The 215,035-nt window shown below is 34.2% G+C and overlaps 14 protein-coding genes across 17 annotated transcripts in view; 8 read left to right on the forward strand and 6 right to left on the reverse strand.

The window, feature by feature from the left end:
- LOC143915909 (uncharacterized) overlaps positions 1-87,884 on the forward strand; it is a 120,440-nt gene extending 32,556 nt beyond the window's left edge. Inside the window, exons 4-9 of the mRNA XM_077436730.1 lie at positions 4,064-4,263; positions 43,027-43,161; positions 53,480-53,571; positions 78,736-78,886; positions 87,332-87,471; positions 87,551-87,884. Coding sequence (XP_077292856.1) covers positions 4,064-4,263; positions 43,027-43,161; positions 53,480-53,571; positions 78,736-78,886; positions 87,332-87,471; positions 87,551-87,884 — 1,052 coding nt within the window. The remainder of the gene's footprint in view (positions 1-4,063; positions 4,264-43,026; positions 43,162-53,479; positions 53,572-78,735; positions 78,887-87,331; positions 87,472-87,550) is intronic.
- Positions 87,885-94,313: 6,429 nt separating this feature from the next.
- On the forward strand, positions 94,314-97,560 carry LOC143915065 (WD repeat domain-containing protein 83). Of its 2 annotated transcripts, XM_077435489.1 has the most exons (7): positions 94,342-94,455; positions 94,532-94,599; positions 94,801-95,044; positions 95,111-95,204; positions 95,277-95,409; positions 96,819-96,927; positions 97,011-97,560. In XM_077435489.1, the coding sequence occupies exons 2-7, from the start codon at positions 94,533-94,535 to the stop codon at positions 97,258-97,260; spliced, it is 897 nt and encodes a 298-aa protein (XP_077291615.1). In that variant the 5' UTR covers positions 94,342-94,455; position 94,532; the 3' UTR covers positions 97,261-97,560. The 2 variants fall into 2 exon arrangements, with proteins under 2 accessions (XP_077291614.1, XP_077291615.1); XM_077435488.1 differs by having other exon boundaries at positions 94,314-94,599.
- Positions 96,916-100,607, reverse strand: LOC143915066 (ankyrin repeat domain-containing protein 49-like). Its single transcript, XM_077435490.1, has 5 exons — positions 100,539-100,607; positions 100,092-100,274; positions 99,157-99,283; positions 98,906-99,084; positions 96,916-97,523 (listed from the first exon to the last, which is right to left on the reverse strand). Exons 2-5 carry the CDS (start codon positions 100,264-100,266, stop codon positions 97,282-97,284), a joined length of 723 nt encoding a protein of 240 aa, XP_077291616.1. The 5' UTR covers positions 100,267-100,274; positions 100,539-100,607; the 3' UTR covers positions 96,916-97,281.
- Positions 100,608-101,989: 1,382 nt separating this feature from the next.
- Positions 101,990-107,808, forward strand: LOC143915304 (uncharacterized). Its single transcript, XM_077435874.1, has 4 exons — positions 101,990-102,290; positions 102,359-102,604; positions 102,721-104,009; positions 107,669-107,808. Exons 1-4 carry the CDS (start codon positions 102,183-102,185, stop codon positions 107,682-107,684), a joined length of 1,659 nt encoding a protein of 552 aa, XP_077292000.1. The 5' UTR covers positions 101,990-102,182; the 3' UTR covers positions 107,685-107,808.
- On the forward strand, positions 106,707-109,808 carry LOC143915303 (uncharacterized). The gene is made up of 3 exons (XM_077435873.1): positions 106,707-107,016; positions 107,086-107,391; positions 107,465-109,808. The coding sequence occupies exons 1-3, from the start codon at positions 106,909-106,911 to the stop codon at positions 108,773-108,775; spliced, it is 1,725 nt and encodes a 574-aa protein (XP_077291999.1). The 5' UTR covers positions 106,707-106,908; the 3' UTR covers positions 108,776-109,808.
- On the forward strand, positions 109,587-111,792 carry LOC143915302 (uncharacterized). Its single transcript, XM_077435872.1, has one exon. The coding sequence runs from the start codon at positions 109,587-109,589 to the stop codon at positions 111,327-111,329; it is 1,743 nt and encodes a 580-aa protein (XP_077291998.1). The 3' UTR covers positions 111,330-111,792.
- Positions 111,793-112,216: 424 nt separating this feature from the next.
- LOC143915301 (uncharacterized) lies at positions 112,217-114,699 on the forward strand. The gene is made up of 3 exons (XM_077435871.1): positions 112,217-112,497; positions 112,567-112,875; positions 112,945-114,699. The coding sequence occupies exons 1-3, from the start codon at positions 112,390-112,392 to the stop codon at positions 114,424-114,426; spliced, it is 1,899 nt and encodes a 632-aa protein (XP_077291997.1). The 5' UTR covers positions 112,217-112,389; the 3' UTR covers positions 114,427-114,699.
- Positions 114,700-118,867: 4,168 nt separating this feature from the next.
- Positions 118,868-130,168, reverse strand: sau (Golgi phosphoprotein 3 homolog sauron). Its single transcript, XM_077437293.1, has 5 exons — positions 129,819-130,168; positions 123,124-123,271; positions 122,951-123,049; positions 119,572-119,747; positions 118,868-119,497 (listed from the first exon to the last, which is right to left on the reverse strand). Exons 1-5 carry the CDS (start codon positions 129,990-129,992, stop codon positions 119,249-119,251), a joined length of 846 nt encoding a protein of 281 aa, XP_077293419.1. The 5' UTR covers positions 129,993-130,168; the 3' UTR covers positions 118,868-119,248.
- Positions 130,169-135,427: 5,259 nt separating this feature from the next.
- LOC143915241 (very long-chain-fatty-acid--CoA ligase bubblegum-like) lies at positions 135,428-173,322 on the forward strand. Of its 2 annotated transcripts, XM_077435790.1 has the most exons (17): positions 135,428-135,534; positions 166,200-166,309; positions 166,395-166,470; positions 166,747-166,951; positions 167,035-167,169; positions 168,360-168,561; positions 168,643-168,744; positions 168,820-168,969; positions 169,044-169,153; positions 169,237-169,377; positions 169,472-169,690; positions 169,810-170,044; positions 170,116-170,256; positions 170,330-170,455; positions 171,419-171,539; positions 171,671-171,691; positions 173,042-173,322. In XM_077435790.1, exons 2-17 carry the CDS (start codon positions 166,241-166,243, stop codon positions 173,296-173,298), a joined length of 2,310 nt encoding a protein of 769 aa, XP_077291916.1. In that variant the 5' UTR covers positions 135,428-135,534; positions 166,200-166,240; the 3' UTR covers positions 173,299-173,322. The 2 variants fall into 2 exon arrangements, with proteins under 2 accessions (XP_077291916.1, XP_077291917.1); XM_077435791.1 differs by lacking the exon at positions 173,042-173,322 and having other exon boundaries at positions 171,671-171,890.
- Positions 173,246-181,360, reverse strand: LOC143915240 (patj homolog). 2 transcript variants are annotated; one of them, XM_077435789.1, is made up of 15 exons: positions 181,235-181,360; positions 180,842-180,944; positions 180,611-180,767; positions 180,228-180,409; positions 179,471-179,648; positions 179,279-179,391; positions 179,053-179,198; positions 177,625-177,794; positions 177,264-177,552; positions 176,457-176,630; positions 176,139-176,386; positions 174,825-175,013; positions 174,392-174,742; positions 173,790-173,956; positions 173,246-173,712 (listed from the first exon to the last, which is right to left on the reverse strand). In XM_077435789.1, the coding sequence occupies exons 2-15, from the start codon at positions 180,929-180,931 to the stop codon at positions 173,548-173,550; spliced, it is 2,619 nt and encodes an 872-aa protein (XP_077291915.1). In that variant the 5' UTR covers positions 180,932-180,944; positions 181,235-181,360; the 3' UTR covers positions 173,246-173,547. The 2 variants fall into 2 exon arrangements, with proteins under 2 accessions (XP_077291915.1, XP_077291914.1); XM_077435788.1 differs by having other exon boundaries at positions 180,842-180,954.
- A 1,644-nt stretch (positions 181,361-183,004) lies between these two features.
- Positions 183,005-185,322, forward strand: LOC143916262 (cartilage-associated protein-like). Its single transcript, XM_077437295.1, has one exon. The coding sequence runs from the start codon at positions 183,463-183,465 to the stop codon at positions 184,702-184,704; it is 1,242 nt and encodes a 413-aa protein (XP_077293421.1). The 5' UTR covers positions 183,005-183,462; the 3' UTR covers positions 184,705-185,322.
- LOC143916261 (zinc finger protein 532-like) lies at positions 184,833-189,318 on the reverse strand. The gene is made up of 3 exons (XM_077437294.1): positions 189,186-189,318; positions 187,896-188,001; positions 184,833-187,828 (listed from the first exon to the last, which is right to left on the reverse strand). The coding sequence occupies exons 2-3, from the start codon at positions 187,994-187,996 to the stop codon at positions 186,052-186,054; spliced, it is 1,878 nt and encodes a 625-aa protein (XP_077293420.1). The 5' UTR covers positions 187,997-188,001; positions 189,186-189,318; the 3' UTR covers positions 184,833-186,051.
- Positions 189,319-192,394: 3,076 nt separating this feature from the next.
- LOC143915910 (uncharacterized) lies at positions 192,395-198,271 on the reverse strand. Its single transcript, XM_077436731.1, has 4 exons — positions 198,226-198,271; positions 197,875-198,071; positions 196,191-196,444; positions 192,395-193,298 (listed from the first exon to the last, which is right to left on the reverse strand). Exons 1-4 carry the CDS (start codon positions 198,269-198,271, stop codon positions 193,283-193,285), a joined length of 513 nt encoding a protein of 170 aa, XP_077292857.1. The 3' UTR covers positions 192,395-193,282.
- Positions 198,272-198,930: 659 nt separating this feature from the next.
- Positions 198,931-209,256, reverse strand: LOC143915911 (band 4.1-like protein 4A). Its single transcript, XM_077436732.1, has 13 exons — positions 209,103-209,256; positions 208,680-208,800; positions 202,012-202,099; positions 201,784-201,936; positions 201,585-201,712; positions 201,423-201,511; positions 201,130-201,196; positions 200,670-200,879; positions 200,427-200,582; positions 200,153-200,332; positions 199,893-200,075; positions 199,575-199,730; positions 198,931-199,491 (listed from the first exon to the last, which is right to left on the reverse strand). Exons 1-13 carry the CDS (start codon positions 209,254-209,256, stop codon positions 199,254-199,256), a joined length of 1,923 nt encoding a protein of 640 aa, XP_077292858.1. The 3' UTR covers positions 198,931-199,253.
- Positions 209,257-215,035: the final 5,779 nt, after the last annotated feature.

Genomic DNA, 215,035 nt, shown 5'->3' on the forward strand with positions numbered 1-215,035 from the left:
CATGGCACGTAGAGCTAGAGACAAATGGAGAAATGCTTAGAAGAAACGTTGCTACCCTTCCTCTCTCTACTTCACACACATTAAGGGTGAAAACACATTGATTGGTATGGGACGTCACGTCACTGGTTTGTAAACAGTGGATGTTCCCCAAACCGAGTTCGGGTGTAGTTGCACGTGCAGAATCCATATTATAATAATGATAACTTTTATTCCAGACGATAGGGAGAATAGTTCAATCCCCAACTCCCATATAAATAATATATATGTAGATAATAAATACAATATTATTGAAAAAAAAATGAATATATAAATAATAATATATGTTTGGCAGATCGCAAGTGTATGCATATCCATATGCAACCGACTAGTTTCTCCTAAATTTCTTCAAATATGGGATTCACCGTTATCGATCACTGTCAAGCAACGAGAAATACAAGGATGAAATATCACCAAAAACACTTCAGGGACTGTACCGTGTATATGGTCTAGGTGCGCTGTGTTTATTTCGCATGTTTAAAAGTATCAAAAAAAACCCGTACCACGTACCACTCAGTGTATTTTCACCCTAAGGTTCGTTTATACCAGTACAGCTCAAGCCGACAACTGCACGTAAACAGCAGTACGAAAATACTCTTTAGTGCATTCTATTTTTTATTTTGATTTTTAAATGATTTTTATTATTACGAAATTATGTTGACAATACATCTTATATCGATTTTAATAGCTACTGATCATTAATAGCTACTGATTATTTTCTATTTTACAATTTAATTTAATTTGGTTAGTAATCATAGTATTATATTATTCTAAAGTAATCTACAGCATAATAGGAAAAAGAGCTCAAAAACCTAGAACATTCGTAGAACGTGTATGTTGCGCAACTGAAACAGCAGTAGGCGACACGATCTATTCATATTACACAGCGGTACATGTCATAGTACACATCAAGCAGAACACGTTTTTTTTTTCACTGTGGAAATATTCACGCATGACATGACGTCATATTGACAAGTGCACCCGTAATAACGTGTTGCCTGTGCATATTAATATTTTCGGACACGTTATATTGTGACAATTGTTATACAACGCATGCAATACTGCCCCATATCGTCACGCTCTGTGATGTATGTATATGTAAGCCGATTTTGCCTTTCACTCGCCCAAAACAACACAAATATGTGCCGAAAGCGGACGATGTTGTATAGTATGAATAGAAACTGTCGTTTACGTGAGCTGTTGTGCTGTGCGGTAGCCGTTAACTGCTGGATAGTATGAATAGGCCGGTATATGACGCGTATGAGATGGAGAGAGTAGGAACGTTTCCCTATTCATTTATTGCACTCTTGGTGTTTTATTTAAATATACGTAGTCTTTTCGTGCAGTGTTGTGCCGAGCAGTGCTGGATAATATAAACGGACGTGTATGCGTTAAAAACCCTAGTATACAGAGGAGTAGAGTACATTTAAATAATTACGTTTCGTAACTATTTAAATTTACTCTATCGTGCGCAAAGAAGTTTTCACTTCAATAAATAAAATTGAAACTTCTCTCTTTTAAAGTTGTATGCAAACTCATTTTTATATAATCATATATATATAAATACGGTAATCTGTGTGTGTGTGTGTGTGGGTGTGTGGGTGTGTGTGTGTGTGGGTGTGTGGGTGTGTGTGTGTGTGTGGGTGTGTGGGTGTGTGTGTGTGTGTGTGTGTGTGTGTGTGTGTGTGTGTGTGTGTGTGTGTGTCCTAACTCTCGCCGAACATAATGAACGAATCGATAAAAATCGATTAATTCATTTTTCGACGAGACGACTTTGTCGCGACTCGAACCGATCACCCCAACTAGCCTGAATATGGATCTAAATTGAGCTAATGGTCTCGGACATCACGCCAAATCCCATTTTTCATTTCGCCTTTTTTTTTAAACATTAATTGAAATATTCCTTCTCGCCATATAAAAATACGTAATTTTAATAATTTCATTTAGCGAGGTTTTGAACCATTTTTTATGTTCTTATTTTCAATTAAATTATAATTATAATTTAAATTTAAATTATTTATATTTTGACGATATTCGAGAAAAAAATTGATTTCATTCACCGCGGGCACCGGGAATCGAACCTCGGACCCTCCGGTCCAAACGCAATGGCCCTCACGAGCTCGCGTCGCACGCCATATCCTCGCCCAGAATACGTGTTGTAAATACACATCATATGTATATGCACGTAATTTGTTATGTATAATAATAATATTCAACGTTACGAGGTCAATGACCGTTTGTGTATAATCGGAAAATATTACATTTTGTTAACGTTAACTTTAAGAATTGAAAATTATTACAAATAAAGAATTGAAAACTATCTATGAGAGTCTACGAAAATAACGGTTCCGGTTCCGGATTTGTTTTAGTTTTATACGGGTATATAATAATTTTATACCCATGCGATGATATTTCATCGGGCTATTCACTAGTAATAATATTTTTGCCTCACAAATTGTCATGTATTTATATTTGAAACGAGTGTACATATGTACATATGTTATTATCGTTTGTTGAATATTTTAATCGCGATAACGACTCCTTAATAATCCATAATTTAAAGACAACAATGGCGTGCGTCTGAAAAGCGAGACGGAATTGTCCGGTAATATTAAAATATTGACGCGGAAAATTGACAATATTGTCGTAATTGCCAGATGGCGTGACGAAAGCCTTACGAATTTATTCGTTAATGGACGCCTTTGTTGCGCATCATTTCTTTTTCATTATTTTGTATAATAAAATTGTACGCATCCGCGTTCTGTCTAATTGCGCAGAAAACAGTGATAGTTAATTTACGAAGGGTAAGGAAAATAATTTTCGCCAAAGGGGAAAATGTGAATTTTCTTCAAAGGTATGTACATAAATGCAGTGTTGAAACGCGAGATGTTTCAATTCTCGAAGTCAAACTTTTAATGTCACGGTAGTATAAGTTCGCACCAGCGAGACGAAAAGTCAAACGCTTCTTCATATAAAATACCAAGGGTTCAATAAATGTAAAGGGAAACGTTCCTACTCTCTCCATCTCATACACGTCACTTGCAGTTTACTACGTATACAGATCTATTCATACTATCCAGCACGACTACAGCACAGCATAACAGCTCACGTAAATGATAGTTTCTATTCAAACTATACAGCACTGTCCATTTTCTTGTTTTGGACGAGTGCAAGTCAAAATCGACTAACATATACATACTTTACAGAGCGCGACGCTACGGGGAAGTATTGCAGTCCTATCAATATTGTCACAATATGACGTGTCCAAAAATATTTATATGCACATGGCAATACTTTCATTAGTACGGGTGCACACGCCACTATGACGTCACGTCATGCGTGCATACTTCCACAGTGGCCAAAGAAAACGCGTTCTGCTTGATACGTTTTACTACTGTATAATATGAATAGATCGTGTCGGCTACTGTTGTTTCGGTTACGTAACATACACATTACGGAAAAGATGAATGTGTCCATATATGTAGAATGTGGTAAAGAATATTTTGCTGTTTACATACGTGCAGTTACCGGCTTGAGCTGTATGTACTGGTATAAACGAACTTTAATTTGCACGAAATAGAGAGTGTAGCAACGTTTCTCTAAATTTTACCTTCGATAGCACACGTACTCTCGCCTATATGAAGTAGCGTCGTGTGTGGATATTATAAACAAATAATCTTGCTTGTTTTGCTTGATACGTTACGGTGACATGTACTGCTGTAGAGTATGAATATATTTTTACGGCTACTACTGTTACGTCTACGCTACGCTAGACATGAATGTGTCCATATAAAATGTACCAAAGAATACTTTTCATACTGCTGGCTATGTGAAGTTGACGGTACTTGCTATGCTACTATCATTTGACCTTACCGTTTATTTATGAAGCATAGTTTTGTATTCGTTAAAATTTTTTTTGAAATTTTCCTCATGAAATAGTTATGAAAATGCATTGTTTATGCATAAAATATTTTTTGCACTCGCATTTATTGTGTGCATATTATGATATGTACTTTGTGTTTTGCAGGTTTGGGAAGCGAAGGCAGAGTGTCTATTTATCTGAATAGACTGACGGGTTTCGACCATCGCTGTAGAGTTCGTTATGCTGTAGCTTTGGGTGAAGGGACACGAAGAGTAGACTCTGGACCTCTCGAGGATGTGTCTGATGCTGAAGGACGAGCGAGAGGATGGCATCCCAGAGCAAGATTGGCAGACATCGCCTTAAAGGTAATAAAATTAAAATTTTCTTCGTATATAAAAAAATCACAAATGTGAAAGGAAATGAGGTGACTGTAGTTTGTCATTCCGCGTTGAAATAGTACTAGGTGAAAACTGGCTCCCATCATCATACATGCATATAATATATAAGAGTTCTTTTAATAAGTTACATTGAAGCTATTAACTTTTGATAAAGCTTAGCAAAAGCTTTAAGGCGGCTCACAGACATATGTATGTAGTTATTCGTCTGTCGTAGAGATCGCACCTCATGCTCGCGCAATTCTTTATCGGATGGGTCCTATTCCAAGAGCTATTCGACTTCTCAATGAAATCGTGGCTGCTGAGCCTGAATGTGATATTTGCCACTTCAGTGAGCGTAGGTTATCGGAGATTATCTATTTGTCTGGTAGCCTGCGCTCATCATTATTTACATAATTGAATGTGATGTATGAGTGGAATTTTGATCTTCTCTCTTCCATTTAAGCCTCGCAGGGATGTTTTGTATTTGCGGCTGCTTCTTATATATTGGTACTGGCTATATATGTAAGTGCAATACATTCCCTACATTGTATTGAATTAAATTGAGACAAGGTTGCCAAATTGTTAAAACAGTTGACCTGGAGACACATATCCGAGATCTGGCCAGCAGCATCAGGCCAGGGGTTGAATCTGCGACTGTTCAGTAGAAAGAATTACACGCTAACCATTGATATATGCTGCTGAATATTGTCATGTAAAATTCAGTTTAAATATCAAATTGTACTATTCTTCCCTTGAAAAAAAGGCTAACAATTAACATAAATAAATTTAAAGCATTTGATTTATTGTTAAATAATTCATTAAAAGCCTTGCTACCTACTACTTACTATGTACAATAAATCATCACTGTTAGTGCTTCAATAGATTGCACAACTAATACAGCTACGAGCTTCTTCAATATTTCTCATCTTCATACATGCATCTTCAATCTGAATTTGAACAAATTTATAAAATTGATTGATACAATAAACATTGCATTGAAAATGAACTTATTTATTTGAAAATAAAATAAATTAAGTAAGATATACACATATACATATGTATAAGTCGAAAACACTATTCCTGTTTGGACGAGTTTCACAAATTGTTATCACTTATTTTAATTCGATATGTCCAGAATCTTGGAAAAGTAGAATAAACGTATTAGAGGCCAACAGTATTTTTAAATATTGCTAAATGCAAAACATTATATCTAATTTTTTGCGAGATATTTCTCGAAATACAGAAATGTGGACTTTATGTATTTCGAGAAATTATGCCACTTTCAATTATAACGGCTCATATTTACATACGTATGTTTATGTATGTATGTATGTTTAAGTAAAGCTAATTATAGTGTGCATAATTGAAGCAAGTTGGTGTTCATATTCCGAATCAATAAACTACGTGTGCATGTATTAACTCAAATTCGTTATTACACCGACTAGTATTTATTCTCATAATACGAGTTGAACTGATGCAATTTCAGTAGGTAATTAAGGCTCAATATTGTTTTACGTATAAAATAGTATTAGACGATTGTTATCCACCTTATGGGGGAATTTCAATTGGACAAAGGCTCCCCTCCCCTTTCACGTGTCAGATAGTGAATAGAGCTTTTGTTCGATTGATACCGAAGGTATTTATTTCGCTCTACTTACGCAAAATTCCGTATTACTCGTTATTATTATTTATCGTGATGCTTTTGCTGCCACAAAATGGCCATAAATATATTAATTTCATAAAATATAATAGTAAATATATGTAAGAATGCCTTGGAAGTGAGCTAGTGTCGAAATCAAAATCGCAATCCCAGTAAAATCTAAAATGCTCTAAATATAATAAAGGTTTTATATTTCATATCATCATCATCATTTTGAGCCACTCACACCGTTTTGTGCAACTCTCATATAAATATATCTCACCCCATACATTTTTCTAATTTCATCTACCGTTCTTGGGTACAATTCCAGCACTTCTTTTGCCCATATTTTTACATACCTCCTTTAAGTTTGACTTACGATTACAATTCAGGAAAAAGTTTGCCTCTTATCCGATCGTTTTCATACTTTGCCATATTGCTCATTTTGGTCATCAATATAAGTAAATGGATCCTCCGCCATTACGATAGTGCAAAAATATAGTGTAAGATGCGTTTGATATCTGCCCGGCGAGATAGTCGTTGACGTTTATCCATCGTTTGTTTATTAGTTTTAAACATAGATGGCGGTCGTAAAATAAAATTATTGTTTTTATTCAAAATAATAATTTTATATACAAATTATAGAAGAGGTATGTTTTTAAAAAACCTTTTTTTAGTCACGTAACCCACCCGTTGCCGTTTCAATCCCTCCATTATATCAACTTCAGTTAGATTTAAAAGAAAACGAATGTAGTTATTAATAGTGAAATTCGTTTTAAATTTGAATATAAGAAGACGTTGTATATTTTACAAGATCAAATTTTGTTGGAAATTAAATAAAAACAAGTCGTCTTTTTGAGCACTAAAAGTAAAGTAGAAAATGTTGAATTATTTTAAATTGTATAAAAATAATATTTTATTCTGTCAATATTGTATGAATAAACGTCAGGCACTTTTCAGAAATTAAAATTTCAAACGCGCCTTACACGATATTTTTGCACCATCGTAATGGCGGAGGATCCGTTTACTTATATTGATGACCAAAATGAGCAATATGACATAGTATGAAAACGATCGGATAAGAGTAAAATTTTTTCCTGAATTGTAATCGTAAGTGAAACGTAAATGAGGTTTGTAAAAATGATTAATATCTATTTTTGGAATGTAAAATCATTAAAACCAGTCAATAGGAATATTTAATGCAATCATAGTCTTAGTAATCTATCAGACACCCAGTTGGGAAAATTGTAGCAGCAATAATCTTAGTGTTATCGTAGTAAGTTTTAAGTAGCGTGTCTTTGAAGGAATCAAAACATTATTAAACAAGCAGTAAGTACTATACAGAAACCAACTAATATGTATTTTTGTGACTTTTATGGGTTTGAATTTAGTGATTCCATTCACGACGATTCCATTCACGACGATTCCATTTCAACTTGATTGTTATTTCTAAAACTAAGAAACCGTAATTATAATAACCTTCACTAGCTGTTAGAAGCATCGAAACCAATTTAATTTCACGTACGTGTTCGGGTCGAGGTGTGCAACAAAAGATCAAAATTCAATTTAACTTTTTCAACCTATTTATACGTACACAAAGCACACATCCGTGTCATAGGCTCATATCAAAAACGAAACTTTAATCGATTTTGAAAGCAACAAACAATCCGCACTTTATATGCAAAACGCTTAAAAATATATGGATGTAGGTAGAAGCGCAAAGTTTTCTCAACTTTTATTCGAATACTCTTTGGCATTTCGAGACGAAATTTTTGCAGACTCACTTGCCATTATCCCGAGAGTAAAAATGAAGTATGCAAATCAAATTTCGATAGATTTTTATAATATTTTTACCTTATATACCTTTTTTATTTCGTTATAATATTTTTTTTTATTTATTTATTTCATAGAACATGAAAACTCGCCTTTACAGATTGCTTCAAACTACGAGTGTACTAATACAGATACAATACGATCAAAACAAACATTCATACAATGTGAATTCATACAAACATCATCCATATGACATGTATGAACACATTTTTTATTATACAAATCGGCGAACCTCAAGACCCTTAATAACTTGAGATTTGCAAGAGAAATAGGAAAGGAAAAGTCAATTTTGCAGGAACCGTTTCAATGTAAATTGGAAAACGTTGATAAGAAACGATCGACCTGGAGTCACTAACCAAGGTTTGGCTAGCACCGGGACTCTAGTGGGACTTGAACCCGTGACCACTCTGCTCGAAAGCATAATAACCACTAGTCCACGCCGCTGGATATATATGTATGTACATGCGTATATACAAATACATGACATATCAACAGATAATGTATTCTTGAGAAATTTCAACTTCAACTTTTTGAATGGTGCGTACCTTCTCAGTGTCGATTCCCGATCACGTTTTTTAATGTAGAAAATGTATGCGTGTTTGTGTATTTAGCTCGAAAGAAAAAATGTTCTATACTCAGAAAATGAACCTATTTCAAAGTAATGCTATTCTGATGTATAAAATATATTGAAAATTTAGCACTTAACCTTTTGCTTTTCACTTTGCGTCAGTGTAGAGTTGGGGAGTCGTGGCTTTTTGGCTGGAGTGAGAGTCGATAAAAATTCAAGCGACTTTTTGCTCCGATTTTGCATTTAAATCGCATTTATATTTTAACTTAATAATGTATATTAATATTAAATTATTAACTGTGTCGATTGCCGGAAACCAGTGTTGCATATCACTATTTTACTATGTGCGATGTGAGAGAGCCTCACCTTTGTGCAATATGGAATAGAGTTTGTAAATATGCAATCCGTTACGCCAAATTCATGCATTTGTAAATAACCAGTAGCGTGGTCTAGTGGTGAATGTTGAATTATCTCGTACTTGATGTTACGAGTTCGATTCCCGCTGTCTCGCTATTGGCCAGACCTTGGTTTGTCAAGGTCGATCATTTCTTATCAGAATTTGCCAATTTTTCTGATTTTCATTGAAAGGATTCCTGTAAAATTGGCGTTTCCTTCCCAATTTTCTGTTGCGAACCTTAAGTTATTGTTATATCTTAGTTTTCGCCATATTGCTCACCATAGATGTCTCTGTGGTTGTTTATCGAATATAAAATTCGTATTGTTACATGAAAGTTATTCATCGTTATTTATCGTATTAATACGATGTTTGTAATATCTGAGGATAGATGTCAGATATTGTTTAGATTTACATGTATCTATGTAATAATTATGTGGACCAGGAAGGCGCATTTGGGGTTTACCTGTTAAGCCTTCCCGGTATATTTGTATATATATATGTAAAAATATGTATGTAAAATAAATAAAAATAACAGTCGTCTAGTTCCAAAACCCAGTATCTACATATTTGGTCAAAACGGAGATAAAAATGTATTCCGATTGTAGGAATATTTTCACATAATACTGTATACTTGAATTCTTTCTAAAACTAAGTTAAATGACTAAAAAAATATATTTAAAATCTTGTTTTGTTCCAAAGAACGGCAAAAATTCTCTCTGTTTATTGCAATTAACGGCAAAACTGCCGACAGACAATCAGAACACTGCTTATGGCAAGATGGCGGCCATTTCGGCCGGTTACCCGGGATGCAACTGTCATTCCGCATTTCCTTCGTAATTGCTGTTATCATGGACGATCTAGTATTGAAAAAACCAAAGATGGAGATACAAGAAAGAAAACAATCCGAAAGAAATCGTGGGCAAAGGAACGGGATCGCCGTGAAAGGACAACTCTGGAACAAACACCGGCAAAATTGTTTTAAGTCTTAATATTTCATTTAATCTCAAAAATTTTCCAAAAAACTGAATTGCAAAATAGCTTTAAATCGTATATCTTCCATTAAAATAAAAATTTGTAAATGAAATCCACTAAATAAAGTTGTGGAAGAAAAACTGCGTTTACCAACAAATGAGTGAAATGCTTTTACCGGGTTTTGGAACTAGACGGCTCATATATCAATTAAAAATACGAAATATTAAAATTAAAATCTAATGAAGAGCATTTCAGAGATACTCGAAAATGAACCACAATTGGGAAAAATGCGAAAAAATAAATTATATTTTTTTAATTATTTTAAGCTGGAATCGGAGTCGTGTTTTTTTAACAATTCCACAGCCCTGATTTATACCCTTATATTTACGTATGCATAAAGCCGTAGTAATGTGGCATGCGAATTGTTATTATATCATGATTGAAATAATACGTAATAATGATAATAATTTGGTATTTTTTCTTTATGTAAATTCGGTATAATATTTACATAAACGAAACGTTGAATGCGCAACATTGAAACGTTCCATCATCACTACAGAAAGGTAAATATTTTGAAAGATGATGATTAATGGTGGAATTAAACACAAAGGAACGGTTAACGTCATCGCAAAAGGAACGTATTAACGCCTCCGCACCAACTATCTATTACATTGAACAATTGCTTTTATTTTGCGTAGGTTTTAATCAAATTCAAAGAAATTTTACAAAACCTTATAGTATAATGCGTGGTATAATAGTGATGATATTATTTCTCTTGACAAAATTCTGTGTAAGAGAAAGCCGCAAGAATTGATATAGCTATAGTTAATACAGTCAGAATAATTAGAGATTGAACCTTCAGCCTCTAATTACCTTCATATATAATGAGCTTTTCATAATGGGACTTTTCCCAGCTTTCATCTAACCGAGTACAAATATTGGTACATATACATATATGTATGTATATGTACTAATTTATCCAGCAGCATAGCTTGGTGGTTGCGTTAATGCTAACCACCAAGAGATTGCCGGGTTTGATCTCTGTATTGCCCTTGATTGAAAATAATTTATTCCGAGTTTTTCTGTAGAATTGGATATTTGTGACTACAAGCTGATCTTTTCTTAAAAGAGATTAACAATTTGTCTGATTTAATTATTGAAACGGATTGATATTTCTCTTCAGATTGCAAAAACCATCTTAGGCACTATATCACCACTGTTTGACAATGATTTAAAAATGTATGATCTATAAATTTAATAAAATTATAGGTGTCTGGGTTTGGTGCATCCGCTCTAAAATCGCCAGATTAACAGAACGGCAGCTTTAAACGTAATTCTCGTTTTCTCGAATGATAGATTGCACATCAGATGACGAGTAACCTTTCGATGTGCACAGATGCAATTATCAATTATTATCCGTTAATCTGTCGTTCAATTTGTCTGGCGATTTTAGAGCGAATGCACCGCATCCTAGGTGTCTATAGTTTATGAACAAGTTAAATACCATACATAGGTGTCGCTCAGGGGCTCGAATATAACATTAGGTCCATCGAATATGCCGCTGCAAAGTATCAAAGAAAAAAAATTGACCAGAGTGATGCTTTAAGAAATCTGTTATTTCACCATGATAAAAATTATAATATGATAAATATTTATCTGAAAAGTGGGACCAAATGGGAAAAAAGTATTTTTAAAGTCAGAGTCCGAGTCGTGTTTACTAAAAGTCCTGCTTTAGATCAGGAGAACCCAAAATTTTTGTAAATTTATGGAATTTCAAAATGTATGGAGGGCCGGATAAAAAAAATATTTGAATCCGGTTTGAACAAATTTTCATACGTGTAATAATTTTGCATAAGGAATTTATACCGAATTTATAGTCGATCTGATGTAGCGTGAAACGATCTGATGTAGCGTGTAGCATTCGTACAATGTGTTGTAACATTGAAAAGACATAATTTCTTTATTATGTTTTAAACTATTTCTTAATTAATAACTATATAATATTATTGCAATATAATTCAATGCAAGGTCTTTAATAATATTACTATAAGCTATGCTGTCCATAACTTTTGTCATTTAATTTTGTCGTCTAAAAAATATAAATTTCTATTAATATAAAATATAAAAGTATTCCATAAATAAATAAATAATATCAACAACTCACGTAATTTAAATAATTTTTTTTTCAAAACAGGAAATTCGAATTCAAACCTAACAAAGAATAAAAGTCAACTTCTACCGACCGCTATACGCACAAGCAATTTTGTATTTCTTGACCAAAATGCAATGTGAAACTGAAACGAAATGTAATTTGCCATCGCGGGTCTAATGGGGGGTGAATGCGATAGCATGTTCATTTTAGGTAAGCCTCATGCTAGATCGATTCGACTATAAAATTAATAAAAAAATAATAATTATCTATGGGCCGATAAAATGGGGCGGAACCGACCGTTTGCGCGGCAACAATCAAGCTCACATATTAGTAATTAATATTTCCTCTTTATCTATGATATGTACATATGTATATACGAAATATCGACGGATGAAGTATCGTTTATTTTAGCGTATCGAAAAATTACTTTCCGTTCAAAACTTTATTTTTAGTTTGGATTCGCAAAAGCTCGCAGGTTTCCGGCCGGGTTCAAAATCGCTTCGCATGTTTATTTTTGACCCCGGAGGCAGTCCGCCAAAAATTTCCACGTTCACGTTAGACTTTAATGCAAAACCTTTTCATATTTATACGATAGGCGAGGGTCAGACCCTCCTCATCTCCCTGCGAATACCTCGCAAAATCCCCGTCGAAGAGCGAAAAGCATTCCGAGTCAGATATGACAGCCGAGTGATGTAAGGCTCGAGAAATCCAGTTTAGACTTTAATTTCGACGGACAAAAAAATGAAGGGGTGCGAAAAATCACGTCGACGAAGGGGAGGCTTCGTGTTGGGGATTTCGGCGCCAATCTGCGATTTTCAGACCTGTTAACATCATCCTTTCAGCGTGGGATTTTTGGCTTTGATTTGATCCGTCCGTTCGTCGCAAACGTGCGTGAAATGCGCTCCGTTTTCCATTTTCGCGTATACACTTCATATTCCACTCGAGATGTGAGAGCTTTTTATGTGTATAATCGTTGGAATCCCACTGGATGTGATTCGAGCGAATGAATTTATAATAATTTTTGAAGCTTACATACAGGGAAAGTCCATTAACTGGTGTGTTTTGTGGATGTGAAAGTTATAAGTGAAATTTTCCGTAAGGGAATAATATCCATTTCAATTGACAACTTCTACATATGTATATAGTATAAGCGTGAGTTAGCAGTAAGCTGTGTTTAAATCAGAGGACATGGAGATATAAGGCATGCACGGAGATATATAGACACACCGATTGTGCGTTGTGTCTCCATGTGTGGTTTTTGCTTTATTTTTGTGGTTACGGGTTCATTCCCTGGCCCGGTGCTGCTGGCCAGATTTTGGATATGTGACTTCAGGTCGATCGTTTCCTATAAGAGTTTGCCAAATTATCTGATTTCATTGCTAAAACGGCTCCACTGAATTGGCACTTATACACGTTTCTATTTTGAGAATCTATCATTTTAAATTTTTTGATAATAATCAAAAAAATTAAAATGATACATTCTCAATAGTAGATAGTAATAAATATACTACCCACCTACATCTAATATATATGTTATTTCGAAAGAGACTTTGTAATTATGTATGTAACTATTGTTGGTTCGTAAATCCGTGACGTCATCGAACAAATGAATATTTAAATAAATTTAATAAAATGTTTACTATTAGATTGGCCATGTTTCAGCGGTTTATATTACAAATACCAAGCGAAGCCGGGTAAAAACACTAGTCTAATATGTAATTTCGAAAGATAAATTGTATGTATGTATGTATCTATCGTTGATTCGTAGAATCCGTGAGTTAAATTTAATAAAATAATGTTAAAATGAATATTCAAATAAATTTAATAAAATGTTTACTATTAGATTAGCCATGTTTAAGCGGCTTATATTACAAATACCAAGAGAAGTCAGATAAAACCACTAGTAAAACTCTATAAAAATTTCTCGCAAAAATTTGTTGTGTATCGAATATGTCAATAGATCTTTGATAGTGTATAAATATAATTGTATTTGTAATGTAAAAGTAGGTTTACCTGTAATGAAAATTAAATAGATAAATTAAGTAACTGACCTTCCATTCACCGCATATGTTGAGAATTGTACCTGATGGCATTCACAACTCAATTTCACAAAAATTAATAGAAAAAAGTCGATGATGTTGATGAAGTCCTTCCCCGCTATACTCGATCGTTGGTTATTTACATATTTCATTGTAAATCAACCAGTGAGCTATCTGGTGTGGCATGCTTCATACAACTGCATACATTTGATCTGCTCGCGCAACGAAGTCTTCCACAGAGACCCGGTGTGGCCTGGCTCTTAGAGTACCGTGAATTAATAAACCAAATTTACTGACCCTAATTTTGAAATTGTGGATTTGCATTAAAAGATATATGTATACAAAAATTATTTTTTTCATAATCAAATGTACATATTGATGTATATGTATGTAAATATGTAGGCTTAGAAGTATGACAAGGGTAGTGGATATAGTGGATAAAGTGAAGAGATTGAAATGGATATGGGCGGGCCACGTGGCTAGAAAAATGGACGAAAGGTGGACAAAAGAAGTGCTAGAATGGTTCCTGAGAGAATGCAAAAGGGTAAAAGATGAAATTAGAAAAATGTGTGGGGTGAGATGGATGAGAGTTGCGCAAAACAGAGACAAGTGGAAACGTGTTGGAGAGGCCTTAAGTGGATGGTGAATTCTGAGGTTGATGATGATGATATGTAGGCTTATGTATAGTCTGTACCTATGCATATTTGGGTAGTACTTAATTTTCAGAAAAATGCTGTCTTTTGTGGTTTTCCAAAAAGTACAAATCTGCTATTTCAAACTACATGTAATTTGTAAAATATGTGTATAAAATAAAATAATATTATTTAATAACAATACATAATACGATAAAAAATATTATAGTAATTTATATAATTTATCCAAAATAATGATTCACACAATTAATGGATTTTCATTTTATATCAACAATATGAAATGGTTTAAATATAATATATGTAGATCTTAATATCTGATTTTTTGAAATATGTACATGTACAGGCTATGAGCGTATGTATATGTATAAAAAAATATATTCGCTGAAGTAACGTAAGCATATCATAAAAGTTTGACGGAAAAGTTAAGTACATATTTATATGTTTATGCACATTTTTTTCGTTTATTTTTATTCCCAAGTAAATTCTGCATGATATTAATCTCGCATTTAAAGTTTGAAAGCAAGCTTTCTCCGAAATTTCACTGCTGCGGATGTCGTTAGCGATAATAAGAAAATTGACAATGGATTTATAAATATGACCAGTGATGAGGAATTTTGATAAACACCTACAGATAAAACAGATCTAATTTTAAATATCAAGTATACATATGTATATAATATATCATACCAAGATACACATTTCGTATTATGAAATATGGTAGATATCGATTATGTCTGTTGTTGATATTTTACTTTTGATATGAATCTACATATGTACCAACAACATTTCTGGCTCGATTGTCAATTTGTAATTATTATCTACTTCATTAACGATATCTAGCTAATTGATTAAGTGACTCAATCGCGTGTCGTAAATTCAATGATTCAAAACGGGCCTGTCTCTTTGCCACACCTTGTATATTATTTTTCATAGTACAAATCGTTCCTTTGCTATCAAATAGTACGAATAGCTTTCAAATATTTATATTTTTCAATTTACTATTGATTATACGGATACGGATTATCGATGTGTGAATTTATTATTTTTTTTACCAAATTTAATCGTGTCGAAACAAATGACTTATGGTTGCAAAAATTTTTTTTTTTAATGTTTGTTCACAATACGCATTAAATATACTTTTATGGTTATTGGCCAAGTGATTATTATTCTTTTTTTACATACCTCCTTTACGTTTCATTATACGTACTGTTTTCTTGTTTTTAGTATTTAAAAGGTTTATCTTAATGCAATATTGGTGTACAAAGCTGAGGACAAGGAAATAAAAACTTGTTTATTTAATCAATGCAATAAAAGTACTGAACTGGTTTTCTTAAAACTTTTGTTAGCCAAAATGATGATACTTGTGCTATACACACATAATATGTATAATATTTACATATGTACATATATACATATATGGAGTAAATGAATGTTAGTTTAGAGTAAAGTTAGTTACTTTTTTTATTTTGTGAAGGAATGTTTTTCCAAATATAGAAAAATATTAATTAGATTCTTACAAACTAGAAACAATTGAAATATCAAATAGAAATTTACATGGGTTTTGAAAATTTGGATTATGAATGTGGTTATTTTAGTTGTAAGAACTTGGTTTTAATATATTTTATTTTTATTTTTACTACAGGTAAACTCCATTTTTTGTTCATAAGAACTTACTAACAATACATAAATTTTACAGAGTATGTAGGTGGGTAGTGTATTTATAATAATCAACAAATTCGAAATGCTTTAAACACAAATTTGCGAGAAACGGGAATAGGTAACCAATTTGGTGAAACCTTTTCAAAAATGAAGTTAGATAAATTTACTTTGACCTATAGACCTGGAATCACATACATACATACATATGTACATATATCCAAGGTCTGGCCTGCAACACTGGGATTAGGGGGGCTGGACCTCAGCGCCTTATCCATACAAACGTATTAGACTTCTGCTTTCCTCAATTATGGCACTAGAGAAATAATTTTTTAATATGCTATTTATATTCACTATATTCATGGTTCTATTTTTTTTATTTTTTTGATTAATCAAAACATCAAATTAATCAAAAATCAATTAATCAAAAAAATAAAACCATGCCTATGGTGGATATCCATAGCATATCCAAAGGAAGGGAGAAGTCTAATACGTTTGTATGGACAAAGCGCTGGGGTCCAGCCCTCTTAAGCCAACTACCCCTCTGTTGAAAGTATCACAAACAAACCAAGCCATGTTTCTGGTTAAATGTACATACATACAAAGAAATAAAATAAATTGCCACTAAGAGGAAATCAGCCAATATGGATTCGAATATATATATACATATAATAGGTCTTAGAAAAATTTGCATTTATATATTATACATATAGGTGCAAAAATCATAATTTTCCTTAGTGAACATACGTATCGATCGCATAAAATAAAAATTGACGGTTTATATTATCCGTGATTACTATCCCTAATATTAGCTTGAAAAATCGTACATACATATGTACATATATAATGTAATGCTCATACTCGCTACTAACACATTATATGTACATATGAAAATAGACCAAGGTAAATGTCGAACAACGATATTAACGCTCTCTTGAACCGCGTAAACGTGTTATGTTTGTTGTTTTTCGGACGGTTTTCCCTAGACGAATGGACCGGGTGAGATAAAAAAAATCTCATTTGTAAATGGGATTTTCCAGATGAAAAACTTCTCAGAAAGATGAGGCGAACGCATAAGCGATGAAAAGAAACCGCACGTAACGATCCGCTCTTCGAACTTTCCTTCAAACTGTCTGTTACACAAACTATGTACATAAATATATATGTATGTATGTATATAAATATAAAAAATAGTACTCCATGTTAACCCTTTTCTTAAACACTGGTTGCTTTTTTCGCCGTGGTTTTTTTCACTTTTTTCATTTTATGAAATTTAATATGAAAAATTAGCACAGTCGTGTTTTTCAATACGTTTACTTTGAAGTAAAGTTGCAAAGCAATTTATTTATGAGTTGAAAAGTCCAGGATTCTAATCTTTGATTTTATGGTATGCTGAATTTATTTTAAGGGGTTCAGTAAAATGTATATGAGTGGCCCTCATTTTGCTATCGGTTTTATAAACAACAACAATAATTCTAATTATAGCATTGTAAATAATAATGTCCTGATTTCACCTTTACATTCTATAAATATATCTATTCAAAAATTGATTAACAAAATAAATGCCTTAGATATATCTAAATCTGCGGGTCCTGACAACATACCCCCAATTTTTATCAAGAATTGTGCCAATGTATTAACTTATCCTCTTTTTAATCTCTTTAATCAATCTATTTCCACTGGTATATTTCCCAATTCTTGGAAGTCTGGCTATTTAATGCCTCTCCATAAAAATGGGGATAAACATAATGTAATGAACTATAGAGCCATCTGTCAACTATCAACTATTCCAAAACTTTTTGAAAGTTTAGTATTAGACGAATTTATTCCTTTCATTAATAACATTATTATTCCACAACAACATGGTTTTACTTCTGGTAGATCTACCTTATCCAATTTATTATTATATGAAAATTTTATTTCTAGTGCCTTATCTGTTAAATTGCAAGTTGACTCAATTTACACTGATTTCAGTAAAGCATTTGACAAAGTTGATATTGAGATTTTATTATATAAACTAAACAGTATCGGAATCAGCGGTGTATTACTAAACTGGTTTCGGAGCTATTTGTCCAATAGATCATTATTAGTTAAAATCGGCCATTCTAAATCTTACTCCTTCAATCCAACTAGTGGCGTTCCCCAAGGATCTCACATGGGACCAGTCCTATTCAATATTTTTATAAATGATATTATAAATATATTTAATGATGTTAAAGTGCTCTTATTTGCAGACGATTTAAAAATATTTAAATGTATAAAAGACACTAACGATTGTGCTACTTTACAAACTAATTTAAACTCATTAAACGATTGGTGTTCTTTTAATAAATTATATTTAAACATTAAGAAGTGTTCTGTTGTCAGGTTCAGTAGGTCAAATAACAAAATTATTTATAATTATCATATAAATAATGAATCATTACCATCATCATCGCTAATTAAAGATCTAGGAGTTATTTTTGACGACAAATTAACTTTTAATTCTCATATAAATTTTATCACAAAAAATGCCATCAAAACACTTGGTTTCTTAATAAGAAATAGTACTCACTTCAAAAATGTAAATACGATTAAAATTTTATACACCACTCTGGTTAGAAACCAATTAGAGTACAATTCTACCATTTGGTCTCCTTATTTAATGAAACAAATTAACATAATAGAGTCAGTGCAAATAAAGTTCACTAGATTCATCAAATTTAAATTTTTTAAAAGTCATAATCACTATGTCAGTAACGTTATTATTTATAGGAAACTTAATTTGCTAAAATTATATGACAGAAGGAAAATTAACGATATTTCAGTTCTGTGTGGTCTTCTTAATGGCACTATTAAATGCTCTGACTTGGTGAGTTTAGTGTGCTTCCATGTGCCGGGTAGATCAATTAGATGTAACCATCTTTTTGATATGCCCAGGTTTACCACTAATTACTCATTGAACTCAGCTATGTTGAGACTGCACAGAGTTGGAAACGAATTATCCATGGTCGATTTATTCATTGTTAGTAAATATAACATGAAATCTATTTTATTTAAATATTTTTTTAATATAATGTAATTTATTTTGTAGTATATGAATGTATGTGTATTTTTCTTTTATATTTCATTTTAATTTTTTTTTCTTTTTCTTTCTCTATTTCCAACATGTAAAATGGTCAATTTTTTCTTGACCGTAAAATAAAATAAAATAAAATAAATAAAATATTTTAATTTTTTTGATATTCCAATGTATGTAAATACATATGTTTATATACCAATTTCTTGGTAAGAAAATTCAAAGGCGCTCTAATGTATGTATGTAAATACATACATGCGTACATATGTTTATATATTATTTTGTTAAAATGTCTGTCAAACGATTTCGTATCCTTCAAGCTTTCTCATAAAAAAATTGATTGCTGATGGAAACTGTTAAGAATATATCAAAATGGTTAATACACCATAAAAAATGTGTGATAGGAAAATACTTCTTCCGAATATTTTATGGTGAAAAATGTGAGCGAACTAAATGAAAAAGAAAAGTAAAAAAATGTGTTGAAAATTTTATTTAATTTGCAAATGGTATTTTGAAGTAGAATAATACTTTTCTTATTTATTTAAAATAATTGGGAAGCTGACATAGCCAGCAGTTGAAAAGTGTTTTTCTAGATTATAAAAATAAATTATTAAAAGGAAAGGTCAATAAAATTATGACGAACGTAATAAAATTAATAAGACGAATTTATGAGAATAAAATGGAAAAAAAATCAATTTTTCTAGATATATAATTTTAAAATTGGTGGCTTCGGAAAAGATTTAATAAGTATAAGTATTTATCGTATAAATTTGAGTGCGTGCATTACGCGCTCGCCGATTCAACCCGTTTACCCGTTTGAAATGATGAATGAATGTGTGTGTGTGGCTTCATGGATGTGTGTATATGTGTAGTCTCCCGCGCATGCTTAGGAGCATCTGACACTGACGTCAGCCGAATACTTTACTCTGATTGGATGTGTGTCTACACTTCTGCCACATACCCATACACATAGTCACATATCCACGTCACGTCCGTTTTTATATATGTATATTATTATAAGTCCAATTTCATAATGCTAATTACATCCGAAAAAAATCCCAAGACCAGATATCAATCGAAATGAAATAACGACGGTTCTATTCTATTTTACATAGGTATACACGCAAGACCGCTCTTAATTCAAACAAATTAAGAAATTAATCTCATTATGACGTAATTGGTTGTAAATTCGTTCTGTGATGAAGCGTACCGTGCAAAATAGGGTCACGATGGTAAAGCTCACGCCAGGCCCCATCAAAACGGAGCTTATGCAATGGTGACAGGGGATGCTGGAGGGGGAGGGGGTCATGAAGGGGAGGCTATGGGGGACGATCAAGTGTCGCAAGACACAAAACCCATAACAAATTGATGATAAGGCACGCACAAATACGCAAGACAGGGACATGCGTTTGCGGCGTCTCGCCATACCACTTATTTACCGCTCACCCTTAATTCACCTACATGTGTATGTATGTTTATTCTTATTTATACTAACGACCGAAAGTTCAGCACCACTTTGTTATTTCATTTTTATTATATACCAAGTGCCATAACGGTTGCTCCAGATCGACACTTATGGCCAAACTTATAAATAGGCATGTAATATATGTATACAGGGTGTTATGAAGCTGTGAAGGACGAGATGAAACTCAAAATTACCAGCACGAAAGTGAGACAAAGGATTCTAGCATGCATTAGACATCGACATTTGAACATGAACAATGAATAGTTTTAGCAAAATTTTTGTTTTATTTGACATTAGAAGTTAAAATTAAAGTCGCTTGTGAATGGCGACCTTTGTTCGGCGCGCTCTTTCAAGTTGGTTTTTACACTCTAATTCTGATAATTGCTAAGACATCTGCACGAGTGATATCTTAAAAGAAAGGGCAATAAGCAGGCATGTTTTTAAAAAGGTTTTACTTCTTTAATAAAATTCAGTTATTTTTTTTTAATTCAAAAAAATATCAGATTTTTTCTACTTGACAAATTTTTGTAAACTTGTTGTCACTCAAATATTTTTTTCTGTTAACACAGATAGTTTTATTTAATTGAATAAACATTACAAAAACGAAAAAAAATAATAAATGACACATTCTACGTTTAGCTTGGGCAGTATTAGCAATTAGCTGTGAGATTTTGGTGTTTTTACTAACAATAAAAAAACCATAAGACCTTGTACTGAGGTATTTGTGGGTCAAAATGTTCTAAATGATATGAGCTATCAACCCGTTAAGGCTTTGCATCTAGCTTCATAACACCCTGTACCTAAATATAATATATGCACATAAATTAAATATCCAATCGGTTAATGGTGATAAATAGAGTGTGGGTAGTCAATTTGTGAGGAACCGTTTCAACAATTAAATTTGATAAAGTCTGATAGGAAACGATCGATTTGTACATATGTATATATCCAAGCATTGGAGTACTTCTGTTCTACCTAATAATACAATGTATGATTCTTTTAGTTGTAGTCTTTATTGCTGGCGTATAATCTTATATGTATACATATATCTACATATGTAACATATACATATATGTATGTTACAGTTGAAGTGTATTTTTGGTCGTAATATGTATATTCCAACTGGTGATTTAGGTCATTCATATTCGAATACAATACAAACTAGTAAATTCCATCTCAAGTAAAAGTACAAATACACTTTCAACAATGTGCGCCAGTTGTAATATAACAATTGAGTTTTGACAGCTCTGATGTTTTAACGAATGTTTTAGAATTCAACGATGCGTTAAATATTTACTAGCTATTACGAATAAATGTAATGAGTGCTGTATTACGATAACTCTAAGAATGTATTCAAAACAAAAAATTGACTTTCTAATTCAATTTACGTACTAGTAGAATGACATTTTCGCGAAAACCTAACCCTTCCATCTTTTTTTTTGATTTTTAAATGCTTTTCATTATTACTAAATTCTCTTATATATGTATATGTATTTTAATAGCTACTGATCTACCGATCATTTTATATTTTATAATATTAATTTAATTTTGTTACTAATCATAGTATTATATTATTCTAATGTTAATGTACAGCATAATAGGAAAAAGGGCTCAAAACCCTATTTACAATTCTTAAATCCCCTCCATCTAACCTAATACCAACTTATAGTTGAACTGTATTTTCAGTTGTAATATATTAAAAAATCATGATATCAAAATAATCTGATAAAATAATATGAACAAATTAATTTCAATTTAAACAATTAATTGAAAGTTTTTGATTCGAAGCTAAATCAAATAATATAATCTACGAGTGAAGTAAAAAATATATATCAGAGCGTAAAATGCAAATTTTATAAGATATACATAGTGTGAAAAAGATAAAGTTATAGGCGTTTAAACAATTAAAATCTGACAGAGAGGATGGCGAAAAGGGAAATAAATACGGCAACTTACCATTAGACTATTCCAAATATGGTCAAATTTGTAGCATATTTTAAACAAGTCTATTACGATTATTTTTCACCATCGAACTATCGGAAACGATTTAAATTTCCATCGTTAACCAAAGCGCACAAAAATGCCACAAAGTGTCAAAGCGATCGGAAGACTGTAGGAAAATATACTGAATCGATATCGAAGTGAAACATAATAGGCTCGTAAAAATAATGACAGTTTTTTCTACTAAAATAATATACCCTGACCAATTCAACGAAAAAGGAGCAGCAGACTTGCACCGCTCATGAACCAAGCATTTTTTTGACAATTTTGTAAATTGAGTTTTGAACAAATACGTATAACTTACGACCAGACCTGTACCATTACTCGTCCTAGCTTAGAGTCTGCGGTTGTCAAACCACGAAAACCGACAAGTGTGTACGTAGATACTACCCACCTATAGGTATCGAAATTTTGTACAAAATTACCCGAGTGTACGCCTCTGCAGCCTCACCCCGGTTAATTGACAGTAGAAACTACATTCGTACATGTTGGGGACGTGATGCGATTCAATTTATTATCCAAATTATCGTACGTATTCCGAACCAGTGCGAAATTCGAACCGTTCAGAGGTCTCCAACCTATTTTCAGAGCCGAAGCAAATTTCGCAATTGGAAAACTGTTATCTATCGCTGCACCAGACAGACTTTACAGAGACGTCTTGTATTATATATGGGGTGATTAATTTGGCGCAAACTCCTCCGGTACTTACCCAATTGATCTCTATCGCTGTTTTGGGAGCAGTCGATTAGTCTAGTAATTATTGAGTTGCGTAATATTACCCAATAAATTTAATTTTCGGTCTGCTATGCTGTAGTGCGTGATAAATGACTATCATTTTCGACTTCGTTTCGGGAACTTTTTCAGACGCGTTTGTTCTACACACGCACATACATATGTACATACGATGTATTGTTGACCTTTTAGGATTTGTTTCAAGTTCCATTAAAGCATGAATTTTATGAAAATTTATTTACATATTGGGTCATTTTGTATCTTCTTGCAAAACTACGTTAATATGTCTTTCCGTTCAAACCTTTCATATTGCAATTTTGACAACAAAATTCATTGTTATTTATGAAGTATCGATAGATTAAGTAATTGAAATACTGTTAAGTTTAAATTTTGACTGATTTGTTCTTAGAAAATGTGTGCATGTGTGTATATTTTATTTTATTTCAAAGAACATGAACACTTGCCTTTATAGATCGCTAAAAAGCGAAGAGTGCACGTATTATATACAAGCAATTTATACAATGCGAATTCATACAAACATCCACAGTGACGTCTATGGAGAAATTTTTGAAGCATTTTATAATCAAATTGGTGAATCTCAAGACGTTGAATAACTTGAGGTTAGCAAGAGAGAGATAGGAGAGGAGATACTAATTTTACAGGAATCATTCCAATGAAAATCAGAAAAATTGACAAACTCTGATATAAAACGATCGACCTGGAGCACAAACCAAGGTCTGGCCAGCATCGGGACTCTAGTGGGACTGGAACCCGTCGGGAACGTCGATGGTATTATATATGTACATATGTGACACAATTAAAACCCTTTGAAACATTTACGTTATAATTTTGTACTTTATCTATGTACATATGTTGTAACAATATATGAAGTTTTGTGTTCATGCGAAAATTAGAACTCGATTGACTGATTCGAACTCAGAATCGATTTTTTTTTTTTAGTAATAAATGGCACCTCTTTTGTTTGCGAGTCTTAAAAATTCAATCAGTTAATTAGAAATTATACTTTAAAGTGTAAAAGCTTGCTATATTAAGTTTATATGAGATGAGATTGACAAAAGTAACTGTTGCCACTGTTCAAGTGAATTAGTGAAAGCCGCGTTTGGATAGCTCTCATCGTTTCAATCTGACTTCGATGTCATTTTAAATGAATTTGTTAGCGATTAAACTGTTGTAATTTCATGTATAAGACATTAGCTTACTTCAATGCTAGTTAGCCACCGTATTTCGATAAAATATCAAAGCGATCTGAATAGTGGAAGTGGTTCAAAATCAGATCACAAATTTCTGACGGGCAGAAATTTCATGGAACTTTCCGATGGAAGTTAATAAAAAGCTCGTAAATATATACATTTCTTTGTATTATTATTTATTCAATTAAAAGTAGCATTGCTTTTGTGACTCGTTTTATATTACTCCATTACGGTTGTGTTAAAAAAAGATCAAACGCACCCTAAATAATCATTAGTTGAACAACAGATATGACACATCAGTGATTCGTTCAATATAATGAATAGCCTATGGGAATATATTGTATATTTCGCTCAAATAATTTTTATTTCGGAATGATAGAGATGAAAGAATAAGAATAAATCTTTCCCAGAACATTCTCTAGATTCCTATTGGGAGTTTACGGATGCCTTAAAAATAATTTTAGATATTTCCTTTCGATCCTCACGAGACATACATTCATATCTAAATGTAATATAATACTCGTGAATAAGTTTCTTTTGCAAAATACATGAAATTCCCAACCAAAGGTATGTATATATATGTACGAGTATGTATATACATATTTACATACTAACATACATACAAATTCCCTTCGAAGTTATGTGTATATATGATTATTGATATTGAGATACTTACTAGCACTCAAAGCACGTTACACTCTCATCAGGCATTTGTATGGTGGAAACCGTCATTTTTTTCTGGTTTATGCAATTATTTTGAAATTAAAGTTTGTTGAGAGGTTCCTATTGGTATCTTTATTCATTTCAAACTCAAAAAATGCCGAAAAAATAAGTGAATTTTATGAAATATAAGCAGACCAAAATCGGTTAGGTCAGATGTTGGTTCGGTTTTTTATCGTGGGACTTGTTGAAATATCAACGGGCACAATACTTGTACATAATAATTCATTTCTGTTTGAAATATCCATTATCTCACAATGTACGTTGTTAGATTTGATTTTCTTAGAAATTATTCTAGTATATATACATACACGTATACGTATGTAGATAAATCCATGCCTTGCGGATACACCCCCACGCATATAGTAGTAAGTAGTTTTGGCAAACGACAAAAAGGGATGACGCCTTTCCCGCCATCTATTTGCATGGTAATGAAATCCGTATCCCGGGGTCCGACCATGAGGACCACTTTCCCGTAGGAGATTGTCGAGAAACGTGGTCTGAAGTGTCCCGAGAAGATTACGCTATTTTTGTTTCAGTCGACACGATCCCACCCCCCTCGGAGAGCCCACCCCTTTCGCACATCGAAGTTTTCCATTATATTTGAAAGAGAGCGGTGCATACTGATCGCCAGCTGAATTATGTTGGCTGAAAACTCACTCCATTGGTATTCATCACAGTGTGTCTAACGTTTCAGACTTGAAACCATTTTTAAATTGCGCACTTTGAACGATGGCCATGTCCTGTGCGGATAATTAACGATGAAATAGTACTTTTCTTGTATATTCGTATAATTCTGTTGTGTATTGTTTAGTTTACGTTAAGACTGTTATAAATCTACTGTTACAAATTTAATCATTTGAGAAAGTAATTTTTTTACGTACGGTAGAGTGAATCGGATTTATACAGCTGAACGTGCTACGAAACGTTGCACGTTCACTCGTTGCTTCCATTAAACTATAAACTTTAAAATATGCTTTTAGCCCCCCCCCCCCCTTACCTGGTACCCTGATTTTGAAAATAGTCTTAAAAACCTAACTTGTTTGCTTGTTAATTTTGCGTAAGGAAGTTTAAATTCTGTAGTGTCAAAGTTTTTTTCGAGAAAGTCTCTCAGATCTAAATCTCTTATCAAGAAAGTGTCTTAAATCAAAATATCTTATCGAGAAAGTATCTAAGAACAAAATATTATATCGATACAGTGTTTTAGATTCAAATTTCATATCGAGAAAGTCTATTAGACAATTTGTTTTTATTGAGAATGTCTCTCGGAACAAAATCTCTTATTGAGAAAATGTCTCAGATCAAAATATCTTATCGATAACGTGTCTTAAACATAGATGTATAATAGCGTAGAATAATGTAGTTATTCTACATCTATGGTCTTAAATCAAAGTGTTTTATCGAGAGAGTCTCGCAGGTAAAATTTTCATTGTTTTATATCCAAATCTCATATCGAGAAAGTCTCTCGGATCAATTTTTTTTATCAAGGAAGTCTCTCGGATCAAAATTTCTCATCAATTAGGTACCTCAGATCAAAATATCTTATCGAGAAAGTGCCTCAAATCAAAATGTTTTATCGAAAGAGTCAAAGAGTTCAAAATCTCATTGTTTTAGATCCAAATCTCATATCGATAAAGTCTCTTAGATCAATTTTGTTTATCTAGGAAGTCTCTTTGATCAAAATCTCTTATCGATAAAGTGCCTCAGATCAAAATCTCTTATCGAGAAAGTGCCTCAGATCAAAATATCTTATTGAAAAAATCTCTTAGATTAAAATCTCATATTGAGACAGTGTCTCAGATCAAAATATCTTATCGAGAAAATCTCTCTATACTTATACCGTTGAATAGAATAAAGATGAGACTTTGTAAAAATAATGATAAGTTGGCCTGGTGTCATAAAGTTAATACACAATATTTCAAAAGTCAAAGCACAATAAATACTGCAATTTTGTTTATTACAAAAATCTAAATATATTTCAACATACTCGATTATCTCATTAAATAGTGAATAATAACCATGCGATCAGTGACTTTTTTTTAATTTCGGTGGCTTTGTTTTAGAATCTGTGGATGAGCTTAGCGAAGTGTAAGCAACACATTGTCAGATATACGACATAATAAGTCGTTATGTGTCCTACAAAGACACTCGACTTCACTTTGTAAAAAAATATACCAAGATAGCGTATCCAAGAATATTAACACTTTACTGTGCTATTATAATATGTACAATACTCGTTGCTAGCAATGAGGACAGAAAAAAAACAACGGAAAAACCCCTTCAAAGGATTCCTTCTGTAACGCATATATGGATACTACACAGAATACAAATAATTATGCACAGAATACAAATAATTATGCACAGAATACAAATAATTATGTATCCCATGTTCAAGAAATAATCCATTATTTAATATTAAGACGATAGCTTCCAGCAATCTTGATATTTTAAATAATGATAAACGTGGGGCGATATTGAAAATCAAAATATATCATTTACTTACGTCGTATATCCTATGGAAATTTAATATTAAATTGAACCGAGCGTGCTGCGGTGTTTTATTTATATATGTATGTTCGTATCCAGAGGGTACTTTCGCATTTACATATGTATATATAATATTATATGTATGTATGTGTGTAGTTGCCCGAGGCTAAATATGATGTTTTGTTTCAATTTTCCTGGGATCGCTTTTAAAATCCCGTCATTTTCCCGCGATGTTTTTGTACATGCTTAAATTTACATAAAACGCGAGCGGTTTGTGTGATTTTTTACCGTTGTTAATTATTGAAAGTACACATTTGTATGTAAATATGAAAAAACAATATTTGGACAATTGGGTAGTTAATTGTGGCGAATTATTTTAGAATCGTAATACGCTTGATTTATCAATAAACTTGAATAAAAAAATATGTAATTATTTTGATGATCTGTTTATTTCATTAAAAACGTAAAGGAGGTATGTAAAAATATGTTATATAAACTCCCGATGCCGGAAATTTATTTTTAAAATACTTTATATGTAAATATGTATCTATATGAAATTTTTTACAAATATATTTAAGTCCAATATACATATGTACATGCATGTGCTTTAAACAGATTCATGTTTTTTTTATCAATGCCAATCTACAGTTTTTAACTATATACAGTTAGCATATATGTATGTACATATGCTTTCGAACATAGTTGTTGCGGGTTCGAGTCTCACCGGTTGCTGCTGGCCAGACCTTGGTTTGTGATTCCAGGTTAATTGTTTCCTATCACAGTTTGCCAATTTGTCTGATTTTCATTGAAACGGTTCCAATGAATTGGCAACCTTTCAACCTTACTCGCAATTTTCAAGTTTTCGGCATCTTATATTTCACTGATAAAAATGCTGCAAATTCTTGCATAAATGTCTCGCAAGTTTTCGAGGTTTTCAGTATCTAGAAATTTGACGATTTATATAAAAATGCGCCGGAAATGTAAGTTAATCAAAAATTTGTCAAAATTTATCCATATATGTTTTGTTAAAATTATTTCAAAAATATCAATGTTTGTAATTGGCCAGGGAGGTGCATTGGAGTTTACATGTTAGGCCTTCCTAGTATACATATACATATAGGTATGTAAAAATAAAAATAAAAAATAACAGAATCACTAAATTTGCTATACTATCTCATGGTATTCTAGCTTGGGCCAGAGAATACAAATTGCTTTGAAATATATAGTTCAATTTTTACAAGATTTTTATTTGCTTCACTGTTCTTTCTATAATTTTCTATAAATTTCTGCCTGTCAAAAATTTGTGATCTGATTTTGAACCTTTTCCGCTCTTTAAATCGCTTTTATATTTTCAATAAACAAAGGCTAGCTAAAATTGAAATAAGCTCTAATAAGTCTCCGTCATGAATTCAGAGGAATTTAATCATTAACGAACATCTAATTAAACATTACAAATTACATCCGAATTTTGTGTCGGATCGAATCGATGACGGCTAACTATCCAAACGCGGCTTTCTACCGCTCCTTCACAACTCAATTAAAACAGTGGAAAAAGTTAGATTTTCACTATCATTTACTGTCATCTAATCTATAATTTGGAAAGAGACTTTGTATGTATCCTTGGTCGTCGTCGTCGTCTTCTTCGTCTTCTTCGTCGTCCGTAGATCGGTGACGTCATCGAACACGTGATTCGATTTTTTTTTTTTTCGATCCATGGGCGCCGATTTGTTTTATTCGTTTCGCGAGTAGCTTCATGGGGCCCCGCCAGGGGCGCCACAAGGGGCGCAGCCCCGTGGGGCCCCGAAGGGGGCCCGGAGGGCGCAGCCTCATGGGGCGCAGCCCCATGGGGCTCAAAAGGGGGCGCAGCTTTATGGGGCACAGCCTTATCGGCCGCAGCCTTATGGGGCGCAACCTTATGGGGCGCAGCCTTATGGGGCGCTGTCTTATGGGGCGCAGCCTTAGGGGCGCAGCCTTATGGGGCGCCGCCTTATGGGGCGCCGCCTTATGGAGCTTAGCCACATGGGGCCCCGAAGGGGGCGCAAGGGGGCGCAGCCTCATGGGGCGCAGCCCCATGGGGCCCCAAAGGGGGCGCAGCCTCATGGGGCGTAGCCCCATGGGGCCCCGAAGGGGGCGCAGGGGGGCGGAGCCTCATGGGGCCCCGAAGGGGGCGCAGGGGGGCGCAGCCTCATGGGGCGTAGCCTTATGGGGCGCTGTCTTATGGGGCGCAGTCTTATGGGGCGCCGCCTTATGGAGCTTAGCCGCATGCGGCCCCGAAGGGGGCGCAGCCTCATGGGGCGCAGCCCCATGGGGCCCCAAAGGGGGCGCAGCCTCATGGGGCCCCGAAGGGGGTGCAGCCTCATTGGGCCCCAAAGGGGGCGCAGCCTCATGGGGCGCAGCCCCATGGGGCCCCGAAGGGGGCGCAGGGGGGCGCAGGGGGGCGCAGGGGGGCGCCACCTTATGGGGCGCTGCCTTATGGGGCGCCGCCTTATGGGGCGCAGCCTTATGGGGCGCCGCCATATGGGGCGCCGCCTTATGGGGCGCTGCCTTATGGGGCGCCGCCTTATGGGGCGCCGCCTTATGGGGCGCCGCCTTATGGAGCTTAGCCGCATGGGGCCCCGAAGGGGGCGCAGCCTCATGGGGCGAAGCCCCATGGGGCGCAGCCTTATGAGGCGAAGCCCTAAACGGCAACTGATCATGGGGGCGAAGCCCTTGACGGCATTTAATCATGGGGGCGCGGAGGGGCGAAGCCCTAATAGGCATTAACTAAGGGGGGCGAAGCCCTAGGCGGCATTTAATCATGAGGGTGCGGAGGGGCGAAGCCCCAAAAGGCATTAATTATGGGGGGCGAAGCCCTAAACGGCATTTAATAATGGGGGCGCGGAGGGGCGAAGCCCTAAAAGGCATTAACTAAGGGGGGCGAAGCCCTAAACGGCATTTAATAATGGGGGCGCGGAGGGGCGAAGCCCTAAAAGGCAACTGATAATGGGGGCGAAGCCCTAAACGGCAATTAACCATGGGGACGTGGAGGGGCGAAGCCCTTATCGGCAACTGATCATGAGGGCGAAGCCCTAGACGGCATTTAATCATGAGGGTGCGGAGGGGCGAAGCCCCAAAAGGCATTAGTTAAGGGCGGCGAAGCCCTAAACGGCAGTTAATCATGGGGGCGTGGAGGGGCGAAGCCCTAAAAGGCATTAACTAAGGGGGGCGAAGCCCTAGACGGCAGTTAATCATGGGGGCGCGGAGGGGCGAAGCCCTAAAAGGCAACTGATCATGGGGGCGAAGCCCTAGACGGCATTTAACCATGGGGACGTGGAGGGGCGAAGCCCTTATCGGCAACTGATCATGGGGGCGAAGCCCTAGACGGCATTTAATCATGAGGGTGCGGAGGGGCGAAGCCCCAAAAGGCATTAGTTAAGGGGGGCGAAGCCCTAAACGGCAGTTAATCATGGGGGCGCGGAGGGGCGAAGCCCTAAAAGGCATTAGCTAAGGGGGGCGAAGCCCTAAACGGCAATTAATCTTGGGGGCGCGGGGGGCGAAGCCCTATAAGGCATTAACTAGGGGGGGCGAAGCCCTAGACGGCATTTAACCATGGGGACGTGGAGGGGCGAAGCCCTTATCGGCAATTGATCATGGGGGCGAAGCCCTAGACGGCAATTAACCATGGGGACGTGGAGGGGCGAAGCCCTAAAAGGCAACTGATTATGGGGGCGAAGCCCTAGACGGCATTTAACCATGGGGACGTGGAGGGGCGAAGCCCTTATCGGCAACTGATCATGGGGGCGAAGCCCTAGACGGCATTTAATCATGAGGGTGCGGAGGGGCGAAGCCCCAAAAGGCATTAGTTAAGGGGGGCGAAGCCCTAAACGGCAGTTAATCATGGGGGCGCGGAGGGGCGAAGCCCTAAAAGGCATTAGCTAAGGGGGGCGAAGCCCTAAACGGCAATTAATCTTGGGGGCGCGGGGGGCGAAGCCCTATAAGGCATTAACTAGGGGGGGCGAAGCCCTAGACGGCATTTAATCATGGGGGTGCGGAGGGGCGAAGCCCTAAAAGGCATTAACTAAGGGGGGCGAAGCCCTAAACGGCAATTAATCTTGGGGGCGCGGGGGGCGAAGCCCTAAAAGGCATTAACTAAGGGGGGCGAAGCCCTAGACGGCTTTGAATCATGGGGGCGCGGAGGGGCGAAGCCCTAAAAGGCAACTGATCATGGGGGCGAAGCCCTAAATGGCAATTGCTCATGGGGCGTGGAGGGGCGAAGCCCTAGAAGGCAAAGGCTCAGGGGGGTGCCGAGGGCGAAGCCCTAGAAGGCAAAAAAAAAATTTTTTTTTTTTGATTTTTTAAAAAAAAATTTTTGATTTTTTTTTTTGATTTTTTTTTTATTTTTTTTTTATTTTTTTTTTTATTTTTTTTTATTTTTTTTTTTTTATTTTTTTTTTAAATTTTTAAATTTTTTTTTTTTTTTTTTAATTAAATTACCTTAGTCATGTTTAAGCGGTTTATATTATAAACACTGAGCGAAGCCGGGTAATACAGCTAGTCACATATAAACTTAATATTACAAGCTTTTATACTTACTCATATACGTTTTGAGCTCACTAATTTACTATGTATTATTTACGAACATCCGTCCGAGCAACGCCAGGCAATTCAGCTAGTGCATTATGTGTATATCAATGGATTTCATAAATTCATACTATGCATAATATATTGTAAACACAAAAAAATTATCACTTTACAATGTTTTACCGGTCTGTACACGATATCACTTTGATCGTAATTAAATTAGCTTTATTGCCTTTTTTATTTCATTACTGAAATGAAATTCACTAAAAGGATACCTAAAAGCTTTTATAAAAAATAGCCTCATAAGTAACAAAAGGCTTTGCTTAGTCGTAAAATTTTTATTCAATTAATTAAAACACATAAACCTAGTCTTAATAGATAAATGTCTTTTTTTTAACTAAAGGTTGATTGTTTATGTATAATATAATGTTCTATAGGTATATAATAGTCAGTTTTTCTATGTATTTTACATTACACAAATACATGGAGCATGTTATATAACATCTATAGCAGTCATGTGTGATTTTTTTTAGTAACAGCTGGTTATTTTCGAATTACGAAATTTAATTTCCGTCGGCTAAATAAGCGAGTGTAATTTTTACCGCATTTAACTTTTTCGCAGTGTTTACTAAACCGGATTAAACGAGCTCGCACAGTCAAATTCAGTTAATTAAAAAAAATATATTCAACCGACTCGAATAACATGTTCAATATATTTAAGTTACATCATTATTTTTTCAGGTTTATTTGTAAATTAACCTTTTTTTTAATAATTAACGTTTTAATTTGCTAAACGATCGCTTTCGTTTTCTTATTTACATTACTGGAAATAGACTCGGGCTTTTCTTTTGCGCGATTTAATCTTCAATAAAATGTATTCGTGCGCATTTCGGAGTGAATAATTAACCCTCAGAGACGAAACTAATGATAAAATCCGAACCGGAAACGGAAGCAACCGAAACTGAAAAAAATGCACGATATGTTATTAGATAGATTTTGCTTGTGATTTAAATGTAATAACTGATAAATAAACATTTATTTTACTACCTATTTCCGATAAAAATACGATATTACAATTAAATTTGACTCCCCACTACTGAAACAAAATTATTAACAGATAAATAAGTAAACACAAGACAAATATAACTGCACACATTCATTCATACATACATATTTATATATATATATATATATATATATATATATATATATATATATATATATATATATATATATATATATATATATATATATATATAATATTTATGTTTACCAGGAAGGCCTAACAGTTTAGCCCCAATGCGCCTTCCTGGCCAATACAATACAAACACGGATATTCAATTTTTCGCATAATTTTAACAAAGCTTCATAGACACATCTATGGATACATATTTGACAAACTTACATTTTTGGAGCATTTATATTATATACATAGGTACATTAATCGTCAAATTTCGAGATGCTGAAAAAGTTTTTAAAAAATTACGATACATTCATGGACATATTTACAGCATTTTATACAAATCGGCAAAATTCGAGATGCCGAAAACTTGAAAATTGCGAGAAATGATTAAAGGTTGTAAATTTGATGAAACCGTTTCAATGAAAATCAGATAAGTTGGCAAACTCTGATAGGAAACGATTGACTTTGAGTCACAAACCAAGGTCTGGCCAGCAGCAACCAGTGGTACTCGAACCCGTGACCACTTGGTTCGAAAACATATATGCTAATCACTAGTCCACGCTGCTGGTTGTACATATGTCTACAAAGTTATTAACAAAAGTCACGTTGAAAAAATTATATCGGTTTATTTGGTTACTTAATCAATTAATCATGTTTTTCTGCCTTTGCATTTTTGATTTTTATTTTATGTATTTTATTTTTGTTTTTATTTATCAAATGTAGGCCATTGGGGCGCATTAGGTTCTTCCCGTAATGCCACAATGGTCCAAAACTAACTACAAATAAATAAATAAATAAAAATGATTATTCGAAAAATTCGACTAATTCACACTTTTATTTATTTATTGATAAAGAAAAGAATAAAAACTAAAACATGACTAAATAGAACATTGCATAACTAAACTTAAAGTGTTAAAATATTGGAAAAAGGTTTTATAATAGAAGAAGAAACAGATCAATCGGTTAAGATTCTCCTGATGGTAGTCTTGATTTGATGTAAGGAAATACCGAACAGATCAACCTCATTCAGCTCCCCGTTAAACATAAACGATAAATACGCTGTAGTTTAGATTATTTTAGGGAATTGGTTTTGAAAGGATTGAGTGAAAAGAGTGCAACGTGTCTAGAATACCTAACTGGGATCCTGAAACCAACCTTACTCAGTAAATCAGATCAAGGAAACCATTTAGGAGCTGAAAGAAGAATGTATGTAGCATCAGTGAGTCGTCGCCTGACAGAAAGATTGTTGAAAGATAGGATTTTTAAAATATCGGGAACAGTAGTATGAGTGTAGGTAGGAAGAAGGTAGCGTAAGGATTTAATAAATTTAAGTTGGACTTTTTCAATAAAATTAATATGGGATAAATAAAAAGGTGACCAAATAATTGAGGCAAATTCAAGGTGAGAGCTTACAAATAATTTTTTCAAAGATTTTACTAATGATAGATAGTTTTATAGTAAAAGTAGAGCTATGTATATAATATGGTAGTTCATTCCTCGTTCAAAATGAACTGCAAATGGATCAGTCATCGTTATTTCGTAAGTTTGGCGAATGTGCACATCTCCCAATGAATAACATAGTAATTCCTTTCACGTACCAGCTATGACTTTTACGGCGGCCACAAGTTGATAATAAACGGAACTTTATGCGAGGCTGGAGGATAGTAAATTTTAGTATACGCATATGTATACATAATATAAATATGTATATATACAAAGTAAAAATGCATTTTGCCATATTCGCGTGGGAAAATTTCGCCGCGTTTTCCGATATCTATGAACAATTTCGAAACGTTTCGTTTGCTTTAATCAGCATTTAATGGTGTTTCTTTCTCGTTCGAATTTTTCGTCTCTCTTTATCGAACTGTCACGCGAAAAAAGCTCATCTCGGCGAAAGCTCACCTTCATTTTATATTCATAAGTTGCCTTAAATTTTTCTTTCTCTACTTTTTTTCCGTTTCGTGCAGGCCAAACATTTATAAAAACGCCCGACTAATGTATTCATGGAATACGGAAATTTCTTATGTGCGTTCGTTTGAATCGAATCGAACATAGACAATTGAATTCGTATCGATAAAGGTCAACTTTGCCTAGGAAAATATTTACGCATGTCATGTTTTATATCATTATATAATCTTTTGTATACATTATTATGAGTCAACATTAGAAAGGCGGCAAAGGCTCGTGTACTGAAATTTGTCTCTTTCAATGTGTATTAAATATTTATATGTCAACATGTCATCCTCGCTACAATGCAAAGGTTATTTGATAATACTCATAATGCCTTTTAGGAATATTTATTGTAATGTTTCGTATAATAAACTATGTAAAATGTATGATGATATTTTACGACGAAAATTCTATAGACGAAAACAACAACATTTTTATTGATTCATATTTGAAATTTTATTTTAATACTTCATACCTTCTACATATGTATGTATGTATGTACATTATATGTACAATGAAATTCCATTAATTATATTATTTTATTTTTTTATTTTTATATACCAGGAAGGCTTGACAGGAAGACCCCAATGCGCCTTCCTGGACAATTACTTACAAACAATGCAGCATTTATTATTACATAAATCACTGTATTTCCAGAAGCTAAAGAACACGAAGTAACAATTAATTAATTAATTAATTACATAATTAATCCATTGAGACATCTATGGATTTAGATTTTGTACATCATTTTTACAAATTATACCCACAATAAATACAGAAGATTTGTGACAACAGGAAAGATGATTTTTTGCCAATTTAGAGGAACCGTTTCAACAATGATCAGATAAAATTGGCACACTCTGATAAGAAACGATCGATTTTGAGTCACAAATACCCCCAAACCTAACGAACTCACTGATCACTTGGTGCTAAAACATATACGCTACCATTAAGCCATACTGCTGGCTATTAATAATATAAACCACTATTGTTGTACCCGATGGAATATCATCGCATAGGTGTTGGCTTATTAAGTTATTGAATAAAATAAATAAATAAAATAAATTTGACGGTTCTGTATTAATTAAATAAATTATCAATAGATGGTGGTTAATGCCATCTATTTAGACTTAGCGCCGTCTATTTGCCTTGAGGAACCATCGGTAGCAAACAGTATATATGGAAGATTTTTTTCTTTTGTTATTATATTCATATATGCTTTTTTGGCAATGGTTTATTTGTGACGTAAATATGTATGTCGAATCGAAACGACTCTTATAGTACGGCGAGCGTTATCTTATACAGACACACACACACACAGAGAGACAGACATACAGAATAGCGATATTATATATATGATTATTTTTGTTATTAGATTCTCAAGCACAATAGTATAATGTTTATTTCGAGACAACTGTGCTATTTATTGATTAAATAGAGCACAGCCAGATAGAAGAGCGATATTATCTACATATATGATTGTTTTGGATATGTCTTTAAAATGACGAATAATCAACCAGCAACATTTTGCTTGGTATTTGCGTCAATGTTAACCACCGAGAGATTTCCGGGTTTGACCCCTTGGGTTGATCTCGATTGAAAAGAATTTATTCCGAGTATTATCTATGGTGCGGCTAGTGACTCTTAGTTTGCCAATTTATATGATTTCGGTTTATCCGAAACGGTTCTTCATCAAATTGGCAAACATCGTCCAATCCACGCGTCACCACTATTTGAATATGATTACAAAATTAAAAATCTATGAAATTTATGTGATAACAAGTTTAATACCATATATGTCGATCAGAGGCAACCTTAATCGGCAATCGACTACCTTTCTCAAAATTATAAATAAATAAATATAAATTTGTAATTGTTAGTATATGAAACATCAATCATTTTTTGTTAGTTTATGTACATATTTTTATTATTATTTTATTTTAAGTAAAATATCAATATAAAAATAGGCTTCATCAGCATGTACATAATCATAAAAAATTGCACTGTATAATTTTAATTAAATATAATACATCAATGTGTAGTCATTAAAATTTTGCAGTAACATTTAAAAAGCATTAAATTTTGTCAAAAAACAGCATAAAAGAATTTTAAGCGTAAACTTGAGATAAAACTCATTATAAGGTATTCACTTGAAATATTATATTATATTAAATAACTTGATTAATATATCTTCTCTTTTGATTTAGTGTCTTTGATATTTGATAATTTTACAACGCGTTGATGAAAAATTTTAATATAAATCGGTAGGATTTTTTTTCGTGAAAATAAAGTAGAATCGCAATGAACAATCTGATCAGCTTAAAACAAAAGTAAATCAATTTCGTCCCCTTCAATTGAAATCCCGAAAGTGGAAAATATGAAAATGCAAATTTTCCAAAGCGAACGGTGCGGGGGAAATTCTTCAATTTGAGAAAAGAAAAATCATTTCCCACAGTAATGAAAAACAAATTCCGTCCGAATTTAGCCGAAGCCGACAGAAAAAATAAAAACAGAATGCGCTCTCTTATACATATGTATGTTCGTAATATATGTAATTTTGAAACATTTGAATAATTTTCACTCGCTTTTCCTCTTTTTTTCTCGCCGCACGTGCGAAACTCGTTATTGCTTTTACTCCATCGATCGAATTCCGATACTTTTATACTACTCTTGGAAAAGTTCGGTCGAAGCTCGATTTATTCTCTACAACTTTTCACATCCATCATTCGGGCAACTTACCTATGCGGGATTGACACATTACATATACAGCTTATCTTAAACTGGGCCCTGACGGAGAGATTTATCTGAAGAGAAATATATTGTAGGATCTCTGGCTATGATTAGCGTCGTAGCTAGAGACACTTCAAAAGACCTTGTGACGGACAAACCTATCAAATTTGATTCTGTAAGCATTTTATCAAAAATCTTAGCAGCACAAATTAACATAATACATAGTTCAAACCATTATTTTTAATATTTTGAGTCTTTATTTGGGCCCTAATAGGATCATCCACTATACATATGTAATATTGTGTTACGAACAAAAACGGCTAAGAAAAGGCTACAATATACACATTGATTTTGATTTTTAAATGCTTTTTATTATTATTAAATTATGTTCACAATACATCTTATATCTTTTTTAATAACTACTGATCTACTGATCATTTTCTATATTACAATTTTAATTTAATTTTGTTAGCAATCGTAGTATTATACTATTGCAATGTTAATGTACAGCATAATAGTAAAAAGAGCTCAAAAACCTATTTACAATATTCTACATGCACATATACAAACTGTATGAGACCGATTTGTCTGCAGATGAACCTTTCCGTCATTGGGTAATTTTACTTGAATATTACAATACACACACACTCATAGCATTTGGAAATTGTCTAATTTCACGAACCTTCAAAACCCGAGAGCTGAAGCCGGAAGTCGAGAATGGTCGGGATGTTAAGCCTCTCATTGTCCCTAAATACCACTGCCCCATAATTACACATCCATTCCGACATTATTAACCGAAATGGTTTTATAATGAGGCTTTACCCTGTAAACTTTTCCGGTCGGTCTATTTATAAGAAAGAAGTTTAACAATGTCCGAGTTAGTGTCGAAGACTTTGTTGCGGTATATTGCACTTGTTGCTCTCCGGTGTAATAAAAATACTCAACGTGTTGCCGACATTGTCTCTGTTTGAGCTAGTTGAGCTGCAAAGTACTGGGTCCATCCTCTGCAGTAATTGGCAACAGTTTATCGGTAGTCAGATCTTCATTTAATTAAACATACAAAAAATTTCTTACAAAAAATTCATTGCTCCCAAAATTATGAACGGCAGCGTACCTTGATATAAAGGGTCATTCAAACGTCATGTGATTTGATTAAAATAGCACAATCCAAACAATATGCCCGTGTAGAGGACCGGGGGCTTTTATCAGCCCGTATTGTCCGCATACCACTTGTGGAGTACCCCTTCGTCCGGTCGAGTCAAGTGGTATAGCGATCGCAAACCATCGTTGTCTAGTCGTATCGATCGGCGTTTCCGAATATTCGTTTTTTGCACACACTGTATACATAATGGCGACATTTAAAGTTCAACATTTTTCGCCAATCGACCGAAACGGTCGATCACCCCTTTTTATCGTAATTTCCATGATATTGTACTCAATTTTGATATTTTATAATAACTATTTAAGGTATTTTTATACTGGAACGGCACATAACGGAAAATGCACGTAAACAGCAGTAGGAAAAATATTATTTAGTACATTCTATATTTTAGTACATTCTATATTTTAGTACATTCTATATACACGGCTTTTTAATATTATATTATATTTACCACCGATTAAACTGTTCGACACGAAAAATGGTTCAGAGACGAAATATGACTTTTCTTATAGATCTATGCCCAATAAACACGAATCTGGTAATAAAAAATGTTGATTGGCTCGAGATTCGGAGATATACATATGTGTATATCTCCGAATACACATATGTATATCTCCATATGATATACATATAAATCGCGCGATTTTTCTATATCTTGTTGTTGTTCGATCGATGTCTCAAAATCTGTTACTCACTACTTAGTTAATTTCCTGTTCAAAATGAATATTGGAATCTATAGTTGGGTATTTTATCTTCCATTTGTAGTACTTTTTAGCTTTCAAATCTCTCTAAGTAGTCGTCCAGTTCAAATCAAAAGCCAAAGTACGTATTTTCACTTGGGATTATTTTCCCCTGTTAATACTATTTTATATTAAGTTTTTTCTATTGAAACATATTTATTGGGATAATTTTCTGGCCACACTATTTTTTATTTTCGTTGAAAAGGGTTAATTGGAAGTGTGCTGAATTTTAAATCGGTAAAATTGCGAGCTAAAAGATCGTACTAGTATTTACTCGTATTTACACGAATCTGAATTGAATTAATAGGGATAATATATTAAATTGTCTTTATATGAGAATTAAATAAAATTCCACTTGGAAACATCATATTTCGACTATTCTTGTGGATTAATAACAAAAATTCTATTGATAACTGGCTTACCTCGATAAAATGAACAAATTTTTGTTCTATTTCTTCGAATTTTGTCTAAAATCCTTCCTACCTACTATGTCACCACTATTTCAGTATGATTAATGTGCAATAAAATTTATGTAAAATTCATAGATGTCTCTTTAAGTTTTTCAGTTTCTCGTAATTCAGCGACTTGTATAATAAAAATGCTGCATTGTTTGTAATTGGCCAAGAAGGCGCATTGGGGTTACCTGTAAGGCATTCTTGGTATATGTATATATAAAATAAAATAAAATATCAAGTATGTATAGGAATATAGCTCAAAGCTACCATTATATTCTCTCCGTTAACATCCTGGAAGTAACATCTGGCTCATAGTTAAAATATCTCATAAAAATATGTATTATAATGCAACTTTAACACCCCTGAACAATGAACACTCATATGTACATAAGGTACATACATTGATACGAATATGAACGAGTATAAAAGCTGTTTACACGTCCATACGATATGTTACAGTCCTTTCACGTCTAGTTTATCATCAGAAGCGCTTTCATATCTGGTGCAACCCCTCAAGTATCATCACGCAGTATTTACGAGCCGGATAACCGCGAATGCTGTAAAATGTGTATCCTCGCATCCGCCGAAAGCTCGCTATCTATCTCCAGCCACCGCGGCTGAAAAACTCCAATATTTCTTCTATATCACTACATCATAATGTAGACCAGCGATTCCCAACCTGGAATATTTCAATTGGGCTAATGCGACCGATCATATAAACAGTTATTTCGTGTCTTAATGTATGTAATATATACGTAGTTAATGTTGATGAGAGATCAGTGGCGTAGTGAAGATGGCAGCAGGTTTTTTGCACAATTCCACATTTATTGATATACAAAATTGTATTGGAATTGTTGCTTGCATATATGATATTTTAAAACCACCGAATCGCCAAGGAGTTTTTAAAAATTTTATTGAAACAGATCTACTTTCTGTTAGACAATCGCATTTAATACAAAAATGTGTCAAAACACGTTGGGTTGAAAGACATGATGCCATTTTAGTTCTTGTGGAAATGATAAAAATGGTAAAACAAGCAATTATAAATATTTCAACATGAGACGATCGAGATTCATCAAGTCCAATTATCAGTTCCAAAAACACTATTTCTGTTTGACTTATTTCATAAATTGTTATCACAATTATGTACTGCAATGAATGTGGCATCATAAAAATACTAAATATTGAATGTGAATTTACGCTCATTTTACTAAAATTCACGACTGATAACTAGAGGTAGGACCGGAAGCTTGTCGTTCTTTGTTTATTGTTCGCCGTGCATTGTTCATTTTTATGATGAACCTTTTTTTTGCACTCCAGCTTTGTAATTTGGTCTATTTCCTGGAAAATAGACCCAAAACGCCCTGTTTCCTGGAAACAGCACGCTTCCGGTCCTACCTCTACTATTAACGTATGTATGTATTTAAGAAATACGATGTGCGGATTAAGAAAATCGGATAAATGGTCTTGCTTTATTAACTATCAATATTTATAACATATTTATTTATAGCATTGGGATGTAAAATTTGAAGATATATTTTAGTGCAGAAAGCTATAAGATATTTAGATATGTATACAATAAAGACGCTAAGATCGGATCTGTGAATTTCATACTTTTTATGTATTCATTGTTTACTTTATTCGTATTTTGTATATAGCATATTTTTATTACGTATTCCCCTTATTTTTATATGCAGTAATTTTATATCAATTAATATATAAAATATGAAAATTATCTTGCTTTTTGCTTGACAACCCCCCCCCCCCCCTCACCTTCCATTGACAAGAACCTGGCTAGAAGAGGCTAATTTTTACTATTCATATAAATTACAAAACATCTTAAGTATATTTAATTTTAGTTAATAAATACTGATCCAGTGATCGTTATCTATTTTTCAAATAATTAACTTGTAAATAGAATCTTATTTATAAGTAATTGTCTACAGCATAATAAGAAAAAAGTTCAAAAACTTATTTACCATTCATAATACATTTTATGCATATTGTATATTTTTTTATATTAAAGCAGTGTTTCCCATACTTTTTTTGTCATGCCACACTTAATTACCTTAAAAAATTCTTGCCCCCCCCCCCCCACCCCCTCTATCATAAGAATATAGCTCACCAAATTCTACAAATAAATGAAGGTCTTAAGTTTCATATTATTACAATACTATAAGTTTCATATTATTACCACTATATCTTATAATTGATTCATCCATCTTTATTGAAATGTTTTTTGCGATCAAATTTTCAATAAGCTTTATTTCTACATTCTTAATTAGTTTAACTAGTATCTCATCCTTCAATCGATCTGAAATTTTGCATATTTGTAAAGGTTTTGGTTGAAACAAAAATTTTTCATATTAGTGTGTTTTTCATTTTCAGGGAGTCGTCAGAGTGCAACTAGATATGCAAATGGCCAATACAGTTTGTGAAGTCGCTGTTGCCAGTGGCGCTGGAGCAGTTGGTCCTCTTCCAGCTGCTCCACCAGCAGCCCAGTGCTATGATAGGGATAAGCAAGTAAGTTTGGCTCATTATTATTATTATAATACACACCTTTAGATATTCAACCGTCACTTAATTTACGTGATGGATTCCATCAACGGGGACAATACTAGTGTATAATACTCTTTTCCTTTTGGGCATGCTTGGGTATAATTCCCATGAGCTTCGGAGAAACTTCTCATTAATTCGTTTTGTTCTCCAACTACTTCGTAGTAATACGTCATGCCCGTTGTTGCTGGAACAGTTGGGACTTTATGTCCCTAATAATTATGTGCGTGGTAGACATCATCATTTGATGGTTGTACCTCCTGCTCGTACTGTTCTTTTTCGAATGGCTCCTATACCAAGAGCTATTCGACTTCTTAATGAAATCGTTGCTGCCGAGACTGAATGTGATATTTTCCACCTTAATGAGCGTAAATTGTCGGATATTATTCTAACTTATTTGTCTGGTAGTTTGCGCTCATCATTGCTTTCATGATTGATTGTGATTTATGAATGGAACTTTGATTTACTCTCTTCAATTTGGGCCTCACAGAGATGTTTTGTATTTGCAGTTGGTTCTTATTTTTTGGACCTGGCTATAGACATTCCTTATTTATTTTATTTTATATACGGCCACAAGGACCATTGAACAATTATAATATAGAACATACATAATAATAATACATAGAACAATAAATAATACATATGTATAACAATAAAACAAAAAAACACAATATTAATATAATAAAACAAAAGAAAAAATATGATTTTTAAAACTAATTGAATAAATAATGAATTAATTAAAAAAATAAAATATATGTTATATTTTATATTTGATATTTTTATGTTACCTGCTATTATTAATTGCTATTGTTTTTTATGATTATGTATATGTAAATGTATTTTTGTCTGTGTATGTAACATACATATGCTATATTTATTTTCCTTTCTCTTTTCTTTCGTTTTATTAGACATTCCCTTCTTTGTTGTTTTTTTTATTATTTGTAATTATTATTATTATCCGCTATTATATAGCTTATTATTTTTATGATTGTGTTAATTGTGTTGTTTTGTATATGTATGTGTTATTTTTGTCATTTCTTTAGTTATTATTTTGTTTCTTTTCTGTTATATTTTTGACCATTGTGGCGTGGCGCATTAGGAATTCCTGTAATGCTACAATGATCCAAACTTTAAAAAAATAAATAAATCATATTTATGGTGTGTTCTACCTGTACGGATTTTCGTCTATTGCGTAAAATCGATAATAGTTCAAAGGAATTTCTTGGAATCAATTATTGTAAGGTGGGTAGTGAATATTGAAGCTGACGTTTCCAGTAACATGATTAGACACACTCACTTCCAAGAAACTGTTTTCTTCATGCGCGTTACACTTAGAAACGGTTCTGTGATATTCAATCCTAAGGATAACAATCGTACAAATTGTCGAGCCCTCGACCCAATGTCTAGATCGATCGAATATGTGTCGTTTAATATTTCGTATATTATATGCAAAACATAATGCCCTTACAAGCTTGAAATAAATAAAAAAAACATCAAATTAGATTATTTAATAATACACTTTATTTTCAACTAGCTGAACCCGGCACGCGTTGCAATGCCAGAATAACGCGTGCAATTCCCGTTCCCGTTCTCGTTCCCGTTCCACAGACATAGATATATTTGTTGACGTGGACTATCCACTGTGTGTTTGGGGTACAGCCTTGAATGGTGTACATTCAAGTGCGAGGTAGGCGTGGCGCGATTATTGTCACACTCGCGACGTGATGCGTTGAAGGCGGGATAGCTTTACTTTCGCGTCAGTAAAATCGTAATTATGAATATTAATATTAAGAGGTTTTTTTTTCACAGTAATCTTTCCGGACACGCATACAAAAAATCCTGAAAGTTCCACCGTAATCGGTTCAGTGGTTTAGGAGCTTATTCAAGACACACACAGACATTCAATTTTATATATGTATATAGACTAGTAGTTTTCCCCGGCTTCGCTCGGTATTTGTAATATAAACCGCTTAAATATGACTAATCCAATAGTAAACATTTTAATAAATTTATTTGAATAGTTTTATTTTATGTAAATTTATTTGAATACTCATTTGTTTTTTTTTATTAAATTGATTGTCACGAACAAACAAACATATATACATATACTAAGTCTCTTTCGAAATTATATATATATATATATATGTATATACCAGAATCCAGCGCCCCCCCCCCCCCCCAGCGCCTTCACATTTCGAATTCTTTAAATAGAAAAAAAAATAATCGGCGCTTATGAATCGAAAAAAAAATCAACCGACCAATGTTATATACATATATGCATATATACAAAGTCTCTTTCGAAATTATATATTAGATTAACAAAATGTATTTAAAATGTATAAAATTTTCCACTGATAGTTCCACTGAAGGCAACTGTCCACTACATGATTCATATTGTATGTACATACATACATACATAATACATACATACGTAGTAAGACAGGTTAATCCCTCAATAACCCATCACTAGCTAGCTTGCAGTGTCAATTTCAATCAAGTCCACAATAACGACTGAATTTGTTTGGCAGCTGCTGTGTATCTAAAGCAGGGGTCCCAAACCTACGCCGGATAAAATTTCAGATTTTTTTCATACCTGAACAATTTGAAAAAACATCCCACGTAAGATTTTTTAAAATCAAATTACCCCGTTTAGGTATATGGTAAGGATTCTAATACTATGTATATTGCTGGACAACCGTCTCGTTCTCCGACGAAAGGGTTTCTCAGACTGTATTCGTTGGGGGGAGTGGTGACCTCATGTAGAGGGTTGACTTCATTGACCTCAAAAGTGGGCTTATATAAGAGTGAATAAAAAGTATTTATATTATTTATGTACTAACTTAGAGCTGATAAGGTTTTGGTTAGAATTCGTAAACCGGAAGTAGTATTTTTTTTAAACAATATTTCATTATTTTATTTTGACCTTTTAAATTATATTAATCTTCTTGATATTTATTGTATATAATAAAGATAGTGATTTTAAGTAAAAATACAAAAAAAAACTACTAAAGCGGTGTTTAAATTAGAAAAATCAAAAATCAGTAAAATCACGATTTTCACAAATTTTAATGGGCTGGTGGCAGTGAAAATAGTTTTCACAGAATTTTTATATTATACACATCATAGTCGAACCGATCTAGCATGAGACTTACGTAAAATGTACATCATATCGCATTCACCCCCCCACTCGACCCGCGATGGCCAATTACATTTCGTTTCAGTTTCGTATGGCATTTTGGTCAATAAATACAACATTGTTCGTGCGTATAGCGGTTGGTAGGATTTTACTTTTATTTTTGGTTAGTTTTGAGTTCGTGTTTTGTATTTTGAAATATTTACATTAATAAAATTATAATATAAAATACGTAAGTTGTTGATATTGTTGCGTAGGGGTGGGTGGAGGATCCAAGTAAAAGGCCAACAGTCGTTTCACAGCATTTATTGATGATTAAGGAGATACACGCACTGGCAGTGCTCAGTCCAGAATGACATGATATCTGGTAGATCTCTCAGGACGTCTAATCTGTTTACCTGTTGTATAGTCACGTATTCGGATATGTATTTCCACGACATTGGGTCTCCCCGTACCGATTCTGAGAAAGGCCTAATAACGGTCATTGTTTAGCCTAAATGCACTTAGAGTCCAGATATAATCCTTGGAAGTAAGTGCAAGCACTTAGTTAATCCGATAACAGATATCCGTTGGTCTAAGTGCAATTCGCTCAATCCGCGGCGTACGTAACAATATTATTGATTTATTTGTGAATATATATATATATATATATATATATATATATATATATATATATATATATATATATATATATATATATATTATATTAATGGAAATTTATATTTTTTAGATGATAAAAATAATTGTCAACGTCATGATATGGACAGCTAAACTTTCAGTAATATTATTAAAGACCTTGTATTGAATTATATTATAATAATATTATATACATAGTTAAATAAGGAATAATTTTAAAAAAATGAAGAAATTATTTTACGTCCTTTCAAATGTAACAACACATTGCACGAATGTAACAGCATGCTCGGCTCTCGTAAGTGTCATTCTACATCGGATCGTCTATAGGTATAAATTCCTTGTGCAAAATTATTACACTTGTGAAAATTTGTTCACACCGAATTCCAATAAAATTATTTCAATCTGGCCCTCTATACATTTTGGAAAATTCCGAAAGTCTAGCCTATTTCCTAAAAAGTCTGGTGACTCCTGATATAAAGCAGTACTTTTAAAAAACACGACTCAGACTGTGGTTTTAATTTTTTTCCCCATTTGTTTCATTCTTTATGTCTAATAAAGGGTGTCGCATATATAATACATACATATGTATAGTTCTTAGCGTTTTCACATTTAAGATATTGCTCCAGGCGTGTCAAAAGTTGAAGTTTTACTTCTAAACGTGAAAATCTCTACTTAACAGTTCTTCCACGTGTGTAAACGTACAAGCAAATCCTTTGAAAAGTGCTCTTGAACTTCACCGAAAGCTTTCAGTTAACCTCACACATCCGATCAGATTAATATTAAGAGGTTGAGTTACGTGTAATTTCAGCGAGAGCACATCAACCAAATGGAGTCTTAAATAACTTTCACGTAACGACAATATAATATAAAAACACTTTCAGTAACTCTTGCAGTCGATTCACAGTATGTCTGTGTGTCTATCTGTCTTGCGTTCAGTTATCATGTGTGCCCAGAAGTCATCTAATATTTTATTTTATTTTTATTTCAATCGAAGATGTACACTCGTCTTTACAGATCACTCCAAACGACGAGTGTATGAATACAGATACAATACGAGCAACACAATCAATACAAGCATTCATACAATGCGAATTCATACAAACATTATCCACAGTGACATTTTTGCAGCAATTTTTATTTAACATATCGGCGAACCTCACACATTAATATATTATGTTTTTTAAACGTATTTATATAACAGTAGAACGAAATTCAATGGATAAAATTGGATTTGGTTCTTTTCAGGCTCGTATAGGCAAACTCTCTCGATTTGAATATATTGCATTTTTATTATATGACATACATAGGTACGTATGTATAAAGGGAAAGGTCTAAATGGCTATTGAATGTCCATTTTCATCCCCTGGGGGGGACAAAGGGTGAATGATAAAAAAACAACAAATTTTCGTAGTATTTGCCTCTCATTCCATTCCAATACAAACATCGATATTTTCATCCAATGTTATCCAATTCCATATTATAATACGAATGAATTCAAACAAAAAATTGCATATGCAATTTTTTTTCCTACATAAACACATTGGAATTTAGTTTGCTAACCTAGAATAATGAATGAATGATTATATTGGCATGCATGAGTTGAAGAATGTTGTCATCTTGTACCATGTAACGCCGCGAAAGAATTAGTTCATTGCGGCGCTCCAAAGAATAACCAATAACGAGGCTCATTTTACTCTACCGCCTATATCTCCTGACAACCAGATCCTACATCTATATGTATATTTTACATATCCTCATATAGGAAGTTCATAATTTTTCGCGGGGGGCTTATAAGTAACCAGCAGCTTGGACTAGAGGTTAGCATGTAATGCTTTCGAACACAGTGTTTACGGGTTCGAGTCCCTGTGGTTGCTGCTGACCAGACCTTGGTTGGTGACTTCAGGTCGATCGTTTCTTATCATAGTTTGCCAATTTACCTGATTTTCATTAAAACGGTTTCCAACAAATTGGCAACCTTTACCCATTTTTCGTAATTTTCAAGTTTTCGGAATCTCAAATTTCGCTGATTCGTATAAAAATGCTGCAAATTTGTACATAAATGTCTCGCAAATTTTCGAGTTTTTTAACATATCAAAATTTGACAATTTAAATTTTTAAAAATGCACCGAAATGTAAGTTTATCAAAAATTTGTCAAAATTTATCCATATATGACTTTATGATGTTTTGTTAAAATTATTCCAAAAATATCGATGTTTGTAATTAGCTAGGAAGGCGCATTGGGGTTTATATGTTAGGCCTTCCTGGTATATGTAAAAATAAAAATAAAAATAATAGAACCACTAAATTTGCTAAACAATCTAATGGTATTCTAGCTTAGGCCGGAGAATACAAATTGCTTTGAAATACATAGTTCAATTTTTACATACCTCAATTTTTTATACTTCACTTACGATTACAATTCAGGAAAAAATTTGCCTCTTATCCGATCGTTTTCATACTTTGCCATATTGCTTATTTTGTTCATCAATATCAGTAAATGTATCCTCCACCATTACGATGGAGAAAAAAATATCATTTTAGACGCGTTTGGAATTTGAATTCTGAAAAGTGCCTGATATTAATCCAGTTTTTAGTTTTAAGCATATGTATATGGCGGTAGTAAAATAAAATTATTGGTATTTTTATTCAAAATAATAATGTTATATACAAATTATAGAAGAGGTATGTTTTTAAAAAACTTTTTTTATAATATAATTAATTTTTATTTGCTTCACTCTGTTAGTTCTATGAAATTTCTGCCTGACAAAAATTTGTACCTTCTATTTGTAAAAATCTGATTTTGAACCTTTTTCACTTTTTAAATCGCTTTTATCTTTTCGATAAACGGAGTTTAGCTAAAATTGAAATAAGCAATTGTCTCCGTCATGAATATTGTATGAAATATGGTATATAAATTAAGTTAAAGAAAAAAAACATTTGCATGCGCAAAGTAAAGAATAAATTTTCAAAAAGGGCTACTAATCAATAGGAAAAAATCTTTAATTTATCAGATGGTTAGCTTCGAGTTAATAAAAACGATTATCTGGTGGCAGCAGCTACATATGACATTCCTCGCATAACTTCTTGTATCTCTTTTTGGTGTTGCGGTCTGAACTTCACATTTCATAGGCACTTTTAGATTGTTCGCTTGCTCGTGTGTGCTCGCCGCATAAAGAAAATAGCACAGTAATTTTCCGGGCGGAATTTTCCTCGTATAAAATCGTCCTCTGACGTGCATGACGTTCAATTAAGTGTTCCATTTCCGGCAAGAATGCAATAATCGTCCAATTTTGTCTGACCTGCCGAGCTATGATTGATAATGGGACAGGTCACGGCAGATGACACACACTTTTCTTTACGACCGGTGAAATTTTCTCATCTTTTATTGCGTCTGTGGCCAAGTTTCCGTCGATAATTTTTCCTGGGTTTTAATGGCGTTCGTGATCGATGATCTCGCCTGACCGGTAATTACCAACGTGATAGCGTGTTTTCCAAGAAACATGTAAGTATTTTTTTCTTGCTGATATATTGAAAGACCATAAACTTAACGTCTCCATTTATTAATTAAGAGTGGATATGGTTGATAGCTATTAATTTAATGTATCGAATACTTAAGGCAAATTCTATTAATTTATTTTTTATTTCGCTATTACACGCTCTGTACTATACACATTCGATTAACACACGCTAGGCACGTTCAAAACTAAATCCTACATGCATATTACTAGAAAATAGTATTGGTAATAACGAAACCAGCAACATAGCTGAGTGGTTATACTGTTAGACAAATGATATTCTATTGATAACTGGCTTACCTCGATAAAATAAAAATGTTATTATTAATCCACAATAATAGTCGAAATATGATTTTTCTAAGTGGAGTTTTATTTAATTCCCATATAAAGATAATTTAATATATTATCCCTATTAATTCAATTCAGATTCGTGTAAATACGAGTAAATACTAGTACGAGCTTTGTGCTCGCAATTGTACGGTTTTAAAGTTCAGCACACTTCCAATGAAACCTTTTAAGCGAAAACAAAAAATAGTGTGGCCAGAACACTATCCCAATAAACATGTTTCTATATAAAATAGTATTCACAGTGGGAAAAAATCCCAAGTGAAAATACGTACTTTTGACTTTTCATTTGAACTGGACGACTACTTTGGGTGATTTGAAAGCTGAAAAGTACTACAAATGGAAGATAAAAAACCCGATATATTCATTTTGAACAAGAATCGACATATTTTGAGACATCGAACGAACAACACCAAGATATAGAAAAATTGCGTGATTTAAAAAACACACATATCTCCGAATCTCGAGCCAATCAACATTTTTATTACCAGATTTGTGTTTATTGGGCATAGATCTATAAGAAAAGTCATATCTCGTCTCTAAACCATTTGTAGTGTCGAACAGTTCTATTATCAGTATTATGTTTTCTGTAGCTGTTGGCCAGACCTTGGTTTGTGACTCCAGGTCGATCGTTTCCTATCAGAGTTTGCCAATTTTTCTGATTTTCATTGAAATGTTAACTGTAAATTGGCATTTCCTTTCCAATCTCTCTTCTAAATTTCAAGTTATTTATCGTCTTGAAGTAATAAAATGCTGCAAAAATCTCTCCATAGATGATGTTTGTGTGAATTCGCATTATACAAAATGCTTGTATTGTTTATATTATTGCATTATATCTGTATTAATACACTCTTCGCATTGGAGTGATCTGTAAAGGAGAGTGTATGTATGTACATGTTTGATTGAAATAAAATAAATAATGCTAACAGCTGAAGGGTCACAGGCATGATCCCTGGTTCAGTGCTGTTGACCAGACCTTGGGTATGTGACTACAGATCGATCGTTACCTATCAGATTTTCCCAATTTATCTGATTTCATTGTTGTAACTGTTCCTACCAAATTGGCCACCTACCCTCATTAGTCACTTTTCTTTGAATTTAATTATCAAAAATAAAATAACACATTTATGTTTCATACGTATGCACGAAATTGGCCATAGGTGAAGAGGCTAGGCTAATTAATGATCTAAAAAGACAATAACAGTTGTAAAAAATAGGAAGCAATATACCTACATATATATGTATGTATGTAGGTATGTTGAAAAGGATGTCAATCAAAACTCTTTCCAGATCGTCAAATACAGTCATTTGAATTTTATTTATCAGAAAGATAAGTTGAGGAAAGCTTGGATGACGTTCAACTAGTGGTTCAAAAAATCATGAAATATGTATGTTGGAAATGGTTCATTCATTTTTCTTCTCAGTACAGAATCTCAAAGCCAACCTCCTTAATTTTACTTTGTTGAGCAAACTGGGTTGATCTTCAATTGATGGTTCAAAAAATTATAAAACATATGGAAGAATATATTGGAAAGGATATCACTCATGTCTTCCAATGTAAAATCTAAGAAGCAACCTCCTCCTTTGAACTTTATTGAGCAGGAGAAGATAATAAAGATCCCTCCCTATACATGTAAATTTCTCTTTCAAGCCAGATATGTGTATTTCATGTAAATTAGCTAATCTCAAACATAAATCATATTTATTCAAACTCCAGCATCCCGAGCCAAAACTTCAACGTATAAACAAAATAAAGTACTTGGTGTGTATTTAAACTTATGCGATCTTTATTTGGATTTCCTCGGCTTAAACCAGATTTTATAGCCTTATTTTCCGCATTATCCGAAAGTTCAGCTATACAACTGCATCATTGATCCCGCTAAGGTCGGATAATCGAAAATCTACCGTATTTGTAGTCGAATTCATTCATATACGCTACCATTAGCCAGCAGTGTGGCTTAATGGTAGCGTGTATGTTTAGCACCAAGTGATCAGTGGGCTCGATCCGCTTTACTGCTGGTTAGATTTGGAGGTTTTTATGACTCCAAATCGATCGTTTATTATCAGAGTTTGCCAATTTTATCTGATCATTGTTGAAACGGTTCCTTAAAATTGGCAAAAAATCATCTTTCCTGTTGTCACAAATCTTCTGTATTTATTGGGTGTATAATTTGTGAAAATTATGTATAAAATCTAAATCCATAGATGTCTCAATGGATTAATTATGTAATTAATTAATTTATTAATTATTATTTCATGTTCTTCAGCTTCTGGAAATACAATGATTTATGGAATAATAAATGCTGCATTGTTTGTAATTAATTGTCCAGGAAGGCGCATTGGGATCTTCCTGTCAAGCCTTCCTGGTATATATCTATGTATGTATATAAAAAAAATAGTACACATTCATAATAGTTCGAAGTGTCTCGTACATTTTGAAACTTTTTAACACGCAAAGGTTTTACGATCTTTTGGTTCATGTACATATGTAAGTGGTGTGCTTCTTTCGTATTTTTTTCCATGTCTGTGTGTGCTTTTGCTATTTTCAATAAAAAGTTCACCTCGTCTCTGTCTCGAGAGTAAAAAAGGCTAACACTTTTTGCAATGCTTACATTCTAGCAAATGTGGTTTAATGTCTACGTCTTTTGTCCCCAGGCGTGGACCATCAAAAGTGATTGCCATTCTGAGACCGTCAGACTCCAAATGGTCTACAAGGATATTCACAACGTGCCAAGGAACCATCTGAGGTGAGTCCTAAAGTACCTGTTTTATACTAATGTTGCTTCGCTCGATAAAACCAGACGTTCAGACTTCAGTTATTTTTTTCTTTGACTTCAAAGGATTTTTGAAAAATATGAAGGGAAAAATAAATTCCCATTACGACGTGTTTGAATGCTTATGACGTGTTGTTGGAACGATGAGGTTTTTCAATGGCTAATTTTCGCCGGTTACCTCTCGTTGCGATATTTGGATGTTCGCAGAGAGGCTTATGTGCTAAATTTAAAATATGGTAATTCTCGCTCTCGTATCGGACCCGGCGCCGTGTTAATTTATCGCCGGTGAGTGTGGGTGGGAAGGGGTTATTCGCAGATTTAACCCGTCGCGCGTTTGTTTAACCCGCTCGGCTCTCGCAAATCTGGAATTAGCGATGATAATTTGACAATTAGCTGTGCTCGTGATTACATAGAGTGCGCTCGAAATAGTCTGACCGGATTTATTCGAGGCTTAATGTGTTAACTATGTTTCTTTCTGATTTTCAATTGCTAATTTTTATTGTTTTCTACATACTTTTACATATATAAGTTTATCTTTTCAAATAATTCATGGCTGCTCGGTTTTGTAGACACCTCTATTGAAACTATTTTTATTTATTAGTTTTAATAACCATTCTATGCTGAACTACAAAGAAAAAAAAATAATTTAGTTTAATTTAAGGTGTTGGGGTATTACTTGCATACGGGCATGCGCGTGGCGATTTCGAACCTAGCTTAAGTGCCCACTGGTAGGCGCACGGCGATGAAGTGGTTAATTATTTTACATACATATATAAGACTAGTGGTTTTACCCGGCTTCGCTCGGTATTTGTAATATAAACCGCTTAAACATGTCAAATCTAATAGTAAACATTTTATTAAATTTATTTGAATGGTTTTATTTTTTATAAATTTATTTGAATACTAATATGTTTTTTTTTATTAAATTGACTGTCACGAACACACAGACATATATACTATCTCTTTCGAAATTATATGTACACCAGAATCCGGCGCCTGCGCCCCCGAAGCCTTCGCTCCCGGGGCGAAGGCGGCTTCGCCCTCGGTACCTTCGCCCCCGGGGTCTTCGAATCCTTTGAATCGAAAAAAATCGAATCGGCGCGTATGAATCGAAAAAAAATCGAACGTGTCGTCAAAGAACGAACCAACCAACCAATGTTACATACAAATTCCCTTTCGAAATTATATATTATATATTAGATGTACATATATATTTAATGTATATATTAGATTTAAATTATATATTAAAATTATATATTAGATTTAAAATAATTAATAACTAATTTGATTAACCCTTTGAATGCTGACCAATGCCGAACGGCGTTTTGCCAACATGTCCATGGGCCCGAAAAACAACGATAGGCGTACATGTATGTACATACAAAGTAAACAAGAATACTACCCGCTAAGCCTTTCCATGTAGCATTGAAAAAAAATGCATTGAATATTGGTCATGTCATTCATTTGTCCACGTTTATAATGACTGATTTACACTGGAATTTCTGAATTTATAACCAACGCAAAATTTCGAGTATTTTAGATTCTGGCTTGGCATTTAGATTGTGGGCATCACATTTTAGCAGCAATGGAACTAGTTTTAGAAAAATACATTCATTAATAGACTTCTTTTGTTTATTTAATATTGTTGCAAGATATATATGTATATATTAGAATCTAAGCACACCTTTACAAAAATCGAAATCCACGGCGGTCGTTTGTTTGGATTATCTACATGTATATGTACAATTTTAATACCAGCTTTCTATTGGATTTCTTAATAATTCTAGTTGGAAATGTTGGCGAAATTTTCAGTGTGGCGGGCTTTCAACAGAAAAATCTTCAGCACTCAAAATACAGTGATTTATGTAATAAAAATGCTGCAATGTTTGTAATTAATTGTCTAGGAGGGCGCATTGGGGTTTATCTGTTAGGCCTTCCTGGTATATGTATATCTACATCAGTGGCGTGCCGTCCATGGTTGCTGTGGATGCTGCGCATCCTTTAAAATTTACGTCAAAAATATTTTCATACCGTTTTATACCTACCATATAATGAAAAAGAGATTATTGTAAAGAGCCCAAAACCCACACCAATATTAAATATTCATTCAAAAACGAAAACATATCAAAGACATGTTAATAAATATAAATATGACAATTAGGGTTTCTGACCCTAATTGTCATTGTCATGACCCGGGAGGTCGATCCGGGTCATGACAATGTTTGGAAGAATAAAATTTAAAAAATATATACTGATCGTGCTTTGGACAGCATCCTCTGGTTGAAAAGTCACCGCACGCCACTGTAGATTCTACATATGCAAAATAAAATATATAAATATGTATGTAGACTTTTAAAGTGTGTAGTGTGAATCGCGTGGTTGCTTTATTTGTAATATAAAAGCTTAGTAAAAATGAATAATGCTTTTAATATTCACCACCACTACGACATTTCCGGGAATTCACGGAATTTTTGTTATCCCGTGTCCCGGGAATTCTTTTCTCGAATAGCGGGAATTGGATTTAATAAAATCTTGAAAATATACAACATTTTCACGTCTGCCCGAAGAGAAATAATAAATTAAATACACAAATAATTGTAAAATATTCTCAAAGGTTTGTTGTTAAGCACAAAGTACAGCGCATTCCCCGAACGTGGAAGTTTTATGAGCATAATGGTTCTGTGCGTTTGGCCAAAATCGTTTCTAGTAATTCTATTTATGGAAAATCTCAATACCGAAGGACTTGACCTTACCGATGAATTATTCCGGATATTGAAAATTAAAATTGAAGAAAGAGGAAGCCTGAAAATGATTTAAGTGAACAGAAATTTTAAATGATTCTAATTTTATACCGAACAAAACATTCTTGAAGTGTTGTAATAAAATCGAATGTGTATCCTACGGTGAAACTATTATAAAGCGAGTATATCCTTCTTGTATTGACGATTCCACAATGATAGAAACTCTTTTAGATTCGGATGAAGATGAAACAGTTGTGTGTTTGACGATGAATGAAGAATTAAATAAGGAGTTATCAAAGAAAAATAAAACCTCGACTTATATACCTGCTGACAGGAGAAAAAAACGATAATAAAAAAAAATCGTTCCTTTTAACAATATAACCAACTTCGACCGAAACTCAGAGTTTTTTCTATTGCTGGAAATTTTTTTACCAAATCTAGAAATAGACTTTCGGATTCTCATTTAAATATTTTAGTATTCTTAAGAAGCTACTTTAAATAAGTTTACTTTTATAATTACATTTTTTCCAGTATTGTTACTTTACTTTTTTATATTTTGTAAATAAATAAATATTTTTTTTAATAATAAAAAATATAATAAATTTGAAAAAACTTTTACATGTGTCGCGGGTTCCTGGGAATCCCGGGAACGATCCCGGGCTCCATTCCGTATCCCGGGAATTGAAAAAGTCCGGGAAATCAGAAACCCTAATGACAATATTTGGAAGAATAAAATAAAATAAAGCCAGCAGCATAGCTCGGTCGTTAAGCTTCTGTTTGGCGTCGAGAGGCACCGGGTTCGATCCCAGGCCGGGCCTCGAATGAAAATGAATTTTTCAGAGTATGCTGTTGGTTAGACCTGGATTTGTGACTTCAGGTTGATCGTTTCCTATCAGAGTTTGCCAATTTTCTCTGATTTAATTGTTGAAACGGTTCCCGGAAAAAAATTGGCTAAAATCCCTCCAGTACGATATGTCACCTATAATTTGTTATTAATTATTGTGCAATAAATAAGTTTGTGTACAAATTGATAGATGTCTTGTAATTCAGTGATTTATACAAAAATGCTGCATTGTAATTGTAATTTGTAATTGGCCAGGAAGGCGCATTGGGGTTTACCTGTAAGGCCTTCCTGGTATATATGTAAAAAAAAATAAAAAAAAAAATAAATATATAAATAAAAAATTTAAAAAAATAAATTGATCGTGTTTTGGACAGCATCCGCTGGTTGAAAAGTAACCGCACGCCACTGGTCTACATATGTATGTATGTAAAATAAAATATATAAATATGTATTGTATGTATGTAGACTTCTAAAGTGTTTAGTGTGAACTGCGTGGTTGCTTTATTTGTAATATAAAAGCTTATTTAAAATGAATAATGCTTTTAATATTCACCACCACCACGACTTTCACTGAAAAAATAGGTCATTTTCCGGAACAACGCGTGTTATATTTTCAACATAAGGTCAAACGTTAATTTCTTCGCGTGGCACGTGACGTTAATTCATCAGGACTCGTCATAAGCGACGAACGTCGTCACTCCCGTGGGAAAGGTTTCCTTCCGTTGAGGGGATCCGAGGATGAGGATGGGGATTTTGGGCTCGGATTTAATTAAAGGTCTATCTCGGCTAATGGATAACGACTGGACGAGCCTTCACGGCCGTGTAGTTTCGGAGAGTAGCGAATTGTGTACGGCGACCCTCGTCACGCAGACTCTCCATTCCGTATTTGTTTTTGATTAATTTTGACGTATCAAAGGTATGTATGTTTTTGCGGAGATCGGCAGGTATCGAAGGCAGCCGTTCATATTCGGAGAGCGGCTAAAATTCCACCGTGTGGCCGCATCGATTTTAGATTTGGTGGCCGTTGATGAATCGTGCACTTTCCGATCGCGTGACACTTTCGTGAGATAAGAAACTGGGAGTCGTTCGGAATAGGAAAGGGAGTCGTTACTGTGATAGCGCACCGTGTAATAATAAAGTGGGTGTGAAATTTTTCGTTCAACCCTTTAGCTGCCGAAGACTGCTGTCCAAAATTGTCAATGAGATCATCAATGCGTTGTAACATCTTCATCAGCGTCGCGTATGTAACATCTTCCGAATATTCGAATTTTTCGAATACCGAATAGTAAATTGTAAAATATCTATTTTTTAATTTTTTAATTTTATGACAACACATACCAGGAAGGCATTACAGGCATCTCCAATGCGCCTTCCTGGCCAATCACAAATATTGCAGCATTTTTCATTATATAAGTAACTGAATTACGAGACACTGAAAAACTCGCAAATCAATGAGACAGCTATCAAATTGTACACAAACTTATTTATTGCACATTTATCAAACACAAATTATTGGTAACATATTATATATAGGAAGGATATTTGACCAATTTTTACCGGCAACCGTTTCAACAATGAAAAACAAAAAAAATCAGAGAAAATTGGCAAACTCTGATAGGAAACGACAACTTGGAGTCACAAATCCAGGTCTAACCAGCAGCATACTTTGAAAAATTCATTTTCACTCGAGGCCCGGCCCTGGGATCGAACCCAGCACCTCATGACGCTAAGCAGAAGCTTAACAACCGAGCTATACTGCTGGCTAGATTAAGTTCAGATAAAATAAAAATTTAGATATTAAGATTTGAAAACCAATCCTTGTAAACGTAGTGAAATATAGAACTGATTCAAGAAATGCATGATAGCCGACAAAAAAATATTTTTGACTTTAAAGTTCGCAAGATAAGTAAATAAATAATTTTAAAGCAATAAAAATCACAATCAATATAAAATCATCTGACTATTTATTTCAATACTCAATTTTGGTTAACGTCTTTTCTGTTGAAAGCCTACCACGCTGAAAATTACGCCAACATTTCCAACTAGAATTATTTAGAAATCCAATAGAATGCAGGTATAAAATTGTAGCTAATCTAATCAACCCTTATATCACTACCCTAGAAAACAACCGCCGAGGATTTCGAGTTTTGTAAAGGCGTGTTTAGACTCTCTAATATATTTTGCAACAATATAAAATAAACAAAAGAAGTCTATTAATGAATGTATTTTTCCAAAACTAGTTCAATCTTCTTCATTGTTGTTAAAATGTAATGCTCACAATCTAAATACCTAGCCACAATCTAAAATACTCAGCAGTTAGGGATTTCCATCGGGAAAGTCTGCTATTGTTATAAATTCATAAATTCTGGTTTAAACCAGTCTTTATAAAAATTACACGGATTACACGACCCTTGTTCAATGCATTTTTTTTCAATGCTACCTGGAAAGGATTAACGGTTAGTGTTCTTGTTTATTTTTTACATACTCAAAAGATCATGGGATTCTTGGAAAAACACCAATCGGCGTTGGTTAGCATTCAAAGGGTTAAAGACTGCAAAAGTTGAAAATCTGTAAAAATTGTGCATTTTCTTAAACACTCAATCTCATAAATGAGAAAAAATATCAAAAATCATTGTCACATTTGAATTCAGTGTGTCAAATTTAGTAAATATGTAATAGTCTCAATTAATGCATTTTTATATTCTAATTTTTATTTTTATTCTATCAATCATGCACATAACAGATTACTTCAATGCGAATTTTTACATTAACACGACGTCTATGGTCATTGTACGGGAGTATTGTACAATTCAAATAAAAACAACGATTAATATCCACATCGAAAAAGCATTTATACAAATCAGCAAAAATGGAGATGCTAAATAACTCCAATTTTCGCGAGAGAGGTGGATCAGAGATACCAATTTGTTGGAATGGTTTCAATGAATCAGATAAATTGGAAAACTCTGATAGAAAACGATCGACTTTAGAGTCCAAGATCTGACCAGCAGCACATACCAGGAATAGAATCGGTGTCTGCACAATTGAAAGCATAGCATGCTTGCCATTGATCTTTGCTTCTGGTGAAGAACTCTAAATTGAAGATACCTATCCAGTGACTAAAAAAATTCGAATGCTTGTTGCATTTGTGTTGACAACAACGATTGTATGTCGTAGATTGGCAGGCAAGGGGTTATTGTAAAATAAAAATGACAAATACAACATTCGCGAATGATTTGTTGGCTGTTTAGTCCGGGGTGGAAAATTTCGACAATCGTCGGTGGAGTGAAAAAAAATTTCGGGAAATTCCGCGACAAAGCTTCCGGCCAATGAAAGCTTTTCTCGCCTCGCATACACACAATATCAGTTTCATCGAATACCGCGGAAAATTCGCGGAAAAGCACCGACGGGGAGAGAGAGAGACCTGTTAAAATTTACACAGGCATGCTCGGAGCTTTTATCTCAATTAACCCACAGTTATAAATATTCACAACAAAGCATACACCCCCAAAAAGGCTAGTTGAAATTTCGGCTGATTTCAAAATGATGACGGACCTTATTGCGCAATTTGCACGTTCAACTGCCGGTCGTACATAATAAATTTATGTAATCTAACGGATGTGCATGTATACAATTTAAATCAACATTGCATATTTCAACGTTATATATTACAGAAAATGATCGGAATTTTTAATGCAGCAAATGTGGCCATCATATATTTTACTACTCCCCTATTTTATTGCAGGCCGTTTTATTGCGCCCTATATTTACTAATCAGAGGTATTGAATTTCACGAGTTTTACGAGTAATCATCAGTAAAGTCCGAATGTTAACCGAATACAGCATACAGAGTTTTTGACAAGACTTGAAAAATTGTAGAATATTTGCAAGAAGAGGTATAGATTATAGTTTGTTCATACTGCATACACTAACCAATCTGGACAGTTATAGTGTACACAAAAGAACGAATTGACAAACGAACTAGTTTGTTCACGCACAAACTATTAGGCAAGTATTCAATCAATCATTTGTCCCATTTTCTATGTACATATTAATATGTATGCTTACCCTGGGTTGCAATATTTTTAATATTAGTGGAAATGGTAATTATAGCAACGTTGTGATGTGGTTTCCATAGGATTTCCATTTTAAATACTTGGCGTTTTGATAGCACATAAGTTTTGATAGCTAACCTGGTTTCATGTAAGTCTGGTGAGTCTTGGTAGCCTGGTGAGTCTTTTTGAAGATAGCTTTTAACTTTTAACACTAGTATGGAAGAACTGGAGTAAAAACTTGGACTGTAATATATATATATATATATATATATATATATGTATGTAGTATCTGGTTGTCAGATGACATAGGGGTAAAGGAAAATGAGACTCATTGAATGGCTTAAAACATCATTTATAACTCGGAGATCTACAACGAACTAAACTGTACGACTACGGATTGCAATGCTGGTATACCGGTAAATCGACAAAGTTTCACCATCGGTAAATACCAGTAAATTTTCAATTTTACCGGTATTTACCGTTTACTTTCATATTTTATCGTGAAATAAGTACACATACTGGCATGTTACTGCATAATATTCCATTAAAATTGATTCAAATGGCGTATTGTGGATTAGGTTGTCTGAAATTTGTTTATTTTCAGTATTAAATGTGGCAATTTCAAATTGATAAATTCACTCGCTCATGCCAACCTAATCATGCATACATGCATTATTCTAAGTTGGATTTATGTATATACTGACATGCATACTTAGAAACGAAGCTGGATACATAATTGTAAGCAGTTTTGGAGACAAAGTTTGAGGCAGTGGTTAAATTGAGTCCGAAATCAGAGCTGGAAACTTATAATCGCTGAAAACATACATAGCAGTGGAAGTACGTAGTGGAAAACAGAGTTTACATGCAATTTGAGACAATTAAAGACGGGGTAGTACACATATTTGAGGGAAAACTTAATACCGAAGTATGGTAAGAATTGTAGAGGTATTTTGGATTAAAACGCTATTATTCAGACCAATTGTCTGATGGTCGGATTTCATTGTGTTACGATCCACGAAAGTCGGCCATCCCTCTGTTCCTCGGTGGTTGTTCTATGTATACTATAAAATCAATTATTTATTTTCATAATTTTTACGTTACTTCTGAATAGTTTGATATTTAAAGCATTATTTGATATATAAAGCATGATATCTTTTTGCCAATTAGGACTAAATCAAACGTGCTCATGAGCTCCCCCTCTCGAGAGCTGTTCGACTCCTTAAATTACTGGAACATTACTTGGACCTCTTCAATGCCATTTATGTTGAGTTGGTGTAAAACATCCTAAATAGCACGATATAATTTTTCATTATTTGTTTTTTGTATCTTATTTGTTTTTTTATTATATGTACATATTTCTTACTTGATTTTTAATTTATTTTTTTATGATTTTGATTTGTTTTAACTTATATTTTTATTATAACCACAGTGGTATTGATTTTTAAAAAAAAATATTTAAGTAAAAACCTAACGTCAATTACTAGTCAACAGTTTGAATTGTCAACCACAGCTAGATAAGCCAGTCAAAATTACAATCAGATTTTTTCACACATTCCAAAACCCTACCTCTCCTAAAAGTGGACGCTTTATTTAACAACAGATTTATAAAATAAATATAGCGACGCTTGTGAGAAGCAAGCTAGAGTATAATGCGATTGTGTGGAATCCGCATGAAGCAAATTACTCTTTAATAATTAAATTGGAAATTTATGTCCCTAATTATGTGTGAGGAACAACCATCATTTGATGGTTGTACTGCAGCTCGCACAGTTCTTTATCGAATGGCTCATATGCCAAAAGGTATCCGACTTCTCAATGAAATGTGATATTTTTCACCTCAGAGAGCGTAGGTTATTTTAGGAGATTATATGAATCTATTTGTCGGGTAGCCTGCGCTCATTATTATTTTAATAATTTAATGTGATGTATGAGTGGAATTTTAATCTTCTCTCTTCCATTTGGGTCTCGCAAGGATTTTTTGTATTTGCGGCTGGTTCTTATATATTGGTGCTGGCTATAGGTCCAAGACATTCCCTACTTTGTATTTTATTATTTGATATTTTTACTTCATCTGCTATTGTTTTTTTACGACAACGTATAAATTTATATTTTTTCCGTTTATACATACAGGTATTCCTCGACTTACGACGGAGATACGTTCCTGAACCTCGGTCGTAAGTCGAATCCGTCGTAAGTCGAGGAATATATTTATATTTTTTTTTCGGTGATTTTACTTACTATCATTAATACAGTAATTCAAATGAATTCATATTAAAAAAAAAAAAAACATCTACATCATCCGTACTTATTAATTATAAATTATACATCCTCATCACTTATCTTATAAGTACAATCCATTTCTTCATCTTCAGTTTGAGATACAGTCGTATGAGTTTTTGTGAAAAATGTGTCTAATTTTGTTTGAACAGTATCCTGTTTTTTTTCTCTATATATTTCTTGGTAGCATGCGAGATTTTCTTGAATCCTGCGGTTCACATTTAAAAATCTTTCACTGTCTGGGTCCATCATTTCAAACTTTTGTATTCCTTGATTAATTAAATTAAGAGCAGTGGCCATTTCTTTCAATACAAACTTTTTCAGCGGTTTCGCAGATGTGATTGATTCATTTTCATCAATATCCTCTTCTGCAATCATTTGAGTTTCAAGATCTAATAATTCTGCATTGGTTAGATCTTCTGAATCATTTTCAAGAAGTTGGTTGATGTCATCGTTATCTACGTCAAATTGTAGACGTTCACTAAATTGTACGATTAGGTTAGTAATATCCTCGACATTTTTTTCTTTTTCGTATATGGAAAGAGAAACAGGTTCAAATCAATTGGTGAGTTTTTTCCATATTCCGTACATACATGCTGAAGTATGTAACTAATTTCCATCCCTTATCTATATCTTTTATAGCATGAAGGATATTTTAATTTTTCCAAAATTCTTGAAAAGTTTTTTCTTCTTCTATTGCTTCAATGCCTTCCGCAAATGTAATTTTTAAATAATGAGCTTTAAGAGACGCAATGGAATTCGCTTTTCAATCTTGTCATCGATCCAAATCACTAGTAATTTTTCCATTTGTTGAATGGGTCCGAGTCTTTTTTAATTTATTATTTTAGATTTGATTGACAGGGACCCTTTAACGGCTTTACGAATTTTTTCTTTATCTTTTAAAATAGTGGAGACCGTTGAATGTGACAATTTCAATATTTGCCAAGTTCATCACTTTTTTACCACTATCATATTGTTTTATCACTTCAAGTTTCATTTCTAAGTCTATCACCTTTCTCTTTTTTTTAACAAGAGTTTCTTTATCAGTCATTATCCCGTTTCTTGGTCACACATTATAAATGTTCTTATTAATAAAAATTTGAGCACTAATTAACACGAAATTGAGAAAATAAACATCCTAAAATAATAACGAATAGTTATGTAACAAACGGTAACGACCGTATGAGTTTGCGACTGCTGACGAATCCCAAAGGAATGAGTAATTTTTAAACCTCATAACTTAATTTTTAAAACTACTGCAATGTTTCATTTCTTCCGAAAGAGAATTTCCCGTTTTCATAACTCACATCCGCTTGAGATTTATCAATCAATTTTTGAAAAATAATTAATTAATAAAAAATATATAATTTTTTTTTCGGTCGTAAATGCGAACCGTCGTAAGTCGAGGACTACCTGTATATGTATATATTTTTATTTTTCTCATCTCTCTGTATTTTTTCGAGCATTGTGGCGCATCATAGACATAGACATTAATACCACAATGGTCCAAGCGTAAACTTAAATGAATAAATAAATAAATAGAATTATCACGTCAGAAACTTCGACCCGTACAAATGGTTGTTTTGACGTTGATACGTCTGTGTGCAAATCCAACCGTGTTCCGCGCACCTGAAAGCCATCTAATTAGTCTAATAGCCGGTGATTATGTACAGACGGGCTGGATACGGTAGTTACATGTGAGCAAAAACAACAACAACCGACTCAACAAGTGAAACGACCCAAAGTGTTATTGCATGTTGTTTCTGCTGTTTTTTTGCTATTTTTCATCTCGTTACAGACGGCTTTGCAGAAGGATCTGGCACGTCCTCACGACCCAATTTCGATCCTGCTGGTTGTGAAGTTGGCATCCAAAAATAAACAATTTCTTGAAGGGGTCGAACCCCGCGTATTGCGTATTGTGCGAGTTTTCAGCGAGGCACGTTTTCATTTTCATTTTTTTTTAACAACCTCTCTCATCTCCGTTCTCCGGGGTGTGAACTGGTTTTAGAAGCAGTGCTCACCCTTACCCGTTCCACATGTGTCAGTGGTGAATAACCGGTCAGTGAGGGTTATTTTATACAAGCTGGCGTTGCCTGGCGTAGTCGGGCATTTCCCGTATAACAATTCTAGTGTAAGATATATAGTATGAAATGATTATTTGAGTTATTCAAGTTAAGGGACTTAATTTTTTTTATTTTTTATACATATATGTACATATGTATATTTTTATACCAAGAAGGCGTTTCAGGAAAACCCCAATGCGCCTTCCTGGCCAATTACAAAAATCCATATAGCCAGCATACATCATAACCAGCAGTTTAGCTTAGTGGAAGCGTATATATTTAGCACCACTAAGGTCAAAGGTTCGAGTCCTCGCCATCTGCTGGTTAGATTTGGGGGTTTTGTGACTCCAAATCAGAGTTTGCCAATTTTATCTGATCATTGCTGAAACGGTTCCTGAAAATTGGTATTAGATCTAATCCTGTTGTCACAAAATCTGCCTGTGTATAATTTGTAATAATTATACACAGTAATCTGAAATCTATAGATATCTCTATAGACATCTCTATAATTTCGTATTTATTATATGTATAAAAATTGTATACAAAAAAAAAATCTAAAAATAATCCATAGATGTCTCTATGATTATTATTTCTGATTAATTGTTATATGCTATATATTCTGATGATATGTATGTATTACTGTATTTCTGATTTTCTGATTGTTTATGTATTTTGTATTTCGTTAACGTACACCCGTCGCATTGGAGCAAATCTGTAATGGCGAGTGTATATTGATTTGTAACAATAAAAATAATAATAAAATAATTATAACAAAGCATCATAGAGACATCTATGGAAAAAATTTTGATAAACTTTCATTTTCGGAGAATTTTATATGAATCGTCAAATTTCGAGATGCTGAAAAACTTGAAAATTTGCTAGACATTTATACATTCGGTACATTTTTATTTTTATATTTTAGCCAGCAGTATGACTTAATGGTAGCGTGTATGTTTAGCACCAAGTGATCAGTGGGTTCGATCCGCTATACTGCTGGTTAGATTTGGATATTTGTCAGTCTAAGTCGATCGTTTCTTATCAGAGTTAGACAGATAATTGCTATATACTCATCTGTAGAAAAATTGCTAGGTAAATTCTCACCTTATATAATGTTAAAAGTTGGGGATGAGTATGAAGCTGTACAAGCATTTTACCAATTATGATCATAAAATAAAATACGCCATCACGAGATGGAAACACTATATGATTCAATCAATCAGTATTCGAGAAAATTTTGACGAGAATGTAATATTGTGGCTGAAAACGTACATAGTTCAAATTCCACAATGAAAAAGGTTGGCCGCTCTTTATATGGTAAATACAATATATCGAACGCTGCGAGAAAAATGAATGCTGATTTTTCATGTGTTTTATGTTTGTTTTTTTTTTTTATTTAACTTCACGTTTTCCAATAATTACATTTCTATTCAAATTTACAATCGAAAATTAAAATGGAAACCGGTTCTACCTACTACATACATATAACTCGTGGTGAATATTTGCCTCCAGTGTTTTAACCCTTAATTATTTCCGATACATTCTTGTAGGGATAATATAATACACACACCTACCCTTATGCATATGTATAACAAATGTACAAAGGTTCCATCCATAAATTACATGACCCTTTTCCATCGTTGAAGTTATTCAAAGCGTGTATTCAAGAAAAATATTTTAAATCATCCTATCGAGACTACATAAGTACGGTATATGAAACACAATATACCTGTCGGTCTAACAAAACACACATTAATATAAATAAGTATGGTATAATTAATGTAACATTAAATAGTTTATAAAATTTAGCGGCTCCAAATTGAAAATTGTAGATTAGAAATCAAACATCGAGCTTTTAAAGCTTTTTTGTATGGCTGCCCTATAATTTCGAACATGAAGATTCTACGATCCATGATAAGGTACTGTGGAATAGTATACCAAATTTGATTGTTCTATATTGAAAGCTATGGAATTGATAAGCGTTTTTGAATGGAAGTCTTTGAATTCCAGGCTCCGAGCCCTTCCAAAACCCATCTAGTGTCTGTTAAGATATATTAATACCAAATTTTGTGATCATGGGTCAAAAATTGTGGATCTATGTACATGCATATGTATATAGCATTCAAAAATACAAACAAACGGTGACCCGACAAAGCCGCGCACGACATTTCCGGTAATTGTATTATTACGCACATTGCGATCGCCCAAAAGACATTTTTGCCATGAAAATCACAAATATGGAATATTTGGCACTCGAGTTCTCGTTAGTATGATAGTTATCGTTAGTATGATGGACTTTTCGGCTGCTAGATGTCCCGTTATAGAGATTTTAGTGACTTTTGGGCGAGCGCTTTGTGAGAAATAATCACCGAACCGACAAGGCAGTGCTGACTAATCCGCTCCAACAATGCCGCATAAAATGAAACTACAAAATTTAATAAAAAATAAGTCTATTTGGGAGACAGTAGGATAGGAAAAAAAGGTACATTTGAAAAGCACGTATAAGCACTTTGAGCCAACAGCATGGCTCAGTGGTTGGTTGAAGCACCGATAGGTCGCGAGGTTCGATCCCGTGAGCTGACCGCGATTGAAAAGAATTTATTTTGAATATAATCTTTAATGCTGCCGGTCAGACTTGGATATTTGTGACTCAAGTCGATCGTTTTCTATTGGAGTTTGCCAATTTATCTGATTTCATTGTTGAAGCGGTTCCTCCATCAAATTGACAAAAAATATTTGAATATGATTTCAAAAATTTATTATCTATAACATAGATGTCCCGCTAATTTTCTTATATAATAATAATAATAATAATAATAATAGCTTTTATTCCAGACGATGAGGAGAATAGTGCAATCCCCAACGCCCATATAAATAATATATAGATAATAAAAAAAAAAAGTATTGAAAAATAGTAAACAAAAAATAAATAAATAAATACATAAGTAAATATATAAATATTACTGATAATAAATAATAATAATAATAAATAATAATAATAATAAATAATAATAATTATAATTATAATAAATAAATAATAATAAATAAGTCTAATAATAATAAATAATAATAATTTTATGTCTATTCAAGGCGGTCGGTGTAGCAGTTCCATCCATCGAACATACAATGAAGAATGCAAATGAGAAGATGCAGCAGCAAGAAGACAATTAGGCGACAAAAATATACGAAGACGTAGAGAGGCCGCTCTCATCCTGAGAATGGCTTCAAAATGAGGCACATGCCCTTCTACAAACATTTGCGACGCGCTACAGCTCCTAGGTAACCCGAAAAGAGCACGGTAACAGTTGTTGTATTGTACCTATATATAATATATATGTACATACGTATAGTATTTGTATTATGATTACATATATGTCTGGTCACAGAGACTCGTTAGAGTATTATGTAATGTCACTGTGGTTAATATGTAAATAAATAAATAAATAGTACAGAAGATTCGTTAACTTTAACTGTATGCAACCAAATGCAATCATTTTAAGTGGGCTGTACACCCGAAACCTTAATTTTGTTACCGTTCCTTTCTTCGATATATGTATATATTGAGTGAATTCGACAATATATATATATTGAGTGAATGCGACAGTTGCGCTTCGACCAGATAAAACGTATTTTAAATTGACAAAATCGAGGTTTCGTATTCTCCTATTTTCTCCTCCAAAACTGGACCAATTTTTAAAAAAAATTCATCATCGGTATGAGAAAGATACTTTCTGTGCATCTATCGGCGTATTTTTTTTTAAATCGACCGTTAAATAAGCACGCTGGACTCGTTTCGTGGGTGTAAAAAAGAGGCGATTTTATAGATGTTTGGCGGCTCCTAGCTCAATTTATATTTATACAAATCGTATCCCGTTCGGAACTGGATACTTCCGCCACTGACGCAAAGAGTAATTTTGAAAGCAAGCAATGAATACACAAAGCATATTTCGACAAGAGCGTTTTGAATATCCTTTAACATGAATTTCTCCTTTATTCGACTGAGAAAGTTCGTGACGTCAAGTTTCAGCAAAACTTTAGAACGCTGCACTCGACGAATATCTCTTCAATAGATACGTACTTGGATATATCTATACATCTCTCGAGATCTAACCATTCATATGTATGTGATTTTGTTTGAACATATGTACATACCTGCAAGCAGCGAACAAATAGTCCTTACGAAGCAGAGTTAGATAAACTTTTGGGATCTGCAATCTACAATCGCCGAGTTATAATAATTACCACCGACTTCGGTAGTTCTAGATTTGCTTTAACCCACATGCTTACTATAGGTATAAAACTTAAATAAATTTAGCCAGCAGCATAGCTCGGTCGTTAAACTTCTGCTTAACTTCGAGAGGCGCCGAGTTCGATCCCATGAGCTGACCTCGATTGAAAAGAATTTTTCTGAGTATATCTGTAGTGGTGCTGGTCAGACCTGGATATTTGTGATCCAGGTCGATCGCTTCCTATCAGAGTTTGCCAATTTTTTCTGATTTCATTGTTGAAACGGTTCCCGGTAAAGTTGGCTAAATACCCTTCCTACCTACTATGTCACCACTATTTGAGATTGATTAATTTACAATAAAATTTATGTACAATTTATATGTGCCTCGTAATTCAGCGACTTGTATAATAAAAAAAAATGCTGCAATTTTTGTAATTGGCCAGGAAGGCGCATTGGGGTTACCTGTAAGGCCTTCCTGGTATATACAAATGTAAAATATATATATATATATATATATATATATATATATATATATATATATATATATATATATATATATATATGTATATATTTAAATGGTCCAATTTGAACAATTCTGTATACATTTACATACATATATTCAGCCAGCAGCGTGGCTCGACGGTTGCATTGATTCTAAAGCACCAAGAGATCGCCGGGTTGTATCCCGTGAGCTGACATCGATTGAAAAGAATTCATTCTCAGTATAATCTAAATGCTGCTGGTCAGACTTGTATATTGGTGACTCCAATTCGATCGTTTCCTATCAAGTTTGCCAATTTATCTGATTTCGTTGTTGAAGCGGTTCCTCCATCAAATTAGCAAAAACCATCCTGCCCTCTATGTCAGAGTCACGCAAACTTTCGGTATTCACGGAACACGTTGTTTGCGTCTCATAGAGTTTGTCAGCTACGTACATACATACATATGTACTTTATCAGCAGTCGCTAGCTAGTCCCTACATACATAGGTAACAAAACGTTAACTAACATCGGTTTTCTCTCTCACACGCGATCTCGCTCGCACGCATTCGATCAAAATGATGCTTACGCTACTACAAGTCACTAAGTTGCCATGCTCTGCTCTGTCACCACTATTTTAATGATTGGATGATTTCAAAATTGCATTATCTATAACATAGATGTCTCGCTGATTATTATATACTAGTGAATAGCCCGATGAAATATCATCGCATGGGTATAAAATTATTATATACCCGTATAAAACTAAAAAAAAAATCCGGAACCGGAACCATTATTTTCGTAGACTCTCATAGATAGTTTTCAATTCTTTATTTGTAATAATTTTCAATTCTTAAAGTTAACGTTAACAAAATGTAATATTTTCCGATTATACACAAATGGTCATTGACCTCGTAACGTTGAATATTATTATTACACATAAAAAATTACGTGCATATACATATGATGTGTATTTACAACACGTATTCTGGGCGAGGATATGGCATGCGACGCGAGCTCGTGAGGGCCATTGCGTTTGGATCGGAGGGTCCGAGGTTCGATTCCCGGCGCCCGCGGTGAATGAAATCAATTTTTTTCTCGAATATCGTCAAAATATAAATAATTTAAATTTAAATTATAATTATAATTTAATTGAAAATAAATACATAAAAAATGGTTCAAAATCTCGCTAAATGAAATTATTAAATTACGTATTTTTATATGGCGAGAAGGAATATTTCAATTAATGTTTAAAAAAAAAAGGCGAAATGAAAAATTGGATTTGGCGTGATGTCCGAGACCATTAGCTCAATTTAGATCCATATTCAGGCTATTTGGGGTGATCGGTTCGAGTCGCGACAAAGTCGTCTCGTCGAAAAATGAATTGATCGATTTTTATCGATTCGTTCATTATGTTCGGCGAGAGTTAGGACACACACACACACACACACAACCACACACACACAGATTACCGTCTTTATATATATGATAGTATTTGTATTATGCTTATATGTCTGTTATTATATATTGTATTTGTATTATAATTATATGTTAGATCACAGAGACGCGTTAGAGTATTCTGTCATGTCATTGTGACAAAAAATATATAAAAAAATAATAAAAAAAATAGCAATATGATATATGGTGATATATGTATGATATATGGAGAAATGGGTGGATTCGTACCATTTATGGGTATGTATGGCTCGTTGATTCAGACCGTGTCGTCGTAAAGCGAATCGGTCGTATAACAGATCAACGACGACTCCTTCAACGGACTGTAAAACGGAAATGTTCGTTATCGCGTTACTTCAACCCGGTTCCTTTTTCAACGTTTTTCCAATCCGTTCAATGCGACGTAGAAATATATGTATATGTATATACGTAGTGTGGGGGATGAGGGTTAGAAGATTTCTTTGATAAAAGGACCACTGTTAAAACTTATGGAGTGTATCGGCAGAAGAAAGCTTTCGAACGATGTATTTGTGAATCTATGTATGTTGTTTTTGTATGATAATAATATTTTAAGATTCTTTTGAAAAACTAATGACCTGGTGGCAGCGACTTTACTCAGTATATTGAAAGATGTTGAATGTTTTGGGGGGTTGAATTGGGGAGCAGCGTGGTAAAGGGAGGAGGGAGAGTCAGAAAGCAATGGGAATCCACTACAAGAGAATAGTAGCAATAGCCTCGGGTGCGGTTCATTGATCAATTCCGTTTCAAAACCACCCATTGAAATATCAACGGGCACAAAATTACTTTTATACAAAATCAGTATTGTGCCCGTTGTTTCAACGGGTGGTTTCGGAAAGGAATTGATACACGAATTGAAATAAAGTTATATCTATATATACATACATATACATATATATAAAAATCAATGTTAGTCTGTTTGTCTGCCATGTATGCGTTCCTATACCATTCAACCGATTGCGATGAAACTTACAAGAGCTATTGTGTGCATGTCCGCGATGGTTTCTGTAAAAAAAATCTCCCAAAAACTGGAACGGGAATGAGTGGCATTGCATGGCAAATAATTTCAAATCAGTTCGCAAACTACGTTGTTAGGGTAAAATAAACAAAAAATTGAATAATTGAAAAAGTATTCGCCGCCTTCTATTGTTTTTTTTTAGTCAAGTCAAGTTCGCCGCCTGCGTTATTCCTACAAACTGGAACGGGAACGAGAACGGGAACGGGAATGGGAACGTGAACGGGAATTGCATGTGTTATTGTGGCATTGCAACGCATGCCGGGTTCAGCTAGTGTTATATATATATATATAAATATAATGTGAACAACCGTCTCGTTCTCCGACGAAAGGGTCTCTTAGAATGTATTCGTTGGGGGGGGGGGGGGGTGGCCTCATGTTGAGGGCTTTAATGGTCAAATTCCTTGACCTTTAAAGCGGGCTTTAAATATATAAATATTATGTAAGGTAATGTATAGGCGTGCGCGCGTATTGAGAGTAAAAAGTCGAGTGCGCTCACTATACGCTCGCCGTTCACTCGCGTCGAAATGTGAATGAATGTGTGTGAGACTTTTCAGATGTGTGTATGTGTGTACGCATCCCACGCATCTGACGCTGACGTCACCCATTCTAACTCAGGCGCTCAATATCAGGAGCACATTCCAGACACTTCAAACCACCCCTCCCCCACTCACTTCCCCGCTACCCCGCGTCTTATCGACACGATCGGTCGTCACGCCACATCCCTATGCATAACGTACGTATGTTACTGGTATTCTGAAATTTATTTTTTTGAAATCTCCATACTTGACCACGCACTCACCTATGTACGTACCCACAAACATATGCATTTTTATTAAGGCTGCTGACCAGACTTGCATATTTGTGACTCCAAGTCGATCGTTTCCTATCAGTTTGCCAATTTATCTGATTTAATTGTTGAAGCGGTTCCTTATCAAATTGTCAAAAACCATCCTATCCACTGTATCACCAGTATTTGAATATGATTTCAAAATGTATAACCTATAAGTTTATGTACATATGTACATACAAGTATAATATCATAGAAGTTGCTCGGGGGCAACCCAAAAATGCAATCATGGGAAAATATAAAATTGGGTCCATCAGCTATGCTTGAAAAATTAATTTAATTTATTTTATGCTGTTTTTATCTCACGAAGACGTATTTTACATCACAATTCGTACAAGTTTGGTTTATTTCCTTCTTTGAAAAATGTCTCCATAAACATTCTCAATGTGCTCAATACACTTCGAATGTACCCAAATTTGTTTCCTATATGTACATTTAAAAACTATCCTTTAGAATTTTTTAAATATGTCTTCATGAAGTTAAAACAATATGTGTAGATACATATGTATGTTAATCTATTATTAAAATTAAATAATAAGTTTTTTATATATTTTTTTCTAATTAGAGAAAAACACTTCAAGAACAAATATACGAACCCATTAATGAAATCGACTTTAATTCTAAATTACCGACTGAAAGCCGTTTCAGGAAATAGAATTGCGAAAGCAGGCGATTACCTTGCTTCGTCTAATCCAGCACTAATTCATCCCATAACCATCTTCATCTAGATTAAATGTCTTTAAAACTTCTACAAAATTCAAAGGCATAATTTTACCGCACCTCATAAGCGCATTTATAAGGAAATTGTATGCTTTTTACTCACAACACATACATATCGTATATAAATGTATAAATATGTTCAAATACATTTGTCGTCTCTGGGCAATATTGAAAGATAATGAGGATGTTTTTCCTTAGAACGAAATACAAACATTTCCGTTGGCTGGATAACGTTTCCTGAACACCAAAGAGTGAATCCACTTGAACTCTATGTATATTTTTAGGACTCTGAAAGAAAAGGGCTCTTAAAAAATAAAGGTGAAGTCTTGCACCCGAACGGAAGCACTCTTAATTTAAGACTCGTATTGGAAATGGAATAAATTATAAGCACCTACATATATTATTTGTAAATCGTACGAAAATCCGAAAAACATTATAATTTATAAATTTTACATTATATGGTTTGCCCATCGTGTGACGATTGATGGTATTGTAACGTGGAGATTACACTGAGCAACAAAAAATCACGTTTTTGAGTTAACAGATGGGAGACTAACCAATCTTTACTAACTTTGACCCACTGAATTCGAATATGATAATGATTTTTGTTGGTTGGTGATCGTTTACGAGATATGACCGTTAAAAAAATGCGATCGCCTAGATCGATGTTCGTCAACCGCTGATTGGCTGATCGCACGTTCACCAAGGTCTCAGCCAATCAGTAAGCCGTATGCAACAGCCAATAAGATCTCGCGACTCATTGGCCAACAATGGCTCAAATGCTGGCTATTCGACGGGTCAATAATAAACTGCCACTACCACTGCCAATCCGCTACTTATGTATTACGGATTAGATATATTTTAATATACATATTATACATTAAATACAAAGATTTTTATTTAAATACTCATTATTAAAGAGCGCACCAGAGTGCACCGTTCATTGTTCAATTGTTGTAAATGCATTGTTAAAGGTTCGCCGAACCTTTTTTTTTGCACTCTAATTTTGTAAATAGAGCCAAACCGCCCCGATTCCTAGAAAAAGCATGTTAACTAACCTCTACTATATTTTGTTTATAAAATTAAGACAATATATCAAAAAAACCTAATTAAGAAATCACCAATTCTCTCCGTAAACTTTGATCATGAGTATGGCAAAGTGCTCAATCTGCCAAAGTGAGAGGGGGGCGAAAAGGGAAAAAGCGATCAGAACACTGTGGACAAATGTGCCAGTGTGGACTATAGACGTCACCGTGAACGAAGACGCAGTATTTTCAAACATGTCTATTACGATTATTTTTCACCATGGTAATGGCGGACGTCATTTCCACTTATATTGATGACCAAACGGAGCAAAGTTTGAAAATGATCGGATAAGAACCCAAACTTCGTCAGATAACAAAATCGATTCTGAACTAAGAAGAGGTTAGTAAAAATAATTGTCAACGTCATGTTATAGACATCAAAACTTACAGTAATATTATTAAAGACCTTGCATTGAATTATATTGTAATAATATTATACATAAAGTAAAATAAGAAATAATTAAAAAAAAAAAAATATATATATATATATATATATATATATATATATATATATATATATATTTTACGTCCTTACAATGTTACAACACATTGCACGAATGCGACAGCATGCTCAGTTCTCGCTACATTGGATCGACTATAGGTCATATACATATGTACATACTGTTAGTATATAAAACAATATTTTCCGTTCGAACCAGTTAAAAATGACTTAACTCGTTTCGGTTAAGGTAATCCAATTACTTTCGAGCGCAAACTCAAGCAATGTGCTGAAAATTTTTACGGCGTGAAAAATATTGGAGCGTATGCATAATTTAAAAATGTAATTTAGATTTCTCTGGCGATTTCATTCATCATTTTCCGCCATTAAAAACCTGGAGTAGATTTAAAAACAAATTTAATTTTGAAATTTTGCGACGTATATTTTACTTCATTTATGTACATATACATATATGATATAGTATGTATACCTATATATTATTATAATCCATTAACTTTTGGCATATTTTTATAAAGATTGTATATTAACGATAGTATCGATTTTTAGAATGTTGACTAAATTTTAATCGTATTGCAAAATCAGCACACCATTGTTGAGACTTTCCATTGTGGGTATTTGAATTTAATTTTATATATTTTTTTCTGTCGAAAGGTAGATTCCATATTTAATTTTAATTATTTTTTTCATTATCCCTAAGGAGGGATTGCGAGGAAACTTTTCCCGAAGAAAATCGATTCCAAAATGTATTGTTGTTTGAAAATAGCTCCTGGTTGGCGGAGAAAGCGTCTGTTTTTGAATTCAAATCTTAAAATTACACAATAGTGTCTGTGCTTACAAAAGAAGATTAATCCTAAGTGAATGGAGATCTTTTTCAGACCTCAAATTAAACGGTGTAATAATGAAAACCATTCGTTATCAGGAAAACAATGAGCGATGTATCAAATACTACATATATTTGATATACATTTGTACGAATATGTATGTAGTTAGCTTCCGATTTAAAACTCAGCACATTTCCAATTAACCCTTTTAAACGGAAAAAAAATATATTATGGCCAGTACACTATCTCAATAAATATTTTTCAATAGAAAATACTCAATATAAAATAGTATTAACAGTGGAAAAAAATCCTAAATAAAAATACGTACTTTTGACTTTTGATTTGAACTGGACGACTACTTAGAGAAATTTTAAATCTGAAAAGTACTTCAACTGAAAGATAAAATATCCGACTATAGATTCCAATATTCATTTTGAACAGGAAATTGACAGATTTTGAGACATCGACCGAACAACACCAAGATATAGAAAAATCGCGCGATTTAAAAAACACATATACGTACATATCTCCGAATCTCGAGCCAATCAACATTTTTTATTACCAGATACGTGTTCACTGGGCATAGATCTATAAGAAAAGTCATATCTCGTCTCTGAACCATTTTTCGTGTCGAACAGTGTAATCTCTCAGTGCTGAGAGTACACGCCGTATATAAATATGTTACGTGCTTCATTTTGAGCCGACTGGTCAACGGATCAACATTAAACTACCTTAAAAACATTTTACGGATTAACGGATCAACATTAAACTACCTTACTCACTGCGTCTTTTATTTTGATCTATGGAATTTTTTCTTCACGTCCACGCTACATTATATGTATGTACATATATAGGTATAGATATAATATACAACATACTAGTGGCTTCGCTCGGTATTTGTAATATTACCCGCTTAAACATAGCTAATGTAATAGTAAACATTTTATTAAATTTATTTGAATAGTTTTATTTTATTTAAATTTATTTTAATGGTTTTATTTTATTTAAATTTATCTGAATATTCATTTGTTTTTTTATTAAATTTAACGTTCTCAAACCTTAAATACTTACATACAAATTCTCTTTCGAAATTATACATTACATATAGATGAGTATAATCTAAATACATACCGCTGGTCAGACTTTGATATTTGTGAGTATCGTTTCTTATCAGAGTTTGCCCATTTTATCTGATCATTGTTGAAACGGTTCCTCAAAATTGGCAAAAAAATCATCCTACCTGTTGCCACAAATCTTATGTATTTAATCTATGTACAATTTGTAAAAATTATGTTCAATCTAAAATCCATGGATGTCTCAATGGATTAATTAATTCATTCATTAATTCGTTGTTAAATTCGTGTTCTGCAGCTTCTCGAAATACAGTGATTTATGTAATAAAAATGCTGCATTGTTTGTAATTAATTGTCTAGGAAGGCGCATTCGGGTCTTCCTGTAGAGCCTTCCTGGTATATATCTATGTAAGATAAATAAATAAATAAATATATATATATATATATATATATATATATATATATATATATATATATATATATATATATATATTTAGTCATGTCCCATCGCACCATGTCGCGGCAATATGCACGCAATCTATGAAATTTTAGTACCGCCAAAAATCAACCACAATTCCGCTTCACGTAAACGCGGACAGATTCAATATTTTTCTATATATATAAATTAGTCCAAGACTGTTATACTTTTGCATAATTTCTACAAAAGTTTCAAAACTTGCAAGCGAAAGCGCCATTAATGATATTAAGTTTGAAAATTTCTAGCAAATCCTCACGGCGTATAACCACCAGTGATTTTCAACTTTTGTCGTTTGAGTTTTACGACCGAGAAAGCTACTCGCATATACATTATAATGTAATATTATTTGTATGTAAATTTCTTCGCTTTTAATTTACATATATAGAACCATTTTATTCAGAGCAACAGGTGGTTCGTTTTCTGCTTATGAATTTTCTATCTATTCCAAAAATTGAATTATTATTTTTGTTTATTTCAGATACGTCAGTTGGACTGCTTATATTATGCGATATCACAAAAGTGGACCAGCCGAACCGCTCCCGCTTCCTGGAGTACCATTTTCTCACTACTACGCCCAGGAAAATTCAGACGAAGGCATCATCATGGAAACCGATGTGACTGTTAAAGAGGTAAGCTGTCAAAGATTTCACTACCCGTATTTATGCATGGTTGCCTTTGAAATACAAATATCACATATCTATTATTAAAGCAAGTTCAACGATACTCATATGAGGCATCTACACGCTCGAGTGTTCAGACCCGCACATTCGCCGAAGTATTCGCCGAACCCTCCGAGTTCGGATAGTTCACTGCATGCGGAGACACATGTCTCAAGTAGGGTTTCTGGACTTGACTTGACCCGGCCGGGTAATGATTTAAAACCCGGATTCGGGATCTGGGATTCAAAACCCGCCGGATCCAGATATTTAAAATTTCAAGTAGTAACGTAAAAATTTAAAATGATTTTCAGTCGATACATTGAAAATATCCAAATATGTATGTGTATTTATAGATTCTGCGTGTACATGATTCATTTATGATCTTATTTGTTCGAGAATAGTGATTTTACGACTTGTGAGTTCTTAGAAAACTGCGAACGATGGAACGGATTTCGCAAATACTGAAAATAAATACCAAAACGATACGGCGTACTGACATTTGAGTAAATTTAGAATTTCACCCATATACATAGATACATACATAAGTATAGTGTACATATTTTTAGAATTTTGCCTTAGACTACTCTAAGACTTCAGAGTGTAAATATCGTTTCAACATTATCATCATCATATTGACCTGTATTTATTTATTAATCGATTTTAACTTCAGTAAACAAATAGCCTGATTAAAATTTGTTATTAATTTTTATAACATACAATATTTCATTATTTTTTACTGTCGACATTTCACATTACATTACATAATTTTTTTTTTAAATGATTTTGGACCCGGATCTGTCGGGTTTTGAAAACCCGGGTTTTTAGAAACCCTAGTCTCATGTCACATTTCTCAAACTCGATTTATTTGAATCATAGTAATCAATCATTCGATATGTTATCTCATATGTATGTGATGTTATACGATCTGAACCCGTGCTTAGCTGCACGATTCGCAATAAAATCCAACGAATAAAATGTTTATTTCCTTTGTATTGTATAGAGCACACACACTCGACAAGAAATGGTTTGTTTGTATAACCCAAAAGTCAACCCGGAAAGAATTCCGGTCGCGCTCTACGATCCGCAATATTTTTCAGACGAAACTGGTGAATGTGCGAAAAAAATACAAGGGATATAACCAGTTACTTTTACGTCACTGTGACATTTGCGAAAATACGACATAATATTTGAGAAAAATATGTTTTCGTGTTATTTATGTAACCACTTGAAAAATCAGATATGTAAGCTTGAATTATATAATTGAAATTATGAAAATATGTACATATGGGTCTACGTGACGAGCCAGAATGTTAAATTACAGAAAACACAAATATCGGAAGGCAAAGATCGAAAATCGAAAGATCTTAAGTTGAAAGATCAAAAAAAAGGGTGCATGGTAAACGGTACATACTCACGTACATACTCACTTAATTTGCGCGAGCAGGGTACAACAGGAACAAGAGGAACAGGCTTTTCCTCCCGTATTCTGCGCGCGCACATTAATATATATGTATATGGTAAAGTAGTCTAGCATATTTTGGATAGGTTTGATTTAGATTTTTTATAGTTCATATTTTATATTCACAATACTTCTTTGGTATATTCTAATAGCTATTGATTCGGTGATCATAGTCTATTTTATACATTACTAGTGGTGCTACCCGGCTTCGCTCGGTTCCACTTTTGATATAATAAAAGTAACTTGAAATGGAAATGCAGTCTAGTAGCGTGAATACCGACGAACATTGAAAAAAATATTCATTTATTTTTTTATCAAATTTATTTATATTTACTATTAGATTCGCCATTTATATTACAAATACTGAGAGAAGCCGGGTAAAACAACTATTATATTATATATGTATGTATGTATATTGTTTTTAACTCAAGACACCTGGAAGGCGACGAGCTAAAGAAAAACTATGCATGAATAAATTTGATTTAATTAATACTTCAAGTATCATCGTCTAATTTATTAAATGAAAATCGTCTAATTTCTCAAAAATGAACACTTCGAGATCAGGTGATCAGCGCTAGTAAACCAGTGGTCGACGAGCGCCAATCACCTTTGCTCTACTTTACAATATTGTATAAATATAATGGTGCTAGTATAGTATGCGGTCTACCTTAGCATGCGATCTACCTTTGAATTGCAGTCGACTATTTTTTTATTTGTATCGTAGCAACAAAAACATATCTCAGCAGCCAACACCTATTTATTTAAGGGTCAGGATAGATTAGGTTAAGTTAAGGTTGGCCCTATTAATTTAAGATTTGGTTAAGAGATATGTGTATATATATAATTTTTGTATAACTATAAATGTAATTTTTGTTTTTTAAAGGGCCAACCTTAACTTAACCTAACTTATCCTGACCCTTAAATAAATAGGTGTTGGCTGCTAAGATATCTTTTTTTTTAGTTTTATTTCATCAATATTTTCACAAAAAAAAACATATCTTAGCAGCCAACACCTATTTATTTAAGAGTCAGGATAGTCTAGGGTTAAGGTTGGCCCTATTCATTTAATATTAGGTTGTTAGGGTCGGTATTATTCAGTCTCAGTGTCACACGCGGGAACTGAGACAGTGAGATCGCATATTAAAGTAAAAACGTGAAGGTAGATCGCATACTAAAGTAGATATGTGCAGGTAGACCGCATACTAAACTAGCACCAATATAATTGTATTTGGAATCTAAAAATGGATTTTCCAGTAATAAAAATAGATAAATAAATTAAGTAACTGATCGTCCATTCACCCTACATGTTGAGAATTGTATTTGATGGCATTCACAACTCTATTTCACAAAAATTGATTGAAAAAAGTCGATGAAGTACTCCTCCGCTATACTTCAACCGTTGGTTACAATAAAAAATAATCCAAAGAAATAAAAAGGCGTGGTTTTCTACTGAAATGCGGAAACTAGCGTGTCGTTGGTGAAATTGCATCGCGATCCGTTGCTGCAAAGTACTGACACGTGCGATTCCAGACACATAAAAAAAATAAAAACCGAACACGTCAAAAGCAGTCGAATAGTGTTTTTATTGAAGCGACTGTAGAAATTGTATAATATGTATGTACCCACTTAAAAGTTTGTATGCTCGAATCGTATGAAATGAACTTAAGTACTGTTTCAATACATTAGTTCCAGTCTCTAGCATACAAATATGTAGGTAGAAAATGTGTACCAATCATAAACATATTTATTTAATCGAATAGTATCCGGAGTAAGCAAATTAGCTTTCAAATGGATCTAAGTCTATAAAAAAATAGAGTTGAAGAATTTTGTATTATATAAAAAATGGTTGCTTATATGTAAAACGTGCATGTGTATTTACTTTTAAACAATAAGACAAAGCTAAACGACAACCACACGTGCTATAAAGTAGCAACACACACTTTTCATTACCACTTCGGTAACCATATTGTGACTAATAGCCAACAGTGTGGCTTAACCGCTTAGCTGCCCAAAGCGCCTTAAGGCGCAAACAGCCGTATCTATTACACGCTCAGCGCGTCGGCTGGGCGTCTAAGCGGTTAATGGTAGCGTATGTGTTTAGAGCACCAAGTGATCAGTGGGTTCGATCCGCTATACTGCTGGTTAGATTTGGGGGTATTTGTGACTCCAAACCAATCGTTTCTTATCATAGTCTGCCAATTCTATCTGATCATTGTTGAAATGGTTCCTCAAAATTGGCAAAAAATCATCTTTCCTGTTGTCACAAAATCTTCTGTATTTATTGTATGTACAATTTGTAAAAATTATGTACAAATCTAAAATCCATAGATGGCATATATGTACATACATAGGTCCTTTTTCGTTGAGTATTTCTGCCTATATGTATGTATATATGCATATGTACTCTTCTGGCACCTGCCAATAGAAAAACGTCCACTTATTCAAAGGTTTCCACTTGTCCAGACATTTATGGTATACATTTTACCACACCATTTCAAATCCTCCCCCTATTTTTGTGGATCGCCTCTTGACGAAAATGCAAATAAAGTAACCTACAAAAACTTTGTTTTTACAATTCCCTATAAAAAAGTTGTATCTACATAATTCTATTTTTGAAGATTTACCATGCAAGCCCACAGCATAGCTTGGTAGTTGCGTTAATGCTTAGCACCGAGAGGTTGCCGGGTTCAATCCCGTGGGTTGATCTCGATTGAAAATAATTTATTCCGAGAATTATATGTAGTGCCGCTGGTCAGACTTGGATAGTTGTGACTCCAAGTCGACTCCAAGTCAATTGTTTCCTATCAGAGTTTGTCAATGCATCTGAATTCATTGTTGAAAGGATTCCTTATCAAATCGGTAAAAACCATCTTGGCCACTATTTGAATATGATTTCAAAAAATTGTATACACATTTACAAATTAAATACCACAAATTCCACTCAGGGACAACCCGTAATGACATCATGACAAATAAAAAAATAAAGATAAAGTTTCATTTTCACTACTGGCGATTTCATTTTACATGCGATTTCATTTTACGGCGACTTTTTACTGGCGATTTCATTTTACGTTTCCGTCGTGCAATTGTAATATTTTTGACTGGAAAAATATATTATGGTCGTGCGTTCACCGATGATGTCGTTATTACTACCAATTTCGTCGTTAATTTTGTGAATTACATACATATGTTGAGCTGATAATTCTCACGCATAATAAAACATCTTATATTTTATTTCAATCAAAACGACGAATATACTAATACAGATACAATACAATAATACAATTAATACAAACATAATCCACAGTGATATCTATGGAGAAGTTTTTGCAGAATTATATTATTGAAATTGGCGAACCTCAAGACGATGAATAACTTGAGATTTGCAAGAGAGATTGGAAAGGAAATGCCAATTTACAGGAACCGTTTCAATGAAAATCAGAAAAATTGGCAAACTCTGAAAGGAAACGATCAACCTGGAGTCACAAACCAAGGTCTGGCCTATATTGTATGCGTATAGCTCAGAATATAGAAGAATAGAGTTACAAAAGTTTGTCGAAAAGTCTTCGTTTACATTATGAAAAAACAAATGCATAGTTCCAATTATTATTCTCAAAGTAGAAAGTTTAAACACAGTTTAGGCTTGATAATATGTAAATTTTACGTATTAGACGAGCATCCAATTCTGTCCGGAATAAAAAAGTCACCAAAACTTACTTACATAGCATCCCCACTACCTGAAATTAGCATCTTTGGAATTGAGATAGAGGCAATCGGACACGATGCTACAATTACTAAAGCATTGTCTAACTTGTAAATACGAGATCTGCATACATTAGCACACCGGAGCCTTCCGTGACCTGACTTGTAGATTAGAGGCGGGGACCCGAACCATTTTAAACCTCAAGTCCTTCCTCGGAAACCGTCCCTTTTGATTACTCTCGCGAAAATATATATATGCATGTGTAAGTGTGTACTATGCATGTCCCGAGATTGGATTGTTCCATTGCACTCCGACATTTCGCGGGTTTATATTTGTTTGTTTTTATTAGGCGAGGAAAAAGACGTGTCACACGGCACGTGTCGGAAGTAGGGAATTCGCAAACTAGATAGCGTACGCATGCCTAGAATAACAAATGGGATGTTTGTGGTGTGATCTAAAAATACTGTGAATACAAATTTAGATGTGTGTTAAATGTATATGTACATAAGACTTAGTTTTCAATCCCAGAAGAGTGCACGTATATATGATTAAGTTGGCATTCTTGGGTCGAGTGTATGTTTAAGTTGGTGTTCTGCGTAACACCGCGACTAAACGACAGTTCATGTCGGCGCATCGAGATATAAACATGGTTTAAAGTGCTAAACGATTTCACTGGTAAACCCTTACCACGTGTCCCTTCACAAATTGAATCTGTATGCCGTATTGTGTGATACAATATAAACAATGCGATACTTTTTGAACTTAATGTACAGTCACTTCTTACTTTTTGAAGTAAAAACTTCCTTAAGCATTGTAGAGCGATTTCGATTTATGTATGTATGCGGCTGAACTTGTTACAAAACATTGCATTCCAGACTCATCTGCGCGATTGAATTATAGTGGAAAGGTAGCCAAGGCCACGTCCCCTCTGCCTTTCTTCCTCTCAAGCCATTATCTCACAAATCTAACCTGTTTATTATCTGGTATATATTTAGTTTTAACCCAATTTGCCGAAATTCTGAGAGGCCTTGTGTATGTAGGTTATTGAAACTACTTTAAATAATATTTTATTGGTTTATGACCTGGTCTTCGTCTATTACTAAATCTCAAAGCCACCGCTAAGTGCTGTACTTTTTTTTCGTTGTTCAAAGAAATATACGCCTATTCCCTAAGAAAGTTTGGATATACACATTTTTTTGATCTTTCATAGAAAATTTAAATTAATAATTGTTAGTTTTGAGGAAAAAGCCGGTTGATCGAGCCAAAAAAACCTGGTTTTCAGTGTTTTGAACAATGGTAAAAAAACGATTTTTCGGTTTCCGGTTTTAGCCAAATTGGAAGCCCTACTTGCAAAGACTACTGAAATTAAATATACATATGTACATTCGCTGTACTTTTTTAGTACAACTTATATACATGTATGTATGTATGTATTTCGCCAGGGTTCATGTTGGTTCTGTCCTACTTACTTTGCTTTTATTTCGAGCTGATGAAGCAGTATGTCGTACACACGACGCCATATTGATAAATATAAGTCGGCAACCTTCTGACACAATTCCCGTTGTCTTTTTAAACTTTTTTTTTGTTTTAATCCAGCTTTCTCCAAACACTAAACATACAGGTAGACATTACTTACTACTCGGAGAGCCACAACGAACTAAGCATTCGTTAAGCATCACATGTACAAGATGTTACCTTAACCATTCTTCAACTCATGCATGCCAACCTAATCATTCATATTGTATTATTCTAAGCTAGAAAACTAAATCCCACCAGTGGCGTAGCTAGAAATTTTGGGCCCTGATGCAAATATTACGCAAGGGCTCCTTGATATTTTTTTGAAATACGAAATGAAATAAATTTATGTACATATTTTACATAATAAATATTCATATAATAGAGAAAATAATAAAATATTTTAGAAATAATCTCACCAACTTTAATTTTTCTTTCTTGCTTTCATAATCACTAATTAAATTTTTAACTTCTAATTTTGCCGCTTATTTATGTTCAATGGCCAACAGTGCAAAATTATTTTGTCTTGATTGTCCGATAGAGTTTCTTTCGTTGTTTTTAATCATTTTTAATTTACTGAAAGATCTTTCAATACTCGCCACTGTTATTGGTAAAGTAAAAAATAACATAAACACGACATAAGCTTCGGAAAATTCACTTTCCAAACAACTGTATTTTGTTATAAGTAAATATGAAAATTGTTTTATGGTCATGTTTTCAGTGAAATTGTTTTTCAATAATGAAATTACTTGAATGAACTAGTCATAAAATTGATCTGAGAAAACTTCTGGATATTTTTTCCTTAATTTTAAACAATTTTCTAAAATATTTTAATTATGATGAATTCATAATATTACGAGGTTCAAGAAAACTGAAATAGTTTTTCACTGACTGCATTCCTTGAAAGCGACTTTTAAGTTGAACGTTTTACCTTGTTAATAATGTTATAAAATACATTTAGTCTGAATAGTTATTCACTGTTGAATCTGTAATCGGATGCTAACTCATCAGAATGACGTTTAATGATATTTTGACGTTTGTTTTCAAAGTCATCATTTGAGCCCCACTTCCTGCTTCTGATTTTATTTCTTCGTATTGATAATACGTAATTTACTAACATTATCTAAATCACCACTAACATATATGTATACGATTTGACACCAAAGTGGCTTCGTCTAAATTAAAATATCGTTTCTGCAATATTTTCGTACTCGAACCTCATTTGTAATTGACCATACATAACTAAATGTGTCATACGCAGCTTAGCTTATATTTGGCATCAAATATGATCCATATTTACTTGGCTTTTGTAAGAATACACGAGAAAGTATTTTGTCATTTTCTGTTTTGATCTGTTACAATATTCAATATATTTAGATATAAAATAATACTTTTTTTTATATTGAGTGTTAAAAAATTTGGGCCCTTGTCGAGCATGGGCCCTGATCATTGATGTATAATACACTAGATCCGCCCTCACAGTTTATCTCAGTAGGTAGGTAGGTACCGCTGCGTCGTAGGGAAAACCCTTTTTTTTTCTAGTTAAACCCCCCGCGCCCCTCAGTTAGTGAAGACAAGATCTCCGATCAAAATCACACGTCAGGGCCCATCTATGTGTATTATATATCTATGGCCCTGATGCTTTGCATCACTCCGCGCAATGGTAGCTACGCCACTGAATCCCACATGCATGTATGGATAATATTTATGGACTCATTTGTGCGTCGTTTCTTTTCAGATCCGCGAACCGGGATGTCCCTATCTGACTGATAAGTCTCAACTGAGGGTCCAAATCGAATGGGACGAGAGCTATCTCCTATTCCAAGCGACATATCACAAATACGACGACGTGTGCCGGATTCACAACTTCCAAATGAGGTATGCACTCTTCATTCGACCATTCACCGTCACTTGGCCGTCATTCAGTAGACTTGACATGCTCCACTTGTGTTTTCAGACGCGAGATAGCAACGCTTCAAGCTGAAAACTACAGTCTGGAGAGGCAGCTGTTCAGCTACCAGCGCAGCATTGCATGCGCACATTCTAGAGGCACGTATTCAGACGACCTGCCAACACCTGATGGTATTTGCGGTCTTTCTAAAAATCGAAATTCACCCCAACGAGGGCTTCCGATACCCGATCCAAACCAAGCTGCCGATTTCGAACCGTGCGTTTCAGACAATCAAACTGAGGTTTCTATTGCAGGGAATCCGGACGAGGAGCACTGCTGCGGCGAGGAGAGGTGCTCTCTTGGAGAGAGGAGTCTTTCCACGGAAACGGAATACGCCTGAGGGAAGCGAGAGGGGCGACAGGTCGTGGGGGCCTCCGCCCCATCAGAGCCCCATCGAAGGCAGTCCCTCTGGGACACCATTGCTGGTCTCGTCTGTGCCCTTGGCGATCTTTTCTCGCGATCTAACAAGCCACCATGACAGGCAGTTTAGAGTCTTAAGCTAGGACCTCTCTTGAAAAATGTTTCAACAACAAAACCATACTTCGACCTACGTACATACATGCATAGGTATATACAGTGCATTCATCACACGAAGGCTGCTTGTGAAACGAATACTATCGCAATGTACACATATGTATTTGTTTTTTATACATTCAAAAGGGTACTATTTATCGGCCCGGCAAAAGAGCCCTATTTCAAGACAAATTATGTATTTATCACGACTTTATATGCAAATGACTATCTCAACATTTCGCCATGCAAATAAAAAGAGTGCCCCTCTCTAAAATAGCTCTAACGACGTATTCGCTGTCCACCCGGCAAATCAAACGTCAAAAGGTTTGTTCATACCTATCCAGCACGACCCGAATCCTGCAAGTACGGACAGTATTCTTTAGTACATTCTATATGGACGCGCATGAATGCGTAAATGCGCATGCGCGAATCAAGTATGAATACGTCCATATAATGTACCAAAGAATAGTATCCGCACTTGCAGGACACCTGCAGGATACGGGTCGTGCTGGATAGGTATGAACAGGCCTAAATGGGTTGTCAGTAACAAAAATAAAATTTGACAAAAATAAATACCGACCCTAACAACCTAATCTTAAATTAATAAAACCAACCCTAACTTAACCTAAACCTTAAATAAATAAGTGTTGGCTGCTAATATATTACGATGTGTTTGGATGGATATTATGATGTGTGGGCCATGAAGAGAATGGGAATGGACAGGAGCGGGGCGACGCGCTATCATCCAATTGACAAAAATTATAATTTCACTGATAGGGGCCAGTGAAAATGTAATTAGATATGATTTCACTGAACTATATATATTCACTGAACCCAGTGAAAATGTAACTGGTTAGGATTTCACTGAAACGTAAACTTTTATTTTTGTTACTGGCAACCTATTTGACGTTTGATTTGCCGGGCTGACGCCGAATCTGTCGTGCGAGCTATTTTAGATATGTTAATTTGACATTAAATGTCGTTTTGACATATGTCGTGTAATTTATTTTACAGCCGCGCCAAAAATATTATCCCCATTAAAAACCTGCCCAATGGTATTATTTAAATACGCCTACGTGAGATAGAACTGTATAGCACTGTATATCCATAATTTTACTTTTATTTTCTTATTCTCATTATGATTCAGCTTTCTTTAATAACTATATGAAAGAAGTATAACTCTACAACCGTGCCAGTGGTAGATCCAGGAAATTTGCAGGGTGGGGGCCATTTCTAATTTTTAATACACACATTTTTTTTTCAATAATAAAACGTACATTATTAATTTATTGTCATATAAGCTTATTAGTTTGAATTACGTTTTTAAACGCCGAATGTGAATTTTAATTATTATGTATATGTATAATATTGTGTAGTCCTCTATAATCTGTAATACAAAACTGGGTCTACGTGACGAGACAGAATGTTAAACGACAGAAAACGCAAATATCGGAAGGCAAAGATCGAAAATCGAAAGATCTTAAGTCGAAAGATCAAAAAAAAAAACGCGCGCGCGCACATTAATACGGGAGGAAAAGCCTATTCCTCTTGTTCCTGTTGTATCCTGCTCGCGCAAATTAAGTGAGTATGTACCGTTTACCATGCACTTTTTTTTTTTTTGATCTTTCGACTTAAGATCTTTCGATTTTCGATCTTTGCCTTCCAATATTTGCGTTTTCTGTCGTTTAACATTCTGTCTCGTCACGGAGACCGATGCATAATATTATGTAGTCCTTTAGGGTGGTGGCCATCTTGGATCCGCCATTGTACAGTGCTGATATATGTATGTAATCTGTAATACAAAACTACATACATATGTCACTTCCAATCCAAAAATATATTCAGTGTAACCAACACATCTTCAAAATGTATCTAATATAAATTTATTTATGTACATTAAAAAGACGGCTTTCGTTTATATATGTGTGTCCATTGTACATACATAATCTTATATACTAAAATTAGACTTATATATATGTACTAAAAACATATTACATCATGGAATCAGAACTACTACAATACAATATGTGAACTGACAAACGGGCTAATAGTTTTATTTTGCTTAGTTTGAACATGTATTAATATTATATTTCGTTTTCAAGTGCATACATCTGTAATTACACGTTGACCTGAAAGAATTACATAAGTACTTTTATATTTGTTCATCGCTATATTTGGAAAGCTTAAACCTAAAATGTGTAACACATGATATTTTTTATAAAATATTGTCCTTTCAGACCAAAAACTATATATGTATTTAGTGCATACTGTGTAATCATGTCTTCATACGTGTTATAAAATGTCAATTCAAATTTGGTATACAAATTTCTTATAAAGAAAATATATATTATATAATTATACTGAGTGTAAAAGTATTAACCGCCGGATATATGCGTACTTTTAATGAAACTATAATAATAACAAAAAAAATCATTTAAAAAGTTTAATTCATTTAGTAATCGTTAATTTGATTAAAACTGTAATGTAATAGCTTTAGTGTTCTATATATTACAGTATTTGTCTTTCAACAGGGTCTCTCATACACATTCAAACACAAAATATATATATATATAGGGTTTTAAAAATTATATTTATTGATAAAAATAGACTTAAAATGAAAAATCCTTCCGAACCCTCAGACTGCATGTTTTATTTGATATATTTGATGATTAAATTATGACATACTTTCATCGGTCCATATTGAACGCTGCTTGTCAAATTTTAAATTACATATTGGGCTTATTGTAATGATTTAATTAAATTCAAGATCAGCTTAACATATATAACTCAACCTTGCTTTTTCCTAGGGATCAATGTATAAGTAACATAATGAAAAATATATATACATATATAATTAAACGACTTTGTAAATATTTTCTATATTATCATTTAATTTACTTTCCAAAACTATTTATATTCAATTAAAGTTTTAATTAGTATAACTAAAACGACTGTTTTAAATATATAAAGTGTAATATTTATCATTGAATGATGTTGTAACTCTATATTTTCTCACTGGGACCAACTAATCTTATCTTTTATACTTTAAACATATCTTTTATTTATTAAAATGTATTGATTGCCACAATTTTATAATTAAATTTAACTGGTTCGCAGTTCTAAACATCAATTTCAATTTCTTTCATTGTTTATTTGTGTATTCTGAGATACATAACAAAATTTCTTCATTTTCTATGTATTTCCTAGGAAAATGTTTAGTGAAAAAATCATTAGCAATGACATTTAAAAGATACTGTCAGAAAATATCACATACATGTATATTTAAATCATTATTAAATTTAAAACGTGATAATCTTACGAAAATATGAAAGTGACAATGCTTTTCTAGGGACATATTGATGGTTTAATATCATTTATGAAGTCGGGAAAAATTTAGATACAATAAATGTATTGTATCTATGCATATATTTACAAACCTTTCAATGCATTTTGAATTTGGAATTTTTAAATAAGACAAGTCACTTTTTTCAACTGTACTATAAATTTAATCACATTCATAATCAATAATATAGTTTTATAGATGTGTGTTCCTAGAAGAATATCATTCATTCATGTCTTAATAAATTATATAACATGATCTTTGGTCAGTATTGTAAATTAAAATCAATTAAATACATACTATTTTACATATATATGAATCTGCCTAGAGTCTAGTCTCTGGACAACAGTCATTTATATATTTATTATTATTATAATAAAAATAATAGCGTAGTAAAATTCTAAGCATTGTATGTCGCATAGTGCAAATTGTTTAGCTTTTGCTGAAAATATCAATATTTAACTAAAAATACATATTTATATGAAAACCCTTATAGAAAATTTATTTCTTTATCATATTATATTATATAATTAAAAATATATACATATTTGTTGATTCGCGTAGATGAATTTTAATATTTGTAAGCTTGATTTGAAATAATTGCACCATTTAAAAATATCTATTTGAATGTTACATATCAATTATACACGCTCACACTCACATTTATAAACAAACATATATATGTAAATCCAATATTACAATTGCATGTTTAAATTATATAAATAAGAAAGGTACACATTTTAATATAATTTTGAATATTAAACGTGCGACCGAAAAAAGACATGTACACGTGTAAATTATAATGTAACATATTATGTTACATTACACTGTATGTATGTTTCACATTAAACGTCTTCAATTTAGTCGCATGCTTTATATATTGTATATATAATAAATTATATATAATGCCATCTATTTCATGGATTCAATAGTTTCCTTAGCTTAAGTTTAAGACATTCGAATTATCAAAACTTGAATTGTGCAATGTGCACTTTACGATGATCAAATTTGCTATGTATATTAATATATAGTTTATCATCGATTTGAAAAATGTGTGTATAATATATAAATAACATATGTATGTATATCATATTTTTATTATAAATATAATTTTTAGTCACATACTTATTCAGAATGCCTATCGGCTGCTATTTCATGTTAGAATTTTTGTATTTCAAATTCAAGTACATATTTAAGAAATCGTAGAATCAAATCTGAACGTATTGAAAGCAACCAACCAGTGTTTAAAAAATAAAACAATATTATGAAAATGTTGAAAATATGTATATAATAATCATCAAAAAAGTGTAAATATTGTAGATGGCCTAATTTAAAGTCTATGTGTATCTTGTGAGGGAAGCAAATTTTATTTCCAAGTGTCATACACATCTATGTGTGCCTTTAATGTCTGTGTTCTGGACTGACAGATAACTATCGCTTTCTGAAAAAAAAATCATTCGTTTTCTTGGTAAAGTTTTAAAAAAAAAGCAATCTTATAATTAAATTTAACATTTTTCCGTTTATTTTTGATAAATGTGCTACCTTTGTCGATATGAAAAATAATAACTATAACACATAACTATTTACAAAATTTACTATTAACTACATATTATATATATATATATATATATATATATATATATATATATATATATATATATATATATATATATATATATATAAATATTCTCACATAATATAAGTTGTAAATCTTACTGTATGCTTTTCTATGAAGATCGATGTTTTATCATATACTAACAAAATAAAGTGTGTTGATAATCTTGAATGCGTTAATTTTCATTATGTACTTCAACTTTAAATATAGATTTTACTTAACATAAAATTCAAATAACTAATGATTATTGCATGGTAAATAATAATTATAGTATTTGCCCTACTCAGGGACGGCCCGAGAGGCGGATGAAACGGGCGGTCGCCCAGGGCGCTAGCCCCAAAAGGGGCGCCATTTACTCATCCTCATTTAGTTTTAAGCAATATTATAGAATTAATTCAAAAAAATTTGAAAACAGGAGTGCTTTTTATTACATACCTCCTTTACGTTTCACTTATGATTATTATTCAGGAAAAAGTTTGCCTCTTATCCGATCGTTTTCATACTTTGCCATATTGCTCATTTTGGTCATCAATATAAGTAAATGGAGCCTTCGCCATTACGATAGAGATAAAATATCGTATAAGAAGCATTTCAGGTCCGAAGATTTTTAATCTCGGTGACAGTTGGTAGTCATTAATTTTATACATAGATGGCGGTAGTAAAAAAAATATTGGTGTTTTTATTCAAAATAATAATTTTATATACAAATTATACAAGAGGTGTGTTTTTAAAGTAAAGCACTGCTACTTTTTTCTGATATCGAGCCTGACTCTGTTAATAGTGGTACCACCTTAGGGTTTCAAAGATCATTTTTGTTAAAAATTGAATTTTAACTAGGGGAAACATTCCAGTTGTAAACCATTCCTGCTGGGTCGTTAGCCATTTAAATTTAAAATAAAATATAAAAAAAATTACGCAATATCTTTTAATCCCTCGATGGTGCTCTATTTCACTACTTAAAATATGAACTGATAGCAATATATAAATTTGCTATCTGTTTATTTCTATGAATGTATTATTTTAATTCAAATGACGAGCAACTGTAGAATTTCCTCTATAATCAACTGCCTTCCTCAATCTATGAAAATCTAGCTCGAAAATTTTTGTAATTGGATTATTAGTCACATTGCGATGGTCACTTTGATGAAAATTTTTGCTATAAAAACCACGAATGCGGAATATTTGGCATTCAAGTTTTCGTTAGTATGATGGACTTTTCGGCTGCCAGATGTTCCGTTATAGAGATTTTAGTGACTTTTGGGGGAGCGCTTTGTGACCAATCATCACCGAACCAAAATTTCATTGTCGCAAGTTTTAGCCGGAAACCATACTTTTTCGACCAAACGGTTTGACAGCTGTCAAATGTCATTTGTATGTAATTTTTAACATAACCTACGATTACAAACATTTCGTCCTGTTCTTTGAATAAATCTTTAACCAACTGTGAATTTATAATTTTTTATTAGCAATTATTATATTTTCATGAATATAAAAATTGATTTGTTTAATTATTTAAAAGTATGGACCTGATATGCGAGTTGGCGATAGATGCCAAGCAAGGAGCCTTGCGTGCCGTAAGATTCAATGGTAAGAAATGATTTCTGTTCGTACAATCAAGAACCATCAGCAGAATCCATTATACAGCATGGGGTGGAAAGAATTTGATGATTTGACACATAAAAATGAATACTTTCATTAATTTTCAAATTACTAATCGTCCACCCCGTGTACATATGAACTTATCCTCGTACAAATCCATCACCATATTTACGATCACATTCTCTCCAGTCGATGGCTCTTATTGTTTGACTTGCGGAAGTGACAAAAAGATCAAACTATGGAACCCGTATCGAAAGCTAATGTTGAAGTGTTACGGCGGCCATGGCAACGAGGTTCTGGATGCAGCGGGATCCTGCGACAGCAGCCAGATCGTCTCGTGCAGTAGCGACAAATCAGTGATACTTTGGGACGTCAGCACAGGACAAACTATCAGACACATACGCGGACACGGCGGTAGCGTTTGTTGCGTCAAGTCAGTACCCAATCAATACCATATAAAATAAAAATAGTCGACAAAAACTAATCATACTCTCTGTAGATTCAACGAAGAATCTACAGTCGCCATTTCAGGTTCGCATGACAACACCGTCATGTGTTGGGACATGAGGACTAGAAAAAGCAGCCCGATTCAAGCAAGTTTACCGACGCATTATCACTTTGTAATATTTGACGGTATTCTAAATTTTATTTGTATTTTGTTACAGACTTTGAACGATGCCAAGGATTGTATAAGTTCGATTCAAATTTCGGATCATGAAATATTGACAAGTTCTTTTGACTGTCACACCAGGATTTACGATTTGAGGAATGGACAGATGTACTCCGATTTCATTGGCGGTGTGTTATATAGTATATTAACACTAAAAAATATACCTAGCTTTATCTGAAGACATTTGCACATATATATATGCATATATAATATCGATCTCAGGCTCCAAAGTCATCCAAAACACATATATGATCTAGGCTAGGGTATTATATACCAAATTTAATGGTTCTACATTGAAACTGTGGAGTTGCATGGCAATCAAAATCACCTAACTTATAGTGTTTACACTCTGAGACTTTTTATCGAATAGCCCAGGTTCATATTATCCAAAAGAAACCCACCATCAATTTCAAATAATCCATCTAAACATACTGAGCAACAAAAAAAATATATCAGAGTGGAGACTAATCATTGCCTACTAAGTTTGGCCCACTGAATTCGAATATGATATTGATTTTCGTTGGTTCGCTCTTGTTTATGAGATATGAGCGATTAAAAAATTGCGCAGTTTTTTGGCTTTTGTTGTTTTTAACTCAAAATCTAGTATTGCTGTGTTCAAAGTGATTATCGGAATCAGGACCGCTCTTTAATTTTATCAACATTTGTATAAATCATATTGATAAAAAAAAAAATTCATTCAAGTAGTGCAAAAATCTTATCTTGTGATAAATATTGTATGAGAAATATAGTGTTGAAAATTTTAATCACAATAAAAATTAATCAGAAAAACAGACAAAAAACCAAAACGTTTGGTTCTGAACAGGACCAGATGACAAGAGAGACTGGACGTTTTCAAGTTCATTCATGAAAATATAGTGTTTTTACTCCCAATCCCACATCTAAAACATTGTTTTTTCGATGACCAACCAATACTCAACATCCTTGAAGAAATACATCTGGCAGTTGCAAAGATAATAGAACATAAAAGACCTAGCTCTATGCGAACCAAAGCTATACCTGCTATCCCGTTATATCCCTGAATTATAATTTGGGTGTGTTACAAGTTGCAACTTGCAACAGTAATCCACAAGTATACAAGACAACCTAAACACATTTTTAAAAGTACAATGTCTTGTTTCGTATTTTTTAAGGAACATAATTTATTGACTCCCATTTATTTCGGCCGCCTGTGTGTGTTGCACACATTTGGTAGGCGCGTAATCAATATTCAGATGTTGTTTCTATTGATTGTGATTTTCTATTGCTTTAAAATACTTATTATTAATTATCTAGCAAATTTTTTAAGTCAAAAATATTATTCGTGTATTTATTTGGCCAGTTTTTTATGTCACCGTGCTTATACGAATTGGTTTTCTACTTCAATGTTTTATTTTTATCTAAACGTACAAACTCGAGCGGTAATTTTAATGTTGTATAGTGTTGGGTGTATATGTATAATAGATAAAAACACTTTATAATTTTATATATTGTAATTTTTATTAATTTGTAATGACTTTTTTTTTTCATCTACTTTTAGCTTCAATTACATATGCTTCTTTAACACACGATGGACAATGTATAGTTATATCTTCAGCTGATAGTACAATAAGACTCATAGAAAAACAAACAGGAGAACTTTTAGCAACGTAAAAAATATATTTATATAATAATTATTATACATAATATAATGTTTGGATCAAATTTATCGGGATCAAATGATTTTTTTTAGGTATTCCGGCCACAAGACTGAAGACTATTCAATAGAAAATTTAATCAGCAACACAGATTCGAACATCATGTCAGGATCGGCTTCTGGTGAAATTTGGTGTTGGGATTTGATGACGTCGAAAGTCGTCAGGCGCTACTATCATTCAGCGGACTCGGTGGTACATTCTTTGACTGGGCATCCAAACAAAGACATATTCATCAGTGCGTCTAAAGGAGAATTTAAATTGTGGACTCCTCCAGAAGATAAATAAATATGTTCTACAGTAAAATTACTATTCATCTATATGTTCATCTATATATGGATTGACGGTGAATTCTTGCGATTTGATGTAAGTAATAGCCGGAGCTGCCATGTCGAACAAGTACTCGTGAACTCCGGACCTTCGCGCGATATCCTTCGGCACATCTCCTGTCTTGTTTAACACAAACGGGTCGATATCGGGATGAAGCAATATCAACTGCACCATTTTCCAACAGTGACTCAAAGAAGTTGCGATGTGTAACGGCGTTTGATCTACAATTCGAATTAATAAAATCTTATATACAGACATAAAAGTTGTTTCATTTGAATATGTATCAGTAGTCAGTGCTGTCATCTGGAACGGTCTCCGTGACGAGACAGAATGTTCAATTACAGAAAACGCAAATATCGGAAGGCAAAGATCGAAAATCGAAAGATCTTAAGTCGAAAGATCAAAAAAAATGGTGCATGGTAAACGGTACATACTCACTTAATTTGCGCGAGCAGGATACAACAGGAACAAGAGGAACAGGCTTTTCCTCCCGTATTAATGTGCGCGAGAATACGGGAGGAAAAGCATGTTCCTCTTGTTCCTGTTGTATCCTGCTCGCGCAAATTAAGTGAGTATGTACCGTTTACCATGCACCATTTTTTTTTGAGCTTTCGATTTTCGATCTTTGCCTTCCGATATTTGTGTTTTCTGTAATTTAACATTCTGTCTCGTCACGTAGACCCCATTTGGAAACCCCTTATTCAAATATTTGTTTTGAAACTGAATGACACGTAAATTGAGGGGATAAAACAGAGCTTGCAGTTTACCATAGACGGTGTTTTTCCTGTTGAAACAAAGCAACTGCTTTTGTCTACTACTGTAAACAAAAGAAGACAGTTGGAGCTGTGTATCCAAAAGGTTGCTCAAAAAAGCGTTTTAAAACTAGACTCGCACTCAAGACTAAATGAGATAAATCTATTCCTCCAAATATTGAGTAAACTATTCAATCCATCTGTAGCAGGTACAAAATCTAATACTAATGTTAAAGAAACAGTTTTGTTTTTTAGAAACCTGCCATTGTTTAATGTATTCACAGAGGCTCAATGTTTGAAAGGATATCAGCACTTTTTTAGACAAGTAATATAGAGAATTTAAAGTGAATCCACTCCGGATATATTGCTATTATTGATGGCAACAAAAATTAAATATGAAGAGTTTGGTTGCGCCATTCTGAAATCTATTTGGTGTCCCGTCAATAGTGTGGATGCTGAAAGGTATTTTAGTAAATACAATATAATTGTTACCGATCGTTGCACGAATCTCAAAAAATAATCTGTAGAAATATGCTCCATGATGATTTTTAATAAATTTTAATTGGTATTTTATTTTTATATTCATGTTTTTTTCATTGTAATTTTAATTCCAAAACATTTTTGAATTTTTCTATTATTTTTTAATTGTCTTTAAATTGTATATATGTATATAAATTTTATTAAAATTCATCGAAATTTTTTATTATTTAAAATTAAACTCTTCATAAAAATAGATGCTAAAATTGAACATTTTTAATGCCCTAAAACGCTAAAATGCAAAATGAAAATGCTAAAATTGACAAAAATAGATGCCCAAAATACGTGTCTCTACTAATAAGTATTGAATCAACCTCCGGAACTGTGAGCATTGACGTCAGCGCCTGCGGCAAAGAGTCGGCCTATACAATCTGGATGATTCCAGTGGCACGCTGAGTGCAATGGCTGCCAGCCCATTTTAGTTCGAGCCGACACGTTTGCACCATACGATAGTAATACATCTATGATATCTAAGTGGTTGTTATAGCAAGCTCTGTAAATAAATAAACAAATTAATCAAATTCATAACAAAATTCAATATTTTACTAGCAACATTGTTAAAAACCTATGCAATGGAGTGTATGAGTCATCGTCGATGACGTTGTTGAGTTCGGAATTACTTTCAAGCAGACTTCTTAAGACGTCGACCTTTCCATTTTCAGCAGCCCATAGTATTTCCTTTTCCGGAGTTTCTGAAACAGATGAATATATTTTTAATAAAGCAAATAAATTATATTGAATTTCATTGAGACATCTATGGATTTAGACTTGTACATAAATTTTTACACATTGTACATAAATCAAATTCAGATATTTGTGACAGCGCATAGGATGACTTTTGCCAATTTGAGGAACCGTTTCAACAATGAAATCAGATAAATTTGGCAAACTCTGATAAGAAACGATCGACAAATATCCAAGTGTAACCACCAGTATTAACCCTTTGCCCGCGGCAATAAATATAGCGAACAAGCCCTGTACGCGACACCTTTTTCGCGAATTTGGCAATCGAGTTTTCGACCTTAAATACAGATTTTAATATTTAATCAAGTAACCAGATATGTTAATTAACACAAAGTATTATTTTAAACAATAAAATACATAATATATCTCGTAGTTTTGGATTAATTGTCAAATAATCATTCTTTCTAATTGTATGAATACGTGACGTCACATAAACGAGGTTTCAGTATGATTCCACAAAAAACAAATTTTTAACTGGTATATATTCATTTTAAGCAAATTGAATAGATGGCATTCAACTCTCAGTAATATAGTCAACCAATTTTGAATCTTAAAACAGTTGAAATAGGCGCATATAAGCCTCAAAATCCCGTGCAAAGTTCATAAATTCTATGGAAGACAGCAGCGCTACAGACTTGTCGCCCAAAGCTTCCATAAAAGACGGCCGCAGACCAACGGTTAAAGATTAGCACGGGATCGAACCCAGTAATGTCTCGGTGCTAAACGTAAACGCAACTTTGCTGGCTTTGAATGTACCGTGTGGATTCGTCTCTTCGGTAACACCCTGGTCGGCATCAGCGTCGTCCCAACCAGAGACGAACATGCCTCTAGTTTCTGGAGAATTCTTCTTCTTCTTGATCTCCTCGCTGAGGCGGGACATGTTGCTTGGATTCAACACGTCCCGTTCCTCATCAGAACTTATGTCACCCATACTTTCACCTGCGATAAAAAAGTAATTAAATATCGAATATATTGAAACTGGTTAAGATGTTTGCGTTTTACTTCAGTTTGAAAAACATAATGTTTTAAAGATGTATGTTTTTTTACACATACAAATTCCGAAGCTACGAACAATAGAAAATAACCTAAAAACGTAATCTGATCGAACGACATGAATATACATATTTTATCTCACCAAAATCTTACAAAACGAATGATTTGAGTAATACAATCATGCATTTAAAAAATGGTTAAAATAATCACCACAATTATAAAAAAATAACAGCCAAACTTGAACTGTCAAACTGACAGTAAATCACTCTTGCCAACAATAATTCATATCAGCAAAACTTGCAGATTTTTCATCAATTTTGCACGCGTTTATAATTGAAATCCAGTCAGTAAAGTAAGATGTTAGTCATATAGTCTTCTCAAAAATTAAACATATTGAGAACTATCTAAATATATGTATTTGTATAAATTACGCGAAAGCTTTCAACAAAAATGTACAGTTTGTACATATTTTAACACCTTGTGGAAACCTAAGGGAAACGCTACAGTTATTAGCTAAGAAGCTTATTGAAAAGATTAGCTAATTTGAAAAAAAAATCAGTTTTTAAAAATCAATAAGATTGCTTGATGATATTTCCAAATAATTTTTGTATCCTCAATTTTAAATGATGGCTCCTGTTTGTTATTAACTACTAGCACTATGTTTACTAATTCACAATCAATTAATGTAATGTTTTTCTACCTACTTATTGTTTTAGTTTGTAAGTGGATTATTGCGCAAATTGTAATCGCGCGCACAACATTCGTTGTCACAAAAATCGTAAATACTGAATATCTGGCAATCGAGTTTTCGTTAGTATAATATTTCACGTGTCTTGCTTTCGATTGATGGAGTTTTCAGGTGCCAGATCGAGATTTAAGTGACGGGCGCGGGATCACTTTATGCTGAATAATCGCCGAACCATTTTGGTCACAGGCAAACTAAAAGAATGCTAAAAGGATTATTACGCACATTGCGATTGCACAAAAAAAAACAATCTTTGCCACGAAAATCGCGAATGCGGAATATTTAGCACCCGAGTTTTCAATAGTATGATGAACTTTTGCCAGATGTTCCGTGATAGCGATCTTAGTGACTTTTGTGCACAAGCGTTTTATGCGCAATAATCACCGAATTAAAAGACTATATCAAATAAGTAAATACACTAGTTAATCAATAAATAGCACAGTTTTCTCGAAATTTTTATTTTATTTTATTTTTTTACTATTTTTAATTTATACCTGGAAGGCCTAACAGGTAACCCCAATGCGCCTTCCTGGCCAGAAACACTCACATAGAGATCTATTGTCAAATATGTAAATTTGCAGCATTTTTAAAAAATTCAGTGAAATTCTGATCGACCTGGAGTCACAAATCAGAAACATTATATGCTAACCACTAGTGTATTCTGCTGGTTAAATAAACATTATACTATTTTGCTTGAGAATCTAAATAATAAACAAATAAGAAAAAATCGGTAAACGGACTACTAGTCATATGTAAACCAGTCACAGAACAACCGGTCGTTCTAGATCGGTCACACGTGATCACCCGTCACACTAAAACTGGTCACACCCTAAAATCGGTAAATCAGTTTTCTCGTGACCGATTTTAGGGTGTGACCAGTTTTCTCGTGACCAGTTTTAGGTTGTGACCAGACGGGTGATCACGTGTGACCGATCTAGAGCGACCGGTTGTCCTGTGACCGGTTCACATTTGACTAGTAATCACCGAACCAAAAAATCATTTGTTATCGTTTTGGTTTATAGCTGTAAGCCGTGTTTAATTTGGACCAATAATTAATCAGAGGATCATGGGCTCAGCTTCTTGTAAATTGTCATAAAGCTTTTTGCGAGATGGAGTGCAGACTTTGCCTTTGCCCTGTTCCAGCCGAGTCTTCCGTCTCCATTCATGACAAACCTCAATCCCTGGTCGAACGCATTTGGACTAGCTGTCAGCTACGAGTCGGTTCGATTTCTTTTAACTTATACCATCTGATTAGTCAGTCTCGTTACTTCTACATCATTTGCAGGTTGAGATTGATGACGGATTGCCTGATACGATATGTCCAACGTGTGACAGTAATTTGGAATTACTCGGTAGCTTTCGAAAAGTTTGTATTCGAAGTGCTGAAACATCCAAACCGAAATTAAATAAATGTTTGCAGATCAAACCGGAAGAAACTTTGCTTGAAGATTTAGTATGGGAGAATGAGCCGGGTGTTAATTCCTCAGAAAATAATGACAAAATAAGTAAAGAGAAATCGAATGCTTCAAAAGTAAGCGATTCCTAAAAAAACATTAATTTAATTAAAAATATAAATTCACCGTTATTGGTGTCTCATCTCACTATAAAAATATCACACACTTGTATGACGTTTGATTTATTTTACAGATCCACTCAGGAAAAGCTACTTCTGATCACAATACGGAAATAATAATCGATATTGAACCTCCATTACCGGAAACTGCAGATAAAATATTTTCCACACATTCTATTATGTTCAAATGTAACATTTGTTTAAAATCATTTGCTAGAAAATCTTACCTTGTGGACCACGAAAGATCTCATACTGGAGAAAAGCCACATAAATGTGATATATGTTTAAAAACGTTCACTCAAAAGTCAAGTCTTTCCACACATAAAAGATCTCATACTGGGGAAAAGCCATACAAATGTAACACATGTATAAAATCGTTTGCTACAAAATCTATCCTTGTGGCACATGAAAAATCTCACACCGGGTTAAAACCGCATAAATGTGATATTTGTTTAAAATCATTTACTCAAAAGTCTTACCTTGTGGGACATATCAGTTCTCATAGTGGTGTATTTCCACACAAATGTAAAATTTGTTTAAAATCATATACAAAAAAATCGAACCTTGCAATACATGAAAGATCTCACGCTGAACAAAAACCGTACAATTGCCTTGTTTGTTTTAAATCATTTGTTATGAAATGTGAGTTTGTGAGACATGAAAGATCTCATACTGGGGAAAAGCCTTACCAATGTGATGTTTGTTCAAAATCGTTTACTCAAAAAGGTAGTGTTGCTGTACACATGAAAACGCACACCGGAGAAAAACCTTTCCAGTGTGATATTTGTTTAAAATCATACGCTATAAAATATGACCTTGTGAGACATGAAAGATCTCACACTGGAGACAAACCTTACAAATGTAACATTTGTTTAAAATCATTTGCTATAAAATCTTATTTTTTGAGACATGAAAAATCTCATACTAGAGAAAAACCATACAAATGTGATATTTGCCTCAAATTATTTGCTCAAAATAATAGTTTGGATGTACACATGAGATCTCACTCCGGCATAAAACCGTTCAATTGTAAGATTTGTTTGAAACCATTTGCTAAAAAATCTTACCTTGTGGTACACGAAAAATCACACACTAGGCAAAATTTATTCAAATGTGATATTTGCTTGAAATCATTCACTCAAAAGTCTTACATTTCCAGGCATATGATGTCGCATACTGGGGAAAAGCCGTTCAAATGTAGCATGTGCTTAAAATCCTTTGCTACAAAATCTGAATTCGGAAGACATGAAAGATCTCATTCCGGGGAAAAGCCACACAAATGTGATATTTGCTTCAAATCATATACTCAAAAGTCTAGCCTTTCCGTACATAAATTGTCTCACAGTCGAATAAAGCCACACAAGTGTGATGTTTGCTTAAAATCATTTACTACAAAATCTGACTTTGTGAAACATAAAAGATCTCATACTGGGGAAAAGCCATACAGTTGTAATATTTGCCTAAAATCATTTACTCAAAATTCTGGCCTTTCCACGCATAAGATATCTCATAAAACCACATAAATAAAGATTATTTAAAGGTTTTATGACGCCATCTTGTGAGTTGGGACCGATTTGGCCACGTTGGTGGCTGCTACTTTACTTCCGTCACATCAAATAGTCATGTTTACAATAATACCGTGATTTCATTCCTTTCGTCCCACAATTTGTTTAAGATTAATTGCCAAAAAATCTGGCGAACTTTCTTAAATATATACAACAGTGGCTGTTCGTAGGCAATATTTTGCATGTATGTACCTGTATATAGGTTCTTCATACAAAACCGATTTGATTGGCTGCTGCAGTACCTCAATTCGTATGGACCATGCCTTAAATATATTCTACACACTATTGTAAATGTATAGAATCTATACATCTAATAAATATATATAAACTATGTATATTGGTCACATTTTTCATTTGTTCTATTCATTTACTTTATATGTTGATAGAAATTAGCGGAGTGTTGGGGCGGAGCTCAGTACAATGGAGGAATGGGGTTTAACTAGGTATTGCATCACCAGTAAATCGCCAAAATTTCGCCATCAATGATTACCAGAAATTACATATACAGGCATATTATTGCATTAAAATCGATGCAAATGGGGCGTATTGTGGACTAGGTAGTCTGGATTTTTGTTTATTTTCAGTATAAAATGTCTAAAATTTTGAGCAGGATAAATAGAAGGTATGCAAGGCAGTAAACTCGTCATATTTATCTTTTGTTATAGGTCTTGAAATGTTAAACAGTGGTAACATAGTAATAGTAACTCATTAATATTAGTAATAGTTATCTTGTACAACCACTGATGTATTCGTAAGAGTGGCTACACTGATGCATGCTTAAGAGTGGCAACACAGACCAACCAAGTCATAATAAATACGACCAGACGGTTGTTTCAATTATTATTATAAACTAGTGTCGGGCCCGTTGATTTCATTACAAATTATTACAAATGGACTCATTTATTTATTTTTAATTATTTACGGTTCTGTCTAGGTTAACTTTTTAGGAAAAGTACCCACATACAGTTGTCTAATCCACGTAATTCTTTTCATGTACCCGTAATGGGAGAAACTATTTACCGTTTAACTTGAATTTGCATGTGTTTAATTATTTAACTTCCAATTCTTCAACGTTTTTTTATAGAACTACTTTTTTTTAGAACTGTTGAATTCAGATATTTTATATATGTTGACTACACCAAAATTGTATTCCGTGAGTGACCAAGAGATGCCAATGATTTCTTTATTTATTTAAATCAATGATTTCTTCCCCAACAGTGAAGTTTTTTTCATATATATTTTTTTAAGAATGGTAAAAACTGCACATAATTGCCAACGTAGGTGGATGATAATTTCTTAAATTATGTACATAAGATGTAAATAATAGATTAATAAAAACATATGATTTCTGGGGTAAACGGATTATTTCGCGCATACGACAAACATTGCCACGAAATCATTAATACGGAATATCTGGCTCTTAAGTTCGCGTGTGTAGTTCTAGATCAGTGATTCTTAACCTTTTCAATGAGCCGCACCCCTTTGAATCTGAAAATATGTTCCCGCACCCCCTTGAAAAATGAGTTTTGGAATCTTTAATTTAGAAAAATACATTTATTGCAAGCTTTTTTTTCTTAGCGCACAGATATGCCACTTGATAGAACACTTTTAACAAGGACTTATGAATTTTTGCGCCACATAATTTTGTGTTTGTACCACTAACATCAAATCGAGCCTTCTTTGACTTCAACATGTTCAGACTATGGCCTGCACCTTCACCACCATGCACATTGTTGAAATGTTCCAACAACTTTGATGGTTTAAAATTGGAGTTTGACAACATCTTGGAACATAAGATGCATTGAGGTCGTTGTGTATCATCTTTTTATGTTGTACAAGTGAATCCGTAACCAACTTAATTGTCTTTCCACTGGCGTTTTTTTGACATGGCGGGGTTTACTACGGTCAATTAAATAATAATTAGAAATAATGTAAATTCTTACGTTTGTGTGATCATTATATCCTATTCGGGCTTTAATCACTGAACAATTAAGTATATATCTGTTTCTGCTTTAAAATGGTAGATAACGTTAGCAATCAAACTTTCGTGTGTATACACATGCTAGTCTCAAGAAAATTTTTGCTATACTGCCACTGTCGCACAAACAATTGTAAACAGTATACCAGTAGAGACGACGGTGTGCAAATTCTGAGAAAACTTTCGTTATTATTTGCGAGAATTGAGGATAGAGCAAGATGCGATATCCTGACATAAATTATATTATTTTAGTTACAAGGACTCATGCCCTTTCGTCACGAAAAAAATTGGCCGATGACATCGAATATAAAAATAGTTTTCAAATATCACAAAACTAAATTTATTTTGTTAGAAACTACTCCCGTAGCCCCTGATATACCTTCTCGCACCCCATGGGGTACCTGCACTCCCAGCTAAAAACCACTGGTCTACATACATAGATGGATGAAATTTTCAGGTGCTAGGTGTTCCATGATCGAGATTTAAGTGACGTGTGTGAGATAATTTTGTGCGGAATAATCACCGAAACGATAATTATATAAATTATGTACATATGATGTAAATAAAAGTTAAAAAAAAAGATGTGTTGCTATTGTAGTTTATAGCTGAAAACTGCAAGCTATTTAAACCAAATCACAAATGACAAATTGACAGTAAATATCACACTTACGCATTTACATCATACATTTGCTTTTCTTGTTTTGTGGCTTTTTTGTGAGATGGAATGTAGACTTTGCCTTCGTTTCTCTCCATCTGAGACTTCTGTCTCCATCTATAACAATCCTTATCCACTGGTTCAACGCATTTGGACCTGCTGTCAGCTGCAGGTCAGTTTCGGTTTCTTTTGACTTGTAACATCTGATTAGTAAGTCTCATTTCCGCTTCACCATTTGCAGGTTGAGAGAGATGACGGATTGCCAGATACGATATGTCCAGCGTGTGACAATAACCTAGAATTGCTTGGCAGTTTTCGAAACGTTTGTATTCAAAGTGACGAAAAATCTAAACTGAGGATAAATGAGTGTTTGCAGATCAAACCGGAAGAGATTTTGCTTGAAGATTTAGTGTGGAAGGATGAATCCAGTATCGATTCGCCGGTAAACGTTTGTAAATCTCTCGTCACTGACAAGTCAAATAATAGAGAATTAGAATGGATCGATTCTAAGCAAAACGTCCATTTAATTGAAAATACAAATTCACTGGTAAAGTGATATCTAATACCAGTGTAAAAATATCACACATATGAAATGATATAACATGCGTTTTATTTTACAGATGCGTGGAGAAAAAGTTGCTTCGCGTGGTTCTAAATCGGAAATAATTATCGATATTGAGCCTTTATCATTACCAATAACTTCAGATAAAATATGTTCCACACATTCTAATATTAACAAATGTAATATTTGTTCAAAATCATTCGCTATAAAAGATCACCTTGCGGAACATGAAATATCTCATACTGGAAAAAAGCCGTACAAGTGTGATATTTGCTTGAAATCATTCGGCCGAAAATCTTATCTTGTGAGGCACACTAAAAGATGTCATAATGGGGTAAAACCACACAAATGTAACATTTGCTTGAAATCATTCCTTAAGAAAGCTCACTACGTGCGACATGAAAGATCGCACTCCAGGGAAAAGCCCTACAAATGTGATATTTGCTTAGAATCGTTCTCTCAAAAGCATACTCTAACGGCACATATAATATCTCATACTGGAGTAAAACCACACAAATGTAACATTTGCTTGAAATCATTCCTTACGAAATCTCACTACGTGCGACATGAAAGATCGCACACCGGCGAGAAGCCCTACAAATGTGATATCTGCTTAAAATCGTTCTTTGAAAATTCTACTCTCACCACACATAAAATATCCCATACTGGGGTAAAATCACACAATTGTAACATTTGCTTTAAATCATTCGTTACAAAATATAACTACGTGCAACATGAAAGATCGCACACCGGCGAAAAGCCGTACAAATGTGATATATGCTTAAAATCGTTCTCTCACAAGCCTTCTCTCAAGAGACATATAATGTGTCATTCTGGGGTAAAATCACAAAAAAGTAACATTTGTTTGAAATCATTCCTTACAAAATCTAACTACGTGCAACATGAAAGATCGCACACCGGCGAAAAGCCGTACAAATGTGATATATGCTTAAAATCGTTCTCTCACAAATCTTCTCTCAATAAACATGTAATGTCTCATTCTGGGGTAAAATCACACAAATGTAACATTTGCTTTAAATCATTCGTTACAAAATATAACTGCGTGCAACATGAAAGATTGCACACCGGCGAAAAGCCGTACACATGTGATATATGCTTAAAATCGTTCTCTGACAAGTCTTCTCTCAGGACACATAAAATATTTCATACTGGGGTAAAACCATACAAATGTAACATTTGCTTGAAATCATTCCTTACAAAATCTAACTATGTGCAACATGAAAGATCGCACACCGGCGAAAAGCCGTACAAATGTGATATCTGCTCAAAATTGTTCACAAGTACGTCTAACCTTTCAAGGCATATGAGCACTCATACTAGGTTAAAACCACACAAGTGTAACAAGTGATGAAATCATTCGTTACACCACCGAAAATCCTAACAATTGTTATATTTGTTTAAAATCGTTCTCCCAAAAGTCTACTCTCACGGCACATATAATATCTCATACTGGGAAAAAAACTATACAAATGTGACATTTGTACAGAATCGTTCACTCATAAAAGTTATCTAATTATACACATGAATACGCATACCGGAGATAAACCACAAAATTTCGATGTCTACTTAAAAACGTTCACTACGAAATATGAACTTATGAAAATTCTTACTTGGAAAAAGCTGAACAAATACGAAATTTGTTTAAAATCTTTTCCTGAAAAATCTTACCTTGCTTAAATTTGAAATATACACCCCATATAGGGTGAAAACCACACCGGTGTGACATTCGCTTAAAATCATTTGTTGTAAAATTTATACATATGTGAAACTCTAGGGTTATCAGCGCCCCTAATGCAACTTTCTACTCGGCGCCCTTACAATTTTTCCAAAAAAAAAAAAAATTAAAACCGTTACAATTTGTTATTCATATATGTATAACCTATTCATCATATTGTACTTTCATGTATACAGAACAATAGCTCTGACCAATTTATCCAGTTACTGAAAGGGCATAGAAACTACATATGAATGTTGAAAAATAAATTTGTGGGTTGACGTTATTTTACTGCAAGATTTTGAGACAAAATCGTTTTGATGCCAAACTCGATAATGATTTAGATTTTAATTTCAAAAGTGTGTATTCTTTTTAGAATGCGGTTAATGATAATATATTACATCAACCATTGAGACCGTCTCTTCCATCGCCAATTAAGACGAAAATGAGAATAAATCTAAACAAACAGCGAAGGAATGAGGGCCGCATATACAAGAATAAGATGAGGCAAAATCCTGCACGCACTCTAGGTACCATGTGTAAATGTCCTATGAAATGCTACATAAAAATTCCTTTGGCAATGAGAATTACCATTTTTAACGCTTTCTGGGGTCTTGAAGATTTTAACCAACAAAATGCATACCTTTTTTCAAACATACAATGTATTAACGTTAAAAGAAGATATGGATGTACTAGGGCCGACGAGTCTTACAGGCAAAAAAGTTTCATTTTTAAACTGAAAATCAGCGGAGAAGATATTCGTGTATGTAAGAAATCATTCCTAAGTATACACGGTCTTCAAAATAATCGGGGACGTATTAATAAAATTCAAATTAAAATTAAAGTATGCCGGGTTCCTACAACAGACAAACGAGGTAAACATACCAATAGACCCAATAAGATAAGTGGAGCTCGTTTGGCTAGCATCCACGATCATATTGCTGCCATACCAAAATATCAGTCCCACTACAGTCGTACTTCCAATCCTGATAAAGCATATTTAAATTGTGATATAAATATTGCGTCTCTTTATAATACTCATTACCTTAAATACTGTGAAGAAATAAATTGTGAACCTGTATCTGTAGATAAGTATAGACGAGTATTTTGCCAAGAGTATAACATCGGTTTCAAACTTCCGAAATCCGATACGTGTAAAACGTGTGACACACGTGATAAAAAAATGGGAAATGAAACTGATGAGGAACAAAACAGACAGTTGAGTATTGAGAAGGAACTTCATCTCAGATATGCCGAGAGCATGAAAACAAAAATGAAAACTTTGTCTTTATTAGCCAAAGAAAATTCTGACGTTCATGTAATAACTATAGATTTACAGCAAACCCTGCCCACTCCTAAACTTACATGCGGGCCAGCATTCTATCTACGAAAGCTATGGACATTCAATGTTGGAATACACGATTGTGGCCAAGATGTGGGCTACATGTTTCTGTGGGATGAGTCACAAGCAGCAAGAGGAAGTGATGAAATTGGAAGCTGCATACTGAAGTACTTGAAATTAAGAAATTTAGAGGGTAAACGTTTAATTATATTTTCTGATGACTGTTGTGGTCAGATTAAAAATTGGAATATTACATCTCTATGGACATATTTAGCCTCTTCGGGTAATTTTGACGAAATTGAACACAATTTTTTAATCTCTGGACATACAAACTTGCCGTCTGATAGGAGTTTTGGAAAAATCGAAAAATACCTTAGGGCACGAGAACCAAACATTTACTCACCAGATCACTGGAGAGAGGTTATCGAGAAGTGTAGTAAAAATAAAAAGTTTATTGTGACGAAAATGGAAATAAACGATTTTTTTAGCCTTTCAAACCTTAAAATCAATATTAATACTAATAAGAAAGTTTGTGAAGATGGAACTCTATTAAAATTTGCAGAGGTAGTTTGTTTTCATTTTGCAAAAGATTTTCCTCTACAAATGAAAATTAAATATAGTGAAAATGCAATTTATACTGAAGTAAACCTAAAACAAAAAGAACGATCTGTCCAAGATGTAAATTTAATTCCTAAATACAGCGCACCTCGAAAAATTAATAGTAAAAAAGTAAAAGACGTTTTAACACTGTTGCCTTATATACCAGTCACACACCATAATTTTTATAATAATCTCATCGCTGAACCTGAGGAGCCCACAGAAGAAAAAAATGAACTGATAGGGTAATCGTTATTTTTTGCTTTTATTTTATATTGGTCTTTAGTGCCACTTTCATTTTATTTTATTAGTACCACTTGTGCTCATTTCATATTCATATAAAATTTATATTAATTAAACTAAATTTAATGTATAATGTACAAATTAATGATGACAATGTCATGTCATATCTTTGTATGTAATTATTAAAAAAAATTGGTGGAAAATAGTGTCAACCCACAATTTTTTATATGCACCATTTTATGTTTAAAAACTAATTTAAAATGTATAATTTTAAAACTTATTAAAAATATTGACCTGATCGTGATATTTTATACAAAAAAAACCTCAAATTCGTATTTGGGTATGGCTTCCAGGTAAGACCCAAATGAAATGCAAAAAAAAACTTTCCGTTTTTCTTTTGCTTGACCGTTCATCATTTGTTTTCCTTGTTCTAATAATTTGTCTAAAACTATACCTATTCAGAATTTTCTGATCGAAAACTAAAAAATTTATATGTACATATATATAAAAAATAAAAATAAATAAATATGTAAAAAGAATAAAATAAATAAATGTAATAATTTTGATGATTTTTTATAGATACCAACCTTTTTATTTTCGAATTTGTACGTAAACTTTTGTACAAAAACTACCTTTTTAATTTTTAAAAAATATATACAAACTTGTTTGAATTGGATTCCAATAAGAATTTCTTTCATCCGGCCCTCCATACGTTTAAAATTCTGAACTGGCCTATATCTCAAAAAGGTTGGAGACCCCTGATCTAAATCAATAATGTCTTCACCTAAATTGAAGTTTTTTCATATATATATATATAGATATTTTTTTTTTGTAAGAATAGTAAGCAAAAAATTCATAAGACCTGCACATAAATGCCAACATGGATGGATGATGGTTACATAAATTATGTACATAAGATGTAAATAAAAGATAAAATAAAACAAGATTTGTTGGTATTGTAGCTTATAGCTGAAAACTCACGCAATTTAGACCAAATCATGCATGATAAATTGACAAGAGATATTACACTTTCGCATTTACATCATACATTTGCTTTTCTTGTGCGATGGAGTGTAGACTTTGCCTTCGTTTCTCTCCATGTGAGACTTCTGTCTCCATCCATAACAATCCTCATCCACTGGTTCAACGCATTTGGACCTGCTGTCAGCTGCAGGTCAGTTTCGGTTTCTTTTGACTTGTACCATTTGATTAGTAAGTCTCATTTCCGCTTCATCATTTGCAGGTTGAGAGAGATGATGGATTGCCAGATACGATATGTCCAACGTGTGACAATAATCTAGAATTGCTTAACAGTTTTCGAAACGTTTGTATCCAAAGTGGCGATACATCTAAACTGAGGCTAAATAAGTTTTTGCAAATCAAACCGGAGGAGATTTTGCTTGAAGATTTAGTGTGGAAGGCAGAATCCAGTGTCGATGCGCCAGTAAACGTTTGTAATGCTCTCGTCGCTGACGAGTCAAATAATAATAGAGAATTAGAATGGAGCGATTCTAAGCAAAACGTCCATTTAATTGAAAATACAAATTCACTGGTAAAGTGATTTCTTATATCAGTGTAAAATTATCACACATGAAATGATAACATGCGTTTTATTTTACAGATGCGTGGAGAAAACGTTGCTTCGGGTGGTTCTAAATCGGAAATAGTTATCGATATTGAGCCTTTACCATTACCAACAACTTCAGATAAAATATGTTCCACACATTCTAATATTAACAAATGTAGTATTTGTTCAAAATCATTTGCTAGAAAAGCTCACCTTGCGGAACATGAAAGATCTCACACTGGAGAAAAGCCGTACAAGTGTGATATTTGCTTAAAATCATTCGCTCGAAAATCTAACCTTGTGATGCACGCTGAAAGATCTCATGCTGGGTTGAAGCCACACAAGTGTGACATTTGCTCAAAACTATTTGCGACAAAATCTGAACTCGTAAAACATGATAGATCTCATACCGGGGAAAAACCGTACAAATGTGACATCTGTTTGAAATCGTTCACTCAAAAATCTAGCCTTTTGGTTCATGAACGATCTCATACTGGCGAAAAACCGTACAAATGTAACATTTGTTCAAAATCTTTCGTTGCAAAATCTGACGTTGACAGACACAAAATAACCCATACTGGGGAAAAGCCGTTCAAATGTGACATTTGTCCAAAATCATTCACGCAAAAAAGTAGTCTAATCGTTCACGTGAAATCGCACACTGGAGATAAACCACACAAGTGCGATGTTTGTTTAAAAACATTCGCTACAAAATATGAACTTGTGAGACACGGAAGATATCACACTGGGGAAAAGCCGTATAAATGTAATTTTTGTTCGAAATCGTTTGCTACTACATTTCAGCTTACGATACACGAAAGATTTCATACTGGGGAAAAGCCATATAAGTGTGATATTTGTTCCAAATCATTTCCTTCAAATAGTGGTTACGATGCGCACATGAAATCGAAACATTGCGGAATAAATTGTCTAATTAGGAAAAAGTCGTGTGATATCTGCTCAAAATTGTTCACAAATACGTCTAACCTTTCAAGGCATATGAGCTCTCATACTGGGGTAAAACCACACAAATGTAACATTTGCTTGAAATCATTCGTTATGAAAGCTGACTATGTGCGACATGAAAGGTCTCACACCGGGGAAAAGCCTTACAAATGTGATATTTGCTTAAAATCGTTCTCTCAAAAGTCTACTCTCACCGCGCATAAAATATCCCATACTGGGGAAAAACCATACAAATGTGAAACTTGTTTGAAATCATTCGCTACAAAATCTTACCTTGTGAAACATGAAGGATTTCATAGCGGGCTGTACAAATGCAACATTTGTTCAAAATTATTTTCTACAGAATTAACCCTCATGAAGCACAGAAGGACCCATACTGGGGAAAAGCTGCACAAATGCGAAATTTGTTTAATATCTTTTGCTGAAAAATCTAACCTTGCTTTACATTTGAAATCCCACATCGGGTTAAAACCACACCAATGTGACATTTGTTTAAAATCCTTTGTTGAAAAATATATGCTTGTGAAACATTCGAAATGTCACATTGAAACAACCATAAAAACATCTTAAATAAAAAAACTTTCACATCTTTCTAATATTTAATTTCCGCCATCTCACTTCAATACCATCTTTGGTATAAAAATGATCGAAAAATAAATGCATTGAATTTTCCTAATATCAACGTATAAAAGTATTGTTTATTTACCTTTTTAATGCTGACAAACGCCAAGTGGCGTTTTGCCAACAAGTCCTTGGGCCTGAAAAACGCCGATAGGCGTTGTATTTTGAGCATGTACAAAGTAAACAAGAATACTACCCGCTAAGCCTTCACAGGTAGCATTGAATAAAAAATGCCTTGAACATGGGTCGTGTAATCCGTGTCATTCATTTATCAATGTTTATAAAGACTGGTTTACACCGGAATTTCTGAATTTATAACCATAGCAGAATTACCCGATGGAAATCCCTAACTGCCGAGTATTTTAGATTGTGGCTTGGCATTTAGATTGTGAGCATTACATTTTAACAACAATGAAGATGGAAATAGTTTTGGAAAAATACATTCATTAATAGACTTCTTTTGTTTATTTTATATTGATATATTAGTCTAAACACACCTTTACAAAACTCGATATCATCGGCGGTAGTTATCTGGGGTTTGTTTGGATTAGTTTCAATTTTTATACCTGCTTTCTATTGAATTTTTAAATAATTCTAGTTGGCAATGTTGGCGAAATTTTCAGTGTGGCGGGCTTTCAACAGAAAAGACGTCAGCGCACAAAGGCTTAAGTACTATTTTATTTTAAATTTTTTTTTTACATTTATAAATCTATTATAATGTCAGTTTTGAACGGAACTAAACTAACCACTGACTTTGCAGCCAACAATCTGAACAAATACATAAAATCTGGTTCTTGGCAAAAGAAGTGCCCGAATGGTACCCAAAATAATGCAAAAACCTTCAGTGGCGACAGTAGGGGTGGAGTCCCCTATAAATAATTTTTCATTGATTATTCATATTTGTTAATTGTTATGACTTACGAGAGAGAAGCGCCAAAACAGAAGCTAAGTTAACGCGTTGTTTCTGGATTGCATCTCCATCTGACTGAATCAGTAAACTTTCTTACCTTTAGGCACATATACTGATTTCTCAGGAATTCGAACGAAAGTCAGTTATGGCTCATGTTTGCTACGTTGGGGGCAACACCAAATTATTCAAATTGAAAAACGCTAATTCGACATATTCGTTGTATGACGATCCTCGAGCGGTTACACACCTCATTGAAATTTCTGTATATATACAGTTTTCTGTATTTATACAGCTACCGCGAAATCCGTCTTGTGCAGCTATATACAGCATCAAACATGAGCCATAATTGACTTTCGTTCGAATTCCTGAGAAATCAGTATATGTACCTAAAGGTAAGAAAGTTTACTGATTCAGTCAGATGGATATGCAATCCAGAAACAACGCGTTAACTTAGCTTCTGTTTTGGCGCTTCTCTCTCGTAAGTCATAACAATTAATAAATATTAATAATGAATGAAAAATTATTTTTAGGTGACTCCACCCCTACTGTCGCCACTGAAGGCTTTTGCATTATTTTGGGTACCATTCGGGCACTTCTTTTGCCATTTCAATGTCAGCATACAGCGTCCGATGTATCTTTTAGTGCATACAACATTTCAGCATTCAATGCTTCGTGTCATTACTGACGAAACACATTGATTGAAAAATTCTTTTACGAGTGACGTTTATGTATGTACATATGTACATATATGATGAATTACAGAATGCACCTGCATGATTTTTTGTATCGTCATTACATAAATACATTATCTTATACATAAACATGTCGAATTATACGGCTTAGATATGCTTCCGCGATAAGTACGAGAGAATCAAACGTGCGTAAAAATAAAAACAAAAGTGTGAACTGATATTTTTATTTATCTTATTTACAATTAACATTTCTCCATATGCACCAGATATATTACTGTTATATCATATATCATATCATTATAAGCGATAAATTTACAAATGGATCGTTCTAAAATAACATCCAGTAAAAATCAATATTGTTTTTTTTTATGCATATGTATATTAGAAAAAAAAAGATTATAAAGGAACTAACTGTAAAACTAAAGGAAATAATACTTATTTTGATTATTTTTATAATTTTAAAATTCATACACTTAACAACTTATATTAATCAAATATAATATAATAAACTAAGGCGTGGAAAATAGCAAGAAAATAATTCTCTTGTCGTTTCAACAGATTGCGTTATCGCAAAAATAATATGATTCACACGTTTATAATTAGTTCAAAATAAAAATTATATATAAATATATATTTTAAATGTAGATATTACGTATTTTCATACATTTATTTTAAAATGAACAAATCCTGTACAAAGAAATAAGCAAAACAAATGAATCGCATTCAAAAATATCAACTAACAAAAGAAAAAATGTGTTACAAAATAAAAATCGAAAACATTTGGAATGACTATTTTGAAAATATGCATTTGTTTCGTAAAAATAGCACAAAAGCGAGACAATATTTCACATATCTATAATAATAACATAATAAAACATTCAATTGTCATATCAAAATGTTAATTCTCACAATTTAAGCGAGAAAAAATATACAATGATATGAATACTAAACAAATTTATATATATATTCAATCCCAAAACTATTTATTACATATAATAATAATATTTATAATGGCAAAATCAAGTGAAATCACACCATGCAATATATTGTGCTGCACAATCTTCACCGTTGGTGATTTTTTTGTTGTTGTTTTAAATCGTATCGTAGTGTTCAAATATTACATGATATAAAGATTTTTATTTTGTAATAATATGAATAATAGTTTAGTGCACTAAATAAATAACGTATATAATAGTATATCTGAAAAAAGCAGTCTTACGTGTAAAAGTTTCGTTTAGTTCATATATATATATATGTATGTAATATATATGCGTTACATCAGATAAATATAGCATCATACACTTTCATGAAACACTGAATTTGACTATACATATGTATATAATAAAATGGATTTACATTTAGACCATATCGGGAAAGAAAATTTTTATATATATAAATCAATCAAAATCTAACTTACATCTTTAATTGTACAAAAACTTTAATATTCCCCCCTCGTTGCTAATCTTTTTTATTTTTATTTATTTATTTTTTGTTTATTATCTACATATATTAACTAAATGATTTTTACATTTCAATTGGCATTTTATATATATATATGTATATACAACAAACGCGTGCGGGGGACCGTTGAATTATTACACGCAATAAAAAACTATGCAAAACAACGGCCGATTGAAAAAATCAGTAACAATTTGTTATTATCATTATAAAGTGGAAAATTTTTCATCTGAATCAAACAATATATTATACGATGATAAACGACCCCCGAGCATATTAATTAAAATATGAAATATACATTTAATATTCAAGAAGTAAATTTATCATACTGACATCAGATATGTACGATAAAATAATAAAATTTTCACTAAAACTTAAATAATATAATGACTGGATTTTCGTTCACATTTTTAATACTAAAAAAAAATACAAATATGATTTTTTTTTATACTGAAAAAAAAAATGAATGGCATTGCTTTGTGTGTGTGTTTAAATATTGCCGAAATTGATATGAAATTTCGAACTTTCCTTTGATGATTTGAATGAATCATTAAGCTACGTTTTCACAGGCAACCTATTGGCACTCTATGCAAGCAACTAGCCAATAATAATAAAACGAATTGACGCTTTAGCAAGCTCCACCGGCATTTCAAACAGCAACGCTCGACAATATACCCACATTAGAGCACCAATTAATGATTAGGTATTCGCAAAGGGATAATATTATTGGCACGGCTGTAAAATAAATCACACGACAAATGTCAAATTAACATCTCTAAAATAGCTCGCACGACAGAATCAGCGTTCGCTCAGCAAATCAAACGTCAAATGGGTCGTCAGTAACAAAAATAAAATTTGACGTGTCAGTGAAATCATAACCAGTTACATTTTCACTGGGTAATCGTAATACCTTAGCAGCCAACACTTATTTATTTAAGGGTTAGGTTAAGTTAGGGTTCGCCTTATTCACTCAAGATTAGGTCGGTATTTATTTTTGTTACTGGCAACCCATGTGACGTTTGAAAACCGAATCTGTTTTAGAGAGGGAAATTCTTTCTATTTGCCGGGCCGATAAATGGTACCCATTCGCAAAATGCTAACACACTGGCCGTACAAACGTAACTACATATGTAGATTAAAAAGTATTAAATACATAATTATTTCAATATATATATAATATAATATTTTAAAAAAATTGCCACAAAGTAGAAAAGTAAAGTAATACAATATAATTTATATTAATGCTCTGATTGCTGTTTTGCGCTATGGGAAAAACGTCATTATAAAATCACATTAAATTTGAAATAAAGAAAATAAAAACAAAATAGTATATATATGTAAATAAATTATCTTAATAAAATCTTACGAAACAAAAAAAAAATAAAAATAAAAATCCATCACATACGTATCAAGTAAATTTGATATACAAACATGACAATTGTCAAAAATATGAAATTCAAAAAACCAAACGGCAATTACTACATACATACACGTCAGAATTGTTAAATCTTGTAAATTTGTTTGTTTTCCATTTCTTCTTGTTTGTATCAGTCTGGGACAGTGTGTGAGACAGATTACAAAAGTGGCGTTGATACGATCCAATTTTACCCACATAGATTGTTATAGTTCCGAGGGAGAGACGCAGCGGGTTGGTGCGGGCGGATGAGAGACGGAGACGTCACTACCACCAGTAGCTGCTGCCGACCGGCCGCTATTTGGCGAACGCGGCGAACACCGCCCACATTATTTCTAACGCGTTCTGCTTGAGACTCTCCTGCTCAAAGTCCAGGTCCAAGAGTTTGCGCACCCGCCACGTGGCCAGCTCGTACTCCTCGTCGGGCAGCGGCGCGAAGGCGTTCTCCAGCACGTCCGAGGCGTGCGCGAGCACCAGCAAAGCTGCCGTGCGACGGTCCATCCTCTGCGGGTCGTTTATCCACTCCGAAAGGACCGCCTCTTGGATCTGAAACACGCACAAACAGACGTTTCAATCGACGAAACCGAACGTATCGCGACGATGATGAAATCGATTCTGACCTTTCTGACGAGTCGACATTTTATCACGTTGTCCGTCAGAGGATGTGTGGTCATGTCGAAGAGCAAAAAATTTTGTTTCTCGGTCGTAAGTACTCCTTTCTCTACGAGATTTTTGGCAAGTCGTTCTCGGACGTTTTTCAACTGATACCTTAATTTTAGGGGATTCCAAGTTTCACCTGAAATCAAAGATAACTCATGAAATGTTTGCAATTCCACTATAAACTAGACATAATGGATATATGTATCTATCATATGTAGATAAGCTCACTTCATAAGCGATGTAACTTTCAACCAAATAAAAACTGTGAAAACTTCATCAGTGATTAATACTGGGTACAAATCAAGATCGAATTTTCTCACGATTACAATACAATACATCTCTTGATGTTTTGTATAAAGGTGGTATTAAAATTATTATATATATATATATATATATATATATATATATATATATATATATATATATATATATATATATATATATATATATATATATATATACACCGGCAGTCACATAAAACGGAACGCTTGTGAATTTTACGACTTCGAGGCCATTAAAGGATTATCCCTTTATGTGTAGGGTTTTTAACGACCAAATATTCTAAATATGATTGTTTTCTAAGATTTGAGTTCAGTTTAGTGTGGGTTTTCAAGGAGAAAGCATCAAATTCGAATTTTAGCACGTCAACATGAAAAAACGAGCTCAGTTATCATTGCAGAAGAGTGTAAAAATCGCGACATTGGCGAGTTCAGGATTTTCCTTTCGGTCAATTTCCAAGAAAATGGGATGTTCTATATCGACTGTTTCGAGATTACTGGAAAAAAAAAAGAGAATCTGGAAGTTTTGATCGTAAGAAGGGGACCGGACTGAAAAGATGCACATCGGAGAGGCAAGACCGTGTAATAACCAGATTATCTTTACAGCAGCGATTCAAAACTGCTGTAGAATTAAGAACAGATGCATCTTCACAATTTTCCATGGAAATCAGCGACTCAACAGTAAGAAGGCGACTCAGAGAAGCTGGACTGTACGGTCGGAAAGCTGCAAAAAACCCATTACTAACCAAGAGAATGAAAAACAATCGATTGGAATGGGCGAAAGCACATGAAAATTGGAGTCCATCAGATTGCCAACGAGTGATACTTTCCGACGAATCAAAGTTTAACCTCTATAGTCCTGATGGTTTTCCGTATGTCCGAAGGAAAGTTGGCGAAAGGTATAATGAAAATTGTACCCTTAAAACTGTTAAGGATCTTCCAAGTCAAATGGTCTGGGGATGCTTTTCGTACCATAACATTGGACAATTGGAGTTTCTACAAGGTGCCATCGATGGAAAAAAATATAAAAAAATTTTAGAAGAAAGCTTTGTCCCATCGATGGAAAACCACCTTTCATATTCCGATGATATAATTTTTCAAGATGACTCTGCCCCTTGTCATCGAGCTAAATTGGTGAGTATTCATTTTATTTGATAGCATTGAATATAAATTATAAAATTTCAATCAAAAAACTGAATTTTTTTTTTTACTTTTTTTAAGTTCGGGACTATTTACAAGAAATGGGTGTAAAGACACTACCATGACCTGGCAATAGTCCCGATTTAAATCCAATCGAAAATTTATGGATGTGTATCAAGTACAGGATAAGGAAGAACAATGTTTCTACTCTTAAATCGTTGAAAGAAATAATAGAAAAGATATGGTACGAAGACCTCCCAATCGAAAATTTAAAAACTTTAGTAGATTCTATGCCAAACCGAATAAAATAAGTTATAAAATCGAAAGGAGCCGCTACAAAATATTAATTTCTTTTTTATAAGTTGTAAATAATAATATGTGACTGTAATAAAATTAATAATGTATATGTATAGTGCTATTTTCATTTCAAATTTCATTTAACCGTGAAGTCAACGCACGGTCGTAAAATCTGCCCTCCATTAAATTTCTCCCCAACTCATCTTTATCACCTTTTATTTTCACGTTTGGTGTTACACGAATGCACTATGATACAACCTATCATTTAAATGACTTTCAGTTTTGGTTTTATATAAGATTACCGAAATTTCACGCAAAAACATGTTTCGCTTAAGCGTTCCGTTTTATGTGACTGCTGCTGTATATATATATATATATATATATATATATATATATATATATATATATATATATATATATATATATATATATATATATATATATATATATATATATATATATATATATGTAATATAACGAGCAGCATAGGTTAGCGTGTAATGCTTTCAATTGAGTGGCCACGAGTTCAATCTCAAGCTAGGTGCTGCTGGCCAAGATCCAACAATGTTTGTCAAATTTATGCATAGATGTCTCTACGATGCTCTGTAAATTGTTTATAGAGCATCGATGTTTATAATTGGCCACGAACATTTCTTTCTTCAAGAGCTGGCAGTCACAGAGACTCTCTACAACATGTAGAAAAAGGGTTCTTTCCTATTTTGGCCATATGGCCAGGAAGAATGTTGAGTCCAGAGAGGGTGAGGTGGTTGAGTCCAGTAGGGAAAGCGAGCGAGAGGACAGTCTCCCAAGATATGGTGTAACCAAATAAAAGAACTGGCGGGAACGTCCGGGAAGAGCGTAGGCGTATCGTTCATTAAATTCAAAGTGACAACAATGACCACGGCGCTCAGCATCGAGCAAACGAGATAGAAGAAGATAATTTACCAGGAAGGCGCACTGGGGTTTACCTGGTATATATAATATTGTAAAAGTGGAACATGGGAGAGAGCATCGACTGTCTAAGTGCATTAAAGTGGGTGAACAATAGATACCCCGGATTAGGCTAACAGTACTCGGTAAGTCCCGAACAAAGGATACATTGGAGTTCTCACAGACCTGGACGAGTGCGTGCGTAAACAATAGACTCGCCAGGGTAGACTTTTAAGTGCCTAGACAATAGACGCATTAATGGATCAGGGAAGCATTGCTGGGCAACTTGTCCTTTATAAGGAGATATACACGGTAGATCAGATTATTCTGGAGTGAGCGGTGGATCCGTGTGGAACTCTTGAATCGTTGTATAAATGCTGTGAAGCGACTTGGTCTTTTCATTTGGATCCTGAACCCACCACTGTGCAACAACAACAATTTGTGGCATGTGGTATGTTTTTTTGTATGAACAGGTATGAATATTTCAATAGATAAATATTACAATTATCAAAAGTTCAGATTATCAGAATGAGTCAAAAGCTGTATAAAATCTAAATTAAGAGCACCGTGAGGTAGTATTATTCCAAGTTTGGTGATTCAAAATCGAAAAGTCATCACAACAGCCTAAAATCAACTAAAAAATAATCTTAGCAATATTCACAAGCCTATCTTACTTACATAAAACGAAACTTACCACTCAAATATTCTATCCAACTTTGAACAGTCTCGGGTGGATCCGTTTCTTTCATGTGCTTGAGCGCTTCATCGAGAAGAACGTCTCCAGTCGGAGTGTCTAAAGAACGAATAAGCATAAGAAAATCGAATAAACTAACATTAGCCCAATGTAAATTGAAACGTTCCAATTACCCGATTTAACGATTAATTTCCTGGATAAGAGTCCCTTTCTTCTCATTCCAGCTCGTTCTAGTTCTATTCGCCCCCTCAGTCCCAATTCAATAAGTATGCATCCCCTCAAACCGCTCGATATGCAGTCATTCCAAAATGACGTATACCCCTGCAAAAACAATGAAAACATTATCAATATGTGAGGACGAATATACATACATACGTACTTAAAACGTATGTTTAAAAGGCAATAATTTTTTAATAATCATGTGGGTTTATCAGTGAATTTGCGCCGACTGCGATAAATTGGTTCAAACGAGTTCTAAATACTTGACTGTGTTACGAGAAGCAGATAACTAATATATGTACATATTTGTCATGCGCTACGAAATGTTAATCAACATATTCTTACAAATCTCATAATGCTTCGTTTCCACACTACATACATCCTGCATTATAATTACTGACTTAAGTCTACTGACAAAATTTTTATATCTATTGAAGAATAAGCTCAAAAATCTTCTTTCCCGTTTGCTCAATACTGAGCATTGTGGTTATTTCTATCATCTCGGATTCGGTGGACGATCCGCCTCCACTCTTCCCGGTTCTGTGCCAAGTTGAAAGCGGCGTTTAGGGATGATTCTGTCAGTTAGATCTGACCATTTTATGGGAGCCTGTCTTCTCCCTCGCTTTCCTTCTAGTGATCCGGTGACTAACAACTTCTCTAGACTCTCCACATCCTTCCTGGCAATATGGCCAAAGTAAGAAGGAGTTCTTTTCCTACACGTTGTGGAGTCTCTCTTCGAAACTGCCAGCCTTTTCAGGATCGAGATGAATCTGCAGTCCCTTTCTCTATATTTTAGTGTCCATGTTTCGACTGCATACAATGCAGTGGGATTCCAGTTTTTCTCATTATATAGAACAAAACAGTTTTTTCATATCTTTGTCAGACTGATTATCACCTTTTTCGCCATTCCTATTCTCCTGCGGATTTCTAATTGGCATGCCCCTTCTCTCGAGGTCAAGGCACTTAAGTAAATACAATCTTTAACTTCCTAATAGGATTTTCTTTACGGTCGCTTTCCTCGAGTCTGAGGGTAGCTTTCCCGTCTTCTAACTTCCATAATCCGGCTCGTAATGGTTCTCGACACCCAGCAGCTCGCAGTGAATCGAAATACAGTTTTTCCGTGGCAACCTGACCTGGTCACTCCATCTTGTTAGGAATCATCCTCTTCCTCTGCTTCCCTCAATGCTTTCAAGAAAGTTTCAGGCTGTCTTAGTCTCACTTCACGGTGTGCCCAAAGAACTGGAAGATACGCCTAAGACAAAAGGATGAGAGATATTGCCAACCCTCAAATCTTGCAGGATGGAGGCATTGCTTCTCCATAAAGTCTTTTGAAGCATTGGAAATTATGATAGACTTGAATTTGTCAACAAAGAGGTTTACGGCGAAAACACACTGAGTGGTATGGGACGTTACGTCCCTGGCTGGTAAACAGTGGGTGTTCCATGATCGTAAACAGTGGGTATTTCCCAAACCGAAGTTTCGGGTGTAGTTGCACGTGCAGAATGCATATGTTTGGGAGGTCACACGTGTATGCATATCCAACCGACCAGTTTCTCCTATATTTCTTGAAATATGGGATCACTGTCAAGCATGGATAAATACAAGGATAAAATATCACCGAAAACACTCCATGGGATGATTTTTGGGATTGCGTACCATGTATATGGGCTAGGGGTGCTGTTTTTTAACTCTCTGTTTCTACTCTACGAGGTACATAGTTTAACCATTTCATCCTCATTGCTGGTTATTAATGTTGTGTTGTCAGCGAGTCTTATATTAGAAATCTTGCTGCCACCTTTCCATCCAATCAGTATGTATTCGCCATATATATATATAAAAAAGATGATACTTCAAATGTACATATATATGAATCAGTATGTATTCGCCATATATATATATAAAAAAGATGATACTTCAAATGTACATATATATGAACATAATAAAAATAATATAAAACCTTCCCGAATTTAAATCCTATTGAGCGATATGGAAACCTTACAACAAGGAACTCTGAGATCAGGGTTGCCAGACGTCTCTATTTGAGCGGGACTGTCCCGAGTTCAACAGACAAATCCCGAGTCCCGCATTGCCTCTGAAAATCCCCACTTCACAAAATTTGTATATGTATAAAAATGTACGTAATTAGAAATGGTTTGAATTCAAAATTAACAAATTTCCATTCATTTAAGTCTTGTCCTTAAACCAAAAATGAAAATTTTCTTCAATTGAAGAATTGATAATATTATTTGAAATGTTGACCTTCTATACGAAGATGTCTGTTTATTAAACAAATTTTTACTGAAGCAAACGAGAAAAAAAAAAACGATGTATGAGAAATGGATCATTCCGCTTGCAATAATTTTTATAAAATTGTGGCCCACATCCTCTCAATTCTACATTCCATTGCAATTTGCGAAAGAATATCTTGTCTAATAAGTGCAACCCAGAGAAAGGAGAGAAACAGATTATTGTTAGAAACCGTAGAAGCTGAATTAATGCAATTGTAATGACTAAAGAAATTTTTTATCGAGCAAAGCTGGCGAACATAATTTGAAATAAATTAAAATCTAGAAAAACTTTTAATAAAATAATGATTTTTTTACATATAAAACAAAATGTAATTCCTGTTAATTGTATCAAATATATTTTATTAATTGTGGATTATTAAGTGACTATTTTTTATAGGGTACGATTTAACTGTACATTGAGAAAAATACTATGTACCTTAAAAAAAATCTCGAATTGTTGTGCATTATAAAGATGAAAGATCATTCGAAAAAATAGATTTTAGCATTAGAATAGATACAAAAAAGTGGCAACGTTGCAGTCTGCAGCTATTGACAAGTCAACTGTCAAAAGTGTTTACTTTTGTTTCTCACTAGTGAAATTATAATTTCACTAATGAAATTATAATTTCACTAATGAAATTATAATTTCACTAATGAAATTATAATTTCACCAATGAAATTATAATTTCACTAATGAAATTATAATTTCACTAATGAAATTATAATTTCACTAATGAAATTATAATTTCACTAGTGAAATGTAATCTTAAATATGTAAATAAAACCTAACCAAACGTTGGTTCGTATTTTGGCATTCGCGACATTGCCCATACAGTTCATCTATCATTTTAATGCACATTTCATCCACTTTTTAAGTAGCAAATATTTTTTTCAATGATCAAAGCAAACTTTCTAATGCAATCTGTATCCGTCATTTAGAAATGCACACAATTTTTTTGGTAATGTACAGAAACTTTTTTTAATGTACAAATTTTTTTTTAAATGCACATCTATTCTATAAAATGGACGTTTAAATTGTTCCCTTTTTTTATATGTTCTCTTCTACATGCATACATACATATGTATATGTATATTTAAATACATATTCATTATAATTTAATTAAAAACCTTTTTTTCTTAAGAGGGCTGGACACCAGCGCCTTGTCCATACAAACGTATTACACTTCTCCCTTCCTCATTTAAGGCACTAGAACTTAATAGTAAATAATACTAATATTTAAAAAAAATTAAATATATTTTAAAATTTTTTTGCAAAATTAAAAATATTTTGAATTTTGTTGAATACATCTGACTTGTATTCAACAAAAAACAAACACCTCAAAATTCTTTCCACGCGAATATGATCCGTAGTGTGTTCTCAATAGTATGCAGAACAATAAGAAATTGACTTGCACACATGGGAGTGAAGTCATTCGAGTCACAATAGGGTTGTATTAAATTTATTTAACGAAGACTGTGAAAACGAAATATTTCGTATGCATTGTGCATCAAGAAGTGCTAGTTAGTAAATCTGTTATTAAATGCATGGAAGATGTGGAGTTAACTGTGGCAAAAGTATTAAATGCAATTAATACCAGTAGTAAATTGTCGAACATGTTTAGTTCTATATGAGAAATCAACGGTGAAAAACACAATATATTGCTCAATTACAATCATATTAGATGGTTAAGTTTTGACAACAGTGTTCAACGTCTTTGTGAATTAAATGATTATGTTATATCTGCTTTGGCCGTAAATCATAAAGATTTAAGTGATAAGCTTCAAAGTAATTATATAAAAGTGTCGATTTTATTCCTAAAGGATTTTTTGCCGCACATTAGTTCGATTAATAAACAACTACAAAAAAGTAACTTAACAATAATAGAAACCATGCTCATCATTGACAAACTAAAAAATATAGCGAAAAGCCTTGTGACAGAAGTTGAAAATGACAATTTTTCAATTTTATCTTGTTAGTGATTTCATAGATAAGATGACAGAAACAACTTCAAAATTAAAATTAAAACTTAAAATAATAGAGTGTCTTAAATCTCTGAATCTGGAACGTGATAAAAGGTTCGAAGAATTGAATTTTTTTAAAACTGTTTCTTTTGTATCTTCCCCTTTTATTATGATGAAAAATAAAAATTTCCTAGTACTACAAAATAGATTAAAATCATTTTCAGTATTGAGGTTAATCAACTGGGCTAACGTAAAATATGCATTATTAGAAATTAGTCACGATCAAGTACTTAATAACCATTTTAATAATATTTCGGTTCAAAAATTTTGGTCGGAAATACACGTTGACAATGATACCAATATAAAGATTTGGCAACAATTGTTTTATTAATATTGTCTATTTTTCCCACTACCGTATATTGCGAAAGATCATTCAGTGTTATGCACTTTATGCATTACACTGATAGACGCAAACTTAGAAGCAGCAATGCGGCTTGTACTGGAAGAAAGTAGTATTGAGCAATTTCCATTATTATTAAATAAATAGATACCAAAATGTTAAAATTTCTTTTATTTTATGAATAAATTGATCCATTTTTTTTTGTAACTTTAATTTATTTGATTAAATTTGGTGCGGCCACCAGACATTTCCATGGGACTACTATTATCACCTGTGCGGCCACGGTAAAATTTCGCCTGACAACCATTGGGTTTTATCTATCTTTTGATTAGTTATTTTTTATAGGAACTAGGAGCCGCCAAACATCAATAAAATCGCCTCTTTTTTACACCCACGAAGAGTCCAGCGTGCTTATTTAACGGCCGATTTAAAAAAAATATGCGCATAGTTGCACAGAAAATATCTTTCTCATACTGATGATGAAATTTTTTTAAAAATTGGTCCAGTTTCGGAGGAGAAAATAGGAGAATACGAAACCTCGATTTTGTCAATTTAAAATACGTTTTATCTGGTCGAAGCGCAACTGACACATTCACTCTATATATATATATAAATATAAAGGAACGGCAACAAAATTAAGGTTTCGGGTGTACAGCCCTCTTAATTTCTTCATTATTTTTTTTTTGATCGTTCGAAATAGTGAATGTCCCGTTCTGTGACTTTAGTATAAAAAAGTTTGTTATGCAAATCTAGACATGTATTTACTATCAAATTTGTTATATTATCTCACATACATACATACTTATATATAGAGGTTGTGATCGAGAAATCTCGTCTCGAGATTTCTCGAGAAATTTTGATTCTCGTTTCTCGAGAATAATTTATTGTAAAATTTCGAGATTCTCATTTCTCGAGAATATTTTATTATGAAAATTCGAGATTCTCGTATCTCGAGAAATCGTTTATTAGAATCTCGAAAATATCGAGAATGTTCTTAATTTATCACTACATGTTTTTGTTCAATAAACTGACTGATTTGTATACTTGTTAACTCGTAAATAATTTTGTGAAGTATTGTAATATGTATAGATGGTCAGTATTTTTATTATTTGTCCGGTAAGTTATTATTCGGTCATCATATAAGTACATATACACATGTTACAACGAAATCACACTTAGATATTAATCAATTTATAGTCAGTATTTTAATATGCATAGATGATCAATATTTTTGCAAAGCCGGGTAGTAACACTGGGAATTTTATAAAATTATTTTTTACATATTGTTATTTTTACTATTTTAAATTACTTTTGTATATTTTTATTTTCTTTTCATGCCTTCTTTTAAAATATTTTTTTTATATAATTTTACTTTTTTTTCTATTCAATGTTCTATATTGTATCTCTCTATATCTTTCTTTCGTCATGTCTTTAATAAAGTTGTAAACCCCTGATATAATATACATATGTAGTGTTTGTGTCCTTTTGATTTTTGTATGTTGTCAAGTTTATATCAATTCACTATATTAAAAAAAAAATTATACTTTCTCGAGAATTCTCGAGAATCTCGAGAAACAAAAAAAGAAAATCTCGAATTCTCGAGATTCAAATATTTCGAGAAAATAAGATTCTCAAATCTCGAGATTCAAATATTCCGAGAAAAGGAGATTCTCGAATCTCGAGAATCAAAAAAAGTCGAGAAATCACAACCTCTACTTATATAGTCTTTGGAATGGATGGGATGGAGGCATATAAAATGTTTTGTACACATATCTAAAACATGAAGGTGATGGGTAGGAAATGTTCAGTTTGAAAAACATGACGATTTGAGTCGATTGTAAACAAAGTCTCCGTAGAACATGAGAAATGGCAGGATTTTGACGTATGACATTCGGTGGTAGGGTGAGTGGGGGCATTGACGCGTGGGCATCTGTCACAATAGACGGGGAGAGGAGAGAGGAGAGGAGAGGAGAACGAGAAGGTGAACCGGAATGAGAACCTCCTTGTCTTTGAGGCCGAGCAGCAGCACTTCCTCCATGAGCGTGAGTCGGGTCTCCTTGGAGTCGGCGTCATCGGGTCGGCGATCGTCCGCCTCGGCCTCCGGAGAGCCAGGAGTCGGCTGCGCGCCTCGCGACACGTTGCGTCTCTGCACCAGACCCGACGGACGCTCCATCTCACCCGCTCCGACTCCTACTCCGACTCCGACGCAACTCTCCTCAACTCCGAAATACGACCTCCACGCAGATCCTCGTCTCCGAACTCGCCACTCGCCACTCGCCACAACACTACCTCTGGGAACCACGCCGACAACTTGACGCTCCTCTCCAACATTTACACACCTGTCAAAATACATTCGACGCTGTTTGTTTTAAAATTTATGTCGTCATTTTTAGTATTTACCGTATATTGTTGACTTTAAAAAAATCCCTGTTTTGAAGTTCTGTTCGTTGCTGCTTATTTTGTGCAACGTTGGATCCGGGATTTTTTCAAGAGGTGTGATATTTCAGAATAATAAATCAATAAATACGAAACTTTATCATTGACATAAAATGCACGCTGACTATAAAATAAAAAAAAATGGCTAGAAAAGTTGGTGTATTATGTAGATTAAGAAATATTTTAAGTAAAAAAAGTAAAATTTTAGTTGTAAGATCGCCAATTTAGTAGTCGGCGGTCATCAGTGTAAGACCGTATCCCGGTCTAACGAAACACGTATTGTGTAGTTTGAAAGAGGATCGTTTATTTGCGTTCAATTGGTACAATGGTTATTGTATGTACGAAGAGGTTTCTTCGGAGAAGTGATCTGTTTGAACTCCAGAGGCTCACTCTGCCGGTGGAGGTTGCTGCGTTGCTTTATAAACGTTTTGGGTTGAAGTGTGTCGTGTGCACATCTTTTGTTCTTGGTACTCGCGCTGCCCTAGTTATGCTGCGAGCGTGGTTTTATGGGTTCATACGCCTGGACGTAGTTCGTGGTTTTTATGGGTTCAGTGAGTTCTTCCTTTGTTTCCAAGATACGTGTATAGAAACACGTGTCGACCTTTTGACGAGGCGAGCGTGTGCCATGCGTTAATGACTTTCCTGGATATGTGTTGCAGTGACCTGATGAGATCATTTCAGTTGTACTATATGCCTACATAGTGTTTAATTCAATTGTCTTGCCACATGTGGTTTATTGTGCCACTGTGCTTAATTTGTTTGGTGGCCAAGATTTAGAAAAAATGCAAAAAATACAGAATAAAGCTATGAGAGCTATTTTGAATGTGAGTAGATTTAAGAGTATTGGAAGTATGTTAGATGAATTAGGATGGATGAGTATTAGAATTAGTCTAAATATTAGTACATTGTCTTTTGTTTATAAGTTAGATCATAAGTTATTACCTAAGTATTTTGATGATTATATAATAGTAAGAAAGAATAAGACGGCTGGGGGTGTTTTTCACAGGGGTGTGCTCATGTATAATGCCCTCCCTGAGTGCGTCAGGTCTGCTAAAAACATGGATGCATTCCTGCGAGGTGCGAAGAGACACCTCTGTGAGGAACAGTACATATAAGTTAATTATAAATTTGAGTTAAGTATAATAATTAAGATGTATTTTTAAATTAGCTTGATAGCTAAAATATATATAAATAAATAAATAAATATCTAGTAATAAAGGGTAATTGGATTATTGGTCACATTACGATCGTCCAAAAGACAATTTTTGCCATGAAAATCGCGAATATGAAATATATGAATGGTGCTGTGGCGGCTCGCTATACGACATGGTCGAGTTTGATCACCTTCCTGCGAGTGGGGACCAACTCGATTATGTTTGGAGCTAGCCACCTCACTCTGCCTTCAGCTGTCATAAATAAAACACGTGCATTAACATGCCAGTCGTCTCATTCGTTCATCCCCCATAGTGCCATTGACATTTGTCACATCTCTCTTCATTATCTGCACCACTTCCTAAGTTACGGAAGTCGCGACCATTTAGAAAGGTTGAGTTAGTTTATTTAATTATTAATTTATTAAGAATTATTTTTTTTCTATGTCATGTTTTACTTAATTATGTAACGTGACGTTCTCCCCGTGGTCCCATAGGGCAACCCTCGCCCTTTTATTTCGAGTGGCAACTCAGAAAAGCGCGCGATATATGCGCGTGCGCAACGAGAGCGAGTCTCTCACCCACCAACCATCGCTGAAAAAGGATCTATCCTGTGCACGTCACCCGGGGAGACGGGGCCCAGAGATCCGCCATCTTGCTGAAGAACCGCTGTGAGGTCGAGTGCAGCATCACTCTCTCCCAAGAGTTCCAGCCAACGTCCTCGTATTGCTCACACCGTTTCCGGAGAAACGTCAGACGTGAGTGGACCGGCCTGGATCATAGAGCCAGCTGTCCCGAACAGGAGGAAGCTGTTATCAACGAGACGATTTGCAGTCAGGAACCTCCTCGACTATTTAAACTGTATCCCAAGGCTAGTTCACGTTTCCCTATAACCCGACCCTGGAAGAGCGACGTATCCGCCCTCTGGATCTCCCACCGCGAGATCAGTCTAAGCGTGCGTAAAACCATCCGTTACAATTATCTTTTCTTTATTTAATTTGTATATTTGTATATCTAATTTGTTTATTTTAGTTGTATTTCATGTACCCTTTCTTAATCTTTTTAGCACACTCGTCGCTTTGGAGCAATCTGTTAGACGAGTGTGCTTGATTAATTGATGTTGTATAATAAATAAATAAATAAATAAATTTGGCACTCGAGTTCTCGTTAGTATAGTGGCGGCTCGCTGTAGGACATGGTCGAGTTCGGTCACCTTTCTGCGAGTTGGGACCAACTCGGCTGTGTTCAGAGTGGCTATCGAACTCCGTCTCTGGCTCTCATAATAAAAGCACGTGCATCAACATGCCAGTCGTCTCATTCGTTCATCCCCATAGTATAAAGGTCTGACCGCACTATACGGCCGTCGACTGCTGCAGCACGACACAACACGGCAAAGTTGATACTAAAGGCAACTCTGTCGCGTGACGCGTAGTGCGCTATATCTCATACAATTTCATACAAACAATATTTGGCCGCACGCTGCCGTTCGTGTCGCAGACGCATAGTGCGGTCAGACCTTAATAGTTAACGTTATTAATTCAGAGCATCGTAACCTCTGGATATTCGCGGCACACATTCGTTTACGACTCGTAGATTTTGTCAGCTACGTACATACATGTGTACTTCATCGGCAGTCGCCAGCTATTCCGTATATGCATAGGTGACAAAACGCTAACTAATATCGGTTTTTTCCCTCACCGCGATCTCACTCGCATGCGTTAGATCGAAGTGCTGTTCGCAGCACAAATACTGTCGGGGCACTCAGGTTAAGATGCTCTGGTTAGTATGATGGACTTTTCGGCTGCCAGATGTTCCGTTATAGAGATTTTAGTGACCTTTTGGCGAGCGCTTTGTGACCAATAATCACCGAACCGTAATTAAGAGACCTATGAATTTAGGATGCAGTGTATTTGGGCGAATGAATGCCGTATTAACATCTAAAATGCTACTGTGATTCGTGCCGATTTTACTAATGCTATTCGTGCCGATTTTACCAAGACAGTGCTGGTTTTTTAGGTATATGTCCTGGTAAGTCGTGAGATTCAAACTAACACACTTTTTTATGTCATAGAATTTGTTTACCTAATAACTCCCGAACTCCCGGAAACGATGATCTCACTACATAACTGCACACCAATTAAACTTAAGGTATAGCATACAGAGGAAAACCTCGACCCCGTAGGAATCTTTCAGAACGTGATCTCACCAGCCATGGTGGAACGTATGTATCTTCCTTGTCTACAGAATGTATTTGGACGAATGAATGCCGTATTGAAATCTAAAATGCCACCGTGCATGAATAAAAAGATCTTCGATCGATGTGTTTTGCCAGTGTTGATGACATATGGATGTGAAACTTGGATATTAAATGCTAGAATACTAAATAAGGTCCAGTGCACTAGAGAGATAAAAAACGGAATACATTAGTTAAAAGTATGACAAAGGTGATTGATGTAATAGTAAGAGTAAAAACTTTAAATGTCAATGGGCGGGTCACGTAGTCAGAAGAACGGAGGACAGATCGAAGAAAGAAGTGCTCGAATGGTACCCAATTCATCCAGCAGTGGATGGCGAATGGCTGTGAATGATGATGATATATCCACAAACAGTAATTGGATTATTACGCACATTGCAATCGCCCAAAAGACAATTTTTGCCATGAAAATTGCGAATACGGAATTTTGGCACTCGAGTTCTCGTTAGTATGATAGTTATGGTTAGTATGATGGACTTTTCGGCTGCCAGATGTTCCATTATAGAGATTTTAGTGACTTTTGGGTGAGCGCTTTGTGACCAATAATCACCGAACCCCACGAACATAGCAGATTTTGGAAAGTCAACAATCTTTTTGTTAATTAACTTATTTCAATGATATTTTAACATTTAAGACGATTGAAATTAATGACTTAAAGCCAAAATACAGACTTTTAATAATCACTATTTAATACCTAACGGGTATGTATGGACGTGTGTGGTTCGGTGATTATTCCGCACAAAGTGATCTCTTACGCGTCACTAAAATATAATATTTGCCACTCGAGTCCTCGTTAAAATTTTAGTTCTCGTTAGTATGACGGACTTTTCGGCTGCCAGATGTTCCGTTATAGAGATATTAGTGACTTTTGGGCGAGCGTTTTGTGCGCAATGATCACCAAACCGTTGCGCGTCTAATGTATTACATATAGCCAGCAGTATGGCTCGGTGGTTGCGTTTATGTTTAGCACCGAGAGGTTACCGGGTTCGATCTTTCTGTACTGCTGGTCAGACTTGGATACTTGCGACTCCAAGTCGATCGTTTCCTACCAGACTTTGCCAATTTATCTGATTTCATGGTTGAAACGGTTCTTCCATCAAATTGGCCAAAAGCCATCCTACCCGCTATGTCACAAATATCTGAATTTAATGTACAAGTCTAAATCCAACCCTGCGCTACAAACGATTGCAAACCAAGCGGGCGCATGCTCATTTCAGACTTTTGTCTCGGCTTTTGCCATTTTAAACTTGCCAGAAAGATCCAACTCAATTTTAAGAATTGCCAATCATCAATGTACATCGATATGTCATCTGCGCAACCCCATGAATCTTTCGTACATGCTAAAATTCAAACAGTTAAAATTCAATCGAAATGAGCGTGGAGCCGGGTGGTTTGCAATCATTTGTAGCAAACCCAAATCCAAATATGTTTCTTCGGATTAATTCATTAGTTAATTAATTTTTAATTTCGTGTTCTTCAGCCTCTCTAAATACAGCGATTTATGTAATAAAAATGCTGCAATGTTTGTAATTAATTGTCTAGGAAGGTGCATTGGGGTCTATCTGTTAGGTCTTCTTGGAATATATCTATGTAAAATAATATAAAATGGTCAACAATTTGTGTTTGTCGGGAAAAGGAGCAAAGTCGGCGATAGCACGGCTGAAAGTAATTGTCTATGGTAAATTGTCGTAGTGCGGTAAATAGAGGGGGGCGAATACGGAAGGGGCAGGATAAGAGGGTGCAAACAAATTTTAGCGGTAACATTTTGACAGCACTCAGTTGGTCGGCGTCTTCGTCCGGTGCAGGTTGTCTGCGATCGTCGCTCAACTTGTACTTAGCAGCCGTTGATACCTCTTCTGCGAAATTCTTTCAATGTAAGTCATGTTTTATTTACATTACAGTGGTCGTTTTTGTTGTACTACTAGAACCAAAATCGAAATCCAACGGTCTCATTCAAATTCAAACATTCGAAATTCAACCAGTCGACACTAAATTGGGGATGGTTTTGACGTACGCTCGGGCCGTTGTATTCGGGGAAGGTTTTTTTTCGGAACCTTGCGTGCCCACAATGGTGTTTTTTTTTTTATTGTATGTACATAATTATTGTTCACTTGAGTTTTGTTTAGCAATACAGTAATTAATTCGATAAAATAATTATAATAACAATTACACTTAATTTTCACTATTATGATAACTGAGTATTATAAATTAGATGTATAGTTAATGTAATCAGGATTGCCATACGTGCTTAACTACAAGAGAAAAATTAAATTGTTATCATTTTTTTATGAAAACGAATCCTATTGATTAACATATTTCTTTAACGAAGACTCAACATCTTAAACATGCAGAGAACGAAACTGCGCTACAGTAGAAATTTTTCTAAAAGAAACTTTAGATGTGTGCTTAACTAACCGAAGAACTCAAAGATTAATTTATCTACATATATAATATACATAATAAGCTCATAAGTAATAATCCAAATAAAGAAAATATGAGTATTTATTCAAAATAATATACATATGTAGTTATAAGTATATACATCTGAATCTCGTTATATTATGGCAAACTTCTAAAAACGTGTGTATTAAATAATTTCGTTGTAACGAAATTGAAAACTGCTGCTATGTAATTGATTCTGTTCGGAATTACGAAAATAATTCTTTACACTGGAGATATGTATGTATAGGGCGAAATCACACAGGGAAGAACGGCACGTCGTGTGCTTGGCTCCCCGCTGTGGGGGGGTCTCCTACATTTCTTCAAATATGGGATACACCGTTATCGATCACTGTCAAGCAAGGATAAAATTTTACCGAAAACACTCCAGGGGGTGATTTTGAGGCGGGCGTGTGCTGGGCGTGCCATGAATACGTGCAAGGCATGCTACATTTTTTTCGCATGTTAAAAGTATCTAAAAAAACTATGTGGTATATAATCTATGATTCATTCAAAGATTTGTTTATCTACATACATAAGCTCATAAGTAATAAACCAAATAAAATAAAAATAGAGGATTGTAAATAGGTTTTTGAGCTCTTGTTCCTATTATGCTGTAGATTAACATTAGAATAATATAATACTATGATTACTAATCAAATTAAATTAAATTGTAAAATAGAAAATGATCAGTAGATCAGTATATGTATATATTATTTTATGTAGTTATAATTACAGTTTAATCTCGTTAAAATTAGTTTTCAATCTCAGCGAAATTGAAAACTGCTGCTATTTGATTCTGTTCGGAATTACGAAAATAATTCTTTACACTGGAAATACATGTACATTTATTTCGGTGTTCTTCATTATAGAATTTATGAAAAAAAAAAATTTTAATATACTATGTATGGATGAAAAATATTTTTAAATCAATTTACAACATGATTTTTTTCCCTCATTTTATGTTCCTTCTAAATCTCATTTACTGACCATTATGGAAAAACGTATTGCAGGTAAAAAAAAAATTTACCTGATATATATGTTATATTACAGGTAAAAAATTACCATTAAAAAGAAAGTTAAACAATTTTTAAATTATTAAACGGTTGTCCGATTAAGCCAGACAATGAAATTAATATTTTTTTGTTTAGAAAATAAATATGTACGAAGCTTCATATATAAATTACAAGTAGTTTTATCCGGCTTCGTTCGGCATTTGTAATATAAACCGCTTAAACATGGCTAATCTAATAGTGAACATTTTATTAAATTTATTTGAATAGTTTTATTTTATTTGAATATTCATTTGTTTTTTTATTATATTTAACGTCACGGATTCTACCACCCAAAACTTACATACATACATACATTTATAAAAATTATCTTTCGATATTATATATTAGATATTAACTTTATTATGAATGGTAACTCTACTTTTGGATCCTACTTACCTACTTACATCTTTTGATCCAAATTTTATATTCCAACATACATTTTCGAGATGATTTTTATGACTGCAAGAATTGAAGACTTGGTGTGTACTTGAATTTTGGTATAGTTCTGATTTTGACGTGTCGAAATAAGACAAGCAATTGCAAATCAAGTTGGGAACTGCCCACGTTTCAATTTAACGGTACAATCGATTTCGCGGTCAACCAAATAGTAACGATTTGACATTGGTACGCTACATACTTGCAAATTGTGCGCGCACTTGATGATGATGTCCATGATATTTATTGATGATTCGAAATGCTTCAATATTCAACTACGTTATATAACGTATAAGTTTTCTTCATTTTTATCTCTAAATGATTCGTCAAACATAATGTTCATGTCATGAACACAATGTCCGGTCGCGAGACAACCTCGAGTATTTCTTCATTGTATTGAACATTGTCTTATATAATTTATTTATGTACTTATTATTCATTTTGTGATTACTTTTATTGCATGAATAACTGTCTATATACTATTTTAAGTGGTTCTGATTTTTTTTTAATTTCAGAATTACATTTATTTAATGGTTGTGATTATTCCGCAAAAAGCGATCGCGCGCAAGTTACTAAAATCTCGATCTCGGAACATCTGGCACCCAAAAACTCCATCAATCGAAATCTACGCTATATATTATACTAACGAGAACTCGAGTGCCAGATGTTCCGTGATCGAGATTTTAGCGACTTGCGCGAAATCGCTTTTTGCGGAATAATCCGTTTACTATAGGGTTTTTTTTTCCCATGTAACGGCGTTCTGGCACCTTTTTGTCCCATCATTTTTTATTTTTCAAGTGAATATTCTATATAATATAATTTTAATATGATCTTTTCCAATAAAAACTTGACAAAAAGTGAGTTCCGGCACCTATTTTTTTTTTCAAAAAAACCGACCTGGTTTACCATATTTAAAAATTTCATTTATGGCACGCGTTGAATTAAGATATTTTTAAAATATTCATACTTACATTCTACAATAATAATATAAATTTTTAAGTAAATACTATTAATTTTTTAATCTGAGGTGACAGTTCAAGATTAATTGTCAATTAATTAAAAATAGATAATAATTTTCACGTTCTGCAGTATTGCTTTGAAATTTCGCAAACCTATTATCGAGTAATTTTTCAAGTTCACACCAAATTTGTATTTTTTTTTTGCTAGAAATATGTACATATAACTATGACGTTTTGGTTTGATAGTCAAGATGTGTCAAAATTTTTTTTATCATCATTTTTTAATTTTATTTCCTCGTTTCAAAATTTAGTCGGATGAATTCATATTTAACATATAAAGTGAAATTTATTTAAAATAAAACAAATATTTAATTTAGAGACATTAGTATTTTAATTGCTATTTTTTTTAATATTACAACCATTAAATACTAAGGTACGTTAATTTTTATAATCTCAGCCCAAGACAGACATTTGTTCTTCGTTTAAGCAATAAATATAACAATTATATATGTTTTGGTATTTGAATGACGACTGTGTGATGCGAATTTTTTTCAAAATATATTGACAGATTCGAAATAAGTACTTTGTACTCGGATGAAAAACCGATGATGAGCACAGTTCTAGTGTACCAAACTGGTTTTTTTTATTTTTTTATCGATAATTCAGTAGTGTCTATTTACTATTTACACGCGGAATATTTGCAATTAACTCAAATGCCACTGCAAAGTGCCATCAAACTCGATGGCCGAATTCTGCTCCTCTTACTTTGTCCATCATTACATAATTTTCATCATATGTAATTTATTTATTTAAGTACCTGTAACATTTAATGAGCTTTTAGCCGTATCCTAACAGGTGTGGAATTTCATACCTACACACATAACATATCCAAAAGATTGTTCCTAAGCAACCCTGTTTAATCGTAGCACTTTTTACTATCGTGCTATATGTATATAGTTTTTAATTCAACTCATATTGCCCTATAAACTGCGTATATTATCTCCATATTGGTAAACTTATCAACTTGGTGTATACAATTATATATAGTACAAGCTGAACCCGGCATGCGTTGCGATGCCAGAATAAGGCATGCAATTCCCGTTCCCACTTCAAGTGATGGTTGGAGCTGTACTAAAGTCTCTTCAACGCCGTGTCGTCATAAACCAATTGGTAACGTGGTTACCAACGAACACATTTCCTTGACTACATAATGGCGCTTCAAACTTTCCCGTCGGTGAAATCGTAATTACGAATATTATTATTAAGAGGTTTTTTCCAGTTTTTTTTTCACAGTAGCTTCCCGGACATGCATACAATAAATCCTGAAAGTTCCATCGTAATCGGTTGAGTGGTTTAGGAGCCTATACGAGGCAGACAGACACACAGACATTCAATTTTATATATATAGAGAAATATAATTATATATGTATAATTTTATAAATGTGTATAATTTTTGAAGCAGTCAAATTATTAATCTCAATTCGTATTGTTTGAAAAGGCTTGTTATGAACATCTCATATACGCGAGAGCGATTCCTATTGGTCAGAACATCTTTACTGACCGATAGTAATTGCGAATTTTTACCCCTACTGCAAACAGTCGTGAAACATAATATTGTAGTTTAGAACTTCTGATGTATGCGATTCTCTAAATATGCAATTCTTAATTTAATCAGAATCGTGTATTTTTCTTCGGCAACAAATTAAATGGCCAGTATTTTAATCAATTTTGGTAAGTACATAATATTATATATATAAATCAATTTTCGGCCAGTATTTTAGTTCAAAATGTTCGGTATTAGTATATTAAATGTCAGTATGAATAACGAATAGACAGTATAAAAATCTGACTTATGTGCATACATTCGCTGGAAGAAATAGCAATGCCTGTTGGATGGAATTTTCTATCAAGATCGTACCAATCGTGTGTTGATACTAATCAAAAAGTAATACTGGCCATTCGTCAAAATAAAACTTACCATTTAACATTTATGCTGACCATTTAATATAAATATTGACCTTTTTTTGTGTTTGAATACCTACCATTTTATATAAATAGTGACCTTTTATTATTTATACTAACCTCTTGTATAATGAGCGATGGATACTGCCCATTTAATATATATATATATGTATATATATATATATATATATATATATATATATATATATATATATATATATATATATATATATATAAATTCTGACCATTCATATTTAAATACCGACAAAACTAAACCGTAATACTTACCAATAAAATACAAGCCTTTTATTATAATAGCAATCAGCTGTGAAATGTAATATAAAGTATTTGTAACTTGAAAATCTAAAGTTGGCATATCTACATATATGAAAATCTAAAGTGTGTATGTATAAAATATATATTTCCGTTTATTTTTTCGATAATATTGCACGCAATTTGCGTTATCTTTAAAATATGCACCTTCTTAGAAAATTCAAGTCATTCATTCATTCACCTTGCAATTAGACGCAAAAATTCCAAATAAATATTATTCAGTAATGCATTGAAAATTTTTTAATATGTTTATTACCATATCAATATTACAATAATATTTTTTTTTAACTGAATGGATCGTTTTTTTTTCGTTAAAATTTTATATGTATGTATTATACATACATATATATAATTACAACTGGTTTTCATTTTCATGCATATTTACATACATACATATGTAATTTTAGAATGTGTCCTTTTAATCCGTGTAACCTCTTATTCGCATACGCAAATAAAGTTTTCGCAATCGTCATGTGTACTTATGCTTTTTATGAAATCTTCACATGAAAATCATCGTCATTAAACCCGATTAATAATATCGAAACTTTTTGAGGATGTCATCGTAAAATCAATCATCACTTGTCTCGTTTCAAATTGTTCCATTAAAATACGGCCTATATTTGTTGGTCAGTAAATAGATGATCGGTAAGTTATATTATCAGTGGCCAAATAGCCCCCCAGTTTTTTCAATGAAATAAATAAATATACAAATTTTAAGTGTCTTTCCTAGCCTATATATAGTAAATTTGAAAAATTCTGAATCAAATATTATAAAGATATTATTTCTGGACTTCTTCATGTTGATATTGCAAGGTCGCCAAGTCAGATTTTTTTATACATATATGTACATATGTATGTACGTACTGACTGTTTTCATTTAGCAATATACATATATATATATATATATATATATATATATATATATATATATATTTTTTTTTTTATACATATACATACATACATATGTATATGTCACAGTGAAAACGTATTTCAAGTAAAAATATATTTTCACTAGTGAAAATATATTTTCCCCAATTACAATTCAAACGTTGTAAATTTATATCAAACAATAAATTTACAACGTTTAACTCTATAAATTTAACCATAACAACCCAATCTTAAGTGAATAGGGCCAAACCTTACTTAACCTAACCTATCCTAACCCTAACAATCTAATCTTAAATGAATAAAACCAACCCTAAAAATGTAACTGGTTATGATTTCGCTGAAACGTCAGTGAAAATATATTTTCACTGTGACATATACATACATATATGGATGTGTAATCTATTTTTTTTATTTAATTTTAAATATGTATATCTATTAATATTTGGAGATCCCCAAGGGCCCTCCCGACCCCAAGGACTCGCATGCACCGCATACCCCCGCGTCATAGTACTTTCACTACTGCACTGACTACTTGAGTGTTGTATGTTTATAAAAAAAAACTTAAAAAAAAAAAACGTTTTTTACTGACCGTTTATTTTTAACTTTATAGTACTCTGTTATTATATTTTTTTTGTAAAAGTTACTGACCATTTACTGAAAAAAAACTGGCAATTAAATTGTTAAAATACGTGGAAATTCAATCGATATCGACGCTGAACATTTTAAAACTAAATTTTGAACCAGGGAAGCCGTACGAGTGAAAGATTAAGAATTAAATGATAAAACTTCCAACCGTGGCTATTGACCTATGGATTTGTCTGCAGACAGGTTTATGGTCGTAGAATTTCTGACTACGACACTTTTTATAGCTAGAGACGCTACAAAAAACCCCATGGAAGATAAATCTTCCGGCTTAGTTTCTGATTAATGATTACAATATCACGCTTTTGCTGTTTCTCCTCTCACTTTGACTGGGTTTAGGTAATTAAATCCGCCCAATGTGGACATGTCTGTATACGTATTGTAATTATCCATTGTATCATTTTGAAGTATACGTATGTGTAAATTTTACAGTTCGAATATGGACAAGATATGTATGTTTGTGTTATATTAAAATACGAATCGATTGTAAAAAATCATATTATTAAAATATTCTTGTTCTTTTGATTAATTACCGCGCTTTGCAGTACTGCCAATACATGCTGTGTTAAGTCACGTTAAACATGGCTGCCAACCTCTATTTAATTTCTTGATTTACCCTATTCTGAAGAACTGCGTAAATTACCTTTTTTTATATAAATGACGCTGTAAATAATCGGTATTATCATAGAATATTTACACTAAACGTTTATCTAGATAAAAAATCAATGTTACATCGATGTTTTTCTAAAAAGACGATATTGACAGAAGTGTATATACTTGCATTTTTTACCTGTCGGCAAGGATTATTTAGCCATCGTCACGTACATCTATTTATTTGATTTTTATTTTTAAATGCTTTTTTTTTAAAATCATATATTATGATCACAATAAATCTTACGTCTATTCCAATATCTACTGATTCAGCAATCATACTTGTTTGTATTTATATTATTACCTTATATTTATGTTAGTATGTATATAGTGTAAAGTATCATCATTCACAGCTATTCGCCATCCACTGCTGGATGAAGGCTTCTCCAACTCGCTTCCATTCTTCTCTGTTTTAAGCAACTCTCATCCATCTCGTCCCACACATTTTCTGATTTCATCCACCCTTATCGGTCTTACTTTTGCACCCTTTTAAATTCTCTTGGGTACCATTCGAGCGCCTCTTTCGACAATCTATCATCCGTTCTTCTAGCTGCATAATCCGCACATTTCAATTTCTTTACTCTCAGATACAGCATAATAAGAAAAAAATCTTCTTCGAATCTATCTATGATATTTTCTATGTATCTATTTTCAAACTCGCTTTTATTTTATTTAAAAATATGTGTATTATAAAAACAAGTTTTAGTGTCAAATATGAATTTTTTTAGTTATAATTAAATATGTCCACGGCTTTTTTTTATTTTGAAGAAAAAAATGTGCCAGAAGGCATATATTGAATGAAATAAATCAAATATCTTAAATTTATTTTAAGGCAGCTTTTCTTATGCCACCAAGTGCATTAAAAAATTAACAAAATTCGTCACATATTTTTATGCGCCTATTTCGAATCCATCCCCATTTCATCCTTTTCATAAAGACACCATATTTTATAATTTTGGCCAATTATCTATATGTATAAATATGGATACTGATTATGCACGCACGAATATTATTGCGATTTTGGGGAAAAACCCAAATCACTTGGTGCTTTTGATTTTTAAATGCTTTTTATTATTACGAAATTATGTTCACAATACATCTTATATGTATCTATTTAAATAGCTTCTGATCTACGGATCATTTTCTATTTTACAATTTTAATTTAATTTTGTTAGTAATCATAGTATTATATTATTATAATGTTATTGTACAGCATAATAGGAAAAAGAGCTCAAAAACCTATTTACAATTTTTATAAATGCTCATAATACATCTAATACATAATATTAATTAAAGACTCTCGAAAGTCGATGACCTAAAACAGATCACTTGGTGCTTAAAATCAGACCGTATACGTATAGGTTTTGAAGTTTTTTAAATTTTAATCTACCCGGGCAACGCCAGGCAACTATACTTTCTATTGGTACTCTAACTTAGACCGCAGACAGATTTTGAAAGGGTTCAGAGCTATATTTTACGTCAGTTAGTATATACATATGTATAATAAAAATCGATTTAAAAATTCGACGACTTTGACTCGGCCTTGGTTCAAATTGTGGACTAATTTTGCAGAAAAAAAATTCCGTTCTAGAATCATTAGTCGGATTAAAACCGTCACGGAAGGGGTTAAAACTATGTACCAAACATCGTCGCGTTCAATGCTCGATAATGTCGCCAATCGATGTTTACACCGACATACCATGTATGTAGAACGCAAATATGATAACTCGACGATTCGAAAAAATTGAGTTATTAACGCAGTTTTGTTCCCGTTTTCATATTCTGTCTCCATTGGTAATACAATGTAGAAACGATTTAGCTTTGATTTTAAATCACGTAAGTATGTAAAACGATTTCGGTTCTTAATATTTGTAATTATCTTCTAGTAGTGTTTTTACCCGGCTGCGCTCGGTATTTGTAATATAAACAGTTTTTGTAAATAATATAAACATTCATTTGTTTTTTTATTAAATTTATTTGAATCGAAAAAAAAGTAATATTTGACGATATCGATGTCGTCGTCATAGAGACTTTGATTTGTGTTCGATTCCCAACAAACCGTACATACAGTCTCTTTCGAAATTATATATTAGGGGTACCGCAAAGAAATCCATTTTTTTGCAGATCATCTTAAATATTCAGTTTTTCATTTTTTTTGCACATTTTACTTCAAAATATAATCTCCTCTAATTTTCATGACTCTTTACCATCTTTTTGTCGATGTTTCAATCCTTTTATTGAAAAATCTTGCCAGTTTTGAATTAATAAATGTTAATATTTGGTTTCCCAAATCACTCACGCTGTTGTTTTTTTTTCTTCTTACTGTGGCCTCCATGGAACTAAATAGGTAATAGTAAGAAGGAGCGAGGTTTGGTAAATAAAAAACCATAACAAAAACCATATTATGGTTTGAAGTATAAAAAGGATAGCGTTTTTCCCTGAAAAATGTAAAAAAAACTACGTGTTCCATCACTCTTCTTTTTCGTGCGTGCAGAACAAAAACCATTGTGTGTTTTTCCGATCCTTTAAAATGTTCCTATAGTTCTGTGGTAATTTATAAGTTTCTGTGATAGTTCTATAATTCGATAATTTTCTGTGGTTATTAAAAACATAGATAGAGTAAAAATGGATTTCTTTCCGGTACCCCTAATACATATTAGATAGATAATATTAGTAGTCAGGGAAAACGACAAATATAGAAACACTGCATCTTAGAACTGTAATTCTCGTCGCAAACATGAACCCTACGATCGTTAACAATTCAATATTTACATATTTTATTTTTACATTCATATATGTATATATATCAGGAAAGCCTAATTGGTAAACCCCAATGCCTCTTCCTGGCCAATTACAAAAACATCGATATTCAATTTTTGGGATAATTTTAACAACGCATAGAGACATGATTTTTATAATGTAAATCGTCAAATTTCAAGATGTTGAAAAATTCGAATTTTGTGAGACATTTATGGACAAATTTGCAGTATTTTTATACGAATTGGCGAAATCAGAAATTTGAGATGGGTAAAGCTTGCCAATTTGTTGGAACCGTTTCAATCAAAATCAGGTAGATTAAGTCAAAACATCTTCGACAAACAAAAGTCGAGGATTACCTGTATGTGATTGTTGATGATCTAATTTTAGGTCAATCTCGAAAATTTATTTAAATTGTGCATGTTCTGTTTTAACTTTCAATATTTAATTTTAATTTTAATATAATGATTATAATTTTATTTTGATACTTAATTTAATTTTAATATAATAATAATAGTTTTAATTTTGATATTTAATTTCAATTTTTAAATTTAATTTTTATTTCGATATTTTGTACGCTACTGGTTTTAAAAGTTGGCCTGTGGGCCGTTCGTTGGCTTGGTGCGTACGCACCATTATAGATCTATGCCCAGTAAAAACGAATCTGGTAATAAAAAAGGTTTATTGGTTCGAGACTTGGAGATATATGTGTTTTTTAAATCGCGCGATTTTTCTATATCTTGGTGTTGTTCGGTCGATGTCTCAAAATCTGGTAATTTCCTGTTCAAAATGAATATTGGAATCTATATTCGGGTATTTTATTTTTCATTTGTAGTACTTTTCAGCTTTCAAATCTCAATATAAAATAGTATTAACAGTGGGAAAAAATCCCAAGTACGTACTTTTGACTTTTGTTTTGAACTGGACGACTACTTCGACGTCATTTGTCGAACAGTGTTATTATGTTCGACTCCAATTTTATGAATTTAGACATCTAAATTATTTTTTTTCTCATAGGCTAATTTTCGAAATTGTCTGGAGTACTAATAGGTACAAGAGGTCATTTCGAAGCTATCTAGCCACCTCTGTACCGAGTCTTGGGTTTTTTTTATCTTTTTAATAATATCCTAAAATCTCGTAGTTATTCGCTGGTAACACAATAATTAACTGTGCCATCGTTATTTTCTTATTATTTTCTAGTGTATTTATCCCGTGATATACGTTAACACATACATACATATGTATGTGTCTATAAATATCGGAAACTTTGATAAAGTCCGGCTTAATTGACGAAAAGTGTTTCTCTCGTGGCAACTTTGCGGGTTTAAAAAAATGCAACACCCTAATATTTAAAAAACTTCTATGAATTTTGCCTTCTAGAATTGTATACTGCTTATTTAGGTATTACGCCAATATTTAGAACTCTGATACAAATAATGAAATGACGGTATTGTTGTAAACACGTTGTTTAATATGACAGGCGGGAAGGAAGTAAAGTAGTAGCTACCAACATAGATATGTATATACCAGGAAGGCCTAACAGGTCAACCCCAATACGCCTTCCTCGACAATTAATTACAAACATTACAGCATTTTTATTACATAAATCGCTTTCGAGATTTCGAGAGACTGGAGAACACGAAAGTTACAATTAATAAATCCATATAGACATCTATGGATTTATTAATTGGATTAATTAATAAATCAAATTCAGATATTTGTGACATTGCGGGTAGGATGGTTTATGCCAATTTGATGGAGGAACCGTTTCAACAATGAAATCAGATAAATTGGCAAACTCTGATAGGAAACGATCGACTTGGAGTCACAAATATCCAAGTCTGACCAGCATTTTTAAAGATTAGCATGGGATTGAACCCGGTAATCTCTTGGTGTTAAACATAAACGCAACAACCAAGCCATACTGCTGGCTGGCTGGTAAAATACCATTTAAAAATATATAACCATAGCACTTTGACTACCAATAGTTACATTTGCTTTGTCTACCACTGAACTACATAGTGCAGTTTGCAAATTTGTTATCTAAAGTGGGCTGTTGACCCGAGAGTTGAAGTTGCAACTTCGCTGCAGGTCATATCTCATTGTGCGCAAATGTGCACATTTACCAAATAATGCGGTGGCTGTGAACAGATTTAGTAAAATACACATATATTTGTACAAATATCCAACTCAAAGATTAGCATGGGATTGAACCCGATAATCTTGGTGCTAAACATAAACGCAACCACCGAGCCATACTGCTGGATAATAAAATAAAATCTATATCTTTATATATATAAAAAATGAATGTCTGTATGTCTCGAATAGGCTCTTAAGAGGGCTGTACACCCGAAACCTTAATTTTGAATGCGACAGTTGCGCTTCAACCAGATAAAACGAATTTTAAATTGACAAAATCGAGGTTTCGTATTCTACTATTTTCTCCTCCGCAACTGGACCAATTTTTAAAAAAATTTCATCATCAGTATGAGAAAGATACTTTCTGTGCATCTATCGGCGTATTTTTTTTTAAATCGACCGTTAAATAAGCACGCTGGACTCGTTTCGTGGGTGTAAAAAAGATGCGATTTTATAGATCTTTGGCGGCTCCTAGCTCCTATAAAAAATAATAAATCAAAAAAAATAAAACAATAGATGCACCCCAATGGTTGATATCCATAGCATATTAAAAAATAATTTCTCTAGTGCCATAATTGAGGAAGGGAGAAGTATAGTACGTTTGTATGGACAATGCGCTGCTGTCCAGCCCTCTTAAAGCACTGAACAGATTACGATGGAACTTTTAGGATTTGTTGTATGCATGTCCGGGAAGATTACTGTGAAAAAAAATCGCCCAAAAACGGGAACGGAAACGGGAATGTATGGCATTGCAACGCAATCATTTTAAATGTTTTCGCGTCGCGACCTGCGTTGTTAGGCTAAAATAAACAAACAATTGAATAATTTCAGATGTGTTCGCTGCCTGCATTTTTCCGACAAATAGGATCGGGAACGAGAACGAAAACGGGAACGGGAACGGGAATGCAAGAGGAACGGGAATTGCATGCGTTATTGTGGCATTGCAACGCATGCCGGGTTCAGTTAGTAAATAATAAAATAAATGCGAAGTCAATGTCGATAAGTAGCGCTATACCAAACAATTGTATGTATCTTGTGGAGTTGTCAGGATTGCGCTCTAAGTACGCGATATGTATGTATGTATTACGTTTATGTGCACAAGTAGATTATGCGTCAGTCGTCATGACGTTTGGTAAAAATAACATTTGCATGTGTCGATGTTGTTACCGCATCACGCCACGTTGCTATCGCCTTATCTTCGCAAACACGCAAGCAATTCGGCAAGCCTTTGGCGGATCGTTAAAACTACCAGTTCAAATGTCACCGACCACAGAAACCGCGGGAAAACCCGAGTCGGAAGAGGAAATGCCCGCTGGAGCTGTGGACAGATGGCCAAATTATGTGCCGGTTAATTATATATATATATATATATATATATATATATTATCCAGTTAACCCTTTGAGTGCTGACGTCTTTTCTGTTGAAAGCCCGCCACGCTGAAAATTACGCCAACATTTCCAACTAGAATTATTTAGACATCCAATAGAAAGAAGGTATAAAAATTGTAACTAATCCAAACACACCCTGGATAACTACCGCCGAGGATTTAGAGTTTTGTAAAGGTTTATTTAGAATCTCTAATATATTTTGCAACAATCAAATATAAACTTTGGAAAGAGACTTTGTATATATGTTTACATCGGTCTCCGTGATTTGACAGAATGTTAAATTACAGAAAACGCAAATATCATAATGCAAAGATCGAAAATCGAAAGATCTTAACTTAACTTAACTTTGGTCAACTTAGTCAAGATACCCCAACAAGAGCCCTGGATCGAAGGACTCCAATATAAATACGTTTCCACAATATTAATTGACTTCCTTCAATATGCATATGTATGCCCATATGTAGAAGTACTATATTTATTACATAATCTGTAGCTCGTTTTCGTTAGGAGTTGGTACATGGAGTATCGATGAATCCATGAAAACTTCCATCCGCCCGAGCAACGCTGGGTTATTCATCTAGGCCCTAGATAGCAATAGAAAATATAGCGAATATTTAAATCCTAGATTCTAGGTTTTCAATATTAAAATACTTGAATTAAAAGTTTAAATATTTAAATATTAAAATTATACTACATATTATTTATGGGTCTCCGTGACGAGCCGGAATGTTTAATTACAGAAAACGCAAATATCGGAAGGCAAAGATCGAAAATCGAAAGATCTTAAGTCGAAAGATAATAAAAAGGTGCATGGTAAACGGTACATACTCACGCACGTACTCAGTTAATTTGCGCGAGCAGGGTACAACAGGAACAAGAGGAACAGGCTTTAACTTTTTAATGTGCGCGCGCAGAATACGGGAGGAAAAGCCTGTTCCTCTTGTTCCTGTTGTATCCTGCTCGCGCAAATTAAGTGAGTATGTACCGTTTACCATGCACCATTTTTTTTTTTTGATCTTTCGACTTAAGATCTTTCGATTTTCGATCTTTGCATTCTGATATTTGCGTTTTCTGTAATTTAACATTCTGTCAAGTCACGTAGACCCATGTTTACATATATGTACGCTTCGTTCGTTGGTTCGTAGTTTTTTTTCGATTCATAGGCGCCGATTCAATTTTTTTCGATTCAAAGAATTCTGTCCCTGGGGGCGAAGGCGGCGGGGGCGCGGGCTCCGGGGACGCAGGCGCCGGATTCTGGTATACATATAATTTCGAAAGAGACTTAGTATATATGTTTGTTTGTTCGTGACATTCAATTTATTAAAAAAAACAAATGAGTATTCAAATAAAATTATATAAAATAAAATTATTCAAATAAATTTAATGATATGTTTACTATTAGATTAGTCATGTTTAAGCTGTTTATATTACAAATACCGAGCGAAGCCGGGTAAAACCACTAGTATGATATAAACAAAATTAGTCTATTGATGAATGTATTTTTCCAAAACTAGTTCCATCTTCTTCGTTGTTGTTAAAATGTAATGCTCGCAATCTAAATGCCAAGCCACAATATAAAATACTCAGCAGTTAGGGATTTCCATCGGGAAATTCTGATATGTGGTTATAAATTCAGAAATTCCGGTGTAAATTAGTCTTTATGAACATTGACACGGATTACTCGACCCATATTCAATGCATTTTTTTCAATGCTACCTGGAAAGGCTTAGCGGGTAGTATTCTTGTTTAATTTATACATGCTCAATATACAACAATTTTCAGGCTCATGGACTTGTTGACAAAACGCCGTTCGGCGTTGGGTCACGATTCAAAGAGTTAAGGGTAAATACGGTACAAAATGCCGAGGTTTATCGGTACTATCACCATCATCATCATTTACTGCTGGATAAAGGCCTCTCTTTCGAGCAACTCTCATCGATCTCGTCCCACACATTTTTTTCTAATTTCATCCATGTAGTAATAATTAAAGAGGGGACCCAGAGCGTTCCTTTCATTGTTCAATTGTTGTAAATGCATTGTTAAAGGTTCGCCGAACCTTTTTTTTTAACTCTAGCTTTGTAAATAGAGCCAAACCGCCCCGATTCCTGGAAAAAGCACGGTCTCTATCCGCGCTCTAGTAATAACTAGAGGTAGGACCGGAAGCGTGCTTTTTCCAGGAAACAGGGCAAAGTACAAAGCTAGAGAGCATAAAAAAGGTTCATCATAAAAATGAACAAAGAACGGCGCAAAGTTGGTCCGCTCTTTAGTAATAACATTCTCTCCTCTCTTTTTACTTAGTAACAATAGATGAAGTTTTGTGATCATGCGAAAATTCGAACTCATAATCGATTACTGATCACGTTTTCATGATCTAGAAAAAATGTGTGTGTGTGTGTGTCTGTGTATTTTGGGGATTTTTTGAACACCGTTAGTCCTATCGAACCAAAACTTGGTATCGAGCGCTGAAATTCTTATAGACATGACGAAAATTTTTTGCTTAATAATGGCAATGGGCGGGTAATGCAGCTAGAAGAACGGATGATAGATTGACGAAAGAAGTGCTCGAATGGTATCCGAGAGAATGTAAAAGGGTGCAAGGAAGGTCACAGGGGAGATGGGTGAATGAAAACAGAAAAATGTGTGAGATGAGAGGGATGAGAGTTGCCCTAAACAGAGACGAATGGAAGCGTGTTGATAAATGATTTTTTACAAGGCTCTTTTATGTTTTTTTTTTTTTTTAAATGGATTTAGCTAGCAAGCTTGAAAAGGTTCGCTGCCGCTGCACTATTGACGTTTTGATTAGACAACGATCAAGTTGTTCAACTTATTCATGTATGATATCATTTTGAAGGAAAATTTTCCCACTTTTTATGCGTGTTCCAAAAGTCTTGATAGTAGTAAGTCTTTTTTTTTAATGATACGTACATCCATATTCGATTCGGTCTTATATTGGAAGGCTGTCAACTATTGGTGCAGTTACCCGCCTGATCAAATGAATATTTACTTCGGTTAATTATAATAACATTATCGCGAACTTTATCGACCGGATCGTACTTGGCACTTACAGGGTTAATGTGCTCATTTGCATACTACGTATTGATTTTTATTAAAGCCGTTTCATATTTTATTTACGTGAATTGCGAACCCCGTACAAATTGGTGCCGGTCAATAAATACTACATATAATACGTATTTTTATACTTAAAGAGTACTTATTCAATAAGCGTAATAGAATATAATATTTACATGCATATATATGTATGTAGATTATAATCAGAATTTTACTCCATTGTCATGCCGATTATGCCATGTTATATTTTGTAAAATTGAAAATGCTGCTAAAAAGTGCCTTCCTCGACAATTAATTACAAACATTACAGCATTTTTATTACATAAATCGCTTTCGAGATTTCGAGAGACTGGAGAACACGAAAGTTACAATTAATAAATCCATATAGACATCTATGGATTTATTAATTGGATTAATTAATAAATCAAATTCAGATATTTGTGACATTGCGGGTAGGATGGTTTATGCCAATTTGATGGAGGAACCGTTTCAACAATGAAATCAGATAAATTGGCAAACTCTGATAGGAAACGATCGACTTGGAGTCACAAATATCCAAGTCTGACCAGCATTTTTAAAGATTAGCATGGGATTGAACCCGGTAATCTCTTGGTGTTAAACATAAACGCAACAACCAAGCCATACTGCTGGCTGGCTGGTAAAATACCATTTAAAAATATATAACCATAGCACTTTGACTACCAATAGTTACATTTGCTTTGTCTACCACTGAACTACATAGTGCAGTTTGCAAATTTGTTATCTAAAGTGGGCTGTTGACCCGAGAGTTGAAGTTGCAACTTCGCTGCAGGTCATATCTCATTGTGCGCAAATGTGCACATTTACCAAATAATGCGGTGGCTGTGAACAGATTTAGTAAAATACACATATATTTGTACAAATATCCAACTCAAAGATTAGCATGGGATTGAACCCGATAATCTTGGTGCTAAACATAAACGCAACCACCGAGCCATACTGCTGGATAATAAAATAAAATCTATATCTTTATATATATAAAAAATGAATGTCTGTATGTCTCGAATAGGCTCTTAAGAGGGCTGTACACCCGAAACCTTAATTTTGAATGCGACAGTTGCGCTTCAACCAGATAAAACGAATTTTAAATTGACAAAATCGAGGTTTCGTATTCTACTATTTTCTCCTCCGCAACTGGACCAATTTTTAAAAAAATTTCATCATCAGTATGAGAAAGATACTTTCTGTGCATCTATCGGCGTATTTTTTTTTAAATCGACCGTTAAATAAGCACGCTGGACTCGTTTCGTGGGTGTAAAAAAGATGCGATTTTATAGATCTTTGGCGGCTCCTAGCTCCTATAAAAAATAATAAATCAAAAAAAATAAAACAATAGATGCACCCCAATGGTTGATATCCATAGCATATTAAAAAATAATTTCTCTAGTGCCATAATTGAGGAAGGGAGAAGTATAGTACGTTTGTATGGACAATGCGCTGCTGTCCAGCCCTCTTAAAGCACTGAACAGATTACGATGGAACTTTTAGGATTTGTTGTATGCATGTCCGGGAAGATTACTGTGAAAAAAAATCGCCCAAAAACGGGAACGGAAACGGGAATGTATGGCATTGCAACGCAATCATTTTAAATGTTTTCGCGTCGCGACCTGCGTTGTTAGGCTAAAATAAACAAACAATTGAATAATTTCAGATGTGTTCGCTGCCTGCATTTTTCCGACAAATAGGATCGGGAACGAGAACGAAAACGGGAACGGGAACGGGAATGCAAGAGGAACGGGAATTGCATGCGTTATTGTGGCATTGCAACGCATGCCGGGTTCAGTTAGTAAATAATAAAATAAATGCGAAGTCAATGTCGATAAGTAGCGCTATACCAAACAATTGTATGTATCTTGTGGAGTTGTCAGGATTGCGCTCTAAGTACGCGATATGTATGTATGTATTACGTTTATGTGCACAAGTAGATTATGCGTCAGTCGTCATGACGTTTGGTAAAAATAACATTTGCATGTGTCGATGTTGTTACCGCATCACGCCACGTTGCTATCGCCTTATCTTCGCAAACACGCAAGCAATTCGGCAAGCCTTTGGCGGATCGTTAAAACTACCAGTTCAAATGTCACCGACCACAGAAACCGCGGGAAAACCCGAGTCGGAAGAGGAAATGCCCGCTGGAGCTGTGGACAGATGGCCAAATTATGTGCCGGTTAATTATATATATATATATATATATATATATATATTATCCAGTTAACCCTTTGAGTGCTGACGTCTTTTCTGTTGAAAGCCCGCCACGCTGAAAATTACGCCAACATTTCCAACTAGAATTATTTAGACATCCAATAGAAAGAAGGTATAAAAATTGTAACTAATCCAAACACACCCTGGATAACTACCGCCGAGGATTTAGAGTTTTGTAAAGGTTTATTTAGAATCTCTAATATATTTTGCAACAATCAAATATAAACTTTGGAAAGAGACTTTGTATATATGTTTACATCGGTCTCCGTGATTTGACAGAATGTTAAATTACAGAAAACGCAAATATCATAATGCAAAGATCGAAAATCGAAAGATCTTAACTTAACTTAACTTTGGTCAACTTAGTCAAGATACCCCAACAAGAGCCCTGGATCGAAGGACTCCAATATAAATACGTTTCCACAATATTAATTGACTTCCTTCAATATGCATATGTATGCCCATATGTAGAAGTACTATATTTATTACATAATCTGTAGCTCGTTTTCGTTAGGAGTTGGTACATGGAGTATCGATGAATCCATGAAAACTTCCATCCGCCCGAGCAACGCTGGGTTATTCATCTAGGCCCTAGATAGCAATAGAAAATATAGCGAATATTTAAATCCTAGATTCTAGGTTTTCAATATTAAAATACTTGAATTAAAAGTTTAAATATTTAAATATTAAAATTATACTACATATTATTTATGGGTCTCCGTGACGAGCCGGAATGTTTAATTACAGAAAACGCAAATATCGGAAGGCAAAGATCGAAAATCGAAAGATCTTAAGTCGAAAGATAATAAAAAGGTGCATGGTAAACGGTACATACTCACGCACGTACTCAGTTAATTTGCGCGAGCAGGGTACAACAGGAACAAGAGGAACAGGCTTTAACTTTTTAATGTGCGCGCGCAGAATACGGGAGGAAAAGCCTGTTCCTCTTGTTCCTGTTGTATCCTGCTCGCGCAAATTAAGTGAGTATGTACCGTTTACCATGCACCATTTTTTTTTTTTGATCTTTCGACTTAAGATCTTTCGATTTTCGATCTTTGCATTCTGATATTTGCGTTTTCTGTAATTTAACATTCTGTCAAGTCACGTAGACCCATGTTTACATATATGTACGCTTCGTTCGTTGGTTCGTAGTTTTTTTTCGATTCATAGGCGCCGATTCAATTTTTTTCGATTCAAAGAATTCTGTCCCTGGGGGCGAAGGCGGCGGGGGCGCGGGCTCCGGGGACGCAGGCGCCGGATTCTGGTATACATATAATTTCGAAAGAGACTTAGTATATATGTTTGTTTGTTCGTGACATTCAATTTATTAAAAAAAACAAATGAGTATTCAAATAAAATTATATAAAATAAAATTATTCAAATAAATTTAATGATATGTTTACTATTAGATTAGTCATGTTTAAGCTGTTTATATTACAAATACCGAGCGAAGCCGGGTAAAACCACTAGTATGATATAAACAAAATTAGTCTATTGATGAATGTATTTTTCCAAAACTAGTTCCATCTTCTTCGTTGTTGTTAAAATGTAATGCTCGCAATCTAAATGCCAAGCCACAATATAAAATACTCAGCAGTTAGGGATTTCCATCGGGAAATTCTGATATGTGGTTATAAATTCAGAAATTCCGGTGTAAATTAGTCTTTATGAACATTGACACGGATTACTCGACCCATATTCAATGCATTTTTTTCAATGCTACCTGGAAAGGCTTAGCGGGTAGTATTCTTGTTTAATTTATACATGCTCAATATACAACAATTTTCAGGCTCATGGACTTGTTGACAAAACGCCGTTCGGCGTTGGGTCACGATTCAAAGAGTTAAGGGTAAATACGGTACAAAATGCCGAGGTTTATCGGTACTATCACCATCATCATCATTTACTGCTGGATAAAGGCCTCTCTTTCGAGCAACTCTCATCGATCTCGTCCCACACATTTTTTTCTAATTTCATCCATGTAGTAATAATTAAAGAGGGGACCCAGAGCGTTCCTTTCATTGTTCAATTGTTGTAAATGCATTGTTAAAGGTTCGCCGAACCTTTTTTTTTAACTCTAGCTTTGTAAATAGAGCCAAACCGCCCCGATTCCTGGAAAAAGCACGGTCTCTATCCGCGCTCTAGTAATAACTAGAGGTAGGACCGGAAGCGTGCTTTTTCCAGGAAACAGGGCAAAGTACAAAGCTAGAGAGCATAAAAAAGGTTCATCATAAAAATGAACAAAGAACGGCGCAAAGTTGGTCCGCTCTTTAGTAATAACATTCTCTCCTCTCTTTTTACTTAGTAACAATAGATGAAGTTTTGTGATCATGCGAAAATTCGAACTCATAATCGATTACTGATCACGTTTTCATGATCTAGAAAAAATGTGTGTGTGTGTGTGTCTGTGTATTTTGGGGATTTTTTGAACACCGTTAGTCCTATCGAACCAAAACTTGGTATCGAGCGCTGAAATTCTTATAGACATGACGAAAATTTTTTGCTTAATAATGGCAATGGGCGGGTAATGCAGCTAGAAGAACGGATGATAGATTGACGAAAGAAGTGCTCGAATGGTATCCGAGAGAATGTAAAAGGGTGCAAGGAAGGTCACAGGGGAGATGGGTGAATGAAAACAGAAAAATGTGTGAGATGAGAGGGATGAGAGTTGCCCTAAACAGAGACGAATGGAAGCGTGTTGATAAATGATTTTTTACAAGGCTCTTTTATGTTTTTTTTTTTTTTTAAATGGATTTAGCTAGCAAGCTTGAAAAGGTTCGCTGCCGCTGCACTATTGACGTTTTGATTAGACAACGATCAAGTTGTTCAACTTATTCATGTATGATATCATTTTGAAGGAAAATTTTCCCACTTTTTATGCGTGTTCCAAAAGTCTTGATAGTAGTAAGTCTTTTTTTTTAATGATACGTACATCCATATTCGATTCGGTCTTATATTGGAAGGCTGTCAACTATTGGTGCAGTTACCCGCCTGATCAAATGAATATTTACTTCGGTTAATTATAATAACATTATCGCGAACTTTATCGACCGGATCGTACTTGGCACTTACAGGGTTAATGTGCTCATTTGCATACTACGTATTGATTTTTATTAAAGCCGTTTCATATTTTATTTACGTGAATTGCGAACCCCGTACAAATTGGTGCCGGTCAATAAATACTACATATAATACGTATTTTTATACTTAAAGAGTACTTATTCAATAAGCGTAATAGAATATAATATTTACATGCATATATATGTATGTAGATTATAATCAGAATTTTACTCCATTGTCATGCCGATTATGCCATGTTATATTTTGTAAAATTGAAAATGCTGCTAAAAAGTGTCCGCTAATTGAATACTTTTGTGTGAAAAAACGATGCTAACCTTTGCTATTTTTATTACAATACACATCGTATGTATGTAAATCTGTCAGTCGTATGTTTTTATTTTTTGTACTCTTTCTTACAAAATAGATTTTAGTTAGTGTGGAACAATCTACATACATACATACATATGTATGTACATAAAATTTCTGAGAATTTCGTGTGTTTGATATGTATATGTATGCCTTTATGTATATGAGGAAATATAAATATTACCCCTATTTACTTCCCACTGCCTTTTTATAAGGTATGCTGGGCTTTGACTCACTATCTTTTGGCATGAATTATTTCATTGGAGTATTAAAGGGAAGAATCGACAACTCTTCGATTTTATTAGAATTTAAATTTTCGGCGCCTGAATGCGGTAGAGCTTTGCGTCATCATCAATTTTGCAACCTACTCCTGCGAAAACGTCTGCTTTCAATAACTCGTCTCTTATAAAGGCTATCCGGTTCCTTAATGTGATAGATTAAGGAACCAGACCTATTCAATTGTCATGTTGATGAGCTGGTCAGTTTCTTGAGATTCAACACGAGACTATTTGAATGATGTGAATGATTGTTATATTTTATTTTCTTTCTTTGTTGTTTTCTTTTTTTGTAAGACTGGTGTGACGCTTTGGGGTAGTCTGTCAGGTCACAATGGTCATTTTATTGTTATTATTATTATAAAATAATTAATAAATAAATGTTATACTATAGTTTGCTTCTGAATGAGACAATGCTAATTTTAGATGAATTCGAAGTCAGTTTTACTTTGTGATTATAATATTTATAAAATAATATTACAGTACCCCTTACATTCTGCAAAAAAATTATAAGCATTGGTTTTATTGATTAGAATACTCGTAATTTTTGTTTTTTTGTTGGGATCATATGACATAGTAGGTTAGATGGTTTTTGCCAATTTGACCAGGATCTGTTTCAACAATGAAATCAGATAAGTCGGCAAACTCTGCTTAGGAAACGACCTACTTGAGGTCACAAATATCCGAATCTGGTCGGCAGCACTACAAATAATACTCGGAATAAATTCTTTTCAATCGAGATCAACTCACGGGATCGAAGCCAGCAACCTCTCGGTTGTCAGAATCAAGGCAACCACCAAGATATGCTGCTGGCTAATCTAATATATAATTTCGAAAGAGACTTTGTAATTATGTAATGTTGGTTGGTAACATCGAAAACAAATCTATGACGACGATTCGATATTGTTTCGATTCTATATATATATTTTTTCCATTCAAATAAATTTAATAAAAAAACAAATGAATATTTACTATTAGATTCGCCACGTTTAAGCTGTTTATATTACAAATACTGAGCGAAGCCGGATAAAACAACTAGGTTATTATAAATAAAAACTTTTTTGAGGAAACTTAAAGAAAGGATAAGTCTGAGCACTCACCATCAGGGCCGAGAGGAATCCCGGGCCCTGGAAATAGAATTCCATAGCCTATGACAAACCAAAAAAAAATATCTTATTGATATATTTTTAATATGCTAAAAATCTATCAGAACTATTAGAAAAATACCTATATATATGTACATAGGTATTTTTGGCTATTTTTGGAAATAATCGAGTAAGAAAGTATCATATAACAGGTACGATTTTACATGGACACAAAGATCGCGGAAATGCGCAGATCCAAAAATAATACACATTTAGCATTAAAGTAATATATGTATTTTGATGTAGAATAATATAAAATATCAATATCAATCAGTCTAACGATCTAACACGGGGCCCCTCAAGTAGTCCGGGCCCTGAAACTTTAACCCCAGCTTCCTTCCCCTCTCGGCGGCCCGGCTCCCTTCTCTAATTAGTAAAAAAATAATTTATGTTTGATTTATGTGCAATAAATAAGTTTGTGTACGATTTGATAGATGTCTCGTTGAATTGCGAGTTTTTCAGTGTCTCGTAACTCAGTTACTTATATAATGAAAAATGCTGCAATATTTGTAATTGGCTAGGAAGGCGCATTGGGGTTGCCTGTAATGCCTTCCTGGTATGTGTTGTCATAAAATAAATGTACTTCATCGGCAGTCGGTAGTTATTCCGTATATGCATAGGGACAAAACAGTAACTTAACTCGGTTTTCTCCCTCACACGCGATCTCACTCGCACGCATTAGGGCCGGGCCGCACCGCTCAACTCGCGAACAACTTGGCTGAGGGCGACCAGACCAATGCATGCAGGTAGATGGGACATGCCGCACTCGTCAACTTCTTTGTTGCACACATTTCCATACATTTATTCGTGTCGCGCAACAAGTCGGCCGACAAAGTTGCACGGTGCGGCCCGGCCCTTAGGCCGAAGTGCTGTTCGGAGAACACATATTACCGCGGTGCACAGGCTACGATGCTCTGACGTAGTTGCTCAAAATTTATTTTTTACTCATTTTACATATGTATGTATGTATGTGTTACATTTTCAAAGCAAAAATAAGACCCTGAAACTTTGAATAGCAAAAGTAAAGTTTTTCCGTATGGAAAAACTTTACTTTTAAAGTTTTTTTGTATAGAATGAAGACCTAAAAAATACGTACATCTAATTTATGAAACTAGATATTTTACCCAGAACTCTACATACACGTACATATATCATTTTAAAACAAAAGTACATATACTAAACATATGTAGTATTAAAGTTCAATATTTAAAATGTAACTTTCCTCACCTAAGACGTCACACGTATGTAAAAGCCATGAAAGACGTCGATTCGTTGAATTAACAATGCATTTTTTGGTCATTTTTTTACTAACTTACTTTTAGTCGAAAACTTTGGACATTGTCTCAGGATCGTAAATGTGAATACATACATACAGATGTATAAATAAATAAAATAAATATTGTATACATATTTTAATAACTACAGATCATTAAGTTTCACTTCTCCTCATATACACTACCGTCCATATGTTTAAGACCAAAGTGTTTTTGGAGCATATTTTACACAATTTTGGACCAATTTAAAAAATATAAACTCAGTTATGTTCAAAAAATACGCATTTATTAAAATAAATAAAGATATTACAACAATTAATAAACATAAAATTATAAAAAAATAAAAACGTCAAACTGAACTTTCGTCAAAAAACCCACCCTTACTTTTAATCACTGCTGCACATAGTCTCGGCATTCTATTTATTAAATTTTGAAGTGTGATGGGAGGTATGGACTTCCAACTTTCCTGTAGATGATTCCAAAACTTATTTATGGATGTTGAGCGATGGATTCTGGTTCGTCTGTCCAATTCGTCCCACAAAAGTTCTATTGGGTTTAAATCGGGGGATTGAGGAGGCCAGTTCATGATTTTTAAATTATTTTTTTCTTCTTCTTGTTGTAAGAAGTCCATGCATAGCTTTGATTTATGTTTTGGGTCATTATCTTGTTGGAATATAAAATCATGCCCACATAAGTTCCGGCCGCACGGCAAAACTTGTTCTTTTAAAATTTTCAAATACCCTTCTTTTTTTAAAATTCCATTAATTTTGATTAAAATCCCAACTCCAGCTCTTGAGAAACATCCCCATATCATTATGGATCCACCACCATACTTGATTGTTGGCAGCACACAGTCTGGCATCATTTTTTCTTGGGGAGTGCGCCGGACGTAAACTCGTCTTTTCGAACCGAACAATTCAAACTTCGATTCATCGGACCAAATCACTTTTGACCAATCTTCAATTGACCAATTACGATGCTGAAGAGCCCAAGCTAGTCTTTTCGCTTTATTATTTCTTCTTAATAATGGTTTTCTTACTGCTATGCGCCCTTCCAGCTTCACTTCCATCAGCCGACGTTTAACCGTGGTGACCGATACTTTTTTGAAGGCTGTCTTTTCTATGTCAGAGGCGATTTCTGGTGCCGTTATCCTTCTATTTCGCTTGCTCAATAATATCATTTGTTGATCCAATGCTTGTGTTGTGATTCTGGGACGTCCTGATTTTGATAAATCCATAATGTTGTTAGAATTTTGGAATTTTTTTATCGTCTGTTGTACTGCAGTCTTCGAAATATTCAAATTTTCGGCGATATATCGTTGGGTTTTTTGCTGTTTGTAAAGAGCAATAATGGCTCCTCGAGTTTCCATGGTGAGATTTTTATTTTTTCCCATATTTCTTCAAAAATTTTTGTCCTCTTTATGTATTATAAATTTTTCCGCTAGTACGACTTCAAAGTCTGACTGATCAGATTAAACTGAACCAAATTCATTTAGGGTTTATTATTTTGAACTGTTTCGATGTCATATCAGCAGGATAAAATAACAAATAAAGTTCGTAACATAAACTGCGTATAGTAGAGTTGTCGAATTGCAACATGTGTCGATTCGTCACGCGGTGTCTTTGAGCCCATTTTGAACCCTTATATAAAAAAAACAACAAACCAATGGGATAATCCCTGTTTTTTTTGCTCAAATTAAATCCAAGGGTGTAGGGAAACAAATGATACCCATTTCTTTGAACTATTTTACGCTAAATTATTTTAATGGACATTAGAAATCGAGTTATAGGTTTGGTCTTAAACATATGGACGGTAGTGTACATATACATACACACAAAACGCTATTCAATTCTTTACAAAGTCATCGTTCTGTATAAGAACTAAAATCAATCAATCAGATATTTAATGAGTTTGCACGCAATAATACATAGCACATATTATAAATATACATAAGTTCTATGTAGTCATAATAAGATCATTTGGATTATTATCAACATGCAGGTCAGGCGTTATCATAATATTTTCTAATCTGTGGCGGATGTACATTCATATATGTATAATACACAAGTATATGTGTATTTTACTAAATCTGTCCACAGCCACCGCATTATTTGGTAAATGTGCACATTTGCGCCCAATGAGATATGACCTGACAACGAAGTTGGAGCTTCAACTCTCGGGTCAACAGCCCACTTTAGATAACAAATTTGCAAACTGCACTATGTAGTTCAGTGGTAGCCAAAGCAAGTGTAACTATCGGTAGTCAAAATGCTATGGTTATATATTTTTAAATGGTATTTTACCAGCCAGCCAGCAGTATGGCTCGGTGGTTGCGTTTATGTTTAGCACCGAGAGGTTACCGGTTTCAATCCTGTGCTAATCTTTAATACTGCTGGTCAGATTTGGATATTTGTGACTCCAATTTGATCGTTTCCTATCAGAGTTTGTCAATTAATCTGATTTCATTGTTGAAACGGTTCCTCCATCAAATTGGCATAAACCATCCTACCCACTATGTCACAAATATCTGAATTTGATTAATGTACAATATGTAAAAATTTATGTACAAGTCTAAATTAATAGATATCTCTATGAATTATTGAACACAAAGTTAACAACTTTGTGTTCTTCAGCCTCTCGAAAAACAGCGATTTATGTAATAAAAATGCTGCAATGTTTGTAATTAATTGTCTAGGAAGGGGGGGTCTAACTGTTATGCCTTCCTGGTATGTATATATCTACATATGTGACATAAATTACAGTCCATTTCATGACAGATCGAACCTCAACTAATGAATCAGTGTGCAGTTGCTCTATTTAGAAATTGCACGCAATTGATCGGTAGTTCGCGTCTCCTTTAAATAAAAAAAAAATCATTTGCTTATTTGTCGACACTCTCCTTCAATAAGTTGACTAGATCAGAGCTTTTCAAACATTAATTCAAGACTATACATTTCTGAAGACAGCGGAAAATCACCGGATTTTGAGAACTACATACATATACTATTTAAAGTACTCAAAGGTGATTTTGAATTGAAGTAAATGCTTATTCATCAGGAAGAAAAGCGAAAGATGTGATCCCAGTAGAGTATATGTCTCAAGTACAATTGCAATTGTAAATTTGGGCAATTATAGTGTTATAGAATTCTATTAAAAATAATATAAACCCTGTATAAAGGAAAAGGAGGGTGTTGTTCAAATCTCTTCTGATTATATGAAATTGAAACAGCTTATATGAAACTTTTTGTACATTATAAATAATGTGCTTTCACTTAATTATTCGCTCTTCAGTATTGATAGTTTGACGACCTCTGAACTAGGGTAAACGTTACAGCTGTTAGTCAATGTATAGTGATTGGCTACATAGACCAAAACAATGCACTGAAGCCAATCGACGGCGAAATTAAATATTGACATCAGTTAGTAGTGAGCAGGAGCACTATCGAGGACATAAAAGATTCAAAGTAATGTTCATGGGGCTCTCATTTTGTTACTTTAATATCCTAGTGGGAAAACAACTGCAGCGTTACCCATATGTATTATTAATGGCGTAAAATGCACTGAAAACTGTTCTTTTATAATCATTAAAAATTTACCAGAAGCAATTTCAATTTCACACACTATAAAACTTTATAGACCACCTCATGAATTATTTTCGATATTTCTGCCACCGGCAAACAGTGTTATAAAGTTGTTAAGATTTACTTCCAGTGTATATCATTTATTTAGACAAATTAGTGGATCCATACACATAGCAACTGTCTACAATAGAGTTGAAAGTGCTTATTCTAAATATAGATTCTTTCCTGGACATTTAACCGGAGCTGATCTCTGGTCGCCTATCATGACCTGCCGTAGATACGGTTTCTCATAAATTGGTTAGCTTCTATCGTCGGGTCAGCATATTTATTTTGATAATGCTTTTTGTTTTGAAATTCACTTTATCAGATCACGACAACAACGTGTCGCATACTCGTCAGAAAAACATGATGTTGAACCTTTGACATGCGGTGATAAACTTGCACGATATGCTGGGTTTTGATCTCTGGTTTGACCTGAAAGTTCGATAGAAACATTATCAATAAACTGCATACTGTGGACTAATTGAAATGATAATCAAGTTTATTATTATTTCAAACTAGTGTTGGATGAAATATCATATGGGTTATGGCTAACGTGGCCATTTATTTTTTCCTCAAAACGAGACATATACCAATTTTTGGCTATGTACATATGTGTATTCAAAAAAACGCATATTTTTTCATTGTTTTATTTATTAATGAAAAGAACAGGAATGAATATGTGAAAATAAATAATTTATGTGGTCTTATATTTTTTGAGGAACGAATTTGCTCGAATATTTTTGTTGTTGATTTCAAATAATAATGAAATTCTGGGCAGGATATCTTAAAATTTAATTTGGTAATTAGCATTGCTTTAAGAATTACGACTTGCAACTGTGTTTCGCTTGTCCACAATTTATTCATAAGAGAAAAGACAATTTCTACGAGCGCATTAGTGCCGAGCAGGCATAAAAATTGTAACCTTGGGTTGCTCTCTTTTTGAAAACGGGACATTTCGACGTCCCGAAGCTGTGCTTGGGGACAACGGGATAGGCTAGCTAAAAACGGGACGGTCCCATTCAAAACGGGACGTATGGTCACATTAGTTATGGCATATTAAGTTATTAAATAATAAAAAAATTAAACGATCATCATTAAAATATCATCGCTGAAACGTAACTGTTATTTAAAATATCTCATACATAGAAAGAGCTTTTTCACTATTTGATATTTTCAGTATTTAAAAGACAGATAAACTTTTATATCTTATTTTTTTTATCGTTTCTATCGAAATGACCACCAACGGTGAACTTTAATCTGGAGTTTGGAATTAAGAACGCGTGTCGATATGAAATGGGACAATTTCAAGGTTTCCGTGACCTTTCCATTTTCGATTGTCAGTGTCAATGGTTATCAGCTCCCCGGTACAAAAGTGTATTTGAAATTGGAAACGTGTTCATCTTACACGCGCTCTCTTATTATGTCTCTTGTCACAACTTTGATAATAAGTCAAAAAAAAAAGGAATATGTATGTGCTATCTGTCAAATAAATTAATCTATATACGTTTTATGATACTTGCAGTGTAACAAGTATGATCGTATATTTTATATTTAGTATCTATGTAACTATCGGCCGAAGACGTCTTTGATAACAATTCCGTCAACTGTTATATCATTCAAAATAACAGTTGCAAGTCATTTTAATTAATTTTTGTATACATTTATGAGATGTTTGCATGATTGCATGGTATTGCAACGTGATGTAAGTTATATGTTATTTGTTATTCCTTTGATAAGTAAGACATGCTATTTTAACATTACAAGCTTGCATTGATTGCTGTCAATTAATGACCTTTCATTATGTTGATTGCTTATTAATTTATTTTTTTGTTTGCAGATTCAGCATAGTTAATATTGTATATACAATACATTTCCAACATGGAAAACGGTGTTAAACTGACCAACGGTTATCATAATAACCATAGTGATATTTCAATTAGTAAAAATGTAAGTGATGTTGATAATCTTTTATACATACATACGTTTATATTTAATATTAAACATTATTTATATATGATGATGAATGTTTCAGGGTGATCTCAAGGTAAAGGCAAAAGACATGTCAAATCATTCTACGCATAACGGAACTGACGAAACTTTCTTGAATGGTAAAATTTATATCAAATATGAACATGCAATTAGCAAATATACCTGGCGTTGCTTGAGTGTATATTAACAATTAAATAGTGACTAATATTGAATAACTTTCGCTTGGAACATACATATACTGCATATATGTATGCTCTTGTAAATATATTTAGTCTTTTAAGCATAATTATACATTATATGTATATTTTGGTTTTACTCAGCAAGCCTAATCGTTTAATGTATGTAATAGAATTAATGTCGAATGCTCTTCTAACAGTACATTGTACAATTTCTAGGACCTAATCAATTGTTACCATCTACCGAGTACACTACAACGTTACCCAGTGGCCGTGTTAAATTACGAGTCCTCGATAAAGGCGTTGCCTCTGAACCACCAGTGTCGGTGCCGGGTCTGCTCAGTCGAACAGTGGCTCGTTATCCTGACGTGGTGGCAATAGCGTCTAGAAACCCGGACGGATCCTGGGATAAGTCTACGTACAGGTAATGATCGATCTGTGATGAGCCGTACGCAAGTGTTAGAATCGGAAATTTAATTTGAATATATATAATTTTTTAATTTGCAGGGAATACCAGCAGCTTATACGTACATGTGCTAAAGGTTTCATTGAACTTGGTCTTCAGAAGCATCACGCAGTTTGCATCCTTGGATTCAATTCACCGCAGTGGTTCATATCGGATCTTGCTGCAATACACGCTGGGTTAGTATTCATTGCCATACCTATAAGAATGCTAAGCTCTTGTAAACTATTATATAATTTGTGTATAATAGTTTCATGCAATTATCATTTGTCTCCCCCAACCTTTTTTGGATTGTCCTACAAGCCTTTAAACTACCAAAAATTTTGAAAGGTACCATACATTTTCTCAGCATTCTGAACACATTCAGTTTAGTTAGGTTAGGCTCAATCTTTTAGTTAGGTTAGGTTCAATATTTTGATTCTTGAAAGTGAAATGAAAACTATTTCTTAAAAATGTAAGAATATAGCAAAACTTCTACGATCCCGAACCGAAGTCGGTGACGCAACGCAAGCTGTACGATTGCATCATCGCGTTCCTGTACAAACACCCTCGTCTGAAATGTCTTCGTTCATACAACGGAAAAGACACAATTCGATTCGCTCCAATTACCTGATCGCGAGCCCGCGGGAATCCCAGAAAGCATGGTCTCATCACACAGCCGCATCATAAAGTTACGCATTGCACAACCAACAAGGATGTATACCAGCGCACCAGCCCCAGACGCCAGTGAGTCTTTGGAGTTCAGCCTGCCCACTCCTCCGAAGTTGGGCAACTATCTCCTTCGCCGTAGATACAATGAAACTTGTATTCACTGAACATAAATAAAGATCCTCTTAAAAACCTTGGCTGGGAAACGGTCAAAAATTATGCTGAATACGTTTTGCATATGCAAAAAAACGCGTTCCTATTCTGTACTGTTGAGAGTCTTCTTAAAACTTACCCTGGAGTGTTTTCAGTGATGTTTTATCTTTGTATTGACAGAGGTTTGAAAGAGATCGATAACGGTGATTCCCATATTAGAAGAAATGTAGGAAAAATTTGTCGAAATAATAAGATAGTACGAATTGATAATGACATGAAGACACGCCTATCATAGCTGGAGTCGACCTAAGCGTGCCATGCTGCACTTTTGAGCGTGTTCTTACCATTATGTGACAGTATAAATTCATATATTCTATTTTAAAAATTTCCTTTTCCTTTACCAAACAATCCTTGTCAGCGCTTACTGGTATACATATTACCATAAAGACTTGAACTTAGACTTATTTACTACCAAACTTTAGAGGAATCTTAAACTGCTCCTGTTCTGTAGACATGTTTGTCAACACACTACTTTCAATGTAATGTAATATTAATATTATTTGAATAGGGGAATAGCTGCCGGGATATATACAACAAACAGTTCTGAAGCATGTTACCATGTCCTAGACAACAGTCAGGCGAACGTCGTCGTGGTGCAAGATTCCAATCAGATGGAAAAAATACGCAGCATATGGCCTCGTCTGCCGAATCTCAAAGCAGCCATACAATGGGAAGGCGAAATCGACCCACCGCTAGAAAACACATATACCGTATGTAATTCAAGCTAACGTACACTCAATGTATGAATACTTATCAAAATTTTATATAAAAACCTATTTGTGTACTTTCAGTGGAATCAAATGATGAAATTAGGCGCAGCTCAACCCGATACAAAATTGGACGAGATTTTGAAATCCATGGGAATAAACGAATGTTGTACCCTCGTATATACGGTGCGTTGGTTATAATAAAATGGATTTATTTTGTTGTATGTATGTACATATATTAAAATTAATTTAAAATTGCAGTCGGGAACTGTAGGAAACCCTAAAGGTGTTATGTTATCTCATGATAATCTGGTGTGGGAAGTTCATGCATTAACCTTACAGCTCGACAACTGGGATCCTGGATACGAGAGCATCGTGTCTTATTTACCACTAAGTCATGTAGCAGCCCAGGTTAATATAATTCATTTCAAATTATCCTTAAATATATATTTTAGAGTTAATAATAACGCATTTCTGAATTTCAGGTAGTCGATATATATTTACCGCTATACAACGCTGTTTCGATATATTTCGCCGATAAGGATGCATTGAAGGGATCTCTAATTAAGACTTTACAAGATGTTCAACCTACCAGGTAAACCAAGTCGTTCAACCTACCATTTTCGATTACAATAATGCATTGAAGTATTGTTTTTATAATGGGGATTTGTTTTTTAGATTTCTCGGAGTGCCGAGGGTTTGGGAGAAGATGTATGAGAAGATGATGTCGATCAGTGCGTCCAATGGGCCGTTGAAGCGTGCCATCGCCGGTTGGGCAAAACAGCAGAGTTTAAATCATCACATCGATCGAATCAACGGGTAAACATATACATACATGTTATAATACAAGTATACGTATGTATATTTTTATTTGAGTGAAATTTTTTATCTGATTTTTTCGTTTTGATTTCAGCATAGATTATGTTTCATACAGCTTCTCGTTAGCCAAATTTTTGGTTTTGAAACGGGTTAAAGCCGCTTTAGGGTTCAGCAGGTGTCGTCTTTTCGTGACGGCTGCAGCTCCCCTGTCTGCTGATATCAAAAAGTACTTCTTGAGTCTCGACATCCCCCTTATGGACGTCTTTGGCATGTCAGAAGTTAGCGGAGCTCACACACTGAGTACTATAAAAGCGTAAGTACAAGTTGGTGTATACTTTTTTTAAGATATGTACCTATACATATGTAGTGTGTAGTTTTGTGAAAAGAACTGAAAATACAAATATATTCATATTTAAATAACATGTCTTATAGATTCAACTTGGACTCGGTCGGAAAGATTCTAAACGGAGTCGAGACAAAAATCGATAATCCAGAACTAAACAACGGTCACGGTGAGATATGTTTACGGGGAAGGCACGTCTTCATGGGATATCTGGGCGAGGTGAAGAAGACCGAAGAGGCTATCGATGAGGAAGGTTGGCTTCATTCTGGCGACGTCGGCACAACAGACGTGAATGGATTTTTATCCATAACTGGCAGAATCAAAGTAAATTTTCTACGATGACTATGTGTGATCGAACGAATTGAATTATTTATGTAACTTTGGGTCGTTTGTAGGAATTGCTTATAACAGCCGGGGGTGAAAACGTAGCTCCTGTTGCCATCGAGCAGCAATTGAAGTCCGAGTTGCCGTTCATTTCTAACGCTATGGTCGTCGGGGATCGCAAAAAGTACTTGTCGGTGCTACTATCTTTCCAAGTATGAACTTCCTCTCTATATGATGGCTATGTAGTCTTATGATGCTATTATTAATTTGATTATTTATCTACAGACGGAGATAGATCCCGAAACTGGCGCTCCGATTGACAAATTGAACAGTGAATCTCTACGGTGGTTGGCCAGCCTCGGATCATCAGCTACTACCGTCACTGAAATATTGAGTCAAAATGAGGAAACGGTTCGTAAAACAGTCGACAGACATTTCGTGTATATCTAATCGGTATCTGCATAGATGTAGAATAACCTAGATAAGCCATTACGTACACTTTTGGTCGGAGATGTTGTCGCCACCAACTTAGGGGTGCGGGGGGTTTAACTAACGGGGAAGTGGTGAAAAAAAGGGAAGGAACGCAAAAAAACGCAGTGGTCAGCAACCAGTTTATGTACATATGTACATGCACTGAAGTTTTATTTTATTTATAACTTTATTTTATTGGACACTCCGCGGGACAGTAAACCAAACTAATAAAGCCATATTAAGAAAAAAATATTTAGCTATACACACTATATTAAACTACAAATGTATGTTACTATAATAAAACCATCATTAACTATTACAATATTTAAACATTAGTAACTTCCACAAGGATCAATTTTAAAGCTGAAACTTTAATATTTAGTTCATTGTTTGTAGTTTTAAACTTAATGTCGATTTCTGAATTTCCTTCAGTGCCAACAAGATATACGCGTGCATTTAGAGACATCTCTGGCAGAGGTTGTCGACCGCTGTTCAATCACTGCATACAACAGTACATACATCGCGCCGATATTTCATTATATGTTAAAATACTACTATAATTGAAGACATTATATATTAATTTTTACTTATTATATGTGATGCCATCCGCCTTATTATGTTTTCTTGAGTTATTGTAACACAATTTCACTGAATACGTTCGCATTTTCGAAAAATATCAATCGACCTTCCGACTTAGAAGCTAACTAGTTACTGAGAGAGAATGTGCATTCACCAACAGGGTGATCGGCTTAGAGCGTCAGGGCGTATCTATGTATTCTATATCTATGGGTATCTGTTACAAATTTGTATGGTATTCGAAATGCCAGTTGTCGATTATGAAACCGTCAAATGTAGTATTATTATATTTTCTGTGAAGTTTTATTGGTTCTTGTAATTTTATAGGTTATGAAGGCCATCAATGACGGAATCGTAAAAGCAAACCGAGCTGCAATTTCTAATGCGCAAAAAGTGCAAAAGTTTAAAATCTTACCGGTTGACTTTTCGATTAACACTGGAGAATTAGGTAAAAATTTATATTACAATTATTTATCTATAAATAAACTGGCGAACGCTTTCATTTGTTTGTTGGTTTCAAATTCATATATGTATAATAAATATTGTTTACATTTTGTATCATTTATAATTCCATTACAGGTCCGACAATGAAGATAAAGCGCAACGTCGTGGCAGCTAAATATGAAGATATAATAGAATCCATGTATAAAGTCTAATTAAATGCACTCTCCAGTAACTGTTACATATCTGTTTCACAAAAAGAGATAGTATGCACTTTGCTTAAAGCGGGTATTAATCGGGAATTTAATCTTAAGCCTCGCACGCTTTTGTTTTGTCCGTTTGAAAGAAACAAGGATAGACAAACTTTCGGCCTAAAACTATCTATTTTTGTTAAATGAGATGTATATACATATATACATATATATATATATATATATATATATATATATATATATATATATATATATATATATATATATATATATATATATATATATATATATATATAACGCAACAGTTGACATAAACTACAAATGCTTGTGATAAAAATTCTATGATGTATTTTTAAGACAACGATAAGCCTTTTTTAATGGGTGCAACGGGACCATTTATATACCTATAAATAAATATTGTAATTTGACTGAAATATATATGTAATGATTAGCTAGGGCATTGAACAAAGTCTTCCAATTAAAATTAAATGACAACATAATTTTTGACTAAATGTGATGTAATAATAATGCAAAATTTAGATTTTTTTTTATTATCATTTGGAATCGAAAGACTGGAAATTTTATCTTATTTATGTATGTGTAATTTGTTTTTAAGTATACATATGTGTGTGTAATGAGTGCACTTGAAGACACCTTAGTAAATATGACAATAAGCACATGTTATATGTGTTACGAATGTTACGATACATATGTGTATTTTAATAGGGGTTTTTTTATTTATTTATTTATTATTGTTACACGAAAACATCATGTACACCTTTTCTCTTAATTTTTTAGACATTTAGTGAGTGCCCTTTTATATGTATGTATAGTAGGAGTCATTTATGCGGGAGAATCACAGAAGTGTGAATGCTGCTCTGGAGATGTAACCCCATGAGTCATCGGTGATGTAAAATGGGTTACGGATAAGACTTGGTCAGGGGTTTGGTGCAAGCGCTCGACAATCACCAGACAGATTGAACGACAGATAAACTGGATGGCAGCTTTAAACGCAATTCTCGTCTTCTCGAATGATACATTGTATATCAGATGACGAGTACCCTTTCGATGTGCGCAAATGCAAATATTAAATTTGAGTTGGATCTTTCTGGCGAGTTTGAACTCGCCGGGCAGATCCAACTCAATTTTAAGAATTGCATCTGTGCACATCGAAAGGTTACTCGTCATCTGATGGGCAATCTATCATTCGAGAAGAGGAGAATTGCGTTTAGTCCAGTTTATGGACTGGACTGCCACCCAGTTTATCTGTCGTTTAGTCTGTCTGGTGATTGTCGAGCGCTTGCACCGCACCGCTTGGTCAGACATTCTCTCACACTATTACGATTCATCTGCATAAGTGATTTATTATGTGTAAAAGTGGCTAGCGACATTATACGGGGTGGCCGTGACAGAATTATAAAATTGCCAAAAATATTGTTTTATATACCACTTAAGTACATTAATGTAAATCAAAATCAACAAAAAATAAAAAAAAAGTTTTTATGTATAAATAAACTTTATTTTTCTAGAAAAAAAGGAATGTTTTTTAATTAAATAAAATTCCCATACAAATACCCACATCCGTGCAATGTTGAGCTTATCACGTTAGGTATATAATAAATATAATACAAATATGGTAAAAATTTTAGTACAATTCATATTAAAAATTGCAATATGGAGCTGCATAATATTATATATAATACTTGGGATTAATTTCATATAATAATACAATTCAAAGATATGTATGTGTGCACATACGGGACGTACATATATATTATATAATACTTAATATAAGAGTGATAACTACTGAGTATTCATTTTGTTGTGAGGTAAAGACGGCACTGGCATCCCGTTGGGAGGCACGCAATCAGCTAATGGTAGAGGTTTTGCTACTCCGATGCGGACCATACCTCTCGGTGCTCCTTTGAGCGCTTGAACGGCTTGATCCAAAGTTGCATTTTCCAAGTCCTTATTGAAATTTAAACACAAAGTTAAAAAACAATACATGTCAATAGAAAATCTTACAAAGTTGTCCAATAAAATACCTGGTCGTTCACAGTAAGTAGCCTGTCTCCGGGTATTAGTCGTCCGTCTTGTTGAGCTACACCGCCAGGGACGAGTGAACGGATGACAATAACAGCGTGGGCTGGTCTCAAGGGATCTTGGTAGTCCAGAATGGAAAACCCAAGACCACGCTCTCCTTTCACTAGTTCTAGAATTCATACAAAGATAATTTAGTAGTCCATCAACCGTTCTCAAAAAATGCATTTAGAAAAAGGCTAGTAATATAAATACTTATTTATAGTTTTGGACCATTGTGGCATTACAGAAAGAACCTAATGCGTCACAATAGTCAACATAAGAAAATAATAAAATAAATAGTAGGGGGCCTAAAGTGGACCCCTGAGTTACACCAGATCTAGTAAAATGTGGAGACGATTCAAAAATACCATATCTAACAATTGTTTCCTATCACTTAAATAAGAAGACGTGGATAAAATTCCACTTCGGATAACCTGATCAGAATAGCTTCATTACTGACATGATTAAAGGCTTTGCGTAGGTCGAAGTATACTCAGTATTCCATCAATTGTCCTCAAAAAATGCATATAGAAGAAGGTTACTGATATAAATATGAATATAATACCTATTATTTGAGGTTCCGAAGACCACATGGCCAACCCGGTGAGCGGTTCCAATGAACGTGATCGAAGACGAGCTCCGACTAAAGCGTTTCCGGCGGATCCTGTCGATCCAGACGTGATGGATGAACTGTCGCTTCCGCTGCCTCCGACTCCTGCACCAGCCAAGCTACCATCCGATTTTGCTTTCACAAGAGCACCACCAGTCACAGCGGCACCGGAAACCACTCCAACAGCTGACTCGCCACCTCCGATCGTCGTGCGTGCGCAAACCAAACAAACTTGAGCCGGTAGTTCTTTGAGTATGGACACGACTTCCAAGTGATTCATACCCAACAGACGGTAGCCGTTAACCTCTGAAATAAATTCAATACATAAATATGTGGAAATTAATAAACAAATAAATGCAAAATCATATGTCATAAAAAATAATAGAACCTAATAGTTCATCTCCGGAGCGAAGTTTCGTCGATCGTCCGACTGGTCCTTCCGGCAACACACTTCTTATATAATGATGAGGTCGAACTTCTCGACCGCCTTCTTCCACATCAACCGTACCTTCCAGTGAAATTCCCAACCCGCCGCTACCTTTAACAACAACTCCTACCACGATTTCAATAGCACTACCTAAAATTGGACATTATTATATTATATAACAGATATTTTGAAAATATACAAAGTATACAGCGGGCAAATAGAAATGGTATTTATTTTTAAGAACTACTATCATATCTACATAGAATAAATGGTAAGCCAAATCTATGTCGAGGTTGTAGCAGTATTAAGAATCTATTTACAAACACGATTATATAAATTCACTTTACGATAAAGTCATAAAATACTAAGTAGAGTGGCAGCCATGATAGACAGATACATAAAGGTGACACTAAAGATGCAGACACACAGAATCATACAGCATGGCATGCCTAGATTGACTCCAACTTTGAATTGGCGTGTCTTTATGTCATTGTTAATTCGTATGATCTTATTATTCTGAAAAGTTTCTTCTACATTTCACCGTTATCGATCACTGTCAAACTGCATATGTTAATACAAGGATAAAATATCATTGGAAACACTCCGGGGGCGAGTTTTAGCCTAGATCGCCATAGCATAAGGGCGAAAATACACTGAGTGGAACGTGGTACGTGTTTTTTTTACCCCTAGCCCACACAGTCCCAAAAATCATCTCTTGGAGTGTTTTCGGTGATATTTTATCCTTGCTTGACAGTGATCGATAATGGTGAATCCCATATTTGAAGAAATGTAGGAGAAACTTGTCGGTTGCATATGGATATGCATACACGTGCGACCTACCAAACATATGCATTTTGCACGTGCAACTATACCCGAATTCGGTTTGGGGAACACCCACTGTTTACGGTCACAGCGAGAAGCCAAGGACACAAGACGTCCCATACCACTCAGTGCGTTTTCACTCAAGTCAAGTCAGGTGTGCTAGCGCGATTTTACCTGTGCACAACTGTTAAAAATAAAAACCCGTGCCGCATACTGCACTCTGTATGTCTGCGCCCTAATGATTCTGTATACGTCATTTTATTTACTAATGTATTGTGGAGATGCATACGCTTTCGTCATTTAAAGGTCAATCCAAATATAATTGGACGTGTTTGGATTTGAGGAGATGATAGCTTCCAATACAAAAATGGTAGATAGATAAGAATAATTATTGTACATTTATTTATACCAGTTTCGATTTGCCAACTGACTATGAATAAAATAAAAAGTGACCTAATATTAATTTCCACTTATTACAAATAGCATCCTCCATTTCTTTAGTGATAGGAATTTCAAATCCGGGTGCGCTTTGACCGGACGGATGTGTCAACGAAGCGCCCCGAGACAGACTTAAAGCACGGTTGGTAGTCTCCACGAGCATGTCGGGATCGTCTAAGGAATCCGGCGGTAAGTCATCCGAGCTCAATTCGTTGACTGCAAACCGAAGAGATCCTGATGAAGACTGGCCCATACCGAAAGATCTGAAATATCAGTTGTTTTATAGTACACCGATTGGTTTGATCGGATGATCGGTCCAAAATGATATGTCACCCAAGTTTGTTGAGCTGCGTCATCGGGATTTGTGTGAGCTGTGAATCCGTATCGCTGTCGGGTCGGTGAAGGTCGAGGAATGGATTGATTGGGGGAGCGGAAGCCGGTGATGGTCTCAGTTCATTGGCTGCGATTGCTTGTTGCAATTGTTCGAATTTGGGTCCGCGAAGGTATCTGGAATGTAAAACAGTCAAAGATTTTAAACTTCTAGCTCCAGTGTATTGTGGGTATAGGTATGAAACTAATTAACATTAGTACTAATGAAAATGTATTTTTAAATGTAGCTTCGATCCCGTGCTAATCTTTAATGCCGCTGATCACACTTGGCTATTTGTGACTCCAAGTCGATCGTTTCCTATCAGAGATTGCCAATTTTTCTGATTTCACTGTTGAAACGGTTTCTCCATCAAATTGACAAAAACCATCCTACCCACTATGTCACAAATATCTGAATATTGTTTATGTACAATATGTAAAAGTTCATAAATGCATCTATGGATTAATTAATTAATTGTTAATTTCGTGTTCTTCAGAATCCCGAAATACAGCGATTTAAGGCGCATTGGGGTTTACCTGTTAGGCCTTTCTGGTATATATCTTAGTAAAAAAATATAATATATATAAATAAAATATAAGAGAATATATTTTGCCTTCACAGAGCCCCCAAAACTGGTGCGCCCGGGACACCAATATCCCCAACTTTTTGTTCCGTCACTGCATATGTGTATTAGAGAGTTCTTCTGAGTACCAGTTATTATCTTATACCGTTTTTTTAAGGTTGTTGAACAAGACTCGAATATATTATACCTTTCCAAGCTGAGTGATACGGTGTTACCGCTGCTGCGCAAAGCATCCACAGCACAATGGTTGGATCGTCCGTGAAGACTGGCTCCGTCTACTGCAACTATTCTATCGTTCACTCGAATGCGCCCGCTTCGTGCAGCTGCACTTCCAGCGGTGACTGACTTCACAAATATTCCAGATAGTTCCTCTTTCTCGCAAACATATCCTGCTATAGTAATTCCAAGTCCGTTTTCGTCCTTTTTCAGTTGGACCGTGAACTTTTCAGTCTCCGGCAGTTCCATTTCGATACGGTCTGAAAATTGAAATCAAATTAGACACATTTGAGAGTTGTAATACGTTCGCTACCAATTGAGACGGAACATACCGTTTATCATCACTCCAACGTTATCAGAATCTTCAGTGGTATCTGCATCGTATAAAAACGATTTCTCCATGAGTGGAGGCGTCGGAGATGGAGTGGATTGAGCGTTGAATATTTCCGGAAACCCGGCGTCCGTCAAGTAACGATCCAAAGCTTCCAGATCAGATAACAATCTGTAGAGTGACATTAATTATAATAATGAAGATTATACTTTGACAATAAAGGAAACTTTACAGTTATTGACTAACTTATACTAATATATTATATCGACATAGCATATTATTAGCCAGCAGCATATTTTGGTGGTTCCGTTAATGCTAACCACCGAGAGGTTGCCAGGTTTGATACCGTAGGTTGACTTCAATTGAAAAGAATTTATTCCGAGTATTATCTGTAGTGCTGCTGGTCAGAATTGTATATGTGAAGTCGATCGTTTCCTAACAGAGTTTGCCAATTTATCTGATTTCATTGTTGAAACGGTTCCTCATCAAATTGGCAAAAACCATCCTACCCACTATGTCACCACTATTTGAATATGATTTCAAATTTATAATCTATAAATTTATATAAGCACAAGTTTAGTACCATACATATGTAGATGTCGTTCAGGGGCAACACGAAAACGGCATCATGGGAAAATATAAAATTGGGTCCATGGGCTATGCCGCCTTTCCCAAGTATGTAATATAATAATGTATAAAAAAACGGACGCGATGTATGTTTGTGGGTATGTATGTATGTGGCGGATGCGTGGACAAGTATGGAGATTTCAAAGAAACAAATTTTAGAATACCAAGAGTATACTTTATGCATAGGGATGTGGCGTGATGACCAATCGTGTCGAGGAGATGCGGGGAAGCGGGTTAGAGAAGAAGTGGAGACCTGAGCGTCTGAAATGTGCTCATGATATTAAGAGCTTGAGTTGGAACAAGTGGCATTAGCGTCAGATGCGCAGCAGCGTACACACATCCACGAAGACACACACTATGGGCACTCGAATGTGGGCAAACTCAACGTGAGCACTCGAATTTTTAATAATAATTACCTTACACTATATTTATATACTAGTGGTTTTACCCGGCTTCACTCGGTATTTGTAATATAAACTGTTTAAACATGGCTAATGTAATAGTAAACATTCATTAGTTTTTTTTATTAAATTTATTTGAATCGAAAAAAAAAATAATATTCAACGATATCGTCGTCATAGAAACTTGCTCCCACCCAAACCTTACATAGTTACAAAGTCTCTTTCGAAATTATATATATTAGATTTTATTATATTATAGATATTATTTTAATTCGTGTATCAATTCCTTTCCAAAGACATTCATTGAAATCAACAGGCACAACACTAGTAAATAAATAAAATAGTTAAAGTGGTCAGAAAGTGTGGCGAAGAAAAACTAGGTAAGAAGATGAACGCTTTACCGTGTCGGTACAACAGGAGCATCTGAAAGAGTGACAGCTGCAGCTCCTGCAGGGTCTGCTGGACGGGCTACTACTAATCTAACATGAGTACCACTCCTTCTTAAAACTCCAGCAACTTGTTCAGAGACCATCTCTACTAATACAACCTGTTGAAATAATACAATGATGATATAGTACTACCAATCAAACATCAAATAGTAGTTTTATTCAAGTATATAACACATACGTCTCCTATTTGAAGTATGTGATCACCAGATTTCAATCGACCGTCTCGATCTGCAACACCACCTGGTAAAATCGTCTTTACGATAACTCCACTGGTGCGGGCACCAATTATACCTTAAATAAATACAAAAAATCATATAACACATAAACAAAACATTATGATACTAGGAAGTGGACTCATAAAGCAACATACCGAAACCTAGTCCAGTGCCATCATTGACGAGATGAATCGCTTCTACTTGTGCCCAATCAGACGGTAACAGAGGCGGAGCAGAAGTTGGTAGCGGAGGAGGGATTCCTTCATCTGCTCCACCTCCACGCGCAACAACCAATTCCACCAGTCCTCTAGCTTGTTGAAGAATGCTGATAGCCTACAAATAAGACACAATACAAAGTCTATTCATATTTACATGCTGATTTAACTACTTAAACCGTTTGCCCGCGGCCGTCTTCTATGGAAGCTTTGCGCGACAAGTCTGTAGCGCGGCTGTCTTCCATAGAATTTCTGAACTTTGCACGGGATTTTGAGCCTTATATGCGCCTATTTCAACTGTTTTAAGGTTCAAAATTGGTTGAATATATTACTGAGAGTTGAATGCCATATATTCAATTTGCTTAAAGTGAATATATACCAGTCAAAATTAGTGGTTTTGTGGAACCATACTGAAACCTCGTTTATGGGACGTCACGTCTGTTGAACAATGGCGACGATACGTCTCAATTCTATGAAGAATGATTATTTGACAATTAAGGCAAAACTACGAGATATATTATGTATTTTATTGTTTAAAATAATACTTTATGTGTTAATTAACATATCTGGTTACTTGAGTAAATATTAAAATCTGTATTTAAGGTCGAAAACTCGATTACTAAATTCGCGAAAAAGGTGCTGCGTACAGGGCTTGTTCGCTATATTTATTGCCGCGGGCAAAGGGTTAAATACATACTTGTTGATGAGATATACTGGTATCTATGGGTTGGCCGTCTATGCCTAGAATCCGATCGGAATCTTGTTGTGCTCCTAGCACGGAATATCCCAAGCTGTGAGGAGGAGACAGCTGAGGCACCCTTTGCTCTTCTTCACCGTCCAAACCACCATAAAGACCTCGGGCTTGCAATGCTAGCTCTCCTACAAAAACAAAACATATGCAGTATAAAGAAACGTGTTTTGAATTTTTAAAGATGAAGAAATGATCACAAAGATGTGACTATGCATTTCAACTTTATAGGTCAGATTTAACATTGCGTCACTAAAGAATTGGATCTGGTATATGTATGAACTGTTTTGATGGTTATGAACAGGTCTTATAGTTATTATTGATAAACCGACCAGCTGGGGTTATGTCGAAATCTCCAGGTAAAATCGAAGGATGATGAGAGATTTGTGTCGCAAGTAACGCCATTGAATCTTGCAGTGTGACGACGCTTCTGAACACGGGATTCTCCAATAGTCCCAATATCAATGCAAAGTCGTCAGCAGTAGCATTCTGAAAATATGATAAAGTTAATATATTTATGATATCTTTTGATGCTTTTATTTGTTTCGATTCATGATAAATACCTGTAGCTTGATATCATCACTTTGGTCGATGGCCGTTTTGATGCTCTCCAGTTGCTGAAGCGCGCTCGATATGTCGGCGTTCAGATGCATGGTGACTGGCTAACTATTCAATTCTGAAAATTTAAATTAATACCTAGTATTGTATATTGTATATTCTGTTTATGTGAATTTTTGTTAGAATGGACTATGAACTAATGCTTATCGGAAGAATTGATATGTATTAAAATAACTTTCCTGAGGCAATTCAAAATTAAAAAAAATATCGCAGTATTTCATACATAGTAATAATTTTGATTAATTGTATAAGAATTCGATTGGAATGCATCACGGTTAATTAGATTAGGCATGTGCTATTATTACGGACTGGGTCAAGATCTGTGACATTGAAGTTACCTGTCGATTTGGTGATTATATTCAGGACCAGAAATATTTAATATGGGGGCGTAGGCTTCAACTGAATACCTGACACCTGTCAATAGCAGATGTTGACACAGTACTCATCTCAAGTCCACTACCAACAGAGAAATGTTTCAATAATTCGAAATTCGAAATAACATATGGTAAATTCCCAATTATGCAAATGATTCAAACTGATTCTCTTTTATTTATTTACTATACAAATCTTACGTAAAAAATATGATGAAATCTTTTAATTGTCAATAAAGTAGGAGAAACAACAATTGTTGACCGATTGGAATTTAAAATCAAAATATAAGAAACCTGTAACTTTAATGACTGACTGCTTTTGTACCTTCAATAGTTTTACTGTTCATTACTTATCGATAGCAATGTGATAGTTTGCTAAATAGTCAACAGTTGTTGGATTCGATTTCGGTTGTGATTCTCTTACTATATGTATATATTTAATGGGCACCCCTCACGGGACCGAAAGTGAAACGCCCGAAAACGCAAATATCGGAAGTCAAAGATCGAAAATCGAAAGATCTTAAGTCGAAAGGTCAAAAAAAAGGGTGCATGGTAAACAGTAATATGTATATATAATATATATGAGTGGTATGCGGTGAAATTATCTCTTTTTTTGTCATACAGCCTTGTTTAATGTGCGCGCGCAAAATACGGAAGGAAAAGCCTGTTCCTCTTGTTCCTGTTGTATCCTGCTCGCGCAAATTAAGTGAGTATGTACGACGGGGGGGAGAGTCCCTTTTTTTATCTTTCGACTTAAGATCTTTCAATTTTCGATCTTTGCCTTCCGATATTATCGTTTTCGGGCGTTTCACTTTCGGTCCCGTGAGTTAGACTCATATTAAATATGGATTCACCTTACGGCACACAGTCTGAGATGATGAAGACTCGAAAAATGATAAAATGACTGATGTGTACAAGCTCTAAAGGTCTGACCGCACTATACGGCCGTCGACTGCTGCAGCACGACACAACACGGCAAAGTTGATACAAAAGGCAACTCTGCCGCCTGACGCGTAGTGCGTTATATCTCATACAATTTCATACAAACAATATTTGGCCGCACGCTGCCGGTCATGTCGCAGGTGCATAGTGCGGTCAGACCTTAAGATTAGGAGTGGGACGCGTGTATGAGTAAATTACACGCATCACGCGTACTTGTCCCGTATTATCCTCCAACCTGGGATGTTCTCCTGGTACGAGTTCATATTTTTTCCGTAAGGGCCACCGATTTATTATCACGGCTATTTTCAAGAAAAAAGAAAAATACCCAAATCCTATTGGTCAAATAATACATTCCAATCAATATGAATCATGTATTTTGAAGGTTCATAATGATGCTATTTGATCAATAGAAATTTAGATTTAGAATTTCCCTATTGCATCGACTACTGAAATCCAGGGACTTAATTTAGGGGGGGGGGGGAGGCAAACTCTGGTCAATTTGTAGCTGTTTTTTTATAAAGCCCTTTTTTTTTAAGAAGCTTCTGATCGACATTTTGAACTTGTTGCATTTTCTGTTTCTAAAATGAAATATAGATCAAACACCTTTTTTAAATAACCGAAAGACCATATCGAAATAAAACTCGATACGATAAGCGTTCCTCTTGCTTATTATTTAAAAATATATTGATGAAACAATTCGTGAAATATATACCATACGGTTCAGTGATTATTCCGCAAAAAGCGATCTCGCGCAAGTCACTAAAATCTCGATCTCGATCCCAAAAACTCAATCAATCGAAAGCTTCTCGCGCGAAATATTATACCAACGAGAGGTCGAGTGCCAGATGTTCCGTGATCGAGATTTTAGTGACTTGCGTGAGACCGCTTTTTGCGGAATAATCCGTTGACCGTACGTACATACATACATAGATGATGTGCGAGTTTTGTATTATATTAATTTGATATTATTAATATGAAACTCTATTCATAAAATACGATATCATTCGGTTCATAACGAAGCACATTATTTTATTATCAGATTAAAGTTTTGTGTCGTAAAATTTACATTTGTTGCACGTAAGCATTCCTATTTCCTACGGGAATGTTTCCAGGAAGTGAATGACCTCATTGGTCGCCGTCATTATAGAAGTGGGTCGACTAGTAAATGGTTCAGTCTGGGGTTATCAAAACAGATCACGCAGCTTCAACATCTGTTTATCACATTTTTTTTTGTATTGACGCTTTATTCCGCAATGTTTCTCCACAGAAACATCTCGAAAGAAGTGCTATTCTTTGTTCTGCTGAGTCTTTTACGATGGAGCGCTTCCGAAGAAGTCGAGGAGACCTACGACGAATTGTATCGGAGGGGAGTCGAAAATTATTTGGATGAAAACTGGTCTGAATGCATAGTCGATCTGGAGGCGGCTCTCGCTAAACACAAGAGAGTCCTGACAGCAATAGCCGACTGCAGGATGCAGTGTGCAAACAAGGAGTATGATTATCTCAATCAGCAAAACATAGAGGACTTGCATTTCTACGAGAAGATGATAAGGAAGACTCTGTGTTTCATGAAATGTAAAAGATTGAATTACGAAGACGTGAAGTTCAACAAAGCACCCGATGGTAAATCTTTAAGGGACATTGAAAACCTTGAGCCGTACCTTTACATTCAGAATTGCTACTACAAAGACAACAACCCACAGAAAGCAGCATCGGCTGTTTTCACCTACTTAGTTCGTCACCCGGACAACTTCGTGGCTAAAAACAACTTAAAATATTATCTGACTTTACCCCGTGTTAATCCTAGAGAGGTGACTAATTATGAAACTGAAGAATTTTACTCACTGTACCTCAATGCTGTTAATTCATATGGCGGTGAAGATTGGGATCAAGTAATCGCCTATATGGAGGAAGCCATCCACTCTTACTTTGCTGCCGACGAACGTTGCCGAGTCCTATGCGAATCATCGTTCGATCAAGGCTGGTTGCCCGATTTTACAGCATCCGTTTCGAATCATTTCACATATTGTCTCCAGTGTAAACAGGGTTGCAGTGAGAAGTTGAAAACTTTAGACGGAGTGAAAGGTGATGAACTACTCGGAGACTTTTATAACTACTTACAGATGGCTTACTATAAGGCTAAGAAAGCTCCGGAAGCACTCCGTAGCGTTGCCAGCTATCTTTTGATATACCCCGCCGATGAGGAAATGTTACACAATAAGGTATTATACAGCAATCGAAGAGACGATGCACCGATAGAACCACGGCCTGAGATTGTGTATTACCTGTCGAGGAACGCGTATGAGAAGAAATTGTTGAAGTTCATCCATGATGAATTCAATGCAGAGATAGCAGCTAGTAGAAAATTGGCGAATAGTTTTGATGCTGTTAAAGATAACGAAGTTTTACCAGCGATAGGTGTTAATAAGACAATTAAACTAGACAATAATCCATTTCAAAAGTATATTTCTAAAAATGCTGAAACTGTTCCTTGATAATTGAATTTTGTGTGGAAAATGTTTATATATTCCTTCTCTTGTCCAACCATTCATTTTTGTTATGTACATATTTTTTTATTGATGAAAATAAAATAAAATTTATGAATATTTTTTTATTTTTTATTCAATCACAAATAAATGGTACAACTAAAAATACTTAATTAAAGGAAAGACTTTTACTTTTTTCCTACTTTAGTAACACTTACGAAATTTGCTTATAAACAATCACAATGCTTGAAATTGGTTATCAAATTTTGTCAGATTCAAATAATAATGCATTAAAAAAATGAAGAGTTCTTGTACATATGTTTAAAATGAAGCATGAAAGATCAAATCCTACATAAAAAAATACATGCTTTAAATTATAAATATACATTTTATTAAAGTGATTTGAAGTTTTATTTTATTTGAATATTCATTTTTTATTAAATTTAACGTCACGGATTCTACCACCCAAACCTTACATACCTTCTTTTTTCATCACTTAAAAAATATGTAGCCTTATATTGGTAGCTCAAATATTTAGAAAAAAAATCTAATGCTAATTGACAAATATTCTTGTTGAAAGTACGATGTTTTTTTATATTTTCTAAAAACTTAATAATAAGTAACATAATAACTAACAAGAAAAAAAATATATAGAAAAGATATTGGAAAAGAAGAATTTCAAAAGTAAGTTTAAGAAAGAATTCTAGCTTGTTTTTAAAAATATACTAAATTTTTTAGAATATACTTAATTGTTGGGAAGATTATTTCAAACTTTAACTACACTGTTTGAAAGGAAGGAAAAGAAAGGAGTGTTTTCATTGAACGTAATGAGTTTGGACATAGGACAACTATGATTATTTATTATTTTAAAGACTGCGATTGAGTCGCCTCTTATTTTTCTTGTCTCAAGTGTTATTAATAGTCACCGGAGCCTGAGGGGGCCGTGTATTGTTCAAAGGTTGTAAATGCATTATTAAAGGTTTGCCGAACAATGTATAGCACTGTGACTATCCTACCTCTAGTTATTAATATTAGCCAAAATATTTTTTAATTTTACTCATAAAACAATTTTCATATCAATCAAAGTGCCAGGGCGGCGACCTGGCTCAAAAATAAGTACCAGGGCCGCGACCTGGCCCGACTATACCACTGATTAGATGTATATATATATATATTTGTATGTAGCTAACTTATGGAAAAATTTAGATGGGTTTTTTACCCCTACTTATAATAGAATTATACGTGAAGAAGTATCATATATATATATACATATATATGTATAATATTATATTCCTCAGATAGTACATAAATGTTAAACCCCTTATTGGTTCTAAGAAAACCAATCTCCACTCGATTTTATCGTTTCTTTTTCATCAAAAACGCCATACCATGAGACCTGAAATGTTTGTCAAGTTCGACGTTGTTATCAAAAGTTTCCGGACATTCCGGACACTGAAAATTAATTTCTATTTCTGCTTTTGCTGCTGGCTTCCTCCATTTCCTTCTCTTCTTAGCGCCGAATCCAGACCTATCCTCCTTTTTAATAAAACATTTCTTGTCTTCTATGTAAACCTCTGCATTCACGATGCTGTGCTTGGCTTCTAGATGAGTAGCAAATGCAGATTTGTAAGTGAAGCAAAGACCGCATTCCATGCACTGATATACCGTGCATTCATCACGATGCGTTATAATATGTCTATAAAATATGACATTGTTTAGCGTCTTGAACGCACATAGTGAGCAATTGAAGACTGAAGAGTTCAATCCGGAGACAGGTGATGCTACAACATTCGCGATGGTACATCTCTTAGTCTGAGGTCTGAGTCTCTTTTTAGGTTTTGTTGGAGTAGTCTCCGGAATTACTACAACTTCCTCTATAGAGGGAATTGTGGATTCTTCGACACTACTGCCGACATCTACATTCTCCATTTCGCTGTCTGGACTGCTCGCAAAATTCGGATCATCAACCGCTTCCGAGCTCGGATTTGTCTGTTCAGTAGACAAGCAAGCTTCTCTTGAATACTTAAGTCTGGTTGCCTTATCACGTTTTCCCATCAGCAAAGCGTTCTTGTGAAAATCAAAACATTGCATGTTTTGTTTGTACGGCATACATTTACCGACGTGTTTCTTCAGCTGGCGGATATTCATGACGAAATGTTTACAACCGGGACATACGTATATGTATTTGACTTTAGTAGCATGCGAGAAATGATCTACAATGTGTTCGGAAACGTTTTCTTTTGCGAACTTGCAGTTGCAGACTGTGCAATGGTAGACTGCGACAGATTGGAAAATTCTCTCCTCGTGCACCGATTGGCAGTGCGACTTCAGCTCTTCGGACGTCTCACACTCCAGCGCGCACAGCAGGCAAGTGAAATAGACTTTCAAATGCTTTTTGAAGTGTGTTTGTATTTCTTGTTCGCGGAACGAAGATGTACAAGAGTCGGCTACACAGTTGACGTACATGATCCGTGAATAGTGGAAACAGACGAAGGTCATGTGACGTTCCAGCATGTTTTCTATAGGGAAGACCAAGCCACATTCCGGACAAATGTGAGGAGTTTCCTTAGCGTGAGCCTTTTGATGAGCGATCAGCGAGCATTTGTTGGGCAGGATGCGTTTGCAGTGGTGGCATGTGTGGTCGAACACTTCGGAATCGTCTATACGTTGATAATGATGCGAACGGATGACTTCAACAGATTTTTGAGTAGTCTCTTTGAACCTAAATGAACAGATTTGGCATGAATCGCTTGGATTAAATGTAACAATGTCGATGGGATCCTCGGAGATCTGCTCCTGATCTATATTTTCGACAGAACAATCCACAATGGTTGCATTATCTTCTTTCGGTTCATCGTCAGACGACAAAATTCCATATTTCTTCAATAGATCAGTGCCGTCATTCAGATTATTACTGGTAGCTAAATTAGTTTTCATCATTTCGATCGGTAGAGGTTCGATGGTGAAGTCTGACAACGAATACTTGAAATCTTTGTTTTCGTGCGACTCTAAGTGCATAAACATCATGCATCGATTCGTGAAGAATAGTTTGGTGTTGCATTGCTTGCAAAAGAGAGTTATTTTTACACTCGCCCGATTTATATGACGTTGGTAACTAGATTCTAAGGCGAATCTGAAATAAAATGAGTTATTATAATAAAAGCTTTGTATTTCGAATGTTACAATGTTTTTTGACTAACCTATCACCACATATACATGGGTACGTTGTTGTGAATTCTGGAGGGCATATATACGTGTTTGTGACCTTTGAAAATATGAGCTTCTTTACCATTTCCTCCATGTTGTCTGAAAAATATAATAACTTAATTAAGTATTATTCATATATAAGTTTGATTCTATTTGCCTAACTACGTCCATACAAACAACTAACAATCACACTGTGAATGATGATAGCATAAATATGTCTCATATTACTACTATTAGTATGAGTGTTAATAACAAGTTGTTCAGTTTTGCTTTCTTAAGAGGACTGTATACCCGAAACCTTAATTTTATTGCCGTTCCTTTCTTCGATATATATATTGAGTGAATGCGACAATATATATCAATATATATATTGAGTGAATTCGACCAGATAATACGGATTTTAAATCAACAAAATCGAGGTTTCGTATTCTCCAGTTTTCTCCTCCGAAACTGGACCAATTTTTAAAAAAATTTCATCATCGGTATGAGAAAGATATTTTCTATGCAACTGTGCGCGTATTTTTTTTAAAATCGACCGATAAACAAGCACGCTGGACTCTTTTCGTGGGTGTAAAAAAGAGGCGATTTTATAGATGTTTGGGGGCTCCTAGCTCCTATAAAAAATAAAAGCACAGATGCATGCCAATGGTGGATATCCATAGCATATTAAAAAATAATTTTCTAGTGCCATAATTGAGGAAGGAAGAAGTGTAATACGTTTGTATGGACAAGGCTTATTATATTTTTAAACATAAAACTAAGGCTTATTATATTTTTAAACTTCATAGTTTAAGAAGTGTTCAAAGCATAACCAAAAACTATTATTAAAAAATAATAATCATATATGAAAATTCTAAAATATTTAGCCGTAAATAATCTAATATATAATTTCGAAAGAGACTTTGTATATATGTATTGTTGGTTCGTAACTTTGTAAACAAGTAAAAAATTTCCATGAATATGTGGGGACGGGGGGACGAGCCTTTGCCCTCGGGGCGCGCCAGGGGTGCGCCGGAGATGAAGGCCTGGGGCGCAGGCCCGAGGCGCGCCAGGGGCGAAAGCCTGGGGGTATATCGGGGGCGAAGGCCGGGGGTGAATCCGTGACGTTAAATTTAATAAAACAGAAACAAATGAATGTTCAAATAAATTTGAATATAACAAGACTATTCAAATAAATTTTTTACTATGAGATTGGCCATTTTTAAGCGGTTTATATTACAACTGCCGAGCAAAGCCGGGTAAAACCACTAGAAAGATATAAAAATTAAAAAATCGTTACGAACCAGTTGAAAGTTTGTTTTTCACTTGCAATAGTTAGTAACAATGCATTAGTTAATAATAGTTAATAACAATGCGTAGTTCCCAACCCGATCTGTCAACGATAAGCGTTGGATATGGAAAGGTCTAAATAGGATTAAATACGGCCTCAGACAAAATATTTTAAGTTGATGTCTTTCAAAGATTTGGGTGGGTATTTATTTATCTACATCAGTGGCGGCTCGTGAAAATTCATAGAGGGAGGGCTACATAGATTAATCGGTTTGTAACTAACTCGTTGACCATACCAGTTATCAAATGCAGACAAAAATAGCATGCATATGTATTATACTGGGAGATTTGCAGCCCTGCAGCCCATATAGACGGCAAAAATAGCATGCATTTGTACTATACTGGGAGGCTGTAGCCCCGCAGCCCATATAGACGAGCTGCCACTGATCTAGATATCTGCGAAATGGCGAGGCTTTAACTATGTGGCGGCTCGCTTATACGACATGGTCGAGTTTGGTTGCCTTCCTGCGAGTGGGGACCAACTCGGCTGGGTTCGGAGAGCCACTACTCACTCTGCCTTTAGCTGTCATATAATAAACACGTGCATTAACATGCCAGTCGTCTCATTCGTTCATCCCCCATAACTATAAAGCAACGTATGTCTTCTTTGTAATTTTATGAATCGAACTCACAAAACATCAGCCAGTTGGCAAATATCACGTCTACGTCCGTTGATTCGCGAGTAGAAAGAAAATTCTATAACTGTTGTATAGAATCAGTTTAAAGTGAATATCAGCACCATTGAAAGTTCTTGATAATAGGCCAAGTAAGCCAGGGGTCGGCAAACTTATTAGTCAACCGAGCCAAATTTCAACAGTACAACGATTGAGATTTCTTTTGAGAGCCAAACTTTTTTAATTTTAACTATATACATGTATTCTGTTTATTAAAATTAAAGTTTTAAGTCTTAATTAAACTATAGGTACATTGAATAGAACTCGATATCATACTTAATAATTAATATATGATAATGATATCATACTTAATAATCTTATTTATTAATAAAAATTAAATTGTAAGTAAGGTATTATAGGGGATGGAACGAATGAGACGACTGGCTTGTTAATGTACGTTGATTTATTATGACGGCCGAAAACGAAGTGATAGTAGCAACACTGAACACGGCCGCGTTGGTCCCAACTCGTAGGAAGGTGAACGAACTCGACCATGTCATATAGCGAGCCGCCACAGTATTATAGTATAGGGCGGGTTAAAGGTTTTGACCGTATCCCGGCCTATGGAAACTCTGTGGAGTTTGGAAGAAAATCTTTATTGCTCGATTATGCTCGAGAAATGTTTTAAGGAAGCGAAACGTTTTAAACGATTCCTCTTGATAACTAACGTACCTTGCTATGCAGCAGAAGATCTGCGTACTCACTTTCTATTTCATATTATTATCTGTAGTGCTGCTGGTCAGAATTGTATATGTATGTGTGACTTTAAGTCAATCGTTTCCTGACAGAGTTTGCTAATTTTTCTGATTTCATTGTTGAAACGGTGCCCGCATTAAATTGGCTAAAACTATCCTACCTACATATGTACTATGTAACCACAATTTGAGTATGATTATTGTACAATGAAATTTATTTACAAGTTAAAGTTCATAGATGTCTCGTTAATTTCGAGTTTTCAGTGTCTCGTAATTCAGCGATTTATGTTATAGGACGGGTTAAAGGTTTCGACCGTTTCCCGGCCTATGGAAACTCAGTTGAGTTTGAAAGAGGATCGTTTATTTTTGTTCAATTGTTACAATGGTTATTGTATGTACGAAGAGGTTGGGCTTCGGAGAAGTGAGCTGGTTGAACTCCAGAGGTTCACTCTGGTGTTGGGAGCTGGTGCGTCGATTTATATACGTTCTGGGTTCGTTTCCAGGACACGTGTGCTAGAGACACGTGTTGACCTGTTTTCGAGGCACGTGTCTTCGGTACACGTGTGGTTTATAGCTATGGAGTCGTGTGCCACGCGTAAACGACTTTTCAGGACATGTGTCGCGGTTGCGTGATGACATCACTGTTGGGTTTCGTTCGTTTTACGATCGAGCAATGAACTCTTTCTTCTGGAATGGTCGAAGGGGACGTTGCCCTTGATTTATGCATGTTTGTACAGGATCGATGATGTGATCACTGGTTTTTATTCGTAATAGCACAAGTCGTGCTTTATTCCCACACTGTAATAAAAATGCTGCATTGTTTGTAATTGGCTAGGAAGGCGCCTTGGGGTTTACTTGTTAGGCCTTCCTGGTATATACATATGTATACAAACAAAAAATAAAGAAGCAAATATTTATATAAATTTTTAATGTTTTATTGAGATTTACAACAATAAGAATTTCATATGTGAATTTTTTATGCCATAAGAATTCTAAACATCTATACTTATAAATAGTGAGTATAAAAATTGACAACCTATAAAATTGACTCAATAATCTTTCAAACAATTTCACAGCTATGTGTGTTTATCTTGTATAAAATAAAACATATTAAATAATATCATGTCATTAAAGTTTGCAAAATAACTGCTGCGCATTTTCAATCTAAAATACACGTGCAATTCGTGTATCGTTGAGTGAACTATCACAGTATAACTTCAAATGAATAGTTGGATTATATATAATATGTATACGCTCACATTTATATAACATAAAAATATAAACCGAATACGTATTCATGAAATACATGCATGTATATGATATATACATTTAAATATGTAATTGGATTACATTGAATAAGAGTTAAATGTAGTATTATGTTTTGAAATATCAATATATATATATACACATTTGACATCTATGAACAAAACTAAATATTTATATAATAATATATTATATTATGTCTAAATCAATGTAAGCAAATCGATATCAGACTTCACAGTATGGATTTATACTCTTAATCTACATATACATTAGAGTAGCATTCACTTTGCCGAAACATTTTGATTTCTTATCTTTTTTTTGCGGACGTAGAATATGCATAAAATATAAAAAAAATTGTATCTCAATTTTAAATGGTTGCAATAATTTATTTTCTGAAAAAAAAAACTAACAAGACCACCCATTTAAAGGTGAGGTATAATTTTTATATTATATTTTTATTATATGTATGTATGTATATCCTTAAAATAAAACAATTAGACTATGCCACTATTACCACGACACATACTTTTTGGAATATTATAATAATCATTTTTTTCCGTCAAAGTGAGAGTCACTCAAAAATACATAGGTATATAAAAAGAATAATATTTTAAGTTTTATTTGCTTCTATGGATGCAATGAAAAAAAGTAAAAATGTCGAAATGGTCTAATATCAAAACTTAAATTTAAATTTCAGGCACATTATCCATAGTAGAAAAAATAAAATTTGTATATTTATGTTTATTCATTTCAAAGGATCATACGAATTCGCCGGCGTATTGTTCTTGCACAAATTGAATACTTTAAGCGATAAAAATGATGGATAAATAACAATTACACTGATATATGCTTAGTTTGAAATAACACGGAAGAAACAACGATACAATCAATAAATTATTTATCATAATTTTACACAGATTAAATATAAAAATATATTGCCAAGTAAATACAATTATTTAAAAAAAAGGATGATTTTATGTATGTGCAAGAAAATTTTTTAATAATAAACAATGTGCATTTAAGCATTCCATAATAATTTTATGATACAAAAAGGTATATATCGATGGCTTGGTGCACAGATATTGTATGTCCACTTTTGAATTTGTATCGAATTTAAAATTTGTAGGTGCTGGAATAATTCAGGTTTTTCTTTTCAAGGTAATTTTTGTATACCACTTGAATTACATTGAAAGGAAAAACCTGAATTATTCCAGCATCTACAAACTGAAAATTCGATACAAATTCAAAAATGGACATACAATATTTATGCAACAAGCCATCGATATGTCGTATTGTTTAAAATACATCATAGTTCAGTGCTCATTTCGCCCTGCTCTGCAGATCTTGCAAATGTTTGAGCTTTGATCCCGTGCCGTGTCATGCCGTTGTACGTCGCTTCGGATGCTTTTCTGGTTTCGTTCAGTTTCCCTGAAGCCTATATACACAAAAAATATTATTTTCACGTACATAATACGCGGGAAAGTATAAAGATAAAATTATCAATACAAAGTTTAGAAATAAAACAACAGCATGATATTTAATCTGTGATTTTCTGAACAATAAATGCATAAATTATATGGATCCATCAGCAACAACAATTCTTAATTTATCTAAATACATATAAAATCGATGCGGTGCAAACGATCGACAAGCACCAGACAGACTGAACCACAGATTAACGACACGTGTACCTTATGCGTGCGCACTGCTCGCACTTACACTAAGCGAAATCTACCCGAAGTCCCGACATACCTACCCTGTATACGTTCTGTGCTTCTGATAATTTAGTTCCGAATTTTGCCTTATTAAACTCGCCAGAAAGATCCAACTCAATTTTAATAATTGCATCTGTGCACATCGAAAGGTTACTCGTCATCTGATGTGCAATCTATCATTCGTGAAGTCGAGAATTGCGTTTAAAGCAGCCATCCAGTTAATCTGTGGTTCAGTCTGTCTGGCGCTTGTCGATCGTGTGCACCAAACCCATATAAAATCTATATGAAGTAGGAATTCAATTAAAAACTCTTCAGATGACTCAATCAGTGAGGGTAGCAGCAACGTAGTCTAATTCTACATATCTACAAAATAAAAATTAATGTTTGTTTTCTTGCTATGCAAATCTACAGTTTTAAATTTAAAATCACTGAATTTGGTATACTATGTTACGATTTTATTAAAATGTTCCGTTTTGAACTTTTTTTTCGAATTTTCCTCTGCCCGAGAAACGGCAAGTAATTTGACTACTAACGAATAAAATTACAAGTGTGTTTGTATGTTTATCTTCAGTTAAAAGCCAAAATACTATATATAAATGAATTTGTCACGTTTTAGAAAACATGTATTGTTCAACATGTAGTGTTCAACATGTATTCGACCAACTTTTTGATCTTTTAATATAAATTATTATGATAATTTCATTATTTGATAATCGACTATGTGTATGTGGTTTTTTCTAAGTAACTTAATAACAGACATCACCCAAGATATTGTTTAATGTATGTATATTTTTTAATTATTTAATTTTTAATGCATATTTTGATGTGTATCGATGATAAATCATGCTTCCGTAACTTTGGAATGTTTGTAGATAATTTATTTCATATATAATTTGTTTATTATTATAACAGTTTAATATAATCATAATGTAATACATAAAAACATATGATAAAGAAATCAAAAAGAAAAGGATTGGGAAAAGGAATAAATTTTGGATTACATTATATTATATTATATTAAATTAAATTAATGTAAAATATGATATGAGTAACTAAAAGCAAATTAAAAGCAAAAGCGTATGACTATTTATCTACTGTCAATATGAATGGATAAAATAGTCAAGATAAGTGAATGAAAAGTTGAACGTTACAATAATATTATGTTTATTTATAGTTGCGGAATAGTTTCAAAAGGATGAAATTTTTTATGACTAATCCAACCTAACCAATCACCTTCATTAAGTGCTCTTGAATAAGTATGTGATTATTCTATAATTTAAGTGCATTTTGGTTTACATATATACAAATTAAAAATACTTGTATCATACCTGGCATCATAGTATCTGCAATGCTAAATCGGAATCTAAACTGATGCCGCAAGTATTTCTCATATTCATATTGAAATATTTAAAGCTTATGAATATATGTATATATAAAATAAAACGTCGATAATAGCGACATCTTAATCTCGTAGATACACATGATATATAAGAATAATGTAAATATATATACAGAGTGGGGCAAAAACAATTAGACGATTTGTATCTCGTAAATGAACACTTTAGCTGAGAAGTAAATGTGTATTCAGTATCTAAACAAAAGCAAAATACTAGTGTGTAAAAGTTTATAACATAATATCTGTAATTCTGCTAAGATCCTTCAATATTTGAGTATAAATCTTTTGATTTTAATTTATGATCCACTAGGCATATGAATATGGAAACTCTAGTGACTCTTGTTAATCAAAAAAGTCTCATAAAAAAGCGTGTGGGTACAATTGTCGACTTGAAGGACAAAACAATAATATAATTGGGTTCAGTGGCGGCTCGTCTTTAAGGACAACCGGGGCACTGCCCCACACACATTTCTCCTATCCAAACAAGAAAATAGATTTTGTATATTGTTGGTGTCTCGAGTGTTTGTTTATCCCCCTCACCAAGTGGTTAGTTCGTAATTCAATTTGGGCAGTCGCTCATCTGCCGTGGTCCCGTGGTCGCCAGCTTCAAATAGCCTGCTACTCTGGCACTTGCGAGTGGTACTGTATTTAGAGTGTAGACAGTCAGTGGAAGCAGAGAAAAAATCCGTATTACCGTATACAGAAGGTCGCTTTTAGTTGACTGCGAAAAGGTCTATATGGGGCTCCGGTCGTTTACGTTCTCTATACGATTTGAAGAATACACGTTTTTCGATATTTTAACTGTATATGTTTAAATTGTCAATCACAATTTGATTTTTTTATTAATAAAATTTTTGCTTTTTCAGAACACAATGAACGAAGTCGATAATTTGTTGAAAAAAAGTCACTTTCCTTGCATAAAATGTTACTAAAAATATATTAAGTTAATTTTTTTTGGAAAAAAAAGCATGTAGGGGGGAAGGCTCTAGCCTCCTTGTGCCCCACCTGTTTTTAAAGTCACGACCCGCCCCTGATTGGGTTTATAATGTTATGGAAGTCTTAGATAGTCTATGTATAATATGTGTTATGATGTTATTTAGCTACTGAATGTTTACTTTTCAATTCAAGTGTTCATTAAGTTACTTACCGTTTAATAGTTTCCACCCAATTCTGCATTGATATAATTAAAAAGTGATCAATTTCAACTCATACTTACTGAGTGCTCTCTATGAGCGGTTTTAAGATGATTTGGAGACTGTTATCCGTAGACGGACCTCCGTTTCGTTTCACGTTAGCGTTCGCATCCGTCTGTCGGGTCAGCGTAGAATGGACAGCGGTGGTGCTTCTACTAGCGTTTTTATAATGATCACTATGGTGAATACTATTACTGCGTAGGCTACCACCGTTCTGTCGATGATGACCCATAACAAAGATTCCGGAGTCTACAAAGTTGTTGTTGGACGCGTGTCTCTGTTCACATCACATCAATTATTTCAAACACATTACACATTAAACTGTATAGTAATATAATAATTATATATTGTATTTGTATTTGTACAGTGAACATTGTTTCTCTCGTTTAAAAAAAAAATTAAATCATTCCATCAATGTGTTCCAGCGACATACTAGTTGATGTACAATAATGTGGATTATGGAAAATGATTGAATTTGAAGGCTCGTAAAGCTCTTTATAATAAATATATGTCTTTATAATGAATCAATGAGTGTTTTCCTTGCTTATAATATAGTAATGTTCCATTGAGCATATTTCAGTAATCGCACACTTCGGAGCTCATCGTTGTCTCGTTGAAAAACGCCGATGGGCGTTGTATTTTGAGCATGTACAAAGTAAACAAGAATACTACCCGTTAAGCCTTTCCAGATTGAATTGCAAAAAAATGCATTGAACATGGGTCGTGTAATCCGTGTCATTCATTTGTCAATGTTTATAAAGACTGGTTTACACTGGAATTTCTGAATTTATAACCATAGTAGAATTTCCCAATGGAAATCCCTAACTGCTGAGTATTTTAGATTGTGGCATGGCATTTAGGTTGTGAGCATTACATTTTAACAATAATGAATAAGATGAAACTAGTTTTGGAAAAATACATTCATTAATAGACTTCTTTAATTTATTTTATATTGTTGCAAGATATATTAGAGAGTCTAAACACACCTTCACAAAACTTGAAATCCTCGGCGGTAGTTATCTAGGGTTTGTTTGGATTAGTTACAATTTTTATACTTGCTTTCTATTGGATTTCTAAATAATTCTAGTTGGAAAGTTGGTGAAATTTTCAGCGTGGGGGGCTTTCAACAGAAAAGACGTTAGCACCAAAGGGTTGTCAACAATTATTTTACAGGTATTACTTAAACAAATAACTATAATTTTGTTCAAATTCATTAATTCGACGTATCGAAAATTTCCATTATAAAAAACAGCTTCAAAAAATTGAAAAAGTATTTTAACTTGTATTTCAAAAACCTGACCTATTAAAAGTTTTAAGTTTTAGTCTGGAAATCTTAAAATTTGACTACCTACCACCTGAAATTACTCTTGGTTGGGATCAATCACATCTCAACCGTACTGAAAAATAACGATGAGCTCCGAAGCCTGTAAATACATATGTATATGCGGTATGGAAAACGCTGCCTTAACCTCCATCGGCCAAATTCTAAAACGAGTCAAATCATACATGTGTGAATCTACATTGTTATCGATACTATACCATAACCATTATAATTACAGAAGCCAGAAAAAGCACTACTTGTCGAAAGCGATCGATCAGTTTCAAAACTAAGTGTTATTCAGAGGTGTCTACGGTAACAACTGTGGTGTGAAAGAGGATATGTGTAAACGGTGTGAAGCATTAAAGCTCGAAATTAGGCCCACTCACATTGAAAGCATAGGTGGCATCACTACGCACATAGTAGAGGGGTCCCCTGTGCTTGTTGAGTGTGGCTCGCCCCTCGGACTGTACGCTGGCCAGGGAGCGTAAGCTTCCCCCGGCGCGTCCACGTCCCAGTCTGGCCGTGCCTCGTGACTCCTGACCAACACCCCAGTCGCCCGGTGAACCAAATTTGTAAGCTAACCCTGTGTTAGAAGGCTGTACATATTTATTTACAGCTGGATTGATGGGAGGCTTCTGGCGTGTAAGACTAAGGGATGCCAAGTCAGCCGAGAGGGAATGGGGAGTCAGGCAGTGGGGAGCCATGGAATATGGAATCAGAGGGCGGAGGCTACTCACTGAGGGTGTGTTGATTTGTTGTCTTACACCATTCACGGCAGGACATTTCGCACTGTCACTCGATCTGAAAGCATACAATCGTAGAAATGCTGTGAAAGAGATTCTTTACATTAAAATACATTGATACTGTATATGTTATGCATTAATTTCATGACGAATTTCAACGTTAAGATTTGGATCTACATGAAAAGGTTTCAGTGAATATTCGACAACAAGTACTTATGTAGTAGTACTTAAAATAAATTTATTACTTATGACAAGTTCCGTAACAATGGACTTCTAAGAAATTCCATCAAAACAAATTGTAGTTTTGGAAACTACATTTTTTCAGCGGATGCTTTATTATTGTATATATTTACATAATAGTATAAATGTGTGATAAGTTCTCATAGTACATATTCATAATTTCATCACAACTCGGGGGGTTTTTATTTTTAATATTTTTTGAAATATAACATTAGTATTTTCTAATTATATTTCAATAATCCTGGTATTATAAATAGCATATAAAGACTTTAAATACATACATACGTATTATATATTTTTTGATTGAATACTATTAATGAAATAATATTTAAATAAATTTCACACGTTATTATAATAGATTTATATCATTTAGCTAGTTGCAAATAGCCCATAATTTGCAGATATAGTACCTGCAAATAGCCACAACCATTTAAATATTCTTTGTACCCTGTTTTTTTTAAAGATGATACTCCATGGGGCTTTTATCAGATTCAATTAATAAAGAAATACTCATTATGGCTGTATAAAAATGGCCATAATACAAGTTCTTTCGAGGATGATAAATAAACGAGTGAACGTTTCAGACAAAGAACCCCCCCATTAAGGATTGGGAGCACAATTTAACTGACATTTTTCTTTTCTCAAATATATCTCTTTATTAAGTTAAATAAAATTTTGAGCAAAGTATTTCCAGAGACCTTTGGTAGCCTTGGTAACCCATTGGGTGACACCACTGAGGATATGTGGTAAAAGAAGCCACGGAAGACGACGACAAGTGGCACTCACCGTTCAGACGAGTAAGCATAGTCTTGATCGGCTCCAAGTCCAGAATCTGTATGCTCATGAGAAACGCGAGAGCTAGATATAAGTTCTCCACTTGAACTGTTGCTAGCACTAGCTATCGGCTGACGGGCAGAATTTCCTCCGGTTCCATCTATATCGGTGATTCGATTGGAGCGGGGGTCTCCCATTGCCGGACCCGACTGAGAGCTCTCCTTGCTGTTGGGATCCTTGACACGTCTGCTATTTTCATCATATCATATTACTACATAGTTTCAACGTATTTCATAAATGATTTGTATGAAATTTACATGTTTACGAACCTGTCTGATATTTTGCTATTACCGTTATTTCTTCCCGAACTGATTGTACTAGAAATGGATCGAATAGAACCACCATTGCTATTTATAAAATCTTGATTGTTCGTTTTGTTTAGATACGAACTATTTGAATTGTCGTTTTCGTTCAGATCCCCACTTCTGAAAAGTTAACGGACGAAGTCTTACTAAATAATTGTCCTATAATGTAGTTTCATTTATTAAAAATGATTGAAATCATAATAAAATATCACTATTCAGCAATATAATATGACAAATTTTAGACTGTTATTATTATGTTATAATATGTGCCGAGTACGACACCTGTGCTTATTGCTTTGCTTCAATCGCAGTTGCCTTGCACGGCTCGTTTGAACTACAGTGTACGGTATTTCTTTCAATTGTGCTACGCTCATCCCATCAGTATCGACTAGATCCCACTCCAGGTGTTGCTTCAACTCCGACGGTAACCACGATTTGGACTCGGACGGAGAACGAGACCTCGATCTGAAAATAAGCACGTACAAAGTTAAACAAAGATTCAACTTACATAACTAAATATATGTAATATTAAATGACTAAACCTATGTTTACGATGCCTCCTATGTCGATGTGAAGATCTATGATGATTTTGAGATGGATCATTGGGCTCGATGGGTACGGCTCGTCTAACACTAGCTTGCTGTACCGTTCCCAGTCCACCTGTAGCTTGTTTTCGTTGAATTTCTCGCCACTGACCACCAGATTCCACCAATTCATATTCCCTGCGATGAAAAATTTGGTTTATAAGTGCAGTTTTTAGCATATTCTAGATATGACATACGTATATACATATGATAATATCATATATGGGCGTACTTTCTCTTTGTGGATGATCTATGCTTCGAGTCTGTTTCATCAGCTGAATCCTTGCTCTTGTGACGAGAACGGTGACGACGTCTTCTGCGCGAACGGCCAGAGCCTCTCGAAGCTTCACTTTCAGCATCCGAAGTTCTCCGACTTCGGTGACGGTGCCTATTAAAGATAAATGTATGAGTAATTGAAAACAACAATAGTTTTAGTATTGATATATATTGATATTTTTGTAGTCAAATTACAAACCTTCGACAGGATCGGGAGTCGTTTGAGCTGTGGCTGTCTAGAGAGCTAGATCGTATTCTAGAAGAATTCGTAGCTCTCGGCGACGGGGGGCCAGAATACATACCCTGCCTGGGAAACGGGGCAGAGCGAGTCGAACGTGGTGAATCTGAACGTTTCATTGATCCTAGTGCTGCTGGAATGCTGCATGTTGAACGATATGGAGATTCCAAACTGTTAGTCAATCAATTTCAACATATTGTATGAAAAATGTAATTAAAATCATAAAACTACAGATAGTACTTTATAAAGACAATACATTATGTTACTTAAATACTTTAATACATCAAGTTATTTATCTTTTTAAAAATATTTTGAAATTCCAGGACGTATGTATGTTTTTAAATAGCATAGTTTTGTTTTTGACAAATGCAAAATCAAATAAATAAATAAAATTATTGTTTTTTAAGTATCCAATACTAACGACAATGCTGGCTGTGGTATCGATATAGGTTTAGCTTCAGGTGTATCTCGAACTTCAATAGTAGAAACTGGAAATACAAAAAAATATATAATATTATATGTATCTAAAGCTTATATAATAATAGAGCAAAGCTTGTAATTGGTAACAAGTATCTTATTTTTTTGAATTTTATTAGTTGCTATATGTCAGACTGAAAATTTTAAAGTGTTAAATAAATTTACTATAAATAATTTACCGATAAAAAAATCCAGATAGGGAAGGAATAATATGGGTCTAATAAAAATGATAATAACCTTGAAGAGAAGACTCTAAGGGACGCCGCTGAAGACGTCTTGATGGAATTCTTGTAAACGTCGGAGGAGAACGTCCCGCTTGTCTTCCACTTTAAAATAAATAATTATTAAATATTAAAAATACAATAACAATTAAAATTCATCGCAAATATAATCCATTACTTTCTAGAAGTAACATGTGAAGGAGTCGGTTGCAATCTGAAGAAGGCATGTTGTTCGCTACAGCAACGCCACAAATGTCGACAAGCACCTCTATTCGGTGTTTCAAATCCATATGTACTCACTTCATTCTGAAAGATATTCAAGTGATTAACCATTATATAACACAAATACTACATACAATAGATTAATTAAGACTTACATTTTTATCGCAAACGCGAAGCATGAAGTATTTTCCTTTCGAATAGAGTTTGGTTATCCTCGGCCAGTAGTAACTGGCTACGGCTCTCTTGTTTCTGAGGACCAACACTCCGCTAGGAGCGAGTCCCAAAAAGTATTCCACACTGTCCTCACCCTAAAATAAAACGTGATTATAATTTGATATAATCAACAATTTAATTGTTAAAGAAATTATGAGAATTGAACTTACAAGGACTGGATGCAAATCGGCACCGTATAATTCCAACCATTTGGCACGATCCAAATATCCCATCTCAGCAGTGGCAGGAGTCTGACCTCTGAAAAACATTGAGATTTGATTGTTAGCTAACTTTTAAGATAATAAGAAAAATATGTAAGACTGAGCTTTGCTCAATAAGGCATACAAAATTTAAAAATAAATTATTGTTTTCAACCTTAACAGTATGTTTCTGATTACATCAAAATCGTTGGATAAGTTTTCAAGATAAAATTTACAAGCATACAAATATACATATTATATTAGAATTGCTCGTTTTGATATGTTGTATAATAATTGATATTTTTTTTATGTAAAAGAAGCTAATAAAAAGCTTGTAATAAAAAAAAAGTTTTTTAAAAACATACCTCTTCTATAATTTTTATATAAAATTATTATTTCAAATAAAAACAATAATTTTATTTTACTACCGCCATCTATGTTTAAAACTAATAAACAAACGATGGATAAACGTCAACGACTATCTCGCCGGGCAGATATCAAACGCGTCTTACACGATATTTTTGCACCATCGTAATGGCGGAGGATCCATTTACTTATATTGATGACCAAAATGAGCAATATGGCAAAGTATGAAAACGATCGGATAAGAGGCAAACTTTTTCCTGAATTGTAATCGTAAGTGAAACGTAAAGGAGGTATGTAAAAATAGTGATGATGTTAAATTAAGTGCTATTTTGAAAATTCTTTGCATATTATATTTTATCTTTTTAAGTTATACCAGAAAGCCTAAAAGGTAACCCAAACGCGCCTTCCTGGCCAGAAACATTGTAAATTTGATACAAATATTATTAGTATTATATAAAGTAGATAAATACATATCAATTAATATCCACAGAGACATCTATGGTCGAATTTGTAAATTTGCAGCATTTTAAACAATTAAGTAAATACATATCAATTAACATCCACAGAGACATTTATGGTCGAATTTGTAAATTTTCAGCATTTTATACAGTTCAGCGAAATTTGAGATTGCTGAAAACTCGAGATTTTGCCGATAAAATGGGTAAGGTTGCCAATTTGTTGGAACCGTTGCAATGAAAAACAGACAAATTGGCAAACCTGATAGGAAACGATCGACCTGAAGTCACAAATCCAAGGTCTGTCCAGTAGAAACCAATGAGATTTGAACCCGTGACCACTCTGTTCAAAGCATTATATGCCAACCACTATTCTATTCTGCTGGGTACATAATATATAAGTGCTTAATATATTTAACTGATAATAACAGTTTCACTATAACATATGCATAAGCCAGCAGTTTGGCTTAGTGGTAGCGTATATATTTAGCACCACTGAGAACGATGGTTCGAGTCGTCAAACTGCTGGTTAGATTTGGGGGTTTTGTAACTCCAAATCGATCGTTTCTCTATCAGATTTTGCCAATTTTATCTGATCATTGTTGAAACGGTTCCTGAAAATTGGTAATAGATCATTTCCTGTTGTCAAAAAATCTGTGTGTATAATTTGTAGAAATTATGCACAGTAATCTGAAATCTATAGACATCTCTATAATTTCGTGTTTATTATGTGTATAAAATTGTAATAATAATTGTGCACAAAATCTAAAAATAATCCATAGATGTCTCTATGATTATTATTTCTGTACTTGATTAATTACTATATTCTATGTATTATTGTATTCTGACCGTTATCGTATACTCGTCGCATTGGAGCGATCTGTAATGACGAGTGTACATTGATTGTAATAAATAAATATCAATTTCACCAATAATAACATATTCACTGTAACATATAATATATAATACTTAAGTATTCAATATATTATAGAAGTGTGTGTATATAAGACTGGAGTCTTCAGTCTGAAAATTTTCATTTAATTTCTTCAGTTGAGGAATTGGTATTGCGATAAATCATTGTGCGAACGGTTTTTTGTTTCGTAAAGAACGCGTGCGAGAAAAACAGGGGAAAATTAGATAAGAAAATGGACAGGTTTACCCAAATAGACAAATTGCCTTTAACGATTTTCAGACACCTAGTGTTTTTCGTGACCTCGCCATTAGTCACGCGTTCAAACTATTTCTCAACTAGATTCGTTACTGTCTGTGCAGCGATTTCTTTCAACGGTACATTGAATGATAAACTTATAAACTACATACATATATAGGTATTACTCACTGTCAGAATCATGAAAATCTGACAAGAATAACCAAATTATAAAAGGAAAGTTTGAATTACTGAAAATAGCAGGCATTATATAATATAACAGAATGTTGAAAGGAATACAAAAAAAAAAATCATGTTAAATGCGGATTTCAAATAAAAAAGTGAGCCAATAGAAACAGACAGAAGAGTTCGTTTTGCATATTAAAACAATGCCGAGCAAAAAAAAAAAAAATAATACTAAAAGAATGGTGGAATTAAAAAAGCATTAACATTGGTAGAAGTCTGTTTCTTCTCACGACTGTTTCTCTTCCCAACCTCCCCCTTTCCTTTCCTCGTTTTTCGGTTGCAAAAGACAACACACGAAAATGGAACATCCATCTTCATTAAGTCCAGATTAATTAACGTGAAATATGACCTGACTGGTGTGACGTGAAATTGTGTTTGAATTGTCAGGTAAAAATCACAATCTGTTCCTACACAACGTATACACAGTAATTATCTAAATATGATTGAGACACATAAAATTTCGGTTCTATAGAGCATGAATGCAATCTTTGGATTCATTCATTAGATAATGTTTTCGAGATACATACATATTTTATTTTTACATAAATATAAACCAGGAAGGCCTAACAGGTAAACCCCAATGCGCCTTCCTAGGAAATCAATTACAAACATTGCAGCAGTTTTTATTACATAAATCGCTGCATGAGAGGCTGAAGAACAATAGAGACATCTATGGATTTAGACTTGTACATAAATTTTTACATATTGTACATAAATCAAATTCAGATATTTGTGACATAGCGGGTAGGATGGTTTTCGCCAATTTGATGGAGGAATCGTTTCAACAATGAAATCAGATAAATTGGCTATTTCTGATAGGAAACGATCGACTTGACAAATATCCAAGTCTGACCAGCAGCATTAAAGATGAGCACGGGATCGAGTCCGGTAGCCTCTCGATGCTTAACATAAACGCAACCACCGAGCCACAATACTGGCTCGGTAGTTATATATGTACATATAAGTATCATATGTTTTATATAAACATTATCAAATAAATGATTTTGTTGTTTTGGATTTAAAATATCATAATGTAACTAAATTCCTCATTTAAAAATATTTATGAATAGCTAGAAATACTAACAATTTAAAATGAGTCATGATGTATTCGAAACCATATTTTCTGGATTCTAAGCCCGCTTCAAAGGTCAAGGAATTTGACCCTTACAGCCCTCAACATGAGGCCACCACCCCCCAACTAATACAGTCTAAGAGACCCTTTCGTTGGAGAACGAGACTGATGTTCATGAATATCGCACAAGAACAACCGCACATCACTGCTCTAATAAAAAAACCACACTGTACATAACCAAGTACAAAATAAACAACAACGCATGAACACATAAAGCGCGCATGCGTTAGGAAATAATACCTGAAATGTGCCGTGTGAATGCACGCACACCTCAAGTAAATTTCTGGATATGAATTTAATCAACCAAATTATCTTAAATTCGAAAAATGTATCTTTTTAACAGCAGGATTCAGTTGATGGTTCCATTCAAAATGGCCGCCACATTTAATCACCCACTTTTCATTTGCATGGAAACGCAACAGTAGAGAATCTTTTTCCGGGAGTTTAACCACGACGTTGTTTTAAATTCGTTTAGAAGCGCGTTTTACGATGGGAAGAGACCATATTCTTTTCTTTTTAATTTAATTAGCGTCGGTCTGATGTGTCACGCTGAAAATCAATCCAATTAGGCTGCGTGCGATTTTCATCCCTTAGGCGGCGGTCGGGGATGAAAGACAAGACACAACCAATCCATTTCCGGTCTGCTGAACGAACGACGGTTCTATTCATTCCGTCTCGGTTGCGGTTACGGAAAAAAAAAGAAAGAAAAACCTCAACTTGCAACAATGGAGGATACAAACGCTAAAGATACACCACAGCGACAGCAGCACAGGGATGGCGAGAATTTTAATTAGACCATAATCTGGATTTTATGTTTATGTTTGTATCGGTTCTTTGTCTCGTTATCTGACGTCATTTGTGAAACTAGATACCTATGTATGTACATACATATATTATAACTTTAACAAAATAACTTAAATACAATCTATAAATATAAAGTTAAAAATCTACCATATTGTATAAATATTCAAATCTACAATTTTCAATTTAGAACTATCGAATTTTGTATACTATTTCAAAATATAAAGCATATGAGGTTTTTGGAACCATTTTTATTTTAACGTTCATCTGTCCGAGAAATGCCGGGCAGTTCGAATAGTATCCGAATGTTTGTTTGAATATCCATTATAAGTCTCAGTTTTAAATTTAGAACTACGAAGTTTTAGTATATGTAAATACTAGAATAGAGTATTCCAATGTGGGAATAAGATTTAAGAGTCACCAGCAGCGTGGACTAGTGGTTAGCATATATTCCTTCAAACATAGTGGTGTCCCACTGGTTCCTGCTGGCCAGACCTTTCTTTGTGACTCCACGTCAATCGTTTCCTGTCAAAGTTTGCCAATTTAACTGATTTTAATTGAAAAAATTCCAACTAATTCGCAACCTTCACCCATTTCTAGTAATTTTCAAGTTTTCAACATCTCAAAATTTGACGATTTTTATAAAAAAAAAATGCTCCGAAAATTTATATTTCTCAAATATCCATAGATGTCTAAATGATGCTTTGTTAATATTTTTCTAAAAATTGTATATACATATGTATATATGCATTGGGGTTTGCCTGTTAGGCCTTCCAAGAAAAAAAAATCGAATGTAACAGTACTTGGTAAGTAGATTACACAATTTTCGAAACCGAGCAGCGCCAGGGAGGTTGCTTTATATCCACCATAAAAATATGAAGGTCTGTAAGTTTTTCCGCAATAAAAATTCACAATTTAGAATCGCCAAATTGAATACGCTATTTCATGGTATTTTAATTGAGGCATAACGAGTCAGAGCCTTATATAAAATTTTCTGAAAAGGTTTTTTCTTCAAATTTCACTCACCCGGGCAACGTTGGGGAATTCAAGTGATTGTATAAATCATCACGTCTCATATTGAAGAATTAATTATGTTTTATTTTTAAATTTACTGCTTCATTACGAGCTACAAGTAAAGCTGTGTTTCGCAATGGGGAAGTAAACGCCCCCACGTGGGTGTTTAAAATGTTCAAATGTGGGTGTTGTTGAGCACTCAATTACATAGACGGACATATTTTTGCATAAACAATCCAAGCTGTATGATAATCAATTTGACAAGAGTAACTTCATTATTATTTTTTTAATAAAAGGTGCGTATACACGATGCAAGTAGATGTTTATACTTATGTGACGTATCATAGTATACATGTACATACATATGTAATTCAATAGTACTATGCATTTGAAAATCAACGAATTTCAGTATTGAGAATGAAAATTTAATCTGGTGTTTCGAAAATTTCTAGTTAAGCCTATCAACCGTGTGAAATACACCAGTTGCAAAATCCAACGTGTTATCAGCAACACCGAAAATCAATATTGAAAAAGAGCGCGCCAAAATTCAAAAAAAATATCACACACAAAAGGAAAACAAAACGTGCAAATCCACATATGTAGTACAAAACAGTCCATTTCATTTGGAGATACGCGGTTTGCGAATGAATGGCCGACGGGATGCGTCCGGTTCGCAACCGTCCGATAGAGACGCAGTGGACCGGAAATGCACTCGGTGTTCAATGCTGATGATGATTATTGGCATTAGTACGCAGTTTCAATGAGAGCTTTTGAAATTCGCACGCGCAATGGCGGACGGGACTAGTGGCGCCACTTAGCGGTCGCTTTAGCAAAGCTCAACGACCATACTTTTATACTGTAGTAGCAGTTGTTTTATGTACTTATTCATTCAAATACGGACACACAGAGACACAAGGCATGTACGAAGACACATTATCTTGCATATTGACGTCTATAGTAACGAACAGACACACTGAGACACAAACGTTCTAAACAAGGAGACACATTTGGTCTAAAACGCTAACAATTTGAGACATATTTAAATCTGAGATCGTCTCAAATAGTATCATGTACTTTATATTGTAACTTGGGAACACGAGAGAGAGAGAGTATCCGCTGTCTAAGTGCATTCGGGTGTGAACAATGGAGACCCCCGAATGGGCCTAGAGGGACTCAGTAAGTAGCCGCTAGATTTCCCAGAACCCGGGCGAGAGTGTGAGACTCACTTTAAACTGTACGTGCCTAGACAATAGATAAATAAATGGATCGGGGAAGCTGTGGTGAGCAACTTGTTCTTTATAAAGAGGTACATACGTATGTATGTATGTTATTTCACATTATTCTGGAGCGAGCGCTGGCCCTGAATCATTCAATAAATGCTGTGAAGCGACTTTGGCTTTTCAGTTGGATCCTGAATCCACCGCTACGCAACAATATTATAGGTTAAGAATATTTCAAATAGTTAATAAATACTTACGCTAGTGTTCGATGTAGTTCTGCAGCGCGTGCTTCTAGAGCTGGTGTTTGTCCTGGTTGGAGTCTGAATTCAGACACATATCCTGGTGGATGCCTTCGAGGGTCGTAGTCTCCAAGTTCGGCTGAAACAAAAACAAAAAAGTTTGAGTAAACTTTACGAAGCGAATGCAACCGATCTGAGTGCGTTCTAAAAGTTTCCGCGAAAGTCCGCCGCCGATTTCAATATACAAAAGTAATAAGTAGACGAAGAGGGGGATGAAATCGAGTAAATAAGGGTGAAGAGTCTCATCTCATATATGTATGAAAACTTTTGTTACCTTTGGGAGTTCTAAAGTGTTTCCAGTCGCAAAGCTAATAAGGCTATGAAGATAAGACCCTTTGTAAACGAGGCGACTTTCTGCGCGATCAAAGACGTTTGGTTTACACGTTAGAATAAAATTTAAATCGTGCAAATCGAATGCGGAGAAGTGGAGTGGAAGGAGGGGATGATTACAGCGTTGTATTTTTCCTTTCATCCTTTTTTTTCGCAAATGAAGTCGTCGTTTGACCGCAGGCTCCTTATTGGGAAAGTCAATCATGATGTACTTTCATAAAGAAGAAATGGCGGTGAAAGAAAATTCGAAGAAATTAATGTTTAATTGAAAGGAAAGCGACGTCGAATCCGAGTTTAAAATGTAAAAAATAAAAATAAGCCAGTTGAGTATTAATTGAATTAGTAAATTAGTTTCAATTCATAATGCACACAACCAGCAGCGTGGACTAGGGGTTAGCATATGTATTATGCTTTCGAGCAGAGTGCTCACGGTTCAATTCCCACTAGTACCTGCAGGCTAGACCTTGGTTTGTGACTCCAGCTCGATAGTTTCTTTCTGATTTTCTCAATTTCATTGAAATAAATTTGCAAAATTTACCCATTTCTCGCAATTTTCGAGTTTTCACGTTTACATGTTCGATTCAAATTTAAATCAATAAGATTACTTTATATATATATATTTTTTTTTTTAATATTTCAAACTATGTATGTATGCATTTGTTATTAATTCATTTGTTTTTTTTTCATGTATTTTTTGATCTACTAATCATTGTCTATTTTTCAATTTAATTTAATTTGATTAGTGATCATAGTATTATATTATTCTAATGTTAATGTACAGCATAATAGGAAAAAGAGCTCAAGCATTAACTGCTGGGTTTAATTTACCAAGAGTGTCAGGAGCAAGAACCTTGACATTTTAAATTAAAATTGGGTATATGTGAGACCAGATACGGAAGAATTGAATCACTTGAGTTTTTTTTTCTCCATATGTGTGAGTGTTTCAATTTGGCGATATCTGTCACGATTCGCGTCAACCGCTTGCAGCTCTATCCAGGGGCGTCGAAGCAAAAGCACTCGCGATATTCAAAATCAGCCGTTTCGCATTTCGGCGTAATGTTTCACAATAAAACATGTTGCGGAAGCCGCAAAGCGCTCATCGGCAAAAGTGGTTCGTATCATATTCGCATGGCCTGCACGCGTATCATACCCCGGGACGGGGGAGAATATTTAATCATAGTCACTCATCCCCCATCCCAAACAATTCATCCCCATCCCCTTCGGTATCATGTTCTAGGCAAATATTAGACGCGAACGTGTGCCCGGCCTGCAAATCCCCGCTTCCGCAAGTTTCGCGCAACAATAAAGCTCTCGACCCTTAATCAAACACCGTGTATAATTAGGCCCAACTGGTCACAGGGTGTTTGTTGAAGAAAACGTACACTTCATTCGGATCCTTCTTATATTTTGAAAGTGAAACTTTATGCAAATAGCGTAACGCCGGTTGAAATCCTTGCCAAAATCGAAAAAATATTCGACTTTTTGAATGATTGTCGAATATTTAATGTTAACCGTTGCTGGAACGATGTGGGTGATTTTAAAATTCAGATTAATTGAATATTTGTTATTTAAGAGTTCATCGGTTCGAAATATGCCATTGATCAAATAAGTGATTAAATATGTATGTAGTCATAATGACATAATCGATGAATGATTTTGCACGGCAACAATAGTCATTTCCCGGCAGATTATGCGATTGCACAATAGATTTAGTCACTGTGCGCTAGAAATAGGACAAAAAAATTTGCCAGAAACAAAAATTTAATTTTCATGATAAATTAAAAACTGATCAGTGATCGATTCTGAGTTCGAATCACTCAAAATCTCGAGATTGAATTTTCGCATGATTTTATAATTTTTTGTATGATACAAAACTTCATCTATTGTTACTACTTAAATATATAGATAAAGTAATAATCACAATTAGATACAACTTTTTATTAGAAAATAGTAAAAACTTCAATAAACTTCATTTTAATTTAATTTGTTATTATTTACATTATTATTTATCTATGTGTTTTTATTTACAGAGCATAAATGTCAGTAAGAAACAAACTTTGCGAGAATTTTAATGCCTTGAATTTGATTTTTTAATATCCGAATTACCAATTCTGACGTGCAAAATATTGTAGCGTGGACGCGTAGAGGGGTTTCTAATATTCCGAGTAGTGTTAGAGGTGGTTTATTGTGGTTTCGTCGACGAGTCAGCTCCGAATGAATCACGGAACAAATCCGCCGAATATTTATTAGTCTTGATCCGTTGGCCAGCTAGCTCCGAATAAAGCACGGAACAAATCCGCCGAATATTTATACACAGCGTGTACTCTCAGCACAGAGAGATCATTGGTCGATGGATCACGAGATCTTATTGGTTGTTGTATACGGTTTGTTTATTGGCTAAGGCCTTTTTGGCGCGAACGCGCGATAAGCTGATCAGTGCTAGTAAACCAGTGGTCGACAAGCACCAATCAACGCAACAAATATTATCCCCTTTTTTAATTGCTGAGATGGATGGATGGATCCTTACGAAATCGGACTAATCTCCATTTAATTGTAACAATGCGACGATGTTAACATATCTGTTATATAAAAATACGATGATTGAAGAGAAAGCATGGCATAATCATATTGTATTGTTTTGAGGCGTTTGTTGTCGTTTCAGTTGGGTTTGATCCTTCAGTATGCAGCCTCGCTTATCGTTGAAGGGGTCGTGTCGGAAACATCTGTCGGTAGGTGAACTATTGTGAGGGACACAAGTAGCTTCTCACTCTGAAGAAGGGGGTCGAATTTAACTTCCATGAAATTATGTCCTTTGTTCTCGATTTCTAAAGGAAAATGCACTGTTTATCTTGCGGACCGTTCCCTAGACAAGAAATAATAAAAAAAAACCCCGGGAAAATAAAAGAAAAACAGGCTGGAGAGAGAAAAACAGGCCGGTCAAAAGGGATTGACTATTTGATAAGAATCTTCAAAACGTTTTACTTTGGATGTATATGTATAAATTTTTCATTCAAACTAACTTTGCAGTACATTTTTTATATATGTATGTTTCAGTGATACTGTTATACTCAATGAAATTATAATTTCACTGACTCAAGCGGTGAGTACGGATATAATAATAGAAAAACAAATTTACGTCTCAATGTCAGTGAATTTTTAATTCGAATTAAAACGTAGTACCAACCCTAACAATCTAATCTTAAATAAATAAAACCAACCCTAACTTAACCTAATCTAACCTAACCTTAAATTAAGTGTTGGCTGCTATGATAGCTAAAGATATTATGATGTGTTTGCTTCCGCATCTAGTTCCATACATGCCACATCAAAAAAACCCAAATCAGAACAGACAGTGGACCATGAGGAGAGTGGGAATGGACAGGAGCGGGGTCGCGGGGAAGGCGTGTGAGCGCAAGTTCAGCATCGGAGTGGGGATGGAGATAAGCGGGGTTGTGACGTGGGGTAGCTCGATTCGTATCGGTGATTCACTATCATCCAACTGTAATTTCAAAAATTATAATTTCACTAATAGAGGCCAGTGAAAATGTAAATGGTTATCTGTTCACTGAAACGTCTGTGAATTTATAATTTCACTGTAACGTATACCTATACATACTATACCAACGTAAGTTTATAATAAGAAATTTTCACGCATGAACTGACGTCATGGTGGCGAATGCACTCGCACTAACGAAAGTGTTGCCATGTGCATATGAATATTTTCGGAAACGTTATATTGTGACAATATTGACTCAACGATACGAGACAAGCAATACTGCACCGTATCGTCGCGCTCTGTAATGTATATGTAAGCCGATTTTGCTTTGCACTCATCCAAAACAAATATGAACGTGCCGAAAATCAGCGGTGCTGTATAGTATGAATAGAAGTAGTCTTTTCCGTGCAGTGTTGTGCCATGCTACAAACTAAATACAAATCAGTCGAAGTGGAAATTTCTATAGCCACTTAGCAATATGTGCATATGTATATCCAAATAAAGTCACTAGCACAGATATGCTGAAAAATTTCCAAAGGTTTCAAATACTAGTGACCCATTAGAAACGAGTGCGAGTCTGTTGGGCCTTTGTGCTTAGACTTTTGCTTGGTACTCGTTCGGGGGAGGGATAGCGGATAATGGAACGGGAGAGATTTTAAAGAGGGTGGATAATATTTTAAAATGGAAAATGTTTACAGAGTCTGAAAGCGTAATTAAATGCGCAAGTTTTATCTGAGCTGATGAAGAACAGCACCGCTTGAAGGAGCACTCGCTCCGTACAACTTTGGAGCTCTCTTTCAGACCCCGACTTCCGGAATTTATGTAGTACGTTTGCAATATACTATTAAATATTCGCAAAACTATGTACAGATGTGTAGCTGTATATTTGAAAATATGCAGACATTTCCGAGAAAGTGATAAAATAAGGTATTTAAAACGTCTGAAGACTTAAGTCCACGTAAAAAGGTGACTGAAAGTAACAAGTACTTAAGAAAATTGCTTCAGTTTTTATATACTATATATAAAACATGCACTTTAAAGTATTATTTTATTTTATAATATATTATATACATACATACATACATACATATTTTGTTTTATTTATTTTATATATTATATTTTATTTTTACCATAGGTGCCATAGCAGGTTGTCCCAAAGCGACTCCTATGACCAAACTTGTACATAGCTACTAAACACATTCAACAATAGGTAAACTGAATGAATACTGCAAGAAATAGAGAGGCGGGGGGGGGGGGGGAGAAGGGGAATATGCCAGATATATGTATTTATATATATTTATATACATTTTTTTCTTTTGATTTCAGTGTAACATTAGTGTAATCAGCAGCGTGGCCTGGTGGTTAGCATCGTATAGTTTCGTGCAGAGTGTCACGGGTTCGATCCCCACTCGAGTCCTGTTGTTGGTCAAACCTTGGTTTGTCGAGGTCGATCGTTTCTTATCAGAATTTGCCAATTTTTTTGATTTTCATTGAAACGGTTCCTGTAAAAATTAGCATTCCCTCTCCAATTTCTATCACAAGCCTTCAGTTGTTCAGTGTCTCATGGTTCGCCGATTGTATACAAAAATCCCCCATATAACAAGCTTTCGTATAACACTTCCTATAACACGGCATTCACCAAGTAGTAAGTTTTCTTATAACACGATTGTTGTACAAAACTTTACAACGACCATTTCAAAAGTATATACAGTTTTTTTGAATAGAATTTGTAGATGAGATTTTATTACAAACGAATTTGAACTCAAGTACTGATGAATATAATAAGAGTTCTAATGCACTGAGCGTAATTACCAAGCGTTGCTCTGACACAAAATTGTTCCATTGAAGTCGCATTTCAATTTGACAGTGCGCTTTAATATTCTTCCATTCCTTGTAATATCTTTCAGCCAATGGCTGAAAACGACAGTTTGAATTACCATCGTCGCGATTTACCCCCTTTTCAAGTTAAACGGTGTCTGCATTCAACGAAGTTGTGGTGTTGAATTCAACGTTACGCATCCAAGTGCTTGTACGAAGCTTGTCACTGCAGATCGAGAGCCACATGCGGCTCTTTCAGATACTAAATACGACCCATTTCAACGTATAATATTCTTAATATACGAAAAACTCAATTAATTTAAATTGAGATCAATACTTCTAGCTATAAAGCCATATATGTGGAGTAATTAAGTACAGACTCTGATCTGCTATTGGCCGGAACTGGACGAAGATGAGGTGCCCCTCCTCCTCTCTGACAGGAAATTGCAAAAACGTTGAAAATTCCACACACAGTATGTGCGAATTTCGATTTAAACTGTATATATATATTTTTATTTTTATACATATACTAGTGGTGATACATGCCTTCGCTCGGTGAATGGGAATGAAATGAAAGCCATGAAAAAATCTTCAATTGCTTTTTGATTCAATTTATTTGATCGAATTATTTAGCGACCGACCAATCACAAACGTCTTTGGCCAATCCAGC

Source organism: Arctopsyche grandis, chromosome 8, assembly GCF_051622035.1.
Source record: "Arctopsyche grandis isolate Sample6627 chromosome 8, ASM5162203v2, whole genome shotgun sequence".
NCBI lineage: Eukaryota > Metazoa > Arthropoda > Insecta > Trichoptera > Hydropsychidae > Arctopsyche > Arctopsyche grandis.

What these genes read in the sequence shown, in the direction of transcription:
- LOC143915304 (XM_077435874.1), top strand. Translation starts at nt 102,183, where the DNA reads ATGGAGTGCAGACTTTGCCTTTGCCCTGTTCCAGCCGAGTCTTCCGTC. An exon ending in GGACTAGCTGTCAGCTACGA is followed by an intron (nt 102,291 to 102,358) that starts GTCGGTTCGATT and finishes CATCATTTGCAG; the next exon opens with GTTGAGATTGATGACGGATT. An exon ending in AGAAATCGAATGCTTCAAAA is followed by an intron (nt 102,605 to 102,720) that starts GTAAGCGATTCC and finishes TTTATTTTACAG; the next exon opens with ATCCACTCAGGAAAAGCTAC.
- LOC143915301 (XM_077435871.1), top strand. Translation starts at nt 112,390, where the DNA reads ATGGAGTGTAGACTTTGCCTTCGTTTCTCTCCATGTGAGACTTCTGTC. An exon ending in GGACCTGCTGTCAGCTGCAG is followed by an intron (nt 112,498 to 112,566) that starts GTCAGTTTCGGT and finishes CATCATTTGCAG; the next exon opens with GTTGAGAGAGATGATGGATT. An exon ending in TTGAAAATACAAATTCACTG is followed by an intron (nt 112,876 to 112,944) that starts GTAAAGTGATTT and finishes TTTATTTTACAG; the next exon opens with ATGCGTGGAGAAAACGTTGC.
- LOC143915065 (XM_077435488.1), top strand. Translation starts at nt 94,533, where the DNA reads ATGGACCTGATATGCGAGTTGGCGATAGATGCCAAGCAAGGAGCCTTG. An exon ending in GCGTGCCGTAAGATTCAATG is followed by an intron (nt 94,600 to 94,800) that starts GTAAGAAATGAT and finishes CATTCTCTCCAG; the next exon opens with TCGATGGCTCTTATTGTTTG. An exon ending in GAAAAAGCAGCCCGATTCAA is followed by an intron (nt 95,205 to 95,276) that starts GCAAGTTTACCG and finishes ATTTTGTTACAG; the next exon opens with ACTTTGAACGATGCCAAGGA.
- LOC143915910 (XM_077436731.1), bottom strand. Translation starts at nt 198,271, where the DNA reads ATGTCCTGCCGTGAATGGTGTAAGACAACAAATCAACACACCCTCA. An exon ending in AACAAATCAACACACCCTCA is followed by an intron (nt 198,072 to 198,225) that starts GTGAGTAGCCTC and finishes CTTCTAACACAG; the next exon opens with GGTTAGCTTACAAATTTGGT. An exon ending in ATGCCACCTATGCTTTCAAT is followed by an intron (nt 196,445 to 197,874) that starts GTGAGTGGGCCT and finishes TGATGTGAACAG; the next exon opens with AGACACGCGTCCAACAACAA.
- LOC143915303 (XM_077435873.1), top strand. Translation starts at nt 106,909, where the DNA reads ATGGAATGTAGACTTTGCCTTCGTTTCTCTCCATCTGAGACTTCTGTC. An exon ending in GGACCTGCTGTCAGCTGCAG is followed by an intron (nt 107,017 to 107,085) that starts GTCAGTTTCGGT and finishes CACCATTTGCAG; the next exon opens with GTTGAGAGAGATGACGGATT. An exon ending in TTGAAAATACAAATTCACTG is followed by an intron (nt 107,392 to 107,464) that starts GTAAAGTGATAT and finishes TTTATTTTACAG; the next exon opens with ATGCGTGGAGAAAAAGTTGC.
- LOC143915066 (XM_077435490.1), bottom strand. Translation starts at nt 100,266, where the DNA reads ATGGGTGACATAAGTTCTGATGAGGAACGGGACGTGTTGAATCCAAGC. An exon ending in CGAAGAGACGAATCCACACG is followed by an intron (nt 99,284 to 100,091) that starts GTACATTCAAAG and finishes CATCTGTTTCAG; the next exon opens with AAACTCCGGAAAAGGAAATA. An exon ending in TCATACACTCCATTGCATAG is followed by an intron (nt 99,085 to 99,156) that starts GTTTTTAACAAT and finishes ATTTATTTACAG; the next exon opens with AGCTTGCTATAACAACCACT.
- LOC143916262 (XM_077437295.1), top strand. Translation starts at nt 183,463, where the DNA reads ATGTTTCTCCACAGAAACATCTCGAAAGAAGTGCTATTCTTTGTTCTG.
- sau (XM_077437293.1), bottom strand. Translation starts at nt 129,992, where the DNA reads ATGGAGCGTCCGTCGGGTCTGGTGCAGAGACGCAACGTGTCGCGAGGC. An exon ending in GAAATTAATCGTTAAATCGG is followed by an intron (nt 123,050 to 123,123) that starts GTAATTGGAACG and finishes TTCGTTCTTTAG; the next exon opens with ACACTCCGACTGGAGACGTT. An exon ending in TTGGATAGAATATTTGAGTG is followed by an intron (nt 119,748 to 122,950) that starts GTAAGTTTCGTT and finishes CTTTGATTTCAG; the next exon opens with GTGAAACTTGGAATCCCCTA.
- LOC143916261 (XM_077437294.1), bottom strand. Translation starts at nt 187,996, where the DNA reads ATGGAGGAAATGGTAAAGAAGCTCATATTTTCAAAGGTCACAAACACG. An exon ending in CCATGTATATGTGGTGATAG is followed by an intron (nt 187,829 to 187,895) that starts GTTAGTCAAAAA and finishes ATTTTATTTCAG; the next exon opens with ATTCGCCTTAGAATCTAGTT.
- LOC143915241 (XM_077435790.1), top strand. Translation starts at nt 166,241, where the DNA reads ATGGAAAACGGTGTTAAACTGACCAACGGTTATCATAATAACCATAGT. An exon ending in CGGTGCTACTATCTTTCCAA is followed by an intron (nt 170,257 to 170,329) that starts GTATGAACTTCC and finishes ATTTATCTACAG; the next exon opens with ACGGAGATAGATCCCGAAAC. An exon ending in GATTAACACTGGAGAATTAG is followed by an intron (nt 171,540 to 171,670) that starts GTAAAAATTTAT and finishes ATTCCATTACAG; the next exon opens with GTCCGACAATGAAGATAAAG.
- LOC143915302 (XM_077435872.1), top strand. Translation starts at nt 109,587, where the DNA reads ATGAGAATAAATCTAAACAAACAGCGAAGGAATGAGGGCCGCATATAC.
- LOC143915240 (XM_077435789.1), bottom strand. Translation starts at nt 180,931, where the DNA reads ATGCATCTGAACGCCGACATATCGAGCGCGCTTCAGCAACTGGAGAGC. An exon ending in CTCCGGAGATGAACTATTAG is followed by an intron (nt 174,743 to 174,824) that starts GTTCTATTATTT and finishes AATTTATTTCAG; the next exon opens with AGGTTAACGGCTACCGTCTG. An exon ending in TTCGGAACCTCAAATAATAG is followed by an intron (nt 173,957 to 174,391) that starts GTATTATATTCA and finishes TATGAATTCTAG; the next exon opens with AACTAGTGAAAGGAGAGCGT.
- LOC143915911 (XM_077436732.1), bottom strand. Translation starts at nt 209,256, where the DNA reads ATGATTGACTTTCCCAATAAGGAGCCTGCGGTCAAACGACGACTTCAT. An exon ending in GACTCCCGATCCTGTCGAAG is followed by an intron (nt 200,583 to 200,669) that starts GTTTGTAATTTG and finishes TATCTTTAATAG; the next exon opens with GCACCGTCACCGAAGTCGGA. An exon ending in AGATCATCCACAAAGAGAAA is followed by an intron (nt 200,333 to 200,426) that starts GTACGCCCATAT and finishes TTTTCATCGCAG; the next exon opens with GGAATATGAATTGGTGGAAT.